The sequence below is a fragment of the Erythrolamprus reginae genome, chromosome 13 (genome assembly GCF_031021105.1).
Source record: "Erythrolamprus reginae isolate rEryReg1 chromosome 13, rEryReg1.hap1, whole genome shotgun sequence".
Taxonomy (NCBI): domain Eukaryota; kingdom Metazoa; phylum Chordata; class Lepidosauria; order Squamata; family Dipsadidae; genus Erythrolamprus; species Erythrolamprus reginae.
Genome location: NC_091962.1, coordinates 8391524 through 8611176, shown reverse-complemented (window position 1 = coordinate 8611176; position 219653 = coordinate 8391524). Strand labels below are relative to the sequence as shown.

The 219653-nt window shown below is 44.1% G+C and overlaps 7 protein-coding genes across 14 annotated transcripts in view; 5 read left to right on the top strand and 2 right to left on the bottom strand.

Annotated features, from left to right (window-relative positions):
- LOC139175462 (dual specificity protein phosphatase 10-like) overlaps positions 1 to 3326 on the top strand; it is a 15838-nt gene extending 12512 nt beyond the window's left edge. Inside the window, 1 exon segment of the mRNA XM_070766586.1 lies at positions 2779 to 3326. Within this exon segment, the coding sequence (XP_070622687.1) occupies positions 2779 to 3044 (266 nt within the window). The 3' untranslated portion in view covers positions 3045 to 3326.
- Positions 3327 to 9443: 6117 nt separating this feature from the next.
- On the bottom strand, positions 9444 to 41304 carry SPINDOC (spindlin interactor and repressor of chromatin binding). Of its 7 annotated transcripts, XM_070766105.1 has the most exons (10): positions 33976 to 34036; positions 32227 to 32287; positions 29030 to 29131; positions 21802 to 21999; positions 20416 to 20685; positions 20202 to 20303; positions 17809 to 17904; positions 16280 to 16399; positions 13793 to 13843; positions 9444 to 11336 (listed from the first exon to the last, which is right to left on the bottom strand). In XM_070766105.1, the coding sequence occupies exons 4-10, from the start codon at positions 21956 to 21958 to the stop codon at positions 10903 to 10905; spliced, it is 1230 nt and encodes a 409-aa protein (XP_070622206.1). In that variant the 5' UTR covers positions 21959 to 21999; positions 29030 to 29131; positions 32227 to 32287; positions 33976 to 34036; the 3' UTR covers positions 9444 to 10902. The 7 variants fall into 7 exon arrangements, with proteins under 7 accessions (XP_070622206.1, XP_070622209.1, XP_070622208.1 ...); XM_070766108.1 differs by lacking the exons at positions 29030 to 29131; positions 33976 to 34036 and adding an exon at positions 41212 to 41304; XM_070766107.1 differs by lacking the exon at positions 29030 to 29131 and having other exon boundaries at positions 33976 to 34213.
- Positions 35359 to 47287, top strand: ZFTA (zinc finger translocation associated). Of its 2 annotated transcripts, none has more exons than XM_070766099.1 (5): positions 35359 to 35616; positions 37984 to 38463; positions 41227 to 41604; positions 44165 to 44596; positions 45792 to 47287. In XM_070766099.1, the coding sequence occupies exons 1-5, from the start codon at positions 35571 to 35573 to the stop codon at positions 46310 to 46312; spliced, it is 1857 nt and encodes a 618-aa protein (XP_070622200.1). In that variant the 5' UTR covers positions 35359 to 35570; the 3' UTR covers positions 46313 to 47287. The 2 variants fall into 2 exon arrangements, with proteins under 2 accessions (XP_070622200.1, XP_070622201.1); XM_070766100.1 differs by having other exon boundaries at positions 44165 to 44587; positions 45792 to 47113.
- A 10676-nt stretch (positions 47288 to 57963) lies between these two features.
- On the bottom strand, positions 57964 to 130848 carry RTN3 (reticulon 3). Its single transcript, XM_070766585.1, has 9 exons — positions 130561 to 130848; positions 101488 to 101538; positions 84504 to 86441; positions 71669 to 71876; positions 69289 to 69427; positions 67859 to 67928; positions 67609 to 67655; positions 63558 to 63616; positions 57964 to 60019 (listed from the first exon to the last, which is right to left on the bottom strand). Exons 1-9 carry the CDS (start codon positions 130670 to 130672, stop codon positions 59974 to 59976), a joined length of 2670 nt encoding a protein of 889 aa, XP_070622686.1. The 5' UTR covers positions 130673 to 130848; the 3' UTR covers positions 57964 to 59973.
- Positions 130849 to 143648: 12800 nt separating this feature from the next.
- On the top strand, positions 143649 to 186711 carry ATL3 (atlastin GTPase 3). Its single transcript, XM_070766098.1, is given in 13 exon segments — positions 143649 to 143730; positions 162085 to 162302; positions 165537 to 165680; positions 168537 to 168641; positions 170794 to 170844; positions 171601 to 171657; positions 172813 to 172905; positions 174913 to 175051; positions 176807 to 176934; positions 179556 to 179612; positions 181163 to 181234; positions 182694 to 183142; positions 184077 to 186711. Coding segments are annotated over 12 exon segments (1578 nt in total). The 5' UTR covers positions 143649 to 143730; positions 162085 to 162095; the 3' UTR covers positions 184153 to 186711.
- Positions 186712 to 189893: 3182 nt separating this feature from the next.
- LOC139175112 (phospholipase A and acyltransferase 3-like) lies at positions 189894 to 196405 on the top strand. The gene is made up of 4 exons (XM_070765995.1): positions 189894 to 190151; positions 192937 to 193039; positions 194166 to 194424; positions 195339 to 196405. Exons 1-3 carry the CDS (start codon positions 190122 to 190124, stop codon positions 194414 to 194416), a joined length of 384 nt encoding a protein of 127 aa, XP_070622096.1. The 5' UTR covers positions 189894 to 190121; the 3' UTR covers positions 194417 to 194424; positions 195339 to 196405.
- Positions 196406 to 206031: 9626 nt separating this feature from the next.
- On the top strand, positions 206032 to 213042 carry LOC139175118 (phospholipase A and acyltransferase 3-like). Its single transcript, XM_070766006.1, has 5 exons — positions 206032 to 206214; positions 208682 to 208784; positions 209853 to 210121; positions 211958 to 212317; positions 212368 to 213042. The coding sequence occupies exons 1-4, from the start codon at positions 206185 to 206187 to the stop codon at positions 212012 to 212014; spliced, it is 459 nt and encodes a 152-aa protein (XP_070622107.1). The 5' UTR covers positions 206032 to 206184; the 3' UTR covers positions 212015 to 212317; positions 212368 to 213042.
- Positions 213043 to 219653: the final 6611 nt, after the last annotated feature.

The window sequence follows — 219653 nt, the reverse complement described above, 5'->3', positions numbered from 1 at the left end:
CCGTCAAGCGTGGGGAACTGAAACACCTCCCCCTGCCTCTATAGTTTTCTGTGTATGATATGACTGTATGTATGTTTTTTATATATTGGGGTTCCTTGTTTTTTAGACTTTTTAAAATGTATTATTGTTATTTTGGAGTTTAACGATTAGACTTGTCATTATATATTGTTTTTTATCATTGCTGTGAGCCGCCCCGAGTCTACGGAGAGGGGCGGCATACAAATCTAATAAATAATAATAATAATAATAATAATAATAATAATAATAATAACAACAACAACAACAACAACAACAACGTGCTCAATGCTCAAGGTGCCCACCACCCAACAACATTCATACCCCTCCACCAAAATGGGGGCATATTTTTTATATACCAATTTAACTTAAGAGCAATATATCAATTTACATGTTATAAAGTACTGTAATTGTAATTTATTCTTTATAGCTTGGTCTTGAATTCTATTGACCACGTATCCTCTTACCTTGTCCCATCGTCCCATGAGTTCCCGCAAATCGTTGTCCGAATTCATCCTCTTGTCCATGATCTCAAACTGAATATGATCCACCACGTACCGATACCAACTTTGTATTGTCCGTTTTGTCGCATCCTTCCCGCCTAGGACGATTACCGCCTGAGCGCTTTCTGTCGCTGCTGCTTCTTTTTTCTTTGAAAAATAGTTTATTGAGTTTCACATATTTAAAAAAAAAAAGGGAGGGAAGGAGGAAAGGGGTCCATGGGGTCAGAGGGATGTAAAACAGTAAAAAATTGATGACATCATAGTACAAAAAGTTTTAAGGTATACAGAAAGTTATTAATGTCGTTGAGCGGTTGTCTTGTAACCAGGATTACATTTCCTAAAAAAAATATAAAGTATATATACATAGTCCATAATAATGGGTAAATGAAACACCCTTATAAGAGAACCGGGAAAGGAGAAAAAATTTGAAAAATCAGAAAAGAAATACAGTGGTATCTCGTCTTACAAACGCCTCGTCATACAAAGTTTTCGAGATACAAACCCGGGGTTTAAGATTTTTTTGCTTCTTCTTACAAACTATTTTCACCTTACAAACCTACCGCCGCCGCTGGGATGCCCCGCCTCTGGACTTCCGTTGCCAGCGAAGCACCCGTTTTTGCGCTGCTGGGATTCCCCTGAGGCTCCCCTCCATGGGAAACCCCACCTCCAGACTTCCGTGTTTTCGTGATGCTGCAGGGGAATCCCAGTAGGGAAATCCCAGCAGCGCAAAAACAGGCGCTTCACTGGCAACGGAAGTCCGGAGGTGGGGTTTCCCATGGAGGGGAGCCTCAGGGGAATCCCAGCAGCGCAAAAACAGGTGCTTCGCTGACAACGGAAGTCCGGAGGTGGGGTTTCCCATGGAGGGGAGCCTCAGGGGAATCCCAGCAATGCAAAAACAGGTGCTTCACTGGCAACGGAAGTCCGGAGGTGGGGTTTCCCATGGAGGGGAGCCTCAGGGGAATCCCAGCAATGCAAAAACAGGCGCTTCACTGGCAACGGAAGTCCGGAGGTGGGGTTTCCCATGGAGGGGAGCCTCAGGGGAATCCCAGCAATGCAAAAACAGGCGCTTCGCTGACAACGGAAGTCTGGAGGTGGGGTTTCCCATGGAGGGGAGCCTTAGGGGAATCCCAGCAGCGCAAAAACGGGCGCTTCAGTCATCAAAAGGGGTGGATTTTGGGCTTGCGCGCATTAATCGCTTTTCTATTGATTCCTATGGAAAACATTGTTTCATCTTACAAACGTTTCACCTTAAGAACCTCGTCCCGGAACCAATTAAGTTTGTAAGACAAGGTATCACTGTATAGGGGAGATGGAGATAGAGGGAGTTATGGGGGATAAGGAAAGGGGTGAGGGTGATATGCTCAATCGCAGACCTTTTCAGTATTTGCGACATAATAGTAGAATAGAGTAGTAGGTGTATATGATAAGAGATATGTCGCTGCTTCTCTTATTTCTCTAAATTCTCCCATCTCGTTCCTTTTGACTTCATACCGCCATTTCCTTTGTAATTGTCCATTGTATATTTAACGTCCCATTAGTATCCTCTTGCACTCTCCAAAAGTTCTGCACTACCAGTCATTCCCAAATCATACGCATCTTGAGACCCATGCTAAGTTCATTTAGCCAATGTCGCACTTAGCAACATAGGTTTTGGGCTCAAATGCAGTCATAAGTCAAGGACTACCTGTATTTCTTCCTTTTCAAGGAAGGATTGGGTGCGGGTCATGTATAGTCCTTGATTTATGGCAACAAGGACTTGGAGGTTCCATTGTCAAGTGACGCAGTTCTGTGCAGCTCAGTTTGTATAGGTGGTCTTCAACAGACAACCACAACTGAGCCCAAAATTTATGGGGTCGTGCCAGACAATGTCTTTAAATGATGCTGGTTCCCTTGACTAGGAAAACGAGACTGGGACCACCCTCGAATTGTACACAACTGGCCAGAGAAACTTTTGTTTTAGCCTAGAGTAGGGGGAGGTCTCCAAACCTGGCATTCCCCAGCCAACCAATCCAGTTTCTGGCTCTTTGTTGTGCACGTCCTTACTTAGAATGACCACCGGGAGGCAGTATGGGATTATATAGGGCAAAAACGGTCCCATGCTGCCTCCTAGTGGTCACTTTACCAACTGCAACTGAAACTAGCAAGTCTGACACTTTAAAACAATGCTGGCCAGGGAATTCTGGGAGTTGAAGTCCATAAGTCTTAAAGTAATAATAATATTTGGGGATCTTCGCCTTTAACGCTGCTGTTTCCTTCCCAGAGGAGGCCCACCAGAGTGGCAAGGGAGTCCTCGTCCACTGCCAGGCGGGGGTTTCGCGCTCTGCCACCATCGTCATCGCCTACCTGATGAAGCACACCTTGATGACCATGGGCGACGCCTACAAGTACGTCAAGAGCCGCCGTCCGGTCATCTCGCCCAACCTGAACTTCATGGGGCAACTTTTGCAGTTCGAAACGGACCTCAACGCCGGCGTCACGCCCCGCATCCTCACCCCCAAGCTGGCCGGCGTGGAGACGGAGGTGTGAGGACTGGGATGGAGCACCAACGGGTGACCTCCGTCAACACTCAGGGCTAGGGGGGAAATAAAGGGGGGGACGGGCGTGCAATAAGGGGTAGGAGGGTGCATTCCCCCCCAAGGTGGTCACAAACGGCAAGCTGACTGCCAAATCCAGAACCTTGTAGAAATCAACCCCCACCCCCCAAACTCCCAGGGCAGTGTTGTGTTCTCTACGCACAAGACTGTTATCGCGCCGTTTTGTGTAGCACAAACCTAAGCGGTTTCAACCGCCCGCCGTGGCTTTCCCAAGCTGGTCTACCTTGGCGTCCCGGGTGGGTAGGGAATGGGGAGCGATTGGGGTGGGGCTGTTGTGTGTGCCAGGTTAATTTATTGGTTGCGTGTGGGGTTTGCGTGCGTGTGTTTATAAATTAGAGGGAGCTCTTCCTTTATCATTGCCTTTTAATTTTATTTTTGTAACAGAACGCTCCCGTTTTGCTCCCTGTCTGCTGCTGCGGACGGCAGCGTATCCCGATTCCTTGTGCATTTGCCAACTCCCCCTGTGTTTGTGCATCTGTAAGGAACAGGGAGGGTTTTTTTGATGGTGGGGGTTTAAATAGAATGAATGGGAGGATGAGGGTGGAATGCATTTCCCAAATTAGTACTACTTCCTTCTGGGCTGACAAGATAAAATAAACAAACCCCTTAGCTGCAAATACAAAACTAGGGGTGCAAGGACCATCTTATTCTCCCCCATTTAAGGGGGGGGCCCCCAACAGGTCTCTTTTTTTCTCCCCACCACCCCATTTCTGTTCCTGCCTCTTGTCCGAATCATTTCAGAAACTATTGCAAAATTAGGGGGGGTTTGCAACGGGGTCGGAGGCTGCCAATCTACTGCAAGCTTTTTAAAGCAGCTTTTTCCTGGGGGGTGGGGGCAAATAAAGAGGGGGGGCTTCTTTAATGAGCCACAAATGGCACTTATGTTGCCCCCAGTCCACCCCGACTTCTCCCAGGAACAGATCCAAAACCTTGCATTGCTTCTGACTATGTGGACTGAGGATTTAAAAGAGGGGGGGTGTCATTGGTGGGGGGGAATGGATGAGAAACAGGAGCCCCCTCCCCTATTGAGCACAGTTTAACACAGCCCACCTCCCCCATCTTGGCAGGGTCTCTCCCAAACAAAGCACTGTTAAAAAATAGTGACGTTCCCCTTAGAAAAACGCTTGGGGGGGGCGCGGAAAGGATGCTACGGCTTCCTGAAGGGGGAAAAACTACCCTACCCACCCTCCTCCACAGCCAGCGACATTAGAGGCTGCCATCTTGATAGAGCAGGGAGTGCGGACTTCAATTCCCAGAATACCTCAGCCGCCCATGCTGAGGAATCCTGGGAGTTGAAGTCCGCAGGCGATAAAAGTTGCCTGCTAGTTTTGGAAGCATATACAGTAGTACCCCTAGATACGAGCATAATTCGTTCCATAAGGGAGCTTGTATCTCGAGGCAATTCTGGAACAAATAACTTTTTTCCCCTCCGAGATCACCAAAAGCAAGGATTCTTGCACCACCTAGTGGACGCTCGGCTCGTATCTCGAATTTCAGCTCGGGAGTAGAACAGAAATGTCTCTCCCCTCGTGGCTCGTATCTGGAAATACTCGCATGTAGAGCAGCTCGTATCTAGAGGTACTACTGTACATCGTCCCTAGAATTCATTCATTCAGGGTTAAAGTTCAATTTCTGACTTCAGATGCAATACGTAAAGGACATATTTTTTTAATCGGAGGGGGCTTTCGTCTTAAAGGGCCCCCTCCCCATGCCTCCCACCTACCCCTCTCAAAACGGGGGGTGCGCAAAGAGCTTGCGTAGGCCCTGCGGCTTTCTATGGTCTTCCGAGTCACATTTCTCTCCAACCCATCACCAGCTGCAACCTACCAAGCGGGCATAAATTGAGGGGGGGGGGCGGGATGCCGTATTAGAAAACCGGGGAGGGGGAAACGTAATGAGGAGTGGGCAACAAGCAGGTCCTCCATTACCTCCGCTCATTCACCATGCCAAAAGGGGAAGTACAATATGCCACGTGACTGTGATAATATATATATATATATTTGTCGTTGCCATGTTTGTCTCTCTTTGCAAAAAAGAGTTATGGTTTGTGGGGTTTTGTTCTCTTTTTTTTTTTGCACTGTTCCTTGTTGGAAAAGGAGTCTCGTTTCTTATTTTTATCCTGAAGATTTTACAAACCCTCTGAAATTCCCAAGATGGGGGGATATTGGTAGTCCTCGACTTAACAAACCGTCTTGGTTTAGCGACCACTCAAGTTTGCAACAGCACTCAGGGGGAAGGAAGTGACTTACAACCAGTTTTTTCTCACTTTTACAACCCTTTGTATGTCACGTGATCAAAATTTGGGTGATTGGCACCAGTGTTCCCTCTAATTTTTTGGGGGGGGTGGGCGGAAAAGTATAGTGTCTGAGTGGCAGTCCCTTTGGGACTGGGCGACACAGAAATAATAAATAAATAAATAAATAAATAAATAAATACTGTGTGTCTATAACGGTGAGCTCATAATAGGGCAAGTCTATCAATATCAAAATGCCACTTAAATAGCTGAGCTAGTTTCAAACTAGATTTTGATTTTCTTTCTCTCTTCCTTACTCCCATTCTTTTTCTTTCTCTTTTCCTTCCTCTCTTTTTTCTATCTGTTTCTCTCTCTTCCTCTCTTCCTCTCTCTCTCCTTCCATCTCACTCTTTCCCTCTCGGCTTCTGGGCAGGTTTGGAAAACTCTGAGTTGATGATGATTTTTAAGTGAGCGATTGCTCACTGCTCAGCTTAGAGGGAACTATGATTGGCACACAAGTCGCCGGGGAGGCCAAATTTGCTTTGGGACTGTAGGGTTCACTTTAGAACGGCAGAGATTTGCTTTTAACTTGCTGTAACAAAAAACCGTAATCTCACTTAACGGTCTTGCAATTATTGGCTCAATTGTGGTCGTAGGTCAAGGACTATCAATAATGGTGGGTGTGGGGTAAGAATTGTTGGTTTGGGGGAAAAGCTGCAGAGGTTTCCATGAAGATCGGTGTGCGAAACTATTTTTTTCCTTCAGCAAATTGTTGTTATGGAAAAAAACAAATTTGTGAGTGGTTTGGCCAAGAGAGAGAGATTTAAGGGAGTTTTAAAAAACCAAACAAACAAGGATGCGGGTTTTAGAATCCGCGACCTGCCCTAACTGGGCAGAACCCGTGTTTTAAAGTCTTAGCACTTCAGAATGCCATCAGAACCAAGTTTACCAGCCCTTTGTGCTAAGCAAATTAGTAGTGGTACCTCTACTTACGAACTTAATCTGTTCCGTGACCACGTTCTTATTAAGTAGAAAAGTTTGTAAGAAGAAGCAATTTCTCCCATAGGAATCAATGTAGGAGATTCCTAGAGAGGCCCCACAGAGGCTTCTCCCCACCTTTTCCGGCCCTATTTCCTCCCAGGAGATTCCTAGAAAGGCCCCACGGAGGCTTCTCCCTGCATTTTCCGGCCCTATTTAGTCCCAGGAGATTCCTAGAAAGACCCCACAGAGGCTTCTCTCTACCTTTTCCGGCCCTATTTCCTCCCAGGAGATTCCTAGAGAGGCCCCACGGAGGCTTCCCGCCCCCTTTTCTGGCCCTATTTAGTCCCAGGAGATTCCTAGACAGGCCCCACGGAGGCTTCTCCTCACCTTTTCTGGCCCTATTTCCTCCCAGGAGATTCCTAGAGAGGCCCCACGGAGGCTTCTCCCCGCCTTTTCCCGTTACAGTTTCGGAGGCTCGAGTTTGTAAGTGGAAAATGGTTCTTGAGAAGAGGCAAAAAAAATCTTAAACGCCTGGTTCTTATATAGAAAAGTTCGTAAGTAGAGGCATTTGTAGGTAGAGGTACCACTGTTATTTTCTTTCCCCAAATATTTTGAAAGCCTGAATTGGGTATAACACGGATTCTGTTTGTGAAAAAGACTCCGAAAAACCAACCACGTTTTAAACGCACACGGCATCGTCCAACGCAAAGCTTTAATGGCTGATTTTTTTGTACCTGCATGTGTGTGTGTGTGTGTGTACACACACCAGCCCCCGTAAACCCTGAGCTCCTGGCTTTGCTTCGATGACTCCCCACCGATCCGAGCAACACCCTTTCCGCGTAGCAGTTGTGACGGTAGTGGGTAGCGAGTTCAATTCCTCCCTCTATTTCTCTCTCTTTTTAGACTATTTTGTACTTTAAAAATACTGCCATTCAGTCCTTCCTCCTGCCTGCTCTCTCTCTCTCTCCCGGGATCTTTGCTTTTGTTATTTATTGGGCCCGAGTGTAAAAAGGCCTCCCTTAATTTATTAAATGTGATTTCTGCTTTTGTAATACGAGTCTCTTTTGAAAGGGGGGTGGGCGGGAGGGAGGGGTTAAACACCCCAAAATGGTCTGTTTTTAACTCAAATCGCCTCCATTGAAGCATCTCCAGACAGGAAACTAGTTGATTAACCACGTTCACAGAAAGACAAAATATTATTCTGATTTCTGCTCCATCCATAATTTGACAAGGCTTGGGGGGGGGGGGCTGTTGCACATGCGACATTTAAATTCATCCAAGTAGAATTGCATCCCGCAACATATGTGCCCCCCATCATGTGGTTTTCGGAATCAAATATACTGAGAATTCAAATTATTCAGAGGGGTCTTCTCTAGGATTTAGTCCTCCTCCTTCTCTCTCACAGGCCCCCTTTTACAAGTCAAAGTCGCCCTCAAGTGGTGGATCCTGAAACTGCAAGCAATTAAAAAAAGGGTGTTGCAGGAAAGAAAAAATCCCCCCCCCAGTGATTTTATTGTAATTATCAGCGGCACTAATGATCCTTTGCCTGGAATAGGAGAGGATGACATCTCCTCTCCTCTCCTCCTTCCTCTGCCCTTAAGATTCAACTCAGTTATGTCAACCTGCTTTCGTCTACTACAGCAAGAACGTCCATCCACCTTTGAGTAAGGTCTACCTCCCAAGTCAGGAGTCGTCAACCTGCAGCTCTGGAGTCATATGTGGCTCTTTCATCCTTCGTCGCCAGTCGGCACCACAATCTTGAGAGGAGCTTCCGGTTAGGGTGGGGGGAAGCAAGGCGTGCTAGGAGGAGACTCTATGGCAAGGGGCGGGATTTCCGGTCCACTCCACAATTGTTAGGGCCTTCCGTTAGACTCTGTTGGCAGAAACGGATTTCTCATTGACTCCCGAATCGAACGGGGAAGCTTCCGGTTAGGACCTTAAGAGCCTCGGTGGCGCAGTGGTTAGAGTGCAGGCTACTTCTGCCTATCACCACCTGTCAGCAGTTTGGCAGATCGAATCTCAGCAGGATCAAGGTTGACTCAGCTTTCCGTCCTTCCAAGGTCGATAAAATGAGGACCCAGATTGTTGGGGGTTATAGGCTGATTCTCTCTAAACTGCTTAGAGAGGGCTGTAAAGCACTCCGAAGCGGTATATAAATCTAAGTGCTATTGCTATTTGGCTCTTTTGAGTTTTTAAGATGGCCGAAAACTGTTCTAAGTCAAGGAGAGGGACTCGCTCGGTCTCCTGCTTGAACTTCCGTTGAACTTCCGCCTGACACCTGGATAATAAAGGCACACACACACACACACACAGAGATTGCTGCTGCTTCTTCGCACGCTGGTTTTCAAAGCCAGGCTTTGCTAAGCTGCACACACATATACACACCAGCGTTTGTGATCCAGATGCAAAATCATAAAGAATTGTTCCTCAAATAGTGGGGCAGGCCCTCCTGGGTGGGGGGCGCGGAGCGATGCCAAGGGAGGGCACATGACCCCGGGGAGTAGGGAGGGGGGGTGTTGTACCAAACAATAGCACAGAGCACAGAGCAGGAGATAAAAAGTGCATATAACAAGAGACACCGCAGAAAAATATTTAACAGGGATGAAAAGAAAGGAGGAGAGAGACGGAGATAAAGAGACAATCTCCCGAAAGCTGAGACGAAGAAATAGGATGAAGCGTATGTAGCGCTTGGCTTCATTGTGACTACAGTGGGAGGCGAGGAAAGACCGGTATGTTGACTGCGTCTAAAAATGTTGGCAGCGGACGGCGTGAAGACAAATAAATGAAGGCGTCACTTAAACACACTACACCGCAATAAGCCACTTGAGTTTTTTCAGCAAAAGTGTGCTGAATATTGCAAACAATCATCCTGGGGGAGACTTAGGGGCGCGCGAAATGTTTACTTCTTCTTAGGAAGGGGCAGAATAGGAAATAATTGAGAAACACTGCCATAGAGCAACCGAAGGAAGGGATCAACACAATTTATGGACCAGGCCACCTTTTCTCTGCTCAAGAATTCTAACGAAATTCTCACCACCCCCTCCTGCAAGAGTACAACCGAAGTAGTGATCGAAACCGAGAACTCAAAATGTACATAGATAGAAAGGAGACCGCTCGTAGAACGTAAAATATAACTTTACTACTCCCTGTGGTTTATGGATCTGTTTAAAAGTCCAGGCTGATATTGGTAATCCTTCAGTTAAATCAAGAACTCAAAGCACAGAGAGGAAGTCCCTTTTAAATGCAGAAACACAGCGCTGGCGATGAAAACGAACTCTCGGCTGCAAAAGGCAGTCCCAGCAATGAGTATATATATATATATATATATTTATGTCTTTAATTTATTTCTTGCTGTAGCTTTTGTGGGGAACGGACGTAAAAAACAATAATAATAATAATAAAAAAGATAATGTAAAAAAAAAAGGCAAAGGGTCCAGCTGCAACTCAAAAAGTAAAAAATTAAAAAAAAAGATATCCTCCTGAGTTCCTTTCTTTCGACCCTGTAATAAGGGGGAAGGCGGTTAGCAAAATCCTCCCCCCATCTTGACTCGCTGATTCTACGTTCTCCCTTCTCGGCTGTGGAGTGGAATTTTTGCTGGTGAGGAAAAAAAGTAATCTGCTTCTGCTCGGGATGGAAAAACAAAGTGGAAAACAGAAACAAATTAAATATATGGGTTTTTTCCCCCCCGTGTAATATTTTGAGTGATTTTGCCAAAATGTCACAAAGACACTCAAAATATTACACGGGGGGGGGGAAAACCCAAACTCACAACAATCTACATACATCTACCCATGAAAATCTACACACACACACACGCGCGCACATATATATACTGCTCAAAAAAATAAAAGGAACACTTGAACAACAGGATAAAACTCCAAGTAAACCAGACTTCTGTGAAATCAAACTGTCCACTTAGGAAGCAACACTGATGGGACAATAAACTTCACATGTTGTCAGCACATTCAACTTTGTACAGGACAAAGTATTCAGTGAGGATATTTCATTCATTCAGATCTAGGTTGTGTTATTTGAGTGTTCCCTTTATTTTTTTTGAGCAGTGTATATCTATGTATGTATGTATATGTGTTTTCGTAGATTGTCGCAGGTATATGTATGTAAACTGTTGTGTATACACACATATACATACGCACACAAACACATACATACACACAAACACACATGTATATACATACACACACATACACAGTTTCCCTGAAAATAAGACCCTGAAATAATCCCTTGGCCTTATTGCCATTCCCTCAAAAGCCCGATTGGGTTTATTATCAGGGGAGGTCTTATTTTGGTGGGAAACAGGACATACACATACACACGCACACACAAACACACACGCAGAATTAAGAGTTAAGAGTTGAAAAATGGCGGCCGAGTTAGCTCAGAATCTGTTCTGTTCTCCAGCAAAGGGAAATAGGAATTGTAGCGTTGGGGGCGGGGCTTCCGTGGAGGGGGTGGAGCCTCCTTCCCTCAAGCCCCGCCCCATGGCCACCTGCCTGGTCCACAGAGTTTGGTCCTTTCCTCGCGGCTTCCCGAGTCAAGCGGGGGCGGAGAGAAATGTCACTTCCTGGCGGCCTGGGCGGAGGGCTGGCACCGGTTCTCCCAGACTTCGCGGATGGTACGCCGGACCTCACGGGGCATCTGCAGCGTCTCGGCGTGGCACTGGAGGATGTGCTGCTTGACGGTGGCGAGGCAGACGCGCCGCAGCGGGTACTCGCAGACCATGCACACCAAGTGACCGGTGGCGTCGTCGAAGTCCACCAGGAAACGAGTGCGCCACGAGGGGTTGAAGCCTTTACTGAGGGCGGTCGAGGTCTCCTTGCCGGAAGGAGATCCCCGTTTGCCCGCGCCGTGAACTGACCCACAGTCTTTGGGGCGGCTGTCGGCGGAGCTGCCCAACGGGCAACGCGGGGAGAGGGTGTCCTGGCTCGGGTGGAGGTGACCACCAGCGTCCCTGGAGTGAAGCCGCAGCAGGGAGACGGAGCAGTCGCGATCTGGGGAAGAGAGGCAAGGGCGCGGGTCATCGGTCAGCCTAGCACACATGCAGTCCCTCTCTGGTGTGACAGCTGAGCAGTAATTAAAGTCAAAATCAAACACACAGACTGGAGTTTCAGAAACACCAAAATATGTTGCCTTAACAAATTGGCCGAGAGGCGCAATTACGGCAAAAGAATGCCTTGTTTACTGCCAAAAAGTCTGGGTTATCTTCAACAAATGTCCAAAAACCCCCAAGGTTTGTAAATAATGTCTCCGAACTGGGCTGAAGCAAAGGTACTCACTCTTTTTTTGCAATAGCTACAGTCTTTCATAAAGCAATTGTCCAAAGGCTGGGTTTCTCCAAGCAAGCAAGGATGTTGGTTTAGAGAAAACTCTGGATCTGTTTCTTTTTAGAAAAAGACCCTCATGGTCCATCTAGTCTGGCCTTATACCATTTTCTGTATTTTATCTGAGGATGGATATATGTTTATCCCAGGCATGTTTAAATCCAGTTACTGTGGATTTACCAATCACGTCTGCTGGAAGTTCGTTCCAAGGATCTACTACTCTTTCAGTAAAATAACATTTCCTCACATTGCCTCTGATCTTTCCCCCAACTTATCTCAGATTGTGCCCCCTTGTTCTTGTGTTCACTTTCCTATTAAAAACACTTCCCTTTTAAGCCTTATTTATTTATTTATTTATTTTATTTATTTTATTTATTGGATTTATTATTATTATTATTATTATTATTATTATTATTATTATTATTTATTGGATTTGTATGCCGGCCCCTCTCCGGAGACTCTTTATGTTAACCCTTTAACATATTTAAATGTTTCGATCATGTCCCCCTTTCCCTTCTGTCCTCCAGACTATACAGGTTGAGTTCATTCTCTCTGTTAAACCACGAACGATAACTCCTGCAAAGAATACTCCCACAAACCTCCCCTTTTATGCAGGCTGCAGAATTCCCTATTACTCTCAGCTGTGATCAAGATCTCCCCCTGCGTCTGTGTAATGGTTCCTGTCTCCCCCTAATCCTTCACACAGGATGGGATCATTAATCACCCCCTCCTCATCCGACCCAGACAAGGCCCTAGCTGGGGGTTCCATAGGCAGTGCAGGGCCCCCCACTTCTATCTCTCCTTCCTCCTCACTGAATCCTCCGATAACCACACAAGTCTCCGATGCTCAGACAGACCGGTTCCTCTGGCTCAAGATCCGTTACCGGAGAAGCTGGCTGTGATCCAACTACAGTCCCCAACTTACAACTGTCCATTTAGCGACTGAAGTTACAATGGCACTGGGGGGAAAAGGACTTGCGGTCATTTTTCGGACTTGAGACCGATACAGCATCCCCACGATCAAAATCTGGATGCTCGGCAACTGACTCATACTTACGACGGTTTCAGCGTCCCCGGGGTCAGCCAAATGGGAAAGCTAGATTCACTTAACAAACGGGTTATTAGTTTATCAACTGCAGTGATTCGCTTAACAACCGTGGCAAGAAAGGTTGTAAAACGGGAGACAGTAACTCACTTAACAAACGTCTCCATCTAGTGACAGAAGTTTTGGGTCCACAAACAACTGAGCCTTTTAGTCTTGAGCAGGGGGGTTGGACTAGAAGACCTCTAGGGTCCCTTCCAACTCTTGTTATTCTGTTTGCAATAGTTGCTGTTCTTTGAGGCCTCTGAAATCAGGAATGGACTTAACAACAACAAGGAAATGAAATATTTGACTTTCGACCCTGTATTTGTAAATTTTCCAGATGGCTGAAACCTCTGTAGCACAGCTGGATGGGCAGTTCTGGCCGGATCCAGCTGCTGTGTATTTCAGGGTCCTGTAATTTTTAATAGGAAGCGTTTACATTTCCCAAAATTTATTCCCAAGAATGGAGTTGGCACAAAAGGACAGCCAGGAACTCAGAGTCGAATGTTGGTTTACCTCCTTTTCCCTGTGTACATCTGTTCGATTAATAATAATTATCTGCAAACTTTCCCAGTTCCTATGCGACTGATTTTCCCTAAAGCTGCGGTAGGCAAAGTTGGCTCTTCTATGACATGTGGACTTCAACCCCCAGAATTCCTGGGCTAGCATGATTGGCTCAGGAATTCTGGGAGTTGAAGTCCACAAGTCATAGGAGAGCCAACTTTGCCTGCCCCTGCCCTAAAACAATGAGGACTGGTGACTTTAAAAAGACGAAGGGGAAAAACAGGCAACAAGTTCTTAATGGGTTTCAAAGCCCACACTGGCTGATGATGGACAGCAGAGGGATCGCTCTTCCTTGGAATGGATAAGAACCTTTTACTGGTCAATATTAGTGACCTCAGGCAGGGAGGGAATCCACTCCTCATTTGATTTGATTTAATTGACTTATATGCCGCCAAATCCCTTCCCGCCTAATGAAACGCAACCCGATATAAAACAAAAACCCGCCATTTCCGATTAAAAAAATAAAAATTGTGCTTACCCACTGCTTTTTCCCTTGTGTTTGCCTTCGTTCCGATGCCTTGCGATGGTTCTACAACCGAAACACATCATGCGCATCATTGCAGGATGCGCCCAATCCAAATATTTCAGCTTACTGTCCCCCCCGACTCCCCCCCCCCCCCCGCCCCCAGGCTTTCTGCAACTTTGGGGAGAAAATACCTAGCCATACACCAAAAGAACGCAGCACCTTCCGGTTACAGGCGGTCCTCGACTTATGACCATTTGTTTGGCGCTTGGGGGGAAAAGTGACATACGATCCGTTCTTGGATTTATGGCCGTTGTGGCATCTCCATCTCGCCAGGTGATCACAATCTGGGCACAATACACTTTAGAAACCGAGTTGGGGTTTGGATAACCCAGGGGGTCTTCCGACTTTGGCAACGTCTTAAGCCTGGAGGACTTCAGCTCCCAGAATTCCAACAAAAGCTGTCTGGGCTCAGTTGTCATTAAGTCAAGGACTATTTATTTTATTTGGCCAAGTGTGATTCAACACCGAGGAATTTGTATTTGGCCCAGAAGCACTCAGTGTACATGCAAACCAAAAGCAGTAGTAGTAGTAGTAGTAGAAGTAGTAGTAGGTAGTTTATTATTAGATTTATAGTTTGTTAGATTTGTATGCCGCCCCTCTCCGAAGACTCGGGGCAGTAGTAGTAGTAGTAGTAGTAGCAGTAGTAGTAGTAGTAGTAATAATAATAATAATAATAATAATAATAATAATAATGTCAGTGGTGTTTGTGACACTTTTTAAATGTGCAGTTGACTGAGTTTCATGCTAATGAATAAAAGAATTATAATAGTTTTTATTATATTATTATTATTTATTTATTTATTTATTTATTTGATTTGTATGCCGCCCCTCTCCGTAGACTCGGGGCGGCTAACAACAACAACTATTATTATTATTATTATTATTATTATTATTATTATTATACTTAGTTGATACCTAGGGCACTGGCAGCAACCCCTATCAACCATTAGCACCAATCTGTGGTATTTGTGACACTTTTTAAAATGTTCACTTGACTGTTTCATGTTTAATGAATAAAATATAATCATCATCATCAGTAATTGGTAGTAAAGTAGTAATCGGCACACTGGGTGCTGTGCCAAAAGACCTCAGCCGGCATTTGAAAACCATAAGCATTGACAAACATCACCATCTGCCAGTTGTAAAAGGCCACTGTACTTGGATCTGCGCGCATCGTACGAAAACACATTACACGGTCCTAGAGGCTTGGGAAGTGTCCGACTTGTGATATTGTGACACGAAATCCAATCCAGCATATCAATCACCAGGAGACAATGTGAATAATAAAATAATAATAATAATAATAATAAACTCAGCCAACTCAACATTTAAAAATGTACCAGTTAATAATATTTGTGATACATTTTGAAATGTTCAGCTGACTGAGTTTCATGTTTAATGAATAAAAGATAATAATAATAATAATAATAATAATAATAATAATAATAATAATAATAATGGCGCAGCAGGTAGAGTGCAGTACTGCAGGCCACTGAAGCTGACTTGTAGATCTGAAGGTCAGCGGTTCAAATCTCATGACCGGCTCAAAGTTGACTCAGCCTTCCATCCTTCCAAGGTGGATAAAATGAGGACCCGGATTGTGGGGGCAATAGCCTTGCTCTGTTAAAAAAAGTGCTATTGCTAACATGTTGTAAGCCGCCCTGAGTCTAAGGAGAAGGGTGGCATAAAAATGGAATAAATAAACAAACAAACAAACAAATAAACAAACAAATAAATAAACAAACAAACCAATAAAACCAATGAAGAAGATAATAAGAAGGATAAATAATAACATTACAGCCACACCACAGGGATTAACAGACATCAGGTGGAGAATTGCTGTTGTTTCCCCCAAAATAAGACCCAGTCTTATATATTTTTTGAACCCTGAAATAAATGCTTGGCCTCACTGCCATGCACTCAAAAGCTTGATTGGGCTTATTGTCAGAGGATGTCTGATTTTGGGGGAAACAGGGTAGATAGATAGGATAGACAGACAGATACAATATTTACTCGGTCTTATATTATTTTGAATATGTGCTCAGTCTTATTGCTACGCACTCAAAAGCCCGATTGGGGTTATTATCAGGGGAGTGCTGGCACGAGGGGGGGAAAAAACAAGATTAAAAAAATGGGACAAAACCTCGCAGAGCTCAGAAAACATTTTTTCTTGGAGACAGGAACAGAGCCACCCCCTCTGAACAACCTCTTTTTATCTTTAAAAGAAAAAACCCAACCAAAACAAAACAAAAGAGTTTTTCCATGCTGGAACTGCCGAGATATCAGGGCAAGATAATGGATATTGCTGAGTGACCTTGGTCTGGTCTGGCAGTTATAGATTACAAAAAACCCACAACCATCTGTGCCAAGCCTGGAATTGCGCCAGGGTCTTCGAAAACAAAAGATCTTTTTGCACCGCTTCGGAGTTTCCACACCTACCTGGCTGAGAACGGCAGTACAGCTTTAGGGTGAACCCAGCTGGGAAGGAGCCATCGGTGAAAATCCGAATTTCAGCAGGCGCCGAACTGGGGAGCCCACATTCTGACAGCCATTCCTTCCCTAGAGACCAAAAGGAATATATATATTGCTCAAAAAAAATTAAAGGGAACACTTAAAACAACACAAAATAACTCCAAGTAAATCAAATCCAACTGTCCACTTAGGACGCAACACTTGATTGACAATCAATTTCACCTGCTGTTGTGCACATTCAACTTTGTACAGAACAAAGTATTCAATGAGAATACAGTGATATTTCTACCTTAGAACGCCTCTACTTACGAACTTTTCTAGATAAGAACCGGGTGTTCAAGGTTTTTTTTGCCTCTTCTCACCAATCATTTTCCACTTACAAACCCAAGCCTCTGAAACTGTAACTGGAAAAGGCAGGGAGAAGCCTCCGTGGGGCCTCTCTAGGAATCTCCTGGGAGGAAAACAGGGCCGGAAAAGGCAGGGAGAAGCCTCCGTGAGGTCTCTCTAGGAATCTCCTGGGAGGAAAACAGGGCCGGAAAAGGCAGGGAGAAGCTTCCGTGGGGCCTCTCTAGGAATCTCCTGGGAGGAAAACAGGGCCGGAAAAGGCAGGGAGAAGCCTCCGTGGGGCCTCTCTAGGAATCTCCTGGGAGGAAAACAGGGCCGGAAAAGGCAGGGAGAAGCCTCCGTGGGGCCTCTCTAGGAATCTCCTGGGAGGAAAACAGGGCCGGAAAAGGCAGGGAGAAGCCTCCGTGAGGCCTCTCTTGGAATCTCCTGGGAGGAAAACAGGGCCGGAAAAGCCAGAGAGAAGCCTCTGTGGGGCCTCTCTAGGAATCTCCTGGGAGGAAACAGGGCCTCCACCCTCCCTGTGGTTTCCCCAATCGCACACATTATTTGCTTTTACATTGATTCTTATGGGAAAAATTGCTTCTTCTTACAAACTTTTCTACTTAAGAACCTGGTCATGGAACGAAGTATGTTCGTAAGTAGAGGGACCACTGTATTTTGTTCATTCAGATCTAGGATGTGTCCTTTATTTTTTTGAGCAGTGCATGTATGAATGTATAGAGGTGTGTGTTTGTGTGTGTGTGTGTAAAACATATTTTTTGCTGATAATAAAAAGGAAGAGAGACTACTATAGATCTATTTCGGGCTTATTTGCCCTCATCAGGTAGACACAGCCTTACTGGGATTTGAACCTTGTACTGGGATTTGAACCTTGTAAGGCAGAGGCCTTAGCCTCTAGGCTCGCCTCCTATATCTACCTCTATCTCTATCTACCTATCTGATTTATATGCTGCCCCTCTCCGAGGACTGGTGGAAATGTTAAGAAGGAGCAGGGGACCTATTATCATTTGTGGTGGACATTCTGAAGCATTCTGGAACAAAACAAGGAACTGGTCGGAGGGAATTAAACGACAGAAAATTGTTTTAAATCCGGAATTGTTCTTGTTGGGAATATTTAGAGGAAAGTTTAAAAAGGAGTTCGCTCATGATACCTGCAGCCTTCATGGGTTCCTGGCCCCTCGAATCCTTGGCGGGCAGCCTCTGTCGGACCGAATGTCGCCGCTCCCCTTCTAAATGCAACCCCTCTGCTAGAAAGAGAAAAGACAAGGAAAGACAAGAGTTCAATCGTGGGTCTTAGAACGGCGTTGTGGCTGCTTTGCGAGGGGCAGAATCTGGTTTCTTTTTCACAACAACAGGAGGACAGAGACCCACAAAGAGGCAACTTTGTTAGGAAGCGGTTAGCATTAGCCATGGACACAACACACACTTAACATCAAGGCGTTTCGGAGTTTTTCTTGACTTGTTTTGGTGCCACTTGGAGAAAGATGACACAGGTAGACTTACAAAGGTTGGTTTAGCGACCGTTTGAAGTTACGACAACAACCACTGAGAAAAGTGATTTGCGACCGTTTTTCACACTTACAGAGGTTGGGGCATCCCGCAGGGTCATGTGATCAAAATTCAGGCCGTTGGTATTTTCCATATTTAAGGTTATTGTTTTTTAATTTAAACCACCCTTTTATCTATTTATTCCGATAGCGTCAAGCTCTATGAGTGAGATTATGTTTGGAAAAATTCCAATAAAAAGTATTTACAATCCAGGCGCTTGGCAAAGGACTTTATGATGGTGGCAGTGTTCCCGGGGGAAGTGTGTGTCACATGAACCCCCTTTTATGACCTTCTGACAGGCGAAATCAATGGGGAAGCCGGATTCACTAAACAACTGCAGTGATTTGCTTAAGGACTGGCAAGAAAGTTCGCGAAATGCGGCAAAATGCATCGAGCTGTCTCGCTTAGCAACCGAAACTTTGGCTCCATTTATTTATTTATTATTTCAATTTATATTTATTATTTCAATTTACATTTATTATTTCAATTTACATTTATTATTTCAATTTATATTTATTATTTCAATTTATGTTTATTATTTATTATTTTAGTTTATTATTTGTTATTTCAATTTATATTTATTATTTCAATTTATATTTGTTATTTCAATTTATATTTATTATTTCAATTTATATTTGTTATTTCAATTTACAGTTGTTATTTCAATTTACAGTTGTTATTTCAATTTACAGTTGGTATTTCAATTTATATTTATTATTTCAATTTACATTTATTATTTCAATTTATATTTGTTATTTCAATTTACATTTATTATTTCAATTTACATTTATTATTTCAATTTATATTTATTATTTCAATTTACAATTGTTACTTCAATTTATATTTATTATTTCAATTTATATTTGTTATTTCAATTTATATTTATTATTTCAATTTATTTTTATTATTTATTATTTTAGTTTATTATTTATTATTTTAGTTTATTATTTATTATTTCAATTTATATTTATTATTTCCATTTATGTCTATTATTTATTATTTTATTATTTATTATTTCAATTTACAGTTGTTATTTCAATTTATATTTATTATTATTTCAATTTATATTTGTTATTTCCATTTATATCTATTATTTATTATTTCAATTTATATTTATTACTTATCATTTCAATTTATAGGTCGCGCTACTCCTGATGGATTCAGGGCGGTGTGCAGAGTTAAAAACAGAAATACAAAGTTTAAAACCCCAAGAACAAAAACACTCCTCCATCATTCATTCATAAATAATGGCCAGAGCAAGATGTTGTTGCTCAACCATTGTGGGTGTAAGTCAAGGACAGCTGGGGTCCGGGGGGTGGGGGTGGGGGTGGTGAGAACTGTCTGAAAAGGATGCTTTAGGCCAGTGATGGCGAACCTATTTTTCCTCGAGTGCCGAAAGAGCGGGCATGCACAATATCATGCGTCCACGAGTGCCCATACCATTAATTCAATGCCTGGGGAGGATGAAAATGGCTTCCCCTGCTCCTCCCCGCCCGGGGGCCCTCTGCAGGCCAGAAATGGCCTGTTTCCCAACTTCTGTTGGGGCCCAGTAGGCTCGTGTTTCACCCTCCCCAGGCTCCAAAGACTTCCCGGAGAGTAAAAACGCTCTCCCCCATCACCCCGGAGACTGCCTGGAAGCCAAAAACGCCCTCCCAGATGCCTCTGTGTGACACGAAAATCAGCTGGCCAGCACACACATGCACGTTGGAGCTGAGCTAGGGCAACGGCTCGCATGCCAGCAGATATGGCTCTGCGTGCCACCTGTGGCACCCGTGCCATAGGTTCGCCATCACTGCTCTAGGCCAAGGGTGTCAAACTCAAGACCCAGGGGGCCGGATCCAGCGAAGGACCCGCCTATGGCGCCTACAACACAAGTAGGCCACGCCCACCACGCCCACCCCGAGGTCAAACGCAACTCTGATGCAGCCCTCATGAATTCGAGTTGGACACCCCTGGCTCTAGGCGGCTCCTGGCCTCTCCGTGACCTAGCACTCACCGGGGCGGGCTTGGGCGGGCCCGCGCTTCCGCCTCACGGGCTGTTCCTCCGTATCAAGGAGGACTTCGATCTCGGCAGGCTGCTCGTTCTCGCCGGGACCGCCTGGGGTGGGAAGGGCCAGAATCAGAAGCTGGCGGGGCGAAACGCCCGGGGGGTTGGCCGCTCCGATCCGCGAGGGGTCCGCGCAACGGCAACGGAGAAGGGAGAGGTTTACCTGCAGGGGGCGAATCTGCGTCAGGGAGCACCGCCCCTTCGCTCCAGCCTTCCAGGATGTTGCGTTTCTCCTCCAGGGTGAAGTCCAGCGAGTGGGCGTGCTGCTGAAGGATGTGCTGACGGGCCGCCACGGGGCTGGAAGCGGCCAAGAGGCCTCCGCACACCATACACACCAGCCGGCCATCGTCGGGATTCTCAGCTACCAAATAGTCCTGCTTCCAGGAGATGCCAAGGTCATCCTGGCTGGCAGACTCTGGAAAGGGGCATTGTTCTGTGTGGGAGGGAAAAATGGGGTTTTCACTGAAAAAGGAACCGCAAACTCACGCCTAGTGAGAGCTCTAGAACTCAAGGTTGATTCTCTAAGCATTGGAAGAGTCTTTGACGTTTCCGGAATGCCCCAGCCAGCATGAAAGGTAGGAAAAAGGCCTGGTCCACGGTGAAAACCAGGAGATGGTGAGTTCTAGTCCTGCCTTAGGCATGAAAGCGGTCTGGGTGATTTTGGGCCAATCACCAGGAGACGGTGAGTTCTAGTCCCGCCTTAGGCATGAAAGCGGTCTGGGTGATTTTGGGCCAATCACCAGGAGACGGTGAGTTCTAGTCCCGCCTTAGGCATGAAAGCGGTCTGGGTGATTTTGGGCCAATCACCAGGAGATGGTGAGTTCTAGTCCCGCCTTAGGCATGAAAGCTGTCTGGGTGATATTGGGCCAATCACCAGGAGACGGTGAGTTCTAGTCCCGCCTTAGGCATGAAAGTGGTCTGGGTGATTTTGGGCCAATCACCAGGAGACGGTGAGTTCTAGTCCCGCCTTAGGCATGAAAGTGGTCTGGGTGATTTTGGGCCAATCACCAGGAGACGGTGAGTTCTAGTCCCGCCTTAGGCATGAAAGTCGGCTGGGTGATTTTGTGCCAATCACCAGGAGATGGTGAGTTCTAGTTTCAGTTAGCATGAAAGCCATCTGGGTGACTTTGCGCCAGTCCCTCTTTCAGCCCAACCCGCTTCACAGGGTTGTTGTTGTGGGCAAAAGAGTAGTAGTAGTAGTATTATCTATGTTTGCCACCTTGAATTACTTAATTACTTACTTTAGTTAAGTAATAAAGGTGGAACTTAAATAAACAAGACAAAATAGCAAGTCCTACCAAGAACATTTGACTCAACCCCTGTAACATTCCTTCTTGCGAAAGAGTTACCACGCGCACTTCGCAAGCTTGCCCTAATCCTAAACTAGTCTCTCACTTTGGATCAGAAAAGCTCGCTCCGTTTCTTGAAATCTCAATGCATTGTCCTCTGACACCTTCTGTCTGCCCAGGGCTCCGGCTACCTCTGTTGGGTTGGGTTCCCACTGTTTTCCCAGCGCCGCCCACGCCCCCTTGTAAGAAACGCTCCCCACCTTTCTCCGTGGCATTTACAAGGGCCCCGTCCTGCTTCCCTGCGGGGCGTCGCAGGAGCCGATAATCAGCGGCCATCTTCTCTTTCTCCCTGAAGCGCGTCATGGCCGAAGAGACCTCGCTGTAGTCCGTCAAGGGGTTCTCCGCCTTCAGCGCCATGAGAGATCTGGAGGCGGCAGAGGGGGCACCCCAAATCCCAACTGTGGAAGAGACAGAATTTGCTTGTTGGGTGTAGTTCCACTTACCTACTGGTACGCTCCGCAGCAGGGGTTCCCAAACTACGGCCCGCGAGCCACATGCGGCCCGCCGAGGCCATTTATCCGGCCCGCGGGTGAGTGACAGGAGCACATCTAATTTTCCATGAATAAAATGCGGTATTTTGTTAGTAACTAATATCAATCATCAAAAAAGATGCAAAAGTTTTTTTTTCTAATTTTGTCATCCAGTTACATTCATTTTCTTTTAATTAAATCCCCTCCTCAAAAAAGTACAACACCAATTATATTCTAACTTATTAACCGTTATGCCAAAGTGCTTCCTTCTTTCTTTATACATTTTTCTATAAGCCAAGAAAACCGACAATCAGATGTTAACAAAAGAAAATTAAAAACAAAACATAAACATATATGAATTTCAGACTTCTTTCCCCCCCCTCTAAATAGTACATTCCCATTTTATTTTTTACTTTAAAATAAGGTATGTGCAGTGTGCATAGGGATTTGTTGATAGGTTTTTTTTAATAGTCCGGCCCTCCAACAGTCCGAGGGACAGTGAACTGGCCCCCTGTGTAAAAAGTTTGGGGACCCCTGCTCTGCAGGATCGTGTAACCACTACTCAAAATGACAACGGCACTGGGGAAAAAAGTGACCGGTGAACGTTTTTCACACTTACAACCGCTACAGCAACGGTTGCCTGTAAACTACGGTGAAACTCGCGCAACTGTCTCACTTAGCAACCAAGTATCTTTCTACAGGCTTAGAAAAGTTCGTTTAGTGACTGAAGTTGCAACGGCTCTGAAAAAAGTCCCTTTTCAGGGCCGTTCTTCAAAGTTACGACCGCTGCAACACCATCATCTTGGATCACATGGCCAGGGGAAGGCTACAACGGCGGTATAACGTCTGGAAGAGTTGCCAAGTCCCTTTGTTCAGCGCCCTCGTAACGGTTACTAAACAAGAACTGCCTCTATAAAGGGGAGGCTTAGGCAGAGAAACAGACCACAGTGTAATTTCTACAAACTACAAACAAACCAGCAGCTAACTATGAAAGAGAAGCAGCCCGTTCATCCCTTTTTTTTCAGCCGAATCCAGGCCATTCTTCAACTAAGCGTCCGATTAACAAATTACAATTAAGCGTTATCAAAACAGCGCTCAATCTGACTATGTTTAATTTGATATCAAAGGTCTATGAGGTTGTAGAGATGACTAAGCTTACTCAAGAACTACAGGATGAAGATAAGAAGGAATTCCACAATACTTGGGACAGGTGGTATGTCTGGATAACCAAAAATATTTTTTTAAATACAAATAACTAATACAAATACATGTTATTATGTATTGTTTTTATCTTGTTGTGAGCCGCCCCGAGTTTTCGGAGAGGGGCAGCATATAAATCCAATAAATCTAATCTAATCTAATCTAAAATCTTGATTGTGAATACACACTCAAATGAAAATGGAGAAAAATGGAGAGAAAAAAACTGTTGTCAAATATAAATATAGTTGTTTTAATGAACCTTTATACCACAGAATAAATATAGTTGAAACAAAAGGAAACAGAGAAATAGATATTGATAATCTAAGGAGACTTATGTGTACAGTGATCCCCCGATTATCGCAAGGGTTCCGTTCCAAGACCCCTCGCGATAATCGATTTTTCGGGATGTAGTGGTGCGGAAGTAAAAACACCATCTGCGCATGCGCGCCCCTTTTTCCATGGACGCACATGCGCAGATGGTGGAGTTTGCGTGTGGGCGGCGGGGAAGCCCAGGCAACGGGGAAACCCCATCTTCGGCTTCTCGCTGCTGCCGCGCTGCGGAGCAGATCAGCTGTTGGGCGGCCGAAGGAATCTGCCCTGGGTCTTCCCGCCGCCCAGGCAAAGGGGAAACCCCAAGATCACTTGCCGCTTGCCCGTTTGCCGCTCGAGAGCAAGAGGGGGAGAGATAGAGAAAGAGAGAGAAGGAAAGAAAGAGATGAGAGAGGGAGGAAGAGAGTGTGAGAGAGGAAGAAGCAAGATAGAGAAAGAGAGAGAGAAAGAAAGATGAGAAAGGAAGGGAGTGACGTCATCGGGTGGAAAAATCGCGATATAGCGTTTCGCAATGATCGAGATCGCGAAACTTGGGGGATCACTGTATTAGTAAACAGGAATTGAAATGGTTGCAAATGTATAAGCTGCAAATTAAAAAAAAAAATCCTGCTATATAGCAGGTATCCACTTTAAGTTCTGATACCAAAGTTACTTAACGTATAAAGCATAATGCTTTCTTTTGTCTTGTTTGTATGTGTGTATGCTTTCTTTCTATGTCGTTTTGTTTCTACCAATGTAAATAACCAATAAAGATTTTTTTTTAAAAAAAATGATATTAAAATCCTATCCCCGTGCTTGGTGGCGAGGTGCCCAAGATTTGGGCGTTTTAACACACGCAGACAAGTGAAGGGACTTTCACAATAGACAAAACAGGTTTCAGGCTGAATCACAGCCTGTTGATAGTGGCCAAGGATCTCCGTACTCCGTTAGGATAACGCCTAGTAGATTTAGTTTTAGATAACGGTGTCTGTCTTACCCATATTGACCGCACAAGAGGCTGGACCACATAATCCAATTCCAGTTTGTTGTAAAGCTACCGTTAGCCTGACCTTGAGAGTTTAAGGGAGGGGGGGGTCTTTTTTTGAGCTGCTTGCTTTTCCTGTCTACGTAGCATCTTTTCTCTTAATTCGGGAAGGCCATTCCCCAAACCATAACATCTGGCTAGCATGTATTCAAAAAAGTTTCCGGACATTAAATAGATCTACATTTTTCTCCCATTTAGCTGTTTTGCCATAGATGCTGGGGCTTTTGCAACCGTAATCAGATAAATCCAAATATAGTGGTGCCTCTACTTATGAACTTAATTCGTTCCGTGACCGGGTTCTTGAGTAGAAAAGTTTGTAAGAAGAAGCCATTTTCCCCATAAGAATCAATGTAAAAGCAAATAATGTGTGCGATTGGGGAAACCACAGGGAGGGTGGAGGCCCTGTTTCCTTCCAGGAGATTCCTAGAGGCCCCACGGAGGTTTCTCCCTGCCTTTTCCAGCCCTGTTCCCTCCCAGGAGATTCCTAGAGAGGCCCCACGGAGGCTTCTCCCTGCCTTTTCCGGCCCTGTTTCCTCCCAGGAGATTCCTAGAGGCCCCATGGAGGCTTCCCCCTGCCTTTTCTAGCCCTGTTTCCTCCCAGGAGATTCCTAGAGAGGCCCCATGGAGGCTTCTCCCCGCCTTTTCTGACCCTGTTTTCTCCCAGGACATTCCTAGAGAGGCCCCCATGGAGGCTTCTCCCTGCCTTTTCCGGCCCTGTTTCCTCCCAGGAGATTCCTAGAGGCCCCATGGAGGCTTCTCCCTGCCTTTTCCAGCCCAGTTTCCTCCCAGGAGATTCCTAGAGAGGCCCCACGGAGGCTTCTCCCCATCTTTTCTGACCCTGTTTCCTCCTAGGAGATTCCTAGAGAGGCCCCACGGAGGCTTCTCCCTGCGTTTTCTGGCCCTATTTCCTCCCAGGAGATTCCTAGAGAGGCCCCACAGAGGCTTCTCCCTGCCTTTTCCGGCACTGTTTCCTCCCTGAAGAATGGGGGGGGGGGATGTTTGTAAGTGGAAAATGGTTTATGAGAAGAGGTAAAAAAATCTTGATACGAACTGCTGTTCGTATCTAGATAAGTTCGTATGTATAGGGGTTCGTAAGTAGAGGCGCCACTGTAAATAAATAAATAATAAATATCCCAAAATTCCCCAGCCAACATGGTGGAATTGTGGGAGCTGAAGTCCACAAGTCTTTAAAAATTGTCCCAAGTCTCGAGATCTCACTAGCTAGATGACGTTCATTATAATAATATCCTAAGGCAGTTTCCTTATCTGCGGACTTCAAGCAGCAGGGATGAAGTTTGCGACTTCCTACTTTTAGCCAGCTGAATTGGGGGGGAGGGGGGACTAAAAAGGACCAGGCCAGGTTTCGTACCTGTCATTCCCCCTAAATTACAACTCCCAGCATGCCTTGGTAACCAGTCCCTGCTAGGAAGCTATGATGGAACCAGGATGACGATTGTCTTGCTTGTAGGCTGGCATAATGGGCAAAGCATGTTTTATCCTTGTTCCACCCCATCCAAGTTTCCAATCTAGGGGAGCATTTCATGCAGGGGTCTTCAACCTTCACCACTTGTGGACTTCAACTCCCAGAATTCCCCAGCCAGCATTTTTTTTAACTTTATGACTGTGTTGCTTCTTCACAGAATTGCTGGTCTTACTTGCCGGTTGGTAAGCATCCACTAGGAGGCAGTATGTGACCAGTTTTTGTCCTATATAATCCCATGCTGCCTCCTACTGGTCGGTCTAAGTAAGGACACACATAACAAAAGCCAAAAATTTGCTCTGCGGGCTGGGGAATTTTGGGAAGTCCACAAGTCTTAAAGGGACCACCTTTGGAGACACCCCCCCCCCCCCTTCGGATCTCAGCTAGCAGGATCGGAAAGGCAGAGGGGCGAAAGCACCTTTATCTCTCCCACACCCCACCCCTTTTTCTATGCCAAATTCGAATGCCAATGACTCTCCATTGCTTCCCAGGGGCAGGAATGCCAGCGATATCTTCCCACGCTGCCTCCTAGTGGTCAGTCTAAGTAAGGACATGCACAACAGAACAGCCCAAAATTAGCATCCACCAGGAGACAGCACTGACCAGTTTTTGTCCTGTATAACCCCACGCTGCCTCCTAGTGGTTGGTCTAAGTAAGGACACGCACATCAAAGCTAGAAATTTGCTCTGCTGGCTGGGAAATTCTGGGAGATGGAGTCCACAAGCCTTAAAACGACGAGGTTTGGGGACCTCTGCAGTAGAGCATGATGGGATTCAGGGCCCAAACTCTCTAGAAGATTCTATGTTGGGAAAACTCCCGATTCTAAGAAGGGTAGTTACTAGCTATGGATGTCCCTAAGCGCCCAGTTCTCACCCATGAGCAGTTTATATTTATTTATCTCGACAATTGAGGGCCAAAATTTGCTTGTCCCTGTTAAGGTGTGGAGGCCATCTTTCTCTTTGCAACACAACCGAGTTTAGCCTCATTTTACAACCTTCCTTGCCACGTATCCCTGCAGCTGTTAAGGTTGGTTGTGTGGTTGTTGAATGACTCCCCCCGTTGGCCTTTGCTTGTCAGAAGGTCTCAAAAGGGGGAATCACATGACCCTCTGCAACTGTCATAAGTACATGCCAGTTGCCAAGTCCCAAAATAAGTGTCGTAAGTGTGAAAAAACGAGCTGCGAGTAACTTTTTTTTTCCAGTGCCGTTGCAAGCATTAAATGAATGCTTGTAACATGAGGACTACGGGGAATTTAAATGTAGAAACTAAGAGGGGAAGGCTCAAGGAGAGAAGAGAATCAGGGTCAACAAAAAAAAAATAATCCACAACTTTGCAGTATGTTTTTGAAATTTCTGCTACCATCAATTTCTGCTTCCCTCTCACTTTTGCATTCCTCAACTTCAAAGGTTGGTGTTTTACTTTGAAGAGACAAAGGCGGCTTTGTGTTTTGAGCATGGAAACTAAAGCGGGCAACAAGCACAGGAGCAAATAGAGTGAAAGGGAACCTGTACTGTACAGGATGGGAGGCAAGCGAGCCCAGGTGTGTCTTTATTGAGCTCTTGAATTAATTTATACAGCTGCCCATCTCAAAAACTCCTCCCCAAACTGTGCGGAAACTGGAGGGGGGGGAGAAATAGAAAGAGAGAGAGAGAAACAGAGAGGAAAGAAAGAAACAGAGAGACACACAGAGGAAAGAAAAAAGAGAGAAGAGGGGGAGAGAGAGACACGCACACAGAGAGAGAAACAGAGAGGGGGAGAGAGAGAGAGATACAGGAGAAAGAAAGACAGAGAGGAGAGAAACAGAAAGAAGAGGAAGAAAGAGAGAGAGAGAGAGAGAAACAGAGAGAGACACAGAGGAAAGAAAAAAGAGAGAAGAGGGGGAGAGACACACACACAGAGAGAGAAACAGAGAGGGGGAGAGACAAAGAGAGATGAGAAAGAAAGACAGAGAGGAGAGAAACAGAAAGACACACAGAGAGGAAAGAAAAAAGAGAGAAGAGGGGGAGAGGGAGACACACAGAGAGAGAGAGAAACAGAGAGGGGAGAGAGAGACAGAGATAGAGGAGAGAGAAAGACAGAGAGGAGAGAAACAGAAAGAAGAGGGAGAAAGAGACAGAGAGAAACAGAGAGACACACAGAGGAAAGAAAAAAGTGATAAAGAGGGGGAGAAACACACACACACACAGAGAAACAAGAGGGAGAGAGACAGAGATAGAGAGAGAAAGACAGAGATGAGAGAAACAGAAAGAAGGAGAAAGAGACAGAGAGACACACAGAGAGGAAAGAAAAAAGAGAAGAGGGGGAGAGAGAAACACACACAGAGAGAGAGAAACAGAGGGGGGGGAGAGAGAGAGAGAGGAGAGAAACAGAAAGAAGAGGCAGAAAGAGACAGAGACAGAGAGAGAAACAGAGAGACACACAGAGAGGAAAGAAAAAAGAGAGAAGAGGGGGGGGAGAGACAGATACAGAGAAACAGAGATGGGGGAGAGAGAGAGAGGAGAGAAACAGAAAGAAGAGGGAGAAAGAGAGAGAGAGAAACAGAGAGGAAAGAAAAAAGAGAGAAGAGGGGGAGAAAGAGACACAGAGAGAGAGAAAAACAGGGGAGAGAGAGAGACAGAGATAGAGGAGAGAAACAGAAAGAAGGAGAAAGAAACAGAGAGAGGAAACAGAGAGAGAAGAGGGAGAGAGAAGAGGGAGAGAGATACACACAGAGAAACACAAGAGGGGGGGAGAGAAACAGAGAAAGAGGGAAAAAGAGAGACAGAGACAGGGGGGAGCGATGGGGACAAACAGAAAGAGACAGAGAGGAGAGAGAGAAAGAGAGAGAGACCAAGCACAAAAAATCAACTGTGTTCACATAACCCACTAAATCTAAACCACAAAGGTGCCACGCTCCAAACAAAGAAACCATTTTACAGGGTCACCTTAAAGTAGCATCTTGGGTGCGGTGGCCTAAAGGTGGAGCTTTCGCCTCACAATCAGGAGCCTGTGAGTTCGGTCCTAGGTAGAGGCAGGTATTTCTCTCTCTAGGCACAATGAGAATATATATATATATATCTGCTGAACAAAACGCCACACTGGCAACAGGAAGGGCATCTGGCCACTCAGTTGGCCAGACTCCACCCCTGATGCAAGGGATTATGAGAGGTCGTTAAAAAGAAAAAAGATGACCTGAAAGCAGAATCTATCATCTAGCCCAGTGATTTTCAACCTTTTTTGAGCCATGGCACATTTTTTAATTTTACAAAATCCTGGGGCACATTTGGGGGGCGGGGGTGGGTGCTCAAAAAAGTTTGGACAATTTTTTTTTCTCTCTCTTTCTCCCTTTCGCTCTATTTCTCTTTCCCTCCCTCTTTCTCCCGCTTCTTCTTTTTTCTCTCTCTCCATCCCTTTCTTTCTCTCTTCCTTCCTTCCTCTCTTTTTTGCTCTCTTTCTCCCTACCTCCCTCTATGTCTTTCTCTCTCCCACCTTCCCTCCCTCTGTTTCTCTCTCTCTCTCTCTTTCTTTCTCTCTCTCTCTTGCTTTTTTCTCTCTTGTTCTCTTTCTCTCTTGCTTGCTTTCTTTCTCTCTCTTGCTTTCTCTGTCTCTCTCTCTCTCTTGCTTTTTTCTCTCTCTTTCTCTCTCTCTTGTTTTCTTTTTCTCTCTCGTTCTTTCTCTCTTTCTGTCTCTTTCTTTCTTTCTCTCTCTCTTTCTCTCTCTTTCTTTCTCTCTTTCTCTCTCTCTCTCTCTCTCTCTCTTGTTTTCTTTCTCTCCCTGAGCTTCGCAGCACACCTGACCATTTCTCACGGCACACTAGTGTGCCGTGGCACACTGGTTGAAAAACACTGATCTAGCCAACCCGGGAAGACCTAACTAGGATAACACAACTCACAAGCCATCCACACCCCTCCTTTTAGTTTCCTGCACTGTCCCGCTTTCTGTGTAACGATAGACACAAACAAATAAAAATAAAAGGAATTAAACAGTTTTTTTCTTTCTCACTGTTGCATTTCACCTTCATGCAGCTATTACTATGCTTTCCTTGACTTTTTTCTACTTTTTTACATGTTGAAAACAGCTTTTTTTGTTGTTATTTTTTTACCATTAGCCATTAGCTTTCCTCACTTCATGTTTGTAGGCTCCGGTTATTTGCTGATATTCTGTTTGAAGCCAATTATCTTATTTTATTTTAATATTTGTTTGTTTGTTTGCATTTCTAGGCTGCTTTTTTCCAGTGGACTCAGGGCAGCGTAGAAGAAGATAAAAAAATACAATTTTTTAAAATTCCAAATGTGCTAAGTAAAAACAATGCAAAAATAAAAAACTCTAATATAATATAAAATAGAAACAGAAACATAGAAGTCTGACGGCAGAAAAAGACCTCATGGTCCATCTAGTCTGCCCTTATACTATTTTCTGTATTTTATCTTAGGATGGATATATGTTTATCCCAGGCATGTTTCAATTCAGTTACTGTGGATTTATCTACCACGTCTGCTGGAAGTTTGTTCCAAGGATCTACTACTCTTTCAGTCAAATAATATTTTCTCATGTTGCTTTTGATCTTCCCCCCAACTAACTTCAGACTGTGTCCCCTTGTTCTTGTGTTCACTTTCCTATTAAAAACACTTCCCTCCTGGACCTTATTTAACCCTTCAACATATTTAAATGTTTCGATCATGTCCCCCTTTTCCTTCTGTCCTCCAGACTATACAGATTGAGTTCATGAAGTCTTTCCTGATACGTTTTATGCTTAAGACCTTCCACCATTCTTGTAGCCCGTCTTTGGACCCGTTCAATTTTGTCAATATCTTATAAATATAATATAAATATAAAAAGCTCTAATCATACCACAAACATACTATGGCCGGAGCAGAGTGTAAAAAGTGAAAAAAAATAAGAGTGTAAAACAGCCCCATTTCTAATCATTGCTTGCAGGAATTTTTTTAAAGCATAAATAAAAGCACTCTCCCCCTTGAACGTTAATCAAGCAAGGTTAAAAAACAACAACACAGGTCTACAAAAATTATTTTTTTGTAATTATCGCAGTTGACCTTGTACTTTTCTGATTTCAAAAATGTATATAGTTTTCCTGTAGCAGGTACATAGTTTCCATGGAGCAGCATCATTATTATAAGGTATAGGAAATATACTGGCGACATTAAGAAAACAGTAATTACCACATACAGTACATTGAAAATGTAGAAATAAGGTAATAACAAAAATGCTTCTATATCAGGCACTTTATGTGATAGAGCAAAACTAAGCACATTTTTGGAATCAGCACATCAAACAAAACAAAGCCCTTCATGGCACCGGACCAGGGTATCTACGAGACCGCCTTCTGCTGCACGAATCCCAGCGACCGGTTAGGTCCCACAGAGTGGGCCTTCTCCGGGTCCCATCAACAAAACAATGTTGTTTGGCGGGGCCCAGGGGAAGAGCCTTCTCTGTGGCAGCCTCTGGAACCAACTCCCCCCGGAGATTAGAATTGCCCCCACCCTCCTTGCCTTTCGTAAACTCCTTAAAACCCACCTCTGTCGTCAAGCGTGGGGGAACTGAGACATCTCCCCCTGCCTATGTAGTTCTAGTGCATGATATGACTGTATGTATGTTTTTTTATATTGGGGTTCCTTGCTTTTAGATTTTTAAATGTGTAATTGTTATCTTAGATTTTAATTATTAGATTTGTCAATATATATTGTTTTTGTCACTGTTGTGAGCCGCCCCGTGTCTGCGGAGAGGGGCGGCATACAAATCTAATTAATAATAATAATAATAATAACAATACCTTGGCTGATTATTTCTTTGTGTTGACCAGTGCAAAATATTGGGCCTATTGCAAGGATCCCAGTTAGAAAGCAACACAAGCGGTTATGCTTTAGCCCAAGTTAAAAAGTCTAAATTGTTATAATATGTAATGAAAGGAAAACCTTATGGAATTTGGAAATTTGGTTTTCTTTCAAGGAATATTTATCCTAACCAACAATCTTTGTGTTGCCAAGAAATCTCCCCACCAAGAGCTTATGTAGCTTGACTAACCAATTGGCTAATCACTCATTAGCTTTTGAATGGAGAGCCAGGTGAGATCAGTTTGGGAGACTTTAGCAAAAAAAAAACAGGTGAATTCAGATTTTCTTACCTATAACAAAGGTCTTCCTGGTCTGGGTAATCAGAAGGCTCCAGAAACCATTCAGCACAGACTAAAACAAAGAGAATTAAGCAAAATCAAGGAGATTAAAGATGATTTAATCAGTTTGCTCCAGGCCTCAAGGACAAACATTCCTAAAGGGAAGCTTATTTTTTGTCAACAAAGACAGAAGAATTTCACTTTCTGTCTGAGAGAAAGAAGCCTTTTGCACCAAAGTTGTTTAAATTCATTCCACCACTACCCACTCCCCAATCTTGGTGGACAAAACCTGTTTACACATACAGAGCCATCTCTTGCCCCCTCCCCTTTCTACTTCCCTTGCATTCCAAATTATCTTAATTTATTTATATTTATTTGGTTGGATTTCTATGCCGCCCTTCTCCGCAGACTCAGGACAGCTTACAAAAATGGGAATACAATACAAAATCCAGCAAGGGAACCCTGACCTAAAACTAATATTAAAAGATATAAAAACCAGGCATTCACAATCACTCTAATTCCAATCATACAATCACATTCTCAACCGGAGCAAGATGTTGAACTCAATCTTGGAAGTCCTCTGGAGAAGGGCGAACTAGAAATTGGTATAAATAAATTAAAATTAATAAATAGTGAATCACTAAATTCACCGCCTCCCCCCCCCCCAAATAAAACCCCAAAGCTATCCATCTACACACCACCACAGTTTTGTTTTTATATCCAATTCTCTCTTATTATGTTGTATTATGCCCATGTTTTTAAATTATGGGTTTTTAGTTTTAATTATTACATTTGTATTGTATATTGTTTTTCTACTACTGCTGTGAGCCACCCCGAGTCTACGGAGAGGGGCGGCATACAAATTTAATAAATAATAATAATAATAATAATAAATAATTATACTTTCAGATTCTGTTTTTTTTTTTAAAGTGCTCCAGGTTGACTTTTCAGTTCAGGATTCTCACTCAGCCTCCTAAACATGGGACGCCCCCCCCCCTCCCACAAATATCCTTCAGGCTTTTCCCATTTGCTCCCCAAGCCGAAAAAAACAGGTCCCCAACTTTTATCTCCATCTTTCCCAAGTCCTCCCCTCCCTTGCCCAACTCTTCCAGACCCACCTGAGGGGTTTTTTCCCACACAGCCCCCTCCCCACGTGGGAATGAGCAGCTCCCCCGCCTAAAAAAAGTCAGGGAAGCTGCTTTATTTGATTAATCACCCCCCACACCCCCAGTTTTTCTCCCTGGGTACAACCAGGAATTGTGTGGGGGGGGGGGGAAGACCCTCTCCTCAAGGAGAACCCTGCCCCCCCCCAAATAGCACCTTTATAGAATTGTCCCCCTCCCTTGTTTTGGGCCAAATTGGGGAAGGGGGGAGTTAGAGGTAGGGGAGGGGGATGCAGTTTTTAGGTGTAAATGAGTGGGTTAAAAAAAAAAGGCCTCTGAGGGAAATGAGGGGGGGGCTTTTTATCCTCTCCCCCTTTTTTATCCCCTCCCGCCCCTTCGTCATATCTTTGGGGGGAATTTTCAAGGGGGACGGGATAAAAAGCCCCCCCTCATTTCCCTCAAAGGCCTTTTTTTTAACCCACTCATGTTTTGAGGTGGGGGGGCTCAAGTGAATAATGGTGAGGGGGTTTAATAGCACCCACCCATGAGGAGAATAGCAGCCCCTTGCCCCACACTGAGGGCTTCTCCCCTCCCCCCCCGGCGTTGGGGGAGCCGGGGGGGGTGAAGACCCCCCCCCCCCCATCCCGAGAGCTCCCACCTGGCTGCGCAGCTGCTGGGCCTCCTCGGCGCTTCTGCGGCTGCGGCCCCCGCCGCGCATCATAGAGCATGGCGGCTCCCAGCCCCATAGAGCGGCCCCACCTCGGCCGGACCACTCCCGCTCCCTGGCTGCTCTATGGTCCCATTGTCCGAAGGGCCTTCCCCCTCCCCGGAGAGTTAGCCGGAACTTCCGGAAGAGCGAGAGAAGCGAAAAAGCCAGCCAGCCCGTCTGGCTCTCCGCGCCTCTATGGTGAGCCGCCCAATGGAACGCATGTACGCAGCTCCGGAGGGCATTTCCGGTTGACGTCACGGAGCTAAGGGGAGGGAGCTTGCTGTTTAGCTCTAGGCTCCAATGTTCGGGGACTTGGTCCCGTCAACCAATCGCCATCCGCGCGGAGTCTTCTTTCTCCGCCCCTTTTCCTGGCGCAAAGCCAATCGGCGATAAGGGACCGGGTGGTGGTGTGGAGGGGGGGGAGCGTGGAGGAGAGCAGAAAGGCGGCTTCCCTCTGTCGGCAAAGCGGCGGAACCGCAGGGGGGGAAAAACAGTCCCTGGCAAGCAAAAAAGAATCCAAACTTCGCAGTTTCTAACGTGATTCCTAAGCTGCAAGATAGACTGCTCCTGGACAGGGAGGTTCTGCCTGGATTTCAATAAAACGCACCAGGAGCCTTGCAGTTTCGCCCAGCCGTTTCCCACCACTGACCCCTGCAACACCCCCATTCACCCCCCCCCCCACGACCCCTTCCAAATTCCCTGCATTTGCAATTTGGGGCCACCCCCCAAAAGCTCCCGGACCTAGTTCCCTGTGGTGACTGCGCTGCATGAGGACCATGGGCCTTGTAGTCCCTTGGTTGGAGATTTGCTCTTGGGGGTGGGAGGGGGGGTCCATCTCCTGTCCAAAAAGGAAGCTGCTTTCCAAGAGCCACGTCTAAACGCGCGCGTGTGTGTGTGTGTTCACGCATCTCCGTTGCAAAAGTATCTTGCAAATTGTGTGTGGGGGGGGCGCAGGGGCCACATCCTGCATCTTTGCCCCCCCCCCCCCATAAACCCGATTTGCACAACCGCGCGTGCAAAAATATCCCCATGCATCCTTGCAACGATGGGTAGGCAAGGTTTGGCGAGCGTGCAAATATTTATTCATATTCATATTATTATTATATTTGGTTTGGTTTCTCCCCCCCCTTCTTTCTCCCTCCGCGCCCCCCACCCCTCCCGGCTGCAGAAATAGGGCCGCGTCCCCTTTAAATTTACCCAGGAGCCTTGCAAAGGAGCCCCAGGGGCCCCGGGGGGAAAGGTTTCCCCACCCTGAGCTAAGCCGGAGCCTGCTCGCTGCCTCCTCGCTCGGCCGCAGGCGGGGAAGGAAAACGCGGGGTTTGGGGGGGGGGATTTGCAACAGCCGACGCTTTTTTGCAAAGCCCCCCCGGATCGATTGCAAAAATGATTGCATCTTATTGATTATTATTATCATTGGGAGGATTTTTTGCAAAAAAAAAAATTGGGGCTTGCATGCAATTGCAACCGAGGAGGGGGGGTGGGAGGGATCGATCGATGGAGGTCTAAAAAAAAAAAAAGTGGGGGGAGCGAGCGGAGGGGCCGGCATGGAGCCCCCCCACCTTCCCATCAAGCAAGAGCCCCTGGATTCAGGTGAGAACAAAAGGGACCCTTTGCAAAGGGAGAATTGCCCCCCTCTTTTCCTTCCCACCGACCCCCACCCTCCACTTCTCTGCCCCCCCCCTCCGATCGCCCCAGTTTCTCCATCCACGCCACCTGCTGGCCCCCCCACCCCGTTGACCCATATATCCATCCCCCCCTTTTTTCTCCCCCCTCCCTTGGAAGAAGGGGCCCCCACTGCAAAGAGGAGGGGAGAGCAGTGGGTGGGCCTCCAAAGCTTTGGGGAGGGGGGGAGGAAGATGAAAGGGGGGGTAGTCCAGGGCCTCCCCCCACTTTCCCCCAAAAAGGGGGATGAGAGGGAGAGAAAGGAGGGAGGGAAAATGCAACAACAAGAGCAGCAAGAAGCACTTAAGTTGCACGGCTTTTTTCTGTCCTCCCCCCATCTCGAAGGCTGCTTCACCTGGTTGGCTATGGGGTGGGGGTATGCAGAGACCCCCTTCCTCCTCCTCAGACCCTCTGGAAGGAAGCCCCCCCCCCTATTTTGGATTTTGCACAAACTTTGGAGTTGTGCGAGCCGCTTTCGGTCACTGTCAAATTGCAGGGTTTGGCCAATCTGGAGGGGGGGGGAGTTTTAAGGGTGGGGGGGCAGGAGGCTTCTCCCCTCTTGGTTTGGGGGGTTGAGCATCAATTCTGCCCCTGGGATTGTGGGGCCCGTGCCTCTCTCATTGGTGTGTGGGTGTCACTCCCTGGTTTGATTGTTGTGTTATAGTTTTGGAGAGAGAGGTCCACTTGGATGGACACACAATATCTCAAGTCACATTGAAGGTGTCCTCTGGGACACAAACACACACACACAAAATATCACTCCGTGGGAAAGACGCAAGCACACCCACCAACACGGGGAGAGAGATCCACCCGCACAACAAATGCAAAACACAAATTTGCTCTGAGGATGTCCAGTTGAGAGAGACACCCACAACAAACACACAGACTCACTGTGAAGATGTCCACTGGGGGAGAGAGAAACACACCCACAAACACACTCACTCGGAAGAGGTCTGCTGAGACACCCATCCACCCCGAAACACGACAAACACACTCATTGTGAAGATGTCCATGGGGAGAGATATCCCCCACACACAACACAAACACACTCTGAAGATGTCCACAAGCACACACACACACACACGCACTTACTCGCTCTGAAGATGACCAGTGGGAGACACACAAACACACACACATCACAAATTCACTCATTCTGTACGCTACAGCTTGGTCTTGCAAATAGTCTTTGGGGCCGAGAAGTATCGTGGGGATCGGGTGGGGGGCTTTGGGGAGGGGGCAGAGTTGGTCACTCCCCTTTGGATCTTTTGGGCTTCCTCTGAGGGGTTTTGAGAGCCTTTTGACGGGCAATTCCCAACTTGCGACCCAATGGAGTTCTGGGATTGCGTTGCTAAGCGAGGCAGCTGTTAAATGAGGTTTGCTCAGTTTTACGTCCTTCCAAGTCACAGTGGTCAAGAGCACCAATTCGGTTGTTAAGTTGGTGAATCCGATTTCCTCAATAAATTTGCTTGTCAGGAGATCACAAAACGGGGTCACATTTGACCCCCTGCCCCCAGGATGCTGCAACAGAAGTGCCTGAATTTTGATCGCAAAGCAGGGAGAAGCCTCCGTGGGGCCTCTCTAGGAATCTCCTGGGAGGAAACAGGACCGGAAAAGGCAGGGAGAAGCCTCCGTGGGGCCTCTGTAGGAATCTCCTGGGAGGAAACAGGGCCAGAAAAGGCAGGGAGAAGCCTCTGTGGGGCCTCTCTAGGAATCTCCTGGGAGGAAACAGGGCCAGAAAAGGCAGGGAGAAGCCTCCGTGGGGCCTCTCTAGGAATCTACTGGGAGGAAACAGGACCGGAAAAGGCAGGGAGAAGCCTCCGTGGGGCCTCTGTAGGAATCTCCTGGGAGGAAACAGGGCCAGAAAAGGCAGGGAGAAGCCTCTGTGAGGCCTCTCTAGGAATCTCCTGGGAGGAAACAGAGCCAGAAAAGGCAGGGAGAAGCCTCCGTGGGGCCTCTCTAGGAATCTCCTGGGAGGAAACGGGGCCAGAAAAGGCAGGGAGAAGCCTCCGTGGGGCCTCTCTAGGAATCTCCTGGGAGGAAACAGGGCCAGAAAAGGAAGGGAGAAGCCTCCGTGGGGCCTCTCTAGGAATCTCCTGGGAGGAAACAGGGCCTCTACTCTCCCTGTGGTTTCCCCAATCGCACGCCTTATTTGCTTTTACATTGATTCCTATGGGAAAAATGGCTTCTTCTTACAAACTTTTCTACTTAAGAACCTGGTCACGGAACGAATTAAGTTCGTACGTAGAGGTACCACTGTACCTATTAGCGGAGCTAATTTATCTTTTATCTCGCCAGGAGATTCCACGTGTCCGGATTCCCAACACAGCGGCGAGTCAAGCTCCAGACTTTTCTTGCCTCCCGCCGGAAACGGCTTGCTACAAGGAATTACCAAAAAGGACCCCATGTCCCTCTTGGCTGGAGGACGCAAATACTCTGACCATTGCGAAGCGAGAGCTTCCCGGCCTGGCAAAAGCCGGATTCCCGGCCGAGACCACCGGCGCTACTATCACGAACACTGGCGGGCCGAATACCTGATGGACTTTAACGCGGCACGGCACGGCATGATTTGCATGGTGTGCGGGAGCTCGCTAGCCACCCTGAAGCTGAGCACCATCAAGAGGCACATCCGGCAAAAACACGCCTACTCCCTCACCTGGAGCGCCCAGGAGAAGGAGGTCATCATGAACAGTTGGGATGCACACCTGGGCCTGGAAATGGAGACCGAGGGGGCACAGGAGCCTGCCAAGGCGTCCGGTGTGTCCCTGGGCAGTCATGGTAGGCTGGGCATCATTGGGGGCAGGAGTCTAGGGTGGGGTGGGTGGGTCTGTTTTGGCCTGGAGCGGAACGCCCCCAAAGGTCACTCATTGGAGTTTTAAGGCAGAATTTCATGTAGGTGAAGAACTTGTGTTGGATATCTATCAAGTATCTATTGGTCTAATTTCTGATTCTTATCCAATTTCTAATCTTTATCCAATTTCCAATCTTTATCTAATTGCTAAACTTTATCTAATTTTTTACCTTTATCTAATTTCCAATCTTTAATTTCTCATCCTTATCTATTTTCCAAACTTTGTCTAATTTCTAATCTTTATCCAATTTCCAATCATTATCTAATTACTAATCTTTATCTAATTTCCAATTTTTGTCTAATTTCTAATCTTTATTCTATTTCCAATCTTTATCCAATTTCTAATCCTTATCCAATTTATAATCTTTATCTAATTTCCAATCTTTAATTTCTCATCTTTAATTTCAAATTTTATCAAATTTCCAATATTTATCTAATTTCTAATCTTTATCTAATTTCCAATCTTTAATTTCTCATCTTTATCTAATTTCCAATATTTATCCAATTTCTAATCCTTATACAATTTATAATCTTTATCTAATTTCCAATCTTTAATTTGTCATCTTTAATTTCAAATTTTATCAAATTTCCAATATTTATCTAATTTCTAATCTTTATCTAATTTCCAATCTTTAATTTCTCATCTTTATCTAATTTCCAATCTTTATCAAATTTCTAATCTTTGTCCAATTTCCAAACTTTATCTGTTTTCGAAACTTTATCTAATTTCCAATGTTTGTCTAATTTCTAATCTTTATCTAATTTCCAATCTTTAATTTCTAATCTTTATCTAATTTCAAATTTTATCCAATTTCCAATATTTATCTAATTTCTAATTTTATCCAATTTTCAATCTTTATCCAATTTCCAATATTTATCCAATTTCCAATCTTTATCCAATTTCCAATCTTTATCTAATTTCCAATCTTTATCTAATTCTAACATCTTCGAACCCACAGCAGCCCACCTGTCTATATCTGGTATCTCTATCTGGTATCTTTATCTCGTATCTATATATCATATCTTTATCTTGTATGTTTATCTTGTATCTATATTTGTATATCTATATTTGTATATCTATATTTGTATATTTCGTATCTATCTCATATCTAAATCTTGTATGTTTATCTCGTATCTATATTCTGAACCTTTATTTCGTATCTTTATCTCGTGTCTTTATCTCGTATCGATACTATCTTGTCATTCTTTCTGTCTATATCTCTCTCTCTCTCTCTCCATCCATTCCATTCCATCCCTCTATCATTCTTTCTATCATCTAACATTTGCCCCCTCCCTCCTTGTCCTCCCCCTCTTCCATCAGTCAAACAGTTTGTGGTTTCTTGAACAGGCTGACTCCACGTCCCATTCATTAATTTTCATTCATTTCAAAGCGTGGGCCATTTTTTCAGGTGGCGGTTCCGTGATTGAAAACCATCAAGGTGTAAAGGGGACGGAGGGTGGCTTTCTCCGAATAAGTGGAATTGCAGATTATTTCTTTTCTTTTCTTTTCCAACTATTTCTGTGTTTCAAGGCTGCTGTCAAATTTTGAATATTTGGCAGTATATTTGTAAAAACAAATATTGAAATAACAGGGCTTTTTTAAAACAAAACAAAAACGAAGTTGTTGTCCTTCTAGGGTGCAAGGAAGGTTAGGAAAGTTAGGGGAAAAAAATGAAAACAAGCATAACTCATAACCTGTCCAGCCGGTTCTGACCTAACTGTTCCTTCATTCCCTTCTAAGGCAGGGGTCTCCAACCTCGGCAACGTTTAAGACTTGTGGACTTTAACTCTCAGAGTTCCTCAGCTGGCCAAGTCCACAGAAGACTTAAAGTTGCCAGGATTGGAGACCCCTCTTCTAAGGGGTCCAAACCCCAGCCAACGAGGGGGTTTCAGCCCTTTCCATTTCAACTCCCAGCCACTCCAGTCTGCTTCCTTTAAATAAAACCCCCCAACAACCTTACATTTATTTATTTATTTATTTATTTATTTATTTATTTATTTATTTATTTATTTATTTCTCTCTTCCTTTCTTCCTTTCTTTTTATTTCTTCCTCTCCTCTCCTTTCCTTCCTTCCTTCCTTTCCTTCCTTCCTTCCTTTCACTCTCTCTCTATGAGAAAATATTATTTACAAACTTCCAGCAGACGTGGTCGATAAATCCACAGTAACTGAATTTAAACATGCCTGGGTTAAACATAGATCCATGCTAAGATAAAATACAGGAAATAGTATAAGGGCAGACTAGATGGATCATGAGGTCTTCTTCTGCCGTCAGTCTTCTATGTTTCTATTCCTTCTTTTCTTCCTTCCTTCCTTTGCTTTCTTTCTCTCTCTCTCTCTCCCTTTTCTTTCTCTTCCTTTCTTTTTCTTTCTTTATCTCTCTCTCCTGCCCTCCCTTCCTTTCTTTCTCTCTCTCTCTTTCCCTTCCTTCCTTTCTCTCTCTTCGTTCCTTTCTTTTTCTTTCTTTATCTCTCCCTCCCTTCCTTCCTTTCTCTCTTTCTCTCTCTCTTTCTCCCTTCCATTCTGTTTATATGCCACCCTACTCCAGTGGATTCGGGACAGCTAACAATGACAACACAAGTAAAAAACGAATACATTAAAACTGAGATCTTGGTTAGGCCTGTTGGAGGATGGTTGGGGGGGAAGAAAAATAATAAAATTAAGAGATTTTCCTACCTTGTTCCAACGCAGCAGAACTCTCCCTGGACGGAGGCCGCCGGAGATTCCGCGGGCCGGCTCGACTTCCCTCCCGCGGGGGGCGCCGTCCTCCCGGCCTCACCCTGAAATCTGCCCCGGAGGGCGAGTCGCAGAGCCTGGAGCAGTATTTGAAGCAGTCGCTGCAGAGCTGGTTCCAGTCCGAATTCCTGATGGATTACGACCCGCAGGGCAACCGCCTCTTCTGTATGATGTGCGGGTCCTCCCTGCCCAGTCTGAACCTGGACGACATCAAGCGCCACGTGATGGAGGCCCACCCCACTTCTCTCGGTTTCAGCCCGGCGGAGAAATCGGCCATCTTGGAGGCGTGGAACTCTCGCGAGTTGGGGCTGGGGAAAAAAGCAGCGGACACAGGTGAGAGGGGAAATAATAATACAGTGGTCCCCCGATTATCGCGAGGGTTCCGTTCCACGACCCCTCGCGATGATCGGTTTTTCGCGAAGTAGCGGTGCGGAAGTAAAAACACCATCTGCGCATGCGCAGATGGTATTTTTACTTCCGCCGCAGCAGCGAGGAGCCGAAGATTGGGGTTTCCCCGCCGCCCACGCAAACTCCTCGCTGCTGCCGCGCCCGCCGCTTGTCCGCCCGCCGCTTGTCCGCCGCCTGTCTGCCCGCCCTTCGCCCGCCCACGCCGTTCGCTCGCGCCGCTTCCCAGCTGAGTCCTGAAGCGAACTTCCGCGTTTGGCTTCAGGACTCAGCTGGGAAGCGGCGCTGGGGTTTCCCCGCAACCCACGCAAACTCCTTGCTGCTGCCGCGCCCGCCACTTGTCCGCCCGCCGCTTGTCCGCCGCCTGTCTGCCCGCACGCCCGCCCTTCGCCCGCCCACGCCGTTCGCTCGCGCGGCTTCCCAGCTGAGTCCTGAAGCGAACTTCCGCGTTTGGCTTCAGGACTCAGCTGGGAAGCGGCGCTGGGGTTTCCCCGCAACCCACGCAAACTCCTTGCTGCTGCCGCGCCCGCCGCTTGTCCGCCCGCCGCTTGTCCGCCGCCTGTCTGCCCGCGCGCCCGCTCTTCGCCCGCCCACGCCGTTCGCTCGCGCCGCTTCCCAGCTGAGTCCTGAAGCGAACTTCCGCGTTTGGCTTCAGGACTCAGCTGGGAAGCGGCGCTGGGGTTTCCCCGCCGCCCACGCAAACTCCTCGCTGATGCCCGCCGCTCGCCCTCCCGCCAGCAAGAGGGGGAAGACCCAGGGAAGCCGCCCAGCAGCTGATCTGCCCGGCGCCATCTACGCATGCGTGGCCATAGAAAAAAGGGCGCGCATGCGCAGATGGTGTTTTTACTTCCGGGTTGAAAAATCGCGATATAGCGTTTCGCAATGATCGAGATCGCGAAACTTGGGGGACCACTGTAATAATTTATAATAATTTATTAGATCCGTATGCCGCCCCTCTCCGAAGACTCGGGGCGGCTCACAACAATAACAACAATGTAACAAATCTAATATATTAAAATAAATCTAATTTAAAAACCATACAACACACTCGTACCATATATAAATTGGGTTTTTTTAAATTAACTTAAATATTAGATTTGTTTACATTGTATTATTATTGCTGTTAGCCGCCCGAGTCTACGGAGAGGGGCGGCATACAAATCTGATAGATAGATAGATAGATAGATAGATAGATAGATAGATAGATAGATAGATAGATAGATAGATAGATTAAAATAAAATAAATAAAATAAAATAAAATAAATAATCCAGGGGCTCAGCTTCCCCATGCCTGACGACATAGGTGGGTTTTTAATAGCTTACGAAAGGCAAGGAGGGTAGGGGCAGTTCTAATCTCTGGGGCCGCCACAGACAAGGCTCTTCCCCAGGGGGCCGCCAGATGGCATTGTTTGGTCGACGGGACCCTAAGGAGACCAACTCTGTTGGACCTCACCGGTCGCTGGGATTTGTGCAGCAGAAGGTGGTCTCAGAGATAGTCTGGTCTTATGCCATGTAGGGCTTTATAGGTCACAACCAACACTTTGAATTGTGTCCGGAAACAGATCAGTAGCCAATGCAGTCCGCAGAGTGATGACGAGATATGGGTATGTCTTGGAAGGCCCAAAACCGCTCCCCCTTTTCCCCATTCAATTATAAAACTTGTCCCAACAGTTAATAAATTCTTCCTCACCTGTGTTTTTTTTAATTTTCTTAGTCACTGTCCATTTCCACACATGATGTTATTTTTTTTCAATAGTATCTTCTTCCCAGGGTATAGTTTTATTTTTCCAATGTCGCCCAATTACTATCCTCGCTGCTGTTGTTAGGTGAAGAGTTAAGTACAGTTGGTCTTGGTCGAAGTATTCACGGGCTATGCCTAGCAAAAATAATTCAGGGCTTCCTATTATTATGGAATATTGCAGGATATATTTCTATATAATTTCTAATATATATTTTTTAAACTATTTTAAATTTTAAATTGTATATTATTAGATTTGTTACGAATTGTTTTATTGTGTTGTGAGCCGCCCCGAGTCCACGGAAAGGGGCGGCATACAAATCTAATAAATAACAAATAATAATAATAATAGATATAGAAATATATAGGCCTAGAAATATATAATAGAAATATATAGGCATAGAAATCTAATTAATAACAATAAGTGCTTCCAATTATTATGGAAAATTGCAGGGTATATTTCTAATAGATATAGAAATATATAGGCATAGAAATATATAATAGAAATCTATAGGCATAGAAATCTAATTAATAATAATAAGTGCTTCCAATTATTATGGAAAATTGCAGGATATATTTCTAATAGTTATAGAAATCTATAGGCATAGAAATATATAATAGAAATCTATAGGCATAGAAATATAATTAATAATAGCAAATAATAATAATAATCAGGGATAGCAGACCGTGGCGGCGACGGGGAATTTAATTTGTTCTTTTTTTTTTTAATGTTTCTCATCGCGCATCCAGAAAACGGCACGTCCACCCAGCGGGATCTGAACCCGAAAGAGCGGGACTCCTCGGCTTCCCCGGACCCTCCCGCGGCAGAGGAGGGGACGGACGAGGCCGGCCCGTGGGACTCAGAAGGGAGCAGCCCTCGCGTTGCGGCCCGTGGCCGAGACCACCGCCGCTACTTCCAGGAGCACTGGCGGGTGGAGTATCTAATGGACTACAACGGGATTCACCACGGGCTGGTGTGCATGGTTTGCGGGAGCACGCTGGCCACCCTGAAAATGAGCACCATCAAGAGGCACATCCAGCAGAAGCACCCCGACTCCACGCAGCTGAGCCACCAGGTCAAAGCGCTCATCGTTCAGGAGTGGAACCAGAAAGCGGCGGGCCTGACGGACGCCGACGACTCGCAGCCGGAAACGGATGCGGAGGTGGACCAAAGTGAGGGAGGTCGGTATGACGCAGGTCAGGAGGAAGCTGGAACTGCCCTGGCTGGTGTACGGATGAGGAGGATAAGGGGGAGGATTAGAACATAATAATAATAATGGGGGAATTGAGACACCTCCCCCAGGCTTTTATATTTTTATATACGGTATGCGTGTGTTGCATGGTTTTTAAATGATGGGTTTTTTAGATGTTTTTTTAAATATTAGATTTGTTTACATTGTAACACTGTTGTTGTTATTATTGTTTTGAGCCGCCCCGAGTCTTTGGAGAGGGGCGGCATACAAATCTAATATATTATTATTATTATTATTATTATTAATAATAATAATAATAATTATAAGGAGAGCTATGCTGAATCGGGCCAAAGCCCATTGAGTCCAGCATTCTGTGTCACACAGTGGCCCACCAATTGTCTATGGGGATATATGAATATTTGTTTCTGACAAGGAAAGGAATTATTATTATTATTATTATTATTATTATTATTATTATTATTATTATTATTTATTAGATTTGTATGCCGCCCCTCTCTGAAGACTCGGGACAGCTCACAACAGTAATAAAAACAATATAGTAGTGGAACAAATCTAATATTAAAAAACATATAAAACCCTATCATTATTTTAAAAAAACCTATGGAACTGTATAAAAAAGTAAGGACCTATGGAACTGTATCATTTCTTCTGAATCCAATGACCTGTGAATCAGAAACAATTTAATATATAGAAACATAGAAACATAGAAGATTTATGGCAGAAAAAGACCTCCTGGTCCATCTAGTCTGCCCTTATACTATTTCCTGTATTTTATCTTAGGATGGATCTATGTTTATTCCAGGCATGTTTAAATTCAGTTCCTGTGGATTTACCAACCCGGTTTGCTGGACGTTTGTTCCAAGCATCTACTCTTTCTATCAAATAATATTTTCCCACATTGCTTCTGACCTTTCCCTCAACTCACCTCAGATTGTGCCCCCTTGTTCTTGGGTTCACTTTCCTATTAAAAACACCTTATTTAACCTTTTCACATATTTAAATGTTTCGATTACACATATAACCGTGTAATTATCGTCATGTTTTATTGTGGTTTGTAACATAAAATTTGAAAATAAAAATAAATATACTTTAAAAAAAAAAAAACCACCCACAATTCTTCCTAACAAACTCTCCTCACACTCTTTTTTATTCTCGCTTTCTAGCCGAATCGCAGCGTGTTTACAAGCTTCCTGCGTCACCCGAGGATTCTTCGGAGGACTGGGCTACTCCTAAGAAGGAGGAGGAGGAAGACGCCCCCGGATCAGACAGGTTGGCCCTACCCCAGCCATCTCTGGGGGCCGGCTCCACGCCAGCCGGGACCCTGTCTCGGCGGAGTCAACGCCGAAACTACCAGCCCTGCTGGCGGGTGCAGTACCTGATGGACTACGACGAGCAGAAACACGGTTTGATCTGCATGGTGTGCGGGGGCACTTTGGCTACCCTCAAAGTCAGCACCATCAAACGTCACATCCTGCAGGTCCATCGGTTCTCTCTGGACTACACCGAGCTGGAGAAACAGACGATCCTCGAAGCCTACGGCGAAAACGAGCGAGTGGCCAGGCGGGGCAGGGCGCCGTGTCCAAAGGCGCCCCCTGCAGGCTCCGAAACCCGGGACGCAAAATCCAACGCGGAAGAGGCGAGGAAGGTGGCCTTGGATTACAAACTCTCCGTCTGTGCGGTTTAGCCAAAACGCAACAATTGGGAATGCGACGGGTTTTTTTCCTTCCTTTCCTTGTGAAGCGGCGTAGGGTTTCCTGCCTGGGCAGGCGGGGTTGGACTAGAAGACCTCCGGGGTCCCTTCCAACTTTGTGCTTATACGAGGGTCGCACGGAAAGTAACGCACCACATTTTTTTTCCTTCGACAATTTATTTATTGAACACAATGAAACCTACACACAAGAAAGAATGATGTTTCTTCTACACTCCCTATTTTTCCTATGTCATCTCCGTCCCGTTCCTCCAGCGAGACACAACGGTGTGTATCCCCTGTCGGTACCACTCCTTGTTCAGGTCATGGAGCCATTTCTGCACTCTAATGGCCTCACCTCTGCGACTAACCGTATTTCTGTCGACTGCAGATTCTCCATAAACTCTACACAAACATTTGTGAATGTTCCCAGTAGTTTCTTTCTCCGCAGTGAGAAATTCACGCTGCTTGTAACGTACATCCCTTACAGACGCCATTTCCAAACAAGGCTGCATCCGAAGAAACACAAAATCTACCCACGCACTCCTGACAATTCAAATAATATATATCTAAAGTTTCGCATTCGTACCATTATTGTAGGCTGAGAAAAAAAATGTGGTGCATTACTTTCTGGGTGACCCTCGTATTCTACTTTGTCTTCTTCTGCGGACGGCAGAGAAGGTGGGAACATTCTTCTTTCGGGAACTGACGCTTGGATATTTCTTCTCCTTCTTGTCCAGTGCTTGTTTAATTGCATGTTGTGTTCCAGCAACAACGATATATTTTTTTCCCTCTCTCTTCCCTGGGCTTGCAGAGACTTTGACTCGGAAAAGTTGGGGGCCAGGGGCTTATGGTACATTGAGAGCTGGGTGGAAAACTAAAAAAAAGAAAGGAAAACGAGAGGTAGATTTTAATCTTAAAACTGTCATCATCCTGGGGGGGGGGGAAATAGCAGGATTGTGAACCGCTAAAACTTTCACGCCTGGAATTCCTTCTCCTGCGACGTTGCTTCAGGAAAGCACTTAACTAGGCTGGTAGGTGTGATTTTATTATTTTATTTTTTGGAACTTTTGCGGCATTCAGAGGTACGCACCGGCCCGTTGCCAGATCGGTTGTCCGTCGGCAGCTTCGGTGGTCAACTCATTTGGGAAGAAAAAAACCACATCCTTGCCTTACCAAGAGTTGTCACTCAGGGTTAGAAAAAGCAGCTTTGGTCATGTGAAAAACAGTCGCAAATCACTTTTTTTCCCAGTGGCGTCGTAACTTCGAACAGTCCCAGGAGACCCAGGTGCCGCAGAATCTGGTGCATTGTCTTTTAGGCTTTCCATTTTTTTTAAAGAGAAAAAAAAATACAGTAGTACCTCTACATACGAGTTTAATTCGGGCCAGACACGAGCTCGTATGTCGATCGATTCGCACCTCGAACGAATGCCTTTAGACTGATAACTGGAAACATGGAATTCTTGCGCCACCTAGTGGACGCTTGGCGCGTATCCCGAATTTGAGCTCGGGTTGTCGGACAGAAAGTTTGCCCGCCTCTCGGCTCGTAACTTGGAATACTCGCATGGGGAGCAGCTCGTATCTAGAGGTACTACTGTATTGGAAAAGGACATTGGAGCGATTAGCAAAACCCGATTGTGGGGTGGATGGTGCATATTCCAAAAGGCGGGTTTTTCGGTGTTGCGACGGGGGTGCCCAATAAGCAAGGCCTTTTTATTCCCTACCGGAGAAATTCTCTGGAGGAAATGATAAATTTCTTTCTCCTGCACCCAAAATCTGAATAATGCGACTGCACCCAGAATTGGGGAGGGGGTGGCAATTGGACTTAGGTGGCGTCACGTAAGGAAAATCACGAGGGGGGAAAAAATTGAGCCGAGTTTGCAATTTTCTCCCGCAGTTGCACTTAAAAGCACATGTAGAAGAGCTGATAGATCACAAGATTTAAAAAATCACTTGATTCCGTGTGTAGCTAACATTCCAAGCAGAGGCATCGTTCCGATGAGTTCTTCCGTGAAGAATTAAAATATACTGCTAAAAAATAATAATAAAGGAAACACTCAAAGAACCCCCCTAGATCTGAATGAATGAAATATCCTCATTGAATCCTTCGTTCTGTACAAAGTCGAATGTGCACAACAGCTGGTGAAATGGATGGTCAATCAGTGTCGCTTCCTAAGTGGACAGTTGGATTGCACAGAAGTTTGATTGACTTGGGGTTATATTGCGTTGTTTAAGTGTTCCCTTTATTTTATCTTTTTTGAGCAGTGTATATATACACATCGAAGGAAACAGAAGGAGAGTTTTAAGCTGTGGTGTTCTGGGGGGTATACAAAAGCAACAGGAAAATTAAATAAAAAAAACCCAACCCAGAGAAACAACCACAACCCGAATCTGGTAGATGGTTTTTGCAGGTTTTGGCTTGTCGACAAATTTTGGCACTTCGGTTCTCCTGGATTCCAGGTCGGTTCCTCTGTAGTAAATGGTTAGGAAACGGTAGAGGATTTTCACCCCAACACCAAGTTTTCCTTTCGCAGTGAGTAGGTGGGTGCAGAGCTTTCTAAGAATTAGGGCACAATTTGGAGCGGTAAGATGTAAATCCAGGGCTAAGCAATGTGAAGTGGACACCCGCTAGTCGAGAAGGAATGAAGGGTAGGGGTTCTCGGAGGAACCCCCGAGGCCAGGGGTCAGCAACCCACAGCTCTGGAGCCGCATGTGGCTCTTTTGTCCCTCTGCTGTGGCTCCAGTGGCAGGAGGTAAGTTGAGCAGCTCTTCGCGCTGTGGTTCCCTGTCGCCCGGTTGGCACCACAAGCTTTCTGTTAGGGTGGAGGCGGAAGCAGGGGGGCGCCAGGAGGAGACTCTATGGCAAGGGGCGGGTTTTCAGGTCAGCTCCACCACTGATAGGGCTTTCGGTTAGGACAGGTAGAGGAAATAGGGTGCCGCGCTAGTAGGAGACTCTATGGTGGTGGTGGGAACTGGACTTCCGGTCAGCTCCATGCTTTGCTAGGAGGAGACTCTATGGTGGTGGTGGGAACTGGACTTCCGGTAAGCTCCATGCTTTGCTAGGAGGAGACTCTATGGTGGTGGTGGTGGGAACTGGACTTCCGGTCAGCTCCAAGTTGCGCTAGGAGACTCTATGGTGGTGGTGGTTGGAACTGGATTTCCGGTCAGCTGCATGCTTTGCTAGGAGGAGACTCTATAGCGGTGGTGGTTGGAACTGGACTTCATGCTGCGCTAGGAGGAGACTCTATGGTAGGGGGAATGACTTCCAGTCGGCTCCAAAATTGAATTGGGGTGGGGGTGGGGACTTCCGATTAGGACCTTTGTGGCTCTTTTGAGTGTATAAGGTTGCCAACACCTGCCCTAGGCTGGCCCCAAATTGTTTGACCCTTCATGGGGCAGCGAGAAGGGTCTTTCGGGGGGAAAAAACAAAGCAGGTGGCTTTAAGTAAGGATGAAATCGAAGGATTCTTGGTGCGCCCTAAGCTTGCTGGTTTTCCTGACCCAACCGTCTAACAACATCAATGCTGTGAAGGGAATGGGGATTGTGGAGAAGGAAAAGGAGAGGAGGAGAAGGAAGGAACTGTGGGGACGTTGGTGCGCTCTGATCTAGGCTGTTTTCTCGCAGGCGTTTCACGACCCAACTAGGCAACTTCATCAGTGTTAGAAAGGAGCAGGGTTTATTTATTTATTTTATTAATTGGACGTCTATGCCGCCCTTCTCAAACGACTCGGGGCAGCGTACAACATAATAAAGTACAGTACACATGTATAGAAATCTAATATTAAAAATTACTGTAAAACCTAAAAAACCCCACATTTATCCCAACGCAAGCATCCACGTTTACCTAATCGGTCACTCATGGCAACGGCTGGAATTGATCTCGATACTCACGGACCCCGTGCCTGCCGGCAGAGATGGGTTGTCAGAACTTTGCGAAAGGCCAGGAGGGAGTTCATTCCAAAGGTCCGGGGCCTCCACAGAGAAGGCTCTTCCCCTAGGTCCTGCCGAACAACATTGTCTTGCTGACGGGACTTGGAGAAGGCCAACTCTATGGGACCTAATCGGCCGCTGGGTTACATGAGGCAGAAGACGTTCCTGTAGGTCAGGGGTAGGCAAAGTGGACTCTTCTATGACATGTGGACTTCCGCTCCCAGAATTCCTGAGCTGGCATGATTGGCTCAGGAATTCTGGGAGTTGAAGTCCACGAGTCATTGAAGAGCCAACTTTGCCTTCCCCCTGCTGTAGGTAGCCTGGTTCTGAGCTATGTAGGGCTTTATAAGTTTGCCCTACACATGGTGCTTCTAAGCCCTGATGGCGATACCTAGTTGGATCACAAAACGTCTGCAAGATCATTGAGGTTAGAGAGCGCCACATCCTTTTAACCCTGAGCTACAAACATTCTCCTTTACAGGGGTCAAACTGGTAGAATATGGGGGTCAGAGGGGTGGAAACCAAGATTTGGCATGCTAGATTGACCGGCTGATGCGGGAAACCTCTTCGGTTTAACTGGATTGCTGAACGTAAACAAAGGAATCGTCCTTGATTAAAGAGACTTTCTGGATTTTTACACCTTCTGGAATCCTACATCCTCGGAGTGCCTGAAGTCATCAGCAAACAATAATAATTCCTCATTTTCATCCAGTCTTTTAGAAGGTTGCAGACTGCAACTCAAATGCAATCAAATTTAAGGAGCGATGCCACCCAAAAGGCGAATTGCCTTTGATAATTCCGAGATGGCGAAAAAAGCGATCCTAACAACGGTTTTGTTGCCCTGAAGGACCACTTCATTTTTTATTTCTCAAGAGCACCAAAATTCTCCCGCTGGTAGAACTCGCAATGACCTAAACTGTTGGTTTTTTTTTAAAAAACAACCCCCAATACTTGCTTTGATGAAAAAAAGGAACCATCTGTATAACAAGGCACACCCATGTTTTTGGCAAAAGACTGGTTTTTTCCCCCTCTCTTCCCAAAATGATGTCGCCTCATTCCTTCCTTCCATCCATCCATCCTTTTTTTCCTAAATGGCCAGTGGGTCCTTTTGTGGCTGACCCTGTTCATGTCCACTTTGGAGTTTTGCCAAAACTTTGCTGGTAACAAGCCACCTTGTGACTCTGCGGGAACCTTTGACTCTGTCGCTTGTGGGGAGGGATGGGGAAAATGTGTGTTTTCCATCGATACGAAATGTTTTTTTTATATGATAAATATGTATATTATATATATATATAAGCACTAAGTTTTGTAAAAACAGGTTATGGAAAAGTTCTGCTATTTTAAAACACAACTCCAAAATTTCCTTCTTTGAAAAGAAAAAAAGGTTTGATGGGCTGGTCTCCCAAGATTTCTCTTGGGCTGTTGTGGGTTGGTATGTGTGTGTGTGTGTGTGTTGAAACTAGACTGTGTGGGTCCGATTTTGCACTACGAGGTCCGGCGCCAAGACTGGGCGATTCATCAAATGGCTGTTTTCAAGGGGAACGGGCAAGGAACGAGTTCGAATGCCGGTTATCTGCCATCGTGGAAGGCGAACCTGTTGACTTCAGAAATTGCAGGTTTTGCTACTTTGTGGGGCTGTCTCTCCGGTTCCAGGAGGTTGTGGCTGTGCCTTCAGCCGTTGTCCAGCTGAGGTGACCTCTGCCCCCGCCCCCAAAATGGAGTGACCAGCTGCTTTGCTGTTTCTAACCATTAGGAGCTTTCTCGACCGTAAACCAATTCTGGCAATTCTGTAAACCTCATCTTTTAAAACTCAGGTTCTCCAAATGGGCAACTTATGAAAAGGCTGGTTGACTTCAACTCCCAGAATCCCCCTAGTCACCGAGGCAACCACAGGGCGTTGAATTCTGGGAGTTGAAGTCCACAAGGCTTCAAAGGTTACCAAGCTTGGAGACCCCCCAACAAATGCAATGCCAGAGAAGGAATCAACCAGGTTGGTCTTTGCTCCAGCACCAAAGATGGAACAGTTTTGTTTTTAGGGTGGATTTTTTTTTTTGGTGATTTCCCAAATTAAATAGGAAGTTAAGTAGAGCTCATTCAATTGTTTTTCAGCTGATTTTCCCCCAACCCACCTTTCCATTCACTTGTGTCTGATTCCTTGAGAACGCCAACAGTAGTGATGGCAAACATTTTCGGCACCGAGTGACCAACCCTAAACATATTTCCATGTGCCAGAACACCAGAAACCTGAAAGCCAACTGGCGAGTGTATCCATCCCTGTTTTTTGGCTGTTTTCAGGGGCCTTTTAACCCCCAAAATGGCTTGACAGACTGTCCAGGACAAAAACATTTTGAAATTCCCTGATACAGTGATACCTTGTCTTACAAACTTAATTGGTTCCGGGATGAGGTTCTTAAGGTGAAAAGTTTGTAAGACGAAACAATGTTTCCCATAGGAATCAATGGAAAAGCGATTAATGCGTGCGAGCCCAAAATTCACCCCTTTTGCCAGCCCATTTTTGCACTGCTGGGATTCCCCTGAGACTCCCCTCCATGGGAAACCCCACCTCTGGACTTCTGTGTTTTTGCGATGCTGCAGGGGAATCCCAGCATTGCAAAAATGAGTGCTTCGCTGGCAATGGAAGTCCAGAGGTGGGGTTTCCCAGCGAAGGGAGCATCAGTGAAATCGCAGCATCGCAAAAACACCCAAGTCCTTGAAACCCAACTTCCAGACTTCCGTTACCAGCGAAGCGCCCGTTTTTGCACTGCTGGGATTCCCCTGCAGCATCACAAAAACACGGAAGCCCAGAGGTGGTGTTTCCCATGGAGGGGAGCCCCAGGGGAATCCCAGCAGTGCAAAAACGGGTGCTTCGCTGGCAACGGAAGTCCGGAGGCAGGGCATCCCAGCGGCGGCGGCGGGTTTGTAAGGTGAAAATAGTTTGTAAGAAGAGGCAAAAAAATCTTAAACCCCGGGTTTGTACCTCGAAAAGTTTGTATGATGAGGCGTTTGTAAGACGAGGTATCACTGTATTTCCCTGTAACTTGTGATCTAGTTAAAGCACGGTCGGAGATGACGTCATACCAAACGGCTAAGCCATGGAGAAATATCGGTAGCTGAGGAAGCAAGTTCCTGCCACAGTCATGCTCATTTTTGCTTGACTCGGCCAGGCAGCACGATCTGTTTCTTTAAAAAACATGATTTTCCCCTGACTTTTAAGTTTTAAGTGTTTTTTTCTCCCTGATTTATTCCATTTTTTTTCATGAATTCCCTGATAATTTTCGAACTGACAATTTTCCTGATTTCCAGGTTTGCTAGACACTCTGCTTGAGAACGGCCGAGAAAATGGTCTGGATTTTGGCTGTTTTCAGGCGCTTGGCACCTGCAAAAACCAGCTGGCACAGCAGATTCACCATCAAAATAATGCACTTGGGGAAAAGGAATCCTCAATCTGAGTCTTGCATTTGCAGTTCTGTGTTAGCAAAAACTTCAGAGGAGAAGGATTTAGGGGTAGTGATTTCTGACAGTCTCAAAATGGGTGAGCAGTGTGGTCGGGCGGTAGGGAAAGCAAGTAGGATGCTTGGCTGCATAGCTAGAGGTATAACAAGCAGGAAGAGGGAGATTGTGATCCCCTTATATAAAGCACTGGTGAGACCACATTTGGAATACTGTGTTCAGTTCTGGAGACCTCACCTACAAAAAGATATTGACAAAATTGAACGGGCTACAAGAATGGTGGAAGGTCTTAAGCATAAAACGTATCAGGAAAGACTTCATGAACTCCATCTGTATAGTCTGGAGGACAGAAGGAAAAGGGGGGACATGATCAAAACATTTAAATATGTTAAAGGGTTAAATAAGGTTCAGGAGGGAAGTGTTTTTAATAGGAAAGTGAACACAAGAACAAGGGGACACAATCTGAAGTTAGTTGGGGGAAAGATCAAAAGCAACGTGAGAAAATATTATTTTACTGAAAGAGTAGTAGATCCTTGGAACAAACTTCCAGTAGACGTGGTAGATAAATCCACAGTAACTGAATTTAAACATGCCTGGGATAAACATATATCCATTGTAAGATAAAATACAGAAAATAGTATAAGGGCAGACTAGATGGACCATGAGGTCTTTTTCTGCCGTCAGACTTCTATGTTTCTATGCCTGGCCTTCCTTTTCGGCAATACAGTAGTACCCCTAGATACGAACATAATTCGTTCCGTAAGGGAGCTTGTATCTCGAGGCACTCGTATCTGGAACAAGTTGTTTTTCCCCTCCGAGATAACCAAAAGCAAGGATTATTGCGCCACCTAGTGGACGCTCAGCTCGTATCCCGAATTTCAGCTCGGAACTAGAACAGAAATGTCTCTCCCCTCCTAGCTCGTATCTTGAAATACTCGCATGTAGAGCAGCTCGTATCTAGAGGTACTACTGTATTTTTTTCAGGAGTGGTTTGCCGTTGCCGCCTTTCTAAGGCAGGGAGAAAACGGCTGGCCCAAGATGGTACTAGAACTCCTCATCGCCTAGCTTGTCGCCTTCACCACCGCACCGTGCTCTTTCCAGGAGGGGCGGTTAAGAAATCATGAAATTTGGGTCGATATAAACGGGGCACTCTTTAGCTGTGGTTCTCCACCTTTCTCATGCCGTGACCCCTTAATACCATTCCTTATGTTGTGGTGACCCCTAGCCATAAGTCCAGCGCCAATTCTCCCAACAGAGCTTGAAGCTGATTGGCAGGAAGGTCAAGATTGGCAGGAAGGTCCCCTCTGTAAGCACCTGACTGGTCGGATTGTAAAAATAGGTTCCAAGGTGCCAGAATAGAAGCTTTAGTTCCCGACACCGTGGGAAACTTGTCTTTTCCCATAGGTCTTAGGCGACCCCTGTGAAAGTTGTTCGACCCCCCGAAAGGGGTCCCGACCCCCAGGTTGAGAACCACTGCTTTAGCTGATGCTGGTAGTAGTTAAAAATAAGCGCAATCGAACCCCAAAAGCACAACAGATTGGAGGCGATGTTGAAAGGACCACCCTTTGTTTTGCAATTGCAAAAATAATATAAGAATTTTGAATTTTTGCCAAATCAACAGAGTGGAAGTGTTGCCTTAAGGAAGGCATCACCGTCCAGGTTTCGTGTTGCTGTTAAAGACACCTCGAGTACTGTATCGTTTTGGCCACACTACAGTGGTACCTCGGCATACGAGTTGAATTCGTTCCAGACCCGAGCTCGTAAGTCGATCAACTCGCATCTCGAACGAATGCCTTTAGACTTTGTTTTTCGCGCCGCGATAACCAGAAGCAAGGATTCTTGCGCCACCTAGTGGAAGCTCGGCTCGTATCCTGAATTTGAGCTTGGGTGTCGAATAGAAATTTCGCTCGCGTCGTGGCTTGTAACTTGGAATACTCACATGTGGAGCAGCTCGTATCTAGAGGTACTACTGTATTTAAAAAAAGATGTTGAGACTCTAGAAGGAGTGCAGAGAAGAGCAACCAGGATTAAGGGACTGGATTATAAAACCTATGATGAACAGTTGCAGGAACTGGGCCTGGTTAGTCTATTAAAGAGAAGTACCAAGGGAGACAGGATAGCAGTCTTCCATCTATCTTCTTCCTTCTATCAACCTTCTCCTTTTCTTCCTCCCATCATCTTTCTCCCTCCCTCCCTTTTATCAACTTCTTTCCTTCCTTCCATCACCTTCCTTCCTTCTATCAACTTCCCCTTCTGTTCTTCTTTCCACAATCTTCTTTCCTTAATCATCTATATTCCAACCTTTCTTCTATCATTTTCCTTCCTTCCATTTATCTTCTTCCGTCAACTCCCTCCTTCCTTCCATGGTCTTCCTTCATCATCTATTTTCCAACCTTTCTTCTATCATTTTCCTTCCTTCCATCTATCTTCTTCCTTCTATCAACCGTCTCCTTTTCTTCCTTCCATCATCTTCCTTCCTTCCTTTTATCAACTTCTTTCCTTCTTTCCCATCTTCCTTCCATCAACTTCCCCTTCTGTCCTTTTTTCCACAATCTTCTTTCCTTAATCATCTATATTCCAACCTTTCTTCTATCATTTTCCTTCCTTCCATTTCTCTTCTTCCTTCTGTCAACTCCCTCCTTCCTTCCATGGTCTTCCTTCATCATCTATTTTCCAACCTTTCTTCTATCATTTTCCTTCCTTCCATCTATCTTCTTCCTTCTATCAACCTTCTCCTTTTCTTCCTTCCATCATCTTCCTTCCTTCCTTTTATCAACTTCTTTCCTTCCATGATCTTCCTTCTTTCCATCTTCCTTCCATCAACTTCCCCTTCTGTCCTTTTTTCCACAATCTTCTTTCTTTAATCATCTATATTCCAACCTTTCTTCTATCATTTTCCTTCCTTCCATTTATCTTCTTCCTTCTGTCAACTTCTTCCTTCCATGGTCTTCCTTCATCATCTATTTTCCAACCTTCCTTCTATCACTTTCCTTCCTTCCATCTATCTTCTTCCTTCTATCAATCTCCTTTTCTTCCTTCCATCATCTTCCTTCCTCCCTCCCTTCCTTTTATCAACTTCTTTCCTTCCTTCCACGATCTTCCTTCTTTCCATCTTCCTTCCTTCTATCAACTTCCCCTTCTGTCCTTTTTTCCACTATCTTCTTTCCTTAATCATCTACATTCTTCCAATGTTTGAGGCGCTGCCCCAGAGAGGTGGGGGTCCAACTACACTGCTCAAAAAAATTAAGGGAACACTCAAATAACACATCCTAGATCTGAATGGATGAAATATTCACATTAAATACTTCATTCTGTACAAAGTTGAATGTGCTGATAACAGAATGAAATTGTCAATCAGTGGTGCTTTCTAAGTGGACAGTTTGATTTCACAGAAGTTTGATTTACTTGGAGTTATATTGTGTTAAATGTTCCCTTTATTTTTTGGAGCAATGTATTTCACAAGGCCAGGAAAGGAATAATTGTGGATATTATTTCAGACATCTCTCTCTATTAGTGTATTGTGGATAAAGGAGAGATTCGACCTGGAAATAAGGAGAGGTTCTCTGACAATGAAAGCAATGAACCCATAGAAAACTTTAGAAGTTTTGGGAGCTTCATCACAGGAAGCTTTCAAGAAGAGATTGGACCACGGCTGGTCAGACATGGTGTAAGGTCTCCTGCTTGGATGGCAGGGCTGGACTAGATGACCTACAGGGAGTGGACAAAAAAAATGGAAACATTCGACTTTTTGCATCATGTTTGAACATGTTCAAATCAATCAAAACTTGACATATTTTAATGTATTTTAAAAAAATGTTATTTGATGTTTTTTTAAACTACCTTTTTTTTTTTTACATAAATTTAAGGAAATTGGTTATAACCTTCTAGAAATGGCAGATCTCTGACCGTGCTCGAATGGTAGGCGCTAGTGTAACAGAAAGTGCCCGAATGTTTGGCGTTTCATGAGGTCATGTCTCAAAAAGTAATGACTGTTTTTGAAAGAGACGGGGAAAACGTCCTCAGCCAAGCACAGGTCTGGTCGAAAGTTGAAGTCGTCTGAGAGAGACCGGTCAGACTCTAAAGCAAATTGCGAGAGCGGATCGCAAGACTGCAGCTCCTAAAATCACTTCAGAGCCCAATAGACACGTACAGAACCCAGTTTCCACAAAAAAAGCTTCACAAATCTGGATTTTCAAGGCGTTTCCATTTTTTTGTCCACCCCCTGTATACCCTCCCAACTCTTATTATCTAATTTTTGGAACCAAAGATTCAAGATCACCAAGTGTTCCTTTATTCAACACATCAAAGGACAGCCAAGACCCTCTTCCCCCCCCTCTGTTAAGCCCCAGAGGCGCCCGCATTTCCCTGGCACCTCCGTCCCATAAAGCACATCGGATGCGAAGGGCATTGTGGGTAATTCTTGTTTCTTTTGCCATCTATGTACATTCTTTTTTTTTTTTTAAAGAAAAAACTCTGCCCGGGCGCAAAAAGGAGTTGGTTTTCCACGGTGGGCATACACAGCAGTGACGGAACAGATGTTAAGCATCTGGTGGCAGAAAAAATATTTTTAAAAGGGTGTTTTTGGGGTGGGGTGGGGGGAGAGGGAGGGAAAGGAGGTCCTGGGGGTTGAAGAGGGGGAAGAGAAGCCAGAGGCTTGGGGAGGGGGCTCCTTTCGTCATAGAAGCATGTTGGGAATGCATGCAGATCTCGAAATTGCGTGTGTGTTTGTGTGTTCCTTAGTGGCACCCCAATAACCCGTCCCTCTACCCCGTGGGGGCTTTGCTCCTTTGTGGAATAAATATGGCACTTTCCGGTGAGCACGTGGGATGCTCGTACCCCCGAAGCCAAGTTTGGGATGATGGGATTGAACTTCTGTGACCCCACCCCCACCCCCCCCACCCCCATAAAATGCCTGAATTTTAAACAACCATCCCAGGAGAAGTTTGCAAAGAGATGGTGGGTTGTGGGGAAGGAGAAGAAACCGAGGCAATCTCAGGTTGGGGTGAGAAAAGGCAATTTTTCCCTATTCAAAGTTTTCCTATTTCTTTCAGGGAGGGGTCTTCCGCCTCCCCCCTTCCTGTAAAAACAACCCCACCCCCCTCAATTGCTCAGCGGCCTCTTTTAATTTCTCAAGTTTCCAAATTTTCTCGCAGTAAAGCGATGGGACAGAAATCCCCGGGAACCAAACTTTTGGCTCCTTGTTTTCTCCCTTTGCCCAGAAGGTTGCAACCTCCATGAGGACTAGGCTCTTTTGCTCCCCAGCCCCTGCTTCCCCCCCCCCCTGCTGTTTTTCTGAATCTGAATTTCGATCCAAGGAAGCAAGAAATACAAGGGAAGGGCTCCCTGCCATCTTTTGAGGTTAAAATAGCACGAGAAAAGGAGGGAAGGCTCAATTCTTTCTTTCTTTCTTTCTTTCTTTTTCTTTCTTTCTTTCTTTCTGACAACCATTTCTTACAGCAGTTACAGGTTTTTTTGTTTTTTTCAGTTCGAGATCACCCAGGAAAAAAAGACACCCCACTGAATTCGGGCAGAGGGAGGGAAGGAAGGAAAAAACGGGAGCGTGAGCTATATAAAGAAAAGGAGAGGAAGAATATTTCTACTTCCGGTGGCGAAGAGAAGGGGAAGTGGGGGAAGGATGCAGAGAGGTTCCTAAAATTAGGAGCATCTTATGGGGTGGGTCAGAGGGGGGAACAAGAGATAAGAAAGCTGCAAACCTAGTTCAGCAGATTTTTCAATATGTCGTTCGATGCCCTCCCACCACCCTGACGTCGGAAAACTCACATCTCATTAGGGAAGGAAGGCAGTGAAGGGGGTGGTTGGGAATCATTTCATTTGTGGGGGTTTCTTGCTTTTGAGGGGTGGTGGTGGTGGTGGTGGAGTGTTTTCCTCCAAGGATTCCCCCCCTCCTCTCTCCCCATTTACACAGGGGTGGGTGGGGGCTTCTTTCCCAAGTTTTTAAAACTACCCGATATAACCACAGTTTCATGATTATTCCAGTGCATTTTCTAAGCTCAGTGTTTCGCCATTTTGGGGGGGGGGGGGGAGAGGGAAAAGGGGATGATGATAATAATAATAACAATATTATAATAATAATAATAATAAAACACAATCAGTAAGCTTGGAACGCAGACATCAAGCTGACTTGGCAAGTTCCTTCATAAGATACGAGTAACAGTGATTATAGCCATGACACAGGAGGGAGTATTTTTTTTGTTGTTGGTGGTGGTGGTGGTGTGGATTTTCGTTAATGGCTGGGTCTTCGTGGTTGGCGAAGGTGGTTATTCGGGCTTTTTCTTCACCGTGCCGGGCAGCTTTGCTTGAATCCTGGGGAAAGAAAGAGAGGAAGGAAAGAAAAGAAAGAGGGAGGGAGGGAAGGAAGGGAAAAGAAAGAGAAGGAAGGAGAAGGAGAGAGAGAAGGGAAAAGAGAAAGAAAGAGAAGGAAGGAAGGGGGAGGGAGGGAAAAGAAAGAGAAGGAAGGAAAGAAAGAAAGAAAAGAAAGGGAGGGAAGGAAGGAAGGGAAAAGAAAGAAAGAGAAGGAAGGAGAGGGAGAGAGAGAGAAGGAGGGAGGGAAAGGAAAAGAGAAAGAAATAGAAGGAAGGAAAGAAAGAAAGAAAAGAAAGAGGGAGGGAGGGAAGGAAGGAAGGGAAAAGAAAGAAGGAAGGAGAGGGAGAGAGAGAAGGAGGGAGGGAAAGGAAAAGAGAAAGAAAGAAGGAAGGGGGAGGGAGGGAGGGAAAAGAAAGAGAAGGAAGGAAGGAAAGAAAGAAGAAAGAAAAGAAAGGGAGGGAAGGAAGGGAAAAGAAAGAAAGAGAAGGAAGGAGAGGGAGAGAGAGAAGGAGGGAGGAAAAGGAAAAGAGAAAGAAAGAGAAGGAAGGAAGGAAGGAAGGAAGGAAGGAAGGAAGGAAGGGAAAGACACTGAGAACGGAGGATCGGGCCACGGAAAAGTCCCTTGGAGGGTTCTTGCTGCAGCCGATTCTCAAATTATTTTAAAAGAATGAATATTGACCCTTCAAAGCTCAACAGGCCTTCGGAGAAGCTAAAACACAGCGTATTTTTGCAACTGTCAACCTCCGTGCTCTTTCCAAAATAAGGCCTTCCTCTCCCTCTGTATACTTTTCTTCTTTCTCTCCCATCTGTTATATTCCTTCCTTTCCCTCCCCCTTCCTTCATCATCTATTTTTCTTCCTTCTTTTCCTTCCAGCTATCTTCCTTCCTTCCTTCTCTTTATCAACTTCCTTCTTTCCTTCCTTCCATGACCTTCTTTCCTTCATCATCTATTTTCCTTCCTTCCTTCCTTTCTCCATTCCTTCCTTTTATCAACTTCCTCCTTCCTTCCATGGTCTTCCTTCATCATCTATTTTCCAACCTTCCTTTTTTCATTTTCCTTCCTTCCTTCCATCTATCTTCTTCCTTCTATCAATCTTCTCCTTTTCTTCCTTCCATCATATTCCTTCCTTCCTCGCTTCCTTCCTTTTATCAACTTCTTTCCTTCCTTCCATGATCTTCCTTCTTTCCATCTTCCTTCCTTCTATCAACTTCCCCTTCTGTCCTTCTTTTCACTATCTTCTTTCCTTAATCATCTATATTCCAACCTTTCTTCTATCATGTTACTTCCTTCCTTCCATTTATCTTCTTCCTTCTGTCAACTTCCTCCTTCCTTCCATGGTCTTCCTTCATCATCTATTTTCCAACCTTCCATCTATCATTTTCCTTCCTTCCTTCCATCTATCTTCTTCCTTCTATCAACCTTCTCCTTTTCTTCCTTCCATCATCTTCCTTCCTTCCTCCCTCCCTTTTATCAACTTCTTTCCTTCCTTCCATGATCTTCCTTCTTTCCATCTTCCTTCCATCAACTTCCCCTTCTGTCCTTCTTTTCACTATCTTCTTTCCTTAATCAACTATATTCCAACTTCTTCCTTCTATCATTTTCCTTCCTTCCTTCCATTTATTTTCTTCCTTCTATCAACTTCCTCCTTCCTTCCACGGTCTTCTTTCATCATCTATTTTCCAACCTTCCTTCTATCATTTTCCTTCCTTCCATCTATCTTCTTCCTTCTATCAACCTTCTCCTTTTCTTCCTTCCATCATCTTCCTTCCTTCCTCCCTTCCTTTTATCAACTTCTTTCCTTCCTTCCATGATCTTCCTTCTTTCCATCTTCCGTCCTTCTATCAACTTCCCCTTCTGTCCTTCTTTTCACTATCTTCTTTCCTTAATCATCTGTATTCCAACCTTTCTTCTATCATTTTCCTTCCATTTATCTTCTTCCTTCTGTCAACTTCCTCCTTCCTTCAAAGGTCTTCCTTCATCATCTATTTTCCAACCTTCCATCTATCCTTTTCCTTCCTTTCCTTCCATCTTCCTTCCTTCCATCAACTTCCTTCTTTTTTCCCCTTTCATCATCATCTTCCTTCCTTCCTTCCTCGCTTCCTTCCTTTTATCAACTTCTTTCCTTCCTTCTATGATCTTCCTTCTTTCCATCTTCCTTCCTTCTATCAACTTCCCCTTCTGTCCTTCTTTCCACAATCTTCTTTCCTTAATCATCTCTTTTCCAACCTTTCTTCTATCATTTTCCTTCCTTCCATTTATCTTCTTCCTTCTTTTCAACTTTCTCCTTTCTTCCATGGTCTTCCTTCATCATCTATTTTCCAACCTTCCATCTATCATTTTCCTTCCTTCCTTTCCTTCCATCTATCTTCCTTCCTTCCATCAACTTCCTTCTTCTTTTTCCTTTCATCATCTTCCTTCCTTCCTTCCTTCCATTTATCTTCTTCCTTCTGTCAACTCCTTCTTTCCTTCCATGGTCTTCCTTCATCATCTATTTTCCAACCTTCCATCTATCATTTTCCTTCCTTCCTTTCCTTCCATCAACTTCCTTCTTCTTTTTCTTTTCATCATCTTCCTTCCTTCCTTCCTTCCATTTATCTTCTTCCTTCTGTCAACTCCTTCTTTCCTTCCATGGTCTTCCTTCATTATCTATTTTCCAACCTTCCATCTATCATTTTCCTTCCTTCCTTTCCTTCCATCTATCTTCCTTCCTTCTATCAACTTCCTTCTTCTTTTTCCTTTCATCATCTTCCTTCCTTCCTTCCATTTATCTTCTTCCTTCTGTCAACTCCTTCTTTCCTTCCATGGTCTTCCTTCATCATCTATTTTCCAACCTTCCATCTATCATTTTCCTTCCTTCCTTTCCTTCCATCTATCTTCCTTCCTTCTATCAACTTCCTTCTTCTTTTTCCTTTCATCATCTTCCTTCCTTCCTTCCATTTATCTTCTTCCTTCTGTCAACTCCTTCTTTCCTTCCATGGTCTTCCTTCATCATCTATTTTCCAACCTTCCATCTATCATTTTCCTTCCTTCCTTTCCTTCCATCTATCTTCCTTCCTTCTATCAACTTCCTTCTTCTTTTTCCTTTCATCATCTTCCTTCCTTCCTTCCTTCCTTCCATTTATCTTCTTCCTTCTGTCAACTCCCTCCTTCCTTCCATGGTCTGCCTTCATCATCTGTTTTCCAACCTTCCATCTATCATTTTCCTTCCTTCCTTTCCATCTATCTTCCTTCCTTCCACCAACTTCTTTCTTTTTTTCCCTTTCATCATCATCTTCCTTCCTTCCGTTCATCCATCATCTTCCTCCCTCCCTGTGAAGCCCAACTTCTTCAGTTTTGGTCTCTGACCTTCTTTCATCTCCAAGGGAAGCCCTGCGACAGCCCCCCCCCCCCCCTTAGTAGACCTAAGCCACCTCCAGCCATTCCGAGGAGTGGGCAGTGGGTAGAAAGGTCTCACAACTACGAGACCGAGTCTCCTCTTCCCACCTCGGTCCTCGGAGACTACCTAGAACCGCTCAGCATCGCTTTTGTGCCACTCACTTTGTAATGGCGGATTTGGTTTGATCCCGGACGATCCCGACATAATGGTCGATCTGAGTCTGAGAACCAAAAGCAACAGGGGAGACAGTCAGGGATGAGCAAAGACGGTCGTACGTTGTCAAGTTTATACATCTCTGTCCAAGATGGCAGTCGGGGGAACCCAGGAGTTGAATATAAGGAGAGTTTACAAGCGTATTCTCTCTACAAGAATATGAACTGCTGTCAAAGCAAATTGGGATTTTGGAATTTCAATGGAATTCACAGTGAGCTGGGCTTACATCAGTCTTGTGACTCAAGACTAATGACACATCTGACCCCTCCTTCTCTCTCATTATTATTATTATTATTATTATTATTATTATTATTATCATCATTATTATCATTATTATTATCATCATCCCAGCGACCAGTTAGGTCCCACAGAGTTGGGCTTCTCCGGGTCCCGTCGACTAAACAATGCCATTTGGCGGGACCCAGGGGAAGAGCCTTCTCTGTGGCGGCCCCAACCCTCTGGGACCAACTCCCCCCAGAGATCAGAATTGCCCCCACCCTCCTCGCCTTTTGCAAGCTCCTTAAAATCCACCTCAGTCGTCAGGCATGGGGGAAACTGAGATATGCCCTTCCCCCTAGGCCTATACAATTTATGCATGGTATGTTTGTGTGTATGTTTGGTTTTTTTTTTAAATTAGGGTTTTTAAAATTATTTTAAATATTAGATTTGTTATATGTTGTTTCACTATTGTTGTTAGCTGCCCCGAGTCTGCGGAGAGGGGCGGCATACTAATCTAATAAGTAAGTAAGTAAGTAAGTAAGTAAGTAAGTAAGTAAGTAAGTAAGTAAGTAAGTAAACAAACATACAAATAAATATTGTTGTTGTTTTGTTGTGTTGTTGTTGTTGTTATTATTATTATTATTATTATTATTATTATTATTATTAATTAGATCTGTATGCCGCCCCTCTCCGCAGACTCATTTCATAGCTCAGGTCTATCACCCTCTGCTCTTAAAATCAGTGTTTCCTGACCTCGGGCACTTTAATATAAGCCGAGGTGGCGCAGTGGGTAGAGTGCGGTACTGCAGGTCACTAAAGCTGACTGTTAGATCTGCAAGTCAGCAGTTCAAATCTCATCACCGGCTCAAGGTTGACTCAGCCTTCCATCCTCCCGAGGTGGGTAAAATGAGGACCCGGATTGTGGAGGGCAATAGGCAGGCCGTTTAAAGTGCTATTGCTAACATGTTGCAAGCCGCCCTGAGTCTAAGGAGAAGGGCGGCATAAAAATTCAAACAAACAAATAAATAAATACCTTGTGGACTTCAACTCCCAGAATTCCCCAGCCCGTCCTGCTTTGGGCCTTTGCTGGCTGGGGAATTCTGAGAGTTGAATTCTACATGTCTTAAAAGTGCCCGAGATCGGGAAATGCTACCTTTAGATTCTCTAATTCTCTAAAGGGGAAAGATTAGAAGTAACTTGAGAAAATATTATTTTACTGAAAGAGTAGTAAGTAGATCCTTGGAACAAACTTCCAGCAGACTTGGTTGGTAAATCCACAGGAACTGAATTTAAACATGCCTGGGATCAGCATAGATCCATTGTAAGATAAAATACAGGAAATAGTATAAGGGCAGACTAGATGGACCATGAGGTCTTTTTCTGCCGTCAATCTTCTATGTTTCTATGTTTCCGGTTCCCACTTTTTTTTTTTTTTTTTTAAAAGAAAGAATAAAATGAGGCGATATTCCACGTTTGAAAAATAAAAAATAAATAAAGCACACTGCCTCCCGTTCTTAATTTACTCTTCCGGCTCTAACAAGCTACCCATCCCCTGGTCCAAACACCCAAAGGATGGGATCAAAAATCCTGCTCCCTTTTTTTGGGAATACACAGCAAGTTTCAAAGCTTGAGAAAAAGTCTGTGATTCCCTGTTTTATTTTTTAAAATTTATGAATTAGACTTCTATGTCGCCCTTCTCGAAGCGACTCGGGGAGGTGTACAACGCAATAAATACAAACAATATATGTGTAGAAATCTAATTACAGTGGTGCCTCTACTTAAGAACGCCTCTACTTAAGAACTTTTCTAGATAAGAACCGGGTGTTCAAGATTTTTTTTGCCTCTTCTTAAGAACTATTTTCTACTTAAGAACCAGAGCCCAGAAAAATTTCCCAGGACATTTGAGAGGGGCACAAAGGCCCGGCCAGTTTCCTGCCATTCCCCCTTTAATCCCGGCCATCTCGGGCTTTTCTGGGCTACCAGAGGAGCCTTTCAGTGGCGCTTAAGGAGGCTTTGGCAGTCAAGAGCGAACAAAGCATTTTCCTTTCTCTGGGCGCTTGGAGGGGGAATAAACCACTTTGACTCCCTCGCGCTCCTCCCATAACCTAGCGCGAGGTTGCCTCCTGGAGCGTCTGGGCACGGAAAGGCAAAAAGGGGGGCTCCGCTTCAACTCAGCTTCAGCCAAAACGAGGAGTCTCCACAGTGAAGGAAAGGCGCTGGCTACAAAGCACGCGAGTGAGAGAAGAGGGGAGCCCATCAGCATGGGAAGGAAGAGGAAGCAGGTAGCAGCAGCAGCCCCCTTTCAGTCAAGGAGCGGGAGGTTCCCCCCTTTTGCCTGTCTGGGTTTGTCTCTCTGGCGGAGTGTATGGGAGGCAGCCTAGCGCCAGGTGTATGGGAGGCGCGTGCTCCTCCTTGCCGCCTCAGTCCCTCTTTTTTAAATTATTTTTAGCCTTAAAGTTTTGGATTTTTTTGATTCCCCTCACCTCACCTTCTTCCTTCGGCAGCGACTGTCCTCCTCCTCTCCTTCCTCCTCCTCCCACCCAAATTCCGAGCTTTTATTTCTTTCCTAATGGGTTTGCACGCATAGTTTGCTTTTACATTGATTCCTATGGGAAAAATGGCTTCTACAGTGATCCCTCTATTATCGCGAGGGTTCCGTTCCAAGACCCCTCGCGATAATCGATTTTTCGCGATGTAGGGTTGCGGAAGTAAAAACACCATCTGCGCATGCGCGCCCTTTTTTTTCTATGGCCGCGCATGCGTAGATGGTGGAGTTTGCGTTCCCCGCCGCCCACGCAAAGGGGAAACCCCGATTCGGCTCCTCGCTGCTGCTGCGCTACCGAGCAGATCAGCTGCTGGGCGGCCGAAGGAACCTTCCCTGGGTCTTCCCCCTCTTGCTGGCGGGCGGGCGAGCGGCGGGCATCAGCGAGGAGCTGGGGTTTCCCCTTTGCGTGGGCGCCCGGGAAGACCCAGGTTGGGGGTTCGGGGGGGGTGCTGGGAAGCCCCCCAGGCCGGCTGCGACCTTTTAAAACAGCCGCGCCGCTTCCCAGCTGAGTCCTGAAGCCAAACGCGGAAGTGGTTTTTTTTTAAATTAATATTTTTTTTAAAATCGCGATATAGCGTTTCGCGAAGATCGAGATCGCGAAACTCGAGGGATCACTGTACTTACAAACCTTTCTACTTAAGAACCTGGTCACGGAATGAATTAAGTTCTTAAGCAGAGGGACCACTGTATTTTAAAAGAAGCATGCAAAATTAGCAAAATTCTAAAAAAAAAGAAAAGCCCATGCACAGTCACCCGCATTCATCCAATTCAATCACTCACAACAGAGACAATCCCGTTGCTCACGATCGCCATGCCCATCGGCAGAGGTGCGTCTTCAGAGCTTTACGAATGGCCGGGAGGGAGGGAGGGAGCGGTACATAACTCTGGAGGAAGTTCGTTCCAGAGGGCCGGGGCCGCCACAGAGAAGGCTCTTCCCCTACACCCCGCCAGATGACATTGTCTGTCTGACGGGACTTGGAGAAGGCCGACTCTGTGGGTCCTGACCGACCGCTGGGACGCATGAGGCGGAAGACGTTCCCATAAGTAATGTGGTCCTAAGCCATGTAGGGCTGAAAGGCCAGGAAGCCCCCTAATATTGTCAAACCACCTACTTTCCCCCCCAAACCCCATTATTTCAGCAATCCTGGGAGACACACATCATATTATTATTATTATTATTATAATTATGATTTCTGAATGGCTTGCCCAGAATTCTTGAGATTGAAACCACCTACCTTATATTTCTCATAAACGACCGGCATGCTGAAAACCAGCAATTCCCCTGAAAAAAAGAGAAAGAAAGGGGGGGGGGAGGGCAAGATGTATAGGTCAAAACGCCAAAAATCAGCTGGCCAGCAGCCCCATGCACATTGCAGCTGAGCTAGGGCAACGGCTCGTGTGCCAGCAGATATGGCTCCGCGTGCCACCTGTGCCACCCGTGCCATAGGCTCGCCATCACCGTTTCCGTCTCTGTTTACAACTTACCGAGGATGAGGAGGGTGATCCCATTAAAAATGGCCCCGACGTACGTCATCAGCCACATGACGACTGCGAGCTGCGGACCAAAACAGGACAGGGCACAATTAGCAAAAAGGGGAGGGCAGGGATCTGCGGCCTGAGATAGAGGTCATGTTTTCCCCTGCCCACTGCGGTGTCCGACTCTACTCATCTCCGTTTCTTAACCAAGGGGTCCGGAGTTGTCCGAAGACGCTTCCATGTTTAGGTGACCAGCATGAGTATGTGCCAAACGTGACACCCAACACTGTGACCTTCCTCGCTGGAAAAGGTACCTATTTATCTACTCGCATGCTTTCGATCTGCTAGGGCAGGAGTCGGCAACCCAGGGCTCGCGAGCTGCATGCGGCTCTTTCATCTCTCTGCTGCGGCTCCCTGTGGCCGGTCGGCTCCACAATTGATAGGGCTTTCTGGTTAGGACAGGTAGGGGAAAAGGGATGCCGCTCTATGAGACTCTACGGTGGGGGAAGCGGACTTCCGGTCGGCTCCAGAATTGATAGAGCTTTCTGGTTAGGACAGGTAGGGGAAAAAGGACGCCGCTCTAGGAGGAGACTCTACGGTGGGGGAAACGGACTTCCGGTTGGCTCCAGAAGACTCTACGGGGGGGAAACGCACTTCCGGTTGGCTCCGGGAGGTTTCCGGTTAGGACCTCTGGGGCTCTTTGAGTATCTAAGGTTGCCGACTCCTGTGCAGCAGCTGAAGCGAGGAGCAGGAGCTCGCCCCATTGCATGGAGCCCGGGTCTCCAACAGTCAACCTTCCTGGTGACAAGCCCAGACTCCGAACCACTAGGCAGGTGGGGGTTGCTACTTACCGCTACGGTATGGCCCGTATCGGTATCAACCCGCTACTACTGCTAGGCCACCACACCCGATAGAGGAAGGGGGAGGGAGGCACCCTTTTGTCCTCCAAGAAGGGAAAAAAGGAGTCGGACTCTTTATTACAGGCCCACCTGCAGGTTACCTGGGAATCTACTCAATTCGAATTTTTAACCGTGCCCGATAATTTCTCATCTCAACACTAAGCCCAAACCAAACAAGCTCCAGGTTTAGGAAGCGGGGTGGGAAGCCGCTCAGCCTCTGCCCCATAGAGAGTGGCGAATGGAAGTCCCTTGCTCTGCTTACTACTGAGTTGACCACCAAGCCACCCCCATCTGGTCACATGTCTGGCAAGCCACTCCCGCCCAGTCACATGGCCGGTAGACCACTCCCGCCCAGTCACATGACCTTTAAGCCACCCCTACCGCCAGTCACACGATCAGCAAGCCACTCCTACCCGGTCGCATGACCTTCAAGCCACACCCACAAAATAAGCCACGCCCACGGTGTGGTAGTAAAATTTTTGGCAACCATAGCCTGGTTACTACCCCACCCCACATTCCAGAGCCGGTCCTGGTGCTGACCTTCAGTGAATCGACCAAATCCTCCACCAGGAAGAGGCGCATGATGGCCTTCAGGATGTGATTGACGTGGACCAGGGCAGAGCTGACGTAGTGGTGGAAGGTGTCAGAAGAGAGGGCGACGTCCATGTCGAGATAGGCTCTGAGGAGGGAAAAGGCAGAGGGTCACAGGGAAGGGAAAAAATATATAGTCAGTCCCCCCAACCACCCAAAAGGTGCTTACAACCCAGATCTGAAATTCTGTCCTCCCTCCCTGTGGTTCGCTTGACCACATTTTGGCCGCTCGACAACTGACCCATATTTATGGCTGTTTGCGGGCACGCTGTGACCCTGGGGCCACAATTTACGGCTTTGCTGAAAGGCAGTTTTTGCTTCCTGTAGGAAACAAGTCGCTGAATGAACAAGTCACTCACCAACACCCCAAAACTTTCATAAAATCGGGTTGGTGATTAAAAGTTGCGGAGGTTGAGAAACAACCGTACAACACACAGCAGGGCTATTCTTTACCATGCCCCATAAATACACATAGAAACCTAGAAGTTTGACGGCAGAAAAAGACCTCGCGGTCCATCTAGTCTGCCCTCATATTTCCTGTATTTTATCTTAGGATGGATCAATGTTTATCCCAGGCAGGTTTCAATTCAGTCCCTGTGGATTTACCAACTACGTCTGCTTGAAGTTTGTTCCAAGCCTCTACTATTCTTTCATAGAAACATAGAAGATTGACGGGAGAAAAAGACCTCCTGGTCCATCTAGTCTGCCCTTATGCTACTTCCTGTATTTTATCTTAGGATGGATCTATGTTTATCCCAGGCAGGTTTCAATTCAGTCCCTGTGGATTTACCAACCACGTCATCCACTAGAAGTTTGTTCCAAGCATCTACTCCTCTTTCAGTCAAATAATATTTTATCATGTGGCTTCTGATCTTTCCCCCCACTAACCTCAGATTGTGCTCCCTTGTTCTTGGCTTTACTTTCCTATTAAAAACACTTCCCTCCTGAACCTTATTTAACCCTTTCACATATTTAAATGTTTCGATCATGTCCCCCCTTTCCCTTCTGTCCTCCAGACTATACAGATTGAGTTCATGAAGTCTTTCCTGATAAAGTTTTATACTTAAGACCTTCCACTGTTTTGGTAGCCCATCTTTGGACCCATTCAATTTGATCCATCTCTTTTTGTAGGTGAGATCTCCAGGACTGAACACAGTATTATTCCAAATGGGGTCTCACCAGCGCTCTATACAGCGGGATCACAATCTCCCTCTTCCTGCTTGTGATACCTCTAGCACTGCAGCCAAGCATTCTACTTGCTTTCCCTACCGCCTGACTGCACTGTTCACCCATTTTGAGACGGTCGGAAATCACTACCCCTAAATCCTTCTCTTCTGAAGTATTTGCTAACGTAGAAACGTAGAAGACTGACGGCAGAAAAAGACCTCCTGCTCCATCTAGTCTGCCCTTATAATATTTCCTGTATTTTATCTTAGGATGGATCTATGTTTATCCCAGGCATGTTTAAATTCAGTTCCTGTGGATTTACCAACCACGTCTGCTTGAAGTTTGTTCCAAGCATCTACTCCTTTTTCAGTCAAATAATATTTTCTCACATTACTTCTAATCTTTCCCCCAACTAACCTCAGATTGTGCCCCCTTGTTCTTGTGTTCACTTTCCTATTAAAAACACTTCTCTCCTGGACGTTATTTAACTCTTTCACATATTTAAGAAACATAGGAACATAGAAGATTGACGGCAGAAAAAGACCTCATGGTCCAACTAGTCTGCCCTTATAATATTTCCTGTATTTTATCTTAGTATGGATCTATTGTTTATTCCAGGCAGGTTTCAATTCAGTAACTGTGGGTTTACCAACCACGTCTGCTGGAGGTTTGTTCCAAGCATCTACTCCTCTTTCAGTCAAATAATATTTTCTCACATTACTTCTAATCTTTCCCCCAACTAACCTCAGATTGTGCCCCCTTGTTCTTGTGTTCACTTTCCTATTAAAAACACTTCCCTCCTGGACCTTATTTAACTCTTTGACATATTTAAGAAACATAGAAGATTGACGGCAGAAAGAGACCTCATGGTCCATCTTAGTCTGCCTTTATAATATTTCCTGCATTTTATCTTAGGATAGATCTATGTTTATCCCAGGCATGTTTACATTCAGTTCCTGTGGATTTACCAACCACGTCTGCTGGAAGTTTGTTCCAAGCCTCTACTACTCTTTCAATCAAATAATATTTCATCCCATACGTTTAACACATTTAATACGGGGCTCATTAGAGGTCTCCTGGGGATCCCAAACCTCTCAGTAGAGACCTGCCCAATTCACAGAAAGGCACAAAATGGAGGTCAGAAGACTCAAGTCCCGCTCACTTAAAGGGGTGTCCATCTTCGGATTTCTGCACAGCTTGGATGACGGACTTGTAGACCCGGAAGCAGATGGTGACGGACAGCAGGGCCAGGATGAGGTACGAGATGACGCTGATGACGCTAAAGGCGGCCAGGGAGAGCAGCAGGATGAGGGTGGTGCTGAAGACCACCCCCGTCTTCTTCACATCCCTCCAGAAAACCAGGTCTCGCACTGCGGGGAGGAAGGGAGAAGAGGGGACACCGGCCGTCAGTGGAGGAGAGCCGCGGTAGCCAAGCGATAATAATGCGGTGGCGCAGGTGACTTCTGCCTGTAATTTTGTCCATTCGAATCTCACCAGGTTGACTCAGCCTTCCAAGGTGAGTAAAAGGAAAACCCAGATTGTTGGGGGCAAGAGGATGACTCTGCAAACTGCTTAGAGAGGGGCTGTAAAGTGGTATATAAGTCTAAGTATTACAGTATTGTAATACAGTATTCCTTCCTTCCTTCCTCCTTCCCTCCCTCCCTCCTTCCTCCCTCCCTCCTCCTTCCTTCCTTCCTCCTTCCTCCCTCCCTCCTCCCTCCCAACTTCCTTCCTTCCTTCCTCCCTCCTTCCTTCCTCCTTCCCTCCTTCCTTCCTCCCTCCTCCTCCCTTCCTTCCTCCTCCTTCCTTCCTCCTCCTCCCTCCCTCCTTCCTTCCATTATAAAGCAGTATTGCAGACTATTCTTTTACTATTATTATTATTATTATTATTATTATTATTATTATTATTATTATTATTATTATTATTAGAAACATAGAAACATAGAAGTCTGACGGCAGAAAAAGACCTCATGGTCCATCTAGTCTGCCCTTATACTATTTTCTGTATTTTATCTTAGGGTGGATCTATGTTTATCCCAGGCATGTTTACATTCAGTTACTGTGGATTTATCTACCACGTCTGCTGGAAGTTTGTTCCAAGGATCTACTACTCTTTCAGTAAAATAATATTTTCTCATGTTGCTTTTGATCTTTCCCCCAACTAACTTCAGATTGTGTCCCCTTGTTCTTGTGTTCACTTTCCTATTAAAAACACTTCCCTCCTGGACCTTATTTAACCCTTTAATATATTTAAATGTTTCGATCATGTCCCCCCTTTTCCTTCTGTCCTCCAGACTCTACAGGTTGAGTTCATGAAGTCTTTCCTGATACGTTTTATGCTTAAGACCTTCCACCGTTTTTGTAGCCCGTCTTTGGACCCGTTCAATTTTGTCCATATCTTTTTGTAGGTGAGGTCTCCAGAACTGAACACAGTATTCCAAATGTGGTCTCAGCAGCGCTCTATATAAGGGGATCATAATCTCCCTCTTCCTGCTTGTTATACCTCTAGCTATTATTTATTAGACTTGTATGCCGCCCCTCTACAAGGACCCGGAGCGGCTAACTCAGCCAGGACTTCAATCCTGACCAACTCAAGGTTGACTCAGCCTTCCGTCCTTACAAGGTGGATAAAATGAGGAGCCAGGTGTTTGCGGGCAAGAGGTGACTGTGTAATCCACTTAGAGAGGGCTGTAACGCACTGGGAAGCGGGATATAAATCTAAGTGCTATTGCTAGTCCTTCCTCCCTCCCTCCCTCCCTTTGGTTAGAATGCAGTATTGTAGGCTAACTCACTCCCGACCGCCAGCAGTTTGAACGGACCAACACAAGGTTGACTCAGCCTTCCGTCCTTCTGAGGTCGGTCAAATGAGGAGACCCAGATGGTTGAGGGCAAGAGGCTGACTCTGTAAACCGCTTAGAGATGGCTGTGAAGCAGTGTAAAGTGGTATATAAGTGCTGTTTTACTCCCTCCCTCTTCCCCCCTTTTCCCGTGGTTAGAATGTAGTATTTCAGGTTAACTCTGCCCACTGCCAGGAGTTTGATCCTGACCAGCTCAAGCTTGACTCAGCCTTCTGTCCTTCTGATGTGGCTAAAATGAGGACCCAGATTGTTGGGGGCGAGAGGCTGACTCTGTAAACCGCTTAGAGAGGGCTGTAAAAGCACTAGGAAGCGGTATATAGGTCTAAGTGCTATTGCTATCTTACCACAGAACGAAATATCAAATTAACAGTATTAAAAATCAAAGTAACATGGAATTAAATGCAAAATTGAATCGATTAAATATTACCTGGGATCCAATAACCATCACTTCCTTGTGTTAAAGATCAAAAGTGTAAGTGTTATTGCTATCCAACATAAAATTGAGCACAGGGAGTCCTCGACTTACCAGAGTTCACTTAGTGACCGTTCAAAGTTACAACCGCGCTGGGGAAAATAGTGACTTTCACACTTACGACCATGTTGCAACGTCCCCAAGGATCACACGGTTTAAAACTCACACGCACAGCAAAGGGTCCATATTTATGACGGTCGCAGTGGCCCCAGGGAGAGGGGGGGGGGTCACACGAGCCAATTTACTGGCCGCCTGAGAAGCGAAATCTGCGGGGATTCACTTAATGACCCTGTGGCTAACTTGACAACTGCTCAGCGATGGTGTGGCAAGGAAGGTCGTAAGATGGGGCATATAGCTCCCTGGACGAATGCTTTGCTTAGCGACTTAGGAACACCGACCTCATAACAAGACGTTACAACTGGCCTTCTAAGGACGCATTCGGATTCTCATTTTAAACTGAAAAGGAATGACGCTCTCTGAATCGGTTTCAAACTACAAAAATTGAAATAGAAAATATCATTTAAAAAAAAAAAAGATGATTGACACAGATTTGTAGTCGGGAGTTGCAGAAAACCAGCCTCGCTAGTCACAACAGTTGGGAATTATAATCCCCAATTCATTAAGACTGCCGAGAAGCAACACAAAAGACTTTAAAAAGAAATTATGACTGAGTAAAACTCCCTCTTAAATCTTCCATTCTCCCCAGTTTCTGAAAACGGAGCATCCATCTATCTATCTATCTATCTATCTATCTATCTATCTATCTATCTATCTATCTATCTATCTCTCCCTACCTACCTACCTACCTACCTACCTACCTATCATCTCTATCTACCAATCATCTCTATCTACCCATCTACTTATCTACCCATCTACCATCTCTATCTATCTATCTATCTATCTATCTATCTATCTATCTATCTATCTATCTCTCCCTACCTACCTACCTACCTATCATCTCTATCTACCAATCATCTCTATCTACCCATCTACTTATCTACCCATCTACCATCTCTATCTATCTATCTATCTATCTATCTATCTATCTATCTATCTATCTATCTCTCCCTACCTACCTACCTACCTACCTATCATCTCTATCTACCAATCATCTCTATCTACCCATCTACTTATCTACCCATCTACCATCTCTATCTATCTATCTATCTATCTATCTATCTATCTATCTATCTATCTATCTATCTATCTATCTCTCCCTACCTACCTACCTACCTATCATCTCTATCTACCAATCATCTCTATCTACCCATCTACTTATCTACCTACCTACCATCTCTATCTATCTATCTATCTATCTATCTATCTATCTATCTATCTATCTATCTCTCCCTACCTACCTACCTATCTCTATCTACCTATCATCTCTATCTACCCATCTACTTATCTACCCATCTACCTACCTACCATCTCTATCTATCTATCTATCTATCTATCTATCTATCTATCTATCTATCTATCTATCTATCTATCTATCTCTCCCTACCTACCTACCTACCTATCATCTCTATCTACCAATCATCTCTATCTACCCATCTACTTATCTACCCATCTACCTACCTACCATATCTATCTATCTATCTAACTAACTAACTAACTAACTAACTAACTAACTAACTAACTATCTATCTATCTATCTATCTATCTATCTCTCCCTACCTACCTACCTACCTATCATCTCTATCTACCAATCATCTCTATCTACCCATCTACTTATCTACCCATCTACCTACCTACCATATCTATCTATCTAACTAACTAACTAACTAACTAACTAACTAACTATCTATCTATCTATCTATCTATCTATCTATCTCTCCCTACCTACCTACCTATCTCTATCTACCAATCATCTCTATCTACCCATCTACTTATCTACCCATCTACCTACCTACCATCTCTATCTATCTATCTATCTATCTATCTATCTATCTATCTATCTATCTCTCCCTACCTACCTACCTACCTATCATCTCTATCTACCAATCATCTCTATCTACCCATCTACTTATCTACCCATCTACCTACCTACCATATCTATCTATCTAACTAACTAACTAACTAACTAACTAACTAACTAACTAACTATCTATCTATCTATCTATCTATCTATCTATCTATCTATCTATCTATCTATCTCTCCCTACCTACCTACCTACCTATCATCTCTATCTACCAATCATCTCTATCTACCCATCTACTTATCTACCCATCTACCTACCTACCATATCTATCTATCTAACTAACTAACTAACTAACTAACTATCTATCTATCTATCTATCTATCTCTCCCTACCTACCTACCTATCATCTCTATCTACCAATCATCTCTATCTACCCATCTACTTATCTACCCATCTACCTACCTACCATATCTATCTATCTAACTAACTAACTAACTAACTAACTAACTAACTAACTATCTATCTATCTATCTATCTATCTATCTATCTATCTATCTATCTCTCCCTACCTACCTACCTATCATCTCTATCTACCAATCATCTCTATCTACCCATCTACTTATCTACCCATCTACCTACCTACCATATCTATCTATCTAACTAACTAACTAACTAACTAACTAACTAACTAACTATCTATCTATCTATCTATCTATCTATCTATCTATCTATCTATCTATCTCTCCCTACCTACCTACCTATCATCTCTATCTACCAATCATCTCTATCTACCCATCTACTTATCTACCCATCTACCTACCTACCATATCTATCTATCTAACTAACTAACTAACTAACTAACTATCTATCTATCTATCTATCTATCTATCTATCTATCTATCTATCTATCTATCTATCTCTCCCTACCTACCTACCTACCTATCATCTCTATCTACCAATCATCTCTATCTACCCATCTACTTATCTACCCATCTACCTACCTACCATATCTATCTATCTAACTAACTAACTAACTAACTAACTAACTAACTAACTAACTATCTATCTATCTATCTCTCCCTACCTACCTACCTATCTCTATCTACCAATCATCTCTATCTACCCATCTACTTATCTACCCATCTACCTACCTACCATATCTATCTATCTAACTAACTAACTAACTAACTAACTAACTATCTATCTATCTATCTATCTATCTATCTATCTCTCCCTACCTACCTACCTATCATCTCTATCTACCAATCATCTCTATCTACCCATCTACTTATCTACCCATCTACCTACCTACCTACCATATCTATCTATCTAACTAACTAACTAACTAACTAACTAACTAACTAACTAACTAACTAACTATCTATCTATCTATCTATCTATCTATCTATCTCTCCCTACCTACCTACCTATCATCTCTATCTACCAATCATCTCTATCTACCCATCTACTTATCTACCCATCTACCTACCTACCATATCTATCTATCTAACTAACTAACTAACTAACTAACTAACTAACTAACTATCTATCTATCTATCTATCTATCTATCTATCTATCTATCTCTCCCTACCTACCTACCTATCATCTCTATCTACCAATCATCTCTATCTACCCATCTACTTATCTACCCATCTACCTACCTACCATATCTATCTATCTAACTAACTAACTAACTAACTAACTAACTAACTAACTATCTATCTATCTATCTATCTATCTATCTATCTATCTCTCCCTACCTACCTACCTATCATCTCTATCTACCAATCATCTCTATCTACCCATCTACTTATCTACCCATCTACCTACCTACCATATCTATCTATCTAACTAACTAACTAACTAACTAACTAACTAACTAACTAACTATCTATCTATCTATCTATCTATCTATCTATCTATCTATCTATCTATCTATCTCTCCCTACCTACCTACCTACCTATCATCTCTATCTACCAATCATCTCTATCTACCCATCTACTTATCTACCCATCTACCTACCTACCATATCTATCTATCTAACTAACTAACTAACTAACTAACTAACTAACTAACTATCTATCTATCTATCTATCTCTCCCTACCTACCTACCTATCTCTATCTACCAATCATCTCTATCTACCCATCTACTTATCTACCCATCTACCTACCTACCATATCTATCTATCTAACTAACTAACTAACTAACTAACTATCTATCTATCTATCTATCTATCTATCTATCTATCTATCTATCTCTCCCTACCTACCTACCTATCATCTCTATCTACCAATCATCTCTATCTACCCATCTACTTATCTACCCATCTACCTACCTACCATATCTATCTATCTAACTAACTAACTAACTAACTAACTAACTAACTAACTAACTATCTATCTATCTATCTATCTATCTATCTATCTATCTATCTATCTATCTATCTATCTCTCCCTACCTACCTACCTATCATCTCTATCTACCAATCATCTCTATCTACCCATCTACTTATCTACCCATCTACCTACCTACCATATCTATCTATCTATCTAACTAACTAACTAACTAACTAACTAACTAACTAACTAACTAACTATCTATCTATCTATCTATCTATCTATCTATCTATCTATCTATCTATCTATCTATCTATCTATCTATCTCTCCCTACCTACCTACCTACCTATCATCTCTATCTACCAATCATCTCTATCTACCCATCTACTTATCTACCCATCTACCTACCTACCATATCTATCTATCTAACTAACTAACTAACTAACTAACTAACTAACTAACTATCTATCTATCTATCTATCTATCTATCTATCTATCTATCTATCTATCTCTCCCTACCTACCTACCTACCTATCATCTCTATCTACCAATCATCTCTATCTACCCATCTACTTATCTACCCATCTACCTACCTACCATATCTATCTATCTAACTAACTAACTAACTAACTAACTAACTAACTAACTAACTAACTAACTAACTATCTATCTATCTATCTATCTATCTATCTATCTATCTATCTATCTATCTATCTATCCCTCCCTCCCTACCTACCTATCATATCTATCTACCAATCATCTCTACCTACCTACCATCTCTATCTATCAATCTATCTATCAATCTACCAACCTACCTATCTACCCACCTACCCACCCACCCACTTGTATTTGAGATACAAAGCTGCTCTGTTATGTATCTTTTGACATTTTTACATATTTATTTAGCCACCAACCACCTCTCCCCTATACTTCAAAATTCTCTGTGTTTACTATATAGCTAGTCCTCCACTTACAACAATTCATTTAGTGACCATTTGAAGTTACGACATCACTGAAAAAAAAGTAACTTGGGACCGTTTTCATACTTATGACAGTTGCAGTATCCCTGTGGTCACATGATCAAGCCCGATTCGCTAAGTGAATCACTTAACGACCGTGGCAAGAAAGCCTGTAAACGAGGGCGAAACTCACTTCAACTGTCTTGCTTAGCAACAAGGCAGTCCTCGACTTACAATCCTTGGTTTTGTGACCACCTGAAGTTACGACGGCACTGTAAAAAAGTGACCCGGGGCCGTTTTTCACACTTACAACCATTACGACATCCTCGAGGACACGTGATTTTAAAAATCCAGACATTTGGCAGCTGATTCGTATATACGACGGTCCCGCGGGCAAAGTCAATGGGGAAACCAGATTCACTTAATGACCTTAGTGACTCATTTTAGGTTAATCCATGAGTGACTCGTCTTAAGTTAATGTATGAGAGAGTAATCCTTGTTTACCAAGGTTGTGCACAGAAATGTTTAGATTGGGATCAGCCACACACAGACATACTAACTTGAATTAAAGTTTACTTTGAGAAATAACATACAGTGATACCTCGTCTTACAAACCCCTCGTCATATAAACATTTCAAGATACAAACCCGGGGGTTTAAGATTTTTTTGCCTCTTCTTCCAAACTATTTTCACCTTACAAACCCAAGCCTTTTTGTGATGCTGCGATTTCGCTGAGGCTCCCCCCGCTGGGAAACCCCACCTCCTCCGGACTTCTGTTGCCAGCGAAGCGCCCGTTTTTGCGCTGCTGGAATTTCCCTGAGGCTCCCCTCCATGGGAAACATCACCTCTATGTACCGTTTTTATCACTGTTGTGAGCCGCCCCGAGTCTACGGAGAGGGGCGGCATACAAATCTAATAAATACAAATACAAATACACCTTTGGACCTCCGTGTTTTTGCGATGCTGCAGGGGAATCCCAGCAGGGGAATCCCAGCAGCGCAAAAACAGGCGCTTCGCTGGCAACGGAAGTCCGGAGGTGGGGTTTCCCAGCGAGGGGAGCCTCAGCGAAATCGCAGCATCACAAAAACACGGAAGTCCGGAGGTGGGGTTTCCCATGGAGGAGAGCCTCAGGGGAATCCCAGCAGCGCTAAAACGGGCCCTTCGGCTGGCAAAAGGGGTGAGTTTTGGGTTTGCCCGCATTAATCGTTTTTCCATTGATTCCTATGGGAAACATTGTTTTGTCTTAGAAACTTTTCACCTTACAAACCTCGTCCCGGAACCAATTAAGTTTGTAAGACGAGGTATCACTGTATTCAAGATTAACAGTCCAAGGTCATACACATAAGTCAGAATAACAATCCAAATATTATTTACATAAGCCTTTCTTACCAGTTCCCTTTGTCATAATCAGCGAACAAAGAGATCAAGTCTAAACACATTTTTGCTGTTAACACGTAACTAAATACAGAGAGATTGCAGAGCTAACCTAACAGTGAGTAGCCAGACAAAGAAAGGGAAACAAAGAAGGTGACTCAGAGAAATAAGCTATAAGCTCCTGCTCCCTCTTGTGGCAGCCTCCAATACCTGCAGCCAAAATATTGCCAACTCAGCAGTTACGGACAGAGTCCTAACAACTTAACACCTGCAGTGGTTTACTTAACAACAATGCAAGTAACGTCATATGATGGGGACAAAACTCACTTAACAGAGGAAAAGTTGGGGCTCAGTTGTGGGTTGCGAGTCACGGTTTGGCTACTAATGGCTAATTCTGTGTTGTTGAACACTGGGGCTCCCATCTCCGGGACCGCCTTCTGCCGCACGAATCCCAGCGACCGGTTAGGTCCCACAGAGTTGGCCTTCTCCGGGTCCCGTCGACTAAGCAATGTCGTTTGGCGGGACCCAGGAGAAGAGCCTTCTCTGTGGCGGCCCCGACCATCTGGAACCAGCTCCCCCCAGATATCAGAGTTGCCCCCACCCTCCTTGCCTTTCGCAAGCTCCTTAAAACCCACCTCTGTCGTCAGGCATGGGGGAATTGAGACTTTCCCTTCCCCCTAGGCTTATAGAATTTATACATGGCATTCTTCTTTGTATGAGCGGTTCTTTAAATTGGGTTTTTTTAGATTATTTTTAATATTAGATTTGTTTACATTGTCTTTTTATTGTTGTGAGACGGCCCGAGTCTTCGGAGAAGGGCGGCATACAAGTCTAATAAATAAATAAATAAATAAATAAACAAATAAACAAACAAACAAACAAACGTAAGCCAGAGAATAAGAGCTCAGGGTTTGCGCACAGAAAAGCATGTGGGGCTAGACCCAGACAACACCTCCCAGCTGCCCCCCCGAAAAAAAAGAATCCAGACTAGTTGGAGCAGCACAGAAGCATCATTTACAACTCAACACAAGGCTTCCTCTGTTTGGGTGGGAGAGAAATCTGTTCCCTGTCGAAGGGTCCACGGGCAGCTGGCCAAGAATAAAAGTTTACAAAAGCCCATCCTTTGTGGGAGGGGGGGTGGGGGCTCCCTAACTTAAAAAGAAGAGGGGAAATGGGGGGGGGGAGAATGTCAGCCCCCCTGTATCTCTTGTTAATCTCCCAAAATGGAGCTTGCAACCTTTTCCAAGTTTTTCTTCTGTATATCAAAAAAAAATATCTCTTTATATCTTTTATACCCTTCCACATCCCCATTCTGGTTTAAGCCACAAATGTATGGCAGATCTTCAGGATACCTGGTGGGAACACACACACAAACACACACACACACACATACACACACACAATTCCAGTTTTGCCAGATTTTTCTCCCCCGTACTGTTTAGCTCTAGGGTTAGGAAGCCATGATCCCTCCCTCATTCTCACACACTTTTGACAAGTTATACGGAATCTTGCAATGGCACCCTTCCCTCTAAGCAGACCATAGAATTGTAGGGCTGGATGGGACCTTGGAGGTCTTCTAGTCTAACCGCCTGATCAAGGCAGGAATCCTTATACCGTTTCAGTCTCTTCTTGAAAACCTCTAGTGATGAAATCTCCATTCCCTCACCACTCCAGGGGAAGGATATTGCAAAATCTCCATCTCCTCCTCACTTCAGGGGAAGTATACCGCAAAATCCCCCTTTCCACTACACTCCAGGGGGAAGGATACCTCAAAATCCCCTTTCCCTCCTGACTCCAGGGGAAGGATACCGCAAAATCTATTTCCACCACACTCCAGGGGAAGGATACTGCAAAATCCCCATTTCCTCCTCACTCCAGGGGAAGGATACTGCAAAATATCCATTTCCACCACATTCCAGGGGGAAGGATACTGTAAAATCTCCATTTCCACCACACTCCAGGAGAAGAATACTGCAAAATCTCCATCTCCTCCTCACTTCAGGGGAAGGATACCGCGAAATCTATTTCCACCACACTCCAGGGGAAGAATACTGCAAAATCCCCATTTCCACCACACTCCAGGGGGAAGGATACCGCAAAATCCCCATTTCCTCCTCACTCCAGGGGAAGGATACTGTAAAATCTCCATTTCCACCACACTCCAGGAGAAGAATACTGCAAAATCTCCATCCCCTCCTCACTTCAGGGGAAGGATACCGCAAAATCCCCTTTCCCTCCTCACTCCAGGGGAAGGATACTGCAAAATCTCCATCTCCTCCTCACTTCAGGGGAAGGATACCGCAAAATCCCCTTTCCCTCCTCACTCCAGGGGAAGGATACTGCAAAATCTCCATCTCCTCCTCACTTCAGGGGAAGGATACTGCAAAATATCCATTTCCACCACACTCCAGAGGAAGGATACTGCAAAATCTCCATCCCCTCCTCACTTTAGGGGAAGTATACCACAAAATCCTCATTTCCACCAAACTACAGGGGGAAGGATACCACAAAATCCTATTTCCCTCCTGACTCCAGGGAAAGGATCCTGCAAAATCTCCATCCCCTCCTCACTTCAGGGGAAGGATACCGCAAAATCCCCTTTCCCTCCTCACTGCAGGAGAAGGATACTGCAAAATCTCCATCTCCTCCTCACTTCAGGGGAAGGATACTGCAAAATCCCCTTTCCCTCCTCACTCCAGGGGAAGGATACTGCAAAATCTCCATCTCCTCCTCACTTCAGGGGAAGGATACCTCAAAATCCCCTTTCCCTCCTCACTCCAGGGGAAGGATACCTCAAAATCCCCATTCCCTCACTTCAGGGGAAGGATACCGCAAAATCCCCATTTCCACCACACTCCAGGGGGAAGGATACCTCAAAATCCTCTTTCCCTCCTGACTCCAGGGGAAGGATACTGCAAAATCTCCATCCCTTCCCCACTCTGGGGCCAGCCAGAGGTGGTTTGTGCTGGTTGTCCAAACTACTCAAAATTTCTGCTACCGGTTCTTCAGAACCTGTCAGTACCTGATGGGTTTTCATCCTTGGTTGAGGATTACCTATAATTCCTGTCTAAAAAGCTCTAACCTAGTGACTGATATCAGTGGGAGGGGGGTGTCTCTGCATTTTAGATGTCTCAGTGAGCATTTCTTGAGTGAGAAAGGCATCATGGCAAAATTTAGCAACCAGACTGATGAAATTCTCTCTGGAAAAGGAAGAGAGCAGGAGGTCGCCCTCCTTAACTCTGGACAGTTAGTCCTTTTGGGAAGATCTCAAGAATTGAGGTTTAGCACTTGATGGTGCATTGAACGGCTTGGGAGCTGTGGGAGACATGGCAGAAACTGGAGGCGGAGTCAAAGGAGGAACCAGCTTAGAATCCCTACATAGCCATAAGCGGTCCAACCACCCTTGTACTCTGTTGCGCCTTATCTAACTCCAAGCAGCTGGCTGGTTGCTAATTGAGAAGATTCTTGTGCATAAGCTTTCAGCAATAAATCAAGTTTAATTGGATCTTCACGTGTGGATCTGGTCTTGCAATAGACAAGAGCTAAGGAAACACCGAAATCGTTATGTGACCTTTATGGATCCGACCTAGAGAAACCTCACTTTCTTAAACACTTTTGCATGCAACTCATTTACAACTTAAGAGAGATATTCCGAAAGTACAAAAGATACTAGGTGAGTTACCTTCAATTTGGAATTAAAGTAGAGGGAGAAGGGGGAAAAAAACCCTACTATCCGAAAATAATTTCAATTCCGAAGCCAAAAAGCTTAACGAGACTTGTGATGCAAGGAAGTTTTCAACAGATAAGTATTTTTGGAAGGCAAAAGAAAATTATTTTTTTGGTCTTCCCGACAAAAAAAATGTGTTTGAAAACTTGTAAAATTAACCAGACAAATAGACTGGTGGGAATGCTGATCACTATTATTAAGTGGGATTTTTACGAACGAGAAGGTAAAAGTAAGCTTTGTCCGAGTGTCCACTGTCGCCCCAAGTGGCAATAAATAACACAATATCCATGGTTATGCAGGGAGCCGCATGCAAGCCACCATCATTACCTTCTCGTGTGGTTTACCTGAGAATTCATCCAGTAATTTTGTCGTGGCGTGTAGCGCAGACGGCGGCTGGGGAGGAAGCGGTTGAGAGGTTTTCCCAAGGCTGATGCTGGCGGGAACCAGCATCACATCGACGGCTTGCCCGAGACAGAGCGGTCTCTTCTCCAAGGCCGACTTTGGGACAGATGCTGGAGCATCAGGCGGGAAGTCAGAGTCATGTCCGAGATGCTTCCCTTTGGGGGGAGAGAAAATCTCGTTTTTCCTCCCCACCTCTTTGAGGGCCGCGATGGTGACGTGCTCGTGTTCAAAATCTTGCTTCACTTGGGGCGGCTGTTGAAAGTAGGACCACGCCCCTTGGGAGCGAGCGGCCTTCAGCTCCGCCTCCGAAAACATCTCCACGGGGTCCTCGCGAAAGTCGGCCTCCTTGGATTGCAAGCAATCCTTCACGAAGCCCATAAACGTCTCACCGCCCAGCCCGTCGGGGCACACCACCTCTCTGACGCTGCCCAAACCGGTCTTTCTCGGTGGATCTTCGGCCTTAGGTGTCTTCCTGGGCACCTCCAGCTCTCCGGGATCGGACACCCGCTTGGCTTTAGAAGGTGAGCTTAGACCAGTTTCCCTGGAGGGCCGAGATGCAGGAGATGGCCTCTGCATCGCCTGGTTTGATTTGAAGTCATCCGTGAATCGCCAGCGGCTTTCCAAGGACTGGGAAATCACTTGGTCTTCCTGAAGTTCGTCGGGGACCTCCTCGTCCTCCTCATCTATATATTCGATTTCTGCTTCAGAAGAGCCGGTGAGTTTGGAGAACTCTTGGCAGTTCTCAGCCACTGCCGCCTTATTTGGGAAAGTCAGCTCAGCTGGAACATCTTCGATGACCGTGTCATCCGATTCCCCAGAGCTATCCGCATCGGCTGTTTCAGGCAAGCATGGATTTGGCCAAGAGATCTCGGTGGTCACCTCTGGAAGAGCACTTTTCACCACAGCTATAGCTTGGCCGACCACCACGGCTTGACTCTTGTCTCCTTTCGGAGGTGGCTTGCCTTTCGGGTGGAGGCTGATTGTCACGGGAGGGGAGGGAGCCTTGCCGATTTCCGTATCGCTAGGGCTCGCCAAGGGATCCAGGACACCGCCGTTGATTTCGGCAGGCAAGGCCTTAAAGTCATCCGCGTTGATAAAGTCCTCCGCCCTGTCTCCCAGATCCTTGGGGATCAGGTCCCAGTTAAGCAGCTCATTGGTGAAGCTGTGCAGTTCGCGGACACATTTGGAGACTTCCTCCAGAGCCGCCGTCGTGCCTGACAACTGGCGGGAGAGACCCGGCCCTGCGGGAAGCCGCCCGCTGCTACGGGGCTTCACCTGGAACTCGCAAATGCCGTCTTCTGGAATGTCGGTCAGCAACTCCCTTTCGCCATGGATCACCCAGTTGCTCCCAATGTCCTTGGAGGGGTTGCTGGCCAGGACCTCTTTGAAGTCCTTCTCAAATTCCAGCTTGTCAGCAATGACCTCGAAGGGAGATTCGGGGGAGTCTTTTTCCACGGGCGGCTCAACGGCGACCCCGGGAGACGGGGTGGAATGTGGACTGAAAATCTCGGAAGGAACCTTCTCACGCTCTGCGTTGGCCAACAGTGCAAATTCGGTGACTCCTTTTGACGGCCGTCCTTCTTCGGGCTGGCATCCATTCCGGCGATCAGTCTTACCATCCGGGGGACCAGCGTCTATGAAATCGCCCTCCCGCGGAGAAGCCGCGGGGCCGCGGCTATTGATTTGGGATCCAACCAAAAACGGCAATTCCATTTGGTGAGGAGATCCCGCCGATACGGTCTCTGTCTTCAAACCTTCCTTGGTCCCTTGGACGCTGCTTGGTTTTGGTCCTTCCAAGACTTCCTGTTGTTGGTTTTCGGGGAGACTAGATTTGCCGCTGGCTTCCCTCTGATTCCCAGAATGTGACAAATAAACTCCGGCTGATGGGAAAGAAGACAGGAAAAGAGCAGGGAACTGCATCCGGCAAGCTGAATCGCGCCGAAGGAAGACTCCTCGATGTAAACGGGGAGGGATAGAGAGAGAGAGAGAGAGAGAGAGACGCACACAGGTTCGGCGACAAATGCCACAAGTCAAGCAGGCAACATGCTCGTCACAAAACGAAAGCCACGGTTCTTACCCTACCAAACTCTACGCACATGCACAAGACCATCGACTGGAGGACGGGAACATCGTAGGGAGGCCATGATCCACGTAAACGTAAAATAATAGTAATAATAAAAGTGACCAACATTTAATTTCACGGGAGGAAGACGGCCGAAGTCAGCCAAAGAGAGAAAGGCAAAAGAACAGATCATGCTGGGCAGGTGAACAGAAACAGCCCCCCTTACTGCCCCAAATGCAAATAAACTATCTCAATAAGCCGTAGTTGGTTGTCGGGTGCCTGCAGGCCAGATGTTGTAGGAATGATACAACCTGGGTTTCCCCCTTGTGGTATGTCTTATGCTTAATTCTACCTGATGTAGCTTCTCACTACACTCCTAAAGCAAATACAGTGATACCTCATTTTACAAACGCCTCGTCATACAAACTTTTCGAGATACAACCCCGGAGTTTAAGATTTTTTTGCCTCTTCTTACAAACTATTTTCACCTTACAAACCCACCGCCGCCGCTGGGATGCCCCGCCTCCGCACTTCCGTTGCCAGCGAAGCACCCATTTTTGCGCTGCTGGGATTCCGCTGAGGCTCCCCTCCATGGGAAACCCCACCTCCGGACTTCCGTGTTTTTGTGATGCTGCGAAAATTCACTTAACAGCCATCTCACTGAGCAACAGAAATTCTGGGCTCATTTGTGGTCGTAAGTGGGAGATGTACTTGTATTGTTTCTTCCAACTACAATCCTGAAAGACAATGGACCAGATGACCTGGACGGACGGAGGGGAGAAGGACAGAGGTACAACTCCTGCTTTACTCGAATAATCCTCAACTCCCAACTGTTCAAAGTTACGACAAACTGCCCTCCCCCCGCCTCAGAAAGCTACTTACAACCTGGTTTTGAAGTTCGGGTGTTGTTCCCGTCCTCCCTCGTCCACAAAAGTCACACGGTTGAATTTTGGGAGCCCTTAAGGCCACAATGTGTTTGCCAGAAACCTGCGTTTATTCTGAGTTTCTTGCAGTAAACGTCAATTGCGAATGAGCTCACTTAACAACCACACGCTCTTTTAACGACCGCTATGGGGGGGGGGAAATCTGGTCTGCCCACTTGGTGCCTTAATTTATGACCGTCACGACTTAACAATCGTAATTGCCAGCCTTAACTACAGCCATAACTTGAGGACTACTGTAGATACAGAACTGTGGTGGCGTAGTGGTTAGAAGGCGGTACTGCAGGCTACTTCTGCTGACAGTTTGAATCTCAGCAAGCTCAAGGTTGGCTCAGCCTTCCGAGGTCAATAAAATGAGGACCCAGATGGTTGGGGGCAAAAGGCTGACTGTAAACCGCCTAGAGAGGGCTGCGAAGCACTGTGAAGCGGTACAGTGATCCCTCGTTTTTCGCAGGGGATGCGTTCCAAGACCACCCGTGAAAAAACGAATTTACGTGAAGTAGAGGAAATTTTTTTTTTAATGTATTTAATGAGTATTTGGACTTTTAAAACCCACCCTTTGCATTAAACAGCCGTTCTATAATGTTTCTCAGCTGGAACTACATGTGATATCCTACCAGTTTCTTTAATAGAGTATAGTAGTGCTGTAGAAGAATTTTATGAATTTTTTAATGGATTTAAAAATTTTAATGGATTTAAACCCCCTTTGAAAACCCATGAAATAGCGAATCCGTGAAAGATGAACCGTGAAGTAGCGAGGGATTACTGTATATATGTCTAAGTCCTTCCTTCCTTTCCTCCCTCCCTCCATCCCCTTCTTTCTTGCCATCCCTCCCACCCAGTATTAGAATGCAGTATTGCAGACTCTGCCCACTGCCAGGAGTTCGATCCTGACCGACTCAAGGTTGACTCAGTCTTCTGTCCCTCCGAGGTCAGTAAAATGGGGACCCAGATGGTTGGGGTCAAGGGGCTGACTCTAAACCGCTTAGAGAGGGCTGCGAAGCACTGTGAAGCAGGAAACACATATAAGTGCTATTGCTATCGAGCCCAACAGATCTCAAATCCAAGCACCTATTTTTCTCGCAAATGCCAAGAAATTCAATTTCCCAAATGGGAATGTCCATTTCCGGACGTGGCCCAGCTGCAACCTTCAGAAATCCCAGAAGTAATCTACAACTATCTAGAAGGCCCTAGATCAGAATAATACGCAGAATCAAAACAACCGAAATTCCAAACCAAAAAAGAAAAAAAGAAAAAAAGTTAGCCGTACTAAATTCCCGGGTGAGGGCAATGAGGATTAATGTGGCACGGCGTGCCAACTTCTTTCTTTCTTTCTTTCTTTCTCTTTCTTTCTTCCTTCCTCCTCCTTCCTTCCTCCTTCTTCTTTCTTCCTTTCTTCCTTCCTCCTCCTTCCTTCCTCCTTCTTTCTTCCTTCCTCCTTCTTCTTTCTTCCTTCCTCCTTCTTTCTTCCTTCCTCCTTCTTCTTTCTTCCTTCCTCCTTCTTCTTTCTTCCTTCCTCCTCCTTCCTTCCTCCTTCTTCTTTCTTCCTTTCTTTCTTCCTTCCTCCTCCTTCCTTCCTTCCTCCTTCTTTCTTCCTTCCTTCCTCCTCCTTCCTTCCTCCTTCTTCTTTCTTCCTTCCTCCTCCTTCTTCTTTCTTCCTCCTCCTTCCTTCCTTCCTCCTTCTTCTTTCTTCCTTCCTTCCTCCTTCTTCTTTCTTCCTTCCTCCTCCTTCCTTCCTCCTTCTTTCTTTCTTCCTTTTTCTCTTTCTTTCTTCCCTCTTCCTTCCTTCCTTTCTTCCTCCTCCCTCCCTTCTCTCTCTCCCCCCACCTCTCTTCCTCTCGCTCTCTTTCTTCTCTCTCTCTCTCTGGAAGAGAATACATCTTTACACTTATTTATGCAGGAGATTTTTCTTCCCAAATCACCCACTTACACAGGAATCGGCAGACTGTTTTCTTAATAACAAGTGCAAGGGCAAACACTATTGTGGGGTTGCTTTCTGAGCTCGGTGCTGTTCTTTTAGACGTTTCGTGACCTAGCTGGGTAACCTCCCCAGTGCTACAGGAGGACGGAGTTTGCTCTTTTTCTCAAGTTACAAATATTCCCTTCGGTCGGGTAATCCTCCTTAAGGAATCTTAAGATCTGTGTCCTCCAGGAGTTAAAGGGAGATTATGTTAAAAGCTTTTAGATCTAAAAGGTAAGGAGATTTTTGCAACCTTAATACAAACCACCTACCCTAAACCTCAGATTGCCCAAACATCAATGGGAAGCCGGCTGAAAACGTGCTCCGTCTTGACCAACCATGTTTGCAAGCACTTTTTCTAGTGTGACTTCACAATCTTTGCAGTGGAACATGGAAGTCTTAAAGTTTTTGGACCCCTGACAATTGTAAACACACCTGTGAGCTGAACTCCCACAACAAGCCCGGGCAAAGGATTAGAATTATTGTATTGGCCAAGTGTGATTGGACACACAAGGAATTTGTCTTTTGGTGCCTATGCTCTCAGTGCACATAGAAGAAAAGATACATTGGTCAAGAATCATGTGGTTCAACACTTAATGATTGTCATAGGGGTCAAATAAGCAATGAAGAAACAGCTGCGAGAGCAATCATGGGCTTTCCCAAATATGCCCATGTTACTCCAACACTCTGCAGTCTGCATTGGTTGCCGATCAGTTTCCGGTCACAATTCAAAGTGTTGGTCATGACCTATAAAGCCCTTCACGGCACCGGACCAGGGTATCTACGAGACCGCCTTCTGCCGCACGAATCCCAGCGACTGGTTAGGTCCCACAGAGTTGGTCTCCTCCGGGTCCCGTTAACTAAACAATGTCGTTTGGCGGGACCCAGAGGAAGAGCCTTCTCTGGGGCGGCTCTGACCCTCTGGAATCAGCTCCCTCTAGAGATTAGAACTGCCCCCACCCTCCTTGCCTTTCGTAAACTCCTTAAAACCCACCTCTGTCGTCAGGTGTGGGGGAACTGAGACATCTCCCCCTGCCTATATAGTTTTCTGTGGTATGATATGACTGTATTTTCATATATATTGGGGTTTCTTGTTTTTAGAATTTTTAAATGTATTATTGTTATTTTAGATTCTAACTGTTAGATTTGTCATTATATATATTGTTTTTATCATTGCTGTAAGCCGCCCCAAGTCTACGGAGAGGGGCGGCATACAAATCTAATAAATAATAATAATAATAATAATAATAATTATTATTATTATTAATAAAAATCTTAAGGATACAAGGATAAAAGTGAGGCAGCATCTCAGTGGCTCGAAGCAACTCGGCTTAAATGGACATTCGGTTATCTGTGGAAGCCCCTTGCTTCCAAAACCCTTCCATCTATCGAAAACATCTGGGCCTAAAAGATCCACAGGGGAAACCCTCACTCGACACATGATAGAAGCTTAGCAAAAAATGACCTTTTTTTGGTTACTCTCGGCAGCCATACAATCTCAACAGGCCCAGGTTTTTCTGTCCTAGCCTGTCTGAAAGGGCTCCCGTGCTTTTCTAAATTGAGCTTCCCGCGGGGATAAAGATTGGGGTTTATCCCAGAGGTATAGTACATTTTGCACGGAGGAAAAGAAAAGAGATGGGAAGGGAAGGAATGAATGAGTAGTGAAGGAAGGAAGGAAAAAGGGTAGGAGAGGAAAGGAGGAAGGATGGATATAGAATAGAGAGAGGGAGGTAAAGTAAAGTGAGAGGAGGAAGAAAGAAGGAAGGTAAAAGAAGGGGAGGAAAAGGAGGATTGGCAGAGGGAGGGAGGATATAGAATAGAGAAGGAGGTAAAGTAAAGTGAGAAAAGGAAGAAAGGAAGGTAAAAGAAGGGGAGGAAAAGGAGGATTGACAGAGGGAGGGAGGGAAGGAGGGAGGGAAGGAGGGAGGGAGGAACGAACGAAGGAAGGATGGGTATAGAATAGAGAGAGGGAGGTAAAGTGAGAGAAGGAAGAAAGAAGGAAGGTAAAAAAGGGGGAGGAAAAGGAGGTTTGACAGAGGGAGGGAGAAAGGAAGGAAGGATGGGTATAGAATAGAGAGAGGGAGGTAAAGTAAAGTGAGAGAAGGAAGAAAGAAGGAAGGTAAAAAAAGGGGAGGAAAAGGAGGATTGACAGAGGGAGGGAGGGAGAAAGGAAGGAAGGAAGGATGGGTATAGAATAGAGAGAGGGAGGTAAAGTAAAGTGAGAGAAGGAAGAAAGAAGGAAGGTAAAAAAAGGGGAGGAAAAGGAGGATTGACAGAGGGAGGGAGGAAGACTGAGTTGGAAGGGACCTTGGAGGTCTTCTAATCCAACTTCCTGCTTGAGTAGGAGACCCTACACCACTTCAGACAAATGGTTATCCAACATCTTCTTAAAAACCTCCAGTGTTGGAGCATTCACAACTTCTGGAGGCAAGCTGTTCCACTGGTTAATTGTTCTAACTGTCAGGAAACCTCTCCTTAATTCTAAGTTGCTTCTCTCGTTGAGTTTCCACCCATGGCTTCTTGTCCTACCCTCAGATAGCTTGACTGCCTCTTCTTTGTGGCAACCCCTGAGATATTGGTGCTATCGTGTCTCCGCTAAGACTAGACATATCTAGTCTAGAGGTTACTGTCGAAGGAGGTTATTGCAGAACGTGTCAAGGACCTGCCAATTTGGTAGATAAAACTGTCTCTTCGGTTTCCTATGAAACTTTCAATCGTAGGAACACCCATTCCTTTGGAGGCCAGAAGTCCAACATCTGGCTAATCAATTTCAATGAAGTCGAGATGAGTCAAAAGTCCGTTATCTCGATATAGAGAACGACCTTCGGCCGAATCAACTGATCTGCAGGCACCAAGGCGCCTCGCAAGGCCGTTCTATCTTGCTTAGTCAGAGCCCTTAAGAGACATGGAGAATCATTCACCTTAAAACACACACATACATAAAGAGAAGCTAGCAAATCTAGGACTTCAACTCACTCAGCAAACGCCATGAAAATGCAAGGGATTAGCCAATGTCTGGGAACCAAACACGTCCAGGGTTGACGTCGCGCCGCAGAGAAAGTGCCCTGGTTTGGTATTTGGTCAATGAATTAAATTTGGCCTTCTTAAATTAAATTAAAGTTGGCCTTCTCCGGGTCCCGTCGACTAAACAATGTCGTCTGGCAGGACCCAGGGGAAGAGCCTTCTCTGTGGCGGCTCCGACCCTCTGGAATCAGCTCCCCCCAGAGATTAGAATTGCCCCCACCCTCCTTGCCTTTCGTAAACTCCTCAAAACCCACCTCTGTCGTCAAGCGTGGGGGAACTGAGACATCTCCCCCTGCCTATGTAGTTTTTGTGCATGGTATGACTGTATGTATGTTTTTTATACTGGGGTTCCTTATTTTTAGATTTTTTAAATGTACAATTGTTATTTTAGATTTTAAATTATTAGATTTGTCAATACATATTGTTTTTTATCACTGTTGTGAGCCGCCCCGAGTCTGCAGAGAGGGGCGGCATACAAATCTAATTAATAATAATAATAATAATAATAATAATAATAATAATAATAATAATAATAAAATTCCCAGCCAAGCCCGGCTGCGTTTGAGCGAGATTTTGCCTCTGCACAGAAAGTTTATAAATGAAGAATTAATATGAGAACAATTTTGAATTTATATTAGAATTAGTTCAAATATGAAAAATTATAATGAGAAATTTAACAAGTCATTTCTTTCACATTTATAATAATGAATCGCATTTAAATATGTATTCTTTTTTTCTGTATTTAAATTTATACTTTTGAGATAAGCGGGGAAAATACAACCCCTTTTTATGTTAAATGTATGCGTGTCTGTATGTCCATTTTATGAAAATTAATAAAAATGTATAATTAAAAAAAAGGAAGCAAAATCTTGTGCGGCGACGCACGCATGGGATTTCAGCATTTTTTTTGCTTCTGTGCATAAGCAAAGTCTCGCTCAGATTGTGTGTGGGCTTGGCTGGGAATTTGTAGGCGAAGTTTCTCTCCAGCCTTCGCCTAAATCCCCCCCCCCAAGAGGTAGAAGCAGACCCCAAGTTGAAGTTTCTGCCCCCCCCTTCAACCCACACGAAAAGACCCCAAAGGGGGAGACTCTCTGCAGCCATACAGACGTTCATTGCACATATCCGGCCCGGGGGCCGTAGTTTGAGGACCCCAGAGTTGGTGCAATATTTAAAAAAGGCAAGTCATTTTTTTTAACCAGCAAAATAAATTTTATATACAGTGGTACCTCTACCTACAACCGCCTCCACTTACAAACTTTTCTATATAAGAACCGGGTGTTTTAAGATTTTTTTTTGCCTCTTCTCAAGAACCATTTTCCACTTACAAACCCGAGCCTCCGAAACTGTAACGGGAAAAGGTGGGGAGAAGCCTCCGTGGGGCCTCTCTGGGAATCTCCTGGGAGGAAACAGGGCCAGAAAAGGTGGAGAGAAGCCTCCGTTGGGCCTCTCTGGGAATCTCCTGGGAGGAAACAGGGCCGGAAAAGACAGGGAGAAGCCTCCGTGGGGCCTCTCTAGGAATCTCCTGGGAGGAAACAGGGCCGGAAAATGCGGGGAGAAGCCTCCGTTGGTCCTCTCTAGGAATCTCCTGGGAGGATACAGGGCCGGAAAATGCAGGGAGAAGCCTCCGTGGGGCCTCTCTAGGAATCTCCTGGGAGGAAACAGGGCCGGAAAATGCGGGGAGAAGCCTCCGTAGGTCCTCTCTAGGAATCTCCTGGGAGGAAACAGGGCTGGAAAAGGCAGGGAGAAGCCTCTGTGGGGCCTCTCTAGGAATCTCCTGGGAGGAAACAGGGCCTCCACCCTCCCTGTGATTTCCCCAATCGCACGCATTATTTGCTTTTACATTGATTCCTACGGGAAAACATTGCTTCTTCTTACAAACTTAAGAACCTGGTCACGGAACAAATTAAGTTTGTAAGTAGAGGGACCACTGTACCAGCAAAAATTTTCTCACGGACCACCAGTGGTCCACAGATCACCAGTTTGTGACCATTGGACTAAAAGACCTCAAAGGTCCCTTCCAATTCTGGTATTTTTAAAAAAAGAGGAACTGGACAGAAAGCAGAAGGCTCCACATTCCAAGTGACATCTGATGACTGGGGAACTGTCGGATTAAAGCTTTCAAAACTGAATTCATTCTGAATGATGAAACTTAAAACTGGCTTCGCCGGGCCACTCCGCCTCCAAGGACTACAGCTCCCAGAATGCCTCGCTGGCATAACTTTGGACTCATAAACCTGGGACGCAGCATCCTGATTCACAAACGGTGAATAGGGAAGAAAGAACTTTGGAGCACTCAAATCTGGGTTCGTTTGGCACCCCAAGTAACGGCGTGTTTGATCAAGTTTTTTTTTAAAGGCAACCAAAGTAATACCGTGCCGGCTAGGTTCACAAAACACCTCCCAATAAATCCAATCCAAAAATCAAAAGACTGACAATCTCGGCGCTAAGTATCCAAAGGTAACTGAACTTTCTTGGTTTGAAGAAGTTTCGGTTCCTTTCCAAGAAGCTTCCCAAAGCATTGAAGCACCTTTGGGGCAACACCTTTGGTGCTATTGCTATGGATTGAGGCTGAGTCCGTCTGTGGAGGTCTACCCATCCTCCCCAGCCCTTTCTCAACGTATTGTATTCACTTCCTTCTTTCCTTCCTTCCATATACCTCCCTCTTCCTTTCACATGTTTTCCAACCTTCCATCATTTTCCTTCCTCTATCTTCCTTCCATTAACTTCTTTCCTCCCATCTTCCCTCCTTCATCAGCTATTTTCCAACCTTCCATCAAGTTTTTTAAAAAGCAACCAAAGTAATACCGTGCCGGCTAGGTTCACAAAACACCTCCAAATAAATCCAATCCTCTTTCCTTCCTTCCATGATCTTCCTTCCTTCATCGGCTATTTTCCAACGTTCATCAACTCCCTTCTTTCTTTCTTTCTTTCCTTCCTTCCATCTATCTTCCTTCCTCTTCCTTTATCATCTATTTTCCAACCTTCTTTCTATCATTTTCCTTCCTTCCATCTTATTTCATTCCATCTATCTTCCTTCCTTCCTTCTTCTTCCTTTATCATCTATTTTCCAACCTTCTTTCTATCATTTTCCTTCCTTCCATCTTATTTCATTCCATCTATCTTCCTTCCTTCCTTCTTCTTCCTTTATCATCTATTTTCCAACCTTCTTTCTATCATTTTCCTTCCTTCCATCTTATTTCATTCCATCTATCTTCCTTCCTTCCTTCTTCTTCCTTTATCATCTATTTTCCAACCTTCTTTCTATCATTTTCCTTCCTTCCATCTTATTTCATTCCATCTATCTTCCTTCCTTCCTTCTTCTTCCTTTATCATCTATTTTCCAACCTTCTTTCTATCATTTTCCTTCCTTCCATCTTATTTCATTCCATCTATCTTCCTTCCTTCCTTCTTCTTCCTTTATCATCTATTTTCCAACCTTCTTTCTATCATTTTCCTTCCTTCCATCTTATTTCATTCCATCTATCTTCCTTCCTTCATCTTCCTTTATCATCTATTTTCCAACCTTCTATCATTTTCCTTCCTTCCATCTTATTTCATTCCATCTATCTTCCTTCCTTCATCTTCCTTTATCATCTATTTTCCAACCTTCTATCATTTTCCTTCCTTCCATCTTATTTCATTCCATCTATCTTCCTTCCTTCCTTCTTCTTTCTTTATCATCTATTTTCCAACCTTCTTTCTATCATTTTCCTTCCTTCCATCTATCTTATTTCATTCCATCTATCTTCCTTCCTTCCTTCATCTTCCTTTATCATCTATTTTCCAACCTTCTCTCAATCATTTTCCTTCCTTCCATCTTATTTCATTCCATCTATCTTCCTTCCTTCCTTCTTCTTCCTTTATCATCTATTTTCCAACCTTCTTTCTATCATTTTCCTTCCTTCCATCTAACTTATTTCATTCCATCAATCTTCCTTCCTTCCTTCTTTATCATATTTTCCAACCTATCATTTTCCTCCCTTCCATCTTCCTTCCTTCCATCCTTCCACGATCTTCCTTTATCATCTATTTTCCAACCTTCTTTCTATCATGTTCCTTCCTTCCGTCTACTTTCCTTCCTTCCATCTATCTTCCGTCCTTCCATGAGCTTCCTTCCTCTTCCTTTACCATCTATTTTCCAACCTTCCTTCCTTCCATCTTCCTTCCTCCCTCCCTCCCTCCTTCCCTTTTTTCTTTTTGCATTGGGTACTTCGGGGGACACAAAACGAAACGGGATAAGCAAGCTTTTAACGAAACAGAAGACGGGAGGTGGAAGAAATCAATTCACGCAAGAAACACAGCCCGGAGAAGCAGCCACAGAGCAACAGCACGTCATAACAAATTTAGCAGCGCCACAATAGGAATCATTTTTAGCACTTCTGTTTAGCCAAGCTGGGTCTCCGGTGGTGGACGGCAGAGGGAGGACCAAAAAAAAAAAAAAAGCAGGGAAGAAAAATGTTTTTTTTAAGAGATTCCAGAAAGAAAAGATTTTAAAAAAAGGGGGGCAAAAAAGGCTGTAACTGTTTTTTCACTCCTGAACACATGCACACCCCAAAAAAGCACTTTGGGGGTAGCTTCCTTTTCCTAAGATTAAAAAAAAATGGAGGCTACAATTATGGATGTTAAAAACCTCTATTATGAAAGGAACAAGATGGGATGTTTCTTCCACAAGGGTCAAAAGTACCTCCACCCCCTCCCCACCCCAAAACTTTTTCAGAGGTGGCCAAGTTGGAAGCTATAGCTCCAAGTAATTTAGAGTAGCGGCCCTCGATTTTTGGGGTACCAGGGACTAGTTCCGTGGAGGTTTTCCCACACATTGGAAGGGGGACATAATTTTTGTGTGTTGCCTTCATCCCACGAATTTGCACAACTTGGTTTCTGGCACGCCAAAAAACGGGAGGGTTGAGGGACCACCACTCCTATAGAGCCAAAGGTAGCTTCTTCTTAGAAAACGGCAAGCTCTCCTTTTAACCAGAAACTCATTTTGCATCGTGTCCAAACAGGAAACCTTCGTCTCCTTAGGTGGACCAGTACCAGAAGATAAATTTGTCTTGGAGGCCAGGTGCGCATAAATAAAAACACACCTGCAGGCCTACTAACACTAAAGTTGGCTCTTCTACGACACGGGGTCTTCAACTCCCATAATTCCTGAGCTAGCATCATTGGCTCAGGAATTTTGGGAGTTGAAGTCCACAAGTCACAGAAGAGCCAACTTTGTCTGCCCCTGTACTAAACAGAAGAGCATTTTTTGGCAGCTCAGGGTGGAATTGTGGTGTCTTTGTGGATGCCATTCTTCTCTGGTTTCATCACCTCCGGCTAGATTTGGTCTACGATGGGCAATGATGACTTGCCATCTTTGGATGAGTGGGACCTCCTGCAAGAATTCAAATTTTGAGCCAGAGTCACCTTCTCTCTTAGATATAATAGTGGAGGGTTATTTTTCCTGACCACCGAGTTTCCCGAGGGCTAAAGATAAAGAGTAAACCAGTTCCTCCAGCTACAAATACTGTCACCAATTTACAAAAGGGCTTCGACGTGCCTAGGAGTTTAGGGAGCTCTTATCTGGTGCCTAAAACAGGTGTCTCCCACTCGGTGCTTTGTTGCACTTCCAAATATCTTGAAGAAACCCTTTCGAGGTTGGGAAACCCAGGGATGGTCATCGGAGGCGCCAGGGCTCCCCGAGACAAGGCTAGGAGGCTTTCCTCAGCCCTTCTCAAAATTGTTTTTAAAAATTAAAAGTGGTGCAGAAGTTGAGAGATCTCTAAAACCCAAAAGGATGTCATAGTTCCTGGGTAATCTCTCACGGGAAGAAGGGGGAAAGCTGGCGTGGTTCCTGGGCAATTAAAAATTATCTTCAGGAACAAGCATGTGTTTATTATTGGGAGAAAACAAAGTGCCTATTCTGGACTGTCTAAATCAAAAACTGACATCCATTCAAAGGGGCTACCTTTGAAAAGTGTTCGGAAACTCCAGATCGTGCAGAATGCAGCTGCGAGAGCAGTCATAGGCTTACCTAGGTATGCCCATGTCACACCAACACTCCGCAGTCTGCATTGGTTGCCGATCAGTTTCCGGTCACAATTCAAAGTGTTGGTTATGACCTTTAAAGCCCTTCATGGCATCGGACCAGAATATCTCCGAGACCGCCTTCTGCCGCACGAATCCCAGCGACCGATTAGGTCCCACAGAGTGGGCCTTCTCCGGGTCCCGTCAACTAAACAATGTCGGTTGGCGGGCCCCAGGGGAAGAGCCTTCTCTGTGGCGGCCCCGACTCTCTGGAACCAGCTCCCCCCAGAGATTAGAACTGCCCCTACCCTCCTTGCCTTTCGTAAACTCCTTAAAACCCACCTTTGTCGTCAGGCATGGGGGAATTGAGATATCTCCCCTGGGCCTATACAATTTATGTATGGTATGCTTGTATGTATGTATGTCTGCTTAATAATTGGGTTTTTAAAGAATATTTTAAATTGTATATTATTAGATTTGTCATGAACTGTTTTTATTGTGTTGTGAGCCGCCCCGAGTCTACGGAAAGGGGCGGCATGCAAATCAAAAGAAAGAAAGAAAGAAAGAAAGAAAGAAAGAAAGAAAGAAAGAAAGAAAGAAAGAAAGAAAGAAAGGGAGAAAGAGAAAGGAAGGAAGGGGGAAAGGAAAGGAAGAAAGGAAGGAAGAAAGGAAGAAAGGAAGAAAGGAAGGAAGGAAGGAAGGAAGGAAGGAAGGAAGGAAGGAAGGAAGGAAGGAAGAAAGAAAGAAAGAAAGAAAGAAAGAAAGAAAGAAAGAAAGAAAGAAAACCTAGTCAAAACTCATTTGTGCTGGCTAAGGCATGAATTGGTGATTTGTGATTTAAACAAGACCACCAAATTTTGCGCCTCTTTTAATTATTAACTCCAGCAGATTAAAGACGTGTGGAATTCTGGGAGCTGTAGTCCACATATCTTGAAGCATGCCGGCTGGTGAATTCTGGGAGTTGAAGTCCACCCCTCTTAAAGTGCCCAGGTTAATAGACTAGTGCTGTAGTCCAGATATCTTGAAGCATGCCGGCCAGGGAATTCTGGGAGCTGTAGTCCACATATCTTGAAGCATGCAGGCTAGGGAATTCTGGTTAGTTGAGGTCCACCCCTCTTGAAGTGGCCAAGATTGGAGACTCCCTGTTACAGACCAGTGTTTCTTAACTTCAGCAGCTTAAAGATGTGTGGAATTCTGGGAGCTGCAGTCCAGATATCTTGAAGCATGCTGGCTTGGGAATTCTGGGAATTGAAGTCCACCCCCCTCTTCGAGTGGCCACCAATTTGAGAATCACTGCTACAGATCCCCCTCCCCCCAATCTAGCCTCTGTTGGGCCCTACTGGAAAGATAAACCAGACAGGAAAAACAACTTTGGCAAGAGAGATTTGCTTGGGGAAAAAAAGCACATGACTGGGTCACATGGAAGCCAAACACTCCTGAATTCTTCTTAAAACTATCAAAGCTTCATTGTTTACAAAGATTATTGGCTTTAGATTCCTTTTTTTCCTCCCTCTCCAGCCTTCGCAGATACACATAACTCAACTCTGCGGTCATCAGCGCCCCGTTACTTTTAGATCGATCCGAAATTATCCACTTTCAAATTCACGGGAAAGGCCTTGGCTGATGGATGCAACTTAACTTAACCTAACTCCATCCGGACCGGAGGCTTGTCAAACTGACCCTCGTCACCCTTTTCAGAGATTCTCAACCCTCCCGAAGAGTGGCGGGTTCAGACTTTTTCTTTAGAAGACGAGTAGTGGGAATTTGCCGCTGCTCGCTGAAACAGCGGCAATGGCTGGCGGAACCAGCCCCCCGGCGAGGAAAAAACCCTCTTCTGTGCATGCGCGAAGGTTTCTGCGCATGCGCAGAGGGTCATTCCTGCGAACGCAAAATGCGCATTTCCATTGCGGTGCGAATCAGTAGGGAAGGTGAAGTGGAACCCACCCTGTTGTGAGTGGTCCTCATCCACCTCTGGTAATGATAGATTCTGAGCAGGAGGAGAAGCCAGGCCCAGCTGGGCCAGTGGTTTTGCCAGCTGATGCAGAGGGAGAGTGAGGGAGAAACAGACCAGGATGAACCCGAAGGGCCACCAGAGTTGGCAGATATGCCAATGCGAGTAGGGTATGACTTAGAGGAGGAGGAGGAAGGCCATGAGCTTTTGCTAGAAGACTAAGAAAACAGACAAGAATACTTGTATGGGAAAAGGAAGTAGTCTGTAGTTTGTTAACCCTAGAGAATTACTGACTACTCCCCATAAGTATTTAAGAATGGCTGATGGGAAATTCAGGGTGGAGTTTCAATGTTTGGTGGTAATGGAGTTCCGTTGATGTTTGAGGTTCCATTCAGGCTACGCCAGCCAACTATTGTTCCTCAGCTAAAACCCTTGGAATAAAAGTGCCTTGGTCTGCGGAGAGACTGAAAAGCTTGCAAAAGTAAGTCAGTGAAACCGGAGACTCTTTATCTCATAAAGGAATGCGCAATTAGCCTTGATCTTTGAGACGCTGGGCTGACATCTTTTAACTCCCCTCACTGAGAAGCTGCCAAGATGACCTCACGTGCATGAATTCGGCATGTATTAATGCTGCTTTCTATACAAAAAGGATAATTTAAAATATCAGCGCGTGGATTCCTCCTTCTTTTTTTTTCAATCTGGGGTAGAAAACTTTGGGGCAACCTTTTCAAAAGTTTTGGCTACCTTTTCCAAATCTAGCCTTTGACCCGGAATGATTTTTAGGGAAGGTCATGGGGCGAATAGTAACCTCCGCCCCAACCAGCGTGGAGGGTCCTGTTTTGTGGGTCGACCGAAAAGGGGGAGGGGGAATTAAAACCTTCTCTTGTCGCCAGTTACAGCCTCTTTCAACATTTTTCTTTCAGAAAGCGAGGTGGGTTGGTGGGTGGGTGGGTGGGACCGTACAAGAAAACGACAGACTTGCCTTGTGAGGTCGAAAAGAGGGAGACAGGCTGAGAGGAAGTAACAAAGGAATCTGAAAGGGAAATACAGACGGTGAGACGTGGTAGCCTAAAAGAGGAGGCAAGCAAGTACAGTATACGGTTAATCAGGAAGGGGCCGGGATGCCTGTTCTCAGAAACGGCGGCGGGGTCTTGGTGGTGGTGGTGGTGGTAGGAAAAGGGGAAACTGCTCACTCACCTTGATGTAAAGTATGTGTGAAACCCAGCTCTACCCACCTGCTCCAGAAGGAAAAAAGGACAGGTGTGTAACATGAGTAACAATAAAGAGGTTGGACATCGTGTAAAGCCACAGTATTGGTGGGCCTTGGCTTAGGGTTTCCTGCCTGAGCAAGGGGTTGGACTAGAAGACCTCCAGGGTCCCTTCCAATCCTGGGAAGGAAGGAAGGAAAGAAGGAAGGAAGGAAGGAAAGAAGGAAGGAAGGAGGGAGATGGGAGGGAGGGAGGGAGGGAGGAAGGAAGGAAGGAAGGAGAGTGGGAAGGAGGGAAATGGGAGGAAGGGAAGGATGGGAAAAGAGTGGCAGAGAGGGAGGAAAAAAGTGGGAGGAAGGAAGGGAGGGAGTGGAAGGAAGGAAAGAAGGAAGGACGGAAAGAAGGAAGGAAGGGGAGTGGGAGGGAGGGAAATGGGAGGAAGGGAAGAAAAGAGTGGGAGGAAGAGAGGAAAAAATGGGAGGAAGGGAGTGGAAGGAAGGAAGGAAGGAAGGAAAGAAAGAAGAAGGAAAGAAGAAAGGAAGGAGGGGGAAGGAGGGAGGGAAGAAAAGAAAAGAATGGGAGGAAAGAAAAAACTGGGAGGGAGGGAGGAAAGGAAGGACAATAGCAATATCATAATATACTGCTTTACAGCCTCTCTCCAAGCAGATTACAGAGTCAATCTTTCCCTCCCTCCAACAATCTGTGTCCTCATTTTACCCACCTCGGGAGGACGGAAGACTGAGTCAACCTTGACCCTGCTGAGAATCGAACTGCCAAACTGCAGGCGGCAGTCAGCAGAAGTAGCCTGCAGTACTGCACTCTAACCACTGGGCCACCGAGGCTCCATAGAGGTTGGGTGGCTACCTTAAAGTGGGGAGGCGCTGTAGGAATGGACATTACTATGGCAAGGGATGGATTAAATCTGGGGTCCCAAAAGGGTTGAGGGCCACTGGACCAATCGATCTCCAAGGCCCATTCCCTTCCCGACGTTACAAAATCCTAATCCCATACCAAAGTTCCCAGAAATCAATGTTTTGTTGAACAACCATTTTATTTGGGGTGTTTTAACTGTTCGTACATTATTTTTATTTGCTGTACGGCGTCCAGAGCCTGTAAGGAGTTTGACAGCTTATAAATTTAATAAATTAAATCCTCAAGCCCTCCAAATCTATCTTTGGTTCAGAGTGTGCAACGCACACATCTCAAAGAATGTGCAACTCCTTTGTCTTGGCGACTGTTTTCCTGAAAACATGCTTGACGAGGAGAAATAATAATAATAATAAATTTCTTTTAAAAAACCCTCCAGAGATTTATCCAACCTTTCTCCAACTTCAAAAGCAGTTTGGAAAGAAAGAAAGAAAGGAAAGAAAGAGAGGGAGGGAGGGAGGGAGAAAGGAAGGGAGAAAGGAAGGAAGGGAGAAAGGAAGAAAAGTAGAGTGAGTAAAAAAGAAAGAAAAAGAAAGAAAGGGAGAGAGGGAGAGAAAGAAAAAGAAAGAAAGAAAAAGAAAGGAAGGGAGGAAGAGAAATAAAGGAAGTGAGAGAGAGAGAGAGGAAGGAAGGAAGAAAAGGAGAGTAAGAAAGAAAGGAAAAGAAAGAATGAAAGAATGAAAGGGAGGGAGAGAGAAAGAAAAAGAAAGAAAAAGGAAGGAAGAGAAATAAAATAAGTGAGAGGAAGGAAGGAAGAAAAGGAGAGTAAGAAAGAAAGGAAAAGAAAGAATGAAAGAATGAAAGGGAGAGGGAGAGAGAAAGAAAGAAAAAGAAAGAAAAAGGAAGGAAAGAAAGAAAGAGAAAGAAAGGGAGAGCGAGAGAAAGGAAGGAAAGAAGGGGGAAGAGAAAGAAAGAAAGAAAGAAAGAAAGAAAGAAGGAAAGAAGGAAAGAAAGGAAAAGTAATGTGTCCAAACTCGAGATGGACCAATTTAGCAATGGTTCTGGCGTGGTGCCCGGCACCAAAAGCATTCCTCGCCCCTCCTCTTCACCCCAAAATTTCAACACCCAACCTATTTAATCAGCCGTGAAGAGTGTCTCTTATCTTTGCCAAAGCCTAGTTGACGATTTTTTTTTTATTTTTTTTCGGTTGGCACCTGGGGCTACTTTGTTTGTGTGTGAGAGTCTCTACTTTTCACAAAAAGCACATTGTATATCCTTGGCAATGTGCTGCAACACACACACCCCCACGCGCCCCCCCTCTGGCTCCAAATGCAACGTTACAGGGGCAGTGAGCGCACACAATATAGCGAAAGGTGCATGTCTGGAATAAATGAATAATGAGAAAAGCTTTTTTTTAAAAAAAAAATAAAGCTGGTTTATAATCCTCCCCTCCCTGCCAAGATACCTCCGACCTCAGCAGTCCTGCAAAGGAGCAATTCAGTCTCACTTTGGTCAGAGGTTATGAGACGGGAGTGTTTATTTAGATTTATGGGCCCTTGCAAAGATTTGCAACCCGGGCGGGTGTTAGGAGTTTTGCAGACCGTTCTGGATGGTTCTTTTGGCGGCTGCCCAGCTGGGATTTCTATCCAATTGAAGCCACTGGGCTAAAGCTTTAAAAAACACTCGGAAACACTAGGTCAGTGATGGCGAACTGACGGCACGGGTGGCACGCGGAGCCATATCGGCTGGCACGTGAGCCGTTGCCCTAGCTCAGCTCCAACAGGCATGTGTGTGCCGGCCAGCTGGTTTTTGGCTTGCACAAAAGACTCTGGGAGGGCGTTTTTGGCTTCCGGAGAGCCTCCGGAGGGAGGGGAGAGGGCAACTTAAAAGTTAAAGTTAAAAAGAGCAGCCGCAGTCCATCCCGACTTGAAACGGCTAGCAGCGAGCGCGCTGCGGCTGCTCTTTTTAACTTTAGAAGGGGAAAGAAAGACGCCGGAGACGCCTCTGGGGGACGCTGGAGACGCGGGCGAGCCAAGCGAAGGTCCCTCTTGCTGGGCACGGTGCCGGCTGTTTCTCCCGCCCGCCGGTCTCCCTGCCCAGGAATCCTCTGCAGCGCAGTCAGCCGGAGCCCCTTTAGCGCCCCGAGGACGCACCTGACTTCGGGCGGGCAGCTGGCAAAAGGCGCCCCGCTTGGAAACCTGGACCGGATCTCCCGTTTGGTTTGCGCAGGGGGGACCAATTGGAGAGGAAGCTGCAGCCGGAGGCAGAGTCCGGTGGATTCCCTCAGCTTCCCCCGCACACCCGCACACCCGCTGCGCCTTGGAGGGCCCGGGTCGGCGGCTCTGGAGCGGAACGGAGGAACTTTCCCTTCGACTGGCCAAGGATGTCTTCGGAGGGGGCCGGAGCGGCCTGAGGGGGCCGGTGCGGCAGCGCCTTTGCCTCCTTCCGCGCCCCGCCCCCGCTCGGCAATCGGCCCGGCAAGACCTGCCTCTGACTCAGGCGCTCCCACGGGGAAAGGAGAAGGCGGCGGCTCAAGCCCTTCCCCGTGCGCCCCTCCGGAGGAGCCCCTCTGGCGGTTGTCCGGGCGGGGGAAGGTGGCTGGGCCGCTGACAGGGACAGGCGGTGAGTGCTCAGAGGGGGCACAGCCCGGAGCGAGACTTGGCCTCCGCTGCGGCTGCTGCCCGTCTGCTTCTCTCTCCCTCCTTCCCTCTCTCTCCTGACATGCATGGCAAAGGTGCGGGGAGGATCGGGAGGTTCAAGCCTCCTTCGGTGGTGGCGGCCGGTTTCTTATTTTTGGGCTTGCACGCATTAATCGCTTTTCCATTGTTTCCTATGGGAAACAATGTTTCATCATACGAGCTTTTCGACTTACGTGCCTCCTTCCGGCACCAATTAAATTCGTAAGTCGAGGTTCCACTGTAATGGGTTTTTAACTGTTTTAGTATTGAATTATTATTATGTGCTGTTTTATTGCTGTTGTTAGCCGCCCCGAGTCTGCGGAGAGGGGCGGCATACAAATCCAATAAATAAATAAATTTTCACCTTCCCCTGGCTCCAGGGAAGCCTTTGGAACTTGGAGAGGGCGAAACACGAGCCTACTGGGCCCACCAGAAGTTGGGAAACAGGCCGCTTTTGGCCTCTGAAGGGCCTCCTGGGGGCAGGGGAAGCTGTTTTTACCCTCCCCAGGCATTGAATTATGGGTGTGGGCACTTACACATGTGCAATAGTGCACGCCCACACTCTTTCGGCACCCGAAGGGGAAAAAAGTTCGCCATCACTGCACAAGGTTCATTTGGAGACATAACTATGGATTGTCACAGACAGCATCGGGTGAAGCGGTTCAAACCACGGTTCAAACTACAACCGCGCGAGTGGTCTTGGGCCTTCCTGGACATGCTCATGTTTCTCCAACACTCCGCAGACTGCATTCGTTGCCGATTGGTTTCCGGATGCAATTCAAAGTGTTGGTCATGACCTATAAAGCCCTACATGGCATCGGGCCAGATTACCTGAGGGACCGCCTCCTGCCACATGAATCCCAGCGACCGGTTAGGCTCCACAGAGTCAGCCTTCTCCAGGTCCCATCAACCAACGTTGCTTGGCGGGGGCTAGGGGAAGAGCCTTCTCTGTGGTGGCTCCGGGACTCTGGAATCAGCTCCCTCCCCAGAGATTCACACTACCCTCCTTGCCTTCCGCAAGAATCTTAAGACTTGTATATGCCGCTAGGCTTGGGCCAATTAGACTCTAGCCCCCTGGCCAATGAGTGCCATCTATGTTTGAATGGGTATGATTGGGTCCTTTTGAATAATACTGGGTTTTATAGATTAGTACACTAATTGGATTTAGACGATTATATTGTATTGTTCTTCTTTTTTGTGTGTTGTAAGCCGCCCCGAGTCCTCGGAGAGGGGCCGCATATAAATCCAATTAAACAAAACAAGGAAGCAAACAAACAAAATTTTGCTGGTCAAATTTTTCGCCGTTCTCATCTAACTCAGGGGTCAGCAACCTGCAGCTCGGGAGCCGCATGTGGCTATTTCATCCCTCTGCTGCAGTTCCTTGTCACCTGTCAGCCCCACAATTTTGAGAGGAGCTTCTGGGGTTTTTGGGGAGGGGGGAGGCAGGGCGTGCTAGGAGGAGACTCTATGGCAAGGGGCGGGTTTTCCGATCAGCTCCACAACTGATAGGACTTTCGGTTAAGATAGGTAGAAGGAAAAAGGATGCCACACTTAGGAGGAGACTCTATGGTGGGGGAACCGGACTTCCGGTCAGCTCCAGAATTGAATGGGGGTGGGGGAGGGTTCCGGTTGAGACCTTTTGTGGCTCTTTAGAGTGTTTAAGGCTGCCGTCCCCTGATCTAACTTAAGTGGCCTGACGTGGAAAGACGGAACCAAAACATTTACGACAATAGAGCCAAAGGGATAACATACAAACACACATATATGAATAAGCAGGTTGAGAGAGGTGGCTTAAAAGAAGAAAAGAAAAAGAAGGAAGGAAGGAAGGAAGGAAGGAAGGAAGGAAGAGAAAATGAGAGAGAAAAGAGAAACAGAGAGAGAGAGAAAGTGAGAGAGAAAAGAGAAACAGAGAGAGAGAGTGAGAGAGAAAAGAGAAACAGAGAGAGAAAGTGAGAGAGACAGAACCAAAGAGTAAGACAGAAAGAGAAAAAAAGGGAGAAAGAAAAGAGAGAGAAAGAAAGAGCAAAAAGAGAGGAAGAATGAAAAGAATGAGAGAGAGAAAGAGAAAGAGAAAAGAAAGAGGAGAAAGAAAGCGAAAAGAGAGAAAGAATGAAAAGAATGAGAGAAAGGAAAGAAAGAAAAAATGAGAGAGAAAAGAGAAACAGAGAGAGAAAGTGAGAGAGAAAGAAACAAAGAGTAAGAGAGAAAGAGCAAAAAGAGAGGAAGAATGAAAAGAAAGAGAGAGAAAGAAAGAGAGAAAAGAAAGAGGAGAAAGAAAGCGAAAAGAGAGAAAGAATGAAAAGAATGAGAGAGAGAGAAAGGAAAGAAAGAAAAAGTGAGAGAGAAAAGAGAAAGAAACAAAGAGAAAGTGAGAGAGAAAGAAACAAAGAGTAAGAGAGAAAAGAAAGAGAGAAAGAAAAGAAAGAAAAAGAAAGTGAAAAGAGAGGAAGAATGAAAAGAAGGAGAGAAAGAAAGGAAAGAAAGGAAAGAAAGGAAGGAAGGAAGGAAAGAATATGTGGCCCTCCTGAATAAACCAGTGCTCAGCTATCCAAACGCCCCAATGAAGCAGTCACATTTTCCTTGAATCATCAAGAGCGAAGGAAGCGACCCACTCAACTATTCAGCCTGCTGTTTTGATTTGCAAATGGAAATGCTTAATTTTAATTTGCCAAGCTGCAATTTATATGCTCCTGCAACAAGGCAGCGTCAGCAACCCCATTGTTCCGAAAGGAAAGCCGAGGCTGGGGGAAAAAAATAAAAAAATAAAAGTGGGCCAAAGGCTATCTCACCAACTCATCAGGGAGATTAAAAATGCACCTGGGGCCTTTTATGTATATATATATGCTGGTGGTTACTACTTAATAAACCCAGGAAAGAAAGAAAAATTGCCTGCTTCTTGAAGTGGGGTGGGTTGGTTGGTTGGGAGGAAGCCAAGTGAACGTCTGGAAAAAAAGGAGGAGGAGGGCAGATCTAATCAGGTCTAAATCTCAGATCTCATCTACGCTTTATTACCTACCCTGTTCATTTGATCTGGTACTTGAGCCTGTTTCTCACGTTTCGATGCAGTTTTTCAGGCTCTGCCCATCTCCGAGTGTGGCAAGTGGAAAACGTTAAGCAATTTCGCCCACAGGATCGGCCTTCGAGGCTACTGAAATCCGTCCCTCGCTGCTTGAAATACCGGCTCCGTTGTACAAGCTGTCCTCGGCTTACAAACTACTGTGTTTTATCGGAGTATAAGACCCTCCTTCCCCCCCTCCCAAAAGAGGCTGATAATCTGGGTGCATTTTATACTCAAATGCAGCTTTTCAAGATCTTCCCGGCTCGCAGGCTTTTTTCATTGCTACTCCTTCCAAATAATGTTTTTTCCATCCCTAAGTCTTCGCAGGCTTTTTCATTGCTACTGCCTCCAAATAATGTTTTTTTTCCCAGCACTAAGTCTTTGCAGGCTTTCTTTCATTGCTACTCCCTCCAAATAATGTTTTTTTTCCAGCCCTAAGTCTTTGCAGGCTACTTCCTCCAAAGAATGTTTTTTTCCAGCCCTAAGTCTTTGGAGGCTTTTTTCATTGCTACTCCCTCCAAAGTATGTATTTTTTTCCATCCCTAAGTCTTTGCAGGCTTTTTCATTGCTACTGCCTCCAAATAATGTTTTTTTCCCCCAGCACTAAGTCTTTGCAGGCTTTTTTTCATTGCTACTCCCTCCAAATAATGTTTTTTTTCCAGCCCTATGTCTTTGCAGTCTACTTCCTCCGAAGAATGTTTTTTTCCAGCCCTAAGTCTTTGGAGGCTTTTTTCATTGCTACTCCCTCCAAAGTATGTATTTTTTTCCATCCCTAAGTCTTTGCAGGCTTTTTCATTGCTACTCCCTCCAAAGAATGTTTTTTTCAGCTCTAAGTCTTTGCAGGCTTTTTAAAATTGCTATGCCCTCCAAAAAATGTTTTTTCCCCAGACCTAACAAGGTTCTAACAATCTTCCTGGCTTGCAGGCTATTTCATTGCTACCCTTCCTGAAAGTTTTTTTTTCAACCCTAAGTCTTTGCAGGCTTTTCTCCGAAGAAGGGATTTTTCCAGCCCTAACCAGGCATACGAGTCTGCGGAGAGGGGCGGCATACAAATTTAATAAATAAATTTAGTTAATAAATAAAATAATGTGCTGAAGCTGACTAGACTAAGGACGCTGGCCAGACGCTGGCCTGGTAGACAGATCCCCCCCCCAATTTTCCTCCCCAAAAACTAAGGTGCGTCCTATACTCTGAAAATTATGTATTTGTTTAGCAACAGTTTGAAGTTACAACAGCGCTTTTTTAAAAAAGCGACTTACTACAAGAAGATACAGGTAGACCTCAACTTCCAACTGTTCGTTTAGTGACCGTAAAGGCCACCGTAAAAAGGGGACACTGAACCTTTTTTCATACTTATGACCAAGCTCCAAGAAAGCCTCTGGAGCCTGGGGAGGGCGAAAAATGGGCTTGCTGGGCCCATTGGAAGTCAGAAAATGGGGGAGCGTTGGTGTGTGCGTGGGGTATTGAATATGGATGTGGGCACGTACACATGGTGCGATAATGAGTACGTACATTATTTTGAAACCCGAGAGAAAACTGGCGTGGGGTCTCCTGCTTGGGCAAGACAGCTGGACTAGATGATCTCCCAGGTCCCTTCCAACTCTGTACACTTCCTCAAAAGGCAAAAAAACCCCTTCTTCCCTTCCCAAGGGGACTGGCTGGCCCTGTTTACTGAGGCTCTTCGGTCAAGTGGGGAGAAATTGTCCTTTCAAAAGAAAAACAAGGCCTTGATGGGCATGTGTTGTTGGTTTTTTTTGCTGACCCAACCAGTGGCAACGCTGGTGGATCAAAGTGGAGAGCCGCACGTGACCAGGGCCGAGGAGGGTGCGGGGCCGAGACAGACCTGGAAGGCTGCCCTAGAATGTCTTTTGTGTCAAAAGCACAGTGTGTGTAGTAAGAGTGTCGGAGCAAATGAGGCCTGAGAGATGGGGAAAGCGCGGAGGTGGGTATCTTGGGTAAGACCCAATCTATCCAGCCTGTCTGTTGTAACAATGGTTCGAGGGCGGTAGAAACCAGGCCAAAAACGCGCTCGCCGAGGCTGCTTTGAAGTCCCGTGTTCTGGGACTGGCCTTCCCGGTTGTTATAAAACCAAAATGCCGGCACCAAACCCAGATAACTCAAAAGTGTTGGTAAAATGACCTAGAAGTCCCTCGGGCATCGGTCCAGATTGCGGGACCGCCTTCCGCCACATGAGCCCCAGCGACCAATTAGGTCCCACAAAGTCAGCTTTCTCCGGGTCCCATCAACTAGAAAATGTCATTTAACAGGGCCTAGGGCAGCGGTCCCCAAACTACGGCCCGCGGGCCGGATGTGGCCCACTGAGGTCTTTTAACCGGCCCGTGGCAGCACACGAGATTTTACCGATCGATATAATAAGAGGGAGAAATAGAGAAGGAGAGAGAAATGAAGAGGAGAGATAGAAAGAGAGAGAGAGAAAGGGAGAAATAGAGAGAGGGGGAGAGAGAGAAAGTGTGAGAGATACAAAGAGGGAGAGTTAGAAAGAGAGTGAGTGAGAGAAAGAGAGAAGAGAGAGAGAAAGAAAGAGAACGAGGGAGAGATAGAAAGGGAGAGAGAAAGGAAGAGGGAGAGATGGAAAGAGAGAGAGAGAAAGAGAAAAATGAGAAAATGATGGAGGGAAGGAACGAGGGAGAGGAAAATGAAACAAATGAGAGAAAAGGAAGAGGGAAGAGAGAAGTGGAGAGGAAGAAGGGAGGGAAGGAAGGAAGGAGAAATGGAGTTTGTTGATTTAAGTTTAAATTTACTTGTTAATAAAGAAGTATAAATTACTTAATTACTTAATTATTAATTACTTAATTAATTAATTATTACTTCTTCATTTTAAATATTGTATTTGTTCCCATTTTGTTTTTTACTTTAAATAATGTATGTGTAGTGTGCATAGGGATTTGTTCATAGGGTTTTTTTATAGTCCGGCCCTCCAACAGTCTGAGGCACAGTGAACTGGCCCCCTGTGTAAAAGGTTTGGGGACCCCTGGCCTAGGGGAAGAGCCTTCTCTGTGGGGGGCCCGGCTCTCTGGAATCAGCTCCCCCCAGAGATTTGCACTGCCCGCACCCTCCTCAAGAGTCTTAAGACTCATCTATGCCGCCAGGCTTGGGGTGATTAGATCTTACCCCGCTGGCCGACGAATGTTTGTATGGCTGTTGTCTGAATGGGTATGATTGATTTTAACCTATCTGGGGATCTTAGATTGTTTGCTTGGTGTAAATAATTGGATTTTTGGGATAGTTAAACAAGTCGTAAAGATTGGCATGGCCATGTTCTCCTTCGTTTCTTTGGATTTCTATGTCCTTACGACCTTTTTGGGGAGGTTGATAAGCAAAGGGCTGAAGGTCTCAAAGTTGTTAAGTTAATCCATCTTCCCGTATTGACTCTGCTTGTAGGACGCCGGCTGAGACAATCAGACCAACCCAGGATGCTAAAAACCATCATTAACTACCAAGGAACCCAACTTTTGATCACGGATCTGCGGCATTGGCAGTGCGGGGCAGGGAGTGGTTGTGAGCCTACAGGCTTCGCCCGTCGGTTGGCAAAGTCCAGAGCTTGGTGCCAGTCCTTTGCCCTGCTAACGTCTTACTGCGCCTCGTCGTATTTATAGCTTCACCTTTGAACCCAGATTCGTCCGGATCCATTCAAGGATGACCTGTGGCTAACATTCACAGCTTTTTTTTTCTGCCTAAAAAGCACTCCCCCTTATGTTTCACTGCTGCCTTTATAGCTGGACTTCCCCCAAAGACCACAAACCAAGCATTTTTTGGAGTGTAAGACACACCTTTCTCCCTTAAAAGAGACTGAAAATTTGGGTGCATCTTATACTCCAACTGTAACTTTTCCAAAGCTTTTTACCTCCCCCAGCCCTAACGAGGTGCTAACGATCTTCCTGGCTCTTAGTGATTTGCAAGCTTTTTTTTATTGTTACTCTCTCCGAAGAAAGTTTTTTCCAGCCCTAACAATCTTATTGGCTCTCACTGGTTTGCAGGCTTTTTCATTGCTACTCTCTCCAAAGATTTTTTTTTCAGCCCTAGGTCTTTCCAGGCAGGCTTTCTGCTCCCTCCAAAGAAGGTTTTTTCCAGCCCTAACAATCTTATTGGCTCTGACTGGTTTGCAGGCTTTTTCATTGCTACTCTCTCCAAAGATTTTTTTTTCAGCCCTAAGTCTTTCCGGACTGGCTTTCTACTCCCTCCAAAGGTTTTTTTCAGCCCTAAACAGGGGATAAAATAATGCACCGAAGCTGACCAGACTAAGGATGCTAGCCAGATGAAACATAGAAACATAGAAGTCTGACGGCAGAAAAAGACCTCATGGTCCATCTAGTCTGCCCTTATACTATTTTCTGTATTTTATCTTAGGATGGATATATGTTTATCCCAGGCATGTTAAAAATTCAGTTACTGTGGATTTATCTACCACATCTGCTGGAAGTTTGTTCCAAGGATCTACTACTCTTTCAGTGAAATAATATTTTCTCATGTTGCTTTTGATCTTTCCCCCAACTAACTTCAGATTGTGTCCCCTTGTTCTTGGGTTCACTTTCCTATTAAAAACACTTCCCTCCTGAACCTTGTTTAACCCTTTAACATATTTAAATGTTTCAATCACGTCCCCCCTTTTCCTTCTGTCCTCCAGACTATACAGATGGAGTTCATGAAGTCTTTCCTGATACGTTTTATGCTTAAGACCTTCCACCTTTCTTGTAGCCCGTCTTTGGACCCGTTCAATTTTGTCAATATCTTTTTGTAGGTGAGGTCTCCAGAACTGAACACAGTATTCCAAATGTGGTCTCACCACCGCTCTATATAAGGGCATCACAATCTCCCTCTTCCTACTTGTTATACCTCTAGCTATGCAGCCAAGCATCCTACTTGCTTTCCCTACCGCCTGACTGAACTGTTCACCCATTTTGAGACTGTCTGAAATCACTACCCCTAAATCCTTCTCTTCTGAAGTATTTGCTAACACAGAACTGCCAATGCAATACTCAGATTGAGGATTCCTTTCCCCCAAGTGCATTATTTTACATTTGGAAACATTAAACTGCAGTTTCCATTGCTTTGACCATTTATCTAGTAAAGCTAAATCATTTACCATATTACAGACGCCTCCAGGAATATCAACCCTATTGCACACTTTAGAGTCATGAATACCTGGTAGGCAGATTTTTCCACCCTATTTTCTCCCCGAAAACTAAGGTGTGTCTTATACTCTGGTGCATTTTATACTCCGAAAAATATGGTGGTTACATTCTCTCTTTTCCTGTTGCATCAACCCTGAGAGGTAGAAATAGAGGAAGGTGGCAGGATCTGATCTTACACTTCCCTTTAGCATCCTTCTTTCTAAAGCCTTGACAGCTTTTCAGATACGTGGACTTATCCCTCCTGGGGAATTCTGGGAGTTGAAGGCCAGTTATCTTAAAGCTGGCAAGGTTAAAAAACAAAGATTTTGGGCCTAAGAAAAGGCAATTTTTTGATTTGAAATGATTTATTCCCACTCTAGAACAGCTTTGATGGCTGGGGAAAAAAACCTGACCCAAGGCCAAACTTAAGTTTTCCGATAAAAGATTCTTTAGTGTTACTCAATTCTCAGGAAGTAGCAAGATAAGACAAAGGAATTGGAAGGAAATACGTTTGTTTCTTTCCATAAACTGTTCATCCCTGCCAAAAAGAATAAGAAACGCTCCACTTAAGGCAGCGGTCCCCAAACTACGGCCCGTGGGCCGGATGCGGCCCGCTGAGGTCTTTTAACCGGCCCGCGGCAGCACACGAGATTTTACCGATCGATATAATAAAGAGGGAGAAATAGAGAGGGAGAGAGAAATGAATAGGAGAGATAGAAAGAAAGGGAGAAATAGAGAGAGGGGGAGAGAGAGAAAGTGCGAGAGATACAAAGAGGGAGAGTTAGAAAGAGAGTGAGTGAGAGAAAGAGAGAAGAGAGAGAGAAAGAAAGAGAAAGAGGGAGATATAGAGAGGGAGAGAGAAAGGAATGGGGAGAGATGGAAAGAGAGAGAGAGAGAGAAAGAGAAAAATGAGAAAATGATGGAGGGAAGGAACGAGGGAGAGGAAAAGGAAACAAATGAGAGAAAAGGAAGAGGGAAGAGAGAAGTGGAGAGGAAGGAGGGAGGGAAGGAAGGAGAAATGGAGTTTGTTGATTTAAGTTTAAATTTACTTGTTAATAAAGAAGTATAAATTACTTAATTACTTAATTATTAATTACTTATTACTTCTTCTTTATTTTAAATATTGTATTTGTTCCCATTTTGTTTTTTACTTTAAATAAGGTATGTGTAGTGTGCATAGGGATTTGTTCATAGGGGTTTTTTTTATAGTCCGGGGCTCCAACAGTCCGAGGGACAGTGAACTGGCCCCCTCTGTAAAAAGTTTGGGGACCCCTGACTTAAGGGATAGCAACACCCCAATTTTAAGGATTGAAGTATAATTTCCCTCCCCCCAAAAAGGTTTATGAAGATTACAAGAATTAGGAATAGTTTTTAAAAGGTGCAACTTTAGGGCTTCGTTGTCGACCTAGCATGAATTCCTTGTTTGAGGCAGATCCGATAGCGTTTCCTTCAATTATACTTTTATTGGGAAGCTACATTGGCTGATTTTTACACCTTGCCCTGGACTCTTAAGCTGGAGTTTTGCAACCGCAACACGACAGGTTGCCAAGTTGTGTTTTACTCTTTTTGAAAGGTTATGAGCCTCCGTGCGCCCTTCCACCTCTTAGGAAGGGCGGGACGACTAATGCAATCATTAATGGTCAAACCTGGCCTACATCAATTAATCCGGTATCCAAATCTACTTGAAGCATCACTCAAACCGTAGTTTGAGAGACTGGACAGAACGGCTGCAGGAATTTGGGTATGTCTACATCTAATGAATAGAAGGGCTAGGGGAGACATGATGGCACTCTTCCAATATTTGAGGAGCTCCTACAAAGACGAGGGGATCAAACTACCGTATTTTTCAGAGTAGAAGATGCACCTTAGTTTTTGGGGAGGAAAATAGGGAAAAGTATCTGCTTAACAGGTATTCATCTGGCGTTCTTTCTTTAAGGGCTGATAAAATCTGGAAAACTTAGAATGTCAAACCATTTTAATAGTAATGAAGACTAGGACACCTCTCAAAGAAAGAATGTGCAACGTTTTCCTATGGGTTAAGTACAAATATTCATATTAGAAGGATGTGCTTTAATCAGATTTTTTTTAAAAAAGAAAATTCAACTTGTTAGGAAACGATGGCCAAATTTGAGCTAACGCTATGATCTTTTTCTTTCTTTCTTTCTTTCTTTCTTTCTTTCTTTCTTTCAGAGCTTAAAAAACAGGTATTCATCTGGCTTTCTTTCTTTAAGGGCTTAAAAAAAAGTATTCAGAGAGTAACAATGAAAGAGCTTGCAAGCCAGTAAGAGCTGGGAACATCATTAGCACCTGGAAAAAGAAACAGTCGGAGCAAGTAGAGCAATGGGAAAACACCCTGCAAAGACTTAGGGCTTGGAAAACATTCTTCACAGAGAGTAACAATGAAAGAGCCCGCAAGGTAAGAGCTGGGAACATCGTTAGCAGCTAATTAGGGCTGGGGGGAAAAAGCTAAATTCAGAGGATAAGATGCACCCTAATTATCAGCCTCTTAGGGAAGAAAAATACAATAAATACAGTAAAAAATACAAAAATGCAAAGCACCAAAAGGCAAAATGCGAAGCAATGGGTGGAGACTAAACAGTGAGAGAAGCAACTAAAAACTAAGGAGAGATTTTCTGACAGTGAGAACAATGCACCGATGGAATGAAAGTTGCCTTCAGAAGTTGTAGGCACAATGGAGGCTTTCCAAAAGAGAGATTGGACACCTATTTTGTCTGAAAAGGAATAGGGCCTCCTTCTCAAGATGGGGTTGGACTAGAAGACCTCAAAGACCCCTTTTCCAACTCTATTATTCTACGTTCTAAGCCAGGCGAAGCGAAAACTGACATCCAAGGGGAAGAAAACATAGCCAAAACTCACTGGTGCTGGCTAAAGCATAAATTCCGTCTCAATCCAGGCAGAAAAACAAGTTATTTCTTGCCTCAAGCTGCCTAGTCAAGAACGTTACATTTCCAGAACAAAACAAAATGGTGTGAATTAATGTTTCCAAGCCCTCTTGCTTTGATCTAAACAGAAGCAATTTGATGTTTAATGTAAGGCTTTAAAAAAAAAAAAAATATCCGAATGGACCATAACGTTGCATAATTCATATTTAACTGGCAACAGCAGCCTGATGCAGCATTTCAAAATGCCTGTTAGGTTGAATGCATCTTGGGCAGATGGCAAGCCCAATTTTTATTCTTTTAAAAATCAGCAGGCATTACCATATTTTTCAAAGTATAAGACACACCTTTCACCCCCAAAAAAGAGGGTGAAAATTTGGAGGTGTCTTATAATGTAGCTTTTTCAAAGCTTTTCCCCCCAGCCCTAATGAGGTGTTAATGATTTTTCCCCGGCTTGCAGGAATTTTTCATTGCTACTCCAAAGAGTGCACCAGTTGCGGCCCTATTTGGACCTGGAGTCACTGCTCACAGTCACTCATGCCCTCATCACCTCGAGGCTCGACTACTGTAACACTCTCTCCATGGGGCTACCTTTGAAAAGTGTTTGGAAACTTCAGATCGTGCAGAATGCAGATGCGAGAGCAGTCATGGGCTTCCCCAAATATGCCCATGTCACACCAACACTCCGCAGTCTGCATTGGTTGCCGATCAGTTTCCGGTCACAATTAAAAGTGTTGGTTATGACCTATAAAGCCCTTCATGGCACCGGACCAGATTATCTCAGGGACCGCCTTCTGCTGCACGAATCCCAGCGACCAGTTAGGTCCCACAGAGTGGGCCTTCTCCGAGTCCCGCCGACTAAACAATGTCGCTTGGCGGGACCCAGGGGAAGAGCCTTCTCTGTGGCGGCCCCGACTCTCTGGAACCAGCTCCCCCCCAGAGATTAGAATTGCCCCCACCCTCCTTGCCTTTCGTAAGCTGCTTAAAACCCACCTCTGCCGCCAGGCATGGGGGAATTGAGATACTCTTTCCCCCCTAGGCCTTTACAATTTTATGCATGGTATGTCTGTATGTATGTTTGGTTTTTATAATAATGGGTTTTTAACTCTTTTTTAGTATTGGATTATTATTATATGCTGTTTTATTATTGTTGTTAGCCTCCCCGAGTCTCCAGAGAGGGGCGGCATACAAATCCAATCAATCAATCAATCAATCAATCAATCAATCAATCATAAATAAATAAATAAATAAATAAATAAATAAATAAAGAAGGTTTTTCCAGTCCTTAATCTTTACAGGGTTATTTTCATTGCTATTCCCTCCAAAGATTTTTTTCCCCAGCACTAACAAGGTCTGCAAGATCTTCCCGGCTTGCAGGATTTTTTCATTGCTCCTTCGAAGAAGTTTTTTTCCAGCCCTAAGTCTTTGCAGGCTTATTTTTGATGCCATGTCCTCCAAAACTGCTTAAAACCCACCTCTGCCGCCAGGCATGGGGGAACTAAGATACACTTTCCCCCTAGGCCTTCACAATTTTATGTATGGTATGGTATGTTTGTATGTATGATTGGTCTTTATATAATGGGTTTTTAACTGCTTTTTTTAGTATTGGATTTTGTTGTACTGTTTTACTGCTGTTGTTAGCCGCCCCGCGTCTACGGAGAGGGGCGGCATACAAATCCAATAAATAATAATAATAATAATAATAATAATAATAATAATAATAATAACAACAACAACAACTCTTTTTCCCCCCAGCCCTAACAAGGCGCTAATGATTGCAGGATGTTTTTCATTGCTACTCTAAGGAATATTTTTTCAAGCCCTAAATCTTTGCAAGTTTGCTTTGATTGCTATTCCCTCTGAAAAATGTGTTTTTTTCAGCCCTAATGAATTTCCCTTTTCCCGGTTTACAGGATTTTTTCATTGCTACTCCAAAGATTTTTTCCAGCCCTAACCAGGGGATAAAATAATATGATGAAGCTGAACAAACTAAGGATGCTAGCCAGATAAAACCCGGTAATCGAGCCCTTTCAGGCCCAAACCATCATAGGAGACGTCATGAAAACAGCGTGTGTATCCCAGTTTAACAAGAGGGTAGCGCAAAGCCTACATTAATCATGCGTAACAAATTATGGGCCCTGCCTGCTGGGGATAATGGGCCCTGTGCATGGAGTGGTTTGCCACGAGCTATAGAAAGAAACCGACAATTACAACAGGGGAAAATTGTCTGTACTTCAGCTGTCTAATTCTGGAACAGCCTTGAGTTCCCACTCAAGGAATCTCCAGAAGCTACAGGCAACTCAACAAGTGTCAAGCAATTGAAGATTGACAAGGGACCTTCAAAGATTTCTAAACAAGTTCTACGACTCCGGCGTAGAAACATGTTAATTATCACAGCTCCTTAATTTGCCCGCTTCTTACTCTTTAGTCATGATTTAATAATTTGGCAAGTGGTACTCCACCCTTACACCAGGTAAGACCACGTTATTCTATCTGTGGGGAGAAAGATGTCACTTCCCGTCATGCTTGAATTCCTACACCACCCAAATATTGACAAATTCTAGGGTTTTTTTAGACCTAATGGGTTCAACTTCACACTGTCCGAGGGACAAAATATTTCCTATTGTGCAATGACCCAAAGATCCCAACACCAGAGATGCAAATTGGTAGCATTTAGCTGGAATTTGGCCATCATTTTCTGGATTTTTAAAAAAAATGTGATTAAAGCACATCCTTCTAATATGAATATTTGTACTTAAGATCGTGCAGAATGCAGCTGCAAGAGCAATCATGGGCTTTCCCAAGTATGCCCATGTTACACCAACAGTCCGCAGTCTGCATTGGTTGCCGATCAGTATAAAGCCCTTCATGGCACCGGACCAGATTATCTCAGGTACCGCCTTCTGCCGCACGAATCCCAGCGACCAGTTAGGTCTCACAGAGTGGGTCTTCTCCGGGTCCTGTCAACCAAACAATGTCGCTTGGCGGGACCCAGGGCAAGAGCCTTTTCTGTGGTGGCCCCGGCCCTCTGGAACCAACTCCCCCCAGAGATTAGAATTGCCCCCACCCTCCTTGCCTTTCGTAAGCTCCTTAAAACCCACCTCTGCCGCCAGGCATGGGGGAATTGAGATACTCTTTCCCCCTAGGCCTTTACAATGTTATGCATGGTATGGCTGTATGTATGATTGGTTTTTATATAATGGGTTTTTAATTGTTTTTAGTATTGGATTATTCTCATAGTACTGTTTTATTACTGTTGTTAGCCTCCAAGATCCCTTCCAACTCCTTCCTTCCTCTTTCCTTTTCCTTCCTTCCTCCCCAAAAAGAAGAATTTTAAGAAGATGCTGGATAACCATTTGTCTGAAGTGGGGCAGGGGTTCTTGCCTAAGCAGGGGGTTGGACTAGAAGACCTCCAAGACCACTTCCAACGCCTTCCTTCCTTCCTCTTTCTTTCTTTCTTTTTCCTTCCTTCCTTCCCAAAAAGAAGAATTTTAAGAACAGACTAGATAACCATTTGTCTGAAGTGGTGTAGGGTTTCCTGCCTAAAAGAAGACCTCCAAGGTCCCTTCCAACTCTATTGCTCTATGAGTGGATGGGGTGGGGTGGGGGGCTGCTGATAATTTTTGCACAATCAACAAAAGGTGAGCAGTGAAGTCTACATCATATAGACCACCATTTTTTAAAAAAATACATAAAAATATAAACATAAACAAGATCTAAGTATTGCCCACAAGATCATATGCTGCAACGTCCTGCCTAGGACGACTACTTCACCTTCAACCACAACAACACAAGAGCACACAACGGATTTAAACTTAACATTAACCACTCCAAACTTGACTGTAAAAAATATGACTTCAGTAACCGAGTTGTCGAAGCATGGAACTCATTACCGGACTCGGTAGTGTCATCCCCAAACCCCCAACACTTTACCCTTAGATTATCTACGGTTGACCTCTCCAGATTCCTAAGAGGTCAGTAAGGGGTGAGTACAAGTGCACTAGAGTGCCTTCTGTCCCCTGTCCTATTGCTCTCCTATAGCTCCTATAACTTTCTTCCATTCCTATATCTCTTCTTCTATTCTTTCATTGATATGTTCTATTACCATACCTTCTTTTCTATTATTTCTTAGATACATTTTACTATGAGTATCTCCTCTATAACCTTCATCATGTATTTTACTATGTGTATATAGATATATACCCACTAAAACCCTCATTGTGTATTGGACAAAATAAATAAATAAATAAAATAAATAAAATAGCATATTTTGGACGTTAAGGGAAATTGAGTGACGTCAAGTTGGCCACCTTTAAGCCAGTCACATGACCTTTAAGCCACCCCCCTGGTCACATGATTGTCAAGCCACACCCACAATGTAGTAGTAAAAATTTCTCCCCCTTTGGCCTTAATCACATTCTCCAATATACATTCCCCAATGTGCAGGCTGTACGGTGACTATAGGGACGGGCCCTAAGAGTTTTGGCCCTAGCTTTTTGCTGGGCAAGCTTAATCGGATATGTTTTGTACATTTTAATAAACTAGGGTCTATTAATTATATTAATCAATAATAAAAGTTATGATACTGAATTTGTCCTATTGCTCTCCTATATCTCCTCTACCTTTCTTCTATTCCTCTATCTCTTCTTCTATTCCTTCATTGATATGTTCTATTACTATACCTTCTTTTCTATTCTTTCTTAGATATATTTTACTATGAGTGTCTCCTCTATAACCTTCATCATGTATTTTACTATGTGTATATCATTGTGTATTGGACAAAATAAATAAATAAATAAAAATAAAGTAAATCTTCCTCTCTGGCTGAGATATACCCTGGTTTTAAATCAAAACAAAAGCCACCTGTCGCGGAAAAGAGCCCACCCCACCAGCCCCCCCACCACGAAAGCATTCGAGACCTCCACATAATCTTGTGGCTTCTACAATTTCACAGATCGCTGCCGAGACAAGCTTTCACACACGCTCAACTCAGCAGCCCGAAGGGCTTAGAAACCCAATCCCTTCGCACAATCCCCCAGCCCATCCGTTGCCCCCGTGCCAATTCCAGGCTTTGTCTGCTATTTTCTGCAGAGCAGATGCTCCAGACTGTCTTGAAGACAACTACGCAACCCACCCACCCCTCTGAAATTATGTCACTGTTTGAAGTCGAGACATACGGGCCTCGCCCCATCGGCGCAGCAGCAAATGCAAGACATTTTTTTAAAAAAAGCGACTGTGTTTGTCTTAGCAACGAGGGCACACCTGGCCTTGTGCATCATACTGAGCGTTTAAAAAAAAAACGTGACCCGTGGGTGTAAACGTTGCATTTTGCATACCAAAATGCCGGGGCGTCACAAGTGGTCGACCGGAGGGGACCGGGGGGGGGGGGGGGGCGGCTTAGTCAAGAAAAAACAGAGCCGACCCCAAAGCGATGGCGATGTATCCTAAGTGCAAAATCCCATGAATATTATATTTCGTATTTAAATCATATCTTGTTTGTCTTCTACCGGTGGTTACCAACCAGAGACTATGAGTCTACGGAGAGAGGCGGCATACAAATCCAATAAATAATTAAATAAATAGATAGATAGATAGATAGATAGATAGATAGATAGATAGATAGATAGATAATAATATAACTCTTGGGGGGGCTAAAGTTGAGCGAGACGGTTGCATGAAATATATTTTCGTGATGGCATTTCATTTGTGGAGTCACAAACACACAAAAACACAAAAAAACCCTGCAGGTACTAATAGCATTACCTTTTTTGGAAGGGGGGGCAGATAAAATTTTTTTTTTTTTTAAAGAAATTCTAGCCCAGGTCCTTCTGAAAACCACCCTAATGGTTGAGATCTTCAGAATGCCACTTTACTGAAAGGTTATGTCGTATTACTGCACTTAACACTACAGCCCCCATAATAAAACGCAATAAAATGAAACCACAATAATAAATAAAGCAATAAATAAGTAAATAAATAATAAATAAACCACAATAAAATAATAATGACGATAATAATAATGATGATGGTAATAATAATAATAATAATAATAATCTCAGCTGCTGCAAAAAGATCCCACAGACTGACTACAAGCATAGACACAATGCTGTGGCACAGATGATCCACTGGAACTTGTGCCGGAACTACCATCTACCAGTGGCAAAGAACTGGTGGGATCATAAGCCCGAAAAACTGGTCGAAAATGAGCAAGCAAAACTAGTGTGGGACTTCTGACTTCAGACCGACTGAATTTTGAAACATAACACACCAGACATCGTGATTGTGGAGAAAAAGAAAGTATGGACCATCGACATAACAATCCCAGGAGACAGCAGAATTGAGGAGAAGCAGCTAGAGAAATTTTGCAAAATACGAAGATCTTAAAATCGAGCTGCAACGACTCTGGCGTAAGCTAGTGAAAATGGTCCCAGTGGTCCTTGGCACGCTGGGCGCGGCGTCAAAAGATCTCAGCGGACAAAAATCTCCATATGTCAATTGCAAAAGGCCGCTTTACTGGGATCGGCACACATAATTCGCCGCTACATCCCGCAGTCCTAGGTGCTTGGGAAGCGCCCGACTGGTGATGAAATACGAAATCCAGCATAGTGACCTCGTTTGCTGCATTGTATTGATAATAATAGGAAACTGTTCGTCTTGTGATATTGTGACACAAAACCCAGCATACCAATCTCGTTTGCTGTGTATTACTGTTTTTTATCAATAAAATAATAATAGTAATAATAATAATAATTTAATTAGTGTATTTAATGTAATTTATTTATCCGCAGATGATGATGATGATGATGATAATAATAATAATAATAGAACAACAACAACAATAATAAAAGTAAACAAACCACAATAAAATAAAATCACAACAAATAGTCCAAACGAATAAAACCAACAACACAAGGCTTCTCTGAGAATGGAAAGAACTGGTACAGAGCGGGCAAAACACCACTTAAATGAAATGGACTTGAGAAGCTTAAACATCTTAAGGGGTTGCCACAGAGAGGAGGGGGACACACTGTTTTCCAGAGCACCAGAGGGCCGGACGAGGAACAACGGTTGGAAACTGACCAAGGGAAGATTCAACCTGGAGATAAGAAAGAATTTCCTGACAGTGAGAGCGATCAACCAGTGGAACGGCCTGCCAGCGGAGGTTGTGGACTCCCCAACTTTGGACACTTTCAAGAGGAGATTGGACTGCCATTTGGCTGGGGTGCTGTAGGATTTCCTGCTAGGGCAGGGGGTTGGACTTGATGACCTGTAAGGTCCCTTTCAACTCTAATAAATAGATAGATAGATAGATAGATAGATAGATAGATAGATAGATAGATAGATAGATAGATAGATAGATAGATAGATTAGATGGATAGATAAATAAATAGATAGATAGATTGATAGATAGATAGATAGATAGATAGATAGATAGATAGATAGATAGATAGATAGATAGATAAATAGATGGATGGATGGATGGATAGATAGATAGATAGATAGATAAGATGGATAGATAGATAGATAAATAGATAGATAGATAGATAAGATAGATTAGATAGATTAGATAGATAGATAGATAGATAGATAGATAGATAGATAGACAGATAAATAGATAAATAGATAAATAAAATAAAATCACCAAAAGCATCCAAAAGGGTTTTTATAGCGGGCAGCTGAAGATGGGACTCAGGTGATGGACAGGTGGGCAAAGCAGGTGTGTGAGTGTGGGTGGGCTTGGAGGTGCGAGAGAAAGACGGTCCAGGGGTGAGTAATTATTTATTAGATTTGTGACCTGGTTTTCCCATCGTGGCAAGAGGGTGAAGCTACAGACGACTTCTTGATTGGCGCAAAAACGTCACTTTTTCTCTGCCTGGAACGGAGCCTTTTTAGCAAACCAATTCCTGGCCAGCAACAGTTAAAAACCCTGGGGGTTTTAAAGAAGAACCCTTCGTCTGAAAAAATGTCATAGGGGGGGTTTCCTGCTTGAGCAAAGGGTTGGACTAGAAGACCTCCAAGGTCCCTTCCAGCCTCTATTGTTTTATCGGCCGTATTTAACCCCTTGCCGATCTTAAGAGAAACCACGCGGAAGACGGCTTGCTCCCAAACCAGCATCCATAGCTGGAATACCAGAAGCAGCGACAGGTGGGGGATAACGTTTCAAGCCCCTCGCCCCGAGTCCCCAGCTCAGGAATTCAAAAAACAGTAAGCTGGAAGGGTCAAGCACCCACCCACCCACCCAAAAAAAGGGCTTTGAATTTGCCATCAAGAGACGGGCGACGGCGGCTTGGCGGATCCCCGTCCCCTTTAGAAAGTAGCGTCACCTGCCCCTTCACTTGCATCTGCACTGCAGATTTTTCTTTTTGACGGAAGAAGAGGGCGGCTTGCTTCCCAGATCGTGGAGAAGAAAAGCCCCCCCCTACCCGCTCCCCTCCGTTTTCCCCAACCCTTCCAGACGATGTAGAGGAAGGAGGGGGGGGTCTTCCAGGGGAGGGAGGAAGACCACCACCCACCCACGACTTTAAATAATCGGAGCTTTGTCTCGATCCCTTCGGCAGTCTCCAAAAGGCAGTAAGAAAAAATAAATAAATAAGGAAAGATCAGAAAGGCTTTCCCAGAAGCAGTTTCTTTAATGTATTCCTACCCCCCCACCGCAAATTATTTTTTGGGGGAGGGGGAGGAAGATTTAAATGACAATAGATTCCTTTCTTTCCCAGAAACCATCCAGACACAGAGAGAAAACTGTTGGGGTTTTTTTGGGGGGGGGAGAGAGAAAACCAATGCCCTTTTCTCTCTCCCCACCCCCCAATTTGACTGGGTCACCTGCATGTCGTGGGAATTATTCAGGACACACACACCCAAAAAATCCTGGACCTTTGGGCAAAAGGAAGGGAGGGAAGAGTGACAGGCGATGCTTCGAAGAGGAAGCCAGCTAAGTGGCCCCTTGGGGTCCCCGAACTGATCCCAAGATTTTCACACACACCCAATATCAGTGTGGGGTGGGGGATTTGCACCCTGCCAAGGTGGCGCAAAACCCACATTCGGGCTCAGATCCCAATGCATCAAATTAAAAAAAATAAAGAAAAGAAATCTAGATATTTCGCTTCGAATCCACACCCAGGTTATAAGAATCCCCCTCCCCTGGACTACTCCCCCCTCCCGCCCTTCCATCAGGGTTAGGTCACCCCAGACTGAGAGACACCTGGACTGGGGAGGGAGGGAGGGAGGGAAGGGAGGAAGGAAGGAGAAGGAAGGAAGGAAGAGGAAGGAAGGAAGGAAGGAAGAGGAAGGAAGGAAGGAAGGAAGGAAGGAAGGAAGGAAGGAAGGAAGGAAGGAAGGAAGGAAGGAAGGAAGGAAGGAAGGAAGGAAGGAAGGAAAGGGTTTGCAGGTGGCGGGGGGAACGGGTGAAGAAAAACCAGAGAATTTGGTAATGTGCAAGCCAACATCAGCAGGCAGCTTGCAATGCTATCTATCCTAAACTACCCCAAGCGAAGATTGCTTCATTTCCCTAAGAATTTTTCCACATTGTGTTGTGTGTGTGTGTCTTATCTGCCACACCCAAGACTGCTAGCCTGCCCCTGGGATTGTTGCCCGCCTGCCCCCCATCTCTCAGCTTCTCCAACCTTTCAATTCTCCTTTGCTATGGCAACCAAGGGGGAGGGTTTTTTGGGGGGAGGGGTGTATTTTTGCTCCCCCCCCCTCTTTCTACCTCCTGGCTTTTCCCAACAGGCAGGGCGGCAGGCAGCTCAGCTCAGGCTGAAGGTGAAATCCCCCCCCCCCATTTTTCTCCCAAGCTCTGGGAACTGCCACGCCCTTCTCCCCCCCCCCCCAGGCTCAATTGAAGGCCTCTTCTTCCTAGGTTTCAGACCACTGCATGATCCTCTCCACCCCTCCCAAAGGGGGGAAAAAATCTGCACGTTGATAGGTTTGGATTTTCTTGGATTTTCGTGGCAGCTCTCAAAAGGATAAAAGGATAAAAGGAGATGGAAATATTTCTCTATCTATCTATCTATCTATCTATCTACATCTATCTATCTATCTACATCTATCTATCTATCTATCTATCTATCTACATCTATCTATCTATCTATCTACATCTATCTATCTATGTATCTATCTACATCTATCTATCTATCTTTCTTTCTATCTACATCTATCTATCTATCTATCTACATCTATCTATCTATCTATCTACATCTATCTATCTATCTATCTACATCTATCTATCTATCTACATCTATCTATCTATCTATCTATCTACATCTATCTATCTATCTATCTATCTATCTATCTATCTATCTACATCTATCTATCTATCTATCTATCTACATCTATCTATCTATCTATCTACATCTATCTATCTATCTATCTATCTATATCTATCTATCTATCTATCTATCTATCTACATCTATCTATCTATGTATCTATCTACATCTATCTATCTATCTATCTTTCTTTCTATCTACATCCATCTATCTATCTATCTATCTATCTACCTATCTATCTATCTATCTATCTATCAGTATCTATTTATCTACCAGTATTTATCTCCTGCTATCTATATATCTATCTATCTACTCCTACCTATAAAAGAATCTCTTAGAAATCTATCTATCTAGTCCTGCCAATAGAAGAATCTCTTAGAAATCTATCTATCTATCTATCTATCTATCTATCTATCTATCTATCTATCTATCTATCTACCAGTATTTATCTACTGCTATCTATCTATCTATCTATCTATCTATCTATCTATCTATCTATCTATCTACATCTATCTATCTATCTATCTATCTATCTATCTATCTACATCTATCTATCTATCTATCTATCTACATCTATCTATCTATCTATCTATCTACATCTATCTATCTATCTATCTATCTATCTCTATCTATCTATCTATCTATCTATCTACATCTATCTATCTATCTATCTATCTTTCTTTCTATCTACATCTATCTATCTATCTCTCTATCTATCTATCTATCTACCTACCTACTCCTACCTATAAAAAAATCTCATAGAAATCTATCTATCTATCTATCTATCTATCTATCTACCTATCTATCTACATCTATCTATCTATCTATCTATCTATCTATCTATCTATCTCTCTATCTATCAGTATCTATTTATCTACCAGTATTTATCTACTGCTATCTATCTATCTAGTCCTGCCTATAAAAGAATCTCTTATAAATCAATCTATCTATCTGTCTATCTCTCTATCCATCTCTCTCGCTATATCGCTATATCTATCTCTCATCTCTCTACCTATCTCACTCTCTCTCTTTACCTACCTACCTAACAATCTATCTATCTTTCTTTCTCTCTCCCTACCTATCTATCTCTACTATCTCTCACCTCTCTATCTATCTCTCTATCATCTATCTTTCATCTCTCTCTCTCTCTCTCAAAAAACATGTCAAAACTGGGCGATCTGCAAGGTGGGGCTCATTCCACGGAAAACTCTGGTAATGTTAAACACATATCTTCTATTTCAAATTAACATCTCTATTATAATGGTTACAGCCCCCCCCCCCCAAAACCATGCTTATTTCCAGCGATCTCCTCCTTTCTAATCCCACCAACCACTACCTTTTTTCCCCCCTTCCGGCCATATGGTTTATTATTTTCCCACAATCTTCCATTTTGGGGGAAGGGAGAGGGGAGGGGAGGATGCAATCACACACACACATGGACAACTGTCAATTTGAGGAAAGGTTTCAAAGCCCAGAATTCTGTCTTTCGGATTTAGTTATGGTTAAAAAAACAAAAAGCACCACAGCGGACCGTTTCCTTTCCATAAAAGAGCTGTTTTGCACCAGCTAGCAAGGAAGAGGATAATTTTAAATTTCCCCTTTTTGGGGGGGGGGGGGGGGTGTGATGCCTTCCACCTGGTCTAGCTGCTTCCCGTGCTTGCAAACTGCATTGCAAAGCAGAGAGAGAGACACAGAGAGAGAGAGAGAGACAGAGAGAGAGAGAGAGAGAGAGAGAAAGGAAGGAAGGAAGAAAAGAAGAAAGGAAGGAAAAAAAGAAAAGAAAGGAAATAAAGAAAGGAAAGAAGGAAGGAAAGAAAGAAAGAAGGAAAGAAGGAAAGAAAGAAAGAAAGAGGCAGGCTTTTGGTCTGTCACTTGAGCCTCACTGGGGCACGAGGTTCCTCCCTGCTTCCCGCTGAGGGGTGGCAGACACCCCCAGGGAATGGGGAGGGCGCCAGGTTGGTGAAAACAGCTGCAATCAGCCATTCACATGGACTGCCAGCTTGACTTTATCCTCGGGGCAGGGCGCACATAATGGAGCCAAGGGCGGCGGGAACTGAACCCAGCCCCCGCCTTCCTGCAAGAAAGGGCTGGAGTAGGGTTCGTATTCCCAAATTGGGTGTGGGTTTTATATATATGCATGTTTGTGCGTGTACACATATATACACAGGTGTGTATACCTGCAGATATGTATGTGTGTGCACACATATATTTATTAGATTTATTAATTTCTATGCCACCCTTCTCGAAGTGACTCATGTCTGTAGGCATGTGCATATGTGTGTATTATTATTATTATTATTTATTAAATTTGTATGCCGCCCCTCTCTCCGTAGACTTGGGGCGGCTCACAACAATAGTAGCAAAACAATATGTGTATATATATATGTGCATGTATATATATGTGTACATATGCATATATATGGGTATACACACCGTGAAGTGGCCAGGGATCACTGTATATGTGTGCGTATGTATATGTATGTGTGGGTATGCATGTGCGTTTGTGTATGCGTGTAAATTTATATGCATGTATGTATATAAATTTATATGTGTATGTATGTAGACCTTGGAGCCGCCCTGGGTCTTTGGAGAGGGCTGGCATAGAAGTCTAATAAATTATTATTAATTATTATTCGGGTCTTTTTCCGTATAAGATTGAAAGAACCTTGCCAAGATTCTATCAGTATTTTGGGGGGGAGGGGACCCAAATATGCCAAGACCTACACACATAAACACACACACATATATATATTGCATTTCAACACTGCTTTTGCCCAACCGTGCAAGTCATCTGCAGCCATTAAGGAATTGCAAGGAGATAGAGAGAGATATTTCCAAGATCAATAAAAACGTAAAATTTTAATTGATCCTGCATTCTGCTTAGGGGGAAATGGGGTGCTCCGAAGCCGTCCCATTCCCACCCTTATCTACCTTGTTTTAAAGGGGGGGGGTGGCAGCAAGTATTTGATCTCGGTAAAATAAACGCCATGGTGCATTTTCCGGCAAACCCACAGTCCCTGTCATTTTTTATTTTTATTTTTTGCATTAAATGCAAGGGTGCACTGCACCCCAGCTAACCTTCATTGGGGGGAGGGGAGGAAGGAAGCAAATAAAATACTGGAATCTCGATTAAAAAATACAATCATGCAAACGGGGGCACATTTATTGGCAAATCAGCAGAGCCCCCCCCCCGAAACCCTCCCCACTGCATCCCAGCTAACCTTCAGGGGGGGGGGGGGGAGGCAGCAAGTATCTGACCTCGGTAAAATAAATACCATGGTGCATTTTCCGGCCAAACCCACAGTCCCTGTCACTTTTTATTTTATTTTATTTTTCACATTAAATGCAAAGGGGGAACTATGCATTGCAGCCAAGCTAACCTTCATTGGGGAGGAGGAAGAAAGCAAATAAAATACTGGAGTCTCGATTAAAAATAAAATAAAATAAGGCAAACGGGGGGCACATTTATTGGCAAATCAGCAGACACCCCCCAACCCCCCCTGCATCCCAGTTTAACCTTCATTGGGGGAGGAAGAAAGCAAATAAATATTGAATCTGGATAAAAATAAAATAATGCAAACGGGGGCACATTTATTGGCAAATCAGCAGACACCCCCCCAACTGCATCCCAGTTTAACCTTCATTGGGGGAGGAAGAAAGCAAATAAATATTGAATCTGGATAAAAATAAAATAATGCAAATGGGCATTTGCACATTTATTGGAAAATCAGCAGAACCCCCTCCCCCTCCCAAAAAAACAACCACGGTTTGCATTCAATGCAAAGAGCCCTAGGAGAAAATGCGCCCTTTTCTCCCTCCCAGGTTCTCCATCTCGTGCTTTGACAAGGCAACCTCCCGGCTCTTCCCGTCAACGCGCACTCCCCCCCCCCTCCCGCGCAGCCGCCGTTCCTTCCAGCACCCAGTCCGCCCTCCGCTCCGTCCTTACCAGCGCAAGATTGGGGGGAACCTGCCCCCTTCAGGTCTCGTCCTCCCGCCTCGGAGGAGCCGCCCCCGGCCGAAGAAGAAATAAACGGGGACTGGGCGGCCGGATCAGCCATTCTCGCCTACGACGGGGGTGGGTGGGGGGAAGAGAGAGAGAAAGAGAGAGATATATAGATATAAAAAAAAACAAACAGACGTCGGCCGAGGCTCTCCTCCAAACGACCGCCCCGCTCAACGGACGAGCACCGACTGGCCAACCTGAGGCGACGAGGCCGCAGTGCGCAGGCGCAAGAAGAGGGCGGTGAGCAAACGTGCCGCGAAGGGGCGTGTCGGGCTGGGGCGCCTTTCAAGCGCAGGCGCAGTGAGAGGAGAGGGCGGGAGGAGGCGTGTCTTTGAGCTGTCAAAATTGCTTCCGTTTTAAAGACATTCGCGTGGGGGGGGGTATATACGGTATACTGTATATACTGTATATACCATTATGTATGTGTGTGTGTTTATGGTTACATATTTTGCTGATAAGTGAAAAGGAAAGGAGCCTTATATATTAAAAAAGTCAACATGCATATATATAATAATATATATATGCATGTTGACTTTCTATCTATATATTCTATCTATATTCTATCTAATATTCTATCTATATTGTAGCCACATATATATAGATGGATATACAGACGGCTAGCTGATGAGGCCAGGATAAGGCTGAAATAGATCTATCGTAGTCACTGTGGGACCTTATCGGCCGCTGGGATTCGTGCGGTATTAGGCGTTCCGGAGGTACTTTGGTCCAATGCCACACACACACACACACACACATATATATACATATTGTATATATATATATAGTACATATACAATGCTATACACACACACATACACACACACACACAAACAAACATATATATATATATTGCTCTGGAAGCCATAGAAATTGAGAGGAGCCCCCTTTGCATAAATAAAAGAGATGACACATCCCGCCTACTAGAAATTTGGAAACCAGCCTTAAACAAAAAAAAAACACTTCATAAAAATCACCATGTCAATCCTTCTAATAATTATGATTACACCAACCAATCAGATCACTGAAACATAATCACCCAATCTATTTGCTACATTCAAACCAAATCTCCACCCCCACACTATATACTAGGAAGAAATGACAGTTGCAAACATTCCATTTTACAACAGCACGAAGCTTGGAAACTTCAGCCTGATGATGGTGAATGAGATTTCACCGAAACGTCACATAAACATGCAAAATATTACACAGGGCAAAACCCGAACTCAGAACAATCTACATATATATATATATAGATCTATCCTAGTCTCCCTTAATTTTCAAATTCAGCTTAAACATGTGACATACATACATACATACATACATACATACATACATACATATATATATATATATATAAGGAATCTATGAAATCCCTTGCAAAACATGTGCAGCCACATACATTGGACAAACTAACCGAAGAGTGAGCCAACGCATAGCAGAACATGTGAATGCAGTCAAAAAAGAAGAAAAGACCTCCTCCCTTGTCCAGCACATTAAAAAAACAGGGCACGAAATTGACTTTGAAAAAACTAAATTACTCCACAAAACAGAGAATTTATATAGAAGAATTTCTCTAGAAGCTATAGAAATTGAGAGGAGACCCCTTTGCATAAATAAAAGAGATGACACGTCCCGCCTACCAGAAATTTGGAAACCAGCCTTAAACAAAAAAAACACTTCATAATAATCAGCATGTCAATCCTTCTAATAATTATGATTTTAGAATTTTATATTTGGAAATCAGCCTTAAACAAAACACTTCATAAAAATCTCCATGTCATTCCTTCTAATAATTATGATTACACCAACCAATCAGATCACTGAAACATAATCACCCAATCTATTTGCTACATTCAAAACAAATCTCCACCCCCACACTATATACTAGGAAGAAATGACAGTTGCTAACATTCCATTTTACAACAACACAAAGATTGTAACTTCAGCCTGATGATGGTGAATGTGATTTCGCCGAAACGTCGCATAGACATGCAAAATATTACACAGGGCAAAACCCGAACTCAGAACAATCTACATATATATATATATATTGTATATATATATGTCACATGTTTAAGCTGAATTTGAAAATTAAGGGAGACTAGGATAGATCTATTTCGGCCTTATTTTGGCCTCATCAGCTAGCCATACCCACTGGGACTTGAACCTGCAACCTTTGCCTTGTAAGGCAGAGAATTATCCTCCAGGCTACAGTATCCAATCCCTTCAGCTCTGTACCATGTATATACATATATATACATATATATATGTATATACATATATATATATGTATCAGAATATAGTTGTCGGCTATGAATAAATTAACTGCCTTGAAATGGTCCTGGGTTGGGCCTAGAGGCAAAAAGAAGCTGTGACGTTCCTTCAATATACCAGGGTGATCCGACATAAACACACACACACACACACACACACACACACACACACACATATATATATATATACACTGTATGTCTCTATAGCATTTTTTGCTGATAATGAATACATAATTTTCAAATTCAGCAAAAACATATGACACACACACACACATATACAGTATCTATAATGGTTGATTTTCTGTTGAAATCATATACAGTATGTGTTTATATATGTGTGTTTGTGTGTGTATGAATGCATGCATATGCATATATATATGTATGTGTGTGTGTGTGTGTGTATGTGTGTGTGTATGGTTGCAGACAAGGTCAAAATAGATCTATAGTAGGTTCACTTCCTTTTCACTTATCACCAAAATATGTAACATATATACACATGCATACATATATACATATGTATGTACTGCTCAAAAAAATAAAATAAAGGGAACACTTAAACAGCACAATATAACTCCAAATAAATCAAACTTCTGTGAAATCAAACTGTCCACTTATGAAGCAACACCGGTTGACAATAAATTTCACATGTTGTGAGCACATTCAACTTTGTACAGAACAAAGTATTAAATGAGAATATTTCATTCATTCAGATCTAGGAGGGGTTCTTTGAGTGTTCCCTTTATCTATAGCAAAAAAATGCTATAGAGACATATATATAGCTGCAGGATCAAATCCCAATAAGGGTATGGCTAGCTGATGAGGCCAGAACAGGCCAAAACAGTACTATCCTAGTCTCCCTTAATTTTCAAATTCTGCACATGTTGTATATTGTATATATACAATGCTATACACACAAACACATATATACATATGTATATACTGTATATATATATATACTGTATGTCTCTATACCATTTTTTGCTGATAATGAATACATACGTATATCCACAAGCTGATTTAATTTAAATAAACATGGAAGTGGCTAAACATACCAATGTAGCTTTGTTATTGTTAGAGACAATTGTACCTGACTTTTTAGCTGCCCAAGAGTTTAGCAAAAGATGATGTCAATGTTTTTTTTAAAAACATTGATGCTATTTTAACACCAGCTAATGTCATTTTAGAGATGAGTATATTTTAACTGTAAATCATGCACTTCCCTTATACTGGATGGCGAGTCATGGCGAACATTATTGTTTTAAAAGAAAAAGTAGGTATGCCTTTTAAAAATAATTCATAGTAATATTATGATGTCATTGGTTTGAGTTTCTTCTTGATTCGTCTGTTCTCAGATGCCATTTTTCTTCTTTTGAATTTTAGATGTGTCTTTTTTAATTACATCCTGTTATTGCATTGATATTTTTGTTGGGCTAGCCATTCCAGACTTTGCTGAGGTCATATAAATGGGTGGACATATAAATATAGCCCATGTAATAAATAAATAATAGGAATACTGTAAAAACAAAATACTGTAATCTCCAAACCTATTCAACTCTGGTTGACCTTGGAAAAATCTTAGGGGTGTTTCTAAGGACTTTAGGCTGAACTTAAAAGTAGAAAACTTTCTTGAAAGTAGAATGTGGCAAACCATTTTTATATGACGTGTATTGTTGTCTTTATAATATGTCCCGGAACTCACCAGCAGACTTTTAAAAAAAGGTATGAAAAATTCTGTATCAGAAAATGGGGAAAAAATCACCCAAACACGGTTGAGTGTTTTTCATACATAATCCATACAAATAGTCCTTGACTTACAACTTTTTGTTTACTGGGAAAAAAAGTGACTTATGTTTCATCTTTGCATTACAAATGCTAAAGTATCCCCATGCTCGGGTGATATAAAAATTCAGGTGCTTAGTCATCTGCATGTATTTTTGATGGTTGCAGCATTTTGCTGCAGTCTTTGTCTGCAATTTGGCGGTTCAAATCTCACCAGGCTCAAGATTGACTCAACCTTCCAAGGTTGGTAAAATGAGGACCCAGATTGTTGGGGGTAAGAAGTTGACTGATTTTAATGCTACTTAATAATACTGTTTTGGGGGCTAGAGGACCTCCAAGGTCCCTTCCAATTCTGGGAAGGAAGGAAGGAAGGAAGGAAGGAAGGAAGGAAGGAAGGGCTATTCTTATCTTCCTTCCTTTTTTCCTCCTTCCTTCCTTCCTTCCTTTCCTTGTGGTTAGAATGCAGTATTGCAGACTAACTCACTGCCCACAGTCAGGAGTTTGATCCTGACCAGCTCAAGGTTGACTCAGACTTCCATCCTTCCGTGGTTGGTAAAATGAGGACAGAGATTGTTGAGGGGTGAGACTCCACCTCGAGTCCTTGGAGAGGGGTGGCATATAAGGAGAGATAGATAGATAGATAGATAGATAGATAGATAGATAGATAGATAGATAGATAGATAGATAAGAGATAGATAGATAGATAGATAGATAGATAGATAGAAAGATAGATAGATAGATAGATAGATAGATAGATAGATAGATAGATAGATAGATAGAGGGGGAGAGAGAGAGAGGGGGAGAGAGAGAGAGAGAGAGAGAGAGAGAAGTGTTAAGTCCTATTGCTATCTTCCTTCCCTTCCTTCCCTCCTTCCTTTCCTCCTTCCTTCCTTCCTCCCTCCCTTCCTCCCTCCCTCCCTTCCTTGTGCTTGGAATGCAGTGTTGCAGGCTAAGTCAGCCCACTGCCAGGAATTTGACTGGCTCAAGGCTGACTCAGCCTTCCATCCTTCTGGGGTGAGTCAAATGAGGACCCAGATTGTTGGTAGCAACAGGCTGACTCTCTGTAAACTGCTTAGAGAAGGCTGTAAAAGCACTATGAAGTGGTATATACAGTGGCACCTCTACTTACAAACTTCATTCATTCGGTGACCAGGTTCTTAAGTAGAAAAGTTTGTAAGAAGAAGCAATTTTTCCCATAGGAAGCAATGTAAAAGCAAATAATGTGTGCGGTTGGGGAAACCACAGGGAGGGTGGAGGCCCTGTTTCCTCCCAGGAGATTCCTAGAGAGGCCCCACGGAGGCTCCTCCCCACCTTTTCTGGCCCCGTTTCCTCCCAGCAGATTCCTAGAGAGGCCCCACGGAGGCTCCTCCCCACCTTTTCTGGCCCCGTTTCCTCCCAGCAGATTCCTAGAGAGGCCCCACGGAGGGTCCTCCCCACCTTTTCTGGCCCCGTTTCCTCCCAGGAGATTCCTAGAGAGGCCCCACGGAGGCTCCTCCCCACCTTTTCTGGCCCCGTTTCCTCCCAGCAGATTCCTAGAGAGGCCCCACGGAGGCTTCTCACCTTTTCCAGTTTTGGAGGCTCGAGTTTGTAAGTGGAAAATGTTTCTTGAGAAGAGGCAAAAAAATCTTGAACACCCGGTTCTTATCTAGAAAAATTCGTAAGTACAGGCGTTCTTAGGTAGAGGCACCACTGTAAGTCTAAATGCTATTGCTATAGTCTTCGATTTACAACCGTTTATTTAGTGAACGTTCAAAGTTAAAACGGCACTGAAAAGAGTGACTTAGGACCGTGTTTCACACTTACGACCGTTGCATCATCACGCGATATCAAAATTCAGAAGCTTGGCACGTGATCCCCTTTTGCGACTTTTGGACAAGCAAAGTCATTTAACAGATGGACAGAGTTGGAAGGGACCTTGCAGGTCATCTAGTCCAACCCCCTGCCCAAGCAGGAAACCCAGCATTGGGTTCCTGGGGGATGGTGGGGGGGCGGTGTTCCAGTGTTCCATGCGCCTGTTGAGATTTGGCTTTTGCACATGAAGGTAGGTAGAAGAGAAGGATTTAGGGGTCGTGATTTCCGACAGTCTCAAAATGGGTGAACAGTGAGGTCAGGAGGTAGGAAAATCAAGGAGAATGCTTGGCTGCATAGCTAGAGGTATCACAAGCAGAAAGGGAGATTGTTATCCTGCTATATAGAGCGTTGGTGAGACCACATTTGGAATAATACTGTGTCCAGTTCTGGAGACCTCACCTACAAAAAGATATGGATCATATTGAACAGGTCCAAAGATGGGCTACAAGAACGGTGGAAGGTCTTAAGCATAAAACGTATCAGGAAAGACTTAAATGAACTCCATCTGTATAGTCTGGAGGCCAGAAGAAAAAGGGGGGACCTGATTGAAACATTTAAATATGTGAAAGGGTTAAATAAGGTTCAGGAGGGAAGTGTTTTTAATAGGAAAGTGAACACAAGAACAAGGGGACACAATCAGAGGTTAGTTGGGGGAAAGATCAGAAGGAACGTGAGAAAATATTTTACTGAAAGAATAGTAGATGCTTGGAACAAACAGGGACTGAATTTAAACATGCCTGCGGTAAACATAGATCCATCCTAAGATAAAGGAAATAGTATAAGGGCAGACTGGCAGGACCCAGGGGAAGAGCTTTCTCTGTGGCGGCCCCGGCCCTCTGGGACCAACTCCCCCCAGAGATTAGAATAGCCCCCACCCTCCTTGCCTTTCGTAAGCTCCTCAAAACCCACCTCTGCCGTCAGGCATGGGGGAACTGAGATATTCTTTCCCCCTAGGCCTCTACAATTTATGCATGGCATGTTTGTATGTATGATTGGTTTTATAACAAGGGTTTTTAGCTGTTTTAGTATTGGATTTCTACATGCTGTTTTTATCACTGTTGTTAGCCGCCCCGAGTCCACGGAGAGTGGCGGCATACAAATCCAATAAGTAAATAAATAAATGGACCAGGAGGTCTTTTTCTGCCGTCAATCTTCTATGTTTCTATCTCGCACAAGGATATTACCGACTTTCAGTGGAGGGTTTTGCTTTGCAGGATCAAAAAACCACAAAAAATCAGTGAAATATCACATGGCAAATCTCACACAGGTGCACACGCGCATGCGTTGGGGACTTGGAGTTGTGCATGGGACAGCACCAGTAGCGGTGGCGACAGGAAGCCTCCATTTGTGGAGAAGCTATATCTCTCTAGGATGGAACTCACAACCTCCTGATTGTGAGGCAAGAGCTCCCCCTGTAGGCCACAGCAGTTCAGGCAATAGGATAGTCCAGGTTCACTTAACTAACAGTGGAACTACCATATTTTTGGGAGTATAGGACACACCGGAATATAAGACACACTTTAGTTTTTGGGGAGGAAAATAGTGAAAATAATCTGCTCACCAGGTATTAATCTGGCTGGCATCCTTAGTCTGGTCAGCTTCACAGCACATTATTTTATCCCCTGGTTAAGGGCTTAATTTTTAATTATTTTTTTTTATTCTGAGAGAGTAACAATGAAAGAGAGCTTGCAAGCCAATAAAAGCTGGGAATATCATTAGCACCTGGTTGTGGATGGAAAGAAACTTATTCGGAACAAATTGAGCAATGAAAAAAAGACTTAGCTCTGGAAAAACATTATTCGGAGAGATTAATAATGAAAGAGCCTGCAGGTAAGAGCTGGGGGAAAAAAATCTTTGAAAAAGCTACATTTAGAGTATAAGCCGCACCCATATTTTCAGCCTCTTTTAGGATAGGATAAATAAAAAATAAATAAAAGGAAAAGAGAAGGAAAAGAGAAAAGGAAGGAAAGAAGGAAGGAAGGAAGGAAGGAGAGACAAGGAAAACAACAACATTTTATCTAGAAAGACTTAGGGCTTGGAAAACATTATTTGCAGAGAGTAGCAATGAAAGAGCTTGCAAGCTGGTAAGAGCTGGGAACATCAATAGCACCTGGTTAGGGCTGGAAAGAAACTTACTCAGAGCAAGTTACAGTAAAGAAACAAGCCCTGCAAAGACTTAGGGCTTGGAAAACATTCTTTGCAGAGATTAGCAATGAAAGAGATTGCAAACTGGTAAGGGCTGGGAACATCGTTAGCACCTGGTTAGGGCTGGAAAGAAACTTACTCAGAGCAAGTTACAGTAAAGAAACAAGCCCTGCAAAGACTTAGGGCTTGGAAAACATTCTTTGCAGAGAGTAGCAATGAAAGAGCTTGCAAGCTGGTAAGAGCTGGGAACATCGTTAGCACCTGGTTAGGGCTGGAAAGAAACTTACTCAGAGCAAGTTACAGTAAAGAAACAAACCCTGCAAAGACTTAGGGCTTGGAAAACATTCCTTGCAGAGAGTAGCAATGAAAGAGCTTGCAAACTGGTATGAGCTGGGAACATCATTAGCACCTGGTTAGAGCTGGAAAGAAACTTACTCAGAGCAAGTGACAGTAAAGAAACAAGCCCTGCAAAGACTTAGGGCTTGGAAAACATTCTTTGCAGAGAGAAAAAATGAAAGAGCCTGCTAGGTAAGACCTGGGAAGATAGTTAGCAGTTAATTAAGGCTGGGGGAAAAAAATTCAGAATATAAGACGCACCCTAGTTATCAGCCTCTTTTAAGGAGGAAAAAGGTGCATCTTATACACCGAAAAATACGGTAACTTAAATGCAAGGATTTGCTTAACAAACCAGGGCAAGAAAATTCGTAAAATGGGACCAAGCTCACTTAACAAATGTTTCACTTTCCAGTCAACGGCGGTCGTAACTCAAGGACTACTTGTATGGTCCATTTATGAATGGCTTTAGGGAACGGTTGAAGGAAACCGGGTTGTTTTTTCCACCCAGAATCCTATGGGAAAGTCTAAAACTGTTTTGGGTCCCCCCCCCCCCGAAGAGACTGGGCGCCTTTGAAACACGCCAAACCTGTTCCTTATAAAACATTGTGAAACGCAAGAAGCCCGAGAAAAGAAGGATAGTCAGATTCAAAATTTCACAGCTGGGATATCGTACGAGTTTGCAAAACCAAAGCAAAAAAACCCTTTTGCTTACTATGGATGGGAAACTTATTTGCATAGGTTTGCTTTTCTGCATTTCGGCTTTGCATCCGTGATGTATCAAAGCCGCATTTGCAAAAGAAATTTCAGTGCAAATATAAGGAATATATACAAATATAAGGAATTTCCATTTATTTATTTGTGCAGTCAGGCGGTAGGGAAAGCAAGTGGGATGCTTGGCTGCATAGCTAGAGGTATAACAAGCAGGAAGAGGGAGATTATGATCCCGCTATATAGAATGCTGGTGAGACCACATTTGGAATAATACTGTGTTCAGTTCTGGAGACCTCACCTACAAAAAGATATTGACAAAATTGAACGGGTCCAAAGACGGGCTACAAGAATGGTGGAAGGTCTTAAGCATAAAACGTATCAGGAAAGACTTCATGAACTCAATCTGTATAGTCTGGAGGACAGAAGGAAAAGGGGGGACATGATCGAAACATTTAAATATATTAAAGGGTTAAATAAGGTCCAGGAGGGAAGTGTTTTTAATAGGAAAGTGAACACAGGAACAAGGAGACACAATCTGAAGTTAGTTGGGGGAAAGATTAGAAGTAACTTGAGAAAATATTATTTTACTGAAAGAGTAGTAGATCCTTGGAACAAACTTCCAGCAGACGTGGTTGGTAAATCCACAGTAACTGAATTTAAACATGCCTGGGATAAACATAGATCCATCCTAAGATAAAATACAGAAAATAGTATAAGGGCAGACTAGATGGACCATGAGGTCTTTTTCTGCCGTCAGACTTCTATGTTTCTATGTTTCTATTTATTCATTTACAGTACTAGATTATGTATGTATGTATGTATGTATGTATGTATGTATGTATGTATGTATGTATTTATTTATTGGATTTGTGTGCCGCCCCACTCCGCAGACTCAGGGGGGGGGGGCTAACAACAATGGTAAAAACAACATGTAACAATCCAATTTAATAAAACAACTAAAAACCCTAATTGTAAAAACCAAACATACACACAGACATACCACGCATAACTTGTAATGGCCTAGGGGGAGAGAATAACTTAACTCCCCCATGCCTGGCGACAAAGGTGGGTCTTGAGTAGTTTGCAAAAGACAAGGAGGGTGGGGGCCGTTCTAATCTCTGGGGGGAGTTGATTCCAGAGGGCTGGGGCCGCCACAGAGAAGGCTCTTCCCCTGGGGCCCGCCAAACGACATTGTTTGGTCGACGGGACCCGGAGAAGGCCAACTCTGTGGGACCTTATCGGCCGCTGGGATTTGTGCGGTAGCAGGCGGTTCCGGATGTATTCTGGCCCAATGCCATGTAAGGCTTTAAAGGTCATTACCAACACTTTGAATTGTGACCGGAAACCGATCGGTAGCCAGTGCAGGCCGCCCCTCTCCGAAGACTCGAATTATACTCAAGTGTCTTGAACACCCACACTTTTTTGCCATCTGGATTAGGTGGAGAATAAAAGGTATGGTGTAAGCGTCACTAATTGTTTAGCGGCTGTTGAAAGTTAAATTTAATTTAATTGACTTCTGTGCTGCCCAATCCCAATGGGGCTCAAAGGTTACAAAAAAGTGTAACTGGAAAAAAAAGTGTCTTATATAACCACTTTGCACTCTTATGTCCGTTGCAGCATCTCTGTTGGACATGCGATGCAAAATTCGCAGAGTTGGCAACTTGCACTTGTACTTGCAGGAGATTGGACTAGAAGATCTCTAAGGTCCCTTCCAGCTTCTATCCTATCCTATCCCCTTCCACCCTGCCCTACCCTGTTCTGAATCCTATTCTATTCTATTTTTATTCCATTCCATCCCATTCTTATCCTTCTCTATTCTATTCTATCCTATCATTCTCTATTCTATTCTACTCCATTCCATCCCATCCCATTCCTATCCTATTCTATCCTTCTCTATTCTATTCTATTCTACTCCATTCCATCCCATCCCATTCCTATCCTATTCTATCCTTCTCTATTCTATTCTATTCTACTCCATTCCATCCCATCCCATTCCTATCCTATTCTATCCTTCTCTATTCTATTCTATTCTATTCTGTCCTTCTCCATTCCTATTCTATTCCATCCCATCCCATTCCTATCCTTCTCTATTCTATTCTATCATTCTCTATTCTATTCTATTCTGTCCTTCTCCATTCTATTCTATTCTATTCTATCCTTCTCTATCCTATCCTATTCTATCCTTCTCTATTCTATCCTATCCTATCCTACCCTATTCCACTCCATTCCATTCCATTCCACCCTGCCTTACCCTGTTCTGAATCCTATTCTATTCTATTTTTATTCCATTCCATTCCATACCATCCCTATTCTATTCTGTTCTATCTATTCCACTCCATTCCACCCTACCCTGTTCTGAATCCTATCCTATTCTATTTTTATTGTATTCCATCCCATCCCATTCCTATCCTTCTCTATTCTATTCTATTCTATTCCATTCCACTCCTATCTTATCCTATTCACTCCTATCCTATCGTACCCTACCTTTCCTATTCCATCCCATCCCATCTCTATCCCTATACAGTGTTCCCTCGATTTTCGCGGGTTCGAACTTCGCGAATAGCCTATACCACGGTTTTTCAAAAAATATTAATAAAAAAATACTTTGCGGTTTTTTTCCTATACCACTGTTTTTCCCACCGAATGACGTCATATGTCATTGCCAAACTAATAATTTTTGCAAATAAATAACAAAAAAAAATGATTATTGTTAATAAATAATTATGTTTATAAATATCAGGATCACTAAGTGTCTTATTCAATGGTGAGTACCAGTAATAATGGTGAGTAAATGGTTGTTAAGGGAATGGGAAATGGTAATTTAGGGGTTTAAAGTGTTAAGGGAAGCCTTGTGATACTGTCCATAGCCAAAAATGGTGTATTTACTTCCGCATCTCTACTTCGCGGAAATTTGACTTTCGCGGGCGGTCTCGGAACGCATCCCCAGCGGAAATCGAGGGAACACTGTATTCTATCTGGCAACCTGCAGAAGTGTCCCACTACAAAACCTATCATGCAAGGCCACATGGCTGAGGATATAACAGAATAGGAATAACAGAGTTGGAAGGGACCTTGGAGCTAGTCTAGCCTTCTAGCTAGTCTAACCCCGTGCATGGGCAGGAAGCCTTACACTACTTCAGACAAACGGTTATCCAAACTTCCAGATAAGGGCACCAGCGCCTGCCTCCCAATCCTGTGTCCTAATGCTTCTCTCTTACTAGTATCATGTATATAAACATGGTTATATGTTTGTGTACTAACAATATATACTTGACTAAATAAATAAATAAATAAATAAAAATACAATGCAATGCAATGCAATACACTCACAACTTCTGGAGGCAAGCTGTTCCACGGATTAACTGATTAATTATTATTAATATAATATAATATAATATTATTATTTATTATATATTATTTGTATGCCACCCGGAGTCTGCGGAGAGAGGCGGCATACAAATCTAATAAATAATAAATTATTATTATTATTATTATTATTATTATTATATTTTGTATGCCGCCCCTCTCCGAAGACTAATTAATTGAATGATGGGAGGGGGGCTTCCTACCCCACTCCTCATTCCCCCCCTCCCCTTTCACATTGAGAAAAGCATCCTCCAGAGAAGGCTTGCCAAAAACTCCGTTGCAGAATTCTGGACTCCATCTCCCGAAATGCCTTGCGTCAGAGCCGCCCGTGAGGAAGGAAGAATGCCTTCCCGCGAGGTCTCTCGGGAGTTGTAGTCCACCCCGGCTTCTCCTTCCGGCAAGAGGCGCCTCGCAGGCGGACTACATTTCCCGGCGTGCCTCTCCCGAGGAGCCCCATCCCCGCCCTCCTCCTCCTCCTGCTGCTGCTGGGCGCCTTTTCCTCCCCGCGTGGTGCCGGCTCCGCCTTTGGCTTGCCCGGCCATGGGGCGGGAAGAAGGGCGGGCGGGAGGCGGCGGCTGGGGCTCCGTGTCATTCCTTCGGCAGCGGCGGCCGCGGAGTTAACGTCGGGGGCTCATCAGACTGGGAGCGACCGGTAAGGGACCCTTCCTCTTGTTTTGCAATGGCCAACCTCTTCATTGCACCTTCCTGGGGGATATTTTTTTTTTGGGGGGGAATGCACCCCCCTTCCCAAAGGGTGGGGGGGCCTGAGGAAAGATGCCCCTTAGTATTATGCATCAACTCCCCCTCCCCTAATCCCCAGCCAGGAGGAACCTCCCCCTCCCACCCATTTCCCAATGCAAACTTCAAAGCAGAGAATGCAATAGTTGGCCTTTGGCCAAGTGGGTTGGCTGTGGATGATGGGTGTTGGGGCCCTCTTAGTGTCTCTGGGGAAGAGTTTTCCTTGCAATTCATATCTGGTGGGGGGGGGGAGCTGTCTAGATTATTAATCCCCCCCCCTTTCCTTTAATTCGCAAAGCCCGTCAACATTTCTGCTTGGGTTGTTATTGTTGGGTTTTGCAAGATTATGCAGGCACTAAGCTGAGCCACAAATCGCCTAATCCTCATTTGGAGTTTGTGTGTGTGTGTGTGTGTTGAAAGGCAGGTGGTTGTGTAAACCCAGCCACCATGTACTTAACTTGAAGGAAGGCCAAAAGAATGCAATCCACCAGCCACCTTTATCTACCCTCCTGGCTGAGGTTCAGATGGGAGCCGCTCCCTGCCATCCTTGGGAGAAAGAAATGGAGCCCTGAAAAAGAGGCAGGGCAATTTCTTGTGTGTGTTTGTGTGTGTGTGGATATGTCTATTTCAACATCTTATTTATTATTATTTATTTATTTATTTATTGGATTTGTATGCTGCCCCTCTCGGTGGACTCGGGGCGGCTAACAACAGTGATAAAAACAACATGTAACAACCCAATACTAAAACAACTAAAAAACCTTTGTTTATAAAACCAAACATACATACAAACATACCATGCATAAATTGTAGAGGCCGAGGGGGAAAGGAATATCTCAGTTCCCCCATGCCTGACGGCAGAGGTGGGCTTTAAGGAGCTTACGAAAGGCGAGGAGGGTGGGGACAATTCTAATCTCTGGGGGGGAGTTGGTTCCAGAGGGCCGGGGCCGCCACAGAGAAGGCTCTTCCCCTGGGTCCCACCAAATGACATTGTTTAGTTGACGGGACCCGGAGAAGGCCAACTCTGTGGGACCTAACTGGTCGCTGGGATTCGTGTGGCAGAAGGCGGTCCCGGAGATAATCTGGTCCGGTGCCATGAAGGGCTTTATAGGTTATAACCTACACTTTGAATTGTGACCGGAAACTGATCGGCAACCAATGCAGACTGCGGAGTGTTGGTGTAACATGGGCATATTTGGGGAAGCCCATGATTGCTCTCGCAGCTGCATTCTGCACGATCTGAAGTTTCCAAACACTTTTCAAAGGTAGCCCCATGTAGAGAGCGTTACAGTAGTGGAACCTCAAGATGATGAGGGCATGAGTGACTGTGAGCAGTGACTCCTGGTCCAGATAGGGCCGCAACTGGTGCACCAGGCCTGGGCAAACGCCCCCCCCCTCCCAATTTCCTTTGATGTGGGCCTTGTGGCATTTATTTTTTGTTTAAAAACAATAAAATAATGGCTTATTTGCTGCATTGGGATAAGTGTCTTTCTCTGATATGCGCAAAGACTTCTCAACCGGTTTGCCCACATGTTTCTTCATTTATGGGTTGGGTTGCAATCCCCAACTTTCTGTGGCTAACCAAGACTGACAGTTTGGTGAGAAGAAGGACCAGGGGAGACGTGATAGCAGCCTTCCGATATCTCAGGGGCTGCCACAAAGAAGAGGGAGTCAAACTATTCTCCAAAGCACCTGAGGGTAGGACAAAAAGCAATGGCTGGAAACTAAACAAGGAGAGAAGTAACTTAGAACTAAGGAGAAATTTCTTGACAGTTAGAACCAGTGGAACAGCTTGCCTCCAGAAGTTGTGAATGCCCCAACAGTGGAAGTTGTTGGATAACCATTTGTCTCAAGTAGAAACATAGATGATTGACGGCAGGAAAAAAATCTCACGGTCCATCTAGTCTGCAATAATAATAATAATAATAATAATAATAATAATAATAATAATAATAATAATAAATAATAATAAATAATAATAAAGTCTGCCATAATAATAATAATAATAATAATAAAAAATAATAATAAATAATAAATAATAATAAATAATAATTTATTAGATTTGTATGCCGCCCCTCTCCGAAGACTCGGGGCGGCTCACAACAATAATAAAACAATATTACAATGAAACAAATCTAATATTATACTATTTCCTGTATTTTATCTTAGGATGGATCTATGTTTATCCCAGGCATGTTTAAATTTAGTTTACCAACCATGTCTGCTGAAAGTTTGTTCCAAGCATCTACTCCTCTTTCAGTCAAATAATATTTTCTCACATTACTTCTAATCTTTCCCCCAACTAACCTCAGATTGTGCCCCCTTGTTCTTGTGTTCACTTTCCTATTAAAAACACTTCTCTCCTGTACCTTATTTAACCCTTTAACATATTGAAATGTTTCGATCATCATCAAGTAGTGTAAGGTTTCCTGCCTAACGGGGTTGGACTAGAAGACCTTCAAGGTCCTTTCCAACTCTTGTTGTTATTATTATTATATTATATATCATTATTATAATTTGGCCCCGGAGTTTTCTCCTCTTTTTGGCCACTGTTGGTAAGCGAATCACTGCTTGGCCATGCAGTTGTTAAGGGAATGTTGTAACTTTGGAAATTATTAAATTAACTGTCACCTGGGACCCACCAAATAATTGAGTGTGCATTGTCCGTTGTCTCGACCGCCGGATGGGGTGGCTTGAACAGATGGGAAAAATAGAAAATTAAAGGGGAAATAGAAAATTAATACAAGTCTGGGAAACCTCACTCCCATTGTTCTTCGCAGTTCAAATATTTGGGCTACGTAAATAGGTGTCTTGTTTTGACTGCCTAAAACATTATTTTTAAAGCTTTGTTTAAATTATTTTTTTTTCTAGATCAGTATTTCTCAACCTGGGCTGCTTCAAATGGCTTGGACTTCAACTCCCAGAATTCTGGGAACCAAAGTCCACTTAAAATTAAAATTTACCACCATTGAGAAATCATTGATCTAGATCAGTGTCTCCCAACCTTGGCAACTTGAAGATATTTGGACTTCAACTCCCAGAATTCCCCAGCCAGCAAATGCTGGCTGGGCAATTCTGGGAGTTGAAGTCCAGATATCTCCAAGTTGCCAAGGTTGGGAAACACTGATCTAAATTATCTTAGACTGATTGAGTTAGCTTTGCAGCATTTTTAAGGAGCCCACGACCCTGATTGTAATTTGAGAGATTTTTCCCCCTTGCAAGGAGAATAAAATACCGATGATTTATGAGTTACAAATGCTTGGAGGGTCCCTATCAAAATGCCTCCTTTTTTTGAGGAACCAAAAAATTTGTCCATGCAAAGAGCTGGAGGTCCCATCTCAACCTTCTTGAGAAATCAGCAAGGTTTTCCCCTGCGTGATCCTTTCAGCAGATGGGTCAAGCTAAAGCAAAGAATTTGCACGATTTCTCCTCCAGCTTTCAAACTGGGGCGTGAATCTTTCTGTCCACACTAAGGGAATGGCCATGGTATGCCTCACAGAGAGCTGTCTCTGTGTTATTTCAGACAAGCGGTTGTCCACTCCCTTCTTTAAAAACCTCCAGGGTTAGAGCACCCACAACTTCTAGTGGCGAGCTGTTCCACCGATTGTTCTCACGGTTGGGAAATTTTCTCCTGCATTCTAGGTTGCTTCTCTCCTTGATTGGTTTCCACCCGTTTGTTTCTTGTCTTGCCTTCGGGAGCTTTGGAGAATAAGCTGACCTGCCTTTCTTCTTCTTCTTTTTAAATATTAAAAATAAACTTTATTTACGACACACAAAGTGTCCGAGTCTGCGGAGAGGGGCGGCATACAAATGTAATAAATTGAAAGTGCAAACAACAAAACACAGGTGCACACACACACACAAAAAAACCCATTAAAATAAAAATTAGACAATTTGTGATGTGTCTGTAAAACAATTCTAATAGTGCTTAATTATTATTACACGGATTGTATTTACATATACACATCAAATCTTAGCAAAGACCTTATTCTGGTATATCTTTTTCTTTATTTTGCTTTTGTGACTGGTCCTCTGACATTTACTCCCCAAATTATCTAACATTTATTAACATTTATGACCCGCCTTTCTTCGTTGGGAGTAGCCCCTCAAATTCATTCATTCATTCATTCATTCATTCATTCATCTACCTACCTATCTACCTACCTTATCTACCTACCTTATCTACCTATCTATCTATCCATTCATTCATTCATTCATTCATTCATCTACCTACCTATCTACCTACCTTATCTACCTACCTTATCTACCTACCTACCTACCTACCTACCTATCTATCTATCTATCTATCTATCTAATTTAATCTAATCTATCTATTAGATTTGTATGCCGCCCCTCTCCGTAGACTCGGGGCGGCTAACAACAATAATAAAACAGCATATGACAAATCTAATATTTAAAATAATTTTAAAAACCCTTATTAAAAACCAAACACGCACACAATCATACCGTGCATAAATTGTATAGGCTGGGGGGGGGGAAGGAATATCTCAGTTCCCCCTTGCCTGACGACAGAGGTGGGTTTTAAGGAGCTTACAAAAGGCGAGGAGGGTGGGGGCAATTCTGATCTCTGGGGGGAGCTGGTTCCAGAGGGCCGGGGCCGCCACGGAGAAGGCTCTTCCCCTGGGTCCCGCCAAATGACATTGAATATTGAAAGAGTGCTATCAAGTCACCCCTAGTTCATCTTTTCATTAAACTTTTGTTGTTGTTAGTCCCAGTCGTGTCTGACGCATCGCGACCCCACGGACAAGGTTCCTCCAGGCCTTCTGTCCTCCACCATCCTCTGGAGTCCATTTAAGGTCCAGCCACCTCATTCTCTGTCGTCCCCTTCTTCTTTCATCTTCAATTGTTCCCAGCATTGGGCTCTTCTCCAGTGAGTCTTTCCTTCTCATTAGGTGGCCAAAGTCTTTGAGTTCCTTCTTCAGGATCTGGCCTTCTAAAGAGCGGTCAGGGTTGATCTCCTCTAGGGCTGACCGGTTGGATGTCTTGCCCAATTCCTGCAACCGTTCTTCATATGTTTTATCCTCTAATCCTCTTGGTTGCTCTTCTCTGCACTCTTTCTAGAGTCTCAACATCCTTTTTGCATCATGGCGACCCGAGCTGAATGCGGTATTCCAAGCATGAGTCTTACCCAGGGAATTATTATTATAAAGCAGTATTAACACTTCATGTGATCTTGATTCTTATCCCTTTGTTAGTTTCCTACTTTGCTCACAACTCAGTGAAAAAGTCTTACTGGTTTCGGAATGCTGGTGGAGCAAATGAAAATGGGTGGGTAGGGAGTTGCTTAAAGAATAACTCCAGGTTTGCTTTCTCTCTCTCTCTTTCCCTCTCCCTTCCTCCCTCCCTCTCTCACTCTTTCTTTCTCTCTCTCTTTCTCTCTTTTTCTTTCTTTTCTCTCTTTCTCTGTCTTTCTCTCCCTCTTTCTCTTTGTGTTCTCTCTCTCTTTCCCTCTCCCTTCCTCCCTTTCTCACTCTTTTCTTTCTCCCTTTCTTTCTCTCTTTCTCTTTCTCTGTCTTTCTCTTTCTCTTCGTGTTCTCTTTCTTTCCCTCTCCCTTCCTCCCTCCCTCTCTCACTCATTCTCTTTCTCCCTTTCTCTCTCTCTTTCTTTTTTCTTTCTGTCTTTCTCTCCCTCTTTCTCTTTGTGTTCTCTCTCTCTTTCCCTCTTCCTTTGTCCCTCTCTCATTATCTGTCTGTGTGTCTCTCTCTTTTTTCTTTCTTTTCTCTTAATCTTTCTGTCCCTCTCTCTCTTTCTCTTTGTGTTCTCTCTTTTTCTCCCTCTCTTTGTCCTTCTCTCTCTTCCTCTGTTTTTCCCCCCCTCTCTCTCTATCACTCTTTCCCTGTCTTTCTCTCTCTTTCTTTCTCTCCCTCTCTCTTTGTCTTTCTTTCTTTCTCTCTCTTCCTGTTTTTCTCTTTCTTTCTCTCTCTTTCTCTCCCTCCCTCTTTGTCTGTTTTTCTCTCTCTCTCCCTCTCTCTCTCTTTCTCCTTCATAATGTAAAACAGACAGGGAGCGGTCTTGAGGCCTGACTCACTGCACCCAGAGGCTTGGCTGGCAGAGCCTATGGTATGTGAGTTGGATTGTGCTTTTTGGCTCGGCTTGTGTGTCTGTGTGTATACAAGGAGCCAGAGCTGCTTTCTTCCTTTCACGGAAGTGGGGTTTCTCAAAAGAAGTGTTGGGAAAAAAAGGCCCTTCTCAAACTTACCTCTGGCCAAAACAAGCCGCAAACAATTCAATCGCTTGATCGAAAGAGACCAGAGTTTCCAAAGACTGACTTCCTTAGAAAAACAGAAACAGCCCGGAGAGGGGAAACCCCCCCACCATCCTTGCAGAAAAGAGGGTCAAAAAATATGGGGTTTTTTTTTCTCTGTGTTGGTGTGTGTGTGTGATAAAAATGGCTCACTTAAACGTGCTTCCATTTTTTTTAAAAGATGAAAAAAGAAGAGAGAGAGAGAGAATTTTCTCAAAATTTGGACTTTTCCCCAGCTCTTGGTTTTTCAGGAAAACTGCAAGGAAAGAGCCATTATAATTTTGCAGAAGGGATTTTTAAAAAAGCCTCGTGCCTTATTTTAGTGGCATTGTGCCCTGCCGGTTGAAGATCCCGCCACTCCCAAATCCAGCTCGGCTCCTGCCTTTTCAAGTTGTTGCTGTGTGGTTGTTCACAGGCCCCCTTTTTAAAATCATTATTATTATTATTATTATTACAGGTAGTCCCCGATTTAGGACCACCACCGAACCTAACATTTCCGCTGCTAAGCGAGGCATTTGTGAAGTGAGTTTTACGATCTTTCTTGGCCAATGTTGTTGTTGTTGTTATTATTATTATTATTATTATTATTATTATTTATTTATTAAATTTGTATGCCGCCCCTCTCCGTAGACTCGGGGCGGCTGTTGTTAAGCGAATCCATCCTAGGTTTAGAAAGCTTAGAGCTACGTCATCTCAAACACGACCTAATTGGATCTACATGCTGTTTTTTATTACTGTTGTTAGCCGCCCCGAGTCTACGGAGAGGGGTGGCATACAAACCCAATAAATAAATAGGTAAATAAATAGCCCGTAAAATCACCTGCTACAACGTCCTTCCTTTCAACGACGACTTCAGCTTCAACCACAACAACACGCGAGCGCACAAGAGATACAAACTCAAAGTAAACCGCTCCAAACTTGACTGCAGGAAATAAGACTTGAGTAGCCGAGTATCTTTAGTGTCACCACGTAGCCCCCAAAACTCTGTAGTATCATCACCTAGCCCCCACTGTTGACCTCTCCCGATTCCTAAGAGGTCAGTAAGGGGCGTGCATAAGTGCACCAGCGTGCCTTCCATCCCCTGTCGTAATGTGTCCCTCTTACTAGTATCATGTATATAAATTATTATATTATTATTATTATTATTATTATTATTATTATTATTATTATTATTAAAATTTGTATGCCGCCCCGCTCCGGAGACTCGGAGTGGCTATATATTATTTATATCTTTGTATACCACCAATACTTATGGGACAAAACATATAAACAAATCGCAGCAATTCGATTATGGGCCATTCTTTGTTAAGTGGAAAAGAAAAGATCACAGAAAGGAGATCACAGATCACACTGCAACCGTCAATCGCTATAAATCAAAGAGCAAGCTTCCAAATTTTTATCGTGGGATAATAAAGCATCATTGCAGATGCTGCTAAAATTGTCCTTTTTCCCCCAGTGCCACCGTAATTTTAAACAGTCGTAAGCAAGGACTTAAGCCATAGTCCTTTTCAGTTACAGTGGTACCTCTACCTAAGAATGCCTCTACTTAAAAGAACTTTTCTAGATAAGAACCGGGTGTTCAAGATTTTTTTTGTCATTTTCTACTTAAGAACCCGAGCCCGGAAAAATTTCCCAAGAAATTTGTGAGCGGCACGAAGGCCCGGCCAGTTTCCTGCCATTCCCCCTTGAATCCTGGCCATCTCGGGCTTTTCTGGGCTGCCAGAGGAGCCTTTCGATTGCGCTTAAGGAGGCTTTGGCAGCCCAGAGCGAACGAAGCATTTTCCTTTCTCTAGGTGCTTGGAGAAGGAATAGACCTCTGCCATGCCCAGAGAAAAGAAACGCTCCCTTCGCTCTGGTCAGCGACTGTCCTCCTCCTCTTCTTCCTCCTTCTCCTCCCACCCAAAGTCCAAGCTTTTATTTCTTTCCTAATGGGTTTGCACGCATTATTTGCTTCTACATTGATTCCTATGGGAAAAATGGCTTCTCCTTACAAAGTTTTCCACTGGTCACGGAACGAATTAAGTTCGCAAGTAGAGGGACCAATGTATTTGTAAGGAACCGCAATCGGTGGATCTGAGTTAGATAAAGAGGATTCTGAACTTGAGTAGCCTGGTTGATTGGAGAGTCATTCTGACAGATACGGAGAGAGCCATAACTTCCTTTCCCCCCCCCTCCCTGTAGGAGTTTTGCAAGAATTCACCCACAAAAAGGATTCTCGGTTAGCGCTGCAGCAAGGACCCAGTGGCTCAGCGCTGTAATGAGCACAGTGATGTATCTGCTCACCGCTGATGGATTTCAGAATATTCTTTTTAATTTATCCCCTTTATATTTTTTTTCTTAAAAAAAAATAAAAATCAGTAATATAGAAATAGAAATAGCGCTTACTGCTTCAAACTGCTTTGACAGCCCTCTCTAAGCGGTTTACAGAGAATCAGCCTCTTGCCTCCAACAATCTGGGTCCTCGTTTTACCCACCTCGGAAGGACGGAAGGCTGAGTCAACCTTCTGGTGGTGAGATTTGAACTGCTGAACTACAGCAAGCAGGCAGCAGAAGCAGCCTGCAGTACCGCACTTTGACTACTGGGCCACCAAGATTCATATTTAAATATGTATACAGTAATCCCTCGCTACTTCACGGTTCATCTTTCATGGATTCGCTACTTCACGGGTTTTAAAAGGGGGCTTAAATCCATTAAAAATTTTAAATCCATTAAAAATTCATAAAATTCTTCTACTGTACTACTGTACTCTATTAAAGAAACTGGTAGGATATCACACATAATTCCAGCTGTGAAACATTATAGAACGACTGTTCAATGCAAAGGGTGGGTTTTAAAAGTCCAAATACTTGTTAAATACATTAAAAAAATATCTTTCCTCTACTTCGCGGAAATTCGTTTTTCACGGATGGTCTTGGAACGCATCCCCAGCAAAAAATGAGGGATCACTGTACTTATATTATATTATGTTATTATTATATTATAGAATTGTCGGCTATCAATAAAATTAACTGCCTTGGAAATGGCCCTGGGTTGGGCAGAGAGGCAAAAATAGGAGCTGTAATGTTCCTTCAATACACCAGGGTGATTCGACACAAAATATGTAACTCTTCCCTGGTGCAAAGCTGAAGGGATTGGATACTGTAGCCTAGAGGTTAAGTCTCTGCCTTACAAGGCAAAGGTTGCAGGTTCAAGTCCCGTTGAGGATATGACTAGCTGATGAGGCCAAAATAAGGCCGAAATAGATCTATCCTACTCTCCATTAATTTTCAAATTCAGGAAAAAAAAAAAACCCAACATGTGACACACACACACATATATATATATTTAAATATGAGAATATATATTTAATATCTAAATATATCTAAACATATATATATTGAAATATATATATTTAAATAAGCATGAAAAAATACTTCTGTAACATTAAGGAAATGGTATTTTCACGGTGGCTCAGTGGCTAAGACACTGAGCTTGTCCATCGGAAAAGTCGGCTGTTCGGTGGTTCGAATCCCTAGCGCCACATAACCCAACACTTGTCCCAGTCTTCTGCCAACCTAGCAGTTCGAAAGGATGTTAAAAAATACAAGTAGAAAAATAGGGACTCCATTCGCCTTAGGTGTTGAGTCTATTGATTGATTGATAGATGGATTGATTGATTGGACTTGTATGCCGTCCCTCTCCGTGGACTCGGGGCAGCTCATAACATACCAAAAAACCTATACAATAACATATTAATATAAATAACTAATCTAAAACCATTCTAAAAAACTAAAACAGATTTAGACCATAAACATACCACACACTCATTGGCCAGAGGTTAGGGTCTAGTGACCTCAAGCCTGGCGGCATAAATAGGTTTTCAGATTCTTGCGGAAGACGAGGAGGTTGGGGGGCAGTACGAATCTCCGGGGGGGAGCTGATTCCAGAGGACCGGGGCCCCCACAGAGAAGGCTCTTCCCCTACGCTCCGCCAAGCGACATTGTCTAGTTGATGGGACTTGGAAAAGGCCGACTCTGTGGGACCTCACCGGTAGCTGGGATTCATGCAGCAGAAGGCAGCCCCATAAGTAATCTGGTCCCATGCCATATAGGGCATAACCAACACTTTGAATCGCATCCAAAAATCAATCGGCAGCCAATGGCTGCTCGCGTGGCTGCATTCTGCACAATTTGTAGTTTCCAAACGCTCTTCAGAGTTAGCCCCATGTAGAGAGCACTGCAGTAGTCATGCTGGCCACATGAGCATGGAAATTTCTTCCCAGACAGCGCTAGCTCTTCGGCTTTGAAACAGAAGATGAGCACCGCCCCCTACAGTCAGGAACGAGTAGCATAAATCTTTACCTTTAAAAGCAACCTACCTGATGTTCTCCAGATGTTTCGAGGCATTAGTGCTACATTCACCTCTGATGCTGATAGGAGATGGAATTTTGTCCTGGAGAAGGCAACATTTAAAAGGAAGGGCTGTAGCTTGAAGTCCCAATTTTCTTGGCCAAAAGACATGTCGTTTCCAAGAACGCCTGACCCAGCCATCCTTAAACAGATAGGAGGGGGAAAGACTCTTGTGAGTAACTCATAGCAATAATAATAATAATAGTAATACTGTAATAGTAATAATAATAATAATAATAATAATAATAATGAAACCTCAAGATGAATAAAACTTTTTCCGGCCCTGTTTCCTCCCAGGAGATTCCTAGAGAGGCCCCACGGAGGCTTCCCCCTGCCTATTCCGGCCCTGTTTTCCCCCAGGAGGTTGCTAGAGAGGCCCCACAGAGGCTTCTCCCTGCCTTTTCCGGCCCTGTTTCCCCCCCCAGGAGGTTGCTAGAGAGGCCCCACAGAGGCTTCTCCCTGCCTTTCCCAGCCCTGTTTCCCCCCAGGAGGTTGCTAGAGAGGCCCAACAGAGGCTTCTCCCTGCCTTTTCCAGCCCTGTTTCCTCCCAGGAGGTTCCTAGAGAGGCCCCACGGAGGCTTCTTCCCGCCTTTTCCACCCCTGTTTCTCCTCCCAGGAGGTTGCTAGAGAGGCCCCACGGAGGCTTCTCCCCGCCTATTCCGGCCCTGTTTCCCCCCAGGAGGTCCCTAGAGAGGCCCCACGGAGGCTTCTCCCAGCCTTTTCCGGCCCTGTTTCTCCTCCCAGGAGATTCCTAAAAAGGCTCCACCCTGCCTTTTCCGGTGACAGTTTCGGAGGCTCGGGTTTGTAAGTAGAAAGTGTTTCTTAAGAAGAAACACCAGTTCATCATTAGAGGCCTTCTTAGGTAGAGGTACCACTGTAAGTCTAAATGCTTTTGCTACAGTCTTCAATTTACAACCGTTTATTTAGTGAACGTTCAAAGTTACAACGGCACTTCAACCGGTTCTTGAGAAGAGGCAAAAAAATCTTGAACACCCGGTTCTTATCTAGAAGAGTTCGTAAGTAGAGGCCTTCTTAGGTAGAGGTGCCACTGTATTCTTTCTTTGTGCCCTACTGCTGAGGGAGGGGGAAAAAAATGCCGGTTGAATTTGCTCCAGTGCGAATTAACGCGTGGAAGAGGAACGGCTGGGAGGATGCAAAACATCTCGGCAATTGTGCTTTCCTGGAACTCTGCTCCGTTGCTATGGCAATGGACCGCCTGGAACACTTTGGAGCATCCAAGGATGGGATCAGCCTTCAAATGGATGCACTCCTTGGCCACTGGCCCTCCTTAGCATGAATCCCCAGATGAGCCCATGAGGAGGAGGAGGAGAAGAGGAAGAAGAAGATGGAGAAGAAGAAGATGAGAGAAGTCAACAGGGAACTCAGATTTACATAACAACCATGTTACTAACTAAACTGCGGTGGTTCGCTTAACACCGATGGCAAGAAAGATGGTAAATAATAATAATAATAATAATAATAATAATAATAATAATAATAATTTATTAGATTTGTATGCCGCCCCTCTCCGAAGACTCGGGGCGGCTCACAACAAGCGATAAAACAATATTGTAAAATGGAGCAGATTTCACTTAACAACTGTCTCACTTAGCAACAGAAATGCCAGGGTCAATTTCGGTCATAAGTCGAGAAGTACCTATATTTCTTTTCTTGGCCCGGTGGATTGGTAGAGCAAGAATTATACTTGGCTTTTGTGTGCCAAAAAAAATCACTGTTAAGATTTCGTGGGATACGATCAGACCACTACTAGGGGGGGAGAAATGCTATTTTATCTTTTTAAGTCTTAAAAAAAAGTTTCTTTATTGCTTTTTAAAAAAAATTCTCACATGTTTCGTTTGGGTTTTACAGATCTTATTCCGTTTCATTTCAATTACCTTTTGTATACAGTGGTCCCTCGATTTTCGTGGGTTCGAACTTCGCGAAACGGCTATACCACGGTTTTTCAAAAATATTAATTAAAAAATACTTTGCGGTTTTTCCCCCTGTACCACGGTTTTCCCCGCCCGATGACGTCATATGTCATCGTCTGCCTTTAATAAATATTTTTTTTAATAAACTTTAATAAATAAACATGGTGAGTAATAATCTAAATGGTTGCTAAGGGAATGAGAAATTGCAGTCTAGGGGTTTAAAGTTTTAAGGGAAGGCTTGTGATGCTGTTCATAGCGAAAAATAGTGTATTTACTTCCGCATCTCTACTTCGCGGAAATTCGACTTTCGCGGGCGGTCTCGGAACGCATCCCCCGCGAAAATCGAGGGAACACTGTATATCATTCACTTCCCTATCTCTTCTATAAAATTGTATACATTTCAATATAAACACCATAAGTAGAATACATTTTTAGCATAGAAAAAAAGACAGAAAATGCTTGTATTTCGTTTCTATTAATATTATAAGGTATTTGCTATTCTTTCTATATACTATACTGATACTATACATAGTTACATTTTTAGTTTTTCTTTAGAATCCATTTGTGCCCTGTTCGTTTTAATTCTTTTACTTTTAATTCCCTTAATTGTGTTTGTAATTTCATCCATCTCTACACATCTATATATTTTGTCAAATCACTGTTAAGATTTCGTGGGATTCGATCAGACCGCTACTAGGGGGGAAGAAATGCTATTTTTCATCCTGTTGCTTGGCCGTTCAGAACGGCTGCATCCCAGAGAAAAAACACTATGTTTATTTGCTATGTTTTCAAACAATAAAGTGTGTCATTGAATTACACACTGGGACGGGAACACGAGGTTCATTTAGTGCAGTAGTTTTGAAACTTGGATGCTTTAAGATGGGCGGACTTCGACCCGTCTTCAAGTTGCCAGGTTTTAAAAACACCGGTCTAGTCCAACTTTCTGGAGTGATGGAGGAAAACCAATTCAGATATTATTATTATTATTATTATTATTATTATTATTATTATTAATTAGATTTGTATGCCGCCCCTCTCCGTAGACTCGGGGCGGCTTACAAGCAATGATAAAAACAATATATAATAACAAATCTAATACAGTAGTTGGAATCTATAATAACAATAATACATTTAAAAAGTCTAAAAAACAAGAAACCCCAATATATAAGAACATACATACAGTCATATCATGCACTAAAACTACATAGGCAGGGGGAGATGTCTCAGTTCCCCCACGCTTGACGGCAGAGGTGGGTTTTAAGGAGTTTACGAAAGGCAAGGAGGGTGGGGGCAGTTCTAATCTCTGGAGGGAGCTGATTCCAGAGGGTCGGAGCCGCCACAGAGAAGGCTCTTCCCCTGGGTGCCGCCAAACGACATTGTTTAGTTGACGGGACCCGGAGGAGACCAACTCTGTGGGACCTAACCGGTCGCTGGGATTTGTGCGGCATCCATGGGAGGTGGCTGATTATCTCTGTTCCTTTTAAAAGAACAACAACCAGAATTGGAAAACTCATAGCCTATATAGATAAGATTGTTGTGTGGATCTTACTATAACCTAGGAACCTGCAATACCTGTTTCTTGTATCTGTTGGGTATATATGTATAAATACTCTGGATGGATGGAAATAGATAAGAGAGACAAGAGAGGGAGAGAGATTAGATATATAAGATAAATAAAAACATAGAAGACTGATGGCAGAAAAAGACCTCCTGGTCCATCTAGTCTGCCCTCATACTATTTCCTGTATTTTATCTTAGGATGGATAAATGTTTACCCCAGGCATGTTTCAATTCAGTTACTGTGGATTTACCAACCCATATCTGCTGAAAGTTTGTTCCAAGCATCTACTCCTCTTTCAGTCAAATAATATTTTCTCACGTTGTTTCTGATCTTTCCCCCCAACTAAGCTCAGATTGTGCTCCCTTGTTCTTGTGTTTACTTTTCTATTAAAAACACTTCCCTCCTGAATTTTATTTAACCCTTTGGTAGATAAGATAAATAAAAGATAAATGAGATAGATATTGATAGACAATTGATAGATAAATAGATGGTAGAGATAGATGAATACGGTAAATAGATGATAGGTACTGTAGATAGATAGATAGATAGATAGATAGATAGATAGATAGATAGATAGATAGATGCATGCATGCATACATACTGTAGATAGATGACAGATACTGTAGATAGATTCATATACAGTATACATACTGTAGATAGAAGATAGATACTGTAGGTAGATAGATACTGTAGTAGATAGATGATAAGTAGGTAGATAATAGGTAAGTAGGTAGATAGATAGATAGATAGATACATACATACATACATACATGCATACTGTAGATAGATACATATATACATACTGTAGATAGAAGATAGATACTGTAGGTAGATAGATACTGTAGTAGATAGATGATAAGTAGGTAGATAATAGGTAAGTAGGTAGGTAGGTAGATAGATAGATACATACATACATACATACATACTGTAGATAGATGACAGATACTGTAGATAGATACATATATACATACTGTAGATAGATGATAGATACTGTAGTAGATAGATGATAAGTAGATAGATGATAAGTAGGTAGATAATAGGTAAGTAGGTAGGTAGGTAGATACATACATACATACATACATACATACATACTGTAGATAGATGACAGATACTGTAGATAGATACATATATACATACTGTAGACAGAAGATAGATACTGTAGGTAGATAGATACTGTAGTAGATAGATGATAAGTAGGTAGATAATAGGTAAGTAGGTAGGTAGGTAGATAGATAGATACATACATACATACATGCATACTGTAGATAGATGACAGATACTGTAGATAGATACATATATACATACTGTAGACAGAAGATAGATACTGTAGGTAGATAGATACTGTAGTAGATAGATGATAAGTAGGTAGATAATAGGTAAGTAGGTAGGTAGATAGATAGATACATACATACATACATACATGCATACTGTAGATAGATGACAGATACTGTAGATAGATACATACATACTGTAGACAGAAGATAGATACTGTAGGTAGATAGATACTGTAGTAGATAGATGGTAAGTAGGTAGATAATAGGTAAGTAGGTAGGTAGGTAGGTAGATAGATACATACATACATACATACATACATACTGTAGATAGATGACAGATACTGTAGATAGATACATATATACATACTGTAGACAGAAGATAGATACTGTAGGTAGATAGATACTGTAGTAGATAGATGATAAGTAGGTAGATAATAGGTAAGTAGGTAGGTAGGTAGATAGATAGATACATACATACATACATGCATACTGTAGATAGATGACAGATACTGTAGATAGATACATATATACATACTGTAGACAGAAGATAGATACTGTAGGTAGATAGATACTGTAGTAGATAGATGATAAGTAGGTAGATAATAGGTAAGTAGGTAGGTAGGTAGATAGATAGATAGATACATACATACATACATACTGTAGATAGATGACAGATACTGTAGATAGATACATATATACATACTGTAGACAGAAGATAGATACTGTAGGTAGATAGATACTGTAGTAGATAGATGATAAGTAGGTAGATAATAGGTAAGTAGGTAGGTAGGTAGATAGATACATACATACATACATACATACATGCATACTGTAGATAGATGACAGATACTGTAGATAGATACATATATACATACTGTAGATAGATGATAGATACAGTAGGTAGATAGATACTGTAGTAGATAGATGATGTAGGTAGATAATAGGTAGGTGGATAGATAGATAGATAGATAGATAGATAGATGATAGATACTGTAGATGGATAGCAATAGCATTTAGATTTATATACCGCTTCACAGTGCTATACAGCCCTCTCTAGGCGGTTTACAGAGGGCTAGCATATTCCTTCCCCCCCCCCCCCCCAAAAAAAAAAAAATGTGGGTCCTCATTTTACCCACCTCGGAAGGACGGAAGGTTCAATCAACCTTGAGCCTACAGAGATTCGATCTGCCAAACTGAAATAGTTTATAGTACTGCACTCTAACCACTGTGCCACCGATGATAGGTAGGTAGGCAGATGACAGACAGACAGATAGCTTTTTAACTCCAGGGCCTTGCTATAAAAATATCTCTTAATTGGTTTTCCAGGAGTCCAGAAAATTGAACTGAAATAAATGCGTTCTGGAAAGAAGATCAATAACGTGTTCTTATTATGATCTGTTATGCGCTCTCAGTGGTTTAGTGCATAAATATAAATCCAATAAATAAATAAATAAATAAATAAATAAATAAATAAATAATAGGTTTTTAAAAATCAAAAACGTTTTGAGGCTAGCCGGATCTCCACAATGTAAATATCCACATTCTTTACATTGTAAGGCATTGTGTAGTCACAAAACAAAGCCCCGAAGCAAGCTCAAACAACCACAAGGGTATTATATAAGTTGTGGTTTGGTGTGTGTGTGTTTATGTGGGGGAATTGCGACGTTGAAATGCCTCTGTTTGGCGAGGAAGGTTTTGTGTTTGGGAATGGAAAATGTTTAGCCATGGAAATAATATCAGAGTGGAAGAATTTCCGAGGACAAAGCATTCTTGTCTCTTGTTTTAGTCGGATATTTCTGAATTGTGTTTTGCCTTAATTATGTATTTTAAAAGACCAGTGGGCCTTCGCTTCAGCCCCTAAAACATCTCTTTTTACTGCCCAAATTCTGGAATAAATAGGCATTTGCCAGCATTTGAATTTTGGATCTTGTGACCACAGGGATGTCACGGTTCCCTAGATGTTCTAATTAAACCATGAGCCTCAAGCCAAGCTTTAAAAGAAATCCAGTTATTTATTAGGAGCTGCATGTCTGCCCGTACCCAAATGAAGCCAACTCTGACCCCACACAATTTACGGCCTTAATCATGATCCAAGCGAGCAACAACTTGCTTCCTCAGCTACGGATATTTCTCCACGGCTTAGCCGTTTGGTATGACGTCATCTACGACCGCACCTTCTTAACTCGTTCGCAAGTTACAGGGAAATGTCAGTGAAATATCAGGGAATTTCATAAATGCTTTTCCCCCTGGACACCCTGTAAGTAGCTTTTTCCAGTGCCATTGATAATACTAACAACAACATTATTATTATTATTATTATTATTATTATTATTATTATTATTTAATTAGATTGGTATGCCGTCCCTCTCCGAAAACTCGGGGCGGCTCACAACAATAATCAACAACGTACAAATCCAGTATTTAAAAACACAATTTAAAAAACCCTTATAATAAAAAAAATCACACAACCCACACAACATAAACCAAATAGTATGGGGAGGTGTCAATTTCCTGGTGGCAAAGGTGAGTTTTCAACAACTTATGAAAGGCGAGGAGGGTGGGGTCAGTTCTGATCTCCAGGGGGAGTTAGTTCCAGAGGGCCGGGGCCGCCACAGAGAAGGCTCTTCCCCTGGGCCCCGCCAGACGACATTGCTTAGTCGATGGGACCCGGAGAAGGCCCACTCTGTGGGACCTAATCGGCCGCTGGGATTTGTGCGGCAGAAGGCGGTCCCGGAGGTATTCTGGTCCAATGCCGTTGATACTTTGAACAGTCACTAAATGAACCGTCGTAAGTCGAGACCTACTTGTACATGTATTTTCCTTCTTTTTTCCCCTTGGCCGGAACAGGAGGAGATGCCATGGGGGTAACCAAGCCGGGTCCTGTTCAGGTCGTCGTGGTCCACAAGGAAGAGCACTCCTTTGAGTTGGACGAGACGGCCTTGAGCCAAGTCCTGCTGCAAGATGCCATCCGTGACCTCGACGTGGTGGTCGTTTCCGTGGCGGGCGCTTTCCGCAAGGGCAAGTCTTTCCTGCTGGACTTCCTCCTGCGCTACCTGTACACACAGGTAAGGTTGACCGCGTTAGATGATCAGCTGTGCTACTCCTAAGTTACAAAGGGCTATACAGAGGGAAACGGTGGAGGCAGAAGATATCCAGCTAATAACCCCGAGATATGAGTAGTACTACATATAACCAGACCCAGATAGCTTGAGTATACAAATATTATTTACATTTATCAAATATCGTAGTCAGTACCAGTCCGAGTCATCTACAAAATGCAGGTGGCGCAGCAGGTAGAGTGCGGTACTGCAGGCCATTAGAATAGAATAGAATAAGAATAGAATAGAATAGAGAAGGATAGAATAGAGTAGAATGGAGAAGGACAGAATAGAATAGAATAGAGAATGATAGAATAGAATAGAATAGAGAAGGATAGGAATGGGATGGAATAGAATAGAATAGAATTTTTATTGGCCAAGTGTGATTGGACACACAAGGAATTTGTCTTGGTGCAGATTCTCTCAGCGTACATAAAAGAAAAAGAGACATTTGTCAAGAATCATGTGGTACGACACTTAATGATTGTCACAGGGGTCAAATAAGCAATGAAGAAACAATATTAATAAAAATCTGAGGGGAGCTGCTTTCCAGTTTGAGAACGTGATTTAGCAAGCCGTGGCTTGTGGCTTTGCAATCAGTCTATGATCTATAGCATGGTGGGGAGGTTGCGCAAGAGCTTTCTGGTAATGCAAGGCTTCTATTTTGCTCCCATGACTAATAGTTTGAACTCAGGGATCAGAAACTGAGGTCCAAATCTTCTCCTTCTCCTTCTTCTCCTTGTTCTTCTTGTTCTTGTTGTTGTTCTTCTTCTTCTTCTTCTTCTTTTTCTTCTTGTTCTTGTTGTTGTTGTTGTTGTTGTTGTTCTTCTTGTTCTTCTTCTTCTTCTTCTTGTTCTTCTTCTTCTTGTTCTTCTTCTTGTTGTTGTTGTTCTTCTTCTTCTTGTTGTTCTTCTTTTTCTTCTTGTTCTTGTTGTTGTTGTTATTGTTGTTGTTGTTGTTCTTCTTGTTCTTCTTGTTGTTGTTGTTGTTGTTGTTCTTCTTCTTCTATTTCTTCTTCTTCTTCTATTTCTTCTTCTTCTTCTATTTCTTCTTCTATTTCTTCTTCTTCTATGTCTTCTTCTTCTTCTTCTTCTTCTTCTTCTTCTTCTTCTATTTCTTCTTCTCCTCCTTCTCCTTCTTCCTCTTCTTCTTCTTCTCCTCCTCTTGCCCCTCCTCCATCTCTTCCTCCTCCTCTACACAATCATCATTTCCTTATAGCACTGATAATATTATCTAGTTGGGTCAAGAAATATTTGGAAGAAAATAAACAAGCTCAGAGCACATCAAAGACCCCACAATATTATTATTATTATTGTTGTTGGTTGTTGTTGTTGTTGTTGTTATTATTATTATTATTATTATTATTATTATTAATCTTTCTGACCCTGCCCCATGCAGCTATGCTTTCCCAGAGGGGAGTACACAAATCGTATTTAACACCCCCAGATTTCTGCCAAGTAACTTGGCCATTTGATCGAAAGCTTTAGTGAGCCTCCTCCCATCCCCATTTCTCCCCCCCCATCTTATTGTCCCGAAAAAAGTTTAAACCCCTTTTTCATTTTTGTAAAAAAAAAAAGAAAGTTTTTTTCCCGTCTGTCTTAAGAGAAAAGAAAAATCTTCCTTTGACCCAATAGGGTTTTAGGATGCCTCAGATTTCAGCGGTAAGCTGACCTGGAATGATGGGAGTTGTGGTCCTTTCGGTTCTGGGACTTCTTTCTTTCTTTCTTTCTTTCTTTCTTTCTTTCTTTCTTTCCATCTTTCTTTCTTCCTTTCTTCCTTCCTTCTTTCCTTCCACCCTTCTTTCTTTCTTTCTTCCTTTCTTCCTTTCTTCCTTCCTTCTTTCCTTCCTTCTTTCCTTCCATCCTTCTTTCTTTCCTTCTTTCTTTCTTTCTTTCTCTCTCAAGTACGTATTGGTGGTATATAAAGATATAATAATATTCATATACATGATACTAGTAAGAGAGGAACATTAGGACAGGGGACGGAAGGCACGCTGGTGCACCTATGCACACCCCTTACTGACCTCTTACGAATAGGGAGAGGTCAACAGTGGACAGTCTAAGAGCAAAGTTTTGGGAGTTAGATGATGATACTACAGAGTCAGGTAGTGAGTTCCACACATCGGTTGCTAAAGTCGTATTTACTGCAGTCAAGTTTGGAGCGGTTCACTTTAAGTTTGCATCTGTTCTGTGCTCTTGTGTTGTTGTGGTTGAAGCTGAAGTAGGAAGGACTTCGTAGCAGATGATTTTATGGGCTATGCTTAGGTCCTGTTTAAGGAGACGTAGTTCTAAGCTTTCTAAGCCTAGGATTGTAAGTCCGGTTGCGTAGGGTATTGTGTTGCGAGTGGAGGAGCGGAGGGCTCTTCTCGTAAAGTATCTCCGGACATTTTCTAATGTGTTTATGTCCAAAATGCGGTGTGGGTTCCAGACAGATGAGCTGTATTCAAGGATTGGATAAAAAAATTTGGCTGGAGGTGCCATAATGTGTTTGTGTGTCGGGAATTTAGGTCTTCGCAGCTGCGAGAGCAATTATGGGCTTCTCCAAGATATGCCCATATCACTCCAACACTCCGCAGTCTGCATTGGCTGCCGATCAGTTTCCGGTCACAATTCAAAGTGTTGGTTATGACCTATAAAGCCCTTCATGGCACCGGACCAGAATATCTTCGGGACCACCTCCTGCCGCACGAATCCCAGCAACCGGTTAGGTCCCACAGAGTCGGCCTTCTCCGGGTCCCGTCGACTAAACAATGTCGTCTGGCGGGACCCAGGGGAAGAGCCTTCTCTGTGGGGGCCCCGGCCCTCTGGAACCAGCTCCCCCTGGAGACCAGAACTGCCCCCACCCTCCTTGCCTTTCGTAAAGTTGTTAAGACCCATCTCTGCCATCAGGCATGGGGGAACTAAAACACCTCCCCCTTGCCCATGTTGTTTTGTTGATTGATTGACTTTGTGCCTGTTTTTTATATATACTGTTTTTATGAGATTATTAATTTAAATTGTAACTAGATGGGTGGGCATTGGATTTGGTATTATGTACTGTACTGTTTTTTATTATTGTTGTGAGCCGCCCCGAGTTTGCGGAGAGGGGCGGCATATAAATCCAATAAACCTAACCTAACCTAACCTTATGATCCTCAGAAGGTTTTTTTTTTTGTTGAAGGCTTCATTCTGATGCTGCTGTGTTTTGTTTTCTTCCCTACAGAAAGAAGATATCAATCTTGATTGGCTGGGGGTGGAGACTGAGCCCTTGACGGGCTTTTCGTGGAGGGGGGGCTCCGACCCCGAGACCACCGGCATTCAGATCTGGAGCGAAGTCTTCATCGTCATGAAACCCAACGGGAAGAAGGTGAAAACGGGAATGGCTACGGAGGGAAAATTATAAAGCAGCAGCTTCCAGAAATTAGATCTGACCAACAATAGTTTGGCCAACTATTGTTGGTTGGAAAAAAGGAAAACGTAACAAATGTAATCAGAAAATATACGTACACTGGTAGAACGCCTCTACTTATGAACTTTTCTAGATATGGACCAGGTGTTCAAGATTTTTTGCCTCTTCTCAAGAACCATTTTCCACTTACAAACCCGACCGTCTGAAACTAACCGGAAAAGGCGGGGAGCAGCCTCCGTGGGGCCTCTCTAGGAATCTCCTGGGAGGAAACAGGGCCGGAAAAGGCAGGGAGAAGCCTCCGTGGGGCCTCTCTAGGAATCTCCTGGGAGGAAACAGGGCCAGAAAAGGCAGGGAGAAGCCTCCGTGGGGCCTCTCTAGGAATCTCCTGGGAGGAAACAGGGCCAGAAAAGGCAGGGAGAAGCCTCCGTGGGGCCTCTCTAGGAATTTCCTGGGAGGAAACAGGGCCTCCACCCTCCCTGTGGTTTCCCCAATCGCACGCAATATTTGCTTTTACATTGATTCCTATGGGAAAAATTGCTTCTTCTTACAAACGTTTCTACTTAAGAACCTGGTCACGGAGCCAATTAAGTTCGTAAGCAGAGGTACCACTGTACAGTATATATTTTAAAAAAGAGGAAAATATAAGATATTTCTTGGTGATAAAGGGTTAAGAAAAAATAAATACAGCCATGTAATAGGTTGTGAGCACAATAAGAAATGGAAAACAGATTCACTACACAAACATCCAATGTTTTTAAATGTCGTCTTTTGTATATATGTGTATAAATAAAAGTTTCTAAAAACAACAACAACAACAACAGAAATTAGACCTGAGCTTCAGGGCTAAAACCAGAGCCTTTGTCTCCTTGGACGAATCAGAGGCAAACCTGGTGAATTGTCCTCACTGTCAGGAAATTTCTCCTTAATTCCAGGTTGTTTCTCTCCTTGGTTAGTTTCCATCCATTGCTTCCTGTCCTGCCTTCTGATGCTTTGGAAAACAGCTTGATCTCTCCCCCCCCCCCCCCCCCAAATTCTTTGGGGCAACGTCTCCAATACTGCAACACTGCTATGATGTTACCCTTGGCCCTTCTTTTCTCTAGACTAGAGGAGGGGACTGGAGACTAAAACATATGAAGAACGGTTGCAGGAACTGGGTATCTCCAGTTTTAATGAAAAGATGGACAAAGGGAGACATGATAGCAGCCTTCCAATATCTCAGAAGTTGCCCCAAAGAAGAGGGGGTCAACCTATTCTCCAAAGATAGATAGATAGATAGATAGATAGATAGATAGATAGATAGATAGATAGATGATAGATAGATAGATAGATAGATAGATAGATAGATAGATAGATACATACATACATACATACATACATACATACATACATAGATGATGGTTTGGAGAGATAGATAAATAGAGCGAAAAAGATAGATAAATGGATGAATAGATAGACAGACAGAGATACGACAGATAGGTACATAGAGAAATTAGATAGATAGATAGATAGATAGATAGATAGATAGATAGATAGATAGATAGGTAGGTGCGTGCGTGCATACATACATACATACATAGATGATGGTTTGGAGAGATAGATAAATAGAGCGATAAGATAGATAGATAAATGGATGAATAGATAGACAGACAGAGATACGACAGATAGGTACATAGAGAAATTAGATAGATAGATAGATAGATAGATAGATAGATAGGTAGGTAGGTAGGTAGGTAGGTAGGTAGGTAGGTAGGTGCGTGCGTGCATACATACATACATACATAGATGATGGTTTGGAGAGATCGATAAATAGAGCGATAAGATAGATAGATAAATGGATGAATAGATAGACAGACAGAGATACGACAGATAGGTACATAGAGAAATTAGATAGATAGGTAGATAGATAGGTAGATAGATAGGTAGATAGATAGATAGATACATACATACATACATACATACATACATACATACATACATACATAGATGATGGATGGTGGTGGAAACTAAACAAGGAGAGAATCAACTTAGAACTAAGGAGAAATTTCCTGACTGAAAAATTAATCCATGGAACAGCTTGCCTCCAGAAGTTGTGAATGCTCAAACACTGGGCTATTTGTCTGGAGTGGGGTAGGGTTTCCCTCCTAAGCAGGGGGTTGGACTAGAAGACCTCCAAGGTCCCTTCCAACTCTGTTCTTATTATTGTTGTTCTTATTATTCTTATTTTTGTTATTATTCACAAAAAACTAATACATAGCAAACAAGATTGATATGCTGGATTTTGTTATTATTATGGACTATTATTATGATTATTATGATTATTATTGTATTATTATTATCATTATTATTGTATTATTATCATCATCATCATTATTATTGTGTTATTATTATTATTATCATTATTATTATTATTATTATTATTACTACTACTACTATTATTATTATTCCTAATCTCTTTTTGAGATCCTCCATTATGTTTAAAAGTGGGTAGGGAATTTGAAAACAAAACATTTTCAAAGAACATTCTTTGGTTAAGCTGTTTGATGGGTCTGCTACAAAAATCATTTCTTCTGTACGAGAGGAAACCAAAGGTCTTGGGTTTTGTTTTGTTTTTACATCTCAGGAAGGACATCTGGTGTAATTTCCCCTCTGACAGAGAATCCCCTTACTCAGCTAATTCTGTAGATCGACCCATTGGTCCAGGCTTGTTGAGGACACATGGTGATGACCCAATTCGAACCTTCACCTTGAAAATGCAAGGCCTGAATTCCGACAGTGAATTTGTAAATATTCAAGAATTTGCCTCTTGCTTTGCAGGTGGCTGTGGTGCTGATGGACACGCAAGGAGCCTTTGACAGCCAGTCCACCGTCAAAGACTGCGCCACCATTTTTGCGCTCAGCACCATGACCAGCTCCGTTCAGGTGAGCTGCCGCCTCTTCACCTGTTACAAAGTCCCACTGTTTGCAGCTGGCCATGATTGGCATGGGGTACCACGAGTGGGAGAAGTTAGCTAAAGGTCTTGATGCCCCAAGAGACTCAGATGTCTGTCTATCATCACCTGTCGGTCTTTCTGTCCATCTGGGTGACCTCTTTATCAATCTATTATCTCTCCATCCATCTCCCTCCCTCCCTCCTTCCCCTCCGCCATCCATCACTTGTTGCTCTGTCCATCTGCATCTATCACCTATCTAGCGATCCATTCAATTATTTCTATATATTATATATAGAAACATAGAAGACTGACGGCAGAAAAAGACTTCCTGGTCCATCTAGTCTGCCCTTATACTATTTCCTGTATTTTATCTTAGGATGGGTATATGTTTATCCCAGGCATGTTAAAATTCAGTTACTGTGGATTTACCAACCACGTCTGCTGGAAGTTTGTTCCAAGGATCTACTACTCTTTCAGTAAAATAATATTTTCTCATGTTGCTTTTGATCTTTCCCCCAACTAACCTCACATTGTTCCCCCTTGTTCTTGTGTCCACTTTGCTATGAAAAACACTTCCCTCCTGAACCTTATTTAACCCTTTAACATATTTCGGGGCTGCTCACAGTATTTATTTATTTATTTAATTTATTTTATTTTTATTCATTCATTCATTCATTCATTCATTCATTCATTTAGTCCAATACACAATAATACACAATGAATGTTATAGAGGATATAGTAGAGAAGATATATGAGATATAGGAGAGACTATAGGACAGGGGAACGGAAGACACTCTGGTGCGCCTATCTATCTATCTATCTATCTATCTATCTATCTATCTATCTATCTATCTATCTATCTATCTATTTTGTCCAATACACAATAATACACAATGAATGTTATAGAGGATATAGTAGAGAAGATATAGGAGATATAGGAGAGACTATAGGACAGGGGAACGGAAGACACTCTGGTGCGCCTATCTATCTATCTATCTATCTATCTATCTATCTATCTATCTATCTATCTATCTATCTATCTATCTATCTATCTATCTATCTATCTATTTTGTCCAATACACAATAATACACAATGAATGTTATAGAGGATATAGTACAGAAGATATACGAGATATAGGAGAGACTATAGGACAGGGGACGGAAGGCATTCTAGTGCGCTTATGTACATCCCTTACTGACCTCTTAGGAATCTGGAGAGGTCAACCATGGATAGTCTAAGGGTAAAATGTTGGGGGTTAGGGGATGACACTACGGAGTCCGGCAATGAGTTCCACGCTTCAACAACCCGATTACTAAAGTCGTATTTTTTACAGTCAAGTTTGGAGCGGTTAATATTAAGCTTGAATCTGTTGTGTGCTCTTGTGTTGTTGTGGTTGAAGCTGAAGTAGCCTTTGACAGGCAGGACTTTGCAGCATATGATCTTGTGGGCAATACCTAGATCATATTTAAGGCGTCGCAGTTCTAAGCTTTCAAGACCCAGGATTGTAAGTCTAGTTTCGTAGGGAATTCTGTTTCGGGTAGAGGAGTGAAGGGCTCTCCGGTGAAGTATCTTTGGACATTTTCGAGGAGGTTAATGTCAGAAATGTGGTATGGGTCCCAAACATATAACAATACAGTACAACGGCAAATCTGATGAAATTTAAAATCGCAATCTAAAAGCCCAATATTTAAAAACAACCATATCAGTTCAATCATACAACACATATCTCATTTCGTTGTCCAGGGGGCTGAGACATAATTGCCACAAACCTGGCGATATAGGTGAGTCTTAAGGCTGTTACGAAAGGCGAGGAGGGTGGGGGGCAGTGCAAATCTCCAGGGGGAGCTGATTCCAGAGGGCCGGGCCCCCCACAGAGAAGGCTCTTCCTCTTGGCCCGGCCAAGCAACATGTCTGGCTGACGGGACTCTGGTACCTAATCAGTCACTGGGATTCAATGCATAGTAACCCTACAAAGCATTAACACAATACAGGTAGTCCTTGATTTATAACCAAATTCAGGCTGGGGCTTTATAATGGCTAAGTCATGTGGTTGTTAAACAAGTGGCCAATAATTGTCTAACCCTTTTTATGCTGCAGTTGCTTACCAAATAATTGTCTACGCCATTCCTTTCCTTTCCAGATCTACAACTTGTCCCAAAACATCCAAGAAGATGACCTCCAGCAGCTGCAGGTATGTGATCTTTTCATGCAACTAGTCCTCAATCAACAGCGTCACCATATTTTAACAATCCTTGCAGGGTGGAGTCTGTGCAACTGAATGGAGCTAGCAGATCATTTTACTGGCCCATTGCCCTTCTTGTTGCCGCTGCGGAGTTTTGTTCAGCAGATCTATTCTCATTTGTGCCCAGAGAGAGAAAAATATCTCCCTCTACCTAGGATTGAACTCATACCCTACTCCAGGGATCCCCAAACTTTTTACACAGGAGGCCAGTTCACTGTCCCTCAGACTATTGGAGGGCCGGACTATAAAAAAACCCTGTAGTGCACTAACTACATTGCACATACCTTATTTCAAAGTAAAAAACAAAATGGGAATGTACTATTTAGAGGGGGGGAAGAAGTCTGAAATTCATATATGTTTATGTTTTGTTTTCAATTTTCTTTTGTTAACATCTGATTGTAGGTTTTCTTGGCTTACATAAAAATGTATAAAGAAAGAAGGAAGCACTTTGGCATAATGGTTAATAAGTTAGAAATATAACTGGTGTACTTTTTGAAGGAACATTAAGGAGGGAATTTAATTAAAAGAAAATGAATGTAACTGGATGACAAAATTAGGGAAAAAAACTTTTGCAACTTTTTTGATGATTGATATTAGTTACTAACAAAATACTGCATTTTATTCATAGAAAATAGTTTGGGGACTACTGCCCTACTCCATGCAACTAGCCCTCACTGTTGCTTTCTTTCTCTTTATGTTGTGCAGCTTTTTACCGAATACGGGCGTCTGGCCATGGACGAAATCTTTCTCAAGCCATTCCAGGTATGTATGTGGTCAATCAAAAATGGGGAGGAGGGAACAGGAGTCTGCCTAGACAACCTTGGCCTCCATTTATAATTCATCTGTGGAACTCACAGCCACAGGGGGAGAAAAAAAAACACAAAACTTTGAATCCGAGACGAAAGCAGTTCCTGTGGATTGAGCAGCCACGTCTGCTGGAAGTTTGTTCCAAGCATCTACTACTCTTTCGGTCAAGTCATATTTTCTCACGTTGCTTCTGATCTTTTCCCCCAACTAACCTCGGATTGTGACAGATCATATTGGAACACGGCTATCCTATCACCCCTTCTTTGGAGTCTGCGGAGAGGGGCGGCATACAAATCCAATAAATAAATAATAAATAATAATAAATAATAATAATTGATTGATTTGATTGATTGATTTATTGGATTTGTATGCCGCCCCTCTCCGGAGACTCGGGGTGGCTAACAACAATATTAGAACAGTATACACAATAATCAAATAGTAAAAACAATTAAAAACCCATTAAAGTAAAAACCAAACATACATTCAGACATACCATGCATAAAATTGTAAAGCCCAAGGGGGAAAGAGTATCTCAGTTCCCCCTAAGGCAAGGATGGTGGGGGCAATTCTAATCTCTGGGGGGAGTTGGTTCCAGAGGGCTGGGGCCGCCACAGAGAAGGCTCTTCCCCTGGGTCCCGCCAAGCGGCATTGTTTAGTTGACGGGACCCGGAGAAGGCCCACTCTGTGGGACCTAACTGGTCGCTGGGATTCGTGCAGCAGAAGGCGGTCCCTGAGATAATCTGGTCCGGTGCCATGAAGGGCTTTATAGGTCATAACCAACACTTTGAATTGTGACCGGAAACTGATCAGCAACCAATGCAGACTGCGAAGTGTTGGTGTGACATGGGCAAATTTGGGAAAGCCCATGATTGCTCTCGCAGCTGCATTCTGCACGATCTGAAGTTTCCGAACACTTTGAATAATAATAAATAAATAAATAAATTAGATGCACCCAATTCCTGCAACCGTTCCTCACATATTTTAGCCGCCACACCACATAACACTGGTACTTATCCTACCTATCCTGCAGAAAGGGGAGATTTCTGTTCTGGCCACAGCTGCCACAGGGGTGCAGATGTTTAATTTTGACCCTCCTCTCTCTTAATGCAGACGCTGATGTTCCTGGTGCGAGATTGGAGCTTTCCATACGAGTATAACTACGGCTTGGAGGGCGGCATGAGTTTCCTCGATAAACGCCTGGAGGTAAATCAAAATAAACTCCTGAAATTCTGGGCTAGTCCTTGCAGGATCCCTGCCCTGGAGATTGTTGGGTGTGAGTCTCTCCTCTCAAAGTTGGATTCAGGGGTTCAGCTGGGTCTGTTGCTGACGTATCTGCCTCCCAGCTGCATTACAGCAGCCCTGCCTGCGCTGCTAGAGGCGGTAGCCGGACTGGCGGTGAGTTCCCCAGGCTTGTGTGGTACTGGGAGGACTTTAACCTATTGATCTATACCTGGTGTTTTTTTTGTGGGCCGCCCTGAGTCCCTAGGGCAGTGATGGCGAACCTGTCATCTCACCTGTTGGTCTATCTGTCCATCTGGGTGACCTCTTTATCAATCTATTATCTAGCCATCCATCTCTCTCTCTCTCTCTCCCTCCCTCCCTTCCATCATCCATCACTTATTGCTCTGTCCATCTGCATCTATCTAGCTATCCATTCAATTATGTATCCATTTTTAGCTTAATCTTTCCATCAATAATCCATCCTGTCTGTCTGTGTTTATCTATCTATCTATTCATTCAATTATCTATTCATTTTTATCTTAATCTTTCCATTCATCCTGACTGTCTGTCTGTCTGTCTGGTTATCTATCTATCCTTCCTTCCTTTCTTCTTTTTCTTTCTTTCCTTCTTTCTTCTTTTTCCTTCCTTCCTTCCTTCTTCCTTCTTTTTCTTTCCTTCCTTCCTTCTTTCTTTCTTCTTCTTTTCTTTCTTTCTTCTTTTTTCTTTCTTTCTTTCCTTCCTTCCTTCTTTTCTTCTTTTTTCTTTCCTTCCTTCCTTCCTTTCTTCTTTTTTTCTTTTTCCTTCCTTCTTTCTTTCTTTCTTCTTTTTTCTTTTTCTTTCTTTCTTTTTTCTTTCCTTCTTTCTTTCTTTCTTCTTTTTTATTCTTCCCTCCTTTTTCTTTTTTTCTTTTTCCTTCCTTCCCTCCCTCCGTCCCTCCCTCCTTCCTTCCTTCCTTTCTTCTTTTTATTCTTCCTTCTTTTTCTTTTTTTCTTTTTCCTTTCTTCCTTCCTTCCCTCCCTCCGTCCCTCCCTCCTTCCTTCCTTCCTTTCTTTTTTTATAGGTAGCAGATGGCACGCAGAGCCGTATCTGCTGGCACGCGAGCCGTTGCCCTAGCTCAACTCCAACGTGCATGTGATTTTTGGCTACCTGATTTTTGGTTCTCATTGAGGCTCTGGGAGGGCGTTTTTGGCTTCCAGAGAGCCTCCGGAAGGGATGGATGAGGGAAGGCATTTTTACCCTCTCCCGGCTCCAGGGAAGTCTTTGGAGCCTGGGGAGGGCAAAATTATCTCCGAGACCGCCTTCTGCCGCACGAATCCCAGCGTCCAGTGAGGTCCCACAGAGTGGGTTTTCTCAGGGTCCCGTCAGCCAGACAATGCCGGCTGGAGGCATCTAGGGGAAGAGCCTTCTCTGTGTGGGCCGCGGCTTTCTGGAACCAGCTCCCCCCAGAGATTCACACTGCCCCCACCCTCCTTGCTTTCCGAAAAAGTTTGAAAACTCATCTTTGCCACCCCCGCCCCTATTTAGAGTGACCTATTGAGTGAATGATAAGTTTTTAGGATCTTTTTAAGTCTTTTAATTGTAATTAATTGGATCAAATTCATTTTACTGTGTATTCTATGTTTGTTGTGAGCCGCCTCGAGTCCACAGAGAGGGGCGGCATACAAATCTAATAAAGAAATAAAGAAATAAATAATAAAACACAAGCCTACAGGGACCACCAGAAGTTGGGAAACAGGCCGTTTCCGGCCTCCAGAGGGCCTCCGGGTTGGCGGGGGAAGCTGTTTTCGCTTTCCTCAGGCATTCGCGCATGCACAATAGTATGCACGCAGGCACGTTCTTTCGGCACCTGAGGTAAAAAAGGTTCGCCATCACTGCCCTAGCGAGTTGGGGTGGTTGTGGTAGAAATTTAAATAAATGAATGAATAAATAAGTCGGTGTTTGTTTTTCTGGGCCTGTTCTGGAACGTTCCTCTCTCTTATCTGCCCCAAGGTAAAAACTCACCAACACGAAGAGATCCAGAATGTCCGCAAACATATCCATTCCTGCTTCACCAACGTCAACTGTTTCCTTTTACCTCATCCGGGACTCAAAGTGGCCACCAGCCCAAATTTTGATGGCCGCCTGAGCGGTAAGGCCTGGGATCTCCCAAGGGGCTTGGGCCTTTCTTTCTTTACACTTCCGACATTTCGGGGACGAATTCCGGTACATTTTAGCCAAATGGGCGGGTGGAAGGGAAACTAAAAACTAGGGTAGAATTAAGTGCTCAAAATATAAATATCGATTGGTGGCCATACGGTCAGATACAAGCATATTAGATAAATCTTTTCCTTGAAGTTCCAGGGACAGTTTGGTCATCTCTGCACATTCTGGAGGATAGAAGGAAAAGGGGGGACAGGATCAAAACATTTAAATATATTAAAGGGTTAAAAAAGGTCCAGGGGGGAAGTGTTTTTAATAGGAAAGTGAAGACAAGAATAAAGGGGACAAAATCTGAAGTTAGTTGGGGGAAAGATCAAAAGCAACGTGAGAAAATATTATTTGACTGGAAGAGTAGTAGATCCTTGGAACAAACTTCCAGCAGACGTGGTTGGTAAATCCACAGTAACTGAATTTAAACATGCCTGGGATAAACATATATCCATTGTAAGATAAAATACAGGAAATAGTATAAGGGCAGACTAGATGGACCATGAGGTCTTTTTCTGCCGTCAGACTTCTATGTTTCTATGTTTCCAGGGATTTGATTATTAGAGATAAAGTTGATGGCGCTGTTTGTTTTTTCCATGTTTGTGCGTATGTCAACCTGGCGGCAGTTGTAATGTGTAAAATAAAATACATTTCCAAAGAGGGTCTCTTTTCATCGTCCCCCCCCCAATTCAAAGTGTTGCTTATGACCTATACAGTAGTCCCTCGCTATACTGCGCTTCACCTACTGCGGCTTCACTTCATCGCGGGTTTCTGAGGAAGTCGATCGGCAGATTTAAACAGCCCGCCGAACTCGATCGGCAGGTTTTTTTTAAAAAAAAAAATCTAAAATTGTATTTAAATACTGTATCTAAAATAAATACTGTGTGGGAAGGGTTTATAAACACTTAAAACAATGAAAACTTACCAAACAATTACAATATAAATACTTAAATAAGTACTATCAGTCGATAAATTCCCCATCGCGGATTTCACCTATCGCGGCCAGGTCTGGAACGTAACACCAGCGATAGGTGAGGGACTACTGTAAAGCCCTTCATGGCATCGGACCAGAATATCTCCGAGACCGCCTTCTGCCGCACGAATCCCAGTGACCGGTTAGGTCCCACAGAGTTGACCTTCTCCAGGTCCCGTCGACTAAACAATGTCGTTTGGCGGGACCCAGGGGAAGAGCCTTCTCTGTGACGGCCCCGGCCCTCTGGAATCAACTCCCCCCAGAGATTAGGATTGCTCCCACCCTCCTTGCCTTTCGTAAACTCCTCAAAACCCTCCTCTGCCGTCAGGCATGGTGGAAATTGATTCCCCTGAGCTGTTTCCGTTTTACGCAAGGTTTGTCTGAGATGTACAATTGTTTTTATACTAAGGGTTTTAAATTGCTTTTTATTGTTGGATTTGTACCGTGTTTTTTTGTGTTGTGAGCCGCTCCGAGTCTCTGGCCAGGGGCGGTATACAAATCTAATAAATAATAATAATAAAAATAATAATAATTATGCAGCTGTCTCTTATCTAATCGTTCCCTTGCCGACATATTTTGCCCCATCGTCCTAAAAAGCTTTCCCACGTCGTTACCTACAATAATAAATGTCTGTTTGTATTTTATAAAGCCATAAATCAATTCACAGGGGGGAAAAAAAGAACTCCCATTGCATTCTTCCTCTTTTATCTTTTTCACCCGCAGACATCGCCGACGAATTCAAGGACCAGCTGAAGCAGTTGATCCCGTACGTGTTAGATCCCAGCCAGCTCTTAGAAAAAGAGATCAACGGCTCTAAAGTAACCTGCCGAGGCTTGTTGGAATATTTCAAGGTATGTTTCATCACACTCTGGAGCGTTGTTTGATTTTTTTTTTTTCTTTCCAGCGAGAAGGGAAGTCAATAAAAGGGGGGGGGAAAGATAATTGAGAGCTGCTTGGCCTGGCGGTCTGATTTAATTGGCGTATTTATTTAAAATGTTTATAATGTTGGGTTTTTTTAAGCAGCTCTTGAGTGGCCTGCAATTTGATCTACCCATGGATTTGGGGCGGATCTGCACAGGACGGAGAAAAAGAGGCCAAGAATTGGCTAGGATTTAAGAAGCAGGCATTTTGGAAGGCACGCGTTTTAAGAATTAGACTTCCCGAAGGGGTCGTCTTAAATCCGGGCGAAGGGAAGGAGGGTGAGAATCCCTGGACAGTCGTTGTGTCATTTCTGTGGCTGTTTAAGGGGGAGAGAGGGAGAGAGAGAAGCTTTTTGATCCTCCAGAGTTCAAAAAATATTTTCATACTGCAAAGTCCTGAGTTGAGGCACCATTATGTCCAGATTTATTTCCTTCCTTCCTTCCTTCCTCCCTTCTTTCTTTCCTTCCTTCCTCCCTCCCTTCTTTCCTTCCTTCCTTCCTTTTTTCCTTCCTTCCTTCCTTCTTTCCTTCCTTCCTTTCTTCTTTCCTTCCTTCTTTCCTTCCTTCCTTCCTTCTTTCCTTCCTTCCTTCTTTCCTTCCTTCCTCCCTCCCTCCCTCCCTCCTTCCTGTTAGAATGCAGTATTGGAGGCTAACTTACTGCTACAGTCTGGTCTTTGATCCTGACCAGCTCAAGGTTGACTCAGCCTTCCGTCCTTCCGAGGTCGGTAAAATGAGGACCCAGATGGTTGGGGGCAAGAAGTGACTGTAAACTGCTTAGAGAGGGCTGTAAAAGTACCATGAAGTGGTATATAAGTCTTAAGTGCTATTGCTAGTCCTACCTTCCTTCCTTCCTTCCTTCCTTCCTTCCTTCCTTCCCTCCCTACTTTACTTTCCCTCCCATCTGCTTATCCCTTCCTTCCTTTCCTTTCCCATTTTTCTTTTTCCTTTTCCTTGTTGCCTCCCTCCTTCTCTACCTATTTTCCTTCTTTTCCTCCCATTTGTCTATCCCTTTCCCTCCCCTTCCATCTCATTTTTATTTTCTTTCATTTTTGCTTTTCCTTCCTTCCTTCCTTCCTTCCTTCCTTCCTTCCTTCCCTCCCTCCCTCCCTCCCTCCCTCCCTCCCTCCCTCCCTCCGTGAGAGGTTGGGAACAGGAGGAGGGGACTCCAGACAAGCTATTGACAGCTCCTATCTACCAAAGAGACAAGCTGTAAATTTCACCATAAGTAAATAACAGAATTATTCAAGTCTAGATGAACGATCAGGACATATTGACCTCAAGGCGCATGGCGGAACAAAACAGAATAAGCCATAAAACTCTTCAGGCTGGCTGGTACTCGCAACTGCTCCGTTTGGTTGCAAATCTGATTTATTGATCTCATCGGCAGCTAAGGCAGCTAGTCCTCGACTTACAACAGTCCAGTTAGTGACCGTTCCAAGTTACAACAGCACTGGGGGGAAAAAGCGATTTGGGACCACTTGGCCTCCGGAGGGCATGAGAGGCCGTTTTCGACCTCCCAGAGGCCCAAGAAACAGAAATTAATTGATTGATTGATTGATTGATTGGTTGGTTGGTTGGTTGATTGATGGATGGATTGTATTTCTGTGCCTCCCAATTCCCAAAATACTCTGGGCAATTTACAACAGGATACAAAATACATTTACAAACATCATAAAAGATTAAGAAAGAACAGTTTAAAAAAAAACACATACATACGTTATGATGTTTGTTTAACCAATCCCTTGGAGATTGTGATCCCGCTGTATAGAGCGCTGATGAGACCCCATTTGGAAGACTGTGTCCAGTTCTGGAGACCTCACCTACAAAAAGAGATGGATCAAATTGAACGGGTCCAAAGACGGGCTACAAAAATGGTGGAAGGTCTTAAGCCTAAAACTGATCAGGAAAGACTTCATGAACTCCATCTGTATAGTCTGGAGGACAGAAGGGAAAGGGGGGGACATGATTGAAACATTTAAATACGTTAAAGGGTTAAATAAGGTTCAGGAGGGAAGGGTTTTTAATAGGAAAGTGAACACAAGAACAAGGGGGCACAATCTGAGGCTAGTTGGGGGAAAGATCAGAAGCAACGTGAGAAAATATTATTTGACCAAGAGTAGTAGATCCTTGGAACAAACTTCCAGCAGACGTGGTTGGTAAATCCACAGTAACTGAATTGAAACATGCCTAGGATAAACATAAATCCATCCTAAGATAAAATACAGGAAAATAGTATAAGGGCAGACTAGATGGACCAGGAGGTCTTTTTCTGCTGTCAATCTTCTATGTTTCTATGTTTGCGAGTGAGTGATGCTGTTTCCTTAATTGTAACAAATAATAAGAAATGTTGACGCTTTGAAATACTGAGAATATATGTATGTATTTGGGGCTCCATTACGGTCTTAGGTCGTTAGCATGGAAAAATCTTTCCTCCTGACTGGATTTGGGACACACAAAATATTTTTAGAATGGAATGAAAAAAAAACAACCAGGCAAACAAATTGAATTCACAGTGGTGTAATCATTGTTTGTTAATATATCCTTCATTCTAGGCTTATATCAAGATTTACCAGGGAGAAGACCTACCACACCCCAAATCCATGTTGCTGGTGAGTTTCTCCTGGAGAGGGAAGAGTTAAAACCACTGAATTCCTTGTTACAATTTAGGGTGATGGTTTGCAGTGAGTCCTCGACGTACGACGGTTCGTTTTGTGACCATTTGAAATTTGATGGGGGAGAGTAACCCCTCCAGCTAGCCACTATACCGAATTGAAGTCTTCAATGAAAAAGGCTGCAGCAGGCTATCTTGTAAAAAATATACTGCTCAAAAAAATAAAGGGAACACTTGAAAAACAGAATGTAACTTCAAGTAAATCAAATTTCTGTGGAATCCAACTGTCCACTTAGGAAGCAACACTGACTGGCAATCAATGTCACATGCTGTTGTGCAAATGGAATAGTTGTGCAAATGAAATATCCAATGAGAATATTTAATTCATTCAGATCTAGGATGTGTTATTTGAGTGTTCCCTTTATTTTTTCCCCCAGCAGTATTTAGAATAGAATAGAATAGAATAGAATTTTTATTGGCCAAGTGTGATTGGACACACAAGGAATTTGTCTTGGTGCATATGCCTCTCAGCGTACATAAAATAAAATATACATTTGTCAAGAATCATGTGGTACGACACTTAATGATTGTCATAGGGGTCAAATAAGCAATGAAGAAGCAATATTAATAAAAATCTTAGGATATACGCAACAAGTTACAGTCATACAGTCAACATGGGAGGAAATGGGTGATAGGAATGATGAGAAAAACTAGTAGAATAGAAGTGCAGATTTAGTAGAAAGTCTGACAGTGTTGAGGGAATTATTTGTTTAGCAGAGTGATGGCGTTCGGGAAAAAACGGTTCCTGTGTCTAGTTGTCTTGGTGTGCAGTGCTCTGTAGCGACGTTTTGAGGGTAGGAGTTGGAACAATTTGTGTCCAGGATGTGAGGGGTCAGTAAATATTTTACCCGCCCTCTTTTTGACTCATGCAGTCTACAGGTCCTCAATGGAAGGCAGGTTGGCAGCCATTGCTTTTTCTGCAGTTCTGATTGTCCTCTGAAGTCTGTGTTGGTCCTGTTGGGTTGCAGCACCAAACCAGACGGTTATAGAGGTGCAGATGACAGACTCAGTGGTTCCTCTGTAGAACTGGATCAGCAGCTCCTTGGGCAGTTTGAGCTTCCTGAGCTGACACAGAAAGAACATTCTTTGTTGTGCTTTTTTGATGATGTTTTTGATGTTAGGTGACCATTTTAGGTCTTGAGATATGATAGAACCTAGAAATTTGAAGGTCTCTACTGTTGATACTGTGTTGTCTAGTGTTGTGAGAGGTGGAAGGGTGACAGGGTTTCTCCTAAAGTCTACCACCATTTCTACGACCCCCGATTTTGCAAAAAAAAAAAAAAGGCCCATTTTTGCACAAAATTGAGTGCACACAGGGTTTGGGAGGCGTGCAGAGTGCTCCTGAGGACCAGGGAGGACAAAAAATATATATTTTTTCTTACTTACCTCTTTGAAACCTTGGTGCGTCTTATATACCAGTGTGTCTTATAGTCCGAAAAATTCAGTAGCTGGCTTGTTTCTGAAGCTGTTTCTCTTCCTTCTTTGCAGGCCACTGCCGAAGCCAACAATCTGGCGGCTGTCGCGTCAGCCAAAGACCTGTATTACAGCAGTATGGAAAAGGTGAGGAGGGGGATTCGCCCACGGTTTTTGCCACCTGTGTGGGCTGCCCTGGACTCGTTCTTGACTCTTGCTGACTCGTGTAGAGAAGTCTTTGCGGGGTGGGGTTGTTGGTTTTTTTTTGCCAAGAAGGGTTTTCGGAAAGAGTTTTTTGTTGTTTCCGTAGTTCCAGGAGCGGGACTAGAACTCCCAGTCTCCTGGTGATTGGCCCAAAGTCACATATCCAGCTTTCATGCCTAAGGCGGGACTAGAACTCACTGTCTCCTGGTGGTTGGACCAAAGTTACCCATCTGCTTTTCATGCCTAGATGGGAACTAGAATTTAGAGTCTCCTGGTGATTGGCCCAAAGTTATCCAGTCGGCTTTCATGCCTAAGGCGGGACTAGAACTCACTGTCTCCTAGTGATTGGCCCAAAATCACCCAAATGGCTTTCATGCCTAAGGCGGGACTAGAACTCACTGTCTCCTAGTGATTGGCCCAAAATCACCCGCTCGAACTAGAATTCACCGTCTCTTGGAGATTGGCCAAGGTGACGCAACTGGTTTTCATGCCTAAGGCAATACTAGAAGTCACTGTCTCCTGGTCATAGTCATCCTTCTGGCTTTCATGCCTAGATGGAAACTAGAACTCCCAGTCTCCTGGTGATTGGCCCAAAGTCACCAATCTAGCCTTCATGCCTAGAGCGGAACTAGAATTCAGAGTCTCCCGGTGATTGGCCCAAAGTTATCCAGCTGGCTTTCATGCCTAAGGCAGGACTAGAACTCCCAGTCTCCTGGAGATTGGCTAAAGTGACGCAACTGGTTTTCATGCCTAAGGCGATACTAGAAGTCACTGTCTCCTGGTGACTGGATCATAGTCATCCTTCTGGCTTTCATGTCTAGAAGGGAACTAGAATTCAGAGTCTCCTGGTGATTGGCCCAAAGTCACCAATATAGCCTTCATGCCTAGAGCGGAACTAGAACTCACAGTCTCCTGGTAATTGGCCCAAAGTCACCGATCCAACTTTAATGCCTGGAATGGAACTAGAATACAGACTCTCCCAGTGATTGGCCCAAAGTTATCCAGTCGGCTTTCACGCCTAAGGCGGGACTAGAACTCCCAGTCTCCTGGTGATTGGCTTGAAGTCACCTATCCAACTTTAATGCCTGGAACGGAACTGGAACTCAGAGTCTCCCGGTGATTGGTCCAGCCGGCTTTCACGCCTAAGGCAGGACTAGAACTCCCAGGCTCCTGGTGTTCGGCCTGAAGTCACCCATCCAGCTTTCCTGCCTGGAACGGAACTGTTTATTTATCCGACTTCTATGCTGCCCCAATCCCGAACTAGAATTGGCCCAAAGTTATTCAGCCTGTTTTTACGCCTAGGGCAGGACTAGAACTCACAAGTCTCCCAGTTTCTAGCCCAGCCTGCTTTTACCGCACCCGATAGCTTAACCCCGCCCGGTCCTTTTCTCCTTTTTCCCAGATCTGTGGCGGAGACAAACCGTACGTAGCTCCCGAGGTGCTGGAGGTAAAACATCGGGAGCAGAACGCGCGGGCTCTGGAGCACTTCCGCCGCATCAAGAAGATGGGAGGGCGGGAGTTTCAGCCAGCGGCTACGAAGACGAGTTGATGCAGGAGCTGAGCGACCTCTTTCGAGGACTTGAGCAAGCACAACCAGAGCAAGAACATCTTCAACACGTTCCGGACGCCGGCCATCCTCTTCGCCGTCATCGTGGTCTTCTACTTGACCTCGGGCATCACCGACTACGTTGGACTGGGCCTGGTTGCCCAGCTGTGCAACTTCATTGTGGGGATCATGCTCCTTTCCCTGCTGGCCTGGGGCTACGTCCGATACTCGGGCGAGTACCGCGAAGTGGGCATCATGATTGACACCACAGCGGAGTTCGTGCTGCATAAGTTGCGGGCTGTAGGGTAGGTATTTGGCATAGTCAGGCGGATGGGAGGGCGGGGGACACCATTGTTCGGCATTTCGATCCTTGACCAGCTCAAGGTTGACTCAGCCTTCCATCCTTCCGAAATCGGTTAAAATGAGGACCCAGATTGATGGGGGCAAGTTGATGATTCTGTAAACCGTTTAGAGGGGGCTGTAAAGCACTGTAAAGTGGTATGTAAGTCTATTGCTAGTCCTTCCTTCCTTCCTTGCTTCCCTTCTTTCCTTCCTTCCTTCCCCTCCTTCCTTCCCTCCCTCCCCCCTCCCTCCCTTCCTTTCCCCAGTGGTTAGAACTCAATATTGCAAGCTAATCCTTCCTTCCTTCCTTCCTTTTTTCACTTCCTTCCTTTTTTTCCTTCCTTCCTTCCTCCCCCCAGTGGTTAGAATGCAATATTGCAGGCTACTCCATCCTTCCTTCCTTCCTTCCTAATTCTGCCCACTGCCAGTTCGATTCTGACTTGCTTAAGGTTGATTCAGCCTTCCATCTTTCTGAAGTCAGTAAAACGAGGACCCAAATTGCTGGCAGAAAGTTGCTGATTCTTGCAAACTGTTATATAAAGCAGTATATAAGTCTAAGGGCTATTGCTATTGTCCCTCCCTCCCTCCGTCCCTGGTTGGTTAAAATGCAGTATTGCAGCCTAACCCTGCCCATTGCTTGGCAGTTCGATTCTGACCGGCTCCAGGTGGACTCAGCCTTCCGTCCTTCCAATATCCGTAAAACGAGGACCCAGATTGTGTGTGTGTGTGTGTGTGTGTTGGGGGGGGGAGAGAGAGAGAGAGAGGCTGACTCTGCTGAATTGTGGCCTTGAGGACTACTGGCCAAAAAAAATATCAAGAAATGATTAGCTCTTGGTGGCTGCTTGGGTGTGAAAATTCTCCCTAACCTGACACATCCTGTGTGTTTGCCTCCTCCAGGCCTCCCGTCCACGCGGCCCCTCAGAGCAGCCCCCGAGAGCAACCCCTGACTCCACCGCGCAAGAAGTCTCAGTGAACAAGGCGGCGCAAAATGGTCAACCTCGGTCGACGGTGGAATCCCCCAGAATCTGGCTTCCCGATCCCGGCATCGCTTTCCCGGAGCTATTTCGATAGACAGCCAACCTGAGCTTCAAAGTCGAGGGAGTGAATCTCCGCTCCTTCCTTCCCGCTCACCTTTGATGGACCCCCCCTCCCCTGGTTTTTTTCATTCCCCCCCCTTCGATAAAGAAATCTTCTGCACTTTAAACGGGGAAACGAAACAGCCGCTCGGAAAAACCGTTTCGGTACCAGTTAGTGCCTTCCCGGTCGAAAAGAAACGCCAACCGCACCGTTAACGGTTTCAACTGCTGGCTTTTGTTTTTTCGGGGTTTGTCGGTTGTGCCGCGAAGAAGATGCCGACTCCCTTTCCTTCCTCCCCCCCCAAAAAAACCCTCCCCCCCCCCTCTCCAAAGGCATCAACCTCGGAGTGCCTAAATTACCCAGCCTTTCTTTTCGCGAGTGTCCGGCCAAACTTCAAAAGGATCGGCCAAGCTTTAGCCAAATAATGAAACAAAATTAGGAAAGCTGTTTTTATTTTTAGTGCCTTTTCAAAACTTGGACCTGCCTTGACCGAGAGGACCGCGCCCAGCTAGCAGCTCCACTGCCTTAGGGAGGCCCTCTCAGGAAGCTCAAATTTGGAAGAACAACAGAGGTGGTTGGTGTGTTAAAAACAACGCCCGCATCACCGCCTGTGTATCTCGTTGTTTTTCGTGGTGTCTAGCTTCGTCTTGGTTTTTGTCCGGGACTTCGAAACGCAAGGGATCCTGCCAGATCTCTTCGGGATCTCTCCATCTAGATCAGCGTGCGGGACTTTGGGAGGGGTTTTTTGCAGGTGCAATCGAGACATTGAATGCGGTATATTGTGTGTGCGTCTGTAAACACTTAAGCTCACGGCGTTGAGACGCAGCCAATGACATTGCCCTTATGATTGGCTGTTCTTTCTGGTAATTTTACTGGTAATGGAGAAATTTCCCCAGCCTTTCTCCCCCCCCCTGGTTTCCCCCCCCCCCCCAAGCTTGGGAGGGTGAACCGTCTTGGTCTCCTCTCTGCGGGTGTGTTTGAACTCTGTTTGTGAACCACACTGTTTAAATTCCGACTGTTTCCCCTTCCTCCTTTGCCGCCCGTCAAATGGACCTTGGGATCATTAATTAAAAATTGCGTAATAGGGTGCGTTTATTCCATAACTGGCAAAAAGCTCAAGTTTGCCTCTCCTCCACCCCTTCCCCCAGGCCCCCTCCGGAAACCTTACTTATATATAGACCTCGCACCAAAAATTATTATTCTGCTCCAAGCTTTGAATCATTCTAGCCTCCCTCGATCACTAAGGTTTCTTTGGAAGGTAGAATAGCTTTATGCATTCGTCAAGGTGCCTTTTTTTCATTTTTTTACACCTCTTTTTGCCTTATTTTTGCTGCTGCATCGTAGTCTCGCTCAGGCACAAGTGTTAATTCTTTCGGCCCACTAGAGGGCAGGCAACAAAAAGGTCTGCAGAGTACTTTCCTGGCTGTGTCTCAAGATCGCCCTCTGGTGGCCTCTCCTTTCACAACAAGTCTTATTTTCAGAAGAGGGGCGGGGGGGTGGGGTTCTTTCCTTTTTTTACATTCTACCTCTTTTTCCCCCTCCTTTGTTTAATATGGGAACCGTCGCCCCATTTCTTAACATCACAGGCCTCTAAGCTCCCAAAGCAGCTTTTGTGTTCTCTGGGGAGCTCTCAAAATGCCAACTTTTTAAAAACAATGTTTGGGCTTTGTGCCTAGGGCAGGGGTAGGCGAAGTTGGCTGTTCTAGGACAGTGTTTCTCAACCTTGGCTACTTGAAAATATCTGGACTTCAACTCCCAGAATTCCCCAGCCAGCATTTGCTGGCTGGGGAATCCTGGGAGTTGAAGTCCAGATATCTTCAAGTGGCCAAGGTTGGGAAACGCTGTTCTAGGACATGTGGACTTCAACTCCCAGAATTCCCGAGTCAATCATGCTAGCTCAGGAATTCTGGGAGTTGAAGTCCACAGGTCCTAGAAGAGCCAACTTTGCATGGCCTAGGGCATCACAAGAATTTGAGCTAGTTCAGGTGAGTATTTATTTTGTATACAACATGGTTGAGTGTAAAATCTAAAGTGTGGTAGAAAGAGACAACCTCAGGCCACACAAAGAAAATGCAGTGTGGAAACAGACCCAGGGACCAGATTTATTTTTAAAGGGTTGAGTAGAAAACGGAGAGCCACCTTAGTGTTTGGAGGACAATTCCCAGAATTCCTTTGGCTGCGGCTCCTTGGAATTCTGGGAATCGCAGTCCAAGACACCCAGAGAAGTATGTGCCTGTGTGTGTTGCAGGGGGACAGTGCTCTCTGCTGTTTCCGCCTTTTGCCCTTTGCTGTTTTTTGCAAAACTCTTTCCCGACAACTTTGTGTCACGGTCAAAAACTTTCCCCCTGTGGACCAATGTGGTCAGGACGTTGATGCTGAGTTAATATTTATAAAGCACAAAAAGGAAGCATTCCACTTTTTGCAACTGCGGAAATAAAAGACTGGTATACCGAAACGGTGGTGTGAACGCTTATTTTGTGCCTGCTTGTCGTTTCCTGAAAACCCTGTGTTCGTTTAAGGCGTTAGTTCGTTTAAGGTGAACTGAGACGCCTTAAACAAGATCTAAGTATTGCCCACAGGATCATATGCTGCAACGTCCTGCCTGTCAGCGACTACTTCAACCACAACAACACAAGAGCACACAACAGATTTAAACTTAATATTAACCGCTCCAAACTTGACTGTAAAAAATATGACTTCAGTAACCGAGTTGTCGAAGCGTGGAACTCCATAGTGTCATCCCCAAACGCCCAACACTTTACCCTTAGATTATCTACGGTTGACCTATCCAGATTTCCTAAGAGGTCAGTAAGGGGCCGAGTACAAGTGCACTAGACTAGAGTGCCTTTCGTCCCCCTGTCCTATTGCTCTCCTATATCTCCTATACCTTTCTTCTATTCCTATATCTCTTCTTCTATTCTTTCATTGATATGTTCTATTACTACATCTTCTTTTCTATTCTTTCTTAGATATATTTTATTATGAGTATCTCCTCTACTAACCTTCATCATGTATTTTACTATGTGCATATAGATATATACCCACTAAAACCCTCATTGTGTATTGGATGTTTCACCCAACACTCCGTAGTCTGCATTGGTTGCCGATCAATTTCCGGTCACAATTCAAAGTGTTGGTTATGACCTTTAAAAGCCCTTCATGGCATTGGACCAGAATATCTCCGAGACCGCCTTCTGCCGCACGGAATCCCAGCGACCGATTAGGTCCCACAGAGTGGGCCTTCTCTGGGTCCCGTCAACTAAACAATGTCAGTTGGGGGACCCCAGGGGAAGAGCCTTCTCTGTGGCGGCCCCGACTCTCTGGAACCAACTCCCTCCAGAGATTAGAACTGCCCCTACTCTCCTTGCCTTTCGTAAGCTCCTTAAAACCCACCTTTGTCGTCAGGCATGGGGGAACTGAGACATCTCCCCTGGGCATATACAATTTATGAATGCTATGTTTGTATGTATGTTTGTTTAGTAAATGGGGTTTTTAAATATTTTAAACTATAATTTAGATTTGTTATGAATTGTTTTATTTTGTTGTGAGCCGCCCCGAAGTCTGCGGAGAGGGGCGGTATACAAATCTAAATAATAAATAAATAAATAAAATAAATAAAAATAAATAAATTTCCAGAATAGTCCCAGTGACACTTCAAAGTTACAGCAGCACTGAAAAAAAGAGACCACAAGGGGTTAATCGGTTTAACCATCCCTCCCTCCCCCAACTTTTTAACCCTGTGGATTCCGACAAAAGGATACCGCTTCCAATGAATGAGGTATTGTAATGGCCCTCTAAATACTCGGGAGTCTAAGATTTTTCTCACCCCATACCAGTGATGGGGGCTCCTATGGATACAGTCAGGTGCACAGAACCAGCGCCTAAAACACGATTTAAGTATTGCCCACAAGATCATATGCTGCAACGTCCTACCGGTCAATGACTACTTCAGCTTCAACCGCAACAACACAAGAGCACGCAACAGATTCAAACTTAATATTAACCGCTCCAAACTTGACTGTAAAAAATATCACTTTAGCAATTGAGTTGTCGAAGCGTGGAACTCATTACCGGACTCAATAGTGTCAACCCCTAACCCCCCAACATTTCTCCCTTAGACTAATATGCCAAGACCGTCATCTCTCTCTCTCTCTCTCCTCTCTCTTCCCCCCCCCTCTCTCATATATACATTGTTGAACAGGTCATACTCCATTTATATTACATCTTATATCGTCATTTCTTATACTTAGTGTTACATTAGACTATATACATTCACATATATGAAACAAACAAGTACCTTAGATTTTGTAAAAGAGTAGTAATTGAACAGAAATAGTTGTTTCATTAGTCAGTGTATTTTTATATTCCTATACAGTGATACCTCGTCTTACAAACGCCTCATCATACAAACTTTTCGAGATACAACCCGGGGTTTAAGATTTTTTTGCCTCTTCTTACAAACTATTTTCATCTTACAAACCCACCGCCGCCGCTGGGAAACCCCACCTCCGGACTTCCGTTGCCAGCGAAGCGCTTGTTTTTGCGATGCTGGGATTCCCCTGAGGCTCCCCTCCATGGGAAACCCCACCTCCGGACTTCCGTTGCCAGCGAAGCGCTTGTTTTTGCGATGCTGGGAATCCCCTGAGGCTCCCCTCCATGGGAAACCCCACCTCCGGACTTCCGTTGCCAGCGAAGCGCTTGTTTTTGCGATGCTGGGAATCCCCTGAGGCTCCCCTCCATGGGAAACCCCACCTCCGGACTTCCGTTGCCAGCGAAGCGCTTGTTTTTGCGATGCTGGGATTCCCCTGAGGCTCCCCTCCATGGGAAACCCCACCTCCGGACTTCCGTTGCCAGCGAAGCGCTTGTTTTTGCGATGCTGGGATTCCCCTGAGGCTCCCCTCCATGGGAAACCCCACCTCCGGACTTCCGTTGCCAGCGAAGCGCTTGTTTTTGCGATGCTGGGAATCCCCTGAGGCTCCCCTCCATGGGAAACCCCACCTCCGGACTTCCGTTGCCAGCGAAGCGCTTGTTTTTGCGATGCTGGGATTCCCCTGCAGCATCGCAAAAACAGAAGTCGAGGTGGGGTTTCCCATGGAGGGGAGCCTCAGGGGAATCCCAGCAGCGCAAAAACGGGCGCTTCGGCTGGCAAAAGGGGTGAATTTTGGTCTTGCACGCATTAATCGCTTTTCCATTGATTCCTATGGGAAACATTGTTTCGTCTTACAAACTTTTCACCTTAAAAACCTCGTCCCGGAACCAATTAAGTTTGTAAGACAAGGTATCACTGTATTTGTTTTTTTATCTATATGTATACACCGATACTCTGTTGTTATTATTTGGTTTTTATTGTGTATCCATTCGTGCCATTTTTTAATATGTGTTTTCTGGTTGTTGTTTTGTTACTGTTGTTTTCTTTTCTATTTTTTTTGGTGCTGTTTTTTAACGGATATAAATCAATACAAATTTTTTTTTTTTAAAAAAGAGAAAATCCCCCCCTTCCCAATTTCCCATAAACACCAGGCCTTCTATAGTGTGGCAAGCGGTGAATTTATCAGCAACCTCTGCACTGGCCTGATGCCAGAGTTAAAAAAAAATCTTTCCTCTCGGGCCTTCTTCCTGTTTTTTTAAACATTGACAATCCAGATGTTCGTTTCTGGGAAATCAGAACCGAATCTCGATTTTGGGCTTGTGCAAGTTACAGGCGAGAGCATTTCCCCTTTTAAAAATTTGTGGGACTTTCGCTTTTGATGCATACCGCCCGTTGCCTTTGGACAGGGATCCCTCCTCAAACAGATCCTGCTCGGGGATCTGTTGAAAACTCCCCAGCTTCTCTTTATCATTTGGGGATTTACCGCCGGCCTCAACATGAACAGATATGCTTCGCGTCCTGACGAGGTAAACGAACGGGACAGGAGCCGTAAGATGGGGAGCGAAAGCCAAAAACATTTGAGGAGGAAGCCGTGTGCGTTGTGTTTGTGTGTGTTTGTGCAGGTGTTGGAATCTTTTTTATGACCCCCGTGTGCTGGATTTTACTTTTCAGAGTGACCTTTGTCCCTATTCCTTAATCTTTAAGCCTTACGTCTCTTGGAGATCTTGATTGTCAGATCTTGGTTGTTGAGTTGGGTGCATTTTCTCAGGAGGCAACTGGACTTGGGGTTGTTGGGGTTTTTTTTTTTTGCTTTTGAAGAGGTTTCGCTTCTCTAAGGAGTTTCTTCTGCTCTGGCAGGACAGTGCGTGTGTGTGGAGGGATGGAAGGATGCAAATATCGTCCAGACAAACTTACAAATATCGTCCAGACAAACTTACAAATTTGACTGCGAGAACAATCGACCCCTGAGACGGCTTGCCTGCAGAGGTTATGGCTGCTCCATTCCTGAAGGACTTTAGAAACATAGAAGACTGACGGCAGAAAAAGACCTCATGGTCCATCTAGTCTGCCCTTATACTATTTCCTGTATTTTATCTTACAATGGATATATGTTTATCCCAGGCATGTTTACATTCAGTTCCTGTGGATTTACCAACCACGTCTGCTGGAAGTTTGTTCCAAGGATCTACTACTCTTTCAGTCAAATAATATTTTCTCACGTTGCTTTTGATCTTTCCCCCAACTAACTTCAGATTGTGTCCCCTTGTTCTTGTGTTCACTTTCCTATTAAAGACACTTCCCTCCTGGACCTTATTTAACCCTTTAACATATTTAAATGTTGCGATCATGTCCCCCCCTTTTCCTTCTGTCCTCCAGACTATACAGATTGAGTTCATTGAGGTTGAGGTCTTTAAGAAGATTCTATTTATTTAATGGGAATTAAAATACAGACCAAATGAAACAAATGGTGCAGGGATATAGTAAAATATTGAGAATATAGTAAGTTAGCAAAAAGCTGTATGACCTGAGTCGGTAGAAAGGTTGACAATTTTGTAAATTTACACTGATATAGTAACATATATATTTTTCTTTTTATGTTTTCCATTTTTAGTGTTTATTATGTACTATGTATGTTTCTTATTGTTCCACTTGTTTGTCCCTTCTTATATATACTTATATATATATTCGTAAACTACTCAAGACCCACCTATACCGCCAGGCATGGGGGAGTTGAGACACCTTTCCCCCAGGCTCTTTATATTCTATGTTTGGTATGTATGTGTTGTTTGGTTTTTAAATATGATAGGGTTTTATATGCTTTTTTAATATTAGATTTGTTTTGCTATAATATTGTGGGTTTTTTATTATTGTTGTGAGCCGCCCCGAGTCTTCGGAGAGGGGCGGCATACAAATCGAATAAATTATTATTAAATTATTATTATTATATACACTGCTCAAAAAAAATTGGGGGAACACTTAAAAAGCAGAATATAGCTTCAAGTAAATCAAGCTTCTGTGAAATCCAATTGTCCACTGAGGAAGCAACAGTGATTGACAATCAATTTCACCTGCTGTTGTGCACATTCAACTTTGTGCAGAACAAAGTATTCAATGAGAATATTTCATTCCTTCAGATCTAGGATGGGTTCTTTGAGTGTTCCCTTTATTTTTTTGAGGGGTATATATTGGTTATTCTCTTTCCCACCGTATTAATTTTCCAATATCTGTTTAAATTTGAATAGATTTAGAACTTTTCCATCATACTTGCCAGCGTCTAATTTTGGTTTTCCCTTTCTCCATCCAGTTATATAATTAATTCCAGGTTTCGAAATAATCTGTCTCCGATTTCTCCATTAACTATTTGTCCATTTCACCTTCAACCACAACAACGCACAAGCACGTAATAGATTCAAACTTAACGTAAAACGCTCCAAACTAGACTGCAACTTCAGATCTAGGATGTGTTATTTGAGTGTTCCCTTTATATTTTTTTTTTTAGCAGTATTATACGCTATAAAGACCTTTTTTTTTTAAAAAAAGAAGAGATTGGGTGGCCACTTGTCTGAAATGGTATTTGGTCTCCTGCTCAAACAGGGGGTTGGACTAGAAGACCTCCAAGGTCCCTTCCACCTTAAGATGTTGATAAAATTGAACGGGTCCAAAGACGGGCTACAAGAATGGTGGAAGGTCTTAAGCATAAAACGTATCAGGAAAGACTTCATGAACTCAATCTGTATAGTCTGGAGGACAGAAGGAAAAGGGGGGGACATGATCGAAACATTTAAATATGTCAAAGGGTTAAATAAGGTCCAGGAGGGAAGTGTTTTTAATAGGAAAGTGAACACAAGAACAAGGGGACACAATCTGAAGTTAGTGGGGGGAAAGATCAGAAGCAACATGAGAAAATATTATTTTACTGAAAGATCCTTGGAACAAACTTCCAGCAGACGTGGTTGGTAAATCCACAGGAACTGAATTTAAACATGCCTGGGATAAACATAGATCCATCCTAAGATAAAATACAGGAAATAGTATAAGGGCAGACTAGGTGGACCAGGAGGTCTTTTCCTGCCGTCAAACTCCTATGTTTATATCTTTCCAACCCTGCTATTCCGTTGTTCTTTTGATTCTACAATAGGCTGCATCCGAACTTTATGATTTCCGGCCCTCCCTCCAAACGTCCTGTTTTGTTGCAAGAGAGCTTGTAGACTTGCCTTCTGCATTAATGGTCCTTTGGGGTTGGGGAATCCGTGTTGCCGGTTTATCAAAGATACTGGTGGTGGGGGTCTCATGGACTTTGTTCCCTTCTAGGTGTATGTGGAGCCTGGGGACTTGATTAAGATCAAACGGAAGGGATACCAACACTGGGCAGTCTACGTGGGAGAGGGCTACGTCATCCATGTGACTTCTGCAAGTAAGAAACCTGGGGTGGGTTGGACCCTCAACTCCCCGTCTGAACCTTTGTATCTGAGCTGCAATATTAATATGGGGCAAGGATTTAGGATAGACAGGCCCTTAGGTTCTGGCCAAGTTGTTACAAAGTTTTCCTGCTCCCCCTCCCCCTCCTGCTCCTCCCCCTCCTACTCCTCGTCCTTCCTCCTCCCCCTCCTGCTCCTTCTCCCCCTCCTTCACCCTCCTCCTCCTCCCCCCTTGTGCTCCTCCTTCTCCTCCTACTCCCCCTCCTACTCCTCGTCCTTCCTCCTCCCCCTCCTGCTCCTCCTCCTTCCTGCTCCTTCCCCCTCCTCCTTCTTCCCCTCGTTCTCCCCCTCCCCCTCTTCTCCCCCTCCTTCCTCCTCCTTCCCCCTCCTCCTTCTCCCCCCTCCTTCTGCTCATCCTTCCTCCTCCCCCTCCTGCTCCTTCTCCTTCTCCCCCCTTCTGCTCCCCATCCTTCCTCCTCCCCTCCTGCTCCTTCTCCCCTCCCCCTCTTCTCCCCCTCCTTCCTCCTCCTTCTCCCCCTCCTTCTCCTTGTCCTTCCTCCTCCCCCTCCTGCTCCTTCCTCCTCCTCCTCCTCCTCCTCCTCCTCCCCCCTCCTGCTCCCCATCCTTCCTCCTCCCCTCCTGCTCCTTCTCCCTTCCCCTTCTTCTCCCCTCCTCCCTCCTCCTTCCCCCTCCTCCTTCTCCTCGTCCTTCCTCCTCCCCTCCTGCTCCTTCTCCTTCCTCCACCCCCCTCCTCCTTCTCCTCCTCCTCCTTCCTCCTCCCCCTCCTCCTCCTCGTCCTTCCTCCTCCCCCTCCTGCTCCTTCTCCCCCTCCTCCTGCTTCTCCTCCTTCCTGCTCCTTCCCCCTCCTCCTTCTCCCCCTCCTTCTTCCCCTCGTTCTCCCCCTCCCCCTCCTACTCCTCATCCTTCCTCCTCCCCTCCTGCTCCTTCTCCCCCTCCCCCTTTGGCCTGCAATAGAAAGTCCTGAGAAAAACCTCTACAGTTTCACCCTGCACGGATTCTCTCCTATGGGTATGAATTTCTGGGGCCGCGTCTCTTTTCCTCCTGCACGGATTCTCTCCTATGGGTATGAATTTCTGGGGCCGCGTCTCTTTTCCTTTGAAGGAGCTGGAGATGGCGATTTGCCGTCGATGTGGACTGGCAAAGCAGTGATCAAGAAGGAACAGCTAAACGACGTGGTCAAGAGAGATCGCTACTGTGTGAGCAACAAGCATGATGCCAAATATCCCCCCCCGGACCCCAGATCAGATCGTCGCTCTCGCAAACAAACTGGAAGGCAACACGGGTGGACTATAATGTCTTCACCAACAATTGTGAGCATTTTGCCAACTTCGTGCGCAACGATGTGCCCCTAAGTGATCAAGTGAGTATCCTCTTTGCAGATTTAGAGATATTTATTTATTTATTTATTTTACATTATATATTTATATTTATATTTATATTATTTATATTATTTATATTAATATTAATATTAATATTTATATTTATATATTTTTATTTTATTTTTATTTTTATTTCTATTGATTTATTTATTTTTTTATTTGATTTTATTTGATTTTATTTGATTTTATTTGATTTTATTTGATTTTATTTGATTTTATTTGCATGCCGCCCCTCTCCGTAGACTCGGGGCGGCTCACAGCAACAATAAAACAATGTACAACAAATCTAATAATTTTAAAAACACTAAAAACCCCATTATTAAAAGCAAACATACACACAACCATAACATGCGTAAACTGTATAGGCCTGGGGGAGATGTCTCAATTCCCCCATGCCTGACGGGTTTTAAGGAGTTTGCGAAAGGCGAGGAGGGTGGGGGGCAGTTCTAATCTCTGGGGGGAGCTGGTTCCAGAGGGCCGGGGCTGCCACAGAGAAGGCTCTTCCCCCTGGGTCCCGCCAGACGACATTGTTTAGTCGACGGGACCCGGAGAAGGCCAACTCTGTGGGACCTAACCGGCCAGGGCCTATATTGTTTATGTATGGTATGTTGGGTGTGCATGTTTTTTTTAAATTATGGGTTTTTAGTTTTCATTATTAGATTTGTATTGTATGTTGTCTTTCTATTACTGCTGTGAGCCGCCCCTGAGTCTACGGAGAGGGGCGGCATACAAATTTAATAAATAATAAATAAAAATAAATAAGTAAAGGTTCTATGGTTGGAGAGACCAGATCAAACGCTAGAAAGTTGATGACCTTTCTTGGGATGAAGTCATAAGATCTTTTCTTGCACCAAGGACAAAATCTTTATTGATTGTCTTTCTCTTCAATTTGCAGGCCTGGTTTGCCAGTTGTACAGCACTGTTGTCCGCCTTGGTCTCAATCTTTGCTGTGGCGGGGAAAGTAGCGGTGATAAGTTTAGCCTGATTTCAACGCACGCTCTCCAAGAACCCGCTAACTGCAATATTTTTCATGGGCTTCCTTCCTCTTTGCCTCTCTTTCTGTCTTCTTTTTCCTTGAGATGCGAGCAGTGATGAAACCCAGTTGTTTAAAATTTACTACCAGTTCTGTGGGCGTGGCTTGGTGGGTGGGGTGTGAATTGGTGGGCGTGGCAGGGGAAGGATACTGCAAAATCGGCTCCCCCCCCCCCCCGGAGATTCGCACTGCCACTACCCCTCCTTGCCTTCCGTAACCACCTATGTCGCCAACGAAATAGATACAGGTTGCAGGATTGAATCGGTATGATTGTTTTTAGATTTTTAGATTGTAATTTTAAATTTACAGTGGTCCCTCTACTTAAGAACACCTCTACTTAATGTTGTGATTCAGCCTGAGGCTCCTCAGGGACCAGCTGCGTCTCTGCTGGATCCAGGCCTGGAGGAGGAGGACAGTGAACAGGAGGGGGAGGACCAGGCAGACGGGGGGGAGAGGAAAGTCAGGGAAAGTCAGGAAGAGGAGGATGGAGAGCAGCCTGAGAGCCCTGGATGAGGAAGCACAGGCTATAATTGATATGAGACAGCGACGTGCAGCTCAGAGACGGGGCCAATTAGAAAAGTATTTCCATCCCTGAATTGGCAACAGCTGGGTTTGGGTGTGGTTCTCCTCAGCAGGGTTTAAAAGGCAGGCCCCGCCCTTGCAGCCATGTGGAGCGTTATCAACTGGAGGTTCTGTGACCCTGCTTCGCTTCTCGGCGTCTCTGATCTTGGCTTGTGGCCTAGAAGTCTGGAAGACTTGGGGGAGGCGTGGGTTTTATTATCTCCAGCGATGTTTTTGACAGCAAGAATCTTGTTTTATTTCATGGCCTTCGTGAAACCTCTGTGAAGTTCCCAGCATGTTTCTGTCTGTAAGAACAGTTTCTGTTACCTGTGTTTGCTTTGAATTATATAAACAGCCGTTGCTTTTTACCAGTGTGTCTGGCTTCTCTTTTTGGTTGGTGTTGGCTTCTGGAGGGACCCAGACAGAACAGTGGGTGGGGGTGTGAATTGGTGGGCGCGGCAGGGGAAGGATACTGCAAAATCGGCTCCCCCCCCCCGGAGATTCGCACTGCCCCTACCCTCCTTGCCTTCCGTAACCACCTATGTCGCCCAACGAAATAGATACAGGTTGCAGGATTGAATCGGTATGATTGTTTTTAGATTTTTAGATTGTAATTTTAAATTTACAGTGGTCCCTCTACTTAAGAACACCTCTACTTAAGAACATTTCTAGATAAGAACCGGGCGTTCAAGAATTATGGTTTGTATGAGATGTATGGTTGTTTTTTATATTAAGGGTTTAAAATTGTTTTAACCATTGGATTTGTACTGTTTTGTTGTTGTGAACCACCCCGAGTCTCTGGAGAGGGGCGACATACAAATCTAATAAATAAACAATAATAAATAAATAATAATAAATAATAAATAAACAAGGGACGTACATAAGTGCACTGGTGTGCCTTTCGTCCCCTGTCCAATTGTCTTTCCTTTCTCTCACTTATCAGCAGAGTAGTGCTGAGGATTTTAACAACGTTTTTCGCTGATAAAGTCGCTCGGATCCGGGCCAACCTCGACTCCAATTGTGAAACAGAGTCGACTGACAACGAGTCAGTCGAGGTGACTGGGGCACGTACTTGTCCACCGCCGTCTGGGAAGAGTTTTGATCTGGTGACACCTGATGAAGTGGACAAGGCCATTGGAGCTGTGAGTTCCGCCACCTGTTTACTGGATCCGTGTCCCTCCTGGTTGGTTTCGGCCAGCAGGGAGGTGACGCGGAGCTGGGCCCCAGGAGATTACCAACGCTTCCTTGGGGAGGGGAGTTTTTCCATCACTCTATAAAGAAGCGCTCGTGCGCCCCCTCCTCAAGAAGCCCTCCCCTGGACCCAGCTGTGCTCAACAACTATCGTCCAGTCTCCAACCTTCCCTTTATGGGGAAGGTTGTCGAGAAGGTGGGTGGCACTCCAGCTCCAGCGGTCCTTGGAAGAAGCCGATTATCTAGGTCCCCAGCAGTCGGGTTTCAGGCCCGGGTTACAGCCCGGAAACCGCTTTGGTCGCGTTGATGGATGATCTCTGGCGGGCCCGGGACAGGGGTTTATCCTCTGTCCTGGTGCTCCCTTGACCTCTCACAGCGGCTTTCGATACCATCGACCATGGTATCCTTCTGCACCGGCTGGAGGGGTTGGGGGTGGGAGGCACTGTCCTTCAGTGGTTCTCCTCCTACCTCTCTGGCCGGTTCGCAGTCGGTGTTAGTGGGGGGTCAGAGGTCGACTCCTAGGTTTCTCCCTTGTGGGGTGCCTCGGGTCGGTCCTCTCCCCCCTGCTATTCAACATCTACATGAAACTGCTGGGCGAGATCATCCAAGGGACATGGAGTGAGGTATCATCAATATGCGGATGATACCCAGCTTTACATCTCCACCCCATGCCCAGTCAACGAAGCGGTGGAAGTGATGTGCCGGTGCCTGGAGGCTGTTGGGGGCCTGGATGGGTGTCAACAGACTCAAGCTCAACCCGGATAAGACGGAGTGGCTGTGGGTTTTGCCTCCCAAGGACAATCCCATCTGTCCGTCCATCCACCCTGGGGGGGGGAATTATTGACCCCCTCAGAGAGGGTCCGCAACTTGGGCGTCCTCCTCGATCCACAGCTCACATTAGAAAAACATCTCTCAGCTGTGGCGAGGGGGGCGTTTGCCCAGTTTCGCCTGGTGCACCCAGTTGCGGCCCTATCTGGACCGGGACTCATTGCTCACAGTCACTCATGCCCCTCATCACCTTCGAGGCTCGACTACTGTAATGCTCTCTACATGGGGCTACCTTTGAAAAGTGTTCGGAAACTTCAGATCGTGCAGAATGCAGCTGCGAGAGCAGTCATGGGCTTATCTAGGTATGCCCATGTTTCACCACCACCTCTGCATTCTGCATTGGCTGCCGATCAGTTTCCGGTCACAATTCAAAGTGTTGGTTTATGACCTTTAAAGCCCTTCATGGCATTGGACCAGAATATCTCCGAGACCGCCTCCTGCCGCACGAATCCCAGCGACCGATTAGGTCCCACAGAGTGGGCCTTCTCCGGGGTCCCGTCAACTAAACAATGTCGGTTGGCGGGCCCCAGGAAAGAGCCTTCTCTGTGGCGGCACCGGCCCCTCTGGAACCAACTCCCCCCGGAGATTAGAACTGCCCCTACTCTTCCTGCCTTCCGTAAACTCCTTAAAACCCACCTTTGCCGTCAGGCATGGGGGAACTGAAACATCTTCCCCCTGGGCATGTTTAATTTATATATGGTATGCTTGTGTGTATGTCTGTTAGTATATGGGGTCTTTTTTAAATCTTTAATATTTTAAATTGTCAGATTATTTATGATTTGTTTCCACGTGTTGTGAGCCGCCCCGAGTCTTCGGAGAGGGGCGGCATACAAATCTAAGTAATAAATAAATAAATAAATAAATAAATAAATATTTTCTTTCTTTCATATATCCTCTCCTCTAAGTTCACTTTTACCCTTATATATATTACTACATGTCTATTTTTCTTCCTATGTATTTGTGTATTGGACAAATGAATAAATAAATAAAAATAAATAAATAAATAAATAAATAAAAATAATTTTATACAGTGATACCTCGTCTTACAAACGCCTCATCATACAAAATTTTCGAGATACAAACCCGGGGTTTAAGATTTTTTTGCCTCTTCTTCCAAACTATTTTCAACTTACAAACCCAAGACGCCGCCCCTGGGATGCCCCGCCTCCGGACTTCCGTTGCCAGCGAAGCACCCGTTTTTGCGCTGCTGGGATTGTCCTGAGGCTCCCCTCCATGGGAAACCCCACCTCCGGATTTCCGTGTTGTTGTGATGCTGCAGGGGAATCCCAGCAGGGAAACCCCAGCAGAGCAAAAACGAGCGCTTTGCTGGCAACGGAAGTCCGGAGGTGGGGTTTCCCAGCGAGGGGAGCCTCAGTGAAATTACAGCATCCCAAAAACACAGAGGTCCGGAGGTGGGGTTTCGAGGACTTTGGTGTTTTGGTGATGCTGCGATTTCATTGATGCTCCCTTCGCTGGGAAACCCCACCTCCGGACTTCCGTTGCCAGCAAAGCGCTCGTTTTTGCGATGCTGGGATTTCCCTGCTGTGATTCCCCTGCAGCATTGCAAAAACACAGAAGTCCAGAGGTGGGGTTTCCCATGGAGGGGTGCCTCAGGGGAATCCCAGCAGCGCAAAAACGGGCGCTTCGGCTGGCAAAAGGGGTGAGTTTTGGGCTTGCACGCATCAATCGCTTTTCCATTGATTCCTATGGGAAATATTGTTTCGTCTTACAAACTTTTCACCTTGAGAACCTCGTCCCGGAACCAATTAAGTTTGTAAGACAAGGTATCACTGTATTTGATTTACTAATTTTTACCATATACACCTACCACTTCTTTAGACCATAAAGTCGTACACTTTGAAAATGCCTGCCAAGTTGCAGATATATCCGTCTCTCTCTTTCCTTTCCTACCTTTCCTTAAATTTCCCACACTTTCTTTTCTTCCTTTCTTTTCTCTTTCCTCTTATGATTTTACCTACTTGCCGTATATTTTGTACACCTGCCTTTTACTTTCTGTCATGTACAAATATATATAATTGCTGTTATAATACGCTGATATATATCATCATCATCATCATTATCATCATAATCATCATCATCATCATTATTATTATTAGTAGTAGTAGCATTATGAATGATAATAATATTATTATTATTATTTTAATAATAATAATAATAATAATAATAATAATAATAATAATAATAATAATAATTTATTAGATTTGTATGCTGCCCCTCCCCGAAGACTCGGGGCGGCTCACAACAACAAAAACAGCACAAATCCAATAATTAAAACAGCTTAAAACCCTTAATATAAAAAACAATCATACACCTCTTACAAACCATACATAAAACGGAAACGGCCCAGGGGAATCCATTCCCCCATGCCTGACGACAGAGGTGGGTTTTAAGGAGTTTACGAAAGGCAAGCAGGGTGGGGGCAATCCTAATCTCTGGGGGGAGTTGATTCCAGAGGGTCAGGGCTGCCATGGAGAAGGCTCTTCCCCTGGGTCCCGCCAGACAACATTGTTTCGTCGACGTGACCCGGAGAAGGCCAACTCTGTGGGACCTAACCAGTCGCTGGGATTCGTGCGGCAGAAGGCGGTCCCGGAGATATTCTGGTCCGATGCCATGAAGGGCTTTATAGGTCATAACCAACACTTTGAATGGTGACAGGAAACTGATCGGCAACCAATGCAAACTGCAGAGTATTGGTGTAACATGGGCATACCTAGGGAAGCCTATGATTGCTCTCGCAGCTGCATTCTGCACGATCTGAAGTTTCCGAACACTTGTGTATAACATAAGATTTGCCTTTATTGTATACCTCTCCCCTTTTCACCCCCTTCCTCCCATCTTCCTTCCCCTCCCCGCATTTTTAACTATTTATAAATTAAAAAGAAAGAAAGAAACTTGGGGGTGGGGGTAGGTGTTTGTGTTTTGGGAGGGGGGAAGTTTGCTGGAGAGGCCCAAGGGCGTTTCGTTTCTCCTGAAAAGAGGTGATAAGGGGTACATTAGCGGCGTGCCTTCCAAAAGCATGACGCAACCCGACAAATATTGACAGTGGGGATTGGTTGTCTTGCCAAGGGGGGGCAATTGGGATTTCTTTGTTATGGGCCACTATCGCGCCTATCCCCCCAAACTTTGCTTTGCTTCTGATGCGTTCACTTCTGATTTGAAGTACAAGATGGACTCCGAGTTTTGCTTTTCTTAAATTCTGAGTGGAAGCTACCCTGACACATAGCTTCTTCTCTGGCAATATTTATTTGTTTGTTTGTTTGTTTGTTTATTTATGTCCTATTGCTCTCCTATATCTCCTATACCTTTCTTCCATTCCTATATCTCTTCTTCTATTCTTTCATTGATATGTTCTATTAATATACCTTCTTTTCTTTCATAGATATATTTTACTATGAGTATCTCCTCTATAACCTTCATCATGTATTTTACTATGTGTATATAGATATATACCCACTAAAACCTTCATTGTGTATTGGACAAAATAAATAAATAAATAAATAAATAAAAATAAATAAATACCCAGAATAGTCCTAGTGACACTTCAAAGTTACAGCAGCACTGGAAAAAAGAGACCACAAGGGGGTAATCGGTTTAACCATCCCTCCCTCCCTCCCCCAAAGGATTTGGACTTATCTGGATGTTTATGATGGAATTGTTTAATCTGTCTGCTTTCACTTTCCAACTTTTTAACCATGTGGATTCGGACAAAGTATACCGCTTCCAATGAATGAGGTATTGTAATGGCCCTCTAAATACTCGGGAGTCTTAAGATTTTTCTCACCCCATACCAGTGATGGGGCTCCTACGGATACAGTCAGGTGCACAGAACCAGCGCCTAAAACACGATCTAAGTATTGCCCACAAGATCATATGCTGCAACGTCCTACCGGTCAATGACTACTTCAGCTTCAATCGCAACAACACAAGAGCACGCAACAGATTCAAACTTAATATTAACCGCTCCAAACTTGACTGTAAAAAATATGACTTTAGCAATCGAGTTGTCGAAGCGTGGAACTCATTACCGGACTCCATAGTGTCAACCCCTAACCCCCAACACTTCTCCCTTAGTCTCTCCACGATTGACCTCTCCAGGTTCCTAAGAGGCCAGTAAGGGGCGTACATAAGTGCACTGGTGTGCCTTTCGTCCCCTGTCCAATTGTCTTTCCTTTATCTCATATATCATATATATTTTCTTCCCTTCATATGTCTTCTCCTCTATTTTTATATATTATCTTTATATATATTACTTCATGTCTATTCTCTTCCATATGGATTGTGTATTGGAGAAATGAATAAATAAATAACCGGTAGAAAGATCTTGGGCAGGTATGCAGAATCGGTAGAAAAATTGAACTTTTTCTCTCCCCCCCCCCCCCCTTCTGAGCTCTGGGTATGTTTTTCCTATCGCAATAAATGAGGTTGAATGTCTAAAGCTTTAGAAGAGCTGTGCGTATGTGTGTGTATATATATACACTTTGTATAATAGATAATGTCTATTTTGTGTGCCTGTGCGTAACGTATGTACACATATGGCATATATACCTAGAATACCGAGGCTAGACTTTAAATCCTGGGCCTAGAAAGTTTAGAACTAAGACGCCTTAAACAAGATCTAAGTATTGCCCACAAGATCCTATGCTGCAACGTCCTGCCTGTCGGCGACTACTTCAGCTTCAACCACAACAACACAAGAGCACACAACAGATTTAAACTTCATATTAACCGCTCCAAACTTGACTGTAAAAAATATGACTTCAGTAACCGAGTTGTCGAAGCGTGGAACTCATTACCGGACTCCATAGTGTCATCCCCAAACCCCCAACACTTTACCCTTAGATTATCTACGGTTGACCTCTCCAGATTCCTAAGAGGTCAGTAAGGGGCGAGTCCAAGTGCACTAGAGTGCCTTCCGTCCCCTGTCCTATTGCTCTCCTATATCTCCTCTACCTTTCTTCTATTCCTATATCTCTTCTTCTATTCTTTCATTGATATATTCTATTACTATATCTTCTCTTCTATTCTTTGTTAGGTATATTTTACTATGAGTATCTCCTCTATAACCTTCATCGTGTATTTTACTATGTGTATATAGATATATACCCACTAAAACCCTCATTGTGTATTGGACAAAATAAATAAATAAAATAAATAGTGTATTTTGGACGTTAAGGGAAATTGAGTCAAGTTGGCCACCTTTAAGCCAGTCACATGACCTTTTAAGCCACCCCCGGTCACATGATTGTCAAGCCACACCCACAATGTAGTAGTAAAAATTTCTCCCCCTGTGGCCTTAATCACATTCCCCAATATACATTCCCCAATATGCAGGCTGTACCGTGACTATGGGGAAGGGCCCTAAGAGTTTTGGCCCTAGCTTTTTGCTGGGCAGCCTTAATCGGGTATATTTTGTAGATTTCAATAAACTAGGGTCTATTCATTATATTAATCAATTATAAAAGTTATGATACTGAATTTGTTCAATCACGTCAAGTATTAATACCACTTTATAAGGCCTTGGTAAGGCCTTCAGTTTTGCAAGGATGTTGAGATTCTACAAAAACTGCAGAGAAGAGCGACAAAGAGGACTAGGGGACTGGAGGTTAAAACATGAAGAACAGTTGCAGGAACTGGGCACAGTAGAGGAGAGAGGATAGTAGTCTACCAAATATCTCAGGGGTTGCCACAAAGAAGTAGTCAACCTATTCTCCAAAGCACCGGAGGGCAGGGCAAGAAACGATGGGTGAAAACTAAACAAGAAGAGAAGCAACCTAGAACTAAGGAGAAAATTCCTAACAGAACAATTAACCAGTGGAACAGCTTGCCTCCAGAAGTTATGGATCGCTCCAACACTGGACGTTTTTAAGAAGATGTTGGATAACCATTTGTCTGAAGTAGTGTTTAGGGTCTCCTGCCCAAGCAGGGGGTTGGAATGGAAGACCTTCACGGTCCTTTCTAACACTGCTGTTGTTATTATTATAATTATTGTTAATTAATAAACTTTAAAATGGTGATGAATAGAAAATATGATTTATATCAATTTAGCCATTTCAAAAATGATTATAGTAACTAGAATATAAATAAGACAAATAACCATAGTAATCAATATGTCGATAGAAAGAACTGTAAAAATGGTGCGATGTAATGTTTTTTTTTTATTTTTTTATTTATTTTATTCATTCATTCATTCATTTATTAATTCATTCAATTTTTATGCTGCCCTTCTCCTTAGACTCAGGGCGGCTTACAACATGTTAGCAATAGCACTTTTTAGTTATGTTAGTGTTGTTATTGTTTTGTTTCTATTTTTTGGGGGTACTATTTTTAATATACACTGCTCAAAAAAATAAAGGGAACACTCAAAGAACCCATCCTAGATCTGTTTAATAAAAAAAAAATATTAAATTTTTGTTTCAACAAACAAAAAAATCTTAAAGAAAGAGTGCCCAACACCAATAAACCCCTCCACCATTTAGGGGGTTAAATTATTTACAATAAATTTCAATTTCTTCCTTGGCTCCGGTTTACATTTCTTTACATACAAAAAGTGATTGGAATTTATTTTTCACATTGTCGTCATGAATTCTACTTAAGATATAATCTTTCACCTTATTCCATCGTGCCATCAGCTTCTCCAATTTATTTTCATCAAAGTTATTTAATCTTATTTCCATAATTTCGAAGTGGATGTGGTCCACCATGTACCAGTACCAATTCTGGATTGTCCATTTATTGCTGTCCTTCCACCCTAGTACCACTACTGCTTGAGCGCTTTCCAAAGCTGCTGTTTTGATTTCTTTAAACTCTCGTAATTCCCCATGTTTAACTAGTGTTGCTGATTCTTTCGTGATTATCCAATTAATGTTTAGCATATTGTTAATTTCATTCTGTACTTCCTTCCAAAGTGTTTGAACTTCAACACATTCCCAGAGCATATGCATAAAAACTCCTTTTATTTGTTTTATTTATTTATTCATTCATTCATTCATTCATTCATTCATTCATTCATTCATTCATTCATTCATTCAATTTTTATGCCGCCCTTCTCCTTAGACTCAGGGCGGCTTACAACATGTTAGCAATAGCACCTTTTAGTTTTGTTAGTCCTGTTATTGTTATGTTTCTTCTATTTTTTTGGGGTACTGTTTTTAATATACACTGCTCAAAAAAATAAAGGGAACACTCAAAAGAACCCATCCTAGATCTGAATGAATGAAATATTCTCATTGAATACTTTGCTCTGTACAAAGTTGAATGTGCACAACAGTGTGTGAAATTGAGTGTCCGTCAGTGTTGCTTCAAGTTTTATTGGATTTATATGCCGCCCCTCTCCGAAGACTCGGGGCGGCTAACAGCAATCATAGACAGTGTACAATAATAATCCAATACTAAAAGCGAATTAAAAACCCCTTAATATACAAAACCAACATACATACAAACGTACCATGCATACAATTGTAACGGCCTAGGGGGAGAAGAAGTCTTAATTCCCCCATGCCTGGCGGCAGAGTTGGGTTTTAAGTAGCTTACGAAAGGCAAGGAGGGTAGGGGCAATTCTAATCTCTGGGGGGGAGTTGGTTCCAGAGGGCCGGGGGCTCCTAAGTGGACAGTTGGATTTCACAGAAGTTTGATTTACTTGGAGTTATATTGTGTCCTTTAAGTGTTCCCTTTATTTATTTATTTTAGCAATGTATATATAAATCAATAAAATAAAAAGGAAAAAAAGGAAAATAAATCACCCTTCCCAAGTTCCCAACTGGCCTTCTGTCGTGTGGCATATTGCCAACTTCTACACTGGCTTGATAACAGTGGTCATAAAGTCTTTGGGCTCGGCTTCCTTCCTCCCTTTTTCTAAACGTTGACGGTCAAGAGGTTCATTTCTGGAAAATTGATACCAACCGTCGATTTTGCGCGGGATAGCATTTATCCTTTAAATTCGTGGGACTTTCGCTTTGGATGCATGCTGTTAGTTGCCTTCAGACAGGGATCAACCCCCTCAAAGAGATCCTGCTCGGGGATCTATTGAAAACTCCCCAGCTTCTCTCATCATTTGGGGATTCCCTTCTTCCAGATTTCTGAAAGAACAATACTGCGGGCCAGCCTCAACATGACTAGCTTTGCTTCGTGCACTGAGGAGGTAAGACGGAGAGCGAAAGCAAAAAGCATTTGAAGAGGAAATTGTGTGCATTGTGCATTGTGTGAGTGTGTATATGTTGGGCTCCTTTGTTATAACACCCTCCCCCCCCTTGGGTACTAGATTCTATTTATTTCTATGTCATGCAAATATAGTATTGTAGTATAATAATAATAATAATAATAATAATAATAATAATAATAATAATAATAATTTATTGGATTTGTATGCCGCCCCTCTCCGCAGACTCAGGGCGGGTAACAACAATAATAAACACAACATGTTTATTTATATATACATGTCAGTATATATACATATATACTGATATGTACACATATACACACCTACATACATACATTAAAGGGCTAAATAAGGTCCAGGAGGGAAGTGTTTTTAATAGGAAAGTGAACGTAAGAACAAGGGGACACAATCTGAAGTTAGCTGGGGGAAAGATCAAAAGCAACATGAGAAAATATTATTTTACTGAAAGAGTAGTAGATCCTTGGAACAAACTTCCAGCAGAAGTGGTAGATAAATCCACAGTAACTGAATTTAAACATGCCTGGTATAAACATATATCCCTCCTAAGATAAAATACAGAAAATAGTATAAGGGCAGACTAGATGGACCATGAGGTCTTTTTCTGCCGTCAGACTTCTATGTTTCTGTTTCTATGTACTGTACAATCCAATAATAAAAACAACTAAAAACCCTTATTATAAAACCAAACATACCATGCATAACTTGTAATGGCCTAGGGGGAAGAGCTATCTCAACTCCCCCATGCCTGGCGGTATAAATGAGTCTTGAGTAGTTTACGAAAGACAGGGAGGGTGGGGGCAGTTCTAACCTCCGGGGGGGAGTTGGTTCCAGAGGGCCGGGGCCCCCACAGAGAAGGCTCTTCCCCTGGGGCCCGCCAAACGACATTGTTTAGTCGACGGGACCTGGAGGAGGCCAACTCTGTGGGACCTTATCGGTTGCTGGGATTCGTGCGGTAACAGGCGGTTCCGGAGATAATCTGGTCCATTGCCATGTAGGGCTTTGTTTTAACATAAGTATAAAGTATAGATAGAAAAGATAAAAAAGACATTAGGACAGGGACGGTAGGCACAGACAAAGGAAATTGCTTCGTTCGCTCTGGATTGCCAATGTGATGTCCGGAAAAGAAATAAGCAGTAAAATCGCTGATTGGTTAAGATGCGGCTTGAATTAAAAGTACCGCCAAAATTAAACGGTTGTCTAAAAATGTTCCCGCCTAAATAGAAATGTATAAATAGGGCAACGGATTAGCCGTTGCCCTCGTTGGGAGTTGATTGTTGTAGAGAGCGTTCCGTAGGACTGAGATGAATAAAAGAAACCTGTTGAACTGAAGCTGCCTCCTAGAACTGATTTAACAGCCGAAGCCTCCTTAAGCGCCACCGAAAGGCTCCTCTGGCAGCCCAGAAAAGCCGGGATTAAAGGGGGAATGGCAAGAAACTGGCCGGGCCTTCGTGCTGCTCTCAAATTGCCTGGGAAATTTTTCCGGGTTCGGGTTCTTAAGTACAAAATGGTTCTTAAGAAGAGGCAAAAAAATCTTGAACACCCGGTTCTTATCTAGAAAAGTTCGTAAGTAGAGGCGTTCTTAGGTAGAGGTACCACTGTATTAGTAAAATACAGTGGTACCTCGTGATACGAACCTCTCATGATACGAACCCGGGGTTCGGAAATTTTTTGCCTCTTCTTACGAACTTTTTTCGGCTTACGAACCCACCGCAGATTGCAAAATGGCACTCCACTGGGTGCTGCCGCCTGACTGTCACCTTTTAAAATAGCCGGGGGGCTTCTCAGCGTTCTCCCGAACCCAAACCCGAACTTTTCGGGTTCAGGTTCAGGAGGCCGCTGAGAAGTGCCGCCGCCCGGCTGTCACCTTCTGAAAAAGCCGGGGGGTTTCAGGTTCAGGTTCCGGAGGCCGCCAAGAAGCGCCCGGCTGTTTTAGAAGGTTACAGCTGGGCAGCGCCGGCTGGCGGAGCGCCGTTTTTGCGAACGGCAGCGGCGTTTTCGGCCGATCTGGAGGCTGGAAAGGAGGTGGGGAATCCCAATAGGGAATTCCATGGGCGGAGCTTTGACGTCACGAAGACGTCCTTCCTGGAGGCCGAAACGTGTTATTCCAAAACCTGTTATTCCGTTTTGATTCTACAGTAGGCTGCATCACAACTTTATGACTCCCACCCCCTCCAAACTTCCTGCACTGTTGCAAGAGAGCTTGTAGACTTGCCCTCTGCTTTAACGGTCCTTTGGGGTTTGGAATCCATATTGCCAGTTTATTAGAGATACTGGCAGGGTGGGGGTCTCACCAAGAGACAGTTATTGTTGTTGTTGTTGTTATTATTATTATTATTAATTAGATTTGTATGCCGCCCTTCTCCGAAGACTCGGGGCGGCTCACAAGTTGCTTTCTCTACACTGGAGCCTGGACTTTGTTCCCTTGTAGGTGTATGTGGATCCTGGGGACTTGATTCGAGTCTTCCGGAAGGTGTTCCAACACTGGGCAGTCTACGTGGGTGAGGGCTACGTCATCCATCTAACTTCGACAGGTAAGAAACGTGGGGTAGATTGGACCCTCAGCTCCCCGTCTGAACCTTTGTATCTGAGCTGCAACATTAATTTGGGGCAAGGATTTAGGCCAAGCTGCTACGATGTTTTCCTCCTCCTCCTCCTTTCCACAATCTCCATTTCCTTCTAGCACTGATAATATTACATAGTTGGGTCATGAAATGTTTGGAAGAAGACAACCAAACTCAGAGAGCAACAAAGTTCCCAAATATTCCTCCTGCTCCTCCCCCACTTCCTCCTCCTCTCCTTCTCCTCCTCCTCCTTCTCTCCTTCTCCTCCACCTTCTCCTCCTCCTCCTCTCCTCCTCCTTCTCTTGCTCCTCCTCCTCCCCTCCTGCTCCTTCTCTTCCTACTCGTTCTCCTTCTCCTCCTCTTGCTCCTCCTCTCCTTCTCCTCCCCCTCCTCCTCTCTTGCTCCTTCTCTTCTTCTTCCTCCTCCTTCTCCCCCTCCTCTTCTCCTTCTCCTCCTCCTCCTGTTCCTTCTCTCCTTCTCTTCCTTCTCCTCCTGCTCCTTCTCTTCCTCTTCCTCCTCATTCTCCTCCTCCTGTTCCTGCTCCTTCTCCCCCCTCTTCCTTCTCCTCCTTCTTCTCCTCCTCCTGCTCCTTCTCTCCTTCTCCTCCTCCTCTCCTTCTCCTCCTTCTTCTCCTCCTCCTCTCCTCCTCCTCCTCCTCCCCCCTCCTGCTCCTTCTCTTCCTACTCGTTCTCGTTCTCCTCCTCTCCTCCTCCTCCTCTTGCTCCTCTCCTTCTTCTCTTCCTTCTCCTCCTCCTCCCCCTCCTCCTTCTCTCCTGCTCCTTCTCTTCTTCTTCCTACTCCTTCTCCTTCTCCTCCTTCTTCTCCTCCTCCTGTTCCTTCTCTTCCTCCTCCTTCTCCTCCCCCCTCTTCCTTTTCTTCCTCCTCCTCTCTTTCTCCTCCTCCTCCTCCTCCTCTTCCTCCTCCTCCTCTGACTTGGCCTGCAATAGAAAGTTCTGAGAGAACCTCTACACTTTAACCCTGCACGAAGTCTCTCCTACATGCATGAATGTCTGGGGTCGCATCTCTTTTCCTTTGAAGATGAAGTTGCAGGAGCTGGATTTGGCAGTTTGAAGTGCATTGGGGCCGACAAAGCATTGATCAAGAAGGAAAAGCTACGCGACGTGGTAGGAAACGATCGCTACTGTGTGAGCAACAAGCATGACTCCAAATATCCCCCCCGGACCCCAGACCAGATCATCGCTCTCGCAAACAAACTGGAAGGCAAAACGGTGGAATATAAACTCTTCAGCAACAACTGTGAGCATTTTGCCAACTACCTGCGCTACGATGTGCCCCGAAGTGATCAAGTGAGTATCATCTTTGCAGATTTAGAGATATTTCTTGTGAATCCTGTCTCCGGGAGCGATAGCGATAGCCAGCATTGCTGCGTTCTTCTGAATGATGTGAAGGTTCGACCCACTTGGTGCTCTAGGGTTGTGTGGGGACTAGAACTCCCAGAATTCCGTTGGCTTTGAGAGCTGGGGGATTCTGGGAGTTGCAGTTCAACTAGCCCCCAAACCAGAGGTGGGTTCCTCCCAGTTTGGACCAGTTTGTCCAAACTGGTAGCATCCCACTGGTGACGTCATGATGATGTCATGGAACCGGTTTGGTCAATGTCGGTCCATGGGTACCGCAGAGGGGCGGCATACAAATCTAATAAATAATAATAATAATAGTAATAATAATAATAATAACAACAACAATAATAATAATTAATAACAATAATAATAATAATAATATCTTTTAAATATATTTTTGATTTTTTAATTTTTTTAATTTTTAAAATTATTTTTGCATTTTTGGAATTTTTGGGAATTTTTTGGGAAGTTTTGATTTTTTTGAATTTTTTTTGATTTTTTTACTTTTTAAAATTTTTAATTTTTTTGAGTTTCTTATTTTTCTTCTGAGTATGTGCAGAAGCTGAATTTCCAGCAATGTGCATGCGGTCGTCATCTTGCTTTCGGCTTATTTTTTAATTATTATTTATTATTATTATTTTTATTTGAATTTTTTTCCCTTCTGAGCATGTGCAGAAGCTAAGTATCCAGCACTTTGCAGGTAGTCGCCATCTTGGGGTTTTTTGGTTGTTAAAATCCCCCCCTCACGGATTTTTTCGGCAGGGTCAGTTACGCAGAACTTGTAGAATTGTTTTTCTTTATTTCTTTTTTTTCCTTCTGGGCTCTGAGTATGTTTTTCCTATCGCAGTAAATGAGGTTAAATGTGTATAATTTTAGAAAAGCTGTGCGTGCTTGCGTGTAGATACACTTTGTATAATGCATAATGTACAGTATATTTTTGTGTGCCTGTGTGTAAAATGCAAGTACACATATGACATACATACATAGAATTAAACAGTATTCAGTGGGGGTGGATTTTCCTTACAAGATCTCCGTCCCAATGATCCTATAAAAGGTTCTATGGTATATCGAGGAGACCTGATCAAACGACAGAAAATTCACGACCTTTCTCGGGATTAAATAATACAGTGATCCCTCGATTTTCGCGATCTCGTTCTTCGCGAAACGCTATATCGCGATTTTTCCCACCCGATGACGTCACTCTCTTCCTTCCTTTCTCATCTTTTTTTCTCTCTCTCTTTCTCTATCTTGCTTCTTCCTCTCTCACACTCTCTTCCTCCCTCTCTCATCTCTTTCTTTCCTTCTCTCTCTTTCTCTATCTCTCCCCCTCTTGCTGGCGGGCGGGCAGGCAAGCGGGGGCATCAGCGAGGAAGACCCAGGGAAGGTTCCTTCGGCCGCCCAGCAGCTGATCTGCTCGGCAGCGCGGTAGCAGCGAGGAGCCGAATCGGGGTTTCCCCTTTGCGTGGGCGGCGGGGAAACCCCGATCTTCGTCTGCTCACTGCTGCTGCGCTACCGAGCAGATCAGCTGCTGGGCGGCTGAAGGAACCTTCCCTGGGTCTTCCCCGCCGCCCACGCAAACTCCACCATCTGCGCATGCGCGGCCATGAAAAAAACGGTGCGCATGCGCAGATGGTGTTTTTACTTCCGCAACCCTACATCGCAAAAAATCGATTATCGCGAGGGGTCTTGGAACGGAACCCTCGCGATAATCGAGGGATCACTGTATGATCTTTTCTTGCCCCAAAGACAAAATCTTTGCTGATTGTCTTTCTCTTTCATTTGCAGTCCCGGCTTGCCGGTTGGGCATTCATAGCTTCATCTGTAGTCCCGCTCCTACTCTGAAGATCAAGCAAGGAGAATTTGAGTCTGGTTTCAACAAACGCTCTCGAAGAATCCGCTATCTGCAATATTTTTAATTGGCTTTCTTCCTCTTTGCCTCTCTGTCTGTTTTCTTTTCCTTGAGACGCGAGCCGTGATGAAATCCAATTTTTTAAAATTTACTATCAGTTTTGTGGGCGTGGATTTCGGACATGAATCCAATCGAGAGAGCCCCAAAATATTTCATGAGAAGAGTCCTCCGCTCCTCCGCTCGCAGTAGAATAACTTAGGCCACCAGACTTGAAATCTTGGGCTTAGAAAACTTAAGTTTCAATTTCGATTCTCTGCACAGACTCAAACGTTTAAGCTTCCATTAGAACTACGTTGCCCTTGAACTGATTATGTAGTTACTTTTTCCACAATGTCCTACCTGTCAATGACTATTTTAGCAGAGTTCTTCTTTAAAGTAGCAGCAATTACAGGCAAACAACACGGGCAGGAGAGAACAGTTAGTTTCATTTTGATAGTTCAGAGTGGACTGAGAGCACAGAGTGGGCTGAGCCACGCCCAGCCTTCAAGCTTAAGTTTCAATTTCGATTCTCTGCACAGACTCAAATGTTTAAGCTCCCATTAGAACTATGTTGCCCTTGAACTGATTATGTAGTTCCTTCTGCCACAATGTCCTACCTGTTAATGACTACTTCAGATTCAACTACAACAATACACGGGTACACAGTAGATACAAACTTAATTCAAACTCGATTGCAGAAAATACGACTTCAGAAACAGAGTGGTCATTGCCTGGAATTTACTACCTGACTCTGTGGTTTCTTCCCCAAACCCCCAAAACTTTAACCTTAGACTTTGTACTGTTGACCTCACCCCATTCCGAAGAGGTCTGTAAGGGGGATGCATAAGCGCCCCATTGTTCCTACTATCCCTGTCTTACTGAACTTTTGTCCTCATTAATCTGTACTTTGCTTATGTTTATACCAATATACCTTGCACATGTTTGACCAAAACACAGAAATCAATAAAATAAAATAAATAAATATAATACCAGTAGCAGAGTTCTTCTTTAAAGTAGCAGCAATTACAGGTAAACAACACGGGCAGGAGAGAACAGCTAGTTTCATTTGGATAGTTCAGAGTGGACTGCGAGTACAAGTGGGCTCAGCCACGCCCAGCCTTCAGGCTTAGGTTTCAATTTCGATTCTCTGCACAGATTCAGAAGTGTTTTAGCTCCCATTGGTTGACCTAGTTGCTATGCCTATTCATTGGCAGACCTTAAGGGAAATCGCTTCAAACTCAATTGCAAAAAATACGACTTCAGTAACAAAGTTGTCAATGCTTGGACTGCACTACCCGACTCTGTGGTTTCTTCCCCAAACCCCCAAAACTTTAACCTTAGACTGTCTACTGTCAACCTCAGCCATTCCTAAGAGGTCTACAGTGACAATAAGTATGAAAAGGGGTCATCACTTACTTCTTTTCCAGGGCTGTCGTAACTTTGAATGGTCTTTAATGGACTGTCATAATTCGAGGAATACCTGCATACTGAAATTGTGCCCTTTGAAGCATGTGTATGCATTTATTTTGTGTGTTTCCTGGAAAGCTTCTATACAGGTAGCATTCAACTTACAATATAGCAAATGATTTAGCTTTACTAGATAAGTGGTCAAAGCAATGGAAACTGCAGTTTAATGTTTCCAAATGTAAAATAATGCACTTGGGGAAAAGGAATCCTCAATCTGAGTATTGTATTGGTGGTTCTGTGCTAGCAGAAATTTCAGAAGAGAAGGATAAGATTTAGGGATAGTGATTTCTGACAGTCTCAAAATGGGTGAACAGTGGGGTCAGGCGGTAGGGAGACCAAGTAGGATGCTTGGTTGCATAGCTAGAGGTATAACAAGCGGGAAGAGGGAGATTGTGATCCCGCTGTATAGAGAGCTGGTGAGACCCCACTTGGAATAATACTGTGTCCAGTTCTGGAGACCTTCAGCTACAAAAAGATATTAACAAAATTGAACGGGTCCAAAGACGGGCTACAAGAATGGTGGAAGGTCTTAAGCATAAAACGTATCAGGAAAGACTTAATGAACTCAATCTGTATAGTCTGGAGGACAGAAGGAAAAGGGAGGACATGATAGAAACATTTAAATATGTGAAAGGGTTAAATAAGCTCCAGGAGGGAAGTGTTCTTAATAGGAAAGTGAAGACAAGAACAAGGGGACACAATCTGAAGTTAGTTTGGGGAAAGATCAAAAGCAACATGAGAAAATATTATTTTACTGAAATAATGGAACAAACCTCCGGCAGACGTGGTTGGTAAATCCACAGTCACTGAATTGAAACATGCCTGAGATAAACATAGATCCATCCTAAGATAAAAATACAGGAAATAGTATAAGGGCAGACTAGATGGACTTTTTCTGCCCTCAGTCTTCTATGTTTCTAAGATGAAAAAATAAAGACATTTGACAACATTGGAGTCGGGGACGCCACAGAGAAGGCTCTTCCCCTGGGTCCCACTAAACAACATTGTTTAGTCGACGGGACCCGGAGAAGGCCCACTCTTTGGGACCTAACTGGTCGCTGGGATTCGTGCCGCAGAAGGTGGTCCCTGAGGTAATCTGGTCCGGTGCCATGAAGGCCTTTATAGGTCATAACCAACACTTTGAATTGTGATCGGAAACTGATTGACAACCAATGCAGACTGCGGAGTGTTGGTGTGACATGGGCATATTTGGGAAAGCCCATGACTGCTCTCGCAGCTGCATTCTGCACGATCTGAAGTTTCCGAACACTCTTCAAAGGTAGCCCCATGTAGAGAGCGTTACAGTAGTCGAACCTCGAGGTGATGAGGGCATGAGTGACTGTGAGCAGTGAGTCCCGGTCCAAATAGGGCTGCAACTGGTGCACCAGGTGAACCTGGGCAAACGCCCCTCTCGCCACAGCTGAAAGATGTTTATATAAGGTGTTGGTTATCACCTATAAAGCCCTAGATGGCATTGGCTCAGAATATTTATGGGGCCATCCTCTGCCATGTATCTCCCAGTGACCGACTAGAACCCACAGGGTCGGGCTTCTCCCGGTCCTTTCGGCAAAACAACGCTGCTTGGTGGGGCCACGTGGGAGGGCCTTCTCTGTGGTGGCTCTGGTTCTATGGAATCAAATCAACTCGTACCGGCCGCCCCTCTCCAAGCCTTCCGAAAGGCTGTGAAAACATGTCTCTGTTTCAGGCCTGGGGCCATTGGCCAAGGCTTATTAGCTCCTGCCAAGAAGATCAAATATTTGATGAATGGTTGTTTTATTTGGTGTTTTTAAATCTTTTGAGACTGCTATTGCTTTATTATGTCATCTATCTATCTATCTATCTATCTATCTATCTATCTATCTATCTATCTATCTATCATCTATCTATCTATCTATCTATCTATCTATCTATCTATCTATCTATCTACCTACCTACCTAATCAATCAATCTATCTATCTACCTACCTAATCTACCTACCTACCTACCTACCTATTTATTTATTGGATTTGTATGCCACTCCTCTCCTTATTGTTTATATCGTTATTACTATATTATACCTAATAAGACTCTCAATCGGTAACTGTTTCGTAAGTTTATTACTGACTGGAAACTGCTTGACAACTATGCATTATACACAACAATACCATTTTTATTATTGTACGCCCACACAGGGTTTGCGAGGAGTTGGGCGGATTAGAAGTTTAATGAATTAAATTAAATAATTCCCAGGCTTGGTTATTGGAGTCTACGGAGAGGGAGGGCATACAAATCTGATAAATAAATAAATAAATAAATAAATAAATAAATAAATAAATAAATAAATTTTTAAAAAGGGAGAATTTCCTTGACTTCACCGGAGTACAAAAGTCTTTCAGGTCGGCTTTTCCTTTTCTTTTCACTTTGACCGTCAAGAGGGCCAATTCTAGGAAAGCATTGGTTTCGGTTATTACTATATTATGCTGTTTTTATTATTGTCATGGTAACTAAGTATTGATTTTGGTTTCATGAGAGAGCATTTACAACCCTTATCTCCTGCTATAAAGTTACCTCCCCAACTTTGTGATCTCTTTAAAAACCCCAACCTCTCTATCATTGGGGCATTTGCTTCTTCCGGATTCCCGGGAACAACAACCCTGCAGCTGGCATCAATAAGGCAAACAAACAGGACAGAAAACTGGAAGGTGTGTACCTCTGATATATATATATATTGTGTGTATGTGTATTTTTCAGAGTGGCCTTTGCCCCAATTCCTTAATCTTTATGTACAGGGTGCATTCCAAAAGTAATGCAATTATTTTTTTGTAAAGATATTTATTGAACAGATTTGCACAAACACTTAAAATTCTTCAAAGTACTGTCCTTGGGCCTCTGCACTTTTTTTTCCAGCGACTCTGCCGTGACCGGTACAGGCCCTGGAAGGCGTCTTCGGGGACCACTCGCAAGGTCTTCGTCACGGCTGATTGGATCTCTTCTATGGATGAAAAACGGGTTCCTTTCAGGGTTGGGAACAAAAAGAAGTCTCCTGGGGCGACGTCAGGACTATGGGGCTGGATGGGGGGGGCAGTGTTGGCACCTGGTGTTTGGCCAGGAACTTGCGGACTCATAGCGCATTGTGGCAAGGTGCGTTTTTCGTCCATAGAAGAGATCCAATCAGCCGTGATGAAGATCTTGCGAGAGGTCCCTGAAGACGCCTTCCAGGACACGTACTGGTCATGGCAGAGTCGCTGGAAAAAATGTGTAGAGGCCCAAGGACAGTACTTTGAAGAATTTTAAGTGTTTGTGCAAATCTGTTCAATAGATTACTTTAAAAAAATAATCACATTACTTTTGGGATGCAGATCATGGTTGCCAAATTGGATGCTTTTTTCAGGAGGCAATTGGACTTTCTTGTTCTTGCTTTTGAAGAGCTTTCGCTTCTCCTCCAAGAAGCTTCCTCTGCTCTGGCAAGATGGGGGGGTGGGAGGGGGTAGTGGAAGGATGCAAACCTTGTCCCTACAGACTTACAATGTGACTGTGAGAACTATCAACCCCTGGAACGTCCTGCCTCGAGAGGTTATTGATGCTCCATCATGGGAGGACTAAGCCACTTGTCTGAAATGGTACAGTGGTACCTCCACTTACGAACTTAATTCGTTCCGTGAGCAGGTTCTTAAGTAGAAAAGTTTGTAAGTAGAAGCCATTTTTCCCATAGGAATCAATGTAAAAGCAAATAATGTGTGCAAACCCATTAGGAAAGAATTTGGGTGGGAGGAGGAGGAGGAGGAAGAGGAGGAGGACAGTTGCTGCCGAAGGAAGAAGGTGAGGTAAGGGGAATAAAAAGAATCCAAAATTTTAAGGCTTAAGGGAGGGGGACTCTGAGGCGGAAAGGAGGAGCATGTGCCTCCAATACACTCAGTGCGAGGCTGCCTCCCATACACTGCGCCAGAGAGAGAAACCCAGGGGGAATGGAAGGAAACTGGCCGGGCCTTTGTGCTGCTCTCAAATTTCCTGGGAAATTTTTCCAGGCTTGGGTTCTTAAGTAGAAAATGGTTCTTAAGAAGAGGCAAAAAATCTCAAACACCCATTTTTTATCTAGAAAAGTTCTTAAGTAGAGGTACCACTGTATTTGATCACCTGCTGAAACAGCGGGGGGGGGGGGAGGTTGGACTAGAAGACCTCTAAGATCCCTTGCAACCCTGTTATTCCGTTGTTCTTTTCATTCTACAGTAGTTGCATCAACTACATACATTTCCCCCACAACTTTTTGCAAGACAGTGTTCTGCTTTAATGGTCCATTGGGGTTTGGAATCCATATCGCCAGTTTATTAGAGATTCTGGCAGGGGGGGGTCTCACGGAGAGACCGTTGCTTTCTCTACACTGAGACTGAACTTCCTTCCCTTGTAGGTGGACATGGAGCCTGGGGACTTGATTGAGATCTTCCGGCTAGGATACCAACACTGGGCAGTCTACGTGGGTGACGGCGATGTTGTCCATATGACTAGGCGAAGTAAGAAACCTGGGGTGGGTTAGATCCTCAACTCCCCTTCCCCAATTTGTATCTAAGCTGCAATGTTAATTTGGGGCAAGGATTTAGGATAGGCATGTCCCTCGCTTCTGGTCAAGCTGCTACGAAGTTCCGAAGAGCAGGATGGGGCCAGAAAATTTATTTATTTATTTATTAGATTTGTATGCTGCCCTTCTCTGTAGACTCGGGGCGGCTCACAGCATACAATAAAACAATTCATGACAAATCTAATAGATTTAAAAAACATTTTAAAACCCCATTATTAAACCAGACATACACACAGACAAACCATACATAAATTGTATAGGCCAGGGGGAGAGGCGGGGTAATGCCTCAATTCCCCCATGCCTAATGGCAGAGGTGAGTTTTAAGGAGTTTACGGAAGGTAAGGAGGGTGGGGGCACTTCTAATCTCTGAAGGGAGCTGGTTCCAGAGAGTCGGAGTCGCCACAGAGAAGGCTCTTCCCCTGGGACCCGGAGAAGTCCAACTTTGTGAGACCTAATCGGTGGCTGGGATTTGTGCGGCAGAAAGCGGTCCTGGAGATATTCTGGTCCGATGCCATGAAGGGGTCATAGGTTATAGGTTATAGGTCATAACCAACACTTTGAATTGTGACTGGAAACTGATCGGCAACCAATTCAAACTGCGGAGTGTTGATGTAACATGGGCATACCTAGGGAAGCCCATCATAGCTCTCGTATCTGCATTCTGCACAATCTGAAGTTTCCGAACACTCTTCAAAGGTAGCCCCATGAAGAGAGCGTTACAGTAGTCGAGCCTCGTGGTGATGAGGGCATGAGTGACTGTGAGCAGTGAGTCCCAGTCCTGATAGGGCCGCAACTGGTGCACCAGGCGAACCTGGGCAAACGTCCCCCTCGCCACAGCTGAAAGATGGTTCTCTAATGTGAGCTGTGGATCGAGGAGGACGCCCAAGTTGCGCACCCTCTCTGAGGGGGCCAATAATTCCCCCCACAGGGTGATGGACGGACAGATGGAATTGTCCTTGGGAGGCAGAACCCACAGGCACTCCATCTTATCAGGGTTGAGTTTGAGTCTGTTGACACCCATCCAGGCTCCAACAGCCTCCAGGCACCGGCACATCACTTCCACTGCTTCGTTGACTTGACATGTACAGCTGGGTATCATCTGCATACTGATTGGTCTCTTTTCCTTTGAAGATGAATTTGCCGGTTTCATCTCCCCTTTGTTCATGGGTTTCCCCAGCAGTGGTAAAGAAGGAAAAGTTATCTGAGGTGGTAGGGAACAATCACTACCGTGTGAACAACAAGTATGACTCCAAATATCATGTCCGGGATTCAGAGGACATTGTCTACCTCGCAAACAGGCTAGTCGGCAAAAAAATGACATTTAAACTCTTCACCAACAATTGTGAGCATTTTGCCACCTCCCTCCGCTACTACGTGCCCAAAAGTGATCAAGTGAGTATCATCTTTACAGATTTAGAGATATTTCTTGAGAATCCTGTCTCCGGGAGCGATAGCGATAGCCAGCATTGCTGCGTTGCCTGAATGATGAGAAGGTTCACCCCACTTGGTGCTCTAGGGTTGTGTGGGGACTAGAACTCCCAGAATTCCATTGGCTCTGAGAGCTGGGTGATCCT

Bases quoted from the DNA above. Each gene is read 5' to 3' on its own strand.
- SPINDOC (XM_070766107.1), bottom strand. From the start codon at position 34,038: ATGATGCGCGGCGGGGGCCGCAGCCGCAGAAGCGCCGAGGAGGCCCAG. The intron at 20,304-20,415 runs GTAAACCTCTCC...TTCCCACCCCAG, and splicing joins CGCAGATTCGCCCCCTGCAG to GCGGTCCCGGCGAGAACGAG. The intron at 13,844-16,279 runs GTAGGTGTGGAA...TTTCGGTTGTAG, and splicing joins GTACTGCCGTTCTCAGCCAG to AACCATCGCAAGGCATCGGA.
- ZFTA (XM_070766099.1), top strand. From the start codon at position 35,571: ATGGAGCCCCCCCACCTTCCCATCAAGCAAGAGCCCCTGGATTCAG. The intron at 35,617-37,983 runs GTGAGAACAAAA...TTATCTCGCCAG, and splicing joins GCAAGAGCCCCTGGATTCAG to GAGATTCCACGTGTCCGGAT. The intron at 44,597-45,791 runs GTCGGTATGACG...CTCGCTTTCTAG, and splicing joins GGTGGACCAAAGTGAGGGAG to CCGAATCGCAGCGTGTTTAC.
- RTN3 (XM_070766585.1), bottom strand. From the start codon at position 130,672: ATGGCTGATCCGGCCGCCCAGTCCCCGTTTATTTCTTCTTCGGCCGGG. The intron at 69,428-71,668 runs GTGAGCGGGACT...TTCCCTCCTCAG, and splicing joins GAAGATGGACACCCCTTTAA to AGCCTATCTCGACATGGACG. The intron at 63,617-67,608 runs GTAGGTGGTTTC...TTTGGTTCTCAG, and splicing joins TCGTTTATGAGAAATATAAG to ACTCAGATCGACCATTATGT.
- LOC139175112 (XM_070765995.1), top strand. From the start codon at position 190,122: ATGAACAGATATGCTTCGCGTCCTGACGAG. The intron at 190,152-192,936 runs GTAAACGAACGG...GTTCCCTTCTAG, and splicing joins ATGCTTCGCGTCCTGACGAG to GTGTATGTGGAGCCTGGGGA. The intron at 193,040-194,165 runs GTAAGAAACCTG...TTTCCTTTGAAG, and splicing joins CATCCATGTGACTTCTGCAA to GAGCTGGAGATGGCGATTTG.
- LOC139175118 (XM_070766006.1), top strand. From the start codon at position 206,185: ATGACTAGCTTTGCTTCGTGCACTGAGGAG. The intron at 208,785-209,852 runs GTAAGAAACGTG...TTTCCTTTGAAG, and splicing joins CATCCATCTAACTTCGACAG to ATGAAGTTGCAGGAGCTGGA. The intron at 210,122-211,957 runs GTGAGTATCATC...TTTCATTTGCAG, and splicing joins ATGTGCCCCGAAGTGATCAA to TCCCGGCTTGCCGGTTGGGC.